At 42.2% G+C, this 237454-nt stretch overlaps 12 protein-coding genes and 3 long non-coding RNA genes across 22 annotated transcripts in view; 6 read left to right on the plus strand and 9 right to left on the minus strand.

Annotated features, from left to right (window-relative positions):
• Positions 1–5071: 5071 nt before the first annotated feature.
• Positions 5072–29437, minus strand: LOC117832299 (protein-glutamine gamma-glutamyltransferase K-like). Its single transcript, XM_034711385.1, has 14 exons — positions 29374–29437; positions 24590–24870; positions 24324–24515; positions 16775–17026; positions 14712–14830; positions 12704–12811; positions 11827–12004; positions 11603–11741; positions 10620–10812; positions 10234–10387; positions 8816–9100; positions 6649–6809; positions 6431–6567; positions 5072–6333 (listed from the first exon to the last, which is right to left on the minus strand). Exons 2-14 carry the CDS (start codon positions 24867–24869, stop codon positions 6195–6197), a joined length of 2337 nt encoding a protein of 778 aa, XP_034567276.1. The 5' UTR covers position 24870; positions 29374–29437; the 3' UTR covers positions 5072–6194.
• Positions 29438–33495: 4058 nt separating this feature from the next.
• Positions 33496–54003, minus strand: rabggta (Rab geranylgeranyltransferase subunit alpha). Its single transcript, XM_034673473.1, has 17 exons — positions 53827–54003; positions 53461–53495; positions 53147–53257; positions 50374–50498; positions 48602–48789; positions 48251–48508; positions 43582–43665; positions 43416–43498; positions 40364–40459; positions 39401–39506; positions 39268–39319; positions 39096–39184; positions 38922–39010; positions 36446–36562; positions 36236–36349; positions 36029–36116; positions 33496–34193 (listed from the first exon to the last, which is right to left on the minus strand). The coding sequence occupies exons 2-17, from the start codon at positions 53461–53463 to the stop codon at positions 34045–34047; spliced, it is 1752 nt and encodes a 583-aa protein (XP_034529364.1). The 5' UTR covers positions 53464–53495; positions 53827–54003; the 3' UTR covers positions 33496–34044.
• Positions 40752–41275, plus strand: LOC117804979. The gene is made up of 3 exons (XR_004629308.1): positions 40752–40853; positions 41066–41144; positions 41218–41275. It is a non-coding gene; the product is annotated as an uncharacterized LOC117804979 (long non-coding RNA).
• Positions 54004–59692: 5689 nt separating the features above from the next.
• LOC117828478 (GTPase IMAP family member 8-like) lies at positions 59693–69519 on the minus strand. Its single transcript, XM_034705645.1, has 6 exons — positions 69504–69519; positions 64140–64859; positions 63075–63773; positions 61418–62197; positions 60688–60855; positions 59693–60599 (listed from the first exon to the last, which is right to left on the minus strand). Exons 1-6 carry the CDS (start codon positions 69517–69519, stop codon positions 60379–60381), a joined length of 2604 nt encoding a protein of 867 aa, XP_034561536.1. The 3' UTR covers positions 59693–60378.
• Positions 69520–70225: 706 nt separating this feature from the next.
• On the minus strand, positions 70226–78750 carry LOC117828570. Its single transcript, XM_034705780.1, has 6 exons — positions 78720–78750; positions 75296–75598; positions 73828–74124; positions 71576–71848; positions 70930–71014; positions 70226–70837 (listed from the first exon to the last, which is right to left on the minus strand). The coding sequence occupies exons 1-6, from the start codon at positions 78748–78750 to the stop codon at positions 70675–70677; spliced, it is 1152 nt and encodes a 383-aa protein (XP_034561671.1). The 3' UTR covers positions 70226–70674.
• Positions 78751–81802: 3052 nt separating this feature from the next.
• Positions 81803–127473, plus strand: LOC117824223 (capping protein, Arp2/3 and myosin-I linker protein 3-like). 3 transcript variants are annotated; one of them, XM_034699662.1, is made up of 40 exons: positions 81806–82039; positions 85400–85494; positions 91528–91578; positions 91663–91722; positions 94514–94635; positions 94743–94837; positions 95115–95185; positions 95376–95449; positions 95534–95609; positions 96852–96940; positions 97054–97148; positions 98414–98500; positions 98948–99057; positions 100779–100856; positions 100950–101026; positions 104004–104108; positions 104239–104308; positions 106165–106246; positions 106386–106482; positions 106685–106739; positions 108793–108965; positions 109042–109110; positions 109496–109589; positions 112055–112153; positions 112240–112359; positions 112439–112552; positions 112623–112798; positions 112923–113010; positions 113094–113213; positions 116224–116290; positions 116550–116737; positions 117007–117086; positions 119098–119271; positions 119752–119929; positions 122335–123019; positions 123107–123213; positions 124556–124682; positions 124972–125043; positions 125201–125308; positions 126926–127473. In XM_034699662.1, the coding sequence occupies exons 1-40, from the start codon at positions 81988–81990 to the stop codon at positions 126964–126966; spliced, it is 4521 nt and encodes a 1506-aa protein (XP_034555553.1). In that variant the 5' UTR covers positions 81806–81987; the 3' UTR covers positions 126967–127473. The 3 variants fall into 3 exon arrangements, with proteins under 3 accessions (XP_034555569.1, XP_034555561.1, XP_034555553.1); XM_034699678.1 differs by lacking the exon at positions 125201–125308 and having other exon boundaries at positions 81803–82039; positions 124972–125069; XM_034699670.1 differs by lacking the exon at positions 125201–125308 and having other exon boundaries at positions 81804–82039.
• Positions 127474–134017: 6544 nt separating this feature from the next.
• Positions 134018–136434, minus strand: LOC117827333. Its single transcript, XR_004634189.1, has 3 exons — positions 136164–136434; positions 134858–134992; positions 134018–134160 (listed from the first exon to the last, which is right to left on the minus strand). It is a non-coding gene; the product is annotated as an uncharacterized LOC117827333 (long non-coding RNA).
• Positions 136435–136583: 149 nt separating this feature from the next.
• Positions 136584–136876, plus strand: LOC117827330. Its single transcript, XR_004634188.1, has 2 exons — positions 136584–136653; positions 136740–136876. It is a non-coding gene; the product is annotated as an uncharacterized LOC117827330 (long non-coding RNA).
• An 11400-nt stretch (positions 136877–148276) lies between these two features.
• nrl (neural retina leucine zipper) lies at positions 148277–154294 on the plus strand (the record flags this gene model as incomplete). Its single annotated transcript, XM_034705782.1, has 4 exons — positions 148277–148870; positions 149673–149954; positions 151399–151614; positions 153351–154294. Coding segments are annotated over 4 exons (1254 nt in total), but the record flags the coding sequence as incomplete, so codon positions are not given.
• A 7835-nt stretch (positions 154295–162129) lies between these two features.
• LOC117828601 (GTP-binding protein REM 2-like) lies at positions 162130–178242 on the plus strand. Its single transcript, XM_034705784.1, has 4 exons — positions 162130–162475; positions 162558–162631; positions 170950–171127; positions 177673–178242. Exons 1-4 carry the CDS (start codon positions 162130–162132, stop codon positions 177960–177962), a joined length of 888 nt encoding a protein of 295 aa, XP_034561675.1. The 3' UTR covers positions 177963–178242.
• A 4399-nt stretch (positions 178243–182641) lies between these two features.
• Positions 182642–200938, minus strand: paics (phosphoribosylaminoimidazole carboxylase, phosphoribosylaminoimidazole succinocarboxamide synthetase). 3 transcript variants are annotated; one of them, XM_034703852.1, is made up of 14 exons: positions 200233–200649; positions 198104–198577; positions 197425–197478; positions 195650–196231; positions 193475–193552; positions 190644–193222; positions 190332–190529; positions 187539–187717; positions 186288–186467; positions 186088–186201; positions 185918–186001; positions 184297–184477; positions 183032–183190; positions 182642–182923 (listed from the first exon to the last, which is right to left on the minus strand). In XM_034703852.1, the coding sequence occupies exons 6-14, from the start codon at positions 190657–190659 to the stop codon at positions 182757–182759; spliced, it is 1278 nt and encodes a 425-aa protein (XP_034559743.1). In that variant the 5' UTR covers positions 190660–193222; positions 193475–193552; positions 195650–196231; positions 197425–197478; positions 198104–198577; positions 200233–200649; the 3' UTR covers positions 182642–182756. The 3 variants fall into 3 exon arrangements, with proteins under 3 accessions (XP_034559743.1, XP_034559727.1, XP_034559736.1); XM_034703836.1 differs by lacking the exons at positions 182642–182923; positions 183032–183190; positions 184297–184477; ... (3 more) ...; positions 187539–187717; positions 190332–190529 and having other exon boundaries at positions 192955–193222; positions 200233–200938; XM_034703845.1 differs by lacking the exons at positions 182642–182923; positions 183032–183190; positions 184297–184477; ... (4 more) ...; positions 190332–190529; positions 200233–200649 and adding an exon at positions 199403–199491 and having other exon boundaries at positions 192957–193222.
• Positions 190827–209161, plus strand: ppat (phosphoribosyl pyrophosphate amidotransferase). Its single transcript, XM_034703877.1, has 12 exons — positions 190827–191025; positions 191148–191421; positions 201055–201121; positions 202903–203109; positions 203951–204063; positions 204148–204293; positions 204388–204460; positions 204551–204702; positions 206015–206142; positions 206226–206447; positions 206526–206646; positions 208578–209161. Exons 2-12 carry the CDS (start codon positions 191294–191296, stop codon positions 208751–208753), a joined length of 1533 nt encoding a protein of 510 aa, XP_034559768.1. The 5' UTR covers positions 190827–191025; positions 191148–191293; the 3' UTR covers positions 208754–209161.
• A 34-nt stretch (positions 209162–209195) lies between these two features.
• LOC117827315 lies at positions 209196–213803 on the minus strand. The gene is made up of 9 exons (XM_034703864.1): positions 213620–213803; positions 213453–213516; positions 212525–212580; positions 212414–212447; positions 212312–212337; positions 212151–212235; positions 210613–211986; positions 210254–210293; positions 209196–210034 (listed from the first exon to the last, which is right to left on the minus strand). The coding sequence occupies exons 1-9, from the start codon at positions 213695–213697 to the stop codon at positions 210022–210024; spliced, it is 1770 nt and encodes a 589-aa protein (XP_034559755.1). The 5' UTR covers positions 213698–213803; the 3' UTR covers positions 209196–210021.
• Positions 213804–214799: 996 nt separating this feature from the next.
• On the minus strand, positions 214800–227282 carry pfas (phosphoribosylformylglycinamidine synthase). Of its 4 annotated transcripts, none has more exons than XR_004634496.1 (28): positions 225826–225946; positions 225604–225739; positions 225401–225506; positions 225110–225302; positions 223621–223726; positions 223409–223549; positions 223187–223311; positions 222961–223089; positions 222743–222880; positions 222498–222626; positions 222348–222421; positions 222123–222279; positions 221683–221744; positions 220838–220999; positions 220522–220758; positions 220183–220413; positions 218979–219159; positions 218773–218856; positions 218527–218682; positions 218309–218428; positions 218066–218211; positions 217773–217980; positions 216580–216668; positions 216330–216444; positions 216069–216218; positions 215845–215985; positions 215186–215660; positions 214800–215152 (listed from the first exon to the last, which is right to left on the minus strand). XR_004634496.1 is itself a non-coding variant. In XM_034706086.1 (28 exons), exons 2-28 carry the CDS (start codon positions 225944–225946, stop codon positions 215350–215352), a joined length of 3948 nt encoding a protein of 1315 aa, XP_034561977.1. In that variant the 5' UTR covers positions 225947–225952; positions 226994–227282; the 3' UTR covers positions 214800–215349. The 4 variants fall into 4 exon arrangements, 3 of the variants coding, with proteins under 3 accessions (XP_034561977.1, XP_034561985.1, XP_034561989.1); XM_034706086.1 differs by adding an exon at positions 226994–227282 and having other exon boundaries at positions 214800–215660; positions 225826–225952; XM_034706094.1 differs by having other exon boundaries at positions 214800–215294; positions 215341–215660.
• Positions 227283–229718: 2436 nt separating this feature from the next.
• Positions 229719–237454, minus strand: part of LOC117807870 (importin-13-like) — a 25004-nt gene continuing 17268 nt past the window's right edge. Inside the window, 10 exon segments of the mRNA XM_034677290.1 lie at positions 229719–229815; positions 230896–231104; positions 231175–231264; positions 231420–231478; positions 231667–231733; positions 235131–235183; positions 236898–236958; positions 236960–236995; positions 237137–237274; positions 237384–237454. The exon segment at positions 237384–237454 is cut by the window's right edge and continues 10 nt beyond it. Of these exon segments, the coding sequence (XP_034533181.1) occupies positions 229719–229815; positions 230896–231104; positions 231175–231264; positions 231420–231478; positions 231667–231733; positions 235131–235183; positions 236898–236958; positions 236960–236995; positions 237137–237274; positions 237384–237454 (881 nt within the window).

Here is a 237454-nt window from a genome sequence, read left to right on the forward strand (position 1 = left end):
TGGACTCCTGTATTTGATACCTCTACATATTCTGATTCAACCTTCGCTTTCATTGGGCATTCCTGTGATTAACACTGCATTCACAGAAGAAGAACATTTATGACCGCTAAATATGTTTTCCTGGTTAATGCAACAGCAGTTGGCTTTGCTTCAAATTAAATAACATGCTGCAATAAAACGAAATATTAAGAAAAAACGTGATGTAAATACAAACACCCAGAAAACACATGCAAAAGTACAACGCTGCAAAACTTGATATGCTAATGGAAGAGCTCCAGACCTCAAGGGGGCGCTCCATGGAACAATTTATAACATCTAAATATTAAAATTGAGCACCGAAGCTAACACACTCTGTACTCAGAGCCTGACAGCACAGCTAACTGACAGTTAGCTAGCGAATGTTGCATAACTTTTACCTCAAAAGTTTGATGTTGAACCTGGGAATAGCATCACAACTGATTTGACCAACTTGTACTCTTGATTTCTTTTTGGTATGCATTTTCCGGATTTGTATGTTTTTGATTTTCGATGATTTCTAGATGTGCAGCACATTTTCTGTTAAAGCAGTGGCTTTGTCTTTTTGCTGCACGTTCTTTCATTTGCAGCCTGTTTTGAATGTTGCATTTATTTTGGACTTTTGCATGAGTTTAGGAAATTGCAGCTGGTTTCTCGGACCGAAGATTTTCGCACTTTTGCAGATTGTTTGACCAGCCTACAGGCCTCTCATCTTCTATTCTAATATCTAAAAACACTTCCCCACACAGTACCGGCCCTATGAGATATGCGTCAGGTGTTTCTGCTCACCTGTTTCAAACACAGCTGCAGCTGAGAGCAATATTAATGGATCCAATCCATTTAGGTTGTTCAGTATAAGGTCTCTGGTTCTGTGCATGATAGCTCATTTTACTGAAACACCTGAATGCATCATAGTCATCATTAATGTTATTGATAACACCTGTGCTTTTCCAGCAGGTGAGCCTTCAAGCTGAGCAGGTAGGTCTCTGATGTATCACTAAAGCAGAAAAGTGAACAACAGAAAAGTGAGCAACAGAAACTTTCAGCGTGCAAACAGAGAGGCTGCAGAGAGCTCTCGTGAAAGGTTGGATATTAAATTACCCCTCAGCATCTCTGTTTGACTTTGCAGCGTGTTTGTGAGAAGAGGACGCTGGAGAAGTTCCAAATTCAGAGCAGGGAAACAACCACTCGTACATCAGAGCGCGAACAGTGTCAGGATGAATTAACATAACATATTTCACCTCGGCTCGCTACCAGCTCTGCAGGATGGAGGTTTGCAGCCTGAGAGAGAACGTGGGAGGAAAGTAGGCGTTTAAAATAAAGAAAAGAGATATAATGAACTGTCAATCATCTGTGAGTATCAGCAGAAACAAGATCTACATCTGTTATAGACAGAAACATTTCTGTCGTGTAAGTCTACGGCAATAAAACACAGAAATGTACAAACATAATGCTCTGAGAATAAACAGCTACAGCCAACACACAGCAAGCATTATCATCCACAAACATTCAGGTCCTCATTAATCTGTGAAAAGAGTCCAAACTTTATGAAACCAAAATGTTTCTCTCTGGAATAAAAGCTGAAAACTGCTTTTGCAGCGTAAGATTTGAGGTTTTCTAAACATGCAGTTTTTTATAAACCATCTTCTGAGCACAGGAGAGGATTTTCAGGATGGATTTTTGGGAATATTTGGAGGATTATCTACACGGCTCCAGCAGCGAGAGAGCGCACAGGGCAGCTCTGTGCAGCAGAGAAAGGAGATGCTGACAGCTCATCTCCACAATCTGACACAAAACAAGAGCAAACTGCACAAAGCCGCAAAACTTTATGGGCTGGAACTAGACCTGAGATGGAGCAGATAACGTGAGCTAATAGCAAGAAATTCTCAAGAGCCACTGTTACAATTTAGAACAAAACTGGGGCATAGGATCAGAGGAAAGTCCAGGACACAAAATATTGGAAGAAAAGGTTCCTTACCCAACAGTTCTGGGGTCGTAAATCCAACAAGGGCAAATCCATAAAACCAAAATCAAAGTAAAGTTTAAAAACCAGGCCAGCAAACGGGCGGATATCACGGCTGGAGAGCGTGAAAATTAGGGTTGCAGAAAAAAAAGGAAGGAGAAAAAGCAGGAACTAGAACAATGGTGGGAAGTACTCATCTCCTTTGGAATCATCTACCAGTCAGGGTCCGGGAGGCAGACACCTTATAGAAGCTTTTAGTTAGAGCTGGATCAGGCTTGGACCAGCTCTTAGTGATGCTGCTATAGGCTTAGACTGACACACTGGGATCCTGTCCTTCCCTCTCTCTCCTCTTTCTGCCTGTCTCTTACTTTAACTCTTCCTGTCCCATTAAAGTTACTAACCATAGACCTTTCTGGAGTCCCTGAGCTCCCTTGTCTCGTAGGTTCCTCTGGATCTCTGCTGCTGTGGACGTGCCAGACTCCAGCTGCTACAACTACTAGTGTCCGTTTCACCACTTTCCTCTCTCTCTCTTCATCTCCCTCTATCCCTCTCTCCATCACGGTCTCAGCAGACGTGTGTCTAACATGAGTCTGGTCCTGCTGGAGGTTTCTGCCTGTTAAAGGAAGTTTGTCCTTGCCACTGTAACTTGCTAAATGCTGCAAAGTGCTCTGCTCGTGGTGGATTAAGATGAGATCAGACTGAGTCCTGTCTGTAAGATGGGACTGGATCTGATCCTAAATTGATGTTGGGTCTTTGTTAATAATAGAACATGGAGTACAGTCTAGACCTGCTCTGTTTGGAAAGAGTCTGAGGATAACATTTGTTGTGATTTGGCGCTTTATGAATAAAGATTGAATGACGCTTCAGTCCATCCTGAAGGTGATCTCACCTCTCAGATGTTCACTAATCGTTTCCTCCTCTGCAGCTTTTGTTTTTCCTTTTCTAAATTATTGCTGCACTCTTTTTCTCTCTGTTTGAACATTATTTATCAAAGTTAATTCTTCTTTTTGTTGTTTAGCTCGCTCTCTTTGATTTTTTTTTGTAGCATGAGCACAGAACTGCGTGCTCGTGTGTTTGATGTAGCTGCTATAGTTTTCTGCAGTAAAGTGACTCATGGACTTTGGATGTCCTTGATTCGGTTCGACTCTCCCTATTTTTATAAATATAAAAAGGGAAGTATGGTCGGTGTCTGACCGTTTTGTCTCCTTTAAGATAGAAAATGTCTGATAATGTTTGATCCTGTCTTTGTGGCACTGTGTAAACTGCTATATGTGCGAGTCGAGCTCCACAAATACTTTTCTTTGAATGGAGACTTTGTTCCTGTCTTCAGGCTCAGAACAGAAAACATCTGACATTAGCTCTGACCCATGAATGCAGCTTGAGATTCTGAGAGGAAATCCTCCACATCCTGCATGAGTCACAGGACTGACTCCGGCTTTTATTGACGGATGACGTGTTTTGTCACCTTGATGGTCGCCTTGCTGTCTCTCTAAAAGCAGCAAATTAACCCGAACAGGTCAGAAACTGAACACATGAAGACTGAGGCCCCTGAGGAATAAATCACCATTGCAACAGGAAGTGGGTACTACTTCTCAAATCGTTGTTAATCATTTAACTGTCATCTAAAAACAATTAATATACAAACTGTATTTACATGTTTTATATACTTAAATAACAGTTGCTGTGGATTAAAGATGATTAAAACAGGAATGTGTTTGGCTCTTGGAAAATAAAGCTAAAATAATTTAAGCTTGTTTAAAAGTGTGCTGTTAACGGCGTATATGCGTAATATGCAATAAGTGCATTGATCATATATTTTTTGTTTGGCATTATTATCAGGAGAATTCAGTTGTTTACAGATGACATCGACTGAATTGGCTTTTGAAGATAATTAACCATAAGATAAAAAAAGATAAGACATCAGTGAGAAAATTTAGTTTTGTTCAGATTTTCTCGCTGTTTCATGGTGGATCCCTCAGGTGGGTTCAGTTCTCAGGTGGGTCCAGTTCTCAGGTGGGTCCAGTTCTCACCTGGGTCCAGTTCTCACCTGGGTCCAGTCCACAGTGTCACAGATTCTTGTGTGGGTTTCAAGCAGACTCTACGTTTCCTCTCACCGTTCCTCCTCTACTCTGATAATCCAGTGCACACAGCGCTGCAGGAACCTCATTGGTCAAGACAGCTGTCAATCATGGAAGAGGGTTTGGACCAAGCGGCAACCTCCGGTCTTAAAATATGAAGCCCATGCGGAAGTGTTATGAACTGCAATTCATCAAGCATCCACTAGAGGCCGGCTGCAGAAACACCAGAAACCACATACACACCAATTCAAAGAGACGATCTTTACAGCAGAAATAAACATGTTTACAGCCTGGTTCAAAAAACAGTTTGGGTCTACCTAGCTAACTTCTCTATCGGCACACACTGTACGGGGTGATTTTTTTTCTAACACGACGGTTCAGAAGATATTAAGATTGCGAGTTTTGCCCAAATAAGGACATGACTGACTTGACTGACAGGCGGGAACACTTAGCTGTTGGCTAGGAGGCTCAAACCCCGCCTCTTTACCTCACAATTGCTCGACAGCAGCAATATGGCTGCCGCCGCCGCCGATTGGCCTCAAAACAGCGCTCAGGAACAGATGGGTGACGTCACAGATACAGATTTTAAGTCCTACCTTAAAATCAGATATCTGTCTTTAAGATCAAAGACAACATTCTAGAATTCTGTCATTAAGATCAAAGACAACATTCTAGAATTCTGTCATTAAGATCAAAGACAACATTCTAGAATTCTGCCTTTAAGATCAAAGTAGGCATTCTAGAATTCTGCCTTTAAGATCAAAGTAGACATTCTAGAATTCTGCCTTTAAGATCAAAGAAGACATTCTAGAATTCTGTCTATGATGTCAGAATTCCGAGAGAAAAGTCAACATTCTAAAGATCTAAACTGAACCTGCTTTGTTCCTCTTTTTATATCATCAATAACTAATTCAAAGCAAACAGAAACATGAATACTGAGACATAAATCAGCATGAGAAGAACTAACTATAATGACAGAAACCATGTTTGAGGAACATTTATTTGATCTGTTTGATTTTACACTTTGAATCTCAGCATTTTTATGTATTTTTCTTTTTGAACTAATGTTTCCATCTATTATAATATAAAAGTAGTAATCATTTTAATATTTTCCTTGAACAGACATTAAGGCAGGGATGGAGACAGAATAATGGCACGGAGGCTTTAGAAACAGACTGACATAAAAAGAGAATGAAACACCTGAGAGACAACAACAACAATAACTGTCACCTGCTGAGAGCATTTATCTTCAGAACACATTCTCATTCGATTGTTGTTGGACTTCAAACATGGCCACTGTAACTAGGACAGCCTCTGTGAATCCATGACAACCAAACATCCAAGCACAAACACACATCACCACCATGAGGACTTTTTTATTTTCATCATACAAAAACATTTAAATATGATTCTTGTTCTTTACAATGAAAAAATAAATATGTTGTATTTATAAATATTAAACAAATGCTTGTATTAAAGCAGGTCTTTACAGAAGTTTCTTTTTGATCCTCTTTCTCTAACACACAGGGGTTCAGATATTCAGAAGTAAACTGATAAGATAGTTTATTGATAATGGATGGTTTGTCTCAGCAGTTTCAGAGAGTGCGCCCCATGTACAGCGGCCAGAGTTTAGTCTTTCCAACTTTCCAGTCACGGTCTCAACGCTTAACTGCAGGTCTTTCCTTGTTCTCTACGCTCTCCTTTATAACAGATAAAAACGCCCCAAAAAATAACACTCAAATTAAAAATTTGAGATAATAAAAGGGACGGTTTCAGAGTGATAAGGTTTATGGAATCAGACTGGATCAGGTAGATCTAATCCACTTAACATCTAAAGAAAATTAACAAACATGAACTAGGTTTTCTGATGTTTGAAAGCCAACAAACGTGGCTCCAGATTATTTGGTTTAATAAAACCTCTGAACGTCTGAGCCCGGTGAGTCGTCTTAACGTCTCCAGCATTAAGATGTAAAGTGTGATGTAAGACTTTCTTCTCTGAGATGAAAACAGAACATCTTTCTGATCTGTGTACGTCTGTGCTCAGTTTATAAACACAAACTTTACATAAAACTGACACGAAAACAGGCCCAGAGTCCTACGGAGAGTCCATGATCAGCTCCTCTGGTTAAACCGCTCTGTTACTCCACCGTGATGTTGGCCACTCCGTGAACCTGAGTGAGCTGCTTACAGTCCAGAGACGCCAGTAATTTCCTCGGCCCGGGCAGCGAGGGGACGAAGTGCTCCGTCAGAGTCACGGATGCCCGGCTGCCGATATCTCTGAGGGGAGGACAGGAAATGACAGAAAACATCACACAAAGAGGAATAAAGACAGGTGTGAGGAAGTCACAGTGCGATAGAAAGTTCCCTTTCTCACCCGTAATGAATCTTTCGAGCCGCGAGAAGTCCGAGTCCCTCCACGTGAACTATGACGGATTTCAGCACCTGAGGTAGTGGGTTGGTGAATGAAATCTCTGCTGCCATCTTCTCCCCGACCACAGCCTTCCCGATTGGCTGCAGAGAGAAGAACTGAGTGAAACCTGAAGTCTGAATAATCTGAAAGGTATGAAATTCCAGAGGAACCATCCGTCTCACCTTCACGACCAGATTAGGCGTTCTGAGCCTGAAGCTGAACTGCGTGGCGAGGACCTGCTGGGTCTCTTTGACCCGGCCTGCCAGGGTCAGCATCAGGGCCGCCTGGTCTATCAGCTGATCTTTGTAGTCTTTGTACTCCAGGGTCCACTCTAAGGACTTTTCTGTTGAGGGAAATGAAACCTTTTCTAATATTGCTCTGCAAAAATATATCACATCTGAGTCATTTTAGTGATTTAGTAATTAGCTTGTGTGTGGCCTGTCTGTAAGGTCAAGTCAAAGTTTAAAGCACATCTAAAACAACGGATGTGCAAGACGAAGAACATTATATCAATAAAAAGCAAACATGGATTTAAAATAAATACATCAAAACACATTAAATAAGAGCACATAAAGGTTGGGACATCACCCTCATCTTGTTTTGAAAGTCACATACGAAGACTTCAAAGTTTTGTGTGTCTGAGCAGTTCTTCCACAGTGGAAGCTCAATCACATGATGCTTAAACTCCAACAAACCAGAGGTTTTTTTTCTATTTATTCTTGCAAGAATCTGGGTCAAATCTAGAGATTTATTGAGAACAAATATTGAGCAGAAAATTAGTATGAAATATCATCAGTCTTTGTCGTTGAAGCTTAACATCACTGAGCTGATATAAGAAATGTGACACATGTGGCATCAGTCATATCTGAAATATCTCTGAACTACATCAAACTGGTCCCATTTCAGAGATGAGACGTGCTCCAGTTAAGATATTTGAATATTTGGCAAAGGTTTCATCATATGTGGGTCATACTTTCTGCAGTGGTAACCTCTGGTTCATCCTGGATCCTGGGACTTTCAGGAGCATCTGTCATGTTGACCTCAGCACTCTGTATCTGGAGCACATACGTAAGTACAACAGCTCAGACAGCTACGACTGGGCCAGTTTTAAAGTTTTAAATAGAAGTCTGTGCTGTTTGTTGGGTTTTGGTTTAATTTAAAAGGAAGCTGTCACTGTATAAGTGACGTCCTGCTTAAATACGATGATGTGCATGCTTCTTCTAAACTGAGAAGAGCAACATGTTGGTTGATAACTGTCATTAGTAGGTATTTTGTTACTGTGCCTTTAAAGCTCCTATAAGGGGTTTAATCCTGGATATCAAACAGACTGAATCTAATACTGAAGCCTTTATTTGAGCCACTGAAACAAAGACGACTATTAAAGACGATATATTATTTTTAAATGCTCTAAAAAGATTTTTGAGGAATGTTAAATTTGTTGTTGAAAGACAGCAGGGTGAGAGGGCACACAGAGAAAAATCTGCAGAGGCATAAGATGTCCACAGGAGGGCGCAAAACCAAAACACATTAAAGTTCCTCACTGGAGCTTTAAGGAAGCATCAAACACCTTTTGTAACATTAAAATCATCTGATGGTGGCCCAGCGGTCTAAGCGCCCCACATACAGAGGCTACAGTCCTCGTTGCAGGGGTCGCCGGTTCGATTCCCCGCCGGTTGACCATTTCCTGCATGTCTTCCCCCACTCACTACTCCCCACATTTCCTGTCTCTCTTCAGCTGTCCTACAAAATAAAGGCAAAAAGGCAAAAATATAACTTAAAAAAAAAAATCATCTGATAGTACACAGACTTTTTAGGAAGAGGGATGTCTCTCACTTTTTTAAGCCCTGGCCTTTATCACCAATATTTTTCACATCATTAAATAAAATGTAATTAAATTGTATTTATTCTATTTGTTTCTGGTATTTACATTATCTTATTTTATTGTTTCAATTTTATTTAAAACATTTTTCTGATATTTATTATATATTATATATTGATATTATATTATTTTGTTCTATAATTTTTGTATTCCTGATATTTATACGATCTTATTTCATTTATTTTACATTATTCCATTCTATTATTACTGCTTTAAATATTTTTTTTCCTGATATTTATCTGAATAAGATTTTTTGGTTTGATTTCATTTGATTTTGTAATTATTATTTTGAAATTATTTGTATTTCTTTTTTTTATCTTTATCAAATCTTTTTGTAATTCTTTCAATTCATTTCTAAGCATTTCATATTGGGATCCTTTATTTTTGTTTTAGTCTTTAAACTGAGTTTAAAGGGATTCTTTTGTTTTACTGTTCTTGGCAGTTCTGTCGGATTGAGTCTGTCCTCTCACCTTCATTGGGCAGCAGGTCCACGTCCGTGTTGTCCTTCCTGACCGTGGCCTTGTGGACTCCGGTGTAGTACATGACCGCCACCTGGCTGTGCACCATCACCTTTCGCTCCTCCGAGCTGCTGTTTTTGAACACGATGGTCAGCTCTGCATCTTTTCCCATTACCGGTCCCTCTCCGTCCATCGTCACCTCCACGGAGACATCCTGAGCCGTGGGCGGGGAGAACGCCTCTGCTTTGGAGCCGTAGCTGCACGCCGTCTCCACCGCAATACGTTCCTGCTCTGAACCTGTGAGTATGACACGGTACGAACGTTATGATGAAACTGCTTTTGACTGGTGGTCTAATTCCATCAGGTGAGTACATAGGACTGATGTTAAAGGGATATTCTGTTTTTTTATAACGTTACACTCAAATAATGTCCAGTAAAAGTTTTTGTACTCGTTATTGACAGAATAAAATTGTTCTTATCAAACTACAGAAAGGATCCCAACAGAGACGGAACTTTTTAAGAGAGTAAGACCCTCTTTTTTTTAACCAGTAACATCTGTTACATCACTTTCTTTAAAGCCACCAGACTGCTGAAAGACACTGTTATCTTACTTCAGAGAACACAGGAGTTGTTGTTCTGCCTGGACTGATTTGTAAGGTTTTTTTTTTTACAAATCAGAGTTATTATTTAATCACCAAAATCACAAAATTACACAAACAAACAAACAAAAAAACAAACTTACTAACTGACTTGGGCAGCGGTAGATCAGCAACTCCTGTGTTGCTCTGTTGTTACAGGTTTTAGCGAGGGAACAGCTTTTACATCACTCTCTCTAAAGCCACCAGACGCCATTTACAAAAACAATAATTATGTCTTAATGAACACAGGAGTGTTCTGTCTACAGCTGCTTGGATCTGTTCTTTGTTGTGTCATAGTTAGTTTTTTTTTTAATCTTCACAAACTAATTTCAACAACAAAATAAAACAACAGAAACAAATTTAAAGGATGAGGCAGAAGTAGATCAGCACCTCCAGTGATCTACATTGTATATTCATCTTTTTAGAGCCACCCTTTTGCTTCATTGACAAACAGTTTTTTCCAACCTTAAGAAATACAAGAGTTGTTTGTCTATTGTTGCTTGGATTTATTTTTTGTTGTGTCATTGTTAGTCAAAGTAATACTGTATATAATCTTGAAAAACTGTCAACAACAAAATAAAACAACAGAAATAAACTGAAAGGTTGAGGCAGAGGTCGATCAGCAACTCCTGCTTCTCTGTTTTCTTTTCAAATGACTGTTCTGAGTGTGGGTACTGATGCAGATCAAAACCTTTGGTTCCTTTGAGTCATTTACATCCCATAATATGTTTAAAAATAAAGGGCCTATGATTAAAAACTCCTCTCACGGTGAGCATCTCTTTGTCTGTTTACCTTCAGGGTGTTTGTAGAGGTGTGTGATGTCCATGCGCTCATCAGAGCCGACAGCTTTGGTGCTGATAAAGTGGCCCACCGTCTTCTTCTCGCTGTAGATCATACTGAAGGTCCCTTCTGTGTTCCTCTGCCAGTAAATCTTATCACTGTTCACCTTCATGAAGAAGAAAAGAGAGAGAAAGAGAGAGGAGGATGACATTGAAGCTCTGAACAGATGGGAAGCATCATGCTGTTTTTGATGTACTCCATATGGCTCATTATTAAAACACCGCACACATAAAATCTTTCGACATAAAATGACGAGTGGAGCTCAGATGTTCACTCCTGGAGGTCGAGTTTGTTATCTCTGAGAGAAAGTGTTCTCTTGAAGTGAAAAATCCACAAACCTCAGCAAAGACAAACGGAGCGTCGTGTTTGAGGAACACCTGACCGTTACGGATAGCAGCGAGGGAGGCGGGGCCACAGCGGAAGGTCCCCTGGCTGGTCTCCTGAGGCGTGGCGTCCACAGCCTGCCAGCCTCCGTTACCCGCAGGTAAGTCGGGTCGAGCCATCCAGCAGTCGTTCCAGACGTGGAAGTTCCTGCAGGAAGATACACAAAGGTCAGATTTTATGACCTCGAGAGTAACACATCTGAGGGTCCTTCTGAATCAACACACTCCACAACAACCTCAGAACCTTCAGACCATCAAGACGAGAAGAAAACTACTTTTACAATGTTTGTTTGATAAATGGAGGTCTATGAAAGAAGATTAGAGACACTGGTGTTTTTTTTTTTTTAGCTCTGACCTTCTTCACGGAATGTTCCATTTGTTCTCAGACTGCTGTCTCCTGCTGACACCTGATTGGTGGATACTACTCAGACTACAGACAGAGACCAGAACCCTTCTCAGACTAAAGTCCAGACCCTGAGATCCAGATTCAACATGTATCTGAATCAGAATCTGTTACAGGTTAGTTGTAGCTGAAAGTAAAAAGCTTTGTCACGTCTGTCCTCAAGAGGAGAAGAAAACTACTTTTACAATGTTTGTTTGTTGAATGGAGGTCTATCAAAGAGGATAAGAGACACTGATGGTTTTTTTTTTAAGGTCTGACCTTCTTCACGGAATGTTCCATTTTTCCTCAGAATTCTAGAATTCCGAGATCAAAGATAGAACTGTTCTAGAATTCTGTGTTTGATCTCAGAATTCTAAAACACCTGCTTTTGCTCTCCATACGGACTCTTTTTCTTGCTGACACCTGATTGGTCGATACTACTCTAGACTAGACTGCAAACATACTACAATCGGAAACCAGAACCAGTCCAGTACTGAAGCACAGGATGGGCTCTTTTTTTGACAGCTTGATCTTTGTATAAAAAAGCAGCACGCACCAGATGGAGTCTGTGTTGAAGTGCTCTAAAGGATCCATGTTCTCATCAAGGTAAACGTCTGTGGTCAGAGAGACGTCAGTGTCGTGAGCTGAGCTGTAGTTGGTCACCGTTCGACTGGGGATCCCTAAACAACGTAAAACTGAGAGAAGAAGAGAGAGAGAAGTTAAGTACCAGTAATCTGTGACACACACACCTGTCACACCTGCAGGTAAACTCTCTCTGACCTGTAGTGACGACACCGGCAAAGATCCAGCACTGCCCGTATTTAACAGCTGCCCCCTTGTTCTGATAGTGTTCATGCAGGATTTCCACACTCCCGCTCCACACTGTGGGACTGGTTCCAAGTGAATAGTCTCCAGACCAGTTCCCCTCCAAGACGCCGTTGTCGTCACGGGAGTTCACCTGGAGGAACGAAGACGGTGAGGCTGTGTGCAGAAATATCTTGTCTACATTTATCTTCAACGCTCTGACAGGATACTAAAGACTCCATCAGACGAAACCTCAAGACGTTGTTTTCAGGATGACAGGTGCTTCCACTGAGCTGAACTTTCTATATGATTGCTTCATATTTTAACCTTTGTTGAATCAGGAGTCGAGTATTATTGAGATTTCATAAATAATGAGTCTGCTTTCAAGTCCAGGACTAATTTATCCAAACAGTTCCCGCTGCGCTGGAGAAAAGTTGCTTGTGAAACCTGCTGCTTCTTCTTAGTTTCAGCTGCAGAGTCACTCAAATCTTAAAGAGCTCGTTTCTCATTCAAATCATTTCGTGCCTCGGATGCAAATACATCTCACTGTGAGTGCTTGAATTTTAATGTATGTGTCATTTATGCTTCACTGTAATTTCCCCTCCACTTCTGTTTCAGACTAAACTGTGTCTTGTCTTTGAGTCTATGTGAGGCTGAATGTCAGTGCAACGACTCTCTTTAAGAGAGATTTGTATTCACCATGAGACTCAAATGAAGGAGAAAGAAAGAAAGAAAGAAAGAAAGAAAGAAAGAAAGAAAGAAAGAAAGAAAGAAAGAAAGAAAGAAAGAAAGAAAGAAAGAAAGACCAGAGCATCCTAAGGGAAATATGAAGGTCAGTGAAAGAGAACCTCACCATGGCTGAAATGACTCGCACCACGCTAACCGGGTCTCCCCAACCGGACGGAGGAGTCTTACTCTCCTCCAGGATGAAGATGCAGGCGTCAAGGATCCTGTCATCAAACTGAAATCAGAAGAGAAAACACGTTCAGCTTTAACCGCTTGGTGTGGTCACTACACAACACGTGCTGAAATGCCCTCTCTGATGTTCCCATTAAACTTCTGCTGAAACCTGATCAGAGTCAGATTAAAGCTTGAGTGAGGAGTTTTTATAGCTCATAAAACAGACTGAAATAAAAACTGAGGTCTCTGAGTGATGCACAAAAAAAAAACCAAACACACTCTCAGCACGAGGATTCATTATTTCTGTGAACTCAGTTTGATGCCAGTGTGTCTTTCAGAGTGATGATGTGCCGGGGGCGACCGGGGGGTATTACCAATACTGAAAGTATCAGGTTATCTATAAATGTATTATTTTGTTAGCTAATAAATGAACTGTCCTTTGCTATAACTTAACTTAGTAAAATGTGTTTTCATTTAATTACTTAAATTTGTTCATGTTGAGTTCTGCTCACACTACACAGACAGCTTCCCTCTCTTTACACACACACACACACACACACACACACACACACACACACACACACACACACACACACACACACACACACACGGCTTGTCCCGCCTGGCCTCCAACCGTTTCTCTTTCCAGTCTGTTTCTAATCTTCTGACAAAATTCAGCACCAATAGAAAAGTTAAAGACACAATAACATCGGACTTCCACCAGATACGTGTACGGTCTCTGATCTGATGTGGTCCAGCCCCAGTTTTCAGAACGCAGCACGGAGCAGGACCGCCGGACAGCTGGAGTCATGTAACCGAGGTTTTCCCGCGGTAATTACTGAATCAAGGATTGTCCTCCTCCTCTCCTCATCCATGTTGTCTTTCTGGTCCTCTGAAAACCTCTGACCTGTTGACTCCAGGCCTGGCTCCGCTCATCATGATGGTTTGTTGTTGTAGTTAAGGGAAATTTGATCTGGTGATAACACAGAGTGTTTTACTCTGAAAGATATCCAGATGCTTTTATTTTGTTTTGGTGCCTGACTTCCTGTCCCGCTCCATCTGCTCTGTTGAGGTTGACGCATCATGCTCCGGCATCCAGCAAAAATAGAAGTCTTGTGTATCTGATGCTGAGAGCTTCGACCTGCCGGACCAGAGACGCAGCTGGAACGCAACAGAGCGGATCCAGTGGAAGTTAACACATTTACTAGAATAGAAACCAGAAATCAGATCTGGTGCTATGACGGATGGGATACAAACCGGCCACTGATCTGGGGCCTGATTTGCCATCCCCGACGGTCGTTGGGGATGGCAAATCAGGCCCCAGATTGTGACCTGGTTCTAGGCACGGTGCAGCCGATTATTTGTCGAAATAATCTTCAAGTGTGTGATGTCAATACCATTATCTTACTGCTCCAAACCAAGTTGGAGATGCTCCGATTTGGAGTCATGAATATGAAACATGTTGATTTTTACGATTACAGGCCGGGGAGGCTTCAACAGAATATTCACAAAAAAACAATGAGAGGAGCAGACTCTGCAAACATTCTTTTACAGCTCACAAACATGGCAGTTAACGCAAATACAAACCTTTTTTTTTTTCTGAAATCATATTCTCCATTTTTTCTTTCTGCGTGACAGAACACACAGCTGGCTGACGATGGCTATCGTCCTCTGGGTTTATTTATCTTCTGAAGTCACATTTAATCATGTGAGCTCCTGTGAGATCTCCTGTCTGTGAAATCGTGACCACAAACATTGAGTGTGTGGAGTAGCGGTCTTAAAGAGTCATCCGGAACTGTGTGTTTAGAGGATTGTCCTCGTGTGTGTGCTCTCCAAAGGTTTTAAAATCGGTGAAGATCTAAAAGTCGTCTTGTGTGCTAGCTTAAGTGGTGAGATGTATTAAAGGGCCAGAGGGGGCGCTACATTTGTCAGAAAACTAATGTTACTTGTTGCATCTTTACCTGTCCGTAGTTCCACGTCCGCACCCCGATCTGGTCCTGCGTGCCGTAGTACATTCGTCCGATGTCGTTCAGGACGTACTCCTGCCGCTCCTCCTCAGAGTCCATGAAGACTGTGTCATCTGAGGACAAATCAGAGCGACATTAAAGTGAAAACACATCTCACCCTCTGTTAATGATGTAGTTTTTGGTCTAGTGCACATGTTGTGTCTGCAGTTTGTGTTTCGTTCCTCCGAGCTGCAAACAGAGCGTTTTAAAACACAGCACTGCTGTAGGCGTTCAGGTATTCATCAAAATATTGATGCTCATTATTCCAGCACTTCTGTGTCTTATGAACATGTTTGCAGAGAAGGAGGTGGACGCTAATGCAGCCTTGTTGGGATAAAAAGCTTTCAGGCTGATGAAGGTCTGATGGATGACACAGCACACGACCATTAAGAGATGATGTGGATGTCTCATTTGTTTCTTTTGTGGCGTTTGCTCAGAGGGATAGTTGGAGATGCTTTACAAAAAAAAGAGTTAAAGGTGATCGACATCGCTCTCATCTCCCTGCAATCAGTTAAACACAAGCTAAAGCCTGTTAGCTAGGATTAAGAGTAACCAGCCTGTCTGACAGACGGGAACAAATTCAGCTTATCTCAACACTGAGGCTCACATACAAACATCATCAAAGCTTCAGTTTAAGAAGACATGAGCTTAAAGACAGAACACCAGAAGTTAAAGAGTTTTCTTTAATTTGAAAAAAAAAAAAAAAACAGAATTTAGAAAAAGTGTTTCACAAACGACCAATCACGCCTTCAGGGCCTCATGGGATCGTCTCATTCTGCGAGTTAAGTTGCTTCACACAGCGAATGAGAGCGATCTGTAACGGCTGCCAGCTTTCATAAAAAGATAGTCCAGATTTGTTTTCTCTGTCTGGTGCAAATAAACTGAAGTCTGTGTACACACAAAGGACCGGACTCTCTAAAGGACTGTGCTGCTTTTACTCCTCCTAAACCTGAGTGCAGCAAAGGGTTAAATGCACAACAATCTGTGCTGCAGAACAGGTAGTGTCCCTGTGCATCAGGGCTGTTTGCTCAGATTTTAATGTGACATTGTGCAAAATTGGCCCCTTCTATGGTAATGAACCTCACTGCAAAAACGACCGACTCACAAAGGCTGGCTTTAACAGCTACGCACAGCTAGAGCGACATTTTAATCCTCTTTTGAGAGTTGGTGGGAGCTGATGTAGTGATACCATATGTGTACTTTAATATTGCTTTGGACATAATAAGCAGTTAAATCAGTCAGGTAGCTGCAATCCAAGATTCAACCCTGGGACATGTGGGCACAGCTTTCCGTATGTGCTGAGACGGAGTTTTTACGCTGGACGTGTTTTGATCGAGCTGCTCTAGCTGAGAAAAAAAGCTTTGTTAACAATACAGTCTGAGTCACATCTGTCATGAATCAAATCCACCATGAACTGATAAAAAGTGTCCTCTACTGACTCAGCTCATCGTCTTTAGGGGGACAGACTTCTGCTCAGTCAGGATGAGAGCGCGCAGCTCAGCTTTGTGCAGCAGAGAGAGAAGATGCTGACAGCTCATCTCGCAAAACAAGAGCAAACTGCATGGAGCTGCAGAACTTAATGGGCGTGTTTGCACTTGAATATTATTATAGAAACATGTTTTGTGAAGTGGACCTTGATACGTAGCAGACAGCGGGGGCTAATGTTGAGCATTTCTTGGAGTTTTAGTGTCTGCAGCCCATCCTTAGTGAGTTTTCTGGAGCTCTCACAGTGAGTGACTGATCAGTGACGTGAATCACGCTTGGTGGAGTTTCTCTGCTTAACACTCTTCAATGCACACCTCATTTCTATTATGTTTCCTATTGTTGTTGTGAAATTAGTTATGGTTATATTAAGGAACAATTAAGGAGCATATCACCTCCTCTTGCATGCTATTCCCTGAAATATGGAGTATTTCAAGTTTTGAGAGCACGTCTGACACAGATCCTCTTGCTGTGAGGTGCATGTGTGCAGGCTGAGTCAGGAGCTCATGTGTGAAAGGGTTTTTGGTTCAGTTTACCTTCACACCAGGGGTTGAACAGCATCCAGATGTCATTTGCTGGGTCGTGCGTGGAGATGGCCTGGCCGCTTGGACAGCTCGTCTCCACTTTGAGTTGATATCGACCGATGAGCGCTGTGGGCGGAGAGTTCACCGACAGCTTGATCTTTTTGTCGTCTTTCTTCACCACCGCAGCCTCCCATCGACCATCCTCCAGATCCTCCACCAGCGGGATGATGACGTGGGTTCCCTTTGCAACAGTTGGCAGAGAGCCTGCGAGCATGACAGGACACACTGATCACACATGAGGAACACACAGCGGGTTAAAGCTCCTGTTGTTCAGGCAGAGCCCAAAGTGAAGCAAACACCTGCCACACCTGCATTCCAACCTCACTCACCTGGAGGATGTTTGAGTACATAGAAACCAAACATACACACACACACACACACACACACACACACTCACTGCATGTCTGTGCAGCTGTACTCTAGAATGAATCTTTGGCAGCTTTTAGCGTCTGATGTTGAAGGAAACTGTTGTGCCTGTGCTCCCTCAGCATAAAGAAGAATAAATGAGAGGGAAACCATCCAAACTCAGCGTCTGTCTTAGTGTCTATGAAAGAAACTCATCTCTTCAGAATCGACATACTCTGTTAGCAGCCATTGTGTAACCAGCGGTTATAATGATCATCACAAGAGAGGTTTCCAGGCCAAGACTTTCTTTTGTGTGCAGCAGTCATTGTTCACAGCCTGACTCACATCGTAGGAGGTGAAAATGAAAACTTGACGATGACGTCAAGTTTTTAGGTGCACTGAAATGAAATCAGATCTGTTGATGAATAAAAAGCTCGATCTGTGTCAGATGTGCTCCCAGATTGCTTCATAGCCAATCTTTGATCCCATCTGCTAATGTCTGATGATGCCTCTTTGAACGGTCACCAGCTTCACTGTATTTCAAATGCAATCACCTGTTAGTGATAAACCTGCAGCCATAATGTCCTGTATGTACGCTACAGTATTTACAGTCCAGTTAACAACATCAGGAGCGACCCTGTGTTCATGAGGGAAGAGAGCTCATTCATCTGTTTGTGTCGAGTCTCAGTTTCACTGTAAACAGTGCGTTCCACAGAGGCTTCACTCTGGCTTCCTTCAGCGGTATGAACATGAAACAGAAACTGATGTTCTTGTGATGTTCTTGAAATGAACGGGTCTTAAGTTTGCTGAAATAACAACATCATGATGCAGATTAGTCAAAAGTCAAAAGTCAAGCTTTGTCAGGTCTTTCCTCAAGAGGAGAAGAAAACTACTTTTACAATGTTTGTTTGTTGAATGGAGGTCTATGAAAGAGGATTAGAGACACTGATGTTTCTTTTAGCTCTGACCTTCTTCACGGAATGTTCCATTTGTTCTCAGAAATCTGACATAAAAGACAGACCTGTTCTGGAACTCTGTCTTTGATGTCAAAATTCTAGAACACTTTGCTCTCCAAACAGACTGTTTTTTCCTGCTGACACCTGATTGGTCAATACTATTCAGACTACAGACAGAGACCAGAACCCTTCTCAGACTAAAATCCAGACCCTGAGATCCAGATTCAACATGTTTCTGAATCAGAATCTGTAGTTACATGATAGTTGTAGCTGAAAGTAAAAAAGCTTTGTCAGGTCTGTCCTCAAGAGGAGAGGAAAACTACTTTTACAATGTTTGTTTGTTGTATGGAGGTTTATGAAAGGATTAGAGACACTGATGTTTTTTTTTAGGTCTGACCTTCTTCACGGAAGGTTCAGTCTTTTTCTCAGAATTCTAGAATTTCTAGACGAAATACAGAATTGTTCTAGAATTCTGTCTTTCATCTCAGAATTCTAGAACACCTGCTTCCCACCCTGACGGTGGGATCCATCATTTGTGATGCGTTCCAGGAAGTCAGGAAATCATAACAATAAATCAATAAATGTAAAGTCTCGTGTTCTTATCTATCCTTTCAGTAATGAAGTCCTGCTACAGGCCTGGTGGAGGACTTCTGCTGTGAAGTCTGGATTCGCAGGGTTTGTGGTTGTGTTAAAGTGTTATTCTTACACTTTTGCATGTGTTTATAAATTTGCATCTATTAAGCATTTGCAGCGTTTGATCGTCTGCACTTGTGGACCACCGTTCAGAAAACTTCTTATGCTGGAAACTAAAGACCAACAGGTTCAACATTTTCTCAGGAGAGGGTAAATAGAGTTTAATCCTGGCAGACTTTCCCTTCATCAGTCACCACTCCACTTATCAGCCCTGCTTGATATCTACCTGTATTAGACCTGTTCCCCGACCTGCCAGAACCTGCCTGAGAACTCTCTTTTGTAAAATCAAGTCATGGTGCCTGTATGCCTGTATCCATCTGCATGTGTGTCCCTCTACAGCTGGATCCACTCCATACTGTGACAAACACATAATCTCTGCCAAACCTCAGACTGGCTCAGGACCCAAACCAGATATTCTCTTTGTTTAGCTTGGGAGAGGTTGATGAGAACGAAACTCCTGCAGTTTGAGCTCGGAGTGTGGAAATCGTCACCCCTCCCTGGCTGTGATCCTCCGTCCTCTGTGGGTGTGAGCATGTCTTTGTTTGCTGTGTTTACAAAAGTCTTAACAGAACCGAGTCACCGTGCTGCGATTTCAGGATGACAAAAGGCTTGTAAGTGTGTAAAAGCCTTTATCCCCTTACAAAGAAATGAATGAATCAGAAACACTGGATCATGGAGATAGAGTGCCAGACCAGGCAATAAAGCAAACGCCTTTTTCTTTCCTACTGAATCACAATCAGAAATATCAAAATAATGTCAGTTTGCCCGTCCCCCATGACGAACCTCTGCTCATTCAAAAAGTTTTCCCAAAAAAACTGTTCTCTCTGTTCTGCTAAAAATACAGGTTTAGTCTTTCTTTAGTCCCATTTGACAAAAAGACAGAGTTAAGAGACAAAGTGATTTTGGTCAATTTTCAAAATAATAATTTGTTCTGCAAACGTGAAATGAGGAACCTACAATCAAAAATGTCACTACTGGACGAACTGGGACAGTTGGTTAAAGACGGTAAAAGAAATGTCTTTTAGTATCAACTATTGTCTTTATGTGTGTCGATCAAGCGGCAACCTCCGGTCTAAAAATATGAGTCCAACGCAGAAGTGTTAAAAGCCCCAGTTCATCGAGGATCCACTTGAGGCTGGCTCCGAAAGTACCGGAAGTCACATACACATGAATGGGAAAAAGACGATCTTTACAGCAGAAATAAACATGTTTACAGCCTGGTACAAAAGACGAGTGTAGTCTGGATAGCTCATTTCTCAATGTGCTCTCACTGTGAGGGGGGTGATTTTTTTTTTTACGTGGTAGTTTTGAAGATATTGAGATTACTAGTCTTCCAATGAGAGGCACAGCTGCCTGCTGGAACACTGCAGCTGTTGGCTAGGAGGCTCAAACTCCGCCTCTTTACGTCACACTGGCTCGACAGAAGCAATATGGCTCCCACCGACGATTGGTCTCAAAACAGCTCTTCAGAAACAGATGGGTGACGTCACGGATACTACCTCCATATTTTATACAGTCTATGGTGTCAATTTAGTATTTTTAAATTCATTTTTGATATTAGAACACTATTTGGGTGGAGTCTTCAAATAAGCTCACTGAGTTTTCTGCCTCTTCTTGCACAGTATATTATTGATCTTTGCTCTTTTTTTGTGTGTATTTTTCTTTAATTGTGCAAATAAATAAACATAAACATAAACATGTCAGTGGTTAAATGAGTCAGTGGATCTGGATCAGGAGGAATAATCAGTTGCAGACCAAAGCAGAGTCAAGAGATAACTGTTGATCTCTTCTCTTTCCTCATGAAAACAGGTGAGTAGGGGAAGTAGAGCGTGCAGCCTAACCCTGGCAGGATAAGCTTTAGCCCAGACAGGCTGCAGAAACACAGCATGCTTGCTATGCTACGATAAGATGCTGCTGACTGTAACTACTGCTGAACAGATGTAAAGCACGATGCAAACACATACATTTCCCTAAATGTGTAACTATCCATCCCTCACTGAGCTCCCCTCTTACTCAGAAGTCAAAATATTTACAACATTTCTGAGGCAGATTGTGTTGAGTGACTCCCCGCTGTGAAAAACCCTCCTGATACCACTGACATCAGGGACTTTCATCTTCACCCTCAGAGGAGGAGAAACAGCACCAGGTGAGACGCTCACAACAACTAAATTGTCAACTTGCCGTTCAATCTTCTGCACACTTTCAATCTTTGAGGTGTTGTGAAAATTGCAGCCTCTCTGAGTTTGAGCTCTGAGGCATTGCTGCCTTCTCCTCGAATTATAAAGAACAGCAGTGTTTCAGATTGGGCTGTGATTAGCTCAGGGTACAGTCTTTGGACTGAGTGCAGCACTCTGTTGTACTCTGCTTGAACTGAGACTCCAGCAGAAAACATCTCTTTGTTGTTATTTGTGTTTTAAAATGTAATATCCATCATGTCTGGAGTGGTGGAGGGATTTTCAGAGGACTAAAGCTGGCTCCATGTGCTGCTGCTGTCGTCCTCCTGCTTATTTCTGCTGTGACAGACGGACTGAGTGATTATTCATGACCAGTTTTTATATATTGTTGTTTTTGTTGCTGTTGTTGTTGTTGCTTTGCTGACACCAAAGCCAACAGCTTATTTGTGTTGTCATTTGGAATCATCTACCAGTCAGGGTCCGGGAGGCAGACACCCTCTCTACTTTTAAGAGTAAGCTTCTAACTTTCCTTTTTGATAAAGCTTATAGTTAGAGCTGGATCAGGCTTGGACCAGCTCTTAGCTATGCTTAGACTGATACACTGGGATCCTGTCTTTCCCTCTCTCTCCTCTGTCTGCCTGTCTCTTACTTTAACTCTCCCTGTCCGATTAAAGTTACTAACCATAGACCTTCCTTGAGTCCCTGAGCTCCCTTGTCTCGTATGTTCCTCTGGATCTGTGCTGCTGTGGACGTGCCAGACTCCTGCTGCTACAACTACTACTATCCGTCTCACCACTATCATCTCTCTCTCTCTCTCTTCGTCTCCCTCTATCCCTCTCTCCAACACGGTCTCAGCAGATGTGTGTCTAACATGAGTCTGGTCCTGCTGGAGGTTTCTGCCTGTTAAAGGAAGTTTGTCCTTGCCACTCGCAAACTTGCATGTCCACAGCAGCAGGCTGTGTATGGCAGAGATCCAGAGGAACCTACGAGACAAGGGAGCTCAGGGACTCCAGAAATCTCTAAGGTTAGTCCTTACTTTTTTTCTTGTGATATCTTTAAATAGGGAGGTTAAAATCTGCCTTTGTTAGATCAGTGTAGCTTAAATTAACCGTAGTGAGATATTTCAACAGCATGATGATTTTGCGATGTTATGGTTCCTGCCTCTTCTGTTGGATCTTGTTTTTCCTTTTAATATGTTTTCTGTTTGGACTCTGAGTCAAAATAAGCTCTTTATTTTTTCCCCTTTTGTTTACACATTAAAGTTATTCCTGCATTAGTGTCCTCTCTCCTCACCAAGTGTAATAATCTCATTTACTTCTTCTGCATAAAAGCCTCCATTCATTGAGCCGTGCATGTTTCCTCAGTATTAGACACAGGGTCAGATTTTCCTCCCTGATTGATGCACGCAGCCATTCTGTTACAGACACGTAGTAATTATTATCTTCAGGCTCCGCTGGTTATCACACACTGCTGTAATTACAGGATCTATATTTGTCTTACAGTGGCAGAGGCAGCACAGATGAACTATGGGTAAACAGGTGGCTGCTGAGGCTGTGACAGTTGTTCAGGCGAACTTGATGCTGTGAATTGGAGCTGGTTTTTAGTAAGAGCAGGGCCGAGGAGCTTAGCAACCAGGGCTGTTCCCATAGCAATAGTAACCAAAAAATCTCTCCCTCTAATCTGCTCCCTCTCTATCTTCCTATAAATCCATCTCATCCATACACTGCTCACACACGAGCCACCAAATTAACACGGCGAGGCTCCAAACAGTCCTGCTGGTGCGTCGTCTTTCCTCACTCAGACAAAATGAAGACGGGAATAATCACAAATATACAGTGTGTTGAATATTAAAACTGTTCAAGTTCATTATTATTATTATCCAAAATACACACAACACACTCAAGAGAAGATAAAGAATTACTACATGGAGGTGGTTAGAAAGCAGTGAGTGCATCAATGAGTCAGGTAAAGAGGTGCGCAGAGGAAAAGTAAGATAAGCAACAATTAGAAGACAAGATCACATTAATAAAAGTAGACATTAATAATAAAAGTGCACAATTAAACACTCACTCACAGCGCTGACGACACGCCGTTTAATGTGGACACCTTTATGAACCAGAGTTTAAGGAGGAAATGGCGACTCAATGCAAAGGAGAGATCCTGAGTTACCCGGTGGTGCGGGTGTGTAAACTGCAAGCTAACGTCTACGAAACGAGAAAACTATTCCTGTCAAGTCAGACTTTGTAACAACAGCGCTACTGGACCATTGGGAATTAAGATATACCAGCAGGACTGCAGTCTGCAGCGTCCACTGCCGTGCTAAACGATGAAGTTTGTTGCCGCTTTCTTCACTTTTTAGAAGTTAAATGTTTACATTACGTGAGAGATTTGGCCCCATCTGCAGAAAGCTGTTGCCTAGCTTGCTGCTGTTTCTCATTAAAAGGACTGAGCTGAGAGACTTCCATTTTTGCTGGTACAATGATGCGTAACTCATACGACCCCACTTCAAAATACTGAAATATCCCTTTAATCTTGTAACTGGGATAAATTAAGTTTTGGCACGTCTCGTTTTTGTTCTGGGTGTTCTGAAACAACGGTCAGAGGGAAGGAGATCAAACTCCTGGGAGTCTAGCGTTTCTTTATCCACACACTTATGGTGAATATCATGCAGCTTGGTTTGTTGCACCTTGATCACCTCACCTGCTACTTCAACAAGCTCTGCCAGCCTAATAATAGACACTGAGAGACAACCAAACCAAGCCACAGTGCAATAAGTGAGGAAAGACTGTCTAAAGCACTGATAAGTCTTTAGAACATCCCACACCTGGAACGAGTCCATCTTTCCTTTTTACAAACAGCTGCAGTGAGTCATCAATAATGTTTCTCAGGTATTTATAATCGGAGAGGATCTCAACATCCTCATCCTGGATGACAGTAGAAGCTGAGCTCAACTACAGTACGACCAAACTCCACGTGGTGAGAGCAGATGGTTCTGGAAAGAGTTGTGAAGCTGCACAAAAACTGCAAGACTGCTCTTTCTACTCTACTCTGGAGTCGGCTGTCTTTGTGTGGAACACAATTATTTGTGCTCCAACCAACCAGAAGTATTTTGCAATATTTGTCTTTTTTTTTTTGTTTGTTTTTTTGGTGATAAGTCAGGAAGTTAAGTCACATGGGACCTGCACTCCGGAGCTCATGCTGGGTTAGACTTTGTTGCTCCTCATTTGATGGTACAAAATATAAAACATCTCCAAACTGAGGAAACAGAAGGTATAACTCTTATTAATCACCTGCAGGTTGTCGTCTGAAGATACACTGATGACTCTGACTCACCTGTTTTCAGCTCCAGGTGAAGCTTGTCTGTGTTCGGGTCGAACGGTCTCGATAATGTGATCCACATCTGGAAGGTCTGTCCTCTGCGGATGATGAAGTTCTCACTCTGGTACAGATCCGTGTGGTGCTCTTTGCGGTTTGCCTCTGTTTTACTTTTCATGAGGTTGATCGATCGCACGTTCAGGAGGAGTTCTTTAAGAAGAAAACAAACATGTCATGTGTTTGTAGGATTAATCAACGTGTGAGCATTCAGAGGCTTCACTTACCGTTCAGTGGTTTTTCGTCAGACGCCGGTTTCTCTCCTTCGTCCTTGTCATCTACGGTTGTGACCAAAGTTTCTGTGACATCTTCATCCCTTGCTTTAGGACAGCAGCACGGGCAGACTTTACGCAACCAACGCTGACATGCATTGTCTTTAACGTCCTCCTCCTCAGGTTCTTCCTTCTCCAACTCTTCGTCCGTGTCATCTCCAAACCCGAGAGTGACGGACGGAAAGCGACCCACGGCAGACCGGTCTCTGATCGAACGTGTGGTGTCTACAGGCATCCTGAGGAGAGAGGGAGCACAATGAGGAGATGTTGAGCTTTGCAACCCATGATGCAACAGTTCACTAGAAGATAACTCTAAGTCTTCAGTCGCTGCAAAGTGCTCTACACAACCCAAAATGTCGCATAATCAAACTCCGACTGAAGTCGATCCGTCTTCCAGTGACCCTGTTTGAGGAATAAAAAGCCCTGAATCCTTCTTATCACCACACCACTGTGATGTAGGCTGCTGACAGTCCCATTATGGCTTCGACACAACAACGTGTTTCACTTTGTGAGAGGTAGACGTTTTTAATCGAGTCCTTTGTGAGCGTGTGAATGTAATGTTCAGCTTTGTCAGTTTGAAGCAGGAACACAAACCCAGTGCAGAGTTTTAGAATGAGAGTCTGCTTAAATAAGACTTCCACGAGGACGGACGATGATTGCTGAAACTCTTTTTGAGTTATTGCAGACGTCAGACAGTGCTGTCGTTAGACTCAAACAACAATTGACTCAGCATCCTGAGTTTGCAATGTTTACGGTATGTTTACGGCACGTTTACGGTATGTGTACAGTACGTTTGAGGTATGTTTACAGTATGTGTACAGTATGTGTACAGCAGGTTTGTGGTATGTTTACAGCACATTTACAGTATGCTTACGGTATGTTTACAGTATTTAATGGTATGTTTACAGAAAGTTTACGGTATGTGTACAGTAGGTTCATGGTATGTTTAGGGCACGTTTACAGTATGTTTACGGTATGTTTACAGCACGTTTACCGTATGTTTACGGTATGTTTACAGCACGTTTACCGTATGTTTACGGTATGTTTACAGCAAGTTTACCGTATGTTTACAGCACATTTACGTGTATTTACAGCACGTTTACAGTATGTTTACAGTACGTTTGCGATATGTTTACAGCACATTTACGGTATGTTTACAGCACGTTTACAGTATGTTTACAGCACGTTTACGGTATGTTTACAGCATGTTTACAGTATGTTTACAGCATGTTTACGTTATGTTTACAGCACATTTACAGTATGTTTACAGCAGGTTTACAGTATGTTTACGATATGTTCACAGCATGTCAATAGTATGTTTACATTATGTTTACAGCACGTTTACAGTATGTTTATAGCACGTTTAAGATAAGTTTACATTATATTTACAGCATATTTACGGTCTGTTTACAGTATGTTTATAGCACGTTTAAGATAAGTTTACATTATATTTACAGCATATTTACGGTCTGTTTACAGTATGTTTATAGCGCGTTTAAGATAAGTTTACATTATCTTTACAGCAAGTTTATGGTACGTTTACCGAATGTTTTTGGCACCTTTTACTGAATGTTAATGGAGCATTTAGGGTGTTTACAGCACTGCAGTAATTCCAACCCTAAGAGTAAATTACTATGGTATTGTGTTGTGACTAATCAGGATCAAGTAGTACACACAGCCATAACCATCCTCCTCTAATATTGCTGCTGTAACTCATAAAATGATTCTCCTTCCAAGCAGCGAGTCAGCTGACTGTCTGCGACCAGCAGGATCCAACTGGTTCTCAATTACAACCTGACGCATGAGTCAGGAGGTTTTCCTGAGAGGTGAGCACGTGCTCCGATTCACAAATGTTCTGTGGAGTAAATTACTCTCCTGAAGTTGTACAGATCAAAACACTGGGCTTTGTAACCTCTTGGCAGCAGAGACTGAAGTCAGATTTCTCAGGTGAGCTGTCACAGCGAATAGTTCATGAGTCTTGCAGAACCTGAGGGGATGCTTTAAATCCATGCTGTTCTCAGTTCTCCCCTCACTCTGATTTCACTGACTCAAGAAATGTTAGAAACCCACTCACACCTTTACTTTCCGGTGATTTGGTGACTAACTGCCTCTGATGAAGCAACTCCGTTTAACAATGAGCTCACTCCTATACATGAGCCAAAACGTTGAAACAGTTAAAGACTTTAGTGGGCCAGAGAACGCCTCCACCCAGTTCAGGATTGTGAGTCATGTAAATCACTGTCATACTTGACTAAATGTAGATTTTAGAAACATTAAAGAATCCAGTCTGAGCATGCAGACTGCTACAGTACGTGCAGTTCATGTAGTTTCTCATCTCAGCTGTTAAACATAGCTCACTGTGCACGGTTTAAGCCAAGGAGTGACAGAATGCCAGAGTCGGTTTACAAATAGAGTCTGAAGGAAAAACAGCAAATAATGATACTGTATAAATATATAATATAATATATATAATAAAAATATAAAATAAGAACAAAGAAATAATCTTTTTTACACTTTTTAGCTAAAACTCTTCACAGGAGCTGTAAAGTGACACAAAGGCTGGAGTCACACAAACATTTGCAGAAACAAAAGCACCACTGAGCAGAAATGCAAACTGGGAAGCTTCGGTATGCTGTGCATGATTACTGCAGGCAGGGTCAGGGTTCAGGTTCGAGCTCCCTCCAACTGCTCGAGTTAAAATAACTTCCATCAAACTATGAGGACAAACACTTCATGGATGTGTTTCTCTGCATGTGGTTCAGATTAGAGTCTGGTTAAAAATGTTTCAGACCCACCCACATGGATCAGTAAATCACTTCTCTGCAGCATCCAATAGTCTGTTAAAATAAAATGTTTGCAGCAAAAATAGACACGGAGAGGAGGAGGAAGAGGAGTCAGGGCCTTCATCAAGCTGCAGCAGTGAGAGCTCTGTGTGAACTCTGTGACCTTATGGTGATGATGACGAGATTGCAGATCCTGCTATTACCTCTGATTCTCATCACCTCGTTACCTGGTACAGAGCTACTGAGGACAGAGGCTGCTAATATTAAACTAGATTAATTCATTCATGAACAAGTTGATTAAGGTTTATGAAATTCCATGTACCTATACAGTATTAAAAACATTAATTTAGACTTTAAAAAATGCATAAAATGCAACAAAATCTTGTATTTATCTACTTATTTTTTTAATCAATGTCAAAATGATGTGATTGGGGTCTTATTTATTTCATCTTAGAGTTTTAAAAAATATTTTTATGATTTTATTTTGAAGATATGATAAGGCACTTCAATACAGCTCTGAACACTGAAGTAGATCAACCAATCAGAAAAAAAGGCTGACCCCCAAAAAAGGGTTCTCTCATGATCCAGTAGTGCTCTGAACATGTGCTCTTCTTTAAAGTGTCCTCCAGGAGAGTGCTGATCCATGAGCCCCCCTCGGCCCCACTCATGACATGACGCCCAGGGCCCACTCATCCAAATAAAAGCTTTCACAGGTTTTGATTCAACACTCGAACTCTGAAGTAAATCAACCAGTCAGAAAGAAGTCTGACCCCACAAAAAAAGGTTTAAAAAAAGACGGATACATTAATTTATCTATTAAGATAAAAATCAAGATAAAATCAACCCTGATTAATTAAATATATATATATATAAAATCCACAATTTATTGGAAAAAGATTTATAAAGAAAGGAAACATTATTTTGAAATTCATGCTAATTAAATAAAAATAATAATTGAATAAATGAATAGATTAATCGATGCAAGAATGTGTAGATAAATCTTTTGTCCTGCACTCATTAAATCTGAATTTCTTTACCATAGGTTTACGCTTTTGAAGACTTTTTTTTTTTTATCATTTTGTGAAAACCTGTTTATTGTCTGATTGCTTCAGGTTCTTCTGGTTTACAATTATTTATCAAATGTTTATTATAGATTTTCATGTTGGCAGCTCTCCCCCTCCGTACATTAGACCTGGCCCTCTCAGATCATAGTTCTCTCTCCATGTTGCAGACGTCTGCATCCATCATGCTTCATGACTGAAGCACTCACAGATCTGGAGAATTCAGTCACATTATATGGTCTCAGTTCGCTCTCATGATCCAGCAGCGCTCTGAACATGTGCTCTCCTTTAAAGTGTCCTCCAGGAGGGTGCTGATCCATGAGCCCCCCTCGACCCCACTCATGACCTGAGGCCCCGGGGCCACTCATCCAAATAAAAGCTTTCACAGGTTTTGATTCAACACTCAAACTCTCAATCTTCCACTCAACCCTGAGCCAATAAATGAAAATGTTTTGTTGTTGTTGTTTTGTTGGTTTGCTTCACTCAATTCAGCAGCAGAGAAAAAGTTGCTCTAGCTCCGAGTCATGTGTGATGAATAACATATATTCAGAGAGGACTGCCTGCAGACATCTCCAATCACAAAAATAAATTATATGTTTTATAACATAACGCTGCAGGGAGTGAAGAATGTAAAACCATTCAGGAAGCAACATCAAGTCAAACAGGATTAATCAGTCGAGAGAGCTGACACAGTGAACTCTGAGACTATCATCTGATAATAATCCTGTCCTCACAGGACGACACTGAATACTGTTAGGAAGAGTCTGCTTTACTATAAATCACTTTCATTGATCCAGGAGCTGCTCGGGAGACACATCAATAAATGACTCAACATAAAGTGATAAATCAAAAGAATAACAGATTTGAAAATGTGACAGAGCTGATTCAGACTCACTCAGTTCAGAGGCAGAAGAAATGTGAGAAAGCAGAGTGGAGGAGGAAATCTTCGCTTGGCAGAGTCTTTGTGTTTGACTGGATACAAGTTCAGACCTCTTTTAAATACTTATAGAAGGGGTGAGGACACGCCTTCCTGCTGCTGCTGCTGCTGCTGCTGTCAGCAACATGCCAAATATTTCTCCTCCAGCAAAATGAATCATTGAGGAAGTGAGCCGATAAACCAGATTAGGAAACTTTGTGTGTAAGTGTCACTCTTTCTGCCCTCATACTAACAACAATTCAGTTTATGGGTTAATATATGTGCAACATGTGTTCTGTTTGTGATTCTCATTTACTGTTTAAGTCTGGTTGTTGTTTGTTCTGATTTATTATTAAGTCTGTGTAGTTGGCTAAATGTGTGCAACACTTTAAATTAAGAGAATTTCTGCTGAAGCAAAAACAAAGTGTAAAATATTGTATAATATATATGTATATAATAAATATTGTAATAATAATAATAATAATAATAATAATAATAATAATAATAATAATAATAATGATAATGATAACAATAATAAAATTAACAATAATATGAATTATAATTACAACAATATTGATATGATAACAATAATATTAATAATAACAAAATGATAACAATAAATGTTAACATCAACAATAAAATTGATTCTTATTCTTATAATAAAAATAATTTGTATTATAAAAATAAAACAGATAAAAGTAATATTGATAATAATATTAGTTATTATAATAAAGATAATAATATAAATAATAATCATTATTATAACAATAATGAAAGTAATGATAACAAATATTATAATAATTAATATTTAAATATAATATTATATCAGTATAATAATAATAATAATAATAATAATAATAATAATAATAATAGTAAAAAATATAATAATAATAATAATAATAATAATAATAATAATAATAATAATAATAATAATAATAATAATAGTAAAAGTGATACTTAACCTTTTTTTAAAAGGTTTGGCTTTTTGCAGTATTTCTAAATTGATAGACTTGACTACTTATTTTAATATGAATTGATTCAAATCTTATCTTAGACCACAAACAAATTTCAGTTTTATCTGCATTTAATTAAAAAAAAAACCTGCTCATAAATTCAATTATGTCAGAGAGACATGATGAGAGATGGAAGTGCAGGGTTTTTTGGTGAGACTGCAATTTACAATAATGGACATGGTGATGTGAGATGATGTAAATAAGTGGAGGAATGTATAATGAGAATAAAACGGGTCCAAGAACGTTTCCTTGAGGAATAACACTTTAAAATTATGTGTCTCTGATGCACAAGCACACATTTATATGAAAAAACGTATAAATATGTGTGTAAAAATGATCTTTTTATGAATTTAGAGCCGATCTTTTTTTAATGTTTTGGGTTAATAGGCCATAACGATGTTTAACAAAGTGTTTTATAGCAAAGGGTGTGATACCTAGCCAATAAATAAATCCCAGTATCATTACTGTAATTACAGTAATAAGAGAGTGAACGGATATCCGGACCCTGAGGCTGAGCCTGGTTAATGGAATTCAGCCCACATCAATCTTATCACATATGTAACACGTCTGGATGTCATCTGTCAAAATGATGGGTCGATCTCGCGCTGTGTGGGAGGGCCAACACCTTCATCACGTCGAGCTCTGATCGCGAGAGCAGGTGTGTGTCGACACGCTGAAGTGGAAAGTCTGAAAGCAAAGCGCGGGGTCATTCTTGCAGTTAACCTCACGGACTGGTTCAGTCGGTTTTTACTGAGTTTCACAACACAGACAGAGCAGCCGTGTTTTATTGCACCATGTAGACTGTAGCTGTCAGGCTAGCGTGGTGATTCAAGGCATAAATCTCTGTGATGCAATGAAGACTTTTAACTGACGTAGGAAAGGTATATCATGTTTTGTTTTCATCAGAATTACAAAAGAAGAAAATCTGGAAATATTTAGTCATAGTTCCAAGTAAAACAACATACTTCATGACTAATGAAACAAACGCTAACATTAGAATTTAGTCACTAATATAATTTAATAATGAACAAAAAAATGTCTGTATTTACATATTTAAGATTAATGTACGAGTCAGAATTCTGCATTAAACCTGCAAAGAAACAGCTTTTGACTTCAGGCCCTCGGGCAGCACTGCATTCAAAACAGACATGACTCTGTAGTGGAAATTACTGCATTAAAAACAGACATGACTCTGTAGTGGAAGTCACTGCATTCAAAACAGATATGGCTCTGTATGGCTCTGTAGTGGAAATCACTCTATTAAAAACAGACATGACTCTGTAGTGGAAGTCACTGCATTAAAAACAGACATGGCTCTGTAGTGGAAATCACTGTATTAAAAACAGACATGAATCTGTAGTGGAAGTCACTGTATTAAACACAGACATGACTCTGTAGTGGAAGTCACTGTATTAAAAACAGACATGACTCTGTAGTGGAAATTACTGCATTAAAAACAGACATGACTCTGTAGTGGAAGTCACTGCATTAAAAACAGACATGGCTCTGTAGTGGAAGTCACTGTATTAAAAACAGACATGACTCTGTAGTGGAAATTACTGCATTAAAAACAGACATGACTCTGTAGTGGAAGTCACTGCATTAAAAACAGACATGGCTCTGTAGTGGAAGTCACTGTATTAAAAACAGACATGACTCTGTAGTGGAAGTCACTGCATTAAAAACAGACATGACTGTAGTGGAAGTCACTGCATTAAAAACAGACATGACTCTGTAGTGGAAGTCACTGCATTAAAAACAGACATGGCTCTGTAGTGGAAGTCACTGCATTAAAAACAGACATGACTCTGTAGTGGAAGTCACTGCATTAAAAACAGACATGACTGTAGTGGAAGTCACTGCATTAAAAACAGACATGACTGTAGTGGAAATTACTGCATTAAAAACAGACATGACTCTGTAGTGGAAGTCACTGCATTCAAAACAGATATTGCTCTGTAGTGGAAGTCACTCTATTAAAAACAGACATGACTCTGTAGTGGAAGTCACTGCATTAAAAACAGACATGGCTCTGTAGTGGAAGTCACTGCATTAAAAACAGACATGGCTCTGTAGTGGAAGTCACTGCATTAAAAACAGACATGGCTCTGTAGTGGAAGTCACTGCATTAAAAACAGACATGACTCTGTAGTGGAAGTCACTGCATTAAAAACAGACATGGCTCTGTAGTGGAAGTCACTGCATTAAAAACAGACATGACTCTGTAGTGGAAGTCACTGCATTAAAAACAGACATGACTCTGTAGTGGAAATTACTGCATTAAAAACAGACATGACTGTAGTGGAAATTACTGCATTAAAAACAGACATGACTGTAGTGGAAATTACTGCATTAAAAACAGACATGGCTCTGTAGTGGAAGTCACTGCATTAAAAACAGACATGGCTCTGTAGTGGAAGTCACTGTATTAAAAACAGACATGACTCTGTAGTGGAAGTCACTGCATTAAAAACAGACATGACTGTAGTGGAAGTCACTGCATTAAAAACAGACATGACTCTGTAGTGGAAGTCACTGCATTAAAAACAGACATGACTATAGTGAAAGTCACTGCATTAAAAACAGACATGAGTCTGTAGTGGAAGTCACTGCATTAAAAACAGACATGAGTCTGTAGTGGAAGTCACTGCATTAAAAACAGACATGACTCTGTAGTGGAAGTCACTGTATTAAAAACAGACATGACTCTGTAGTGGAAATTACTGCATTAAAAACAGACATGACTCTGTAGTGGAAGTCACTGCATTAAAAACAGACATGGCTCTGTAGTGGAAGTCACTGTATTAAAACAGACATGACTCTGTAGTGGAAGTCACTGCATTAAAAACAGACATGGCTCTGTAGTGGAAGTCACTGCATTAAAAACAGACATGAGTCTGTAGTGGAAGTCACTGTATTAAAAACAGACATGGCTCTGTAGTGGAAATTACTAATTACATCTTTGGGCTTCATAACGCCTCTTCAGAAACAGATGGGTGACGTCTTGGAGACTAAGTCCAGTCTGTGGTTCAGGTAAGTCTGTAAATCAGGTGCTCGTTTTGCTTTGACAAAGACACAGACACAGGAGTGGTTTGGAAGGCAGTGACACAATGTGTGCTGTTTATTACTGGATCTGTGACTTACTGTGCAACAGTATAGAGTCATTTATTAAATGCTTTACACAACCTTTAAAAAAATGTGTATGAGAAGTGTGCGATGTGATCGTAAGCTGTACTTAAAACTCAACCGTTGTTAAAGATCATTGAAGCATTAAGCCACCATATACAGTCTTCTTATCTGGTGTCAGTGTTTCTGCATGCATATGGGTTAGTCGTATTGTGGACATCCGTTCACACACAGAGAAATGCATCGGTTATTACTCACTCGCTCAGTCACTCACACAGAAGACGCTTCACTGAAGGTGTTAGAGAGCTCTGTGACATTTGCTCTGAAGCATCAGGCGTTCAGAGACGCAGGGTCGCTATGATTGACACTCTCCCAAACAAGAGGAACAAACAGAGCCACGAGACACGTGAAAACAACACCCACTCACTCCGTCGCAAACAAACGGGCTGAGAATGTGAAGGACGAATGGACAAATGGACGCTGATGGCAGTGATTCCTGCCCCACGGCTCATCAGAGCAGCAGGTCTGTGACTGAGGGCAGCAGCTCAGTCAGTGCGGACTCCACGTCGGCGGTCTGAGTGACGGGGTTCCCACGGAGATCAAGACGCTTCAGCTTGGGGCAGGAGGCCAGCGGCTGCAGATCTGCCACGGTGGAGATTTCTGTGCATTACGGTTAATGGAAAATAACTCGGGTGTTGATGTGCAGAGTGACACAAGCATCAATGAACAGAGGGAGAGAAGAGGAGTCTGATGATTCAGTCTTGATGTCAAATATGAAGGGAAGGATATAAATATCTCAGAGTATCAAACTTTGTTTGTTCTGTAATCGTTTTTAGGTGTCGCTCGTGGTTTCTGCCTCTGCAAAGCAACACCCTGCTCAGCTTGTTGATTGACAAACCGAGCATGTTAGGTTATCTGGACTCCAGAAACCAGAAACTAAATCTGATTTATCTGATTTCATGCTCGCTCACTTCTTCTCCTGCAGAGCCTCCAGTTTGCAATCTGTCAACATGCATTCAGACACAAACAAAGTCGATGCAAAGGCTGCAGAAGTCGTGTTAGTTAATGTCGTTTGTGTGTTCAGACTTCAGGTGAGTCACAAAATCCTGATCCTCTGGATTTTATCTCAGAACCCCTCGGTTGAAGTCTGAGGCGGATATACCCCTGAGAAACACGGCTCAATTTCATGTTTCTGATGCAGCTACAAAGGACTGCTGTTCAATACTTCCTTCTCCATGCTTTGCCTTTGTTTGCAGTCCAACAAGCAGCAAGGCCCCTCTCCTTTGGAATCATCTACCAGTCCGGGTCCGGGAGGCAGACAACCTCTCTACTTTTAAGAGTAGGCTTCAAACTTTCCTTTTTGATAAAGCTTATAGTTAGAGCTGGCTCAGGCTTGGACCAGTTCTTAGTTATGCTGCTATAGGCTTAGACTGACACACTGGGTCCCTGTCTTTCCCTCTCTCTCCTCTCTCTGCCTGTCTCTTACTTTAACTCTTCCTGTCCCATTAAAGTTACTAACCATAGACCTTTCTATTTCTGAGTCCCTGAGCTCCATTGTCTCGTAGGTTCCTCTGGATCTCTGCTGCTGTGGACGTGCCAGACTCCAGCTGCTACAACTACTACTATCCGTCTCACCACTATCATCTCTCTCTCTCTCTCTTCATCTCCCTCTATCCCTCTCTCCAACACGATCTCAGCAGATGTGTGTCTTACATGAGTCTGGTCCTGCTGGAGGTTTCTGCCTGTTAAAGGAAGTTTGTCCTTGCCACTGTAACTTGCTAAATGCTGCGAAGTACTCTGCTTATGGTGGATTAAGATGAGATCAGACTGAGTCCTGTCTGTAAGATGGGACTCGATCTTATCCGGTCTTGATGTTGGGTCTTTGTTAATGATAGAACATAGAGTACGGTCTAGACCTGCTCTGTTTGGAACGTTCAAGCCTCCTGACTGATGTTTGCAGGTCATGTTTATCCAACACAAACGTCCCTGCGGTCAGACTCTGATGATTTATGCACGCCACAAATGATCTGAACACACAAACAGTAATTTATGTCATTTAAGAACAAACTGGTCGCAGCCTCAGTGTCAAGACGTTCATCGGAGCCCGTGAAGCATGAAGGGTGGAGAGTCTGTGACAGTGATGAGTCTCTTCCTTCCCTAATGAAGCCGTTTATCAGTCAGCGTTGATCATCGACTAAAGTTTGGAGTGAAAACAAATTATTCCTGCATTGAGCTAAAGAGTCTCGTTCTCGCTGCAATTTTCTAAACTGTGTAAACACCTTCTCGTGTAGTGCGTCTTCACACACCATCAGCTGCTTGCGCTCCTAAGTGTGGTTGTTTCTTCAGCACTCAGAGCTCATTCACACGTTTCCTAGTAACTGGTGCTCTGCGAGAGGACATAATTGACCTCTTTTCACTGACAGAGCAGATTCAGAAGAGGAAAACCTGCACCAAAACAAACCGATGAATGAGTTACTGAGTTATTTAAAGGATACTGTTATTCCTCAAGAGCAGTTCCTCCAGTTTAGGAAGGTGGTAAACTCCCTCCAGGCTCTCTATGGCGTTGTTATCGGCCTCCAGGACCTGCAGGAGAGAAGACATCGATTTAACCAAACAGGTTGCAGAAGAAGAAGAATCAATACGTGCATCTTCTGCTGTAATCTACCACAAAGTAAGAAAATAATCACAGCTGGATTAATCACCTCCAGGCACTGCAACATGGCAAACTGAGGAGGCAGCTGCTGCAGCTCATTGGACGACAGGTTGATGTGAGTGACCAACAGGAGCTGGTCCAGGTGGCACAATGTGGTCAGGTTCTGTGAGAACAGAAGGAAGAGAGAGAGAGAGAAGTTACTCTCTAAAACTGGACTGTAGACAAACAGCTGAATCTGGTTCTGTAGTTCTGAACCAACCTTATCAGAAATACTGAAGACGCGCACTTCAGCATACTCCATCTTCAGGATGGTGTTCTCGATCATGAACTTGCTGCACAGGTCGCCGTAATACGCAGATCGCATAGAGTCCACTTCCTAAAGCAGAGCATCAGAGCAGTCAGTAACACTTCAGACCTGCACATGAGCAGAGCTCAGAGTAAACCCTCAGTCATCAATCAGCTGCACAGCTGGGATTCATTTTCAGCTTCCTGTGAGCTGGATGGAATCTGAGAGTTTAGGCAGATATCTGAAATATGAAAACGTCCAGAATAAAGTCGTCTCTTTGTAATAAAAGAGAAAACTAAACATGTTGGGAGAGGAGTTGAGATATCTAAGAAAGAGGATGCAAAGTATAAAGATGAAGATTCAGTTTCATGGCCAGGCATAAAAAAAACTTAACACAAGAAGAAGATTTACTTTCCTTACTTTTCAGACAATAAAGGCAACAGATAGATGGAGGGATGGATTTGATAACAATGATAATAGATGAGATGAATTGACGGACTGGTCGGTTGGATGGATGGACTACATTGGTGAATGGATTGGACATTTACGGAGGTATGGATGATATGATAGAGGGATACATGGATTAAGGTATCCAATGATGGATGGATATAAGAATGGATGGATGTTAGGATGGATGGATAGATATAAGAATGGATGGATGGACGGATATAAGAATGGATGGATGTTAGGATAGATGGATAGATATAAGAATGGATGGATGGACGGATGGATGGATATAAGAATGGATGGATGTTAGGATGGATGGATGGATATAAGAATGGATGGATGTTAGGATGGATGGATATAAGAATGGATGGATGTTAGGATGGATGGATGTTAGGATGGATGGATGGATATAAGAATGGATGGATGGATATAAGAATGGATGGATGGACGGATGGATGGACGGATATAAGCTTGGATGGATGGACGGATATAAGAATGGATGGATGGACGGATGGATGGATATAAGAATGGATGGATGGACGGATGGATGGATGGATATAAGAATTGATGGATGTTAGGATGGATGGATGGATATAAGAATGGATGGATGGACGGATATAAGAATGGATGGATGTTAGGATGGATAGATATAAGAATGGATGGACAGATGGATGGATGGATGGAGAACAAAGAATTGATGGATATTAGGATAGATGGATGGATGGACGGATATAAGAATGGATGGACAGATGGATGGATGGATGGAGAACAAAGAATTGATGGATATTAGGATAGATGGATGGATGGAAGAATGGATGGATGTTAAGATAGATGGATGGATGGATGAAACAAGGGATAGATGACTGGTAACGGTTGATATTATGGATAATGGATAAATAGATGGGACAATAGATAGGATGGATGGATGGATGGATGGATGGAATGATGGATTTAAAGGATGGACATAATGTTGATGGAAGGACGGATAAACGGATGGAACAATGGATAGGATGATTTCAAGATGGATGGATGGATGGATGGAAAGAATGATGATTATAGGATGTATGGATGTATATATGGATGGTTAGGAACGAATGAAGGATGATTATAGGATGGATATGTTGGATGGATGGAATGACTGATTGATGAAAAGATGGATGGATGGATGGATGGATGGATGGATGGATGGATGGATGGAAAGAATGATGATTATAGGATGTATGGATGTATATATGGATGGTTAGGAATGAAGGAAGGATGATTATAGGATGGATAGGTTGGATGGATGGAATGACTGATTGATGAAAAGATGGAATGATGGAATGATGGATAGGATGGTTAGTGTTGATGAATATAGGATGGATGGATGAATGGATGAATAAGATGAATGGATTGATGGGAGGACTGATTGATTTCATGAAAAGATGGATGGATTAATGGATGATTGAATGGAGGAGTAAACAGAGGTTTGGGTGATTGATTGATTGATAAAAAGATGAATGGATAGATAAGTTACAGGATGGATGGATTGCTTTGATGGATTGCTTTGATGGATAGATGGTTGGAGGGATGGATACATGGACTGAATGGATCAATGAAGGGATGAACTTTAGTGATCCAAACCAGTAAACTGAGGTCACCTTGAATATAAATCACTGTTAGTATCAACTATCAGAGTATTCATTTATTAATTAGTGATTTTGAGGAAAATATTTTGTGAAGTTTTGTCAATTTCACTGTTTGGAATAAATAAAAAAATAAAAAAGAACTCTTCCTCATCTAATTCATGTGTTGTACTTTGCTGCCCTTATTCTCTTTGTAAATTATATATTTTTAATGTCCAACATTTACATTCTGTTTGTGCTTTTTAAATCTGTTTTAATTTAATTTGTGGTCATTAAGTTTAAATGTGTCCCTTTATGTGTCATTTTTAATATTGATAATAAAGATGATTTTAAATAGATTTTCAGGTGTTGCTTGATTTCATGTGTTTGAAACTCACTTTGAGAGTTTGGAAATGAGCCAGTGTCTCCTTCTCGTATCCCAAAGGGTCTAGCGCCCTCATCAGGAGGATAATGGTGAGTAGGCACCCTGCAGAGGTCACACAGACTCATTATCAGAGGTACACTTCAGCTCGTTGTATCTAAGTGGATGAGTTTCTTTCTGAAGCACTCACACTTGTTGAGCGGCTCCAGCTCTTGTAGCTGGTTGCAGGATTGAAGCTCCGACTGTAACACCGAGGTCTTCTCCACCGACAGCTCACTCCTGCAGACAAAAAGCACACTCTTCATTCCTCACCCACAAACAACAAGAACATATCGTGCTGCTGCTGTGAAGAGACGCACTACCTGAAGAGCTCCTGATCCGTGGCTGAGTCTCTGCACCAGCTCTCAGCACGACCTTTGGAAAAGTTCACAGAGTGAGGAGGCTGGAGGAAACAAACACGTGTGAAAGAACATGACAGGTAGAGCGGTGTCTCACCTGTGTACAGAGCACAGTCTCTGTGAGTGTGTTTTTCAGTCCAGTGCACCGTCAGGTTGTGTTCATTGGTGATGTCGCTGATCGTTCCTGGAGGAAGATCGCAGATCTGAGCGGGTGTTAAGATTCAAATCAGGACAAATGTTGATTATTTATTCCATGAGAAAAAATATTCCAAAATAAATGAGCCAGCTTGAAAAAATTAATCTCAGCCGAGCGCTTGGTGTGAGGCTGCACAGTAAGTCTTTGGCACGCTCCACTGCCAGAAACAGCAGACTGGTTGAGCGGACTGAATTACACCATGCAGGTTGGAACACAAAAACAGTAATTAAACAAAGGACTTAATGAGCTAATTCATATTTGCAAAGAAATTAAAACAGTCTCTCAGTGAGCGCTGAGTGCCTCTATTGTATTTTTAAAATCTGATAGATGCTTTGCAGGTATTCAACGAAAACACAGAAACATCCTGAAGGCAGCACACACACCCTGCAGACCTCTGCTTTGGACTCACACTCCAGAAACCAACACACAGATATCACCGCTCTCTCAAACACTCAAACATTTAACCACTGAGCTCAACGTCAACGATAAAATATCACTTTACAGACGTTTGCTGACCTCAAACTTTTAAAATCTAACCAAAGACTTTCTAAGGGAACCCTGAAGCAAACAAAACAGATTCCTCTAAAGATGCCAGAGTCCAGAACAAGTGAAACAAGTTTTTCAAAACAGAAGACTTGACAGGAAGTCCTGATGAGGAGGGAACAGACGCATTCCTTAACAGCAACTCCTATCAGAGCTCACTGATGAAAACTTTCTCTCTCTTTGGAGGCAAATACCTCGAGCTGACGAGTGTGAGGTATGTCAGAAATGATGAGAACAGACTGTACTGTTAAATTAAGGACCTGTTCAGACACAGTATGAATATAAGAGAAGGAAGGGAGGGAAACATTGAGTAGAGGATACCCAGACGGGGCTGTGTTTGAAGTGTGGATGGACGCTTCTCCACTCGACTCGCTGAGGCTGACCGTCCAGCACGAGCAGGAGGCCGACGGACTGAGCCTGAGAGAGAGAGAGACAGAGAGAGAGAGTGCGGTTAAAATGTCTCACAAAGACGCTCGTTATTTATCTGATATCATTTCCTGGTTTTATTGTTGTATGCACTTGGAAAAACTGGCACTATGATATCTTCTTTCAAACGTTGTGTAGAGCAAGTTCAAACCTGAAGACGTCTCTTAATGGTCTGCTGCCGATGGTTAGAGGATGAGGACTTGTTTCACTAACTCTACCTACGCTCTGTAACACGTCACCCCTGATAGTCATTTCAATGTGAACCAACCGTATTCAAATTGTTCTGATCTGACTCTGATCTGTGTTTCTCTCCTCAGGCAGTGGAGTATGACGGCTGGTTGGACCCGGTTTTCCTCACTCAGTTCATCCTCTCTTGCATCATGGGGTAGGAAAGCATCCAAAGCGTGCGTGTGTGTGCGCGCAGTAAAAGCAATCAACACCGTCATTTAGTGGGTTACACTGAATGTTCTGTGGTTCAGTGTGATGAAACCTCTCCCAGCTCACAGTTTCTCTTTGTTTTCATGTCACTCTAATATTGTGAAATCTGGCCTCTGGTGGATGACTTATGAGTGTTTTGATAACGTTATTGTTTTACAGGTTTGTTCTGATGTACTCCACCGTGCTTTGTACTCAATACAACTCTGCTCTAACCACCACGATCGTCGGCTGCATCAAGGTAAGCTGCAGAGTCACGTGAGGTTACAGGTGACACTTTAAACTCTGCAACTAAAAACCTTCTCTGTACGCAGAATGTGCTGGTGACGTACATCGGGATGGTGTTCAGCGGAGACTACATCTTCTCCTGGAAGAACTTCATCGGGTTAAATATCAGGTATGGAATAATCTCTGTATTGACCAATCAGGTGTCTGCAGGAAAAACAGTCTGTATGGAGAGCAAAAGCAGGAGGAACACAATCCAGCATAGCGACGGCTCCCATGGTTGTTAATCTGAGGGGGATTTCTTTCTCTCTATAAACAGATATCTGCATGAAGAGCAGCTAACAATCTGTTCTAGATCAAACATTTACAGAGACACAAATCTGCGCATGTTACAATCTCTGAGTTAGAAAGAAAGAAACAGAAGCGTTACAGCTCCAGACACACATCAGTTTAGTCTTGTGAATCATTCTTATTCTTGTTTCATTAATACATCCACAGATAAAGCGTTGAGGTTGGCTTCCTTCAGCGGTATGAACATGAAACAGAAACTGATGTTCTTGTGATGTTTTTGTAATTAACAGGTCTTAAGTTTGCTGAAATAACATCATGATGCAGATTAGTCAAAAGTAAAAAGTCAAGCTTTGTCAGGTCTGTCCTCAAGAGAAGAAAACTACTTTTACAATGTTTGTTTGTTGAATGGAGGTCTATGAAAGAGGATTAGAGACACTGATGTTTTTTTTTAGGTCTGACCTTCTTCACAGAATGTTCCATTTGTTCTCAGAAATCTGACATCAAAGACAGAATTCTGGAATTCTGCTTTGATGTCAGAATTCTCGAACACCTGCTGTTGCTCTCCATGCAGACTGTTTTTCCTGCTGACACCTGATTGGTGGATACCACTCAGACTACAGACAGAGACCAGAACCCTTCTCAGACTAAAATCCAGACCCTGAGATCCAGATTCAACATGTTTCTGAATCAGAATCTGTAATTACAGGTTAGTTGTAGCTGAAGTAAAAATCTTTGTTAAGCCTGTCTTTAAGAGGAGAAGAAAACTACTTTTAAAATGTTTGTTTGTTGAATGGAGGTCTATGAAAGAGGATTAGAGACACTAATGTTTTTTTATGTCTGACATTCTTCACAGAATGTTCCTGATGCTTTCCAGGAAGTCAGGAAATCTAAATGCTGATTGTCTTTAGTGACACAGCATCGAGCAGATTTGTGTCTCAGTGTAAATGTTTGATCTAGAACAGATTGTTAGCTGCTCTTTATGCAGATATCTGTTTATAGAGAGAAAGAAATCCTCCTCAGATTAACAACCATGGGAGCTGTCATGACGCTGGGTTGTGTTCCTCCTGCTTTTACTCTCCATAGGAATTCACCCATAACACTCAACTGTATTTTCCAAAAACCCTGCTGTTTTTCAAAATATGTGCATCTATATCTTTTCTCTAACACAAGTGATAACCCCTTGTTCTAAAAATGGAAGTAAAAAATGCAGTCCGCCGAGTGTCCACTAGAGGCAGTTTTTATCAGCAAAGGAAACCCCATCAGAGCCCATATCACACATTCATTTTAATATCAGCACTTCAACTTGTTTAGTTTGTCCCTGGCTGTAAACATGAGATCTCCAAGGTTTCTCTGTTCATGACGCTGCAGGGGGGTGAACTTTTGTGATTTAATAGTTGTGATTATATGAAGGCTGAGAGTTAAACTCAAGCATGCATGATTAGGGGCATGAGTAAGTTTCCACTTTGGAGTGTTGAGGCTGTTGCCTGGAGGCTCACTATCTGCCTCAACTGCATCCCTCCTCTAAGACGATTAAAAGTTAGGCTGAGTCAGCGTTTCCAACATGGCGGCCGTTTGGCTGTTTGTGTGAAGTCTATGCACTATGCAGTCTATTGAAATGATTAAAGATGACTTTTTTAAAAGATAATTTGTTTGCATATCTGATGTTTCATTACAGACGGGACTCAAGTTTATAACAACAAAGCCGACAGAAGCAGACTGAAGCAGGCCATTTATTCAGGTATGCTCTGTCTTGTGCACAGGCTGCATGACTGCATGTTTCACCTGTGACGTAAAGGTGTAAATGCATCTGTAATTACAGGTAGGTAAATCTGTCAGTGCTTCTGTACTCATTCTATTATCAGTTCAGTTGCACTAAAGTGAAAGTTTTAATCTGCATGTTGAAACAGTGAGCTCAGTGAGGAGAAATGTGACGAACAAACCTTCAAATTGTGAATGAGAGGAAGTTTGTCCCATAAAAATAAGTGAATCAACTCACATTAACAGGCCTGGAGAAGGCGACAGCCACCCTCTCCTCTTCTCGGCTGACGTACACACAGCTGATCATCTCCTCTCGCTCGGCTGATGAAAGAAAAGTTAAGTATGAGCATCTCTTGTTTGATAAATGAAGAAGTACGCACACACACAGCTCTGGATGGACTTACCTCTGCCCAGCAGCCAGCGATAGTAGAACCAGGCACTCTGGTCATTGGGATCGGTGAAGAAGGCGTTCTGTACGAGCTCGTATTCTGCAAAATAAAACAGTTACAGGCTGAATTAGTCATCAAAGAAGAGGACACATAAAATGTGCATCAGAAAAACATGAATATGAGAACGGACAGTGGAGCACAGGAGCTGCATTTGAACTCAGATGAAATGTGGTGGAGCATTTCAGAGAGAGGGAGAACCCAGCAGCCTCCCTCAGGTGCATCCAGCGACCTTCACAACCTCAATATCTGAATGATGAAAACTTCTGGATGTTTATCTACATGAACAGTTTGAGCTTCTCAGCTGATTTGTGTGCAAAATACAAAACAAAAAAAAACAGAGATTTGAATAAAAAGGATGAATGTTATATTTATCATCTGGTTCATGTTGAGATGAAGTTTTTTAAACTACATTTTTTGTCCATAGAATAGTGAAGCATTTTTCTCAATGAAGCACACCTCAGACACTCTACTATAACTGCTGTATGGCCTTACACTGCCCCCTGTTGGTACTGTGAGGTATTGCTGACGGCACATTCTCAGCACAGCAGCAAAAAAACTCTCACATGGTGTTTGCTGTGACCAAAATCCTGAGCCTACAGCTGTATGGAAACTCTGGACTGTCAGATTTCATTTTATATGATTTGATAGTTTTTTTCTGCATACATATGTATTTATTTATTTACTTCTTAATTTTTGCTCCACTTTTCATCTCTCAGGGATATCAGGGTCAGATCTGACAGGCAGGAGGATTCTTTATGTTATTTCTTATTACCTGCTGCTGTGTACTTCAACAACCACCAACACTGACATCCCTTTGTTCTGTCTCATATGCATCAATGAGATTATTTATTTATTTATATTAATTTATACAGCTTTAAAAAAAATAGTCCCTCAGATTCACTAAAGCGTCTGATTCTTATCAGCTGGAGACGGACATTTCATGGAAAAGTATTATTCTAATAGTCCCCACTCTCCTGCAGACATTGTAGTTGTTGAAGATTTGTTAGTTAGATATGATAGATGTTTGGATATGATCTAGATATTCTACTTTTACCTATAAAGTTTGAACTTAATCTAGTTTTTCTCTTTGTTTCTGCAGAAGTCTCTGCATTTTTCTACAGTTCTAAATCTCACAGAGTCAAACTTGTTTTGCAGACAACTGGCTCTCATGCTGTCTAATGTTATTATTGCAAAAAGTGAACACCTTTCATACGCCCTATAACCACTGTCAGGTGGTTATGCCACATGAAAACTAAGGGCTAGTAAAAAAACAGAATAAATATTTAAAGGTGACATATCATGCAAAATCGACTTTTTAATGGTTCTCTACCTGAAATATGTGTCCCTGGCATGTCTACAAACCCCCCGAGAGAGAAAAAAATCCATTCTGCCCGTTTTGATTTCTACACCTTTCTGTAAATGTGTGTGAAACGAGCCGTTTCAGACTTCCGTGTTTTTGTTACGTCACAACAATATCCGGTCTGTAATGGAAGTCAGAGCTCGGAGCTTGTTCAGCCCATAGACTGTATAAAACACAACTCAACCCCTCCTCTGTTTTTCATTACCTGCACAAATGTGTGCTAACAAGGAGCTTAGGAGGGAGGCATGCTAGTTGCAGGCTGTCTCAATAAACACAAAGGTCGGTTTTACTCCCCACGTCTGCAGATTTGAAGATCTAGTGGATGATTTTTATTTGTCATGGATAAGTGCTAGCGCTAGTTAGCATAGCCACATAGCTACATGTCGTAGCTGTAGCTGTGTACCAAGACACACGTCTACATACTGACAAATAAAACAACAAGAAACACAGAATCTGTGACCAATCCTTCAGAAAAGGTCCTGCTGCCTTTCTGGTAGAGGTCTGTTTAACTCCCCACGTCTGCAGATTTGAAGATCTAGTGGATGATTTTTATTTATCACGGATAAGTGCTAGCGCTAGTTAGCATAGCCACATAGCTACATGTTCGTAGCCGTGTACCAAGACACACGTCTACATACCGATAAATGAAACAACAAGAAACACTAAATCTGTGACCAATCGTTCAGAAAGGTCCTGCTACAGGCGCCTCTCCGTCAGGATCAGATTCTGGATCAGATTCAGAGGGTTGAAGTAACGCGATCTGTGAGCAGCCGTGTATATTCAGCCAACATGTAAACATTAGATCAACGTGCCGGAGAGCCGAGGCCACATCCACTTTCTGAGGGGGCGTGGTCAGAGAGAAAACAGAGTGTTCTGAGGAGGGCTGAAGAAGAGGGCTTTTCAGGCATGCCAAAATCTGATTTCAAAGTGTTTTTTTGAGCATAAACTTTAAAGACATGTTTTGGGGACCTCTTAGACCAATATATATTGATAAAAAAAGCGTGATATGTCACCTTTAAAAGATGAGAAAATCATCACATTATGTATCTGATTTTTTATTATGAACCGATTATTCGCATATTCGGAAAATCACAAATCATCCCTGTCATTTGACTCCTTGGGAGATTCAATCAACACTTAACTGAAAATTTCACTTCCTGGAAAAGTCCAAACATCGGCCTCTTTTCCTGTTTTAAATCACATTTAACTTAACATTCTAATTTAAGGTAAAGTAAGAAAAATCTGCATTATTCTGTCGGCAACTTTAACTAATACACAAAACGACACAAGCACCAGATTAAGGCCGTGCGCCAAAACTCACTCCATGTTCAGTTTAGTGTTTGTGTTGTCTGCTTTCTTCAGTTTGTTAGATATCTCTCTCACTCAGCTCCTTCTCTGTTTCTGCTGCTTTTACTGACTAAGAATGCAAACAGAAACTAGCATTTTTGCCACAGTGTCAACAGGCTGAGGTCTAATTGATTTGTGGGATCAGGTTGTTCCTGTTAACACTTGTTTACTTGATTATATTTACAATGTTACAATGTCATTTAGCAGACGCTTTTATCCAAAGCAACGTACACTACCGTTCAAAAGTTTGGGGTCACCCAGACAATTTTGTGTTTTCCATGAAAACTCACACTTTTATTTATCAAATGAGTTGAAAAATGAATAGAAAATATAGTCAAGACATTGACATGATTAGAAATAATGATTTTTAGTTGAAATAATAATTTTGTCCTTCAAACGTTGCTTTCATTAAAGAATGCTCCCTTTGCAGCAATTACAGCATTGCAGACCTTTGGCATTCTAGCTGTTTATTTGTTGAGGGAATCCGAAGAAATTTCACCCCACGCCTCCTGAAGCACCTCCCACAAGTTGGATTGGCTTGATGGGCACTTCTTGTGTGCTGCTCTCACAACAGCTCAATGGGGTTGAGATCTGGTGACTGCGCTGTCCACTCCATTACAGACAGAATACCAGCTGCCTGCTTCTTCCCTAAATAGTTCTTGCATAATTTGGAGGTGTGCTTTGGATCATTGTCCTGTTGTAGGAGGAAATTGGCTACAATCAAGCGCTGTCCACAGGGTATGGCATGGCGTTCCAAAATTGAGTGATAGCCTCATTATTCAAAATCCCTTATGTCTGGTACAAATCTCCCACTTTACCTGCACCAAAGCAGCCCCAGACCATCACATTACCTCTACCATGCTTAACAGATGGCGTCAGGAACTCTTCAAGCATCTTTTCACTTGTTCTGCGTCTCACTAATCTTCTTCTGTGTGATCCAAACACCTCAAACTTTGATTCGTCTGTCCATAACACTTTTTTCCAATCTTCCTCTGTCTAATGTCTGTGTTCTTTTGCCCATATTAATCTTTTCCTTTTATTGGCCAGTCTCAGATATGGCCTTTTCTTTGCCACTCTGCCTAGAAGGCCAGCATCCCGGAGTCGCCTCTTCACTGTAGACGTTGACACTGGCGTTTTGCGGGTACCATTTAATGAAGCTGCCAGTTCAGGACCTGTGAGGCATCTATTTATCAAACTAGAGACTCTACTGTACTTGTCTTCTTGTTCAGTTGTGCACCGGGGCCTCTCACTTCTCTTTCTACTCTGGTTAGAGCCTGTTTCTGCTGTTCTCTGAAGGGAGTAGTACACATCGTTGTAGGAAATGTTCAGTTTCTTGGAAATTTCTCGCACAGAATAGCCTTCATTTCTAAGAACAAGAATAGACTGTGGAGTTTCATATGAAAGTTCTCTTTTTCTGGCCATTTTGAGAATATAATCGAACCCACACATGTGATGCTCCAGATACTCAACTAGCTCAAAGAAAGGCCAGTTTTACAGCTTCTCTAACCAGCAAAACCCTTTTCAGCTGTGCTAACGTAACTGCACAAGGGTTTTCAAGGTGTTTCTAATCATCCATTAGCTTTCTAACGCAATTAGCAAACACAATGTACCATTAGAACACTGGAGTGATGGTTGCTGGAAATGGGCCTCTATACACCTTTGTAGATATTCCATTAAAAACCAAACGTTTGCTGCTAGAATAGTCATTTACCGCATTAACAATGTATAGAGAGTATTTCTGATTAATTTAATGTTATCTTCATTGAAAAAAGAAAGTGCTTTTCTTTCAAAAATAAGGACATTTCTAAGTGACCCCAAACTTTTGAACGGTAGTGTACATACGATGTACGATACGATTTATGTACATATGATGAAACAATGCCCAGAGTTCAGGATGTTGGTTACTTTGAACGGTACCTTTGAGGAGCTGCTCCTCACAGACACGGTGGGAGTGTGTTTGTGGAGACGGAGGAGGGGAGCACTGGGAAGGCTCTCTGCGGGGTGAGGGGGGCTCGGGAGACTCTGGGTGGAGCAGTGGCAGCAGGGTGCTGCGGTAATGCCAGCTGGAGTAGTTAGAGAAGTTGGAGCCAATGAGACGATCGGTGAAACTCAACTCCTGATCGACGGGAACGCCTGAGACCTTTACGACCATCCGACGGTAATCCCAGCAGTGAACTGAAGGAGGACATGGAGGGAAATGTTGTGGACACATCAGGGCGGAAGGATTTATAAAGCCTTGTTATTATTGTTGTGTTTGTCTGTACTTACAGTTGCGGTCGTCAAGACTGAGGCAGCGGTCACACAGGCTCAGCTCTCTGGCCCAGTCCGGTCGAGGAAGCCGGGCTGAGACCCAACACCGGTGGTGCCAGCTGCCGTACGACTTTGGATTCACCTTCAAGCAAGACTCCAGAAAAGAAAGCTCGGCCTCATAAATCTTCTGGACTTCATCTTCGTCTCTGCGGAGAGTAAAGGACTCTTTATCCAATAAGTAGGACACTGTGGATTTTAAAGCGACCACTGCACACGTGAAGACTTGCACCTTACTGTTTATACTATCTCTGCAACAGAAGGTGTTAGGTTGGTTGTTAGATGTACCTGTCATATGTTTATTTTAGCTACCGGATGCATGAATTTCTCTCAAAATAAATAAAGTATTAATTAATTTATTTAAGTGATATGATACAATATAAGTGTCACGTGCCTGTTGTGCGTTCTAACCAGCTCTTATGATTTGTTTACTACATGATCTTTGCCTGAATCTGCAGATTGAAGCTCCAGGAGAGCTCAGCTCGACTGTAACTTCACACAGAGATGATTTGTGTTTGTTTGTGATCATCAATCTATGAAGATACTCTTAGATTTTTGTTACTTGTCACTTCACTGTAGGCACAGCTGCAACCGAGACAAGCTCTAAAGGATATTTTAAAATTACTTCCTCCTGAAAATACTGTAATTGCAAGGAAAGATGAAAAAGAAGACTACGGTTGAATTCACACCAGAGCTGTTTGGTCCACTTTGAACAAACCCTGGTCCATCTCCTTGGATAGTCTGGTACGTTTAGAGTTGTGTTTAGCTCATTTGAACTCTGGTTTGCTTGAAAAGGGGGGTCTTTGTTTGCTTCCAAGTGAACCCTGGTGCAGTTCACTTGAGGTGTGAAAGCAAAGTGGACCAACTGATACACCAAAGGCAGGAGGTGTAAAGTGCCATTGTGAGCAGAATAAAGAAAAAAAAGCAGCGTGAATCCAGATAATTCTGACGGGAATGTGATTAAATACATCCTGCATTTGACTTACGTACATATATGTGATTTGATACTTTCAAATCTCTGTCAATACCCTGCTCGGCGTCTGTGTAATGTAGTAGTCTCGCTCTCACTCTCATCAGGGCTTGTCTCCTCTTTTGCTGCCAATTCATCCGTCTTATGTAAAAGGCAACATGCTGGACAGCTCACTGCCTGTCCTGCTGGTCATACTGGGCATCTCTTGTGAAACACATGAACACCAAAGCAAAGCAGAAACCCAGTGTCTGCATACATGGTGTTACTTCACTATTTATGGGGTGAATAAGCCGGTGAAAGGGGATGGATTTTCAATTTTCAAGAGACGTTTTCTTCTTCTTCTTCGTATATGTTTTGGACAATACCACCACTAACGAGCAGTCACTGTGTGACAGTTGGTTCGGTTGGTTTGACAAAGTGCAGAATGAAAGAGAACTAAAAAACAACATGGAAGTGCAACTGCTATTTCACCCTCCAATCAAATTGAGTCCCCTGGACTATCATGTGAGAAAACGACCTCAGTGTTGCCAAAAAAAATCCGATGTGCATGATGCAGGCCTGGAATTTTACTTGTTGTTTCAGTTCATTAGTCAGGCTTGAGAAAATATCTTTGTATCAAGGTTTGGTCTTGAATAATCCTCCACCATGACATCTTAGTTTTACACAAACATTGGGTGCACACACCCATCTTTGATAAACACAGTGTCTGAAGTGAGTCCTCCTGAGGACGTACAGGTGAGTGGATAACAGGTAATGATCTTACTTCACAGTCTCCAGGTGCATCAGGATTTCTCTTCTGTAGTTCCATAGAGTTCCAAAGTCAGGGTTTGATGATAGAAGCTGCTGCGTGAGCTGGAGAGCCTCATCATCCCAAACACCCTCCTTCCTCTGTCGTACAGGATGAGGGGAGGAGGAGAAAAGAGAGAGAGAGAGAGAGAGAGAGAGAGAGAGAGAGAGAGAGAGAGAGAGAGAGAGAGAGAGAGAGAGAGAGAGAGAGAGAGGAGGGCATACAGGGCAGACAGGAGCACAAAATAAAACTGAGTAAAAGGTTAGATGATACTTTATCCTCTTCTAAGACTTCGACACGAAGAAGAAGATTGAAACAGTTTTTCTCCACATTGTCTGCAGCTTTTCGTCTAATCCCCATGTCTCTTTCTCTGCTGACACTAATCTTTACAAACAGGATGATGGTACCCGGTTATGATTTTAATGAAGGCTCTGGTATTTCCAAAAATATCTTGACAATTAAGGTTTTCTTTTTTAATGTGACTGAAACATGGAACGATTGCACATCAATCAGGGACTATTTTTCAGCTCCTCGTTCACATACATTTGGACTCAGGATGATGAAACCAGCAACTCCTTTGCAGCTCTGCAGCAAAAAAAACACCACACTCTGCCTGTTTGGTGACTATGAGTATCTGCACACTTTCCTCTGAGAGTTGCATGATAAAAGTTAAACTGAAGGTTGTCTGACACATTAAAAAAATGTGTATCAAGCCAGCATGCATCATGCAGAAGAAAAGCTCTTCAAGTTTTATCTCCAAGGGAAACTCGCCAAGACTGAAAATCTCTTTTTCAAGGGTGTCCTGACCAAGGTATACAAATATAACTCAAGAGGTGATTATAATGCATTAAAACACAGTAAAACAAGTCGATCAGTATCATAAATATATCAATCAGAACATCTACACAGATGTGTCCGCCTCCAAGTCACTAATACCCTTTAAAGCATCCAGTGAGACCAGATCCTTAAGTTTCAGGTCTCTCCTATTAAAAGCAGCAGCAAACTAAAACACCTTTTTCTACCTCAATCTCAGTCCTGACCTTTAGAGCAGACAGTATGAAAAGGTCCTGGGACTGAAGGTTAAAAGTTCCTGTACTCCTGTCTGACGTCTGTGAGAAGGTACGAAGGAAGCGGACCAAAAATAGACTCATAAGTAAATCAGAATACAGCCGTGTTTTAGGAGGGAAGACAAGGCAACACGTTCAGGAAGCAGGGGTTAAAATCTGTGATGCACCTCAGCGCTGCGTGATACACTGAGTCCAGAGCATGAAAATACAAGACATCACGATATAGTCGAAGACCAGTCTCTTTTTGGGCTGGAAGAAAGACAGGATTTGATTCTAAAATAAAAACTCAGTCCTAAAACCAGCTGCTCCATAAGAGATGCAGAAGAGAGGGATTCATTAAGATACAAAGATATCTGCAGGGAGACACAGTTAGCTTTTATTTGTGTGCGTTTTGTTTTTCAAAGTTATATTTTGGGGCTTTCACACCTTTATTTAGAGAGTGGATAGAGCTGGAAAACAGGAGAACAAGGGGGGGAATGACATGCAATTCCAGTCAGATGATTTATACATGTTCAGGGGCTTTCTGACTTTCTGCACTTTTCTCAATTCTCCTTTTCTTTCTTCTTGTAGCAGTAACATGTCTTCCTGTCTTCATCGTGTGTTCCTCTTCTCCTTGAACGTTATTGTAACCCTAATGAGCTCATGCAGCCTGATGTAGATAAAGCCTGTAATGGTTTAACGCTTCGGCTTTGAAACGGTAATGGGAGAACGTCTAATTCAACACGACTCAAAATAAACGACAGTGTTTAAAGGAACATACTTTATGTAGGAAAAATGCAGAAACTACGTACATAGAAGACAAAATCCATACACATGAAGGGCCCCCTCTAGAACACTACGCTCCGAGCATGTAGGCCTGCTCATCGTACCTAAAGTCTCTAAAAGTAGTATGGGAGGTAGAGCCTTCAGTGATCAGGCCCCTCTCCTTTGGAATCATCTACCAGTCAGGGTCCTGCAGGCAGACACCCTCTCTACTTTTAAGAGTAGGCTTCAAACTTTCCTTTTTGATAAAGCTTATAGTTAGAGCTGGCTCAGGCTTGGACCAGCTCTTAGTTATGCTGCTATAGGCTTAGACTGTCACACTGGGATCCTGTCTTTACCTCTCTCTCCTCTATCTGCGTGTCTCTTACTTTAACTCTTCCTGTCCCATTAAAGTTACTAACCATAGACCTTTCTGGAGTCCCTGAGCTCCCTTGTCTCGTAGTTTCCTCTGGATCTCTGCTGCTGTGGACGTGCCAGACTCCAGCTGCTACAACTACTACTATCAGTCTCACCACTATCATCTCTCTCTCTTCATCTCCCTCTATCCCTCTCTCAAACACGGTCTCAGCAGATGTGTGTCTAACATGAGTCTGGTCCTGCTGGAGGTTTCTGCCTGTTAAAGGAAGTTTGTCCTTGCCACTGTAACTTGCTAAATGCTGCAAAGTGCTCTGCTCATGGTGGATTAAGATGAGATCAGACTGAGTCCTGTCTGTAAAATGGGACTGGATCTTATCCTGTCTTGATGTTGGGTCTTTGTTAATAATAAAACATAGAGTATGGTCTAGACCTGCTCTGTTTGGAAAGAGTCTTCAGAGTCCAGCTCCAGTATTGCTATTTTTTATCTTAATGTGAAGGAATATAAATCACTATCTTATATTTAGTGTAAATAATATTGTGTGCATGCTGTAATTAAGTTTAACCTTAGAGAAACAGGCATCTCGTGCAGCCACGTAAATCTTCAGCTTCTTCTCTCGCTCCTTTCTTTTCTCCTCCTCTTGCTGGGCTGTGGATTTAATCTTCACTCGGCCGTGCTGTCCAAAGAAAAATAAAATAATGATTAAAATATTCAATAAAACAAGAGGCCTGTACAGTTTGAGTCTGCTGGTAGTGATTTTTATTAATAATGTAATACCTCTATGCACAAGGCAACGAATACAGCATGCTTTCTCGTTAGCAGATGAATAATGCAAATAAAAAGAATGCACAACATATGCAAAATAGTTAAATATCTTACCATGTTTTATATTTGAAGAGGAAACACTTTAAAATCTGTTAATAATATAATAAATAAGACAGATGTTTAGGGCTGGGCCTGAGTCTCATTCACATTACAGACACACACACAACTCACACACTGACTTTATAGTTATGACAAGTCAATATCACCAGTGAGATAACATATCTGATTCATTTAATCTCCAATAAAGTGAAATAATTGAGCACAAACAGCCTGAAGTTAGCTCGATAATTAGCTCCGTGTTGTCAGCTCATTCAAACCAGCACAGAAAAGCATAAACCAGCGATACAACACGTATCATGATCCCGTCTCATCACTGGGTGTTACAGTCTTTACATTATCGCTCAATAATCAATCACTCACCTGATTCTCTGCGCGGCTGCTGTGATATTATTTCAGAAAGCGGTTTGTTTTTGTCATGTCACTATCAGGATTCCTAACGACTACAAATATGTCCACTTCCGTCTCATGCCAGTGACGTCATCAGCCGAGCGTCTTCTCCACCTGCGCGCGGTTCGTTGAGGCGCTCTGGTGGATGAAGCGGGAAACAGCAGCAGGGAGCGGACTCTGAACAAGTAGAGAAGTCAAAGGTACACGTTTCTCCGGGTTTTAAGAGGATATCATCTCTACATACAAACTAGGGCTGCAACTAGAGATGGCGAGATGGAGCCTCTTGAAGCATTGAGGCTTTCCATCCAATTGGTTCACGCATGGGCCGAAGCTTCATGGTGCTCCATTTGCTCTACTGCGCCATCAAGTGGACAATAAATGTAAAATAAGCGCAGTGATTATAATGACACCATCCCTTTGATGTGTGAAGCTTTGAATTGAATAAGTGAATGATGTTTGTGATGCCAACATATAAATAATAAACTTCTTAATATGGTGTCTGTCTTTATGATACAAAGGGAAAGTGGAAACAAATTGGGGATAAGGTTGTGACTGTGCGCTGCCTCCTATATTTCGAATCGCGCACCAAACCCGCGAACTGGTTCCTGAATCAGTCACGTGGTACAGCCGGCTCGCGAGGTTTTGAACGTCATCATTTTCGGCCCCTCCCCTCAATGAAGCAAGCCTCGATACCAAGCGGCAAACTCCGGTCTCAAACGATGAAGCCAATGCGGAAGTGATATAAACTGCAATACATCGAAAATCCGCTTGAGGCTGGCTGCAGAAACACCGGAAACCACATAGATATGAATGGGAAAAAGACGATCTTTGCAGCATTAATAAACATGTTTACAGCCTGGTTCAAAAAACTGCTTGGCCCTACAACGCTAATCTCTCTAATGGCATACACTGTACGGGGGGTGAATTTTTTTCTAACGTGACGGTTCAGAAGATATTAAGATTATGAGTTTTGCCCAAATAAGGACATGACTGACGTGACTCCCGGTCGGGAACACACAGCCATTGGCTAAGAGACTCACACTACGTCACACTCTGCCTAGTTGAGTTCCGCATTACCAATATGGCTGCCGCCGTCGATTTGCTTCAAAACAGCTCTCAGGAACAGATGGGTGACGTCACGGATACTACGTCCATATTTTTTACAGTCTATGCTCGATACGCGCTTCGCGGAAACGCCCCCTCAAATACTCGACAAACGCTTCGAAGCTTCGGCACATCTCTAACATCACTACCAATTGGTTCACTCATGGGCCGAAGCTTCATGGTGCTCCATTTGCTCTACTGCGCCATCAAGTGGACAATAAATGTAAAATAATCGCAGTGATTATAATGACACCATCCCTTTGGTGTGTGAAGCTTTGAATTGAATAAGTGAATGATGTTTGTGATGCCAACACATAAATAATGAACCTCTTAATATGGTGTCTGTCTTTATGATACAATGGCCGGGTCAAAAGGGAAAGTGGAAACAAATTGGGGATAAGGTTGTGACTGTGCGCTGCCCCTTATATTTCGAAACGCGTACCAAACCCGCAAACCGGTTCCTGAATCAGTCACGTGGTACAGGCGGCTCGCGAGGCTTTGAACATCATCATTTTCGGCCCCTCCCCTCAATGAAGCAAGCCTTGATACGCGCTTCGCGGAAAGGCCCCCTCAAATACTCAACACACGCTTCGAAGCTTTGGCACATCTCTAACATCACTACCAATTGGTTCACTCATGGGCTGAAGCTTCATGGTGCTCCATTTGCTCTACTGCGCCATCAAGTGGACAATAAATGTAAAATAAGCGCAGTGATTATAATGACACCATCCCTTTGGTGTGTGAAGCTTTGAATTGAATAAGTGAATGATTGGGGATAAGGTTGTGATTGTGCGCTATCCCTTATATTTCGAAAGGCGCACCAAACCCGCAAACCGGTTCCGGAATCAGTCACGTGGTACAGGCGGCTCGCGAGGCTTCGAACGTCACCACATACGTCATCAACACAAGCCTCGATATGAGCTTCACAGAAATCATCCTGGATTACTCAGCGCACGCTTCGAAGCCTCGACGGTAACCTCCGGTCTAAAAATATGAGTCCAATGCGGAAGTGTTAAAAGCTGCAGTTCATCGAGGATCCGCTTGAGGCTGGCTCCGGAAGTACTGGAAGTCACATACACATGAATGGGAAAAAGACGATCTTTACAGCAGAAATAAACATGTTTACAGCCTGGTACAAAAGACCAGCTGCCTGCGGGAACACTGTTGCGTTTGGCTAGGAGGCTCAAACTCCGCCTCTTTATGTCACACTGGCTCGACAGACGCAATATGGCTGCTGCCGATGATTGGCCTCAAAACAGCTCTTCAGAAACAGATGGGTGATGTCACGGATACTACGTCCATATTTTATACAGTCTATGGCTGCAACTAACGATTGTTTTTGGTGTCGACTAATCTATCAATTATTTTTTCGATTAGTCACGATTATTTGGCTCAAGTATTTGACGGGTGCATGAGCAATTCTTCATCACAAACTCATCCACACGCCTTTGCTTAGCACAACTTAAATAGAAGGAACAAAACAGAGTATTATTGTTATTGTATTATTTTACAATTGTAAGGCTATATATATCAAATGAAAATTCTTCGCCGAAACACATTCAGACACCTACAGGCCCTTTATATCAGGGGTTCTCAAACTTTTTGGAGCCAGGGACCCCTTACAGGTGAGGAAATTTTCCAAGGACCCCCTCATAATTGTAACACAGATTAAGCACATTAGTGATGTGTCATGATCAAAATCTGCGGTGAATCAGAAGAGCCGGCTCGCATTGAGAGAGAGACGTTTTTTCCTTTCCCTGCTTAGCTCTCACAGTTCTCAGCCCCAGCTCTGCTCACAGCATAACTTTGTTTTGATTGGTCAGCCATGCGGCCAATCATATGTGAGGATATAGGATACAGGTGATGGAGGGGAGGCTGTGTATCATGGCTTCATCTGTTCCTTCTGAGAGGGTTAGGGTTAGGGTTCTTCTCAAAGACAGGGCAAATTTTCACTGAGAGGAAAAATCGGATCAGCCCATCAGAGCTGAGGCATCTGATTTTCTCAATGCCAACCTGAGGACAATAATAATGTTTGCTCCAGTTTGGTTCTGGTTCTGTTTACTTGAGTTGGTTCTGGTTCTGGTTCTGTTTGCTTTAATTGGTTCTGGTTCTGTTGGCTTGAGTTTGGTTCTGGTTCTGTTTGCTTGACTTGGTTCTGGTTCTGTTTGCTTGAGTTTGGTTCTGGTTCTGTTTGCTTAAGTTAAGTTCTAGTTCCAACCGTAACCCTTACCTTAATCTTAAACCTAACCCTAATCCTAACCCAGACCCAATCCTAACGCTAATCATAACCCTAACCCTAATCACATCCCTAACCCTAATCACAACCCTAACCCTAATCACAACCCTAACCCTTATCACAACCCTAACCCTAATCACAACCCTAACCCTAATCACAACCCTAACCCTAATCACAACCCTAACCCTAATCACAACCTTTCTTTGGCCTTCATTAGATAGGACAGCTGATGAGAGAGAAAATGTGGGAAATAGAGTGAGGGGAAACCATAGACTGTACAAATAATGGACGTAGTATGTGTGACGTCACCAATCTGTTCCTGAGCGCTGTTTTGAAGCCAATCATCGACGGGAGCCATATTGGAAATACTGAACACAACCAAACTTAGTGTGGGGTAAACAGGTGGGGTTTGAGCCTCCTAGCCAGCAGCTATGTGTTCCCGCCTGTCAATCAAGTCAGTCATGTCCTTTTTTGGGCAAAACTCGTAATCTTAATATCTTCTGAACCGTCGCGTTAGAAAAAATTTCACCCCCATACAGTGTGTGCCAATAGAGAAATTAGCTACATAGACTGAAGCCATTTTTTGAACCAGGCTGTAAACATGTTTATTTCTGCTGTAAAGATCATATTTTTTTAATGGGTGTGTAAATTGTTTCTGGTATTTCTGCAGCCAGCCTCTAGTGGATGCTTGATGAATTGCAGTTTATAACACTTCCGCATGGGCTTGCAAGATCACTTATAAAGTCCTCAAAGTGCCTTTAAGTAAAAAAGCGAGAATTAAATGAATAAAGTCAGATCTCAATTTCTTCTTTTTTTCCCGCTGTTCAAGGTTTCTTTATTATCCCCGGGGGCAATTTGTCTTTCAGTCAGCGGTGACACAAACAAAACAGTACAACACCAACATCAAAACATTCAAACGGTAACAACAACAACAGTAACAACTGGAAACAACAGTTATGCGGCATTGTTAAGCAGACTAGCTGCTGTCGGTACAAAAGAGTTCCTCTTCCTATTAGTCCTGCTATTCGGCATTGCGAATCTTCGGCCTGAGGGAAGCCGGCGAAATTCAAGAAAAAGAGGATGGTATGGGTCAGCCACGATGGACCAGGCCTTGCTGAGGGTCCTGGCTCGGTGGAGGCTTGACATGTCAGGCAGGGGTGTGCCCGCAACCCTGCTGCATATCTTGACTATGGCCTGCAGTCTGTTTTTGTTTTTTAGACTCGTTGACCCATACCAAGACACCATTGAAAAGGTTAAAAGCGATTCAATAAAACAGGAATAAAACATCTTCATAAAAGTCGTGTCGACATTAAAACCCCTGAGCTTCCGATAAAAGTACATTCTTTGGTGGGCTTTTTTACAGACAGCGTCGACCTGGTGCTCAAATGTCAGTTTGTCGTCGATAAAAGTGCCAAGATATTTGTGCTTGTTCACAATGTCCACTTCCGCATCATCAATAAAAACAGGGGAAAAGGCAGTGGGGGTCTTCTTAAAATCAGTGACGAGCTCCTTTTCTTCCCAGAATTTATCCTCAGAAAAGAATTATTGCACCAATTTGTAAATTCTGCCACCACAGGGCCATGGTCCGGGTTGCTATTGTTGAGCAGGGATACGATCACAGAATCATCGGCAAACTTGACAATGTGGTGTCCTGCTGTCTTACCAATTTAAAAATATTCATGTTTTGTAATAATTAATAATAGAAAAAAAAAAGTTAAATGTATCGTCTACTGATTTACTGTCTCAATCGAGATATCAAACTTGAGGTTCTTTCTCTGAACGAATCACAGAAAAAAGCAACATGTAAACAAAGTGCATTTTGTTTTAAATTCATATATTAAAACTGCAGAATTCAGACTCAGATGATTCATGAAATAAGATCACTTTGAGGTTTACTGTTCTGTTACAATTCTCTGGTGACAATAAACACGGTGCAAAATACAGAGATGAAGGAACATTGATTTAAACAAACATGTAAGCTACAAGGCATGGAAAATATGTTAAAATAACTGGCTACAAATAACCATACATTTTTTTCTAGCAATAATACATTTTTTAACATTAATACAGCACACTGATTACACATTACATTTTTTACTTGTTTTTGTGCTTTATTTTATTAATTTGGTACAATGTGACGTTAAATTACAAAGATTTAATCCTTTTGCTTTAAAAGAGAGGAAGAAACATTCATTAACGGATTAAATGATTGCTTAACTGCAGTTTTTACATGAACACAGAACCAGTGAGAAATTACACTTCGAAGAGTGTTTCTGGGAAAATAAATAAAACATCATCAATGCAAAATAATCTCCAAACCAGTCAGACTCAGACACCTTTGTCAGCACACAATTAGGTAACATGTTTTGCATCTTTTTAACAATTGTACAGTGTCTTTGAGTTTTTGAAAAGTGCCATATAAATAAAATGTATTATTATTATCTTAAAAGTTGTTTTTTTTTGTGAGAAATGGAAAAAACTTTCAAAAGTTCAGCCCTAAAAGTTACAGAAAACAGGATAAACACATTGAAAACAATGAATTAATGCAGAAAAATAATACAAACAAAAGACCCTGAGTTTTATGGAGCAAGAGTAGCTGCCAACAACAATCCTGACGTCCATGCCAGGAGCTGTCCGTTACCAAAAAAGTGCAGATCTTGTATGCACAGAATTAACCATCAGCGTTCACCTGGCACAAAAATGTCCCTTATGTCACCAAAATAAAAGATACCCCAATGTCAGTTCTGCCCTAGGAGAAACCTTACATTAATTCCCACCATAAGAGAAACAGTAAATGATCAGCATTTAAAAAGTTATTTTTTGTCTTCTGACTCTCACAGCACTCTTTGAGGCTGTTAACATGGAAACATGTTTAGTGGGAAACCCTTCTGTTCGCATAAAAATGGGCAATATGTGGATCACATGAAAACAATGACATCACAGCCCAATACGTACAAACGTATAATGTTCCCAGTCAAATATCCGTGCACGAATAAGAGGAGAATAACAACAATGGTGGACTACAAAGCTGTGTGTATCCTGCTGATGCAGAGTTTATTCACGCTTCTCTAGCAAAGTGTAGATTCTACTGACTGAACCTCTCAGGCACAAACCCCTTTACTATATCTCATAATGATGAATCCCCCTCCACCCTTTCTAAAGACCATGAAACTGGTTATCATGACTCATTCAGTAATATCAGCTTCTGTATTAAAGTCCACGGGGTCTCTGGGCAGCACTGATCTGTATCCAGACGACTGAGAAAAGTTGAGGCTCAGCTGGTTGTCAACATTTGTGCTGATTTGAAGTTGAGACAGCCAACCCATAACTTTCTCCATTTCACTGCTCGAAGATCGTCTGTCTGAGAAAAACCCAGGAACAGTTGATTCCGGACTCTCTCCTTTAACTGCAAACGAAACACAAAACAAAGTGAGTGTGTGTTGTCCTGCCAGTTGCTGTTGTTGAGCTAATGATTGCAGTCATGTTTTTCTTACAGTCTGGGATCAAGAAGTCCATGCTTCTACTGAGAAGATCTGTGGATCTCATGATTTCCTTGTCTAGATTTTCGATTTCTTGGCTGATTTTGGCTTCCAAGTTTTTCTCCTTCTCGTCTCTTTTGCTCTGACCAATGCCCTTCTTTTTGATTTTGTTCGGGTCAAGAACTGATAACAGATCAACAAAAAATAAGATTAATCCAACAGAAGAGTTATAAGGGATGCACACATTTGATAAAAAGCCAAACCCTGCAAACCTGGGACAATGATTCAGCAAAAGAGTTCAGTTCTGTTGAACTATTGAGAGATTTCTGTGTGCAGTAGTGCCGGCATTATATCTCACCGTTGTGTAAAAGAGAGAGGTGAATCCTAAAGCAAAGTTTTGACTGACTAGTCCATTTGAAATCCAAGCCTCCCTTATGGGTCATGTGCTTTATGAAGGAAGACACCAAAGGTATCCTTATCAGAGCCCAAAAACACTTAAGACGTCTCTTTAAGATGCCAAAGATCAATCCATTTTTGCTACTACTCATGCCATCTTTATTTTGATTACCCAAAAAAGTATTTTTGGGTGCTGGTATACAAATCCAAGTCCGCACCAGCTCACCAATTAAACCAATCATGCACTGGTATTGAAAGGTACTTGGCATCGGCACAGTTAGAGTGGAGTCAATGCAACCCGCTGATATTTATTTGGAAAATAAAATCCTCGTTATTACGTAATACTTACTTGGTGACCTAGATGCAGTGTGTGACGCACTCCCTCTGACCTCAGATTGCAGCTTGAGGAGTGTTTTCTTGAAGCCCATCAACCGCTCCCGCTCTTTCCTTTGGTACTCTTCCTCAAAAAGCTGCTTCAGGATCTGTGTGATCTGCCTCTTACGGAACTTCTCGACCAATCTAACCTGCATGTCGTTCATATCAGGACAGAACAGCCGTACGCCATTTCCTGCCACCATTTCCTCAATCTTCTCAAACAGCACGGTGACCTGGGTGGTATCATTTTTCTTTGTGTTGTTCATCACATGAAACCGGTTTTCACATTTGTCTACCAACCACTGCAGAGCACTGTGCTCCCTCTCAATGTGCTCCTCTACTGATTTATCTGCTAGACTGTCACCATATGTGAATAGAACAATCGCATGCTTCCAGACACTGGAATCAAAGAGTCTCATGTGTTCCTCTAGGGCATCCCGCTGAGGTTCTCTGAAGGACAAGTCCAAGGGGACAACCAACAGAACCGCATGAACCCCTAAAGGACTCAGCGACATACCTCTGACTATTTCTTTGTCTATCTCTTCAGTGCCAATAGAAGGTTTCTCCAGCCAGCCCGGGGTGTCAATCACTGTGATCTGTCTATCAGCTACCTCTGCCTCATCCACCTGGCACTGCTCATTCTGACAGGTGGGGAACACCTCCTTTTGCAGGAGGTTGTTGCCTGTTGCAGTCTTTCCAACAGTCTTTTGACCAAGCATCATTATCCTCAGGTCCTGCAATTTATTTGTTGAACCTAAGAAGAAAACATTGAAGATTAAAAAGACATATGACATCACATACCAGCTCTGTGTAACTCCTAACTTTTCAGATATGGCACTCTCATTGGTGAACTGATCACAGTATGGTTTCCACTTCTGGCATTTATGGACACTGCCCTTCAGCCTTATGTTTTTTAATAGCCGTTTGAATTCTGTAGTATTGAACTGCGTGAGCGAAAGTCCACTCAGGATTACAATGGGATGGATGGACAGTCATCATGCATAGGTACTTCCTGTTTGAACCCAAATCTTCTCAGAAGATGTGTACTGTACTAGTTTCAGGTAGAAGTGATCGTAAACTTCAATTTCTTGAATTGAATTTGTATTTACGTAGTCTTATTTCGATCAGGACCACTTTAGTCAAAGACAAAGTTATATTAGGCAATGCGGCTCTGTTCTGGGAGCTCCCTGCCCTTCCACCTGCATACCTGGAATGCCAAAGCCTGAGGCGGAAAGATTAAAATCTAACTAATAAGCTGATGTTATCCAAATAGCACTGAGCACCAAGTACAGCTGGGACTGGTAGGAGTTTCACTAACTGAGTAGGTATTTATGTCAATACTATATATTTATAAGATTTAATTGTTGCCCCAACGATAGATCGTTTTGGTTTTTTTTCACTTTTAAAGGTATAAATGCAGGAGCTACATTTCTTAACCATATTCTTTTCTCTTTTTTTTAACCTAGACCAAAGTGGTGAATAGCCTGGCCTACAGACTGATGCTAGCATCAATAAAAGTCTTAAAGCGTTGTTGATTTGTGTTTCCATTATTTTCTCCCTTGGTATTTCCATGATAAACTACTCTGACAATGCTAAACTTTTGACTCTAATGTAAAGTGGCTGTATCATACCTTCCAGGTAATTTGATTTAGCTTCAACCAATCTCTGCCTCCGTCTTGCTCCTTCTTCCACTCTTTGTTTCTTCTCTTCGATGGCTGAGAGTATCTTCTTATCAGCGACAAAACAGCCCCAGTTGTTTGCAGCCACCATCCCAGTGATTTTCTCCAGCAGCTCTGTGACTTGAGCGCCATCGTCTGCATTCTTATTGTCAATGACATGATACCTGTTTCCACATTGTCCAACCAGAGCCTGTAAGGCCTCTCCCTCGCCTTCAATGTACTCCTCGATGCCTTGTGCTCCCAGCCAGTCTCCTCTGGTGAAAACTACAATGGTGTGCCTCCACACTCCCTCTCCGAGAAGCTCCACGTGTGTCTTCACTGCGACTGAGTGTTTCGCGGTAAAGGATGCATCAGAGTCTATCATCAGCAGGAAGACGTGAGGCCCAGGGGAACACAGAAACATGCTGAGCATCAGTTCCTCCCTGATCACTGCGGGAGTGTCACACTCAGGGAAGCCTTTCCACCAACCTGGCGTGTCAACAAGAGTTATTTCAGTTTTGCCCACGAAACCCCGCCGGGCCACCGAGCGTGCCGTTCTCTTTCCGTCTTCTTGCACTTTGATTCCCAGGATGGCGTTCCCCACTGAGGTTTTTCCAACGCTCCTGCTTCCCAAGAGAACCATCTGGAGCTTTGGGATGGGTTTCATTTCCACTGTGAGACAGAACAGAGCTGGATTATTTGAGATCTTACAGCCATTTAATCACGTCATGAAGCCAACGAGCTACTAATGTGCCAGATCATTAATTGAACAATGAAAAGATTTAAAGATACAATTTAAATTTCACATTTTTTGACAATTGTTTTTGCTATCAAGGTTCATAACTGTGTCTTTGATTCAAAATAAGATGAGCTAAGTTAGTTGGGAGCAAATTGATAGTTTAAAGACTAGTTGAACCAAATTATTTTTAATTTGTAACCTTATCAATATCTGCATAACTCAAAAGTATCCAGTATTGATTTTTGTTTTAATTGGTCTGTTCACAGATTTTCTGCATTAGTAGGAGCTATTTGTTTCACCTGTAATGAGTTTTTCCATTTGCAGCCTTTGTTCCTGTGCCCTCATCCGCCTATGCTTCGCTCTCTCAGCCACCTCTTGTTGCCTCTTTTCAATGACGTTCAGTGTTTGCTGGTCTACCACGTAATAACCGCCTTTGTTGTCCCACACCATCTCATCGATCTTCTTCAAAAGCTGTGTCACCTGAGAGAAGTCACTCCTCTTCTTGTTTTCAAACACTTGATACCTGTGCTTGCATTTCTCAACTAACCACATGAGAGCGTCACCCTCACTCTCAATGTGCTGCTCTATCGTCTTCTCCCCGAGGAAGATCCCACAGGTGAACAGCACCATAGTGTACTTCCACACCCGCTCTCCCAGAAGCTTCATGTGCTCTTCCAGGATCCTCTTCTGCTCTGCATCGAAGGCTGTGTCTATAGGAATCACCAACAGGAAGGCATGTGGGCCGGGTGGACATTTTGACACGTTAAGTTTAAACCTGTGCTTCCCGCCCTGTGGGGTCTCGTTCAGGGAGAGCGAGCTGTTCCATCCAGGAGCGTCGACCACAACAAGGTGCCTGCCCTCCACTTCTTCATGCCTCCCCTCAGACTGAGTCGTCCTGGTCCGTCCACACTCAAAGCCGTACCTTCCCAGGATTGTGTTTCCAGATAAGCTTTTACCAGCCCATCTTCGTCCAATCAGGATGAGTCTTACCTCCTGCAGGGTGAAGTGCTCCTTCGCCCCTGAAAGACAAAAAAAAAATGGACCAAATATGAAGACAGTTGAGAAAAATTTCACATTTTCTATAATCTAACCTTAGATTAAAGTGGCAAATTACAGGCAAAACAGTCTGTATGGAGAGCAAAAGCAGGAGGAGCACAATCCAGCGGAATGACATCAAGGCTCCCATGTTTGTTAATCTGAGGAGGATTTCTTTCTCTCTATAAACAGATATCTGCATGAAGAGCAGCTAACAATCTGTTCTAGATCAAACATTTACACCGAGACACAAATCTGCTTGATGCTGTGTCACTAAAGACAATCAGCGTTTAACGCCTGAAATCTGAAGAACACTGTAGACTTTAATAGATGCAGTCCATTCTCAGGTGAAGCAAGTAAGAAAACATGTATTCAGAAATTCTTAGACACCCGGTCTGCACGGCGGTCATAGCGTGCAATGGCACAAAAAACCTGCTGTCAACAAAAGGAGCTTTATATAAGTGTGGTCTGACTGGTTTATCCAGGTGATGCAATCGTACGGTGGCCCTGAGAGCTCACAGCACTGCAACTAAAGACAACACATGCAAAAACACAAAACACAAGCAAATAAAGAAAACATCTTCATCAATTTGACAACACATGCGCAGCAGTTAGAAAACACGCTGCAAAGACCACATCACAACAAAAGTGTTTCCAGAGGACACTTAAAAGGGATGCACACATACGGACACGCTTGTAGTTTAACAGCAGCATCATGATGATGTTATTTCGGCAAACTGACCCGTTAATTACAAGAACATTACAAGAACATCAGTTTCTGTTTCAGGTTTTGTTTTTGATAACTTTGTGAAAAGTTTTCCTGGCTTGATGATGCTCCTTTTTGTCATAATGTTTGAGGTAGATAAAACTTCCTAAGCGTGAAGTCAGCGGAGTATTCTGAGAAGGAGAACGTCGTCAGCTGATGAGGTGTGAAATCAAAAACTACAGTGACAGGGTTGTCGCTCCAGGTGTCACTGCTGCTTCACATGACTGACAGAAGAAGGAGGGTCACTTGCTTCTATTGTTCCTGCGGGACTTTCCAGCAGTTATTTTTGTCTCTATTAAGCTCTTTCATTTGAGAGTTCAGTGAATCAGTCATATGAGACAAACCAAAACAAAAAAATATTTTTGGAATGACCCTGGCACCAAACAGTGTCAAAGAATCTACAAGGAAAAAAAGATCAATAATATAAACTGAGAGCGAGTCATTACCTGTCTGTGTCACCTGAGCTTTGTGAGTTGTTAGTAAGAAGTGACCGAAACGAGACTACACAATGAGTCAACACCAAAGTACTAAGACTTATGAACTACAGTGAAACACAATAACCCTCAATGCTGTGGCTCACAATGAGCATTTGTGGCTGCTGACAATCCTACATGTTGATTCAGTTATGTGCCAAAAGGCTGTGCTTTGTAGTTTACAGTATTTTAGCAGTATTACAACCCGTCTGTGAGATCTGTTTAATCTTTGTTCAACCATGAAATAAGAATCAAAGGGCAATCTATTGACAGCGATGAAAGACACACATTGTAATAATTCAAGCTGTGACCTTGAGGATAAGGAAGAAATATTCTTAGCTTTGGCTGGACCAGATCATTTTAAAATAAATACATTTATCTGACTTATTTTTGACCAGAATGTCTCAGAGCTGAACACAAATTCTGCAGAAACATGTTCAATCTGGATCTCAGGGTATGGATTTTAATCTGAGAAGTGTTCTGGTCTCTGTCTGTAGTCTGAGTAGTATCCACCAATCAGGGGTCAGCAGGAAAAACAGTCTGTATGGAGAGCAACAGCAGGTGTGAACACCAGAATTTTGTCTTTGCTGCCAGAATTCTGAGAACAAGTAGAACATTCCGTGAAGGTCAGAGCTAAAAAAAACAAAACCATCATTGTCTCTAATCCTCTTTCATAGACCTCCATTCAACAAACAAACATTGTAAAAGTAGTTTTCTTCTCCTCTTGAGGACAGACCTGACAATGCTTGACTTTTGAATAATCTGCATCATGTTATTTCAGCAAACTTAAGACTATCACAAGACCAACATTAGTTTCTGTTTCAGGTTCATACCGCTGAAGGAAGCCAGAGTGATTTTGACACTAGTGGCGACTACCAATGTGTTTTTGCAGTTGTCATGCAGATGTGTAGCTAGCTATCTGAACGAAAGTTGAGCTCAGCCTAAGGTAGCATTTAAAGTATGGTTTGGACAGACTCACTACCAGCGACCAACTCACAGAGACTTGAGCCATCCCCTCTGCTGGTCACTTTGTGTATTAAACGGAAGAGTCTTTTCAATCAAACCAGCGCGCTCAACAGTGTTTAGTTACATGAAGTCCACCTCTGTTTCCCATTAAATGCATCATCTTAATCTAATAAGGAAGAAAAGTGTTGCCACCAGACTGGCCCGCCACTTTGTGCATCTTCTGGGAGAAATACTATTACACAACAAAACCAATGTCTGCATTTCATACTGATATAAAGGTCACACTGGTGTCTATTATTAGTTGACATAAAAGTATAGAAAGTGCACTGTCCTCTTTTAGTTTTTTGTTTAACTTCAGCTGTCAGTTTCTGTTTTTTCCCAGGAGAAGCACTCTGGGCTGCATGCTTTAATGCATTAAAGGCACTATAACAATAAAGTTGAGTATTATCGTTTATTATTCTATTTTATTGTCACTGAAAATACCTAACGTAAATATTAACCCCACTTGAGCTTTTCCATTCTGTACTTCCTCACTACCTCATATCCAAACTGGCTTATTTGGATGTTCAAGTATTTGATTAACAAAGAGCCGCCCAGAAAGCAGACACGTGTTAGATGCACGTGTATTCACCTGACTGAACCTGGAATGGTTTCCACTAGGGCTACACTCAACCCACGATTCGATTTGAATCACGATTTTTGGTTCACGATACGATTCACTCAAGATTCTTTAATGTTTTCAAGAAAACTGGATTGAACTCAAAATTTAAATAACTATTATTTTATTTAAATTCTCAGATACGGACAGTTGCAATATACATTTTTTCTCTTATATTTCTTTGTAAACAAAGTAATCCTTATTCATTTTTAAGGCGTGTTGTAACTCAAATAAAAACACTGCACACTTGTTTTCAGCACCTTTCAAAAAAACTAAAAATGTTCGTACAAAAATACCTCGTTGGAAAATTTCAGAGTATTTCTAAAGAAATGGAAAGTGAACGATTCCCAAATTAAAGTATTAAATATTAAAACAAATAAGGTTAATCTCTTTAAATAAACTACTTTAAAGAACTGCTAGGTCTTCACCTGCTGGCGCCATGTCTGTTCTGCTCAACTCAGCGAGTGAGGAGAGAGCAGCGCAAGAGACTTAATGATGTTTAACAAGCGGAGTGAAATGCCTTCTACTCTATTTTGTTTAATCGATTTTAATCCACCCTTACTTGTATTTATTTTTTACCGTCTTGGGATATATCTTCACATCCCTAGCTTCTTTATACCAGGAGTAACAAGATAAGGCCTTAGCTGGGGAAAACCTGAAATCCAATGGTGCTGTTGCTTCAGAGCTATTAACTCTGTTTAATGCTAAAGCTAAATATTGATTAATGGGTGGATACCATGCTATAATTGGTTTTACCTGAAGGAACATGACGAGAAACATAAATAATGTCTGTGAACAAATATGAACATGTTATACAGCTCTCTTATCTTGCTCTGTCCATACCAGGGTTATATTATCTGACAAAAAATCTCATCCTGCCTTCTTGCAACAGTCAAACGTGTCCCTCCTTATGAACATTTGCTTCTGAATGTGTAAAGAAAGGCTGTTTCTTCTGATTTCAATCCTCTGATCAGACACCTACCCCTCGCTGTGGTTAAAGGCGTTAAAAACAACATTACAGAAATGACCAGTGTTGTTGCTGTTAGCCTGGTTTCCTTTTGTAGGTCATAAAGAGGCTTTACCATCAACTTCAAGGAGTTTCATAACCAGTTAAAAACTCCTGACAGGAGCTTTAAGTAGAAGCACATCACAATCAGATGTGACCTTGAAGGATTAAAAAGGCTTGAATCAAGATGTGCATAAATACCACAACCACCACATTTATTTACAAACCCTTCAAGGTGTGTTTTATTTCCTGATCATCAGCTTTACCCGAAATAGAGAGGAGGAGATTTCTCCGAAGGATTGTTTACCTGTTTTTAAGATCAAACATGTTTTACCAGGAACTATCTGGTTGGAATGGTTCATGCCTGGAGGTTAAATTCTTCCTATATTAATATTTGGATCCACAACATCCTTTAAGGTAGCAACTACACTTCCACACCTTTAAATATGACATTAAAATCTACAAATGATGCAAAGGCAAAATATTAACTACATATTCATAAGATAAATCATGATACAATAATCATAAAAAACACACAAGAGAATTTGCGACTTTGTGAATCTCTATTTCTCTTCTGCAGCTGTTTCTCTAACATGGCCTTAATATGTGGATTTAGGAGAAGGGCTTCAACTCTGACATTTAATATTCCTTCAATCATTTTTACTTGTTTAACTTGTCAAACCTTTCCCAGCTTCATGCCTCCATACGTTAGCGTACGCTGCAGTAACACTCGTCTCCAACACTGCTGTCTTTACTCACCAAGATTCCTCTCCATGTTTCAGCTCTTTTTTCTCAGCGAGTGTTTAACGCCTCAAATCTGAAGAACACTGTAGACTTTAATAGACGCAGTCCATTCTCAGGTGAAGAAGTTGTAAGAAAACATGTATTCAGAAATTCTTAGACACCCGGTCTGCACAACGGTCATAGCGTGCAATGGCACAAAAAACTTGCTGTCAACAAAAGGAGCTTTATATAAATGTGGTCTGACTGGTTTATCCAGGTGATGCAATCGTACGGTGGCCCTGAGAGCTCACAACACTGCAACCTTAAGACACATGCAAAAACACAAAACACAAGCAAATAAAGAAAACATCTTCATCAATTTGACAACACATGCACAGCAGTTAGAAAACGCGCTGCAAAGACCACATCACAACAAAAGTCTTTCCAGAGGACACTTAAAAGGGATGCACACATACGGACACGTAATAGGAATTTGCCCAAATAAAGTAGAGATCTCTGATATACATTTTATGAAGACAATGGGACCGTTTTTTTAATTACCTTATTCTGAATAAAATATTAATTATGATTTTTTTTTGTATTATTATTTTAGGCCCCCGGACAGTCATGGGCCCTTAGAATCATCCTAACTTTTCCCCCCTATACGGTGCTACTGTGTATGATTTCTCTTTCTGTCGTCTGCGACGTGTTCCTCACATCAGTGAGGCTGACCAATGAGAGCTTTGCACATGAACAAGTCACGAGCGTAAAGAAAATGATTAAGCTAATGAAGAATGATGAAGTTGGTGCCATGAGATGGAGGAAAAGTTGCCACAACATCTTGGCTTTTATGACATGTCATCGAGGGACGACCACGACAAACGTAAGAAGAGAAATGTTGGAGAGAAACAGCGATACGACCCGGTGAGTAACTGGCGTTAGCATTTTTGGGTATCGAGTATTATCTTGCTCGGCCTTTCTTCCCTCCAGCGTCATCACGTCAGTCATGATGATTGGTCGGATACCAATGTGTAGTTTGTCGGTCGTATCACGGCACAATTTATGGCTCTCTGATCGACGAACTGACACAGTGATTATTGTAATAGATTAAGCGATCATGTAGTCTGACCTCGGCCTGAGAGAATCTTATCTTAAATTGTCTGTTTTTTGTGGCAGAGGCAGCGCTGATAGAAGTTGGACAGACCCTTTAGGTCCCGGGGTATAACTGTTTATCCAGCAGGTTGGACATCTCCATCCAGGAGAGGTCCCACTGCACTTCTGTCACGTCCTGTTTGGTCGCAGGGAGCCCCACATCTCCAGGTTCCTCTGTAGAGACCGGCCAGCAGCTACGAGTGCAAAACGCCTGGTACCTTCACACAAACGAATGATAGTCTCATGGCATGCAGAAAATAAAAGTGAAATGTAAGCTGATGACGATGATGTGATCAATTCTGTCACTGACCTGTAGCGATGAACGAGCCAGACAGAAAGAGGAACAAGCAGCAGAAGCAAAAGTCCACATGAAGCAGTGATCCACATCCAGGAGCCTGATGAGGTGTGAAAGATAAATGATGTGTGAAATGTCATCAACTGCAGGTCTCATTTCACATCTACGGCTGCAAACACACAAAGAAACCTTCATATGAAGCTACAGGCAGTTAGACTCAGAGGGTTGTTGTGCAGCTCTTTCCTCCTGAAAATGGGGAGTAAGGGGAGGTAGAGTGTACAGCCTGACCTGGTCTAGCCTAAACTGGCTTCTTACCCTGGCTCTTTCTGCTGTTGAATGCTGCTTTGGTTGCAGTGACCAGTAAAGAGCAGTAGGGAGTCTATGTAACTTATTAGTAAGGAAAAGCACGCGGATGAAGGCACTATATGGGTGTTGGGATCCTCTGAGTGCTTCCCCTTTATATGTCTCATACATTTAATGGTTATAATCACAGAGAATGTTAAAATCTGGTAAATAGGAATGAAAAGAGTCGTAGCACTGGATGCTTCGGTCCCATCAGTTACTGTGATGTTTCCTAAAAAACAGGCCACATTTACACTTTGATACTACACAAGGCAGAGATTAATATATTATCTTAATGTTTTGAGTCCTTACAGCTCACCTTGATCAGGTCTCACTGATAACCAGCTCTCTGGACTCTCCATCCGTCCGTCTCCAGACACACACTTGTAGAGACCTTCATCCTCCTGCGTCATCTTCTCAATCCTCATCTTTATCTCTCTGTATCCGCTGGAAGACGTAGAGGTCGTGATCTCTGCTCCGTTTTTATAGAAGCTGGTTGTTCCGTTGTTTCCCGTCCAGTACTGACAGAACAAGTCCACTGAGTCCCCGAGGAGTACGGGGGACGATGGAGACCTGAGGATGATGAAGCCATCTGTGGGAGGAAGAAGCAGACGTAGTTAAAGCTTTACTGTTTCCTTTTGTTAGTCACCTATTAGCTCAAGACTAACCACGTCCCATTGACCCGGGTGTGACGGAGATCTTCAAAGGACTAAAGGGATTTTTCAGTCCATTCAGGAAGAAGGGAACTAAAACCCTTTAATCAACTTCATTTCTTCGTGGTTTATTTTGTTAATAAACCAATTTTTGTAAAAAGTTTCCATCTAGATTTTTTTATTTCTTCAGTTTTCGTTAACAATGATGTTAGAGTTTACGCTAGCAGCTGCTGAGCTCCCTGAAAACATGATGGTCATATTTTGTGGACTTCCTGGAGCAGGTGCAAAAAACGACAATGAAGGTTTGTATAGCTCTGTTTTGACCCGAACATTATGCACATAGCCTTCGGTGCACATCATCCATAATGTAACTAAGCATTGAAACGACACGGACCGCAAGCCCTGTGATTGGTCCGCTGGGAAGCATCGTATTTCCTGATACATTTGAAACAATCCAAAATCCCAGTACATAGACCAAACATTCCAGAACCACATTGCACAGACCGAACATTCTGGAATAGCTGTACATTGACGGAACATTCCTGGAACCACATTACATAGACAGTACATTCCAGAACCACATTACATAGACCGAACATTCCAGAATCACATAACATAGACCGAACATTCCAGAACCACATTACATAGGCCGAACATTCCGGAACCACATTACATGGAGCAAACATTCCGGAACCACATTACAAAGACCGAACATTCCAGAACCCCATTACATAGACCGAACATTCCAGAACCACATTGCACAGACCGAACATTCTGGAATAGCTGTACATTGACGGAACATTCCTGGAACCACATTACATAGACAGTACATTCTGGAACCACGTTACATTGACCGAACATTCCGAAATCATAGTTTATCAACCGAACATTCCATCTCCTCCGAAATCTCTGTTCGTCTTCGTAATAAGAAACAGCATGACTAGCAAAGAAATCACACTGCCTACCAGCATTTAAGCAAAGTATTGCAGAGTGACGCGGACACAACCATGCACAAGTATGTAGGTCTCACAATTGCATCTACCTGTAGAGTCAACACTGGAGTATAAACCAGGCTTTAGACTTTGGAGTTAGAGACACTTAATATCAGTATTTGATTTCACTAAACCTCTCGTGATCGATGAGAGTAACCAGATATTTTTACGTTTGTACACGGTATAGACTGCTGAGACTTGAACTTGTGCTTTAATAACATGAATCAGAATTTATCCCAAAGTCCAGGTCAAATCCTTTGACTTATTTATTATAAAGCAAAACATATTTTATTGTCAATATATTCAACATTCAATGATTTTATGGTAACACTTTACAATAATGAGACAGTTTTCTTAGCGAAATAATGCTTAATTCATGTTGAAGTAATGCAAGACTCATGATGAATTTCTGTATGAATTGATAATTAATTCCTGTTGTTCACCATGATCCTGTCACTATGACTTCATGTAATGACAAAGTGTTTAATACATAATTAGTTAAGGTATGGTAATTAACAGTTACTTCATACATCAGTTCATATATGACCAAATTTGCTGGACATTTGAGGTTTTTTCTAGGATAATTACATTTGGTCATATATAATTTGATGTATGAAGTAACTGTTAATTACAATACCTTAAATAATGATGTATTAAACACGTTGTCATTACATGAAGTCATAGTGACAGAATCACTAGTTAATGGTGAACAACAGGAATTAATTATCAATTCATACAGAAATTCATCATGAGTCATGCATTACTTCAATATGAATTAAGCATTATTTTGCTAAGAAAACTGTCCCATTATTGTAAAGTGTTGTTCCTCTAAAAACTTCTGAATGGTTTAAAGTTAGTGGAGTCCTTCTCACGCCACATTCAGACCAATGTGCTCATACACACTCATCATCAGTCTCTTTACTCACAGCTCACTGAGATGCTGACTGCGTTGCTGCGGCCCTCCTCGCCCTCGCACCAGTACAGTCCTCCGTTCTCTCTCACAGCAGTGAACGCACACGTGTCAGGCCTTTCTGTGCTAACAGTGCCCCCTAGTGGTGAACACTGGTCAGTGAAGAAGAGTCCGCTCCTTGGAGGAAACCGCCTCAGTGTCCATCCAGAGGAGTTCATCTGAGAGAGAGAGGAAGGGCACTGCACAGAGAAACACTCCCCTCTGAAGATCTGCCTGCTGCTGGGAGTCAGAGTCAGTAAGGGAGGGGGCCGATCTGGAGGAGAGGAGGTGAGAAGCTGCAGTTTGTTTCACCTGTGCATCTGATACAATGGCAGTGTGTGTTTATAACTGCACTCCAGGAATATGAGGAACAACTTTTATGACAGCAGCCAAATCTAGATTATCTGTCATGAAGGGAATTACTTAAAGAAAGTTAATAAAGTGTGTATGTAGCAGTTTTCAGAGATGACTTTCACAGAGTAGTTTACATGAACATATATTGCAGAAATACAGAAGTATTCACAAGGCGAACATTCAAGGTTGAAGAAACAGAGATGATATGAGAACAGAGATGATAAAAAATACAAATTAAACCCTCCAAACAAAATGTCTCAGTTCATTACATCCCCTAGAAGAGCGTCTATTTATCTGTTAGTGCTGAGTCTCAGTTTCACTGCGTTCCACAGAGGATTCACTCTGGCTTCCTTCAGCGGTATGAACCTGAAACAGAAACTGATGTTCTTGTGATGTTCTTGTGATTAACAGGTCTTAAGTTTGCTGAAATAACAACATCATGATGCTATATGTCAAAAGCCAAAAGTCAAGCTTTGTCAGGTCTGTCCTCAAGAGGAGAAGAAAACTGCTTTTACAGCTTTTATAGGATTAGAGACAGGATTAGAGACACTGATGGTTTTTTTTTTAGCTCTGACCTTCTTCACTGAATGTTCCATTTGTTCTCAGAATTCTGACATCAAAGACAGAACTATTCTATAATTCTGTCTTTGATGTCAGAATTCTAGAACACCTGCTGTCCACCCTGATGGTGGGATCCATCATTTCTGATGATGCGTTCCAGGAAGTCAGGAAATCTAAACTCTGATTGTCTTTAATGACACAGCATCAAGCTGATTTGTGTCTCAGTGTAAATGTTTGATCTAGAACAGATTGTTAGCTGCTCTTCATGCAGATATCTGTTTATAGAGAGAAATAAATTCTCCTCAGATTAACAAACATGGGAGCCGGGATGTCATTACGCTGGATTGTGTTCCTCCTGCTGTTGCTCTTCATACAGACTGTTTTTCCTGCAGACACCAAAGCCTGCTGATGCCTGATTGGTCGATACTACTTGGACAATAAATGTACTTCTACTTATCTGATCTGATCAGAGTACTTTTGAACTTCTGCACCTTGACGTGTTCTTTACCGATGTTGGTGCTGTCGCTCACCTGACACTCTGAGAACAACCTGCCGACTGAGGATCACCAGAGAGCTAATGTTGACCTCTCTCAGCTCTGCTTGGCACTGGTAGCTCCCCGCGTCCTCCCTCGTCACCGCAGTGATGGAGTAGCTGTCTCCTGAGACCAGGTGTCTGGGGTTTGGAGTCTGAGCAGGGTGGAGTCTGTGTCTGAGCCATTGGTAGCTCCACACAAAGCTGGAGTCTGACTCCACGGTGCACCGCAGCAACACACTCTCGTCGAGGTAGATGTTCGATCCCGGGGGCCACACTGACACGCTGACATTCGCAGAGTCTGCAGGAAGAAGAGAACACATCACCTCATTGTTCTTTAATCTGCTGTATGAGAGAGGTGCATGCTCTGTGTGTGAATATGAATTAAATGTACCTGTAGATGAAGCAACCTGCAGAAGAAATGCACCTGAAATACAGAAGAATGACCTCAATCAATCTCTTCACAACACACACTCCTCATTTTGTCATTTCAGCAGCACAGCTTGTTCCTGTCACATCAGTGTGAGGAGGCTCTGCTCTGCCAATCAGCAGTGACATGTATGAACACGAGCACCGCAGGCAGCTCAGATGGTTTGTTCCCACATGCAGGCAAGCCAGATAGTCAGATTTCAGATTATATAACCAAGACAATCATCAGTTTCTAAAAAGTTTATCTCTGCAGGCAGATTTATAACATTCAACACGAATAAACTTTAGTCTGCGACAAATAACTAAAGTCTGTGATTCTGCTGAGGAGTGTTTCAGAGTCGCCGTGCTGCCACTGTGTGACAGAGAGCCCAGCTTCCTCTCCCTTAATGAGACTGTTTAGACTCTTATCATCCTCATGGGAGCTGCAGGAATGTGCACACAGTTGCTCTTTTTTTTTTACACACACACACACACAAATGAAAACAAACGTCTGTAAAAACCAGAAAACAAGCGATGAAACGAGGAATGAATGACCTAAAATAAGCACAATTACCTGCTAACAGAGCAGTTGATGTTTTTTTTAAGAGTTATAAAAACATGTTAAAAATCTGGTGTCAAAAATCAACAGAATGAGAGCCATCAAACTGAAAAAAAGCACATTTATCTTGAATCACTTTCTCAGTTTGTAGAAGAAGGTGCTGAAACAGCAGTCAGGGGTTTGGCAATCATCTTGAAATTAAGGTAAAAGTACTGCAGCTCCACTAAAAACAAGTCCGTGTGTGATTTAAGGACAGGATTTAAGAATACTTTCTAAATGCTTCTGTGCTGAAAGTTGATAATCGGTTTGTTTAAAGAAAAATTATTCTGGATTTCTTCTCTGAACTTGTGCATAAATCAAACATCGTCTTAGGGATGTAACAGAATTATAAAACAGTTAAACAGCTTATAGCATGCTAAACAGACATGAAACATTCTCTCTTACATTTACAGCAAAACACAACTGCTGCGCTGCAAAACCTAAAGTCTGATGTCACGTTCTCACCAAACGTGAACAGTACCATCATCCGTGCGAGGAATGTTTTGTGTAGTGTATAGTCCAGATGAACCTCCGCCAGTCTGTATGTCACATCATACGTCAACGTAGGATCTGCATGCTGATTGGCTATCGCGGCACAAATGATTCGCTGGAGTTCAGATTTGTGCCGCCAGACAAGAACTCTTACTCGCTTCTTTACATTGACAAACTATTTTATCCGTGTTCGGTGTGATGCTCCATAACCGAGAGTGTTTGACTAACTTCTAGTATAAACATCACTGAATGCTTTAAAGACCCATTCCCTCAGTAAGTTGAGACACAACTAGGGCCGTCGTGTTATGCATGAATAGTGATGCAATATTTTTAAAGCATCTTCCTGCTGCTGTCGTGATCATAAGAACGACACCGCAGTGCTTTTTAAAAGTGCAGAAACCGGGCACTGGTGGTCTAAGCGCCCCACATACAGAGGCTATAGTTCTCTTCACCGACTCGACTCCTGTCCACGACCATTTGCTGCAAGTCTTCCCCCGCTCTCTACTCCCCACGTTTCCTGTCTCTCTTTAGCTGTCCTTTCAAATAAAGTTGAAAAGGCCCAAAAATATAACTTTCAAAAAAGGAAAAAGGCGCAGAAACAAAAGTCCCAGACGGCTCAGCTGTCAGGTCAAAAGTCATCTGCACTGTGAGCTAAGCATACAGGTGCAGCTGATCAGAGTGACTTCAGAAGGCAACAACAGTGGGAACTTTTTGGGAGAGAGAATCAGCACAGACCTGAGGAAGAGACTGAATCAGAGAAGTTTACTATAGCGAGAAATGAAGAAAATGCAGAGAAATGAAGACAAAGTGCTAAAAACTGCTGTTCATCAAGTGTCCACTAGAGGCTGGTTCTGGAAGTACCGGAAGCCACATACACACCCATTCAAAGAGACGATCTTTACAGCAGGAATTAACATGTTTACAGCCTGGTTCAAAAAACAGTTTAAGTCTGAATAGCTAATTTCTCTATCAGCACACACTGTACGGGGGTGAATTTTTATAGCTTGTTAGTTTTGAAGATATTCAATTTACGAGTTTTGTATATTTAGAGGCACAGCTGACTGGACTGATCAGCGAGCGCTCTGTGGCTGTTAGCGAGGAGGCTAAAGGCCCGCCTCTTTACCTCTTGCTAGATCGAACTGAAGTTAAGTTGAGTTCAGCATTTCCAATACAGCAAACGTGGACAATAGGCTTCAAAAACTCTGCTTCAGAAACAGATGGGTGACGTGAATGAGACTATGTTAATGTAGAAGAAAGGGAAAACAACCAAACTGGAACACCTGAAGAGTGCAAAAACTGCTGCATTATCCAGGAATCACTGGACGACAGAGAGAAATCAGATTATCTCAGAGTAACTGCACACCATGCTGACCCTGATTGGATATTTTGTTCATGCTCCACTGCAGATTTCTTCATTTGCAGCAGTGTTTCTCTTTGGTTGAGTTTTAAGTCACAATAAAATCTCAGTAACAATGTAATGAGTTATTTAGATCCTTTAGGACCACAAGTTTGAGGAAATGTTTTGACATGCAGGAAAAAGAAATCACTTCTTTTCTTTGGTCGAAAGATTTCCCTCCTCAGCAGCATGCTCTAATTCAGTCTGAAACATAACTTCTGTCTGTCAGGGATGAAACAGCCGACACAACAGTTTGGCAGCTCGGTCTAAATTATTTCCATCACTTCAGCTTCTGGCTGCTGTGCATCATTTTAATTCAAATAGCCTGAACGTCTGAGCTGCAGGAGAACAGATAGATTTACAGCCTTAAACCCCACAGAGGAAGACGAACCGCATCAAATAAGAGAGCACAGATTCGACTCGGAGTCAGAGCTAATGTGTGACGGCATACACGTGGACGCTGTTCAGTCTGCCGGTGAGAGGAGTTTTAATCATCAGGTTTTATAGACGCTCAGTCCGGACACTCACCCAGCAGTAAGAGGACAGGGCTGACGTCCATCCTGACTAATGTCCTCAATCAGTCCAGCAGCTCGTCTGTCATCCTTCATAAAACCAGAGAAAGGGACACTAACTCAGAAAACTTTAACTGATGACAGATACCCAGACGTGTTTCTCAGAAGCAATGAGAGTAAAGTATGTCTTTGGAGGATTTTCCTGCACAGCTGACCACAGACTGAGATGGTTATCTTGGCGGAGACATTTCCGTCCTGTGAGTCTGTGACAACAGAGGAGCCATCAGACTCACAGACCCTGTACAGAGGAATGTTTGAGATACGAAACATGCTTTTCATTTCACTTTGAGACAACTGTAGAATCAGTTTCTCTCATCAAACTCGTTGTGGTTCTATTATTCCCTCTTTAATCTATTTATATTCTCCTTTCTCTCCGTGTATGTCTGCTGACACTGATGCTTATTCTGTCTTTGGGAGTATTTCATGGTAGTCACTCTAATCCAATCAGTTATAACCAGATAAAGATGTGGGATTGTCTGTCTATTGTAAAGGTAACTTTAGGTCATGTAACCCGGGACTTCTACCAGATCCGTGTCCGGCTCCGTGCTCTCTCTTCCATCAACACACACCGGCTGTGTTTTCAGAACCGAAGGCTTCTGCTCCTCCTCCTCTCCTCATCCATGTTGTCTTTCTGGTCCTCTGAAAACCTCTGACCTGTTGACTCCAGGCCTGGCTCCCCTCATCATGCTCTGTTGAGATTGATGCGTCGTGCTCCGGCATCCGGCAAAAATAGAAGTCTTGTGTATCTGATCAGGAGGGCTCCGACCTGATGGATCAGAGACGCAGACGGAAGGTTACAGAGCGTATCCAGAGGAAGTTAACATATTGACTAGAATAGAAACCCGTCAGATCTAGTACTGTGACGGATCAGAGATGGATCTGGTGGAATTTGGCCATCTTTGCTCTGCAGTATTTTTCATCTTTCTGATAATTTTGCCAAGACTAGAATATCTCAACAAATATTACATGTGCATGATCTCCAGAGGATCAACCATAAAGACACAGGGCGTTCCTTATTTTTTGTGTTGTGCAAGAAGCAGGTCAAAGATTTCACTGTCCTGTGAGAAACTTCAACGTGTGCCGGATGAATTTGCAGATATTTATGACTTCAAGATCAAACATGGGTGATGCCCATCGTTTTAAAGCACAATGAAGGTGGTCGCCATATTGGAAATGCGGACTCCAATTAACTTTCAGCCTAGAACCCAGAAACAGGCAAAAAGGTGGAGCTGAGAGAGGATTTATCCTCCTGTCAAGCTTCTAAAGCATGCACACCTGTCGCATCACATTAGGGTCTTGTCTCACCCTGTCTGGGTTCTTTTTCCCATAACAACCTGCTAACCATACATTATCCTCTTATTACCCGGCTACTAACTTAAGATGCAAACACGTTGTTAAAATCATTGATTAAAGAGGATTTTATTGATTTAAATGATTTATGTTTACAGTTCTTAAAAATAGTCTCAGTGATTCCACATCAGTTAGCGTTCCATGGAGATGGATTCTTATCTGCCTGTTGCGGTGGATTGAACATGAAACATGAGCTCTACGGTTCACACACCTTTAAAAATAAACTAATGTCACAGCTGTGAGCCCTGCAGCTATCATCACCACCGCTCATGGTTTAAGTTTCTTTGTAGAGATCGCTAACCTAAAGTTTCTCTCACCTGCTCCACTCTGTGATCATATTGCTGGACAGGATCCAATATGAAAACGTCTGTTAGCCTGACGATTTAGCATGCTAACCAAAACTAGACACATTGTTTTGATGCTAACGAAGCTATCGGTTTTACCTCACCTTACAGTCTATGGTGTCAACAAGCAGAAGCTAAATGTGTCTGAACTATTTTCCTCGGATAGATTTGACATGACGTGTGATCAGTTTGTCTCTGGTGTTGCTCATGTTAGTGGAAGTTAATAACCGTCGTCAAGGGGTTTAGACCAATCAGATTCAAGCATCTTACACAAGATCAGTAAGGGTGCCGGGTAATCACCAGTGGTGGACAGTAACAAAGTAAATTTACTTGAGTACAGTACTTAAGTACATTTTTTGAGTATCTGTACTTTACTTGAGTATCATCTTTTAGGGGAACTTATTACTTTTACTCCACTACATTCAGAAGACAATTATTGTATTTTTTTACTCCACTACATTTCTATCAATGCTCTAGATACTCACTACTTTAACGTCAGCTCATGAATTTCCTTCTCTTTTCTGAAATCTGATCCCACGGTTAAACGTGGAGCGAACACAGAGCAAATACTTTGAATACTTAAGTATTTTTAAAAGCAAGTACTTCAGTACTTTAACTCAAGTAATAATCTGACAGAGCAACTTTCACTTGTATTGGAGTGATATTTGACATGGAGCATCTATACTTTGACTTAAGCAATGAAGCTGTGTACTTTGTCCACCACTGGTAATCACTGCTTTGAAAACACTGAGCTGCATTGAAAATGGACACAGGCTCCTCCTGCTCTTCCTCATTTCCCCTCACACCTGAAACAAATTTGAAAGTCAAGTTGATGAAAATTTGAAATAATAGGATGTAGGAAGTTTCCTTAAATTGTGCAGAAATGATCAAGAGTTCATGTGTGGAAGTGACCGCCAGCTGTCAATCAAACACATCAGGACACGCCCCTCCAGCTGCTGAAAAGGAAATACAAATTCCTAAGGATATAATCTTTAAAGAACAAAAAAAGTGGTGTATATTAAGTGTATTTTGAACTCCTAGTTTTGAGAAAAGCATTTTTTTAAAGGACAAAGAGAAATGTGATTTAGTTCGTCTTTAACATCTGCATGTTCTCGATGATGTCTGAAGATCTCTGCATTTCATTCTTTGGATTTGACTGAACCTGAAACTTTCTGCAGCCTCCCTCTTTCCTGTCTTTCCTGTGAATGTGTAACTCCTGCTTTCACAGGTATCCACAGCTGCCTCATTATCCCTCTGCGATCCCCGCCTCCTCTTCCTCACCCCTCCCTCTGCCTCCCTGCCCCTCCCTCCACCTCCCGTCGCTCCCATCACCCAGCCTCCCCTCATCCACCGGGTTTCTTCTTCCAGGAAGCGCGTCGGGCAATCGGATGCTCTGCAGGAATGCCTGGGAGAGAGAGCATCCCTTCTGTCGGTCTGTGAGAGAGAGAGAGAAGAGCCCGCGGGGAGGAGGTGGAGGAGAGGAGGAGAGGAGGAAAGGAGGAGGGGTGGCGATAGGAGAGAGGAGCAGACATGGCTTCTAGAGAGATCACTGGTTTCGTGAGTGTGACCAAGGATATCACAGGTGGGTACAGCCTGCTTATTCCGCTCCGTGTGTGTGTGTGTGGTTGCTGGCTGCAGCTGCCTCCTCCTCCGGTGTGTCAGCGCTCGGGCTCGGGATGCTTTTCCGAAGCTGCGACCGAGCAGACGCATCGGATGCTGAGCCACAGCCTCGATCCTGGTCCTGGAGCCTTTTCCTGCTCCGTGAGGATGAGTGAATGAGGGGATGAATTATTTACAGAGCAGGGAAATATACCAGCTTTAAATCTGCCCCTGGGGCGGATCAGGTAATAAACCCCCCACTCCACTCCCCCAGCCTTAGGCCAGAGAGGAAAAGGGGCGTAGTGGAGATAATGCACAGAGTGTGCTCGTGGGTCTGAACGCGTTTTGTTCCCGGTTACTACAGACCAGGTCCTCCTCTGTAGACCTGGTCCTTCAGTGTTTCTCTTTGTTTTTGTGCAGCTCGTCCAGCCTGAGCGGTATAGTGATTGCGCGCGTGCGTGAATGGTGCGCGTGCGTGCCAAAGTGAGGACTGTTAAAGGCAGATGTTCTGCGTCTCGTGCCAACAAAAATACACGCGCTACAGTAACCCAGCCGCGCGCAGAGCACAAATATTGATTCATTTGCCTCAAACAGCAACAGCTTGTGCACATGTCACAGTTTCATCGTGCACGAGCTGCACGCACACGCGCACAAACACATGCTCAGGGTGTCCGGGACTCTGCTGCTGCTGCGTTAATTACTCCTAATGGCTCTATTAGACTCTCTGTGATGATTAATCCAGAGGAATCCCAGCCTCCTCATTCAGTCACCTGGCGCGCGCAGCTCCGCCTCCTCTGACCCACCTCCAGCTGACTGACAGGAGCACTGGGGGCCACAGGGGACCGGGTGGCCTACACAAGGCCCACACAAGGTCACCTGAATGAGAACCCAGATCCACATCCCCTCTCTGGATGGGCTCAGATTATTGTTCTGTGTTGATGAACACTTCCATTGATCTTATAGAGCCGTCTCTGCAGCTCTGACACCAGCTCAGAACAGTTTGATGTCCTGAGAATAAACCCTAAACTCAATATTTCTTTAAGCAAACCGGCTCCCAGGAGCTGCTGCGAGGTCGAGTTAAACAGCTGTCAAAGAATTATTCGCATTGTCCGTATACGTTAGTGAGAGCAACAAAATGTAAACGTCTGCTGTGCTGGAAAAAGTGCCAGAGTATGAACTCAAAGGCAGTTGTCATCCACATGTACTCGTCAGGCTTTGGTGTCTGCAGGAAAAACAGTCTGTATGGAGAGCAAAAGCAAGAGAAACACAATCCAACGTAACAGCATCCCAGCTGCCATGGTTGTTAATCCGAGGAGGATTTCTTTCTCTCTATAAACAGATATCTGCATGAAGAGCAGCTAACAATCTGTTCTACAGTACATCAAACGTTTTCTGCTCCACGTAAACGCAGATATCGTGACTTAATCTCTCACTCGATGCGGATGCCTCTGTAACACACACTATGGTTATATCAGTGCCGTCATGTTTGTTGTGTGTCTGTGTCACATGTTGTCGCCCTGACAGTGAGACACTTCCTCTGGCTCAGGTTGTGTGGGGTCAGAGGTCGCAGCTCTGATGATGATTCTGTTTCACAGGAACGTTTCCCGCTGAATCACACACCCACATGCAAACACACACACACACACACACACACACACACACACACACACTGATTTCTGATTTTGTCATGCTGCTCCTGTGAGGACCGAGGGCTCACTGAAACATATTGTGGAGCTTCTCGATGACTATGTTGCTCGGTGATAGAGTCCTCTTGATGTTGAGACATACAAAACCAAGTAATTGTCGTGTTTCAGTCACTTCTGTGTCGATTCAGAGAAACCTCATGAAAGGATGAATTGTGTTTTCAATCTCAAGTTACACAGAGGCCTCCATTCTGGGATATATGAACCCGAATAAGAAACTGTTTTTATGTGATTACCTTCTGATTAACAAGTCTTCACAAGTAATTCACACTGTGCCTTTAAATATTACACACAGTACCTTTAAATACTACACACTGCATCTTTAAATACTACACACTATACTTTTAGTTACACACTGCACCTTTAAATACAAAATACTGCACCTTTAAATACACACTGCACCTTTAAATACTACACACTGCATCTTTAAATACTACAAACTGTAATTTTAGATACACACTGTACCTTTAAATACAAAATACTGCACCTTTAAATACTACACACTGTACCTTTAAATACTACACACTGTACCTTTAAATATAACACACTGTACCTTTGAATACACACTGCACCTTTAAATACTACACACTGTACCTTTAAATACACACTGCACCTTTAAATACTACACACTGCACCTTTAATTATTACATATTGTACCTTTAAATACTACACACTGCACCTTTAAATATTACACACTGTACATTTAAATACAAAACACTGTACCTTTAAATACTACACACTGTACCTTTAAATACTACACACTGCACCTTTAAATACTACACATTGAACCTTTAAATACTACACACTGCACCTTTAAATGTTACATATTGAACCTTTAAATACTACACACTGCACCTTTAAATATTACATATTGTACTTTTAAATACTACACACTGCATCTTTAAATACAAAACACTGTACCTTTAAATACTACACACTGTGCCTTTAAATATTACACACTGTACCTTTAAACACTACATACTGTTCCTTTAAATACTACACACTGTACCTTTAAATGCTGCACACTACATTTAAATACTACACACGGTACCTTTAAACACTGTACCTTTAAATACTACACACTGTACCTTTAAACACTGTACCTTTAAATACTACACACTGCATCTTTAAATACAAAACACTGTACCTTTAAATACTACACACTGTGCCTTTAAATATTACACACTGTACCTTTAAACACTACATACTGTTCCTTTAAATACTACACACTGTACCTTTAAATGCTGCACACTACATTTAAATACTACACACGGTACCTTTAAACACTGTACCTTTAAATACTACACACTGTACCTTTAAACACTGTACCTTTAAATACTACACACTGTGCCTTTAAATATTACACACTGTACCTTTAAACACTACATACTGTTCCTTTAAATACTACACACTGTACCTTTAAATGCTGCACACTACATTTAAATACTACACACGGTACCTTTAAACACTGTACCCTTAAATACTACACACTGTACCTTTAAACACTGTACCTTTAAATACTACACACTGTACCTTTAAACACTGTACCTTTAAATACTACACACTGTACCTTTAAAATGTGAATACATTATCTTTGTGTTTCAGACTCTTTATCTTCGTTTTCGTGTTTTTATTCGCAGAGAGCATCAAGAAGACGATTGACAAATCATCGATCAAGTTTGTGTGCGGTATAAAGCTGGAAACCAAAAATGGCAAAACAGAAGACCGGATCCTGGTGAGTCTCTGTTCCTCCCCAGCTTTATTAACAAACTTTAACCCTGCGGCAGGCTTCTGTTTGCATCATGCATGTACTGTATCTTTGAAGTGAACTTCCTTGGCCGTGTTAATGGATCTGTGACTGCAGAGGTTCGAGGAAACTTGTTAGCTGCTCTCTAACTGCAGCCTGTCTTCAGCTGCTGGATGAATATTGGATGGACAGTTTCTGTGTGGAGGCAGTGGGGGGGCCGTGCAGCTCGCAGCCTTTTGATTCAGGGCTGCTTTCATCACAGAAAATAGGACTCAGATATGAAATCTCAATTTGAAGCTCAGCCAGAAGACTGGATAAAATCTGAGCCAATCAGCCCATACATTAAGGAACAGACTTTAGATTCCTTCAGGAATTCCTCTCCGTGCAGCAGAGAGTGAAAGCACAACACCTCATGCACGCTGTAGCTCGTCCACACAGAACAAAGCTGCCTCTATTGATCCAGTGCTACTTTTAAAGAGCAGCTAAACCACACCTCTGTTTGAACAAAACCCTACACACTCCCAGTCCAGCATCAGCGCCCTCCTTATTCAGTTTAAAAGACTAATGACTCCTGTTGCCCCTCCTGCGGTCCCCACGGTGAACCAATGAGCTTTCATCCCCGGCCAAGCAAGCTTCCACTCGATACGGGCTTTAAAGAGCGGTTTCTGCATGTTCAGCCTTTGATATTCAGACACTTTGATACGTCTATCAGCCCCAAAAACCTTTCCAATAATCTCTTTCCAATCCATGTCTCATTTTCAGCTTCCTCTTTCTAAAAGTGGAGATGGAAAATAAGAGTCTGCTTCCTGCTGGGTGCAGAGAAATAGATTGGAGTTTGATCAAACATGCACGGAGGGCCGAGCTTAAACAGGATTTCATGTATTTTTAAACCTGGGCTCTCTTTACTCTCTGTGTGGTCCAAATGACTAACAGGTACAAAGAGCTTTGATATTTCTCCAGTACAGCAGTCATGAATCAGGCTGTAATGGCTGATCTTTCAGGGCACAGACAGTCAAACATAATATGTCCACTACAGTTCTTAATTTAGTCCCTGACAGGCTCAGATTCTTTTCTTTTTTAAAGTTATGTTTTTGGGCATTTTGCCTTTAGTAACAGGACAGCTGAAGAGAGACAGGAAATGTTCAGATTCATATTCTAAGAGTCTGACAGCATCACTGAAGGATTCCTGCAGAGAGAGAGAGCTTTATGTGGAAGAGGAAGATGCTTTTTAAATCCTGAAACTGATGCTTCTTTCTTTCTTCAAAGCCCCAAACCATCGACACAAACAATCATTTTATTGTGCAGAACTCAGGAGTTGTTGAACCTGCAGTTCCTCGAGTGTCCACTTCTTCTCTGTTCATGCACACTGTTCAGGGGATGCATTTTAAAACAAAAAGCACAAGTTAATGTTATAAAAAGCATAAAAGTTTTGCAAAAAATTGATTTGGAACAACTCTAAAATTTGTTTTTACCAGTCATCATTTATCCCTTAAAGTTTGTAAAAAAGGACCAGGTTTAAAAATACTTTGATTCTCCATGAAGTAGACGAAAACCTCCTGCTGTCCCTCTCGTGTGATTTGTTGACATGATGAATGCATTCGTCCTGAGTTAAGTCCTGCACTCAAACTTGTTGATTATTTCTAATGTTATGAATCTGCATATAGTAGAGATGTAATGCTACCATGAGGGACAGATAAAATCAGTGAGATTAAAAATAAATGACGATATCCTTTATAAACAAAAGAGGGTGCTATATGCCTTTGACTTCCTCTTGTTGGGCGTCATCACGTCTCTTGGTCTGCAGCTGAATAGAGGCAGAGCAACAAGCTCAGATGTTGAAATATGAATCAAACTGAGGAGGAAACGCTGCAGTTCCTTTAGTGTCCACCAGAGGCTGGCTCCAAAAACCCAAGAACCCCATTAACAGCCATGTTAGTGTGCAGCTAATAATAATAATAACTTTATTTATATAGCGCCTTTAAAAACAAATGTTTACAAAGTGCTTTGACAAACAAAGCATGGTTCGAATAACAAAGTCAACCTTTTGACAGACAGGGAGGAGGAATTTTAACAAAACAGAATACGACATGAGGTTAAAAAGAATACACGTAAATGAAACAGAATGAAGTGATAAGACAATAGACCAATAAATCATTGTTTAAGAGGTTTTCAAAGATAAATAAATAAAGTAAATAAATAAAAAATGGATAGGTAAATAAAAGGAAAAGAACAATAAAAGAGGTTTTCAGAATTCGAGGACGACATCACATAGGGAAAATTAGAAAGAGTGAAAAGGATAAATTAGGAACAGTAAAATAATAAATAAAATAAAAAATAAAAATACATTTAAAATTTTACTAAAATTAAAACAATAAAAAATAAAATAAAATAATAAAATAAAATGTAAAACAATTAATTAGTTGGATAAAAGCTAAAAATAATAATAAAATAGAAGTGTGCAGCTAACACAGAATCAAACATGTTAGCAGCCTAGTGCTTAGAGATGGACTGAGGAGGTCAATTCTTTATTATTTCACATTCTGCAGGCAGAGAGTTTATCTATTACTCATCTATTTTGATTAAAACTGAGAGTGATGTATGGACCTGCGCTAATGCATCCAACAATTTAACTGCTGATCTGTCTTTAGCTGTTTTTATTTACTCCTAACTTTATGATGTAAGGCTGTAAAAAGCAAAATGAAAGCATCACAGATACATTTTTATGAGGCTGGGTTACTCGCACCCTTAAAATAATTGCAGCAGTATCATCAATGATATCTTAGGAAGTGTGTCGAGATCTAAATCTGTTCTCTGCTCAAGTCTTCAGGTGAATATTTACGGGGATGTCTGACTTGACAGTTCGTACCTGACGTGTTTTAAAACAGGGTTCAAGTTTTCAGACGTCGGGATGACGGAGAGATGAGGAGAGGAGTGGATTGGATGTTTGGCTCGGTCACTGCCGTGTCGGTCAGATTAATGAATCTCTGTGAGGCCTCATCCAGAGTGTCAAACAAGAAAAGATGAGGATATCTGTCCTGTGTGTGTGTGTGTGTGTGTGTGTGTGTGTGTGTGTGTGTGTGTGTGTGTGTGTGTGTGTGTGTGTGTGTGTGTGTGTCTTTGATGTGAATGCTGTCTGCTGCATCAGCATGATTCACTCCTGTTTACGCTGCGCTCCCTCTCTTAACGACCACCCGTGACCCCGACTCATCACCGTAATGTGATACAATCTGCTCCTTTTAATCAGCTCCTTCAGCCTCCCAGAGATCCTCCCCACTCCCCCCCCCTCTCTCCTCTCACATGCACATTCTGAGTGACTTCATCTCAGACACCTCTCTCGCTGCGTGGGAGTACGAGGCTGTCAGCGTGTGGCTTCTGAGAGGCCTGTGTCAAGATCCCTGCTCCAAAATATGAAACAGTGGAGTGGGAGAGCAGTACTTTAATTACTGCTTCTCATTGGGGAGAGACACATGCATTGAGGGGGGGAGGGAGAGGGAGGAGGGGGCTGTCTGTCCTGGGGGAGTGTTTTAGCAGAGCCATCAGAGAGGATGGACTAAATGATTGGGAGCGACGGAGCAGAAGAGGAGAGGAGAAAGAGCAGAGGGCAGGACTCAGGGGCTGGTGCAAAGCTGTGAAATGGCAAAGAATCATCGGCCTTTGTTTCAGAGAGAGACTCCGACTCTTTCAGGATGTGAAATGTCGCTCACGAACACGGGTCAGCGACAGAATCAGACTCATCCCACAGCTGCATGACACAAATGTGTCTGAGATGCTGCACGTTGCACGTCACGTCTAAACTCACATCAACTTTGCATTGCACTAAAAAAATGAGTCCCACACACTTCAGACTGCAGACAGCAAATTAGCGGAGGAAGTGTAGCAAAAATATGCTAATTTGGCATCCTGACCCAGCATGACCGGCTCTGGAACAGATCCCATCACTGCATCTCTGCAAAAACCTGCTCCAAACACAAGAGGAGAGGAGAAGAAGGGAGGAGGATTGTGCTGCAAACGGTTTAAAGAACAAGTTAAAAACTTAAAGTGTCAACGGCTCAGATATTATAAAACACAAGCAAAAACGTTAGGAAGGCAAATCAAAGGAAAATTATAAACTATGATCCTAACCTGCAGGAATTGTTCATGAATTTTGCAGCTGCTGGAGCCGTTATCATGAAATAAGCCTTTGTGTGTTGTTATGTTATTATACATATAGGCAACTGCTTAGGGGCCCACAGCCTGTAGGGGCCCCAAGAGTTTGCATACATTAACAGCTGCAGATAGAAATGTGCAAAGTTTGCGGTAACAGCAGCAAACCTCCCTCAGAGGGCCCCGTCTGATGGGACTGACTCTTGTAGCACCGTGTGCACGTTATTCCTGTGCAGAAGTTTCTCAATGAAATGACTCAATGCTGCTAATTTAACTAATCAAGGAGAGACGCTTTGAAAGACATCACTCCTGTTAGCATGACATCATGGTGTCTTAGCTAGCAGACCAGCCAAGTGTGAGCAGGTTGAGTTTGCACCATCGCCATCAAGCTTCAGTTGCAATTAAATTGTTTTTTATCAGATAACTCAATCAATCTTTATTTAAAAAGCAACAAATCCCAACAAATGTTCTCCTCAGACTCTTTCCAAAGAGAGCAGGTCTATACCGAACTCTATGTTCTATTATTAACAAAGACCCAACATCAAGACAGGATAAGATCGGGGCGTTGGCCTAGCAGTCTAAGCTTCCCACATACAGAGGCTCGTTGCAGGGGTCACCGGCTCGATTCTCGGCCAGCCGACCATTTCCTGCATGTCTTCCCCCACTCTTTACTCCCCACCTTTCCTGTCTCACTTCAGCTGTCCTATACAATAAAGGCAAAAAGGCCAAAAAATATAACTTAAAAAAAAGACAGGATAAGATCCAGTCCCACCTTACAGACAGGACACAGTCTGATCTCATCAAATCCACCATGAGCAGAGCACTTTGCAGCGTTTAGCAAGTTACAGTGGCAAGGACAAACTTCCTTTAACAGGCAGAAACCTCCAGCAGGACCAGACTCATGTTAGACACACATCTGCTGAGACCGTGTTGGAGAGAGGGATAGAGGGAGATGAAGAGAGAGAGAGAGAGAGAGAGAGAGAGATGATAGTGGTGAGACTGATAGTAGTAGTTGTAGCAGCTGGAGTCTGGCACGTCCACAGCAGCAGAGATCAAGAGGAACCTACGAGACAAGGGAGCTCAGGGATTCCAGAAAGGTCTATAGTTAGTAACTATAATGGGACAGGAAGAGTTAAAGTAAGAGACAGGCAGACAGAGGAGAGAGAGGGAAAGACAGGATCCCAGGGTGTCAGTCTAAGCCTATAGCAGTATAACTAAGAACTGGTCCAAGCCTGAGCCAGCTCTAACTATAAGCTTTATCAATAAGGAATGTTTGAAGCCTACTCTTTAAAGTAGAGAGAGTGTCTGCCTCCCGGAACTTGATAAACATCACAGCTACACAGAAATTGTGCACATTTGTCCTTGTAGCATTGGGTTTCGTGTTCGGGCTCTCTGTCAGTTAAAATTAAATAATGAGACAAACGTCAGCGTTTTGAACTGATGCACAAAAGACTGCAGCACCTGATGTAGATCTTTGGTCCTGTTACTTTTAAAGTCTGTCCTTTAACTCCTCGCCGCGGTCGGTTTTGTGTTTGCGTCATCTCTTTCCTTCAGCTCCTCGTGTTTTCACCTTCCTCTCTGCTGTGACGTAGTTTGACGTGTGATCAGGTTTGGATCAATCAGAATCAAGTAATCAACACAGCTGGATAGTAATATGAAATTTAATCCTGTGTTTTGGGATTAAAACGTTGCAGCGTGTTGTTCTCCGTCAGCACAGTGACACTCTGAGGACTCTCAGCTGGATCGATATGTGAATTCATAGAGACTCCTCATCATTACTATGGAAACTCCTGAGACTGTTTCCCCCCGCTGTGATTGTAACAGCACTCTGAACTTTTCCATAATCTGCATCCAATCTTCTCTGCTGTTCTCCTTTAGGTCCTCACGACATGGCGTCTTTATTTCCTGGCTCCAAAGATCCCCGCTAAGGTACTCCCTCGCCGGCTCTCTTCGTCCACTGTCTTTGTTTCTGTGCAGAGATCTTTATTCTCACAACGGTCTCTGTGTCAACAGGTTGAGTCCACGTTCAACTTCCTGGAGATTCGAGCTCTGAATTCTCACCCCGAGCACCAAGTGAGTTTTCTCTGTACCTCTGAACTCTGCGCTCTCTGCAGCTCCATCACAGCTCAGTGATTATCTGCAGGTTTCATAACCTCGGTTACATCACCTCAACCTTCAAGGAATGACACGATGCATTCAGAGCATTCATCAAAAACAGCTTCAGAGCTCTCATAATGATTGAGTATATTTCTCTTCTGCTGATGGTCAATGCAACAAGATAACCTGCAGAGAGATCGAATGAAGATTATGGAATGGATGAGAGGCACTGCTGCAAAAATTGGTCCTGAAAAGTCGGAGTCAGCAGTTATTTTAAGGAGTTTTGGTCAGAGGCCTGAAATACGTTAAAACCTCTGAAAATCAAAATGCAAAAGTACCACAAACGTAAATAAGAAATGGGCGTAACCTCTTAGTATAGAAAGGGTAGATAATGTGGAAGTGCCTCAAACCTCCATTCTTTTAATGTCCAGCAGGGGACGCCTGCACTCGTCACAAAAAGAACTAGAAAAAAGGGCTGATTTGTTCCCTCAGTAAACATTTTCCTAATGAATTTATGGTCTCAATCTTCAGTTTAAGTCCTCTTTAACATTCAACATGATTAAATAATGGTCCTGTTTAGAGTCACAGAGAGCAGGAAGCAGGGGAGGGTGCCGATACTCCAAAAGTCAGTGGATGAAACCAAGTTTGTTACGTGAACTTCTTTTACAGTCTTTATCATTTCTTTTCCAAAGTAAAAGCACAATTCAAGCTTTATATTGAAGCGGCAACCCTGGTGTTAAAAAAAATAAGCTATGGCGGAAGTGTTAAAAACTGCAATTCCTCAAGTGTCCACTTCATCATCACCACTGCTCATGGTTTAAGTTTCTTTGAAGAGATCGCTAACCTAAAGTTCCTCTCACCTGCTCTGCTCCTTGACAATATTGCTGGACAGGATCCATGATCTATGAAAATGTCCGTAGCCTTACGATTTAGCATGCTAATCGAAGCTAACGTTTTAGCCACATTGTTTTGGCTAACAGAAGCTAACGGTTTTACCTCACCTTACGGTCTATGGTGTCAACAAGCAGAAGCTAAATATGTCTGAACTCTTTTCTGTGGATAGATTTGACATGACGTGTGATCAGTTTGTCTCTGGTGTTGCTCATGTTCGTAAAAGTTAATAACCGTCGTTAAGGGGTTTTGACCAATCAGAATCAAACATCTTACACAACCGGAAGATCAGTAAGAGAGCTGGGTTATACATTTTTTATAAAACTCATCTGTTATGAAGATATCATGTAAGAGTCATGCATAGATTTGTTATACAGACAGGTGGCTGCTTTTGGGATCAATAACACCATGAAGACCATCGACAGGTTACCAGACAGGAAGTGGATTTTATGCCTATGTTAAATGAGGGAGTAAGAAAGTCTTACGTTGGCTCTGTTGAGATAGTTTATGTGTGACTCTATCCAGGAGAAATGACATCAACAGTCAGCTCTGTCAGGCTGTCCTCTGGCATTTTTTCATCCCACAACATGATGCTAAAATCAGAGGCATGCTTTGGGGACACTCGGTCTTGTAAACAAGGACAAACAAAGAGAAGAACGTGTGAAATAACCCAACAAGGCTGGCCCTGTAACTTAAGTTGCGTCCTTGACAGAGCTAAAGAAAGAGCAGAACAAAGACTGAGATGACTAAACATAGATACGAGCAGCAACCTCCAGCCGTGAGAAATAAAGACGATGCAGAAGTGTTAAAAACCGCAGTTCATTGAGTGTCCACTAGAGGCTGGTCCCGAAAGCCCAAGAAACCACATACACACCCATTCCAAGAGCTGATTTTTGTAGCAGAAATGAACACACTTTACAGGGGGGGATTTTGTATTAACTTATTATTTTTAAGATATTGAACACAAGAGTTTGCGTACTTAGGGGCGTGGCTGACTTGATTGACAGGAGGGCACACTGTAGCTGTTAGCAAGGAGGCTAAAAGCCCACCTCAAATTCACCTCTTTGCCTCTTGTTAGGTTGACCGAAGTTTGGTTGAGTCAGCATTTCCAATGTGGCGACTGCCGACGATAGGTTTCCAAGAATTTAACTATTTTCAGATGCCGTTTAAACCGAAAAAAGCTCACTGTGGCCAACCATGCATGGAGTTAGTCGAGAGATTGAAACCTCACCATTTGCACGTTTTAGATCTGTGCCTGATCCATTTAAATGTTTATTTTAGCAGCAAAATATGAAATATGTCTTTAAAATCAGCGTTATTTGTCCTGGGAGGGAATTCAGCCATTATAGCTGGTCCTATGCACAATAAGTAAGAATAATATTAATAGAAAATTAAATAAATAAGATACAAAAATAACTAATAATAATAAGAAGAAGAATACTTATATATTAAATTAAATAATAATGTGTGATGAATTGGATATACTTGTGAAATCAAAAGATGCACAATAAATCTGCTTTCACTTTTGAAAAAGCATCCTAAATCTTGCAGCAGTGTCTACAGACGTTTATCTAACGGATAAATGCTCACTGGGTTGTTAAAAAACACATTTAATGCAGTTTAATTTATTGTTTATTATCTTTCATAATAGATAGGATGTTAATTTAAATAAAGCTTTTAATTAAAGTATTTATTCTGAGATTTTTCTGATCTTTGCTGGGTGTAATACTCATTAATATTTGTCTAAAAAAGTGTCCTATCATTAATTTAATTAAAAATAAAAGGAGAATGTCGCATTATCTAAATCATCCAAATATGTCAGTAACAATGGAAGGGTCTGTTCAAATAACTTCCTCCCCCCCTGTTCTCTGCTCAGGTCATCATCGACACCGATAAATCCAGCTACTCTCTGAGGTTCGAGTCCCGTGAACACCTCAACAACGTGGTCAGCCATATTAACTTTGCTCTGTCCCGAATCTTCAACAACTCCATATTTGCGTGAGTGTCACCTTCCGGCTAAAAATATCAGAATACATGAGGAGCGCGAGCAGAGAGGATGAATGTCGGGAGATAAATGATGCCTTACAGTGTCTCTGTGTTCCCAGCCCCTCCATCTGTCACTCAGACAGCGACCTTTCTGACGGCAGCAGGAAGTACTCACCCAGCTCAGAGACATCAGTGGAGACGCAGAGAGCCTGTGGTAAAAGACACGCTATCATCACACACACACACTCAGACACACACGCGCACACTCAAACAGAAAGGGGCACATGCACAGTGCTTGGCAGCCGCTGAGGAAGTTGGCTCACACACGCGCTGCACAAATGCTCTCCCAGATGTTCTTTTTAGAGTCTTCTGTCAGAAAAATAAAAGATTGATCATTTGAACAAATGTTCCTGTTTGCATTTTCTGTCTCGTTCCCGCCGAAGGAAGCAGCTGTTCACATAATCTCATTGTTTTTGTCTCGTGTTTCTCAGGAGGATTCTCAGAGACGTACTCGGCTCTGTGCGACTATAATGGCATCAGCTGCAAAGAGGAGGTCCAGTGGGTAAGAGCTTTTTGTGTGTGTGTGTGTGTGTGTGTGTGTGTGTGTGTGTGTGTGTGTGTGTGTGTGTGTGTGTGTGTGCGTGTGTGTGTGTGTCATTGTGAGTGCCTCTGAGTGTTACTTACAGCTCTGTGTACAAAACGAGAGGCTCATATTCTATAGCAAAGAGGCTCATGGGTAATGTTGCTCCTAGGATGTGGACACCATCTATCACTCCCAGGACAGCCGAGAGTTTAACCTGCTGGACTTCAGCCACCTGGAGAGCAGGTGAGGGACGAGCAGCGGTCACTCTCCAGCCTCTCCCCTCTCTGCTCTCCTCCTCTTTTTTACCTCTGAGTTTGTCTCTTTCAGGGACTTGGCCGTGATTGTTGCATCGATGGCATACAACACCTGGTTCACTAAACTCTACTGCAAAGACCTGCGCATTGTGAGTACACATGTTGTTTAATGAAGCCTCGAGCAGAGAACAGACAAAGTATCTGATTCACAGAAGGATTGTGCGGCTCTTACAGCTGCTGAACTTTTAAGCAATCGTCTAATTCACAAAACGCCCTCGGAGGATGAAACGAGTACAGACTGTGCTGCAGAGCAAACAGCGTCTCTGTGCTCTGGTGCTTATGCATATTTAAAAAAGACATTATGCATCAATTTGCTCTTTTCTACACCTCACAATAAAACGCAACTGGTTCCTCTGCTGCCATAATGCTCTAAAGCTCTACTACCTGGATGTAAACAATCACAGGTGACAGATAAGCTTTCCTAAACTCTGAATCTTGCATCACCTCTGGGGAAACTGCACGACAAAGCTCCAGCTCAACATCTGTACATGGTCAGAATTTAATCACCAAATCCCAACAAATGTTCTCCTCAGATTCTTTCCAAACAGAGCAGGTCTAGACCGTACTCTATGTTCTATTATTAACAAAGACCCAACATCAAGACATGATAAGATCCAGTCCCATCTTACAGACAGGACTCAGTCTGATCTCATCTTAATCCACCATGAGCAGAGCACTTTGCAGCATTTAGCAAGTTACAGTGGCAAGGACAAACTTCCTTTAACAGGCTGCACAGCAGCAGGTCGTCTAGGGCAGAGAACCACAGGAACCTACGAGACAAGGGAGCTCAGGGCTCACGAAAGGTCTATGGTTAGGGACTGTAATGGGACAGGGAGAGTTAAAGTAAGAGACAGGCAGGCAGAGGAGAGAGTGGGAGAGACAGGATCCCAGTGTGTCAGTCTAATCCGCAGCATTTAGCAAGTTACAGTGACAAGGACAAACTTCCTTTAACAGGCAGAAACCTCCAGCAGGACCAGACTCATATTAGACACACATCTGCTGAGGCCATGTTGGAGAGAGGGGTAGAGGGAGATGAAGAGAGAGAGAGAGAGAGAGAGAGAGAGAGAGAGAGAGAGAGAGAGAGAGAGAGAGAGAGAGAGATGATGGTGGTGATTTGAGCTCCTTCAGGATGAGAGAGCACAGAGAGTTGAGATGCTAACAGCTCATCTCCACAATCTGACGCAAAACAAGAGCAAACTGCACAAACTCTCTGGGTGTATTTGCTTGAATAACTTTGGCTCAACATGCTTTGTGATTGTGGTACTTTTAGAGGCTGAAATCTAATTGTTATTTTTTTGTGGATTACCCTGTTTTGTTATTGTTTCCCTCAGGGGTCGGAGGTCACGGAGCAGGTCCTGCACACAATCAGCAAATCCTCCAGCCTGGAGGAGATAACACTGGAGAACGCAGGGTTAAAATCGTGAGTTTACACCTCTCTCTCTTTACTGATCATCCGACCTAACTTCAAACTATTTCATCTTAGCTCCAGACTCCGCCCTCACACGTCGGTCTAACTGTGGATTCTCTTCACAGAGACTTCCCTCAGAAGATGTCCGCCGCTCTGTCAGAGAATCCAGCGTCCGTCATCCACTCACTCAACCTGGCTCACAACTCACTGGACAACCAAGGTACCTTTAAATGTCACCTTTGTTAAAGTACTAAAAAATACTGATGCGTTACCCTGATTCAAGATCATGAGGGCCAAGCATTCACGAATGTCTATTAGCGGCTAAAGGAACCCAGCCCTCCTCCACCCCGACTCCTCCTCTCTGCTGTGTCTGATTTTACCAGTGTCATGTGTATCGTCACTGATGCTCGATCTGTTCTGTATCTTGGGGTCTTTGCTGCTGCTCTCCCTGTCTCGGCTTTCAATGCATGTACATGAAAGAGAGAGGAAGTGTGCCCTACATGCCTCAGGTTTTGACATTCCACGTAGGTACATGGAAGGGCAGGGAGCTCCCAGAAATGAGCCATGCCCACTCTGTTTAGTACCCTGGGGGTCTTTGCTGATGCTCTCCCTGTCTTGGCTTTTCATGCACATGAAAGAGAGAGGAGGTTTGCTCTCCCCGCCTCAGGCTTTGGTGTTCCACGTAGGCACATGGAAGGGCAGGGAGCTCCCAGAAATGAGCCATGCCCACTCTGTTTAGTACCCTGGGGGTCTTTGCTTATGCTCTCCCTGTCTTGGCTTTTCATGCACATGAAAGAGAGAGGAGGTTTGCTCTCCCCACCTCAGGCTTTGGCCTCAGGGCAGGGACTTCCCAGAACAGAGCCATACCACCAAATATAACTTATTGCATGCAAAGAATTAATTGTTTTGAAACAGAGCATTTTGTAACCCTTTATTTCTAGTTCAGTGGATCAACCAATCACAGCTCTTGAAAGAATGCAACAAACTTTGCAGCAGGGTCGGTCACGCCTCCTTCTCGTCCTCGCTCAAAGTCGATTTGAGAGTGCTCCTGAACGATTTTCAGGCTCTTGCTGAACGTTTTTTGGCAAAGTGAGGAGCTCTCAGATACTTTGTGAATATAGAAACTGGTTTGGTTTATCTCTTTTTGCACCTTTCACTCATTTAGACCCAAATTTATGTTAAAAAAAGATAGCAGTGAGGTATGAAAGTGCCAAAATTCCTCTTTAATGACGCTCAAACCTGAGTACTCAAAAACCAAGATAGATGAAAGAGCACCCTAATCAAATGATGTCTACTTTCCCCTCCTTGGACTGTAATATTCCCTCATTTCCAGTCTCACCGGTGCCTCAGCGTCTATGCAAGATTAAAAGTATTAACAGTGAAAGTAAAGGTTGCAACCAAACAGGAAATTAAACGTCTAAAGGGAAGCAGGTGAATGAAGAATCCATAAGAATGTAACCCGGTCTCTGTCGTCTGTGCTCTCAGGTGTTTCCAACCTGATCCAGCAGGTCTGCCGCCTCAGCAAAGGGCTCCGTCTCCTCAACCTCTCCAAGACCTCCCTCACCTCCAAAGGTTTGAACCCTCTCTTTTCTTTACCTGATGCAAAGCTGAGCAGTGGTTGTGATTGTGCAGCTGGTGGAACAGCTCTCAGTGTTTGTGTCAGATTATAGGTCAGCGAATAAAAACCTGCAAAGCCCCGGATGAGTCTCCCTCCTGAAGAGCCGTGCTTCATGTTTGACTCCATATTGACTCAGTGTGTGATGTGCTGTGCAGGCCCGCAGGCGGCCGGCCTCTTGTCTCCTCTCCTGAACACCCAGAGGGGAATTTAAATATTACATCGAAGCCGGCTAAGCTCTGTCTCCGTTACATCCACTGATGCCTGCTCCTGCTGCAGACGTGTATGAATAATGTAAAGACACAAAATGTTTAGAGTGTTCTCCGTGTCTTAATATCCTACATCTCTCTCTCTCTTTCCCTTTTATCTCTCTCTCTCTCTCTCTCTCCTTCCCTCTATCTCAGGACTGGTGTCTCTCTCTCAGGCTCTGTGCTCCAGCGATGAATACTCCAACTCTCTGCTGCACCTGGACCTGAGCAAGAACCCGGGGGTCCTCTCTGGGGAGGACGCCTCGGTCAGAAAAACAACCTCATTTCTTCTTCAGGGGAAATTCTGTTTGGTTATATTTTAGAGCTACAGGGAAAGATTTTGGTGACTAACAGACTGATTCTAACAGTTTAGAGCTCAAATAAGTAATCAAACATTTTTTAAGGCTAAATTACTCTTTTTAAAACATCTTCCTAGGGCTTGATTTTATAAGATTTTTGATATTTTTAATTTATTTCAGGGGTTTCACACCTTTTCAAACATAATATAGGAACTAAAGACGTGTTTTGAAAAATGTTGGTGCTAAATTATTCTTAAAAAACATATTTCGGACGGCTAATTGTCTTACATTACTTACATTAACAATCATGAGGGACTTAAGACATATTCTAACATTTAAAGGAATAACAACAAACATTTTTTTCACATAGGCTTTGGGCTACATGGCTGGTTTTGACATATTTTAGTTTAACAGTTCTTTAATATATTTGGGGTGCATATTTTAAGATATTTTGTCACATTTGTTGATGGCCAAATTACCTATATTAACATATTAAGGGGCTAAAAGATTATTTTCACATTACGCTTGGGACTAAGGGCTAGGTTGCTATTTTAAATAACACATATTCAAGACTAAGTGACTTATTTTGAAGTGGTTAAGGGATTGAATGACTTACGTTACAGGTTATATTTAAAAATATATATATTTCCTTTACTTTCTAACCTACTCTATATTTGTTGCTAAATGACATTTGAATATATTTGGGGGGCTGAAGTCTTGTTTGTACAACTATATTAAGGGCTTAATGACTTAAAAATGAAAATTAATTCAGAGCCAAGCAACTTATTTTAACATATTTTTAGAAGCCAAAGATTTTTCTTACTTGTGTTAGGGGCTTTTAACCATTTTAAGATGTTGGGGACTAAATGAACTATAATGGGTATAAGTGACCAGTAAAGAACAGAAATTACTAATTTAGGTACATTGAATGTCTAAAATACTTTGTTAAAGAACCATTTTAAGGGCATAAACGACTTACTTTAACTTATTTTAAGAAGAAAAATATTTTTTTCACTTTTGTTTTAGGCTAAATGACCTAAAATTCTATGTTTTGAGGCTAAATTAAACATAATTTTTACATTTAAGGGAGATTAAATACGTTTTTTTCACATATGTTGGAGGATACGTGACCAATTTTAACATCTCTTAAGGTTTTAATGACTTATTAAAGCACGTTTTTGAGGGATAAATGATTTATTTTAATTTATTTTAAGAAGCCAAAGATTTGTTTCCACATTTTTTTAGGCTGAATCACTTATTCAGAATATTTGTGTCTTAAAATGACTTTTTAAAATATTTTAAGTGGCTTGGTGACCCAGTTTTACATCTTTCAAAGCTTCAATTACTTATTTTAACGTATTTTAAGGACTCAATTGCCCTTATACTAACAGCCCTGTTACACAGCTCAACTGTCATCACGTCCTTGTTCTGTATATTGATCTGTGAGGTGGTGATATCATTGTATCAGTGTGTCACTTTACATTACGTTGGGGAGGCACAAAAGTAAACACAGCAGGAAACACTCAGTGACACAAAACACGAGCTGCAGCCTTGTGTTCTGCGAGTCAAAACCCTTGTATGTGTCTGTAGAGTTGATTTGATGGTTGGTTCTTGTGTTTTAGTTTGAGTACCTGTCTTCCTCTTCATCCTGTTGTCGTCTCTCTCTCCACCCTGTTGTCTGTTTGCAGAACTTGTATTTGTTCCTGTCTCAGCCGAACTGCCTGGTTCACTTGGACCTGTCGGGCACAGACTGCTGTGTGGACTCTGTGAGTGTTTAATGACCAAACATCGACTGTTTCTGTGACGCTCCTCTCCCCTCTCTGCTGGGATTAACCTTCTCCGCCCTGTGTCTCTCCCAGCTATTTGGGGCTCTTCTGAGGGGGTGTTGCGCTGATCTTTCCTTTCTGAATCTGTCCAAAAACTCCTTCTCCCACAGGTTAGTCATGACTCTCAGATTACCGACACATTAACGATAGCAGCATCATCCAAATCAGCAGAAACACCATCCTCATTTCACCTCAAAGACCTCACACCACCCGTCCTTTCTCTCCTCCGCTCACTCCCTCATGACCTCCATCTTTGGCTTAATGGGAGCTGAGAAATTAGCTTAGTGGGAATCTTTGTGTTTCCTCTCTGTGGGTGTGTCTGCTGCCGTTTAAAACCAGAACTCAGTCTGCATAGATAAGACTCATGAATATTTAAGCAGAGTTATCTTCCATTTGACCCGACACGCTCCCCTCCTCTTCCTCCAGTGTTCACTCTGCTTCTTATTCTGTCAGCACGCCGCGCTCATATTTACCCAGCGTATCAACATTATGTGTGGCCAATCTCATCCCACTCTCCTCTGTAACCTATCCTCTCTTTCTCTTTATGATGCTTCCTTTAGATTTCAAAAACAGCATACGCATCCTTCAACAAAAACAACGAAATACTCTCCAAAAGCCTCGATGTGTTTCAGATCTGAGTGACCTGGTTAAGAGAGCATCAGGAACACATACTATACAATATAAAAATAACAAACTCTTCTTCTCTTACACATTATTTCTACAAATCCGACACGTTGCTCTGCTCTCGTTGCAATTAATGTAAAATCTTTGAAAACAAAATGCAGACTTGTTAATTACAAACCTTGTGCCGGACCCTTCTCTGTCTTCTGAGTCTTAATGCAGCCAAAGCTTAAGTCCAAGCCCAGTAGTGAGTCCTGAAAATCTGGACTTAAGTCGGACTGGAATCAGAGTCTTGGGCTCGAGCACTACAGCACTGCTTTAAAGACAATAACGCAGTGCCATCTAGTGACTTTGCTCACCTAGCAACTTAGCATATCTTAAAGGTACAGTCCACAATTTCAGTTTCAGTTACAACTGTCAGTAAGAAATAACGTAGCTAGAAGTTTCCCAACTTAAGGATAAATAGGGCCCCGAGCACTGACACTCAGTGGCGGCAAGGCCCCGTTGTTTCCCGAAGGATTGCTAGGATTCTTCCGCCGCTTCAAAGCCAAATTTGCATGCCTCATCGTGGCCCAAAACTCACCAAAATTTGTCCCAAAGTCAATCATGGAGTTAAATTTAGGAATTCATTGCTTTTGTGTCAATACTGCTCCATAGCGCCCCCTAATGACTTAAATGGCAGGTACATCAAACTCTCATATCTCGCCATAAGCAGGAAATTGATTTTTGGGGGCTTTAAAATGCTCACAATCTCACCAAACTGGCCACAGTTATCGGCCATGCATCCCCTTTAAACATTTTGGGGCTCTCGTCCCAAAAATTCAAAAATCTGCTCAACAGTGCCCCCTAAAGGGTTAAAAAAATGGGTAAAATAACCCTCTCCATACAGGTTTTTTGAAGCTACGTGCACCAACTAGGACATGCTCATTCAGGGCATTAGAACACACAAAAAAGCCTCTTGCACCCATATCCGAAACTCAACAGGAAGAGCGCCACCTAGCTTTGAAAATTCTAAATGTTGCCCAATAAGGGTGCATACTTTTGAGATCTCAGCCTAGGGTTTTTCTCTGATTCAGTCCTAACAAGGCACATTCTGGAGTAGACACATTGACAATTCAAAGTTGTTAGAGGCATAACGTTCAGACTAAAATTGTGGGCGTGGCAGACTTTCAGGCGGTGCATCAAATGCTCATGTCTCACCATAAACAGGAAATGGATTTTGAGGGGCTTTAAAATGCCCGAAATCTCACCAAATCGTCACGCTGTGGCTCATGTCAGGCGTGGGTTTACTTGAGTGGTGGCTCACATGAGGCGGTGGCTACAGGTGTGCGAGGGCCCGTTCATCGCCGCCTGTGGCTTAAATTTAAGTTAAATTTGATGAGGAACTTTTTGTTTTTCAATGAATGAAAACGTATTAATTCATACTACAAAAAAATAAGGCAGCATGATTTTTGAACAGTGTGACCACTTTTACCTTAATACAATGAGCAGATGAATCTTTCGGATTGGCCCACATTTAACACACTTGGCTGAGTTATATCAGTGGCGACCTATCTGATTTCAAGAGCTTGTTGAACGATAGATGACAGTATCGTCTGCATAACGATGAATCTTTAAAATATATCACAGAGGTTTTTTATGTGTATGTAAAAAGAAGAGGCCCAAAAAGGAAGCATGGGGCACATCTACTGATACGGGAAGAAGGACTTTTAATCTTAACAATGAAACAGGAAGTTAAATAGAGTTGATTAAAACCGATCAAACTAAAACAAGCTTTGTATTTTTATTATCTTCTCAACTTAAACATTATATATCAAAGTTTGATCAACCATTATTAACTTGCTACTGTCCTGATTTAATACAAACATTTACCATGACTGTGTTGTAGTCGAGTCATCAAACCTTGAGTCCCAAATGTTGGAGGACCATTGTTTGGCTCCAAACTACACTCCAAAAACTCAAATGTAGCAAATGTTTTTGTCTTTTTCCAGTAAAAAATATTTTATTAAACTTAATGGAAGCATTCACCCAATTCCAGGAAAAAAGGAGCAAAAACTACGACCTGAACTGTTTGTAATGACTCAGAAATCTCAGAAACCAAAATTAACGTCCTAGTTCCAGAAACTGAAACAAGCTTATTGGTAGATTTTTGTCCGCATTAAAAGCAATTCTGGTCCATTTTTTTCCCCTTTAAATTCTTAATTTAAACTTGAGTTTCATTTTACTGTTACCTTTTATCCTTCTTTATATTTCGCTCTGTAAACATGTTTAAGTCTGTTATTAATCAGACTCGTACTTTCTCTGCTGCTCTAATGAATGTGGGTCAAAGGTTTAAAATAAACTCCTGAGCAGCGTGTTACTGACAAACTCTTAATTTGACAAAGTAAATTTGTTTTGCAAATTAGTCCGTGACGCCCTCCTTTCATCTTTCGTATGTGTGTGTGTGTTTTTGTGTGTGTGTGATAGGAAAGTGAAGGACACGCTGCCGTTGTTCCGCCAGTTCTTCAGCTCGGCCTTCAGCCTCACTTATGTCAGCCTGGCCTCTACGAAGCTGCCCCCTGATGTTCTGAGGTGCTTGCCATGTCGACCGTTATTACCGTCCCAATCTGCCTCCTTTCATCCTCGCTCCTCTTCGATGAGAGCAGATCTAAAGCATACGGATATCCTTGTTCACTCACCTCTGTTCCTCCTGTCTCCACAGAGCTCTGCTGACAGGGCTAACCTCCAACCCTCACATCAACGACCTGCATCTGGACATCAGCGGCTGTGAGGTAACACTTCATCACTACATCGAGCTCCAGTTAAAGGGACAGTCCTTCTTTTTCACTTCATCAAGAGTCATTGGAGCTGTTTTATCCTTGTGACCCATCAGATATATAATTTCTTGGTTCATTACATCCCAAAAAAGGGCGTCCATTCATCTGTTTTAATGAGGTCTCAGTTTCACTGTAAACAGTGCGTTCCACAGAGGCTTCACTCTGGCTTCCTTCAGGGGTATGAACCTGAAACAGAAACTGATGTTCTTGTGATGTTCTTGTAATTAACGGGTCAGTTTGCTGAAATAACAACATCATGATGCAGATTAGTCAAAAGTCAAAAGTCAAGCTTTGTCAGGTCTGTCCTCTAGAGGAGGAGAAAACTACTTTTACAATGTTTGTTTGTTGAATGGAGGTCTATGGCAGAGGATTAGAGACACTGATGTTTTTTTAGCTCTGACCTTCTTCACGGGATGTTCCATTTGTTCTCAGAATTCTGACATCAAAGACAGAACTGTTCTAGAATTCTGTCTTTGATGTCAGAATTCTAGAACACCTGCTGCCCACCCTGATGGTGGGAATCATCATTTCTGATGGTGCATTCCAGGAAGTCAGGAAATCTAAACGCTGGTTGTCTTTAGTGACACAGCATCAAGAAGCTTTGTGTCTCAGTGTAAATGTTTGATCTAGAACAGATTGTTAGATGCTCTTCATGCAGATATCTGTTTATAGAGAGAAAGAAATCCTCCTCAGATTAACAACCATGGGAGCCGTCATTACGCTGGATTGTGTTCCTCCTGCTTTTGCTCTCCATACAGACTGTTACACCTGATCGGTTAATATTACTCAGAATGGGAACAGAAGTCAGAATACTTCCAATCCAGACTCCAGTAGAATTTGTAAATAGAGATAACTCTTACATCAAAAGCACCAAGGTCGGACTTGAATGTTCCTCTGTCGCAGTGATGTCTGTGTTTCCACCGTTTTTGAAACAGATGATTTCAAACCTCCTGTTATGTCACCTTTAGTAAAGCTGTGGGTGATAAATACAAAAAGACGACAGTGTGAGCTCTGAAAAAGACTCTTTCTCTGCTGCTGCTGAGACAGACACAAAGCTCAGAACACAGAGTCCCCACACACTCACACACAGACATTTACACGCTGTGTGAAGTCAGGGCAAACACTTCGTTGATATAATGTTAAATTCTTTTCAGCACATCCTGAGTTTTCTCTCAGGTTCACAAAGTTTTACTTACACACTTTATTACTCATTATGCAATAAAATAACAGAGAGAGATAAAAACGCCCTCTGAAGACGCTCCTTCATTCAGCTTCTTTCGGATGTAACTTCTGAAAAGTGAAGAAAGCGGGTAAACCAGTGACGCACAGTGAGGCCGTGATGCAGACTGCAACCATATGCGTATCCTCTGATTCAGAAAGGTCTTGAAGTCCTGTAGTTTAATCAAGCCGTATAACTTAATGTAACTAGAGGAGTGTAAATTAAATCATCCCAAAGTAAAGACATGAGATCCTCTAAGCTTTAAAGGAACAATGCTTCCTTAAAATGACAAATTTTTTGGCTCATGACCTCAAATTTCCAATAAGTTCCCGTAAAGCTTCCTGGCATCTTTCCAGCTTGTATTTATTTAGTTCCTTATTCAAGGAATGGAATAAAGAAGCTCACCTGCAGAGCTCACCGTGCTGCAAACCTCCAGACTTCTCACTGAGACACAAAGCAGGCTTCAATATATCTGCCTCGCTGTGGAAAATAGAGCGAACCCCTGAAGACTGAACCTAAAATGACTCGGATTCACTCCTGAGCATGATGTTGTTTTTTCTTTCTCTCTCTCTCTCTCCGTCTGCATCTCCAGCTGAGGTCTGCAGGAGCTGCTGTGATCCAGGAACTCTTCCCCAGAGTCTCCTCCGTCGGCACGCTCGACATCTCCGACAACGGTACGCCTACCTCATCCCGCTGTGACATCTACTCCCTGTCCTCAGGCAGGCCCGGTCCCAGTTAATGGACCCAGCCGTGTTATATATATCTGTATATGTGTGTGTGTGTATATGTGTGTATTTGTGTGTTTGTTGACAGGGCTGGATGCAGACCTGCTAACAGTCCTGCCAGCGTTCTCCAGACATCCATCGCTCAAACACCTTCATCTGGGCAAGAATTTCAACATCAAAAACAGGTGCTGCCGGTGCTGCAAGTCACGCTCTACTGCAGCTATTTATGTGTGTGCGTGTGTGTTTGTGTGTTTTTGTGTGTGTGTTTGTTTGTGTGTGAGTGCCAGCGTGCGTGTGATCATACTTCCGCTGCTCCTCGCTGGCAGCAGGAAATGACTCGCTCCAGTTTATCGGGCCCGTCCTCTCTCTCTCTGTTGGTGTCTGCAGGGTTCTGGATGAAGTCCTGCAGAAGCTGGTGCAGCTCATACAGGAGGAGGAGTGTGTGAGTGAAAACAAAGAACACAGACACACACTCTGAGAGGATACCTGAGCTGTGAGACATATAAAACATAAATCAAACTCAGACAGAATCAGAAATATTACTTTCATTACATCAATCTGAGACTCTGAAACTCTGCAGCCGTCCTACATGGTTTCATTTTTGAGCGGCCAAATGTGACATCATCAATTTAGACTTTCAAAAACTTCATATCTTTAAAAAAGGAATAACGTGGGCAGAGTCTGAAAAAATGCAATATAAGCATTTGGAAGAGGATTGGGCCACTTAAAAAAAAATTAAGGTGCAGTCTCAGTCTCAAAAAAAGTTGTAAAATAAAGGTTATGAAGAAAGAAACATAATTTTGAGAAAAAAGTAAAAATTATGAAAATAAAGACATAATTATAAGAAAAAGACCAAATAATGATAAAAGAAACAATTATGAGGAAAAAATACAAAATTATGAGAAAAGAAACAACATTTCAGAAAAGAAACTAAATTATGTGAAAAAACACAAAATTATGTGAAAAAATATAAAATTATGTGAAAAAACTAAAATTTATGGAAAAAAAATTAAAACTATGAGAAAAGAAATAAAATAAGAAACACAATTATTAGAAAAAAGTCAAAATTATAAGAAAAGAAACACAATTATAAGAAGAATACAAAATTATGAGAAAATTATGCGAAAAGATTTAAAATCCGAAAAAAGTAATAATTCAGAATAAAAAGGCAATGTTCTGAGAAAGTCATAATTCATACTTTTTCTCAGAATAAAAACACTAATATTGCTTAAAAAAAAAATTCCAGTGGCCCTGATCCTCTCCCATAGCTTTTTAATTTGATCAATAAGCAAAACATTTTTTCTTTTCAAAAACGGACTTCTTTTATTCGATTCTGCAAAATAAACTCAAATTTTGCATGTAGGAAAAAGTTATGAAACTCTGTTCATGCTGAAGTTTTCTAGATTTCCTAATTGTTATGAGCAGAGCCAAAGGCATGCTGATTCATCTTCAGAAGAAATAGGATGCATTTATTCGTATTTTTGAAATGCATTATGTCCCTTAAATCTGTGCAGCCTTTAACGTGTGACTTTTGCTCCAGCTGTTTTCATTTCAATCAGAGACGACCGTTTTTTGCACTTTCACTGAGCTGCTCTCGTACCTTCACATCCTGCTGTCAGAACTTCTTGTCCTTCCTGTGACTCTTTGCTCTGCAGAGCGCTGAAAACTCCCCTCGCTCATGTGCTGACTCATGAGTTTGTAAACTTCTTGTTTTTTTGTGAGCGGAGTCCAACTTTTGACAAACACGCTCATCTGCCCGAACGTCCAAGAGGCATTGACCTCCTCGCTGACTTAGTTAGTCGGCGTCTTGGAGCCGACTTTGCACGATGCCCCACCAGTGTGCATGACATGTGTTTACTTACACAGAGGGAAAAGGAGGCTGTGACGTAATGTGATAGTGTGTGCTTTATAATATCACAATGCAAACACAAAAACACCCGAGGGAACAACACAGCAGATCATTTAATCACCTGAGTGAGAACAAAGCAGAGCAGCTACAGGTGAGGCAGCGTGCTCAGCTTTCTGTGCTGCAGAAAGACTTCCAGCTGTATCTGTTGTAGTTTTTATTTCAGGTTAATTTAACAGAATTATGTGAATGATAATCCTGTGCAGTCACCCAGGGCGAGTTTTCACTTATTTATTCCTTTCCAGACAAAACTGAAATGAATCCGAATCAAAAACCTAATTTTCCTCACACTCCATGTTTCTGCATCCCGTCAGCGTGTCACTGTGTCATTAAATATTACTGCTCTGTGTTTCCCTCACAGGCACAGAGTCTGTATCACAGCACACTTTCTGTAAATAATTCATACAAACAGCATGTAAAGTCACATCACTCTGCAGTAAATTTCCCCCCGCGGCTCCCCGGGCTCCTCTTCTCTTACCACGCTCAATTTTCTCCACTTTATTTATTTATTTAACAACACAGCCTGTCTCCTCCTCCTCCTCCTCCTCCTCCTCCTCCTCCTCCTCCTCCTCCTCCTCCTCCTCCTCAGGCCCTGCAGTCTCTCTCTCTAACTGAGTCCCGCCTGCGCTCTCGGGGCACCGTGCTGGTCAACGCCCTCGGCAGCAACACCTGCCTGAGGAAGGTGGACCTGAGTGGGAACAACATGGATGACATCGGGGCTAAGATGCTGAGCAAAGCGCTGCAGATCAACACCACGCTCAGGTCAAAGACTCATCTCCTGCAGAATAACTTGTGCTTCTTTGGGAGGTTTTGCATTTCTGATGTCTTTTCCCTGCAGGAGTGTGACATGGGATCGTAACAACACCTCCGCAACAGGGTTCCTCGACGTGGCGCGGGCACTCGAACAGTAAGAGCAACATCAAAACACCAGTTTGGAAATGCACGCCTTAAAAAGAAAAGACGTCTCCTGTATTTTCTGCAGAGCATGATAGATTGAGCTTCTATTTTAGCTCTGAAACATTTGAAACTTGCAACGTGAGCCGAGTAAATTGTGGCTTTCCACTTTGCTATCTGAAACGGTCCAGAGTCTCCTCCAGGCTGGGGATGACATGGTTGCAGAGATCAAAGTATTACTCAGCGGTTGCGTGGCGTTGGAGGATATTTTGGGATGAGCTGGCTCCATCGGGGATGTTAACCTTATCTAACCCTGAATCTAACCCACTTTATCTCCTCTCATCAGTCCGTCACTGTCTCCTCCAATAACTCGACCCTCTCTCTGTCTCCTCGCTCAGTAATTTCACCTTGCAGTACATGCCTCTGCCTCTGAGCGACATCAGCCAGGCGTACCGCAGCGCCCCCGAGAGGACGGAGCAGGCACTGACGAAGGTGGGCATCAGAGAGGATAAAATCATGACTTCAAAATAAAACTGTGATCCTGGAGATTTGATGAAAGCAGTTGAAACTTCATCATGTTGCCTGACATCTTCAGAAGTTCGCTCTCTTATGTGTTTGCGATCAATAATTTATGGTGTGCGTCAGATGAAAGAAGAAGCTGAAAACATTAGGGTCAACATGTCGAGCTGACGTTATACTCAGGGCAGAAGCTGCAAAAATAAAATCAACAGCTACAAGATGCCAAAACTTGATGGTGTTAAACAAAGTGGAGAAAGATAAATATATGTTTATGTGTGTTTATGAGCTGATGGTTTCGCTGTGTCTGCAGCATGCCGTCTTCCCACAACTCCATGATAATAATAACGACCATTAGCAGGTTCTTGTTTTTCTCCCTCACAGGCTCAGGTTGTTATTCTACTGTCCCTCTCTCTAACTTGGTCTCAGCAGATGTGTGTCTAACATGAGTCTGGTCCTAATGGAGGTTTCTGCCTGTTAAAGGAAGTTTGTCCTTGCCACTGTAACTTGCTAAATGATGCAAAGTGCTCTGCTCATGGTGGATTAAGATGAGATCAGAATGAGTCCTGTCTGTAAGATGGGACTGGAAATTTATCCTGTCTTGATGGTTGGACTTTGTTAATAGAACATAGAGTACTGTCTAGACCTGCTCTGTTTGGAAAGAGTCTGTGGAGATCGTTTGTTGGGATTACTTCAGGTTGCGTTTAGGTTGCATTCAGGTTGTGTTCAGTTTGCGTTCAGGTCATGTTCAGGTTGTGTTCAGGTTGTGTTCAGGTTGTTTTCAGGTTGCGTTCAGGTCATGTTCAGGTCATGTTCAGGTTGTGTCCAGGTTGTGTTCAGGTTGTGTTCAGGTCGTGTTCAGGTTGTGTTCAGGTTGTTTTCAGGTTGTGTTCAGGTTGTGTTCAGGTTGTGTTCAGGTCGTGTTCAGGTTGTGTTCAGGTTGTTTTCAGGTCATGTTCAGGTTGTGTTCAGGTTGTGTTCAGGTTGTTTTCAGGTTGCGTTCAGGTCATGTTCAGGTCATGTTCAGGTTGTGTTCAGGATGTGTTCAGGCTGTTTTCAGGTTGCGTTCAGGTTGTGTTCAGGTTGTGTTCAGGCTGCATTCAGGTTGTGTTCAGGTTGTGTTCAGGTTGTGTTCAGGTTGTGTTTAGGTTGTGTTCAGGCTGCATTCAGGTTGTGTTCAGGTTGTGTTCAGTCTGTATTCAGGCTGCGTTCAGGTCATGTTCAGGCTGCGTTCAGGTTGTGTTCAGGTTGCATTCAGGATGTGTTCAGGTTGTGTTCAGTCTGTATTCAGGCTGCGTTCAGGTCATGTTCAGGCTGCGTTCAGGTCATGTTCAGGTTGTGTTCAGGTTGTGTTCAGGCTGCATTCAGGTTGTGTTCAGGTTGTGTTCAGGTTGTGTTCAGGTTGTGTTCAGGCTGCATTCAGGTTGTGTTCAGGTTGTGTTCAGGTCATGTTCACGTTGCGTTCAGGTTGTGTTCAGTCTGTATTCAGGCTGCGTTCAGGTCATGTTCAGGCTGCGTTCAGGTTGTGTTCAGGTTGCATTCAGGATGTGTTCAGGTTGTGTTCAGGTTGTGTCCAGGTCATGTTCAGGATGTGTTCAGGCTGTTTTCAGGTTGCGTTCAGGTTGTGTTCAGGTTGTGTTCAGGTTATGTTCAGGTTGTGTTCAGGCTGCATTCAGGTTGTGTTCAGGTTGTGTTCAGGCTGCATTCAGGTTGTGTTCAGGTTGTGTTCAGGTTGTGTTCAGGTTGTGTTCAGGCTGCATTCAGGTTGTGTTCAGGTTGTGTTCAGGTCATGTTCACGTTGCGTTCAGGTTGTGTTCAGTCTGTATTCAGGCTGCGTTCAGGTCATGTTCAGGCTGCGTTCAGGTTATGTTCAGGTTGTGTTCAGGTTGCATTCAGGATGTGTTCAGGTTGTGTTCAGGTTGCATTCAGTTCATGTTCAGGTTGTGTTCAGGCTGCGTTCAGGTTGGTGTTCAGGCTGCGTTCAGGTTGTGTTCAGGTTGTGTTCAGGTTGTGTTCAGGTTGTGTTCAGGTTGCATTCAGGATGTGTGCAGGTTGCATTCAGGATGTGTTCAGGTTGTGTTCAGGTTGTGTTCAGGTTGTGTGCAGGTTGCATTCAGGATGTGTTCAGGTTGTGTTCAGGTTGTGTTCAGGTTGTGTTCAGGTTGTGTTCAGGTTGTGTGCAGGTTGCATTCAGGATGTGTTCAGGCTGCGTTCAGGTTGTGTTCAGGTTGTGTCCAGGTAGCATTCAGGATGTGTGCAGGTTGTGTTCAGGTTGTGTTCAGGCTGCGTTCAGGTTGTGTTCAGGTTGTGTTCAGGCTGCGTTCAGGTTGTGTTCAGGTTGTGTTCAGGTTGTGTTCAGGCTTTGTTCAGGCTGTGTTTAGGTTGCAGTCAGGTTGCGCTCAGGTACCTGTTGACGCCTCTCTGCCTGTGTTTTATCTCAGATCCAGCGCTGTCTGGTGAGGAACAACCAGACTCAGCGCTTCTCTCAGCGTCAGGCTCTGCGGCTGCACCAAGGCCTGGTGACAAGCACGGCCGAGCAGGTATCACTCCTCTGTGTTCTCTCATCTCTGCATATGTTTGCGTGTTTCATGTGTTTTAACACTCCCCCGCCTGTCTTGTTTCCAAGGTGATGGAGCGCCTGTGTGTGCGTGTTCAGCAGCAGGTGTGTGTGTTACGAGGCGTCGGGGAGATGGAGGAGATTCAAGCTGCTAAACAAGTGCTAAAAGAGGCCAGGAACTCCCGCGCTGTGAGTGATGGAGACGTGTGAGCGTGTTGTTTGTATTTCTGACACAGACTTTTGATTTGAAGACATCTTTCTCTCCCAGCTGTACCCGTCCCTGTGCGAGCTCGCTCATGTTCTCTCCGTGGACGGCCCGGTGCGGCAGAGACTCGACTCTCTGGCTGGTGAACTCACAAAGGCTGCAGACAAGGAGCTTCAGGTAGATCCCCAACTCTGCACTCACACCCTGACCCTCTTTAGACGTCTCTGATCTCTGGTTTCTTCTTCAGGTAATCGTGGACTCCATGGTGTCTCTGTGCCGAGAGCTCTGTCCTTTATCCTCCACTGCAGCAGAGAGGTTGACTCCTCCGCTCTCCTCCGTCTCTGAGCGTGTCTCCATCCCTCGCTCGGCCATCAGGACGGCTCTAATGGAGAGAGCGGCTCAGGACATCCACCGAGCCTTAGAGTAAGAGCAATGAAGAGGAGGAAGTGTTGCAGTAATATGTCTGAATGTGATAAGCAGGTTATTGATTTCCTCTCACTTTTACCAAACCTCTTCCCGTCTTATGCTCTAACTCAATCTCCTGCAGAGAAGTGAAGCTGTCAGTCGTTTCATATCTCACCAATTCCATCGTGGACCAGATCTTGCAGGAGCTCTACGCCACACATAAGACTCTGGTAGATAAAAAAAACTCACTGTTAAAGGTATCATGTGTCAGGGACCGAGATAAATGGACTGAGAGGAAGTCTTTGTGTCTCAGACTAGGCAGGTGTCTCATCTGAAGCGTTGGGAGGGGTCGTGTGAGGATGGGACAAGCTGGAAGTTTAACAGACACCGAGACTCCCTGGACATCACAGACGAGGAGCTCAGCACCAGCATAGTAAGAGAAACGCACCAACACATGCACTCTGTGTTTCTAATAATGATGTCTCTGTAGTGGAAGTCACTGCATTAGAAACAGACGTGACTCTGTAGTGGAAGTCACTGCATTAAAAACAGACATGACTCTGTAGTGGAAGTCACTGCATTAAAAACGGACATGACTCTGTAGTGGAAGTCACTGTATTAAAAACAGACATGACTCTGTAGTGGAAGTCACTGCATTCACAAATGTAGGTTCATTGGAAATCATGGATGCTGTGTCCTCCGCTATAAAGAGAAGTGGGACCACCCGGCTTGTTATCAGCTCACAGTATAAAGCCAGCGTCCCTGATGGTATGGGGATCATAAGAGTCCATGGCATGGGTAGCTTCCACATCTGTGAAGGCTCCATTAATGCCGAACAATATATACAGGTTTAGGAGCAACATATGCTGGGAGGAAGAAAAATGCTGCTGATCCTGTACCCGGCGCTTTTTTCCTGGAAATCTTTTTGGCATAAAAATCAATACTGTGGTCACAAAATATGCAGTCTACTTTTCTTCTTCCCTGAAACCAGGAGTAGAGTTGTTTGTTCCAGTCTACTCTTCAGACCTGATTCCCTCTTTCTCTCTAATGTGGACACTCAAGGAGGTTTCGTCCTCTCCTGAAACCATGATATTAGCTTTCGTCTTTAGTCTTGCATGCATCAGTGAAAGAAGGAGGATCACTCTCCTACGCTTGTTTACTATGCAAGCTCTCCGCCTCGCCAAAAAACTCCAGTCCTGCAGGAGCTGATGGATTTGTGTCTGGGTTCTGGCCTTTGAAACATTACGCTGATTTTCTGGACAGGAGCATGAAAGGTCAGAATTTAAAAGGCCCAAACTCCCCCACAGGAGAGCTTCCAACATACTGGGATTGAAGATTTATTGTTGGTTCAGTCGTGTTTTGGCCTTTCTCCTGATCGATTAAAGCACAGAATTCAAAGTCTGAGTCTGCAGAGACCTTTTATTCCCGCCCAGTCAGCCCACGATTCATCAGAAATGCACAAACATAAAGACATGACATCTTAAGTTCAGTCATGTTTATTTAGGTACTCCAGTATTCTGTGCCCACATGGTTTCCTTTTCCCCGATTCATTAGTTTTAACTTGTTTCAGGCTCTACTCGTCTGTGGACTTTTAGAATTTGGTCTTTCTTAAAACTTCAAAGAGTTATTATATTTTTTATCATGGAGCGGTTATTTGAATCCCTCTAGTTCTTCCTTTCTGCTCACTCTTACATTTAAAATGAGTTTCCTTTGCAGCGCTCCTTTTTTCCATTAAAGTGCAAACCTCGCTTTCTTTCTTTATCGTCGTCTCAAAATGAGAAAATGGAACCTTAAACTGAATCTTAAACTGAATAAATCCACCATGGCTGGAAGCTAAGAGAGCAAAGTGAACCTGGGAGATAATAAATCTGCTGACGGACTGAAAGGGCGGCTCGATATTTACAAGAAAACAGGTGAAACAGCTGGAGCGAACGTTTTCTCTGACATTATCTCAAGAATCTGCTGTCAGCCCCGGGCTCTTTTCATCACAGTCAGTTCAGTCATTACCTCCTCGTACACCTCCGGCCTTCACGTCTGCTCCACCTGCCAAGAATTTAAAGCAGATTTATTTGGGAAGATGAGCTCAGAGTACCTGCACAGTTTCTCGTCAGCACTGACTTCAAATGCTAATAAACATCATTTTCTACATCCATCAGAAACTTTGAGTCATGAAAACAAACTTCCTGTTTTCATTCTGCCTTTCAGGATCCCTGACATGAACTTTTTAACTGCTGTGATGAGGGATGTGAACGTTTAAATGTCATCCTCTTGAGTCGGCACCAGGATTACTTGTTGGTTTAACAGATTGGTTGCAGCCATAACGCTATAATGCTCGACTACCTGGATGTAAACAAGCACAGGTGACAGATCATCTCTATTGATAGATTCTACGAATTCCAGAATTCTGTCTTAGATGTCAGAATTCTGAGAACAAATGAAACATTCCGTGATGAAGATCAGAGCTAAAAAAACATCAGTGTCTCTAATCCTCTTTCATAGACCTCCATTCAACAAACAAACATTGTAAAGAGAGTTTTCTCCTCCTCTTGAGGACAGACCTGACATAGCTCGACTTTTGACTTTTGACTTTTGACTTTTGACTAATCAGCATCATGATGTTGTTATTTCAGCAAACTTAAGACCTGTTAATTATAAGAACATCACAAGAACATCACTTCCTGTTTCAGGGTCATACTGCTGAAGGAAGCCAGAGTGAAGCCTCTGTGGAACTGTTAACAGTGAAACTGAGACTCAACACAAACACATGAATGGATGCTCCTCTGGGGGATTAGACATAGCAAGCCGAGACATGATGGCGTTTGTTTTGCTGACACATCTAATGGGGTGAAGTAGGTTTAGGTTTTGATCTGAACACACGGTTGCTTCTGGCATCATGAAAGCTTGCACATAATTTTTAAAGCAATTTATCCAACATTCATCATGTAACGGCCAAAGCGTTGGACAGACTGTCCCACTGACATTGCCATCTGCCGTCTGAGGCTGATCGCTCTGCCAACAGAAACATCTTCGTGAACGATCGTTTCAGAAGCTCGTCCAGTTTTAGCTTCAGACCTTTTACTGAAATCAAGCTTCTCCTGCCCCCCTCCATCAGGAGGGAGCCGTCAGCTAGTTGTTCTGCTGCCCATCCTCCTCGTTCTGTGCCAGTGTGTGTGTGTGTGTGTGTGTGTGTGTGTGTGTGTGTGTGTGTGTGTGTGTGTGTGTGTGTGTGTGTTATCTCGTGTCGTCTGTTTAATGTCCGATCACTTTAACTCGGTCTAAAAGTGGTGCAGCACTTAGTTTAGATTTTACAGAAACACTGGTTCCTCTCGTCTCTGAGTTTGTCTGATCGGTGCTTCTGGACATGTTTACCCGTTCCCGCTCCTGTTCCTTCCTCTAATGCTTCCCCTCAGTGTCTCAAATCAGTTTTCCTTATTTCCCTCCAGGACACAATAGCCATTAAGAAGCGCAGCTCGAGAACAAGACGAATACGACCTGTCTCCACCCGGCTGAGTGAGTACTGACTAACATCCTCTTATCCTCCTCTCTTCTTGTTCCCGTCCAGCCCTGACCCAGTCCTGTCTCTTTCAGGACTCCATTAGTGTCTTCTCTGTTGACTCTTTCCCGTCTCTACATCTCAGAAGTCATTAAATGTCTCTTTAAATCCGGCTCGAGTCACTTTGTCTCAGATTGTTTTAAACCTGACGGCTCCCTGTAATTCTCTGTCTCTGGGCTTTCACATCCTCCATAATCCTTTCATTGCTGCCATCAGGTCTGTGCGACGACTCCAGCTCCTCTCCGCCCCCCTCCATGCCATCCTACTCCTCTCCACTATCCCGCTCGGCATCCTGGGAGGGCCTGTCAGAGCTTCCCACGCAGGGGTTACCTCTTCATCACGTGACGAGGGTTCGACCGAGGCCTCCGAGGAGGCACAAAGGGGGATACATCCCCGCTGAGACGGTAAGGAAACACTGAGGGACCTGAACGATTCCACCTGCATCAGAAGTTTCTGTCCTCCATCTCTCTGTGCGTAACTCTCCTATCTCCTGACGCTCATGCCTGCAGGCAGCGCTTCAGTCTCTGTAATCTAAACAAAGTGGACTGCAACAATTGGATTATGTCATCCCTCTGAAGCCGGAGTGATCCATTTGTTGTATTGCATGCAGGACATTTACAGATGAAACCCCGTGCATGAAAACTGACCTCTGCAAAATGCTGTGTGTTTTTAGCATTGCAGTGAAAATGGGGGAATAAGCCCTCTGGACGACGGACTCCCAGACTTCTACACTAAAAGAGTTCTCCCTGACAGGTGAGGAAAGTTTCTACAGATTTCAGATCCAGTTTTTTGACATACGGAGTCTTCAAACTTGCTTAAGATAGACGTTGCTGGAGGATAATCCATCACAGCGAGCACCTTGAAGTCAGAGGATGATGTGCTTCAGCTGTAAGCTCAAACTGTCTGACACAGTTCAAGATGAAAACGTTTTAAGATAATGTTGAATCCTTAAAAAGAACGCGTGAACGAACATTTAAATGTTGACTGTTTGACGGTCAGCAGCAGATAATTCTGACAAAGGACTCAGTCTGATCTCATCTTAATCAGCCATGAGCAGAGCACTTTGCAGCATTTAGCAAGTTACATTGGCAAGGACAAACTTCCTTTAACAGGCAGAAACCTCCAGCAGGACCAGACTCATGTTAGACACACATCTGCTGAGACTGTGTTGGAGAGAGGGATAGAGGGAGATGAAGAGAGAGAGAGATGATAGTGGTGAGACAGATAGTAGTATTTGTAGCAGCTGGAGTCTGGCACGTCCACAGCAGCAGAGATCCAGAGGAACCTACGGGACAAGGGAGCTCAGGGACTCCAGAGAGGTCTATGGTTAGTAACTTTAATGGGACAGGAAGAGTTAAAGTGAGAGACAGACAAAAAAAAATTCCTTACTTACTTTTGTGCATTGCCTTTACACTGCTTGGCAGTACCTGCACCCAAATTGACCCAAATTGAAGCACTTTGTTACTCGTACTGATCTTCTTTCCTCTTGTCTATATCTTTGCTTGTGTTGTTCTTGTTCTCGTATGTACGCTGCTTTGGATAAAAGCGTCTGCTAAATGACATTGTAACATTGTAACATTGACATGCAGACAGAGGAGAGAGAGGGAAAGACAAGATCCCAGTGTGTCAGTCTAAGTCTATAGCAGTATAAGTCTATAGCAGTCGAAGTCAGTCGAAGTCTATAGCAGTCTAAGCCTATAGCAGCATAACTAGGAGCTGGTCCAAGCCTGATCCAGCTCTAACTATAAGCTTTATCAAAAAGGAAAGTTTGAAGCCTAATCTTAAAAGTAGAGAGGGTGTCTGCCTCCCGGACCCTGACTGGTAGATGATTCCAAAGGAGAGGTGACTGATAACTGAAGGTTCTACCTCCCATACTACTTTTAGAGACTTAAGGTACGATGAGCAGGCCTGCATGTTTGGAGCGTACGATCTAGAGGGGTAATAGGGCACTAAGAGCTCTTTAAGATCTTTGTTCTTAATCTATTCACGTTAACTCGGCTGAGATTCTTGTAATTCATCCATCCATTTTCTTCTACTTATCCGGGGTCGTGAGGCAGACAGACATCCCTCTCCTTAGCAACACTTACCAGCTCCTCCAGCTGGGTTACCCCGAGGTGTTCCCAGACCAGGTGGGATATACTGTATGATCCCTCCAGCTAGTTCTGGGTCTACCCCGAGGCCTTATCTCAGATGGACACGCCCGGGACCCTGATACTTAATACTTGAACTCCTACACTTGGGGCAAAGACTCTCTCCCCATCCTGAGAGAGCTTATTGTTTCCTGAACGTATAGATCTGTGATTATTTTGACTTTGGGATCATTTAAACAAAAATATAAAAACATCAAATATAATATAATAGAGGGTTTTGTTTAATTTCAAGACGTTCCTGCTCTGGGAATGAATTTTTACTTCTTAAGCGTTGTGCAAAGGAAACAAACTGTGATAATAATTGTGCTGAAACATGGAGAGCTGGCCGTGAGACCCGAACACTTTCAGCCGCTGCGTTTTAAAAGCTGTTATTTTGCATTCAGCTCATCACGGCTGCTCCCTCCACCCTGCAGATCATCAGGTTAAGTCTGTGCCTTTATTATGATTACTCTTCTGGTATAAAAAGCACACTTTAGATAAATCATTGTGTACCAGGACGTGTAGCATAGCAACACAGAGCCTGTTGATTTTCCCCGAGGCCGTGCAGACGAGCAGACGGCTGTGATGAGAGCCGGACTGAGCGTGTGACTCCCTCTCCTCTCTCTGTCTCTCAGTCAGCTCTCCTCGCTGCACAAAGCTCACTCTCTGCGGAGGAAGAAGAGGAGAAACATGCTCGCCATCTTCAGCTTCCGCAAGAACCGCAATCAGACGTCGTCCAATCAGGGGGCGGAGCCTGAGGCGGAGGTTTACGCAGAAGGGTGTCACACTGTGGCGTCGGCACCCACAGGGTTTGTGAACACACACACACACACACACACACACACACACACACTGCTCTGAGAGATCTGGCCTTGAGGAGATAACACTGTGCCTGTTTGATGCATCGATAACAACACGACGACGTCACTGAGCACTCGTTCTCTGAAACTTCACATTTCTGCCGATTACTCCTCCTCGGTTCTTCTGAGGACAATCAGCCGCTTCAAACTCCATAAAACCTCTGACAAACATCGCTCTAAATCTCCCTGGCTTCTTTGTTGATAGGAGAAATGGCTGATAGCTGCCAGCGTGCAGCAGCGTGTGTGCACAGATGTAGAAGACAGCCGGTGGCTCCCATTGTGAGCCGAGCGATTAGAAACGAACACTCTGCATGTTAAACACAGATTAGAGAAGCAGGACGTCTGAGTTCTGCTACATTTTGCTCTCGGTGCTGTGAATCTGCTGAAACAGACTCAAATGTTTCATCTCCTGTGTCTTCCCTCTCTCAGGACGGCCATGGAGAACGTGTACACGCTCCTCCAGCCTCCGAGGTACGCCACCAGAGCCGGGTCTCCTGGAGAGGGGCCTGATGGGAAAAATACTCTTGTGTTGAGTCCGCCAGCTGTGCCAGGCATCCCTCATCCGAGCGTGGGAGGAGGCAAACACCCCTTCTTCTCTCCCCGAGAGGTAGAGGCTGGCAAATACAACACAGGCTGTCATTTAGAATAGCTAAAGTGAAAAAACTCAAATTTATTCAGAAGCTTTTTGCATTCACTTGAGAAAAAGCACCCAAGTTGCACAATAAGTGTAGCTTTCCAGTATTCTAAGCATCTCTTAAGTCTTAAAGGTTACTGCTCAGCTCCAATCTGCACAGTCTCAGCAGGATGCAGAAAAACTCGTCCATGCATTTATCTTTAGCAGACTAGACTACTGTAACGGGGTCTTTACAGGACTCCCTAAGAAGTCCATCAGACTGCTGCAGCTCATACAGAATGCTGCTGCTCGAGTCCTAACAAGGACCAAAAAAGTAGACCACATCACTCCAGTTCTTAGATCCCTACACTGGCTTCCTGTCTGTCAGAGAATAGACTTTAAAATCCTGCTGATGGTTTATAAAGCTCTGAATGGTTTAGGCCCAAAATACATTGCTGATCTGCTACTACTTTATGAACCACCTCGACCTCTGAGGTCATCAGGTACTGGTCTGCTTTCAGTCCCTAGAGTCAGAACGAAACATGGTGAAGCAGCGTTTAGTCATTATGCACCACATATCTGGAACACACTCCCTGAAAGCTGTAGGTCCGCTCCAACTCTCACCTCTTTTAAATCAAAGACTAAGACTTTTTTATTTACCTCTGCCTTCCTATCTTAGCTCATTATAACTCACTTTAAATTAAAATTTTAATGTAATTTTTAATATATTTCTAATTTTCCTTTTCTTTTCTGTTTTATTATATTTGTCATTTTAATTGTGTTCTTGTTCTTTTATGCTTGTCTGAATGTCTCCAATGCTTTTCTTGTTTTAATGTAAAGCACATTGAGTTGCCCTCGTGTATGAAATGCGCTATACAAATAAAGCTGCCTTGCCTTGCCTGGCCTTCAAGTAACCAGCTTGAATGGGTCTCAGATGCATCATCTTAAATCCAAGAAGCAGCTATGTCTGCTCAGCTGATCCTTGAGAAACTCTGAAACACTCTGCAATTAAGACAAGCTAAACATCTGAAATCTGCAGAGCTCTAATGTGTCAGTGCAACATCAACAAACACCATGATACTTAAAGGCATTAGTGTTCCCCATGACACTTCATATAAGCTGCAATGACCTGACAGATCCAGATACGAGTCCTATTTCAAGATATCACCAAAGAATAAAGCATGAATTGCTTCATTCAAATTCAAAGCCCTATCCGATTAGAATAATCTACCCCCTTCTCTGAAATCCATCACCTCCATCCACTGCTTTAAATCAAAGCTTGGAGCTTGGTCAGTGCTTGGAGCTTGGTCATCCTCGCCTCTGATTGGTCGGTTTTGTGTCATGTGATTGAGTGACCAGGAAGTGTTGATGTGCTGCCAATCGAGTGTGGCTACAGTAAAGTGCTCTTGAGAAAGTTATCCATCTCCATCCTGCTGTTTCTTATTAATACAGTTACCCAACCAGCACAAATCAAACCCTCATGTTGCACTTTAGCTAGTAAGTCTGGATACTTTTCCATGCAATACTTGTGTTGAGAAATATTCCTCGCTGCACTGGCAGACATCTTCACTCATGAGCAATCAGGCCCAGATTTCTTCCCCTTGTACTGTGAAAATTGTATCTTTTAAGTGCTTCTCTCGTCGTTTTAACATATGAATACTTAGTTTATGCATCACAGTGGAGTGTGCATGGAAATATATCTATATACAGTGTCGATATTTACTCAATAAGAGGATGCAGTTGATTTTGGATGTGTGGCAAACTGACGAGTAGAGAAGGTGAAACAGCGTGTTTTAATTCTGAAGAGCTGTTTTGAGAACAATCGTCGGCGGGAGCCATATTGCTTCTGTCGAGCAAAAGTGACATAAAGAGGTGGAGTTTGAGCCTCCTAGCAAACAGCTGCAGTGTTCCCGCAGGCGGCTGTGCCTCTCATTGGAAGACTAGTAATCTCAATATCTTTGAAATTGTAGCGTTAGAAAAAAATTCACCCCCCTCACAGTGAGAGCACATCGAGAAATGAGCTATCCAGACTACACTCATCTTTTTTACCAGGCTCTAAACATGTTTATTTCTGCTGCAAAGATCAGCTTTTTCCCATTCATGTGTATGTGACTTCTGGTACTACTGAGCCAGCCTCAAGCGGATCCGCTTGATTCTGAGTCATGCAGAAGTTTGGCAAAGAGTTGTTTTTTGCCTGAGTGTAATTTCTTTCTTTATTTGAGCTGATCTTTTAGAACTTTAAATCTGTGTTACTTATTTTTAGCATAGTTTTCAGTTTCTCTCTATTTCCTGCATTTAAAGAAATATCTCAAAATCATGCATCAAATGTCCTTCCTTTATGTGTCTCAGAAACCAGTTTTAATTAAACGTTCCTCCATCCTCCTCTTGTTGTTCTGCAGATGTCCGAGGTGGACTCTGTGTTCGAGATGCCGGCGGAGGCGGATAAGTACTGGGTGGACGACAGACAGAGGACGTCGGAGGTCCTGCTGGAGGAGAAACCGTGGCTGGAGGAGAAACAACGCTTCGACAGCAGAACCGCAGCAGAGTCGAGGACGGGGGACAGAAAGACGGAGCGGTACTGGAGTGAGGGCAGACAGTGGACTGTGGACAGACACACGCAGAGGCAGATCGACAGGAAGATAGAGAGGCAGTGGATGGGCGGCAGACAGATCGACAGGTCGTGGTCGGAGAACAGACACACGGACATCCAGGTGGAGAACCAGTGGACGGAGAGCAGACAGACGAGCAGGAAGTCAGACAGACAGGTGCAGGCGCTTCAGCTGGCGCAGAGGCCGCTGCCGCCATATCCGTCAGACCGCACGCCTTCGCCGAAACAGGAAACGGATCCTCTTAAAGGGACAGAAGCCGCTTCTGTCCCGGCTGTGGAGTGGCAGGACGCGCAGGGGGACAGACTGACATGTGCCGAAGTAGGAGGGCTGACAGAGGAATGGAGGGGAGGAGGAGGAGGAGGAGGCCGAACCGCTACCTGTGCATCCAAACCCGACCCCCCTCCTCAGAGCAGCAAACCAAACCTCCCCAAACTGAGACAGAGACATCGAATCGAGAGCTCCGAGCCTCTGCCAGGTAACACACTGACTCACACTGACTCCATGAGTCTGTGCTGCAGGAAGAGAGAGCTTCTGTTAAAGATCATCACTTCTTCATTCACAGGGATGGAGGAGGAGGAAGAGATGGAGAGAGATCCTGTAAAAACAGACAAGAAAGAGAGAGAAAGAAGAAGAGACTCTGAGAGTCAGCCTCCTCCCATTCCAGAGAAGGTGAGATGAAAAATGAATTGCAGTTCTCATTTTTGAACAGCAGAGGGAGCTGTCTGCATTTGACTTCTCTTATTGGACGTCATTATGTCTCTTCTGTCCTCTTCTGGATGCACTGCCAGCGTTTTCACACACAAAGACGTTACCTGGGCGCCAGATTAAGAAGAACATTTTTATATTTATGCAATGAAGATTGATATCAATCCATAAACTCTCTCTCTCTCTCTCTCTCTCTCTCTCTCTCTCTCTCTCTCTCTCTCTCTCTCTTTCTCTTTCTCTCTCTCTCTCTCTCTCTTTCTCGTGTGGGGAGTAGTGTCTCTACACCTTGTTATTTTTCTTTAACGTGAACATAAACTGGGTGACTGGGTGACCCTTAAAACATGATAAAGTCATGTCTTGGACCCAGCATCATGAATCGTATTGTGAGTTTAGTATGCCGTTACATCCTAAATGCTCAGTTAAACATGTCCTCCATATAATGAAGCTTCACATCACAACCAAATCACTGGACGGTCTTACATCAAGGTGATCCATTTAAAGCAAATGGCAACTTCTGGTCTTAAAATATGAAGCCTACAGGAAAATGCTAAAAACTGCAGTTCCTCGAGCATCCACTAGAGGTTGGCTGCAGAATCACCAGAGACCACATACACACCAATTCAAAGAGCCGATCTTTACAGCAGAAATGAACATGTATCAGCCTGGTCCCAAAAACAGTTTAGGTCTGAATAGCTCATTTCTCTATCAGCACACACTGTACGGGGGGTGGATTTACTATGACTTGTTATTTTTAACGATATTAAACTTACTAGTTTTGCCCAAATAAGGGCGTGGCTGACTTTATTGACAGGCGGGAACACTGTAGCTGTTGGCGAGGAGGCCAAAGGCCCGCCTCTTTACCTCACACTAGCTCAACAGAAGTTAGGTTGAGTTCAGCATTTCCAATAAGGCACCCGCCGACGATCGGCTTCAAAACAGATGGATGACGTCACGGAGACTTCGTCCATTTATTATACAGATTTAAACACGTCTTCCCTCTCATTGATGCTCGCTACACCAACCCTGCTCACTCTCTGCCGGCTAATCTTTGCCTCCTCTCTTCTAGTCTAACAGCCTCGTTTACCTTTGTTCTGGATTTTGCAAAGCAGTCCTCGAATAGCCATAGCATGCTGCTTGGCTAACCCAGAGAGGACTTTAAAAAGCTGAGCCTCTTCCACCAATCAGAACCTTATTATATTTGGCAAAAAACGGTGAAATCTATGACAACAGTATTTTCACTCTTTCATTTGCACTAATCGTCTTCAACCTTCTTTGTCCCTGTTTTGTCTTTTGATCCAACAAACAGCCAAAGACGTCCTCGTATGTGACTTTTCCAAAAGAAGCAGCCAATGAGAGGAGCTTACCCCCTCCACCTGTTCCGCCTCCTGTAAACAAACCTGTGCTTGGACTACCGGACCGAGCTGCAAGTCAGGGTGAGTCCTCTTAAAACCCAAACATCTGATCCCTGCGTGACAAGACAAAACACACCACACAGATTACATTAAAGCTCCTGTGAGTAACTCTATTTGTGTTGATTTTGGCGCCCCCTGTGGACATAACGTGTAGCTCTTTTTGATCTGATCATGTATGCACAAAATTCCCTTCTTTAGCTTCTTTCCTTATGAACCAACAGTATATACTATGTAAGTAAGCACAGCTCTCACTCTGGGACTCATTACCACCTGTAATCAAACTTCCTGTCCTGCCCCGCGTGACGCTCAGGTGAGGAGGGTCTGAGATCTCAGGCTCCGGTGAAACCACAGAGGAACAGGAAGGCCATGTCCTGTGACGCAGGTACAAACAGACTCTTCTTCATCACAGTTTGTACTCTTTTATTCCTCCCGACATAAACACTGCTAACACAGTTTACTCCCTTTCATGTATTCATGTTGATGAGTGTGTAACGTGTCTGTATTTAACTGTGTGTGTTCTCTGTCCTCACTGAACTCAGGCACTGACAGGGAAAGCCCAAATAACGTTGAGAAGCCCCCAAATCGCAAACCCCCTGTGAAAAAACCTAGACTACCCCAAAACAGAAATAAGTCTGTGGAGGTGTCTGGTACTTGTCTCTCTGTTTCTATCCATGTGTGTCTGTGTGTGTGTGTGTTTGTGTTTGTGTGTGTAACAGACGTTAGCGTGTGAGTCAAGTGTTCGTGTTGTTGATGTTGAACGTGATCATTTAATTATTCTGAACCTGTCACTTATTTTTACATGTTTTGGGTCTGACGGGTAGGAAAGATTTTGGGATTGCTTCAGTAGAGTTCACTGAGGGAACATGTTGACTTTGTTTATTAACATATAAGATAGTTCTTTTTACTGTTGTAAGCAGCAAGTCTCACGTCTATTCCCGCTCTGACAGCTAATTTTACTTGTTACAAGAAATTCAGGCCTCATTTTATTACTTGTTATATCTTGAAAGAAGACTTTACATTCTGACCTGTTGGCTGAACGTGGCTTTTATTAAGTGTAAGAGATGTTATGACCACAAAGAGGGTTATGTAATAACTGTGTCTGGTTAAAAATCATCCTCCTCGGGCGTCGTTGGCCTATGTTAACCGCGCTCCATGTGCAGAAGCTACAGTCCTTGTCGCAGAGGTCGCTGGTTCGACCCCCGGCCTTGACCATTTGCTACATGTCTTCCCCCGCTCTCTGCTTCTAGCATTTTCTGTCTCTCTTCAGCTGTCCTGTTCATTAAAGGCGAAAAATGCTCAAAAATATAACTTCAAACTCAAAAAAATCCTCCTCCTCTGTATCAAAAAGGTCCATCTGTGTAGGGATCCTTTCTGTAATGTTGCATAGACACTAGGGTCTAAATTTAGTTCTGGAGTAATTGGTCTACCCCTTGAGTCCCTGCTCAGGGGTAGTACTTTCCAAAGGTCCAGGAACTTTTGGGGGCAGGGCCTGAAGACGATCTCATTTGCATAAAAAACAAAAACCAACTTACCAAATGTTCGAATTGAAAAATCATGTTTACATTAGGAACAGCTGCTTGATTTACACACAGCCGGACTGATTCGAGAGAGGGGCAGAGAGCTAGTAACACAGAGGGAGATTGCACAAAAATATTTCACATGACCTGATGTTATTTCTATTTATTTATACAGCTTACCTGCCACCTTGATTTGTGACTTTTTTGTTAGACTCAAGTTCAACAGAGACTTGTATAAAGAACTGTTCAAGTACTTTATTTGCCAATTAACTGTCCCTGGACTAGTTCTCTATACGTCATTGACCTGATTTGCATAATTTACAGGGTACATTGGGCTGTGGTGGAAACTCAGACAACAATTTGCCACAGGAACTATTTAGTTCTTTAATGAGATGTTCCTGTAACTAAAAGTTCCTGGTACTTTTGGTCAAAATGTGCCCATAAAATAATAACTTGAGCCAATCAGGGACAAACACTTTTAATGGACACATTTTGAAGAAGGACTCTGTTTCTGGTGGCTGAAGCAGTCTACTGATGCAAATCCAAACCTTTTCACACTTGTTTCACTTTAACCCAGAAATGTGAAAACCAAGTCCAGGTTTAGAAATAACAGGTTTCCTCTTGTTACCTGTAAAAAGGTTCAAACTCATCCCTCACTGTGTTCCTCTGTGATGTTTCAGCAGCTCTGACAGCTGATTAATAGATCCCTCTCCTGATCTATCCTCATGTTTCTGTTTCTCTTCGCAGACAGCCTGAACTCCGCCTCCGGTCAGAGTGAGCTGTTGTGATGGCCGAGATATTTACCCCGGCGTTAGTGTTGTCATGAGAACTGAGGAGCATTTCATCTGTGAGGAGACAAAGAAAAACACACGAGGAGGAGGGGGAGGGGAACATGACAGATATCACAAAGCATCTGTTCACACATCTTTCTTACAGTCACCTCATCCCTCCCTTTTCTTTCACATGTTTGTGGCTTCAGTATTTTAAGTATTTGCTACTTTAGAAACCTGATCGATCATTCGTCCGTTGTGATGTTAGACGGTGGGCCGCCTGTCGCAGCGGTGTGGCTTTAGACAGAAGATAAAAAAGTCTTTATTATTATTAGAATGTGATTTCTTAAATCTGCATTTCTGACCGCTGAATCAGCTGACTGCCTCGGTTCACACTTGAAAATAAGTTGCTTCTTATCAGATGATGATTTATATCTAGTTTTGCTTTCAGGAACTGAAAGGTGATATATTTTATAGAAAAATAAATATTATGTATGAGCACCCTTACTGTATGAATAAAACTCTAAAAGAAAAGCAGTCTGGCTCTGTTCTTCGTAGCTCTTGTTCGCTTGTTTCAGCTGATTATTTGAATCACAGCCTCGATAATTCATGGATGTAATCTCCTTGACGAATTCTGGAGATAAAGTTTGAAATGCAAAGAAACAAGCTTTAAAGTAATATTTATCTTAATTATATCCAGCTGCAACGTGTTTAATTCTGCTGCTGGACATTTTAACATGGGGCTCTATGGGGTGTCCTCACTTTCTGCAGCCAGCCTCTAGTGGACACTCAGGGAACTGCAGTTTTTGCACCAGAGGTTGTTGTTTAAGTTGAACTGGATTATTTGAGTTAAGATGAAGCAGTCAGAGTCTAGTCAAGAAGTCAAGTGAACCTGTGACTTCAGTGCAGGGGTGTTTCCAAACCTCACTAGCCCCTTTAGCTGCCGACCCAAAATCCTAACCTTGATTGGCTATTTTGTCTTGTCAGGGGCAGGGCTTGTGTTTAAATCAGCCTCTTCAGGTGTGTTTATAAAGGCTGCTTTCAGCTTTCTTTGCAATTCAACATAGCATTTTGAATAGTGTTGATACTTATAGAGCAACTTTAGACAAATATTTTGTGTTGGAGTTCTCATTTAATCGAGTTATTAGATTTATATGTTGCCCCTCTGTTGAGATACAAAATGATACACAAGAAACAACATCCTTTAGATAATGTGTATGTGTAAATATCGGCAAGCAGCAACCTCCAGAACAGAGGTGCAAAAACTGCAGTTCCTCGAGTGTCCACTTGAGGCTGTGTCCAAAGGTGAGTCAGTCCCCATAGAGCCCCATGTTAAAATGTTACAGCAGAAATAAACATGTTTACAGCCTGGTACAAAAAATTATGTTTTGTTTTTTTTTCTAAATATGTTGACATCGATCTTGAGGCTTTATATCTCCTCTTTAGAAGCCAATGGGTCATGTTACAAAGACTACGTCCATGCATTAGATAATCTATGGTGCACATTCTCACACACACTTAGTACCACCCCTGAATGAGTCAGGTTCAGGGGTAAGTTAATCAAAGGTTTGTTTGATACCTGATTAGTTTTGAATTTCAGGATATTTGCATTTTGTCTTTCTGAGGCAGGAAATGTTGGGACGTAGACAAGCACTGAAGTGGGGTTTGTGCGCCTATTAACCACCCAACTACATCGACGCTCCTTTTACAGCTCTCATTAGACTATTCCTGACTGCAGGAGGCAGCTGAATGAAGAAGAAACCTTGTAATAACAGACTCACCACATAAAATCCCTTATACAGTTACCCACAAGCTTCCCTGTTTGGGTTTTGGGCTTGTGTCTGCTGCCCCCTAGTGGCCATAAAGGTTATAATTCTCAAAATTAGCACAGTTTCATTAACATTACACATGATACATTTAATTTGCATGCCAAAAACTGAAGATTAATCACATACAAGACCTCTAGTGTATAATAATAATAGTTAATAATTAATCTGATTTGTATAGCGCTTTTGTTGGTACTCAAAGTCGCTTTGCAGAGAAAAAATAAACAAAAATAAAGATAAAAATAAAACAAATAAATAAACCAGAACAAAGACAGAGGTAGGGCGGGAGTAGAGGTCATGTATTGTTTGCTTTTTTCGAACAGGAAGGTCTTGAGGTGGTTTTTAAATGAGAGAAGAGAGTCAGAGTTGCAGATGAGTGGAGGGAGAGAGTTATAAAGTAAGAGGGTGAAAACATTGTATTATATTTAAAAAAAAAAAAAAAGTGGCTTTTTGAGGAGACCAATAATCACAAACTTCTGCTACTTCTGCCTTATTTTATAATTCTTGAACATCCAAAACCAGAAAATCTGTGAGACCACTTTACAGGAGACAATACACAGAGTTGACGTGCATTGAAACAACACAATCCACCTGGGAATACTCAAAGTGAACAAATAAGAAACCTCTACTCTGAAGACAGACTCAGTAGACCGTCTGACATGCATGAATAGAGACTCTTTTGTTTTTCAATAAAATAAAAACAAAGCTACCTTTAATTTTCCTCTAAAGATAAAACTGTCTTGTGAGATGAAAGTGGATCTATTGCCCTCTAGTGGCCAAACAGTAACTCTACACTCACACATAGAGCTTAATGATGAACACTGTCTCAGTCTTTCACTATGAATGTACATATTCAATACTTATAGAATCTCAGCTTTAACAGAATAGCTCATACCAACGTAACTCTCCCTCAGGTGTCTCCTCTGTGATTTTACTTCCTGACTCCAGGAATGCCCCTAACAGTCAAAGAATGTGAGAAACAGCAGGGGGCGACTGATCCTTACAAATGAGGTGGCCTCTCTCTCTCTCTCTCTCTCTCTCACACACACACACACACACAGCAGTCTCACAGGTTGTCATTAGCAACTGTGCCATGACCCTTTTCTTCCTGAGGATGCTGTAATGAGTTAGAAAACAGACAGAGCGAGAGCGAGAGAGAGAGAGAGAGAGAGAGAGAGAGAGAGAAGAGATGAAGAGGATGTTTTTCTGTCTTCTTTTTTTACAGTCTGTGACTCTAACACTAAAACATCCTCCTAATACTCAGATTCCACACATATATCATAAATACTCTGACACAAACATCTGCTTTGTTTCGGCCTTCAACGTGTGAACTGTAAATGTTGATTCAGCTCCTCCTCCTCTGATTTATCGCTGCAGCTCTCGGGATAAAATCATCCCTACTGAGTCTCTCTCTGTGAGCAAAGAGCCGCTCTCTCCTGGAGCCGTCTCTACATTTTAAATCTAGATTTATGAGGCTTTACTGCGGCTGTGCTGGCAGCTTCTGCATCAATGACTTCATAACAGCACCCTGAAAATTACTCAGCGTCAGTTTGAACTTCTACACCTAAAGGAGCTTAAAAACGTGACAGTTACAGTTTCAGTGATAAAATCTCCGAACAGCAGTTTCATGAACTATAAAGAAGAAGGCTCCAACTCCTGAGAAAACAGCAGATTTTTTTCATTCTTTGTTCGATTTTTGCAACATCGTTTCAAAATGTGAACTCTTTTTGCAACAGGTGTCAGCTGATCAACTAATGAGTCAATTAATCCCATATGGGGTGATAAGTGAGAGCAGCTTGTACAGAAACAAACAAAAAAGAGGCAATACTCTGCACTCAAACAATAATCTAAATATATATTATATTATATTTGCTTTCAGTCCCCAGAGTGCGTCTTGAAAAGGGTAAAAAGAGTTTTAGATACGCTGCTCCTGCAGCCTGGAACCTGTTGCAGGAGAGCCTGTGTTTGAGTGAGCTTATCTCTTTAAATGTGTTTAAAAGCAGACTGAAGGCTCTTGAGGAAGATGCTTCAGTTTGTAGATGCTTTGATTGATGACTTTTGTTCTGAAACCCATGACATGTTGTAATGTTTTAGAATTCTGTGTTGTTTGTCTGTAACTTTTCTGGAATGTGCTGCTGCTGATCTTGGCCAGGACACACTTGAAAAAGAGATTTTTAATCTCAATGTGGTTTTCTCCTGGTTTAATAAAATAAAATAAAATATTTGCGTAAATTTGAACAAAATAGCTAAATACAAAACTGATCTAAATTTAAAACTTGTTAATAAAAATCAAAAACAACTTTTGATATCCAATATCTAGATAATTATTTTTTTTTATTAATTATTACAAACTAAATAATACAAGTATTCACATTTTAATCAAAACATTTTTGTAAAACCTAAAGCTAAAATATTAAATATAATCTAAATTTTAAAAATTATATCAGAAATAATAAATGTTAGTAATAATTATACATTACTCTATAAGTTAACTGCCCTATTGCAATGTTAATATTTTATTTGTACATACTGTGATTGTGTGTGTATATATATTTATTTATATAAATTCTTCATAAAAAATATATATTAATATATAATTGGAAGTATTAAAGAATATTTTTATTAATAATTTTTAATATTCACTAAGCATTTTGTTAAATAAACTGTATAAAAAGCTTAAATTCAAGATCAGTTAATGTTTATAAAGTGTAAATGATTAAATTGAAACACAATATTTCAAACTTGAATTCACATTATTTGATACACACCTATCACATTTTTGTACATATTATTTTAAAAATATAAAAAAGACTGTGATGTAAAATATTTCTTGTACAAAAATTGGAACATGAAGGAAAAGAAAACCTCTGAAACTAAAACATCACATTTTTAACATACACTTTTATACATACTTTTTTATAACATTTAAAATTTGAAATAGACTAAACTTTGGATCAGGATGAAAAAGTTTGATCCATCAAAGTTACACCTACAACAGAGGACAGGTTATTCTAATTCTTACATTTTTGATTTACTTAAAAGTTGTAATTGTATTTTTAAAAAGTTATATAAAGACTTTAAAGTTGAGATGAGATCCAAAAGTATGCAGAAAAAAACAACATATTTCACATCAGTAGCAGGGTCAGTGTTTGCTCAGCATTCAAAAATGTAATTCTTTTATTGAAGGCTTTGTTTGTTTATGTTGTAAATATTAACACATGCCCGGAACGATCCAAACAGGCAGAAGGAACCCCTGATGATTCATGGTGCAGCCTCAAACCTGACACCTGAACTCACTGTGATTTAGACTCTTCTTATTCTGAACACAGCAGCTGATGTGAGGACACATCCCATCACACAGGAGGCGCTGCACACATCCTACACCCTCATCATTCTTCTGCAGTTACCAAGCAACATGATCGCATAAAGGAGGCCGAGGGAAGAGAGAGAACATGTGTGGGAAGAAGGAGAAAGACGCGTGAAAATAAAGCCATGCATGCAGCCAGTCCAGAGAAATGTACATCACCGAGTCCACATAAACAGCATCGGATTAGCGTCCCCCTTTCTGGGTCAAAGGAGGATCCTGCAGGTCTCTGAACGGACAGAGATCCTCTCTACTATTGAACTTTGAAGCTCCTGTGAGGAACTTTAAGCTTACTTTGATTTTGACATGACTCTGTAGTGGAAGTCACTGCATTAAAAACAGACATGACTGTAGTGGAAGTCACTGCATTAAAAACAGACATGACTCTGTAGTGGAAGTCACTGCATTAAAAACAGACATGACTCTGTAGTGGAAGCCACTGCATTAAAAACAAAAATTACTCTGTAGTGGAAGTCACTGCATTAAAAACAAAAATGACTCTGTAGTGGAAGTCACTGCATTAAAAACAGACATGACTCTGTAGTGGAAATCACTGCATTAATAACAGATATGACTCTGTAGTGGAAGTCACTACATTAAAGAGAGACATGACTCTGTAGTGAAAGCCACTGCATTAAAAACAGACATGACTGTAGTGGAAATCACTGCATTAAAAACAGACATGACTCTGTAGTGGAAGTCACTGCATTAAAGAGAGACATGACTCTGTAGTGGAAATCACTGCGTTAATAACAGACATGACTCTGTAGGGAAAGCCACTGCATTAATAACAGACATGACTCTGTAGTGGAAGTCACTGCATTAAAAACAGACATGACTCTGTAGTGGAAATCACTGCATTAAAAACAGACATGACTCTGTAGTGGAAGTCACTGCATTAAAGAGAGACATGACTCTGTAGTGAAAGCCACTGCATTAAAAACAGACATGACTCTGTAGTGGAAGTCACTGCATTAAAAACAGACATGACTCTGTAGTGGAAGTCACTGCATTAATAACAGACATGACTCTGTAGTGGAAGTCACTGCTTTAAAAACAGACATGACAGTAGTGGAAATCACTGCATTAATAACAGACATGACTCTGTAGTGGAAGTCACTGCATTAAAGAGAGACATGACTCTGTAGTGGAAGCCACTGCATTAATAACAGACATGACTCTGTAGTGGAAGTCACTGCATTAATAACAGACATGACTCTGTAGTGGAGATCACTGCATTAAAGAGAGACATGACTCTGTAGTGGAAGCCACTGCTTTAAAAACAGACATGACTCTGTAGTGGAAGTCACTGCATTAAAGAGAGACATGACTCTGTAGTGGAAGCCACTGCTTTAAAAACAGACATGACTCTGTAGTGGAAGTCACTGCATTAATAACAGACATGACTCTGTAGTGGAGATCACTGCATTAATAACAGACATGACTCTGTAGTGGAAGCCACTGCATTAATAACAGACATGACTCTGTAGTGGAGATCACTGCATTAATAACAGACATGACTCTGTAGTGGAAGCCACTGCATTAATAACAGACATGACTCTGTAGTGGAGATCACTGCATTAATAACAGACATGACTCTGTAGTGGAAGCCACTGCATTAATAACAGACATGACTCTGTAGTGGAGATCACTGCCTCCACTAATGCTTGTTAAAACTGTTTAGAGTGTTGTTCAAAGAAGAACTGATGAACACAACATAAACTGTTTTGGTATTAAGGTAGTGAATGGCTCCAGGTACGTTCCAAATCTTCTCCTGCATTTTAAGAAACTGTGACGTGTTTGTAACCGGTCCTGGAGTCTGGATCATATTCGTGCCTCTGCAGCTTGATGGGAAATGACTCATGAAAGCACACAATGATAAGATGCAGTGTAATTTAATGTAATTGCAACCATGTCTACGAAAGGTCAGGAGTGAGCTGTTCAGCCACGTCGTCATGGGAACCGTCTCCCTAATGTGTGACGGGGTGTGTTGTCTTTGAAGTCGCCTCCTCACCAATCAGCCTGTTTGTGAGACAGAGCAAAGAGAGCGTCAGTCACAGGTTCACACATCTGGAGGAGACGACTCACGATAATTGTGTTATCAGTATTATGTTGAGTCATTGTGTTTGTGATTGCTGTGTGAGCAGAGGCGTGTCAAGAGGGATGGTAAGGGATGACATGGGCCCCTGTTGAAATCTAATTTGCTATTCAACACAAAAAACCTTAAACCATGGTGTATATTTGCCAGACATCTGTATGGAGAGCAAAAGCAGGAGAAACACAATCCAGCGTAATGACGGCTCACATGGTTGTTAATCCGAGGAGGATTTCTTTCTCTCTATAAACAGATATCTGCATGAAGAGCAGCTAACAATCTGTTCTAGATCAAACATTTACACTGAGACACAAATCTGCTTAATGCTGTGTCACTAAAGACAATCAGCGCTTAGATTTCCTGACTTCCTTGAATGCATCAGAAATGATGGATCCCACCATCAATGTGGGAAGCAGGTGTTCTAGAATCCTGACACCAAAAACAGAATTCTAGAATGCTGTCTTTGATTGAACATTCTGTGAAGAAGGTCAGACCTAAAAAAACCTCAGTGTCTCTAATCCTCTTTCATAGACCTCCATTCAACAAACAAACAGTTTTAAAGTAGTTTTCTTCTCCTCTTGAGGACAGACCTGACAAAGCTTTTCACTTTCAGTGACAACTTACCTGTAATTACAGATTCTGATTCAGAAACATGTTTAATCTGGATCGCAGGGTCTGGATTTTGGTCTGAGAAGGGTTCTGGTCTCTGTCTGTAGCCTGAGCAGTATCCACCAATCAGGTCTCAGCAGGAAAAACTTTCTGTATGGAGAGCAACAGCAGGTGTTCTAGAATTCTGACATCAAAGAAAGAATTCTAGAACAGTTCTGTCTTTGATGTCAGAATTCTGAGAACAAATGGAACATTCCGTGAAGGTCAGACCTAAAAAAAGACATCAGTGTCTCTAATCCTCTTTCATAGACCTCCATTCAACAAACAAACATTGTAAAAGTAGTTTTCTTCTCCTCTTGAGGACAGACCTGACAAAGCTTGACTTTTGACTTTTGACTAACCTGCATCATGATGATGTTATTTCAGCAAACTTAAGACCCGTTCATTTCAAGAACATCACAAGAACATCAGTTTCTGTTTCAGGTTCATACCGCTGAAGGAAGCCAGAGTGAAGCCTCTGTGGAACTGTTTACAGTGAAACTAAGACTCACCAGACACAGATAAGTCGTGTAAGGTTGTATTTATAGTTGACAATTTTTTTGATTTTTTCTTTTGTTTAAAAATAGAATTAAAGTTTGATTATTTTCTGTCAGCTGCTATCAGACTGTTCTTATTTAGAGTCTTCTGTTCACGGCTTCTGAAGTATTTTTTTCCTCCTGATAAATAAAGTGAATCTTGTCTTCAGTTTCTGAGTCTGTTTGTTGAAACATGAACGTGGCATCACATGTTGGCTGATTCTCATCTTGAACTTGTAATATAGTTTCATAATCCTGCGAGAGGATGACGGGGGTAAACGAGTCGTAGCTGCTGAGGATGAAGGAAGGATGAAGGAGGGAGGAAGGAGGGGTGAAGAGAGGGAGTGAATTAACAGATTTAGTGTCATCTCTCAGTCTGCAGAGGAACTAGAGTATCGACCACCTTAATCCCTTCATCCCTCTCCCTCCTGCTCCTCTTCCTCTGACCTATGTCTCCCAATCTGCTCAGCTCCACCTCTCTGTGTGTGTTTAAGATTCAAGTCACCCAACTCTCTTTCTCTCATCTCTCACTCTGTGTGTTCTTTAAACTTGTGTCATTGTGTCAGCACTGATGTAGTGTGGCTGTAGAGGTAGAGCAAGGTGTGCCTTGTGTTTAAAGCTTGAGCAGGAGCCTCTTCAGAGAGAGATCTCTTCAGACCTCATTGACCACACACACTCTTCACATCCATGTTTCTGTTAGTTTGATTATTTTTCTTGTAAATAAAGTTCTTTGTTTGTCAATATACCTGTGTGTCTTTGTTTTTTGTCCAATAAGAGCCAGGCTGTGCATTATTTTGGAAATGCCTGTTCCCTTAAACTCAGATTGGCTATCTCTGATTTCATCCAAATATGAACATCCTCTGAGGTTAAGTCCTCCTGCTGCACTTACCACATTATTTCTGTGACTATAACTGTGACTGAATTATGCAAATATACTGGGAATACTGAAGGACATCTGCTGCTCTGCAAATAACTTAAGATGAGGTTGATTACAGAAGCCTGAATACATCTGTGAGGTCCCTAGTCTCCCCCCCTCCCTTCTGTTCTGTTTCCCTTTCCCTGTGTGTTTTGCTGGTGTTCCTGCTCATCTGGAGATGGGGGTTGACTCAACCAACTTGCTGCAATCAAGTCTGATCACCTGCTGCTAATCATCAATCAAGCCACCCACTCTGTCTGCACTACTTAAGCCCGGCTCAGCCCACCACTCATCGCTAGATCGTCCGTTTACCAAGCTTGGTATTCAGCGCATGCCCTTCTTGAGAAGTGTTTTTTTAACTCAGTGTTTTGTGAAAGGAACTAACTTTGTCTCTCCCTGTGACCAGATCCTCCAGCAACCTACTTCAACCAAACGCCCAGCTCCTCAACCACAGCCAGCCAGCCACTCAACATCTGCAATGCACCCCAGACACCTGAACTCCACCTGCACTGACTATCATTAAAGCCCTGTTTCTAAACTTCATCCCTGCCTCCATTTGTGTCTGAACTGTGGGTCCTAACCCTGAATCGTTACAACATCTGTAATGTCCAAGCAATTAAACCCTGTCACCCCAACTTGATGTTCAAACGATGAGTCCAGGTAAACATCTTTTTTAAAGACCTTACTATTAAAAAATATAAGACCTGTATTGATTGAGTATCTGAGAACAAGTTTGTTTTAAGAATAATATCTTATATCAAGAAACTCTTCCAGTAAATTTTGTTCACCAGGAATATGCACGTTTTATCGACTAAACCCAGGGCTCCCAAAGTGTGGGTCGGGACCCCCCCAGGGGGTCGTGACATGTCTTCCAGAATGTTTTTTTTAAGTAATCGTAAATTGTCTGTTTTACCCATTATTGTAAAAGTATTGACTAAATAGTAGTTCAATTTTAAATAAAACCTAAAAAATACACATTTTTTATTAGTTTTCTGCTTTTTTGTTGTTGCCAGGTGACGGTTAGGGAACTCTAGCAATTAGTTAACAAAAGCATTAGTAGCAGCAGGTTAATTCATAACACCACATGTAGGTAGGATAATGTTCAGCAGACCAGCTACATTAAGTATTAAGCAACATTTAATTACTTCCAGGAACAGTGGGGGTCGCAGGTTTAAAAGTTTGGGAACCCCTGGACTAAATAATTAAACGTTGCCATCCTCACTAGTCGGCACTAGAAATACTAAACGGTTAAACAAGTCATTATTAACGTTTTTATCATCCTAGGCCTGAAATGTGGGTCACATGCTGTGTATAAGCTGTATCTCTGGTTAATGTCTGCTACCATAACGCTCTAAAGCTCTACTACCTGGATGTAAAGGAGCACAGGTGATGATGTCATCTGGAAGCACGGCATGGTTTGTCAGTATGTTGATCTAGTAAATGGAGATGAAGTTGTATGTAGGCTGTGTCTGGATGCAGGGGAGTGGGACACAATTGTGGGCGGGGACGAGGGGGGTTTGGAAAGTTATCCCAAAGGAATAACCACTAACATCACAAGTGGTGAAAAGGGAAAAAAGGCCATAATAATGAGCAAGAAACAACCAAACTCTCAGGTAGACCCTGAAACACTCCTTTAGGAAACACAAAGACAACCTGAGGGGCTTTAAGGGTGAAAAGAAAATGCTCTGGTGACAGCTACTGAACCATTGAAACTAGAAACTGCTTTCAAACCTGCAGAGAAAGATCTTCTGCAGTTTATCAGACACACTTTGATTATTCATGCACACAGAAGGAACCTCTCATTGTCTCTGAAGGTGAGACTCTGGCTGTTTTCGAAACCGCCTACTATATTACCAGTACGTACTGATTTGGTCAAAATTCAGTATGTAGTACGTGAACAAGAGCAAAATCTACAGTATGCCAAAACTCCTCAGATGTCTACTGATTCAGAAACATTTCACAGTATGCGGCGGACCAGTCTCCCTCACATAAGGTTTCCCACAATGCACAGCGCTAACGATACGCTTCTTCTTTTTCCTGTATATGACGAGGGGCACTCGTCATATACGGGAAAAATACGGGTTTATATCCATATAAACCACTTCTTAACTTTTTAAATCATTAGTGATGCTAAAGAAGCAGTTTCTGTATCAGCTTGGTCGTTGTTTACTTCCGCTTTCTGAAACCAGAAATCCAGCAACGCCTGACCCAGCATCCTACAGACCAGATCCAACAGAACAGTCTACAGACTACCTTCAAACACAGTATGTAGTGGGCAGTACCAACATTTCTAGGTGGTACGTAGCAAGCCATTTCGAAAAACAGCCAATGAGTCAGCTTAAAGCTCTGACACTCACAGGCATATATAAACTATGCACATCTGGTCTCAATCAGGACCAATCGGCCACACACACTCAGCCACCTGAGTCTGCTCTGGGATGATTCGCCCACAAAACTCAAAAAGGAGCTAGAGTGAGCACCCTTCACACAGACATATAACCATTCCACTAGAGCCATGAGGAACCAGCACAAGTATGAGGACGTTAACCTGCAAGGAGGACTAAAGGCTGCTGGAGCTAGCTCTGCCAGTGGTAGACACACTTTGTGAACCAGTTTCCTTTAAATACACAATTTATCAACAACGCTCGTGCAGAAGGAGAGTTTATTTTATTGAACTGACACAGTGAACATGGTGTAATGAAGTTTCATCAGGATAATCTGTGTCAGTTTCCATCCTGAATGTCAGCACACGGATCGGTCCCTCGTTGAAGTGATGGGGTCCTGGTTATCAATCAGAGGGGGGGTGGTTAAAGTCCAGGGATGGCGAGGTAAGAGCGAGGAGGCTGACAGCTTTTGTCTACATTACAGATGGTTTATGAGCCTCGGCTAACTGTTAATCGGACACTAGTTTCAGGGGGAGAATCAGCGCTAATCCCATGACTAGCCTGATTAACCCACTCACAATGAGACCCCACGTGTGGAGCAAACACACACACACACACACACACACACACACACACACACACACACACACACACACACACACACACATGCTCACACACACACACACACACACACACAAACAAGATGGTCTGGAATAAAAATCAATAAAAGACAGTAAATAGCTTAGCAGGTATGAAATGTGTAATCTTTTGGCCACAGAGTCTGATTTAAACTATTTAAAGATTAACAGCTGAAGTGACGGATTAGATCGCTGTTACAAAAACACTGAGATTAGAGGCAGACACACAGTTACATGATAAACAAGGCGCTCCGGGCGTTTTCCTAAACATGACAGAATGAATAAATCTAAAACATGATGTCTGTGTTTGATTTGTGGGTAATGATATTTGAAGAGAAAAGAGCTGTAGAGCTGGGAGGCTTCCTGCTGATATTACTGTCATGAATAAAGTCACAGAGGGAGCACCAAATAAATCAAACATGTTGAAAGACTCTGAAAGAATAATTCAACATTTGAGATGTGCAGTTTGTTTACTTTCTTAAAGAGTTTAATAAAAAGATCTTTCAATTTGTCTGATCTACTGCATTATAAGCACGGTTTGTTGTATTCAAAGGCACAGTGTGGAGTATGTAAAGGTACAGTGTATTGTATTTAAAGGTACACAGTGTAGTATTTAAAGGTGCAGTTTGTAGTATTTAAAGGTACAGTGTGTAGTATTTAAAGGTACAGTGTGTATTTAAAGGCACAGTGTGTCGTATTTAAAGGTACAGTGTTTAGTATTTAAAGGCGCAGTGTCGTATTTAAAGGTAGAGTGTTTAGTATTTAAAGGCGCAGTGTGTCGTATTTAAAGTTACAGTGTTTAGTATTTAAAGGCACAGTGTGTTGTATTTAAAGGTACAGTGTTTAGTATTTAAAGGCGCAGTGTGTCATATTTAAAGGTAGAGTGTTTAGTATTTAAAGGCACAGTGTGTCATATTTAAAGGTACAGTGTTTAGTATTAAAAGGCGGTGTGTAGTATTTAAAGGTACTGTATGTACGTTTAGAGGGAGGGAGGGAGGGAGGTGTCCCCTCTGGAGGTGCAACGTGTAAGCCTGCTGCTCGCTGCAGAGTGATCTGGATTAGGACATGTATCTGTGGGATAAGACTGAGTTAGAGAGACCTCCACCACCATCATCACACCATCTGTCCAAACAGTCCGTCCTCCGCTCTGTCACTCTCTCACTCCCTCCGTACAGTCTGTCGGAGCTCTTACTCACTCCTTCTTCTTCTTATTTATTTCTTACTCTTCTTCTCATTAACTCCCCTCACCTCTGCCGAGTCTTCGCTCCGCTCAAGGTATTCTCCCAGATTTCGGCACCTCCCGTTTCCTGACCCCACTTGACCTTTAGAGCCTCTATGGGGATAAGAGCCTGAGGATATGAAACCAGAGTTTAGGAGGTGACTCAGGGATTACATTACCATCGAGGGGGTTTGGGGTTACAATGAGATGACGCTGAAATTTAAAGGGTCAGTCCACCTAAAACAACAAAACATATTGCTTCCTGTTAAGAACGAGGATAAATGGGGGTTCATGACTAACAATTAGGACCATGATGTGATAAAGATCTAAAATTAAGACCTTATTTTTTAATCAGTTGCATGCTTTTTTGTCCCTTTTGGCACACCGTAGTTCGGCTGCTGCAGCACCTTCCTGCTTCCGGCTGCAGCGATGGAAAGAATGCCATCACTGCTCTTTTGAATGACACCTAAAAAACCCACGATTTAAAATATCAACCCGCTTTATAAATAAAGGTTGATTGAGTTTGAGCTAACACCTACAAGCTAAGCATTTAGGTGCAGCAAATCAGACTGATGTCAGCAGGCAACACATCACAAAAGCTGCACCGCGATATTTAGGACAGAGATAATTACCACAGACCTGAGAGAGAAAAGGAGAGAGAGAACAAGGGAGAGAGAAGAAGAGAGATAGAAAAGGAGAGAGCGAATAAGGGAGGGAGAGAAGGTGAGAGAGAAAAAGAGAGAGAGAGAATAAGGGACACAGAAAAGGAGAGAGAGAGAATAACGGAGACAGAAAAGGAGAGACAGAAGAAGGGAGAGAGAATAAGAGAGAGAGAATAAGGGAGAGAGAAAAACAAACGTGTTTATTTCTGCTGTAAAGATCATCTTCTTTGAATGGTTGTGTATGTGGTTTTTGGTATTTTTGCAGCCAGCCTCTAGTGGACACTCAATGAACTGCTGTTTTTAACACTTCCGGATGGGCTTCATGTTTTAAGACCGGTGGTTTCGCTTGTATCTGTAGCTATAAAATCTTTCATCCACTGACCAAAGACCCAAAGTGTTTCAGAGTCTCTTCATGAGACGAGAGAGTCTGTGTTAATGTTTGTAGATTTAAATCTCTCACAGAGAAGAAGTTTAAAGCTGCGATCGCTCCCTCCTCTCTCTGTTAGTGATAATGATGGTGTTTGAGGCCTAATGACTTAAACACACCTCTGAGCGTGTGGAGCTCTGAGATGTGTCTGCAGGGGGAACGTGTGCTCGGCTGCTGGCGTGTTGGACATGAAGTATGAGGTAAGTTCCTCTGTGTCTCTCCCTCTCTTTGTCCCTCACCCTCACGGGAGGCCCTGTTGGTTTAACGACTAAGCTTCCCCCGGAAACACAAATGATGGACAGATAGAGAGGTTAAAACAGAGAAAGAGAGGAAGAGAAACTGAAAGAAGAGAGCACAAAGTGTTTCTAATGTTTCCTCAAAGTCGTCATTTCTCACTCCTCTCTGAATCTGAGATCCTGAGTTTGTTGACGCTGCAGATAAAACCTGTTTGTGCGTCTGTTTTCATGAGTCAGCGCGTCTGCTCGCCTTAAAGGTTTTGTTTACAGTCCAGATCAGATTTGTGCAGGCACTATTAACTCACTGATTCCTCAACGAGACACTATTAAGACACTGAGACTGCCCGGATTAACAAGTTTAGCTTTTAAGGAGCATCGAGAAACGCTTGTTGTGCGTTTCTCTGCTCGGCCGACTTAAAAAAACCCAGAATTAGTTTCTGAGGTTTTGAGACTAACTGGACGGGGCAGGCTGGAGTGCAGACACACCAGGGGTCGACTCCTGAGAACAAAAACAAACCTCTTTGTTCTGTTTTGAAAACTTGAAGACAGCAGGACCGTCTCATTCACAGATATCGTTCAGATAAAGGTTTTAAAGCTGACGGAGGTGATTTAGATTTTTGTTTACTGATGTTTTTCTGTTGTTTTTGCAACATGTGAATCTGATTCAGACGGCAAAGCAACATGCCAGGGAGTTATAATACCGTACAAACGTTCATTTGATCATCAGGTGAAGGTTCTGTTTGAATCAGTTTTTAGTAACTCAAACATCATTCTAAAGATTGTTCTTCCCCCTTAATCGTTCTGGTTAATATCGTCTCTAGAAGCTGCAAAATGTTCCTCATTAAGTCAGAGATCTCTGCTTGGCTGGTTTCTGGAGTCTTTTGCAATAAAGTGAAATTGGAAGTAAAAAAATATACTTACTTTTTAAATTTACAGATGAGGATAACGGCCATTGCTTTTTTTTTTTTTCAGATTAAGCCAGTAAAAAATAATAAAAATAATAAAAAAATGTCTGACATTTGTTTTTATTCTGACTTTAAATTCTGAATTTAAAAAAAGATGTCAGATCTAAAAATACAATGTCTTAGTCTTGATTCATTTTTTTTCAGTGGCTCTATTCCTCTTCAGTATAAACTAAAAAAAAATACACTTCTAACAATTTTTTTTTGAAAAAAACAGAAAAACTGACTTTAGAGTATCTCGTGAATTAACTTGGGCATAGCTGTGCAAGTACACTCACAAAGAGTTCATAAACTTCAATATTTAAGCATGCAACTTTAAAATAAACACATAATACTTGTGCTTAACTTCATCCTAGTGCTTGTACCTGATATTAAATTACATAGCTCATAAAATGAGCCTTAATGGCCACCTCGACCCAAACAGTTATTCCTCCTTCAACAGACCCAGGCCCTGTTTATGAAGGATACAGGTAAAGACAACACTGATACTACCTACACTACCACTGGGCTCCTAATGGATCCGACACCATGAGTGTGGAAGTAGATGGGCAGCAAGAGCAAACAAGTGGGAACCTCTCTCCAACGGTGTTTCAGTTAAGCCCATGACTTCTCAGAGATGCTCAACAGTTAAATCAAATGTCCAGAGAAAACCCTATACATGCTAGCTCTCACTGCCCATCATACCAGCATTACGGAGAGAAACAAGAGAGAAGAGACACTGGAAAGAGGACAGGAAGTTAACCTGTTTGGGAAAGAGCTTCAGACTCAGCCAGTATACCTGCATTCATTCAAAGATGGCCAGTTAGATTCAGCATACACGTCACAGAGATGAGTGAGATGTATACAATCAATGACAAACCTCAAGGCAAGATAATAAACTGTGTTCACAGGCTGTAAACATTTGGTTGGATCTCCCACAGACATCACATCACCATAATCAAGTAAAGACAGAAAGGGTGCAAGCGTTAAGGTCCAAAATGAATACCAATCTTGTGCTATTTGTCCCATCCCGCACACTGTAGTTAAGCCACTGCAGTGTCTTCCTGCTTCCTGTTGTTGCTGTGATACGAATGACAGCACGGCTCACATTTCACTTTGGTCTGAGGGTCGTCCTCAGGTTGGCATGTTGAGACTGGCTAAAAGCCTTACCACCACAGGTAACAATATTTGAATGCATACAGGACCTGTATGATCCAAAGAAAGCATCCTAACTGGAACTCCTGAAAAGTGCAAACAGTGATGCATTAACCAGGAATCCCTGGACGACAGAGAGTGATCAGAGTTAACTCTTGACACTAAATGGATGTTTTAAAAATAAACCCTGTATCTGACAGAATAAACTCTGAAGCTGTCTCCTCCCTCTCAGTCATGGTTTCATCGCACTGGTGCAGCAGAGTGATCATAAAGTATATTTTATCACATTCATTTAATTCACAAATAAAGTCAAGAAGTAAGAACTGCTTAATTTGTTAATATGCAAACACTGTTTTGAAATGTGATGAAAATATGTAATTAACAACTGAAATTCATAAAAGAATCAATCAACAATAAAATTATTGTTGACAGCCTGAAAAAATACACAAATCACCTGACAAATTTTTAAATTGAGATCCTTAATAATTTGATCATTCTGTTCTCTAATGTTAACTTCGGCTCGTGTGAAATGATCTGCAAGTCTGCATCTCTACCTGTGATGCTTCCTGTTCTCAAAGTCTCTCCTGATTCGTCTGTCCATGAGTCTCCTTCAGGCTCAGCTCAGTTTCTGTCAGCGCCCACCGTGAGGCGCTGCTGAGTCCAACACGCTCCGATACTACCGTCCAAACTTTAACACCTCTGTTCAAACTTTATTATCTGACACTAGAGAGTCAGAAACCTGTGTGTGTGTGTGTGTGTGTGTGTGTGTGTGTGTGTGTGTGTGTGTGAGTGTGTGTGTGTGAGAGACAGAGAAATACTTTAACCTCACATGACGAGAAAAATCAATTGCATCAGAGGAAGACATGAACGGATGGAGAGAGATGAGAACAAAAAGAGAGAGGGATGAGGGACAGACACTGATGGATAGTGTGGACATGCCAGTGAACTGAAAAGATAGAGGAAGAGAGAGAGGGAGGGAGAAGAAGAGAGTGGGAGAACACGTAGGGATGACAAAGCAAAAAAAAGAGAGAGAAGATGGGAGACAGAGAAAAGAAGAGAGAGATGGAGTGAGAGAGAAAAAGAGAGAGAGAAGAGGGAGAGGAAAAGAGAGATGTATGGAGAAGAGAAAGAAGGGAGAGGGGAAATGGGAGAGAAGAACAGAATGGAGAGAGAAATGGAGAGAGAAAAGGAGACAGAAAGTAAGGGATGCAGAGACAGATGTAGAGAAAAGTGGAAGAGAGGGAGACAAACAGGGCCAGAGAGAGAGAGAGAGAGAGAGAGAGAGAGAAGGGGACAGAGACAGAGAGAAAAGAAAAAGGAGGAAAGAAAGAGAGACATCGGATGGGGGAGAGATGGAAAAGAAAGGTTGAGTCACAAACGTAAAGGATGGAGGGAGAAAGAAAGAGGGACAAAGAAAGAAAGAGGGGAGAGAGAGAGAGATGGAAAGAGGGAGACAGAGACAGAGAGACAGACAAATGGAAAAGAGATAGAGAGATCACAAAGGCAGAGTGTTAGAGAGAGAGAGAGAGAGAGAGAGGTGGGGGAGAGGGAGGGGACTGTGGGATTTTCAGAGGGGGACTCAGAGAAAGAAAGGGGGCAGTGGCACTCAGTCACAGAGTGCTATACACACTCTCATGCGCACACACACCAACACACTCCATGTTTCCTCTGCGAGCGTGTCAGAGGGCCTGTCAGTTCATTATTTCTGTGTGTGTGTGTGAGTGTGTGTGTGTGTTTGTGTGTGTGCCAGACGGAGCTGCAAACCATCCTTCACCTCTATGAGCCACGGTAAGATCCCTCCATCCACTCTGACCTCCCTCTTTACTTCATTCTCTCATAAATGTGTGTGTGTGTGTGTGTGTGTGTGTGTATGAGCATGTGTGTGTGTGTGTATGAGCGTGTGTGTGTGTGTGTGCTCCTCTCTCTCTCCGTTGACTCTGGTCCACAGCCAGTTTGAGGCCTCCATGGCTCGCTGTCACTGTTTGCTTTCTTTTACGTCCATTTTGACCCGCAGGTGGTCGAGCTGACGGGCTGAGGGTGGATTTCTAAACTTGAGGGTGATTTTAAAAGTTGAATCTGAAGGTTTGTCGTTGGTGATGTCGGAGGAAATAACTTTACCACAGCTTTCCGTGTGAACCAAATATCTCTACCCTCATGATGTGAGCAGAAAGTGAGTGAAGCGTCAGATTGTGTGAGCTCTGAGATCAGCTGTTTATTCTCACTTACTTTTATTTTACTCAACTTAAATGTAAAGTTTAAAGTTGAACAGACGCTTCCTGAAAGCGACAGTTTGACTTTTATCTGTTCTAGTTAAAGATTCCTCAAATGAATCTGCTCTCCATGCTTGGTTTTGATTCATTTGAGCACCAAATCAACAAATCTATGAAGTTTAAATGACTTAAATTACTTAAAATACCCACAATGCAGATACCTGTAACTTCAACATAACCTATACTGTCAACTTATATTCAAACTCAAGCACAGATGACTTTGATTCAATGTCTAAATCTCATATTTCCAAGTTGCTAATTCATCCATAACTCAATTTTAAAGCTCAGTACAGTTCTTGCTTTTAATGCAGATTAATTCTTACTCATACAATTGTAAAAATTGACATATTAATCATCAATATAGACAATAAAATCAACAAAAATATGAATTTTGGACGTGCAAATGTGCAAATCTGACATTCCAAACTTAAAAAATGTGTAAATCATCCTTTAATTACTGTATAAGAATAATTTTGAAGCAACTGTGTAACAATATTTAACATTCAATGTATTGAAATGGACTCCTAATATTTCTATTTGACACCATCAGCTGTTTAACATTTTTATACAGAGGTGGGTCGACCAGAGTTGAATTAAATCAACTTAAATTTGTACAACAATGATTCAAATTTCATCCAAACGTGTCCAAATGTTCTTAGATATTTAAATTTCCTTCTCAACTTGTTTAAAAAACAGAAGTTTCCTCTTCTTAAGTCTGAGTTTGCTTGGAGTCTGCGGCACTCATGAAACGTTAGACATGTTTGAAGTGATATTCTGTTTTCGTGGAGCAAATATTTCTGTACAAACTAAAAGTTTAACAATATTTATCATAAATAACTTTGACTGTAGAACATATATTTCATATCAGAAAGTCTGTGTGTCTGGATTAAAGTCTCAATCTGAAGGTAATTGGATTTGCTCTCTGCGGACCTCTCTGTCAAAAATGATTAAGCCCTCTGAGTGTCGTATGTTTGTGTTCAGTCGGCGGATCTTTCTAGATATATAACGTTTTATCTATTGTGTGTGTGTGTGTGTGTGTGTGTGTGTGTGTGTGTGTGTGTGTGTGTGTGTGTGTGTGTGTGTGTGTGTGTGTGTATGTGTGAGAGAGATTACATCAGGGCAACAACCTGCACTCACTTCTACACACTGATGAATACAGCACTTGGCAGGCAGAAGACAAGGCTTTTACAATCTAGAGATGAAAATATCAGAGCGAGAGGACTGTGATGTCTTAAAACAACTTTTAAAAATGCACATCGAGAGTTCAAGGAGGATCTTTAAGTTTTCTGATTTGACCGTGAACGTCCGATTTTCTGCAGGAGCAGGTTGAGGTGCACGTGCATGAGTGTGCATGAGTGTGCATGAGTCACGGGCCTTGTTTTGAAAGGAGGGATGAATCTGACCCCGCTCATCTACCTGTTTCTTGCTGAAAATTGTACTGTAGCTCTTCTGTCCCCCCATTTCTTTCTCATATCTTTGTGGTGTGCAGGAAAAACAGTCTGTATGGAGAGCAACAGCAGGTGTTCTAGAATTCTGAGATCAAAGACAGAATTCTGGAATTCTGTCTTTGATCTCTGAATTCTAAAAAAAAATTTAACACTCCGTGAAAAAGGACAGACCTAGATTACATCAGTGGTTATAGTGCCTAATCCTCTTTCATAGACCTCCATTCAACAAACAAACATTGTCTCTTCACTTCGCACTTCATTGGTTATTTTTTACACCTGAAAACTTGTAACGCTGTTCCCTCCTCTCGTCCCTTTGTCCCGACCCTATCTTTGTTTCCCTCAGGACTAAAGGCGCAGAGACGAGGACACTGGACAGAACAAGTTCTCAGAGAGGAAAATCACACAGCAGCCTACTTCCTGTCTTCACTCCTGCTGCTGTCTATGAGCGGCACTGAGGCAGAGCAGGGGACTCTACAAAGATCCTGACACGCGGAAAACCCTGTGTAAGCTCCCCCCGAACAGCGGCAGCAGCAGCAGCAGACAGCATGTCCTCTCCTCCCCTCCCCATGCCCTCCCTCCCTCCCAGCCCCCTGGCCATGGAGTACCTGAACGACTTCGACCTCCTGAAGTTCGAGGTGAAATCCGACACGCCTCCTCTTGCTTCTCAATGTGCGTTTCCCAAATCAGGCCTCCCTCACGACCCCTCCAGCTCCCCGTACACAGGCCATCCTCCACAGGACTCCAGTCTGAACTCCAGCCCGTACAACTCGCTGCCCCCCTCGCCGACGCTTAGCGACACTCACCCACCACCATCAGGGTCTTCCTCCCTCTCCTCCTCGTCCTCCTCCATCTCCTTCCCCCTCTCCATCTCCAACAGCTTCACCTCCAGTATCAGCTCTCAGGGGAACGTGGAGGGTAGCCCGGCCCATGGCGGTCCTCAGGGTCCCACCCCGGCCTCCCTGGAGGACCTGATCTGGCTGGCAGCTCTCCAGCAGCAGTTTGGAGGGGAGGTGACGGGGCCTGCCACCCTACTGGGCGCTCTGGGAGGAGTGCCGGAGAGAGGGGACCGAGAGAGGGGGCCGGTGAATGGATTTCTGGGCTGTGAGGATGCTGTGGAGGCGCTACTGAACTCAGCTGCTGCAGCCGTCAGCTCACAGGTAACTTTCATTGACTGTGTAGATAACGAACATAGCCACACTGACATAGACTATTAGTTTGTTGACTGCCTCCAATTGGGCCGCCATGTTGGTTTTCTGCAGCAGGATGTGACCATATTTGGACAAATATTGCTTTTGGGACGTTTTCAACTCTATACTTGCAGAACAGTTTGAAGTGGAAATTGAAAACCTCTCTAATGAAAAAGCCATCAACAACCCAGACTACTATTGACAATTACCAAGGATAAATCAGTGTTTGAAAAACTCTCCATGAGCCAGCTAGCCAGGTTTGGTGAGCACAGATCCAGAAAATTGGTGCCAACTAATCTTTAAAACCAAAGTGGTGAAAAAACTGGCGCACAGACATCGTGGAAAGTCTATTAGTCGGTAAAGCACACAGATAGACAGATTACTTTTCGGATATTTACATGAACAAATCTCCAGAAGGCTCCAACACCATAAACACGGAAAAGAAGTTAAGTTAAGTGACTGAGGTGTCACTCAAAGAGGCCAGGCCCCAGATGAACGAGTTTAGTTTAGAATAACAGGTGAATTTTTTAACAATTCATCCTTGTTCATTAGCCATGATAGAGAATTGAGCTAGCACTAACAGTTGGTTTTCATACGAGGATGTAAAATGGGGCTCTATTGACTCACTTTAGGATCCAGCCTCTAGTGGACAGTTGAGGAACTGCATTTTGGGCATTCCTGTATTGGCTTTCTTTTTCAGGTCCCTGCTTTCTCCCTATCTGCCATTTCTACCTTCAGATTTCATATTAATGTTCTTCTTCTCTCCCACCAGTTTCCGGGTCTTTCTCAGAGCTCCAGCAGTAACCTGGGAGACTCCAGCAGCGACAGCGGAGGTGACATCTCCTGCACCAAAGGGACAGACATGTGCCACCGCCCGCTCGTCTTCCTCTCATCAGCCCCTCCATCGCTCCCTAACGCCGCCCCTGGTTCGGCTCCATACCAACCCCTCAGCCCAACGGGCCGCCTTCATCATCACCAGCATCACCATCATCAGCATCATCCACACCACCCCATGCATGGCAGCCACCATCATCACCATCACCATCACTCACAAGTTAGTCAGATACACAACAAATCACTTAGATACATCCATCCAGATCTGGGGATGGATTTATGTTCAAGCTAATTCATAAAACAAGAAAACGCCAACACAACAGCTTCTTACTGTCACACCATGGTTGTTCTCTGATCAGCATCTGAAAAGACATTTCGAATAGAGGATAGTCTGACCAAAGACAGAATTCCAGAATTCTGAGAACAAATGGAACATTCTAAAAAAAACATCAGTTTCTCCAATCCTCTTTCATAGACCTCCATTCAACAAACATTGTAAAAGTAGTTTTCTTTTCCCCTTGAGGACAGACCTGACAAAGCTTGACTTTTGACTAATCTGCATCATGATGCTCTTAAGTACAAGAACATCACAAGTACAGCAGTTTTTGTTTCATATTTATAACGCTGAAGGAAGCCAGAGGGAATCCTCTGTGGAACGTTTACAGTGAAGCTGAGACTCACCACTAACAGATAAACAAGCGCTATTCAAGGAAAGCCAGATTCTGTTAAATATATGTTATTTACTTGAGGATCATCTTTTTATTCTGTTTTGTACAAATTTACAAAACAGAATAAAAAGATAAAAAACAGAAGAGGAACCGAACATGCTTGTTTGTGTACTTTGTTTTTACACAGTAATGTTTGAAGGTGAGAGAGTCACATCGACACTTGTCGCATTAGAGGGCTGAGCAGGAGAGAGGGATTGAACAGTGAAGGATTAGGATTAGGACATTAGAACATGGTTATTAATGTCTGTGCAGATCTGAAGTATCACTTTAAGGATGTCTGTCTTTGAGGCCATGATAAGAGAAGCTACATCGAAGTACAAATTTATGAGCAAAATATATCCTTTTATATTCAACACTTCAGGGTCTCTTTCAAGTGTTTATATGCACTTTATAACTGCCATTTTCATACATTTTCAAAAACAGTACATTATAAATAGATTAATTTACACTCATTTAAATTACAGACCCTGTTTTTAGATATGTGCAGCTTAAAAATAATTAACGTACATTTTTTTGGCCTTTTTGAAATATTTAGATCCTTCTTTGTTAGAGATTTCTGAACAGAAGTATTAAAACAACTTTCACATTTATACTTGTCTTTTGTTGACTTAATATGCTTTGAGGAAACTGCTATTACAGCTTGTGAGTTTGATTATTTTGGTTTGTTAAACTTTGTCATCTGGTCCATCAGGATGTCTGCGTGAATCTTTAAGTGGAGCAAGCTATGAGCTTATGATAATATCTGCTATTATTGCTGTGTGTAATCCTGATAACTGTCACCCACACTCAGTCAGATTACACCTCAGATTACAGACATGTGGTGATGACAGAAGCACACATTCACCGCTCACAGTTTGATGTATCTGAATCCAACACTTCTCACTTCATGTCTGAACTTTATTTCCTCTCCCTGTGTTTCCTCCGTCTGCTCCTCAGTGTGGTGTGAACGAGCGTTTCTCTGACGAGCAGCTGGTGAGCCTGTCAGTGCGCGAGCTGAACCGGCACCTGCGCGGCGTGAGTAAGGACGAGGTGGTGCGTCTGAAGCAGAAACGACGCACGCTAAAGAACCGCGGCTACGCCCAGTCCTGCCGCTACAAACGCCTCCAGCACCGCCACGCGCTGGAGTCCGAGAAACACGTGCTCACACAACAGGTACATGAGCTCCAGATTAAGACTCCTCTTTTTATTCAAACCCCAAATCTAGTCCGGAATCTGAGGTATTAAGACCTCAAAGGTAAAACATTTTGCATCATACACTCCTCAATCCCTGTAGCTATCACTCCAGACATGTTATCACAGAAGGTACAGGCACACAAGGAGGGGGCTGTAGGGGACGCCTTAGAACAAGATCCAGATTCTGCTACGCCCCTGGTAGCAACAGACAAAAAAAACAAATAACAACAACTACCACATGAAAGACAAAGAAATACAACAGTAAGAACATTTGAGAAATAACAATCAATATTAATGTTCTATATAAACTGTTTGCACGCATACAGGGGGTATAACGAACAGTGGCCAAGGGTGGCATGGGCCAAGATTGCGATCTAATTGGCTGACCTTGGTGTCACCCTAAACTCTTAAACTAGAATTGGCTATCTGTCTGGTCAGGGGCGGGGCTTATGTTCAGAATGATTTGTACTGTGTTTCAACAGGCTTCTAAGGGCTTTTTTTTAATTTTTAATGCAGCACTTTTCTTGTGAGTTAGTTTTTTGGGGAAACATTTACACTGAGACACAAATCTGCTCGATGTTGAGTCACTAAAAAACAATCAGCGTTCAGATTTCCAGGGCAGCAGGTGTTCTGGAATTCTGAAATCAAAGACAGAATTCCAGAATTCTGTCTTTGATCTCAGAATTGTAGAATTCTGAAAAAAGAAAAACAACATTCTGTAAAAAAGGTCAGAACCCCCCCAAAAAAACATCAGTGGCTCTAATCCTCTTTAGAGCAAGTATCTTCTTTTTTAGTCTTTGAGGAATTCAGCTAGAAGATTTAGATATCGCCCTTAAAGCTGAAAACCAGGAAAATAACATTGATTATATATTTCAATGTTAGTTAAAGTGGACATGATTAGAAAGGACATCATTCGTGTATGTGCTCACGCATTCTTAATGCCACCTGCACGAGTTAGTGCGCTGGTTGACCACCCAAGTTAAAAGAAGTCCCTGCATGTTTATCAGTAGATGTTGGCTCTTTATGAGTTATTATATAACCCTTACTAATCCACCATTTGCATGACTATATTGTACGGGTGGCGATGGCTATACATAGCATGTCCCTATTTGTGTTGATTTTGGCGCCCCCTGTGGACAAAATGGTACCACTTACAACTTTGCTGATTTCTTTTACAGTGAAATGTAGTGATGTGACTCGTCTTGTCCGTCACCTATCCCCTTCTTCCCTCTGCTTACAGGCATTACAAATTAAGATATAATATCATAACTGGTCAAAAACTCCTCACAGGAGCTTTAACGTCATTATTAATGCTGATACGTAAAGGAAACTGTTCCGAGTGTACTCTGTGGAACAATCACTAAACAATTTACATACTTAGCCAAGCTTATAAGATCGTAATTAATGATTAGTTTCCATTGTAGAAAAACACTTCCGACTTCATCCAGAGGGGTTGCCAGAATCAACACATGAAAACTCCTCACTGTGACTTTAAGTGCTTCATTATGACTTATTACGATTTATTCTGCTGCTGATGGGTGCTAGTGAGTGACTGTTTGTTGTTAAAGTATGCATCGTATGTTTTTCTCTGACATGTCTGAGCTGTATTAGAATCACAGTTTTCCTCGTGTAGCTGTAAACGTCTAAGTGAGCATCTTCACACTGTGTCTCTGCAAAGTAAATGTGAACGTTCTCGTCTTTCCCCCCCTCCTCAGTTGGAGCAGCTCCAGTGTGAGCTGACTCGAGTGCTGAGGGAGCGAGACGCCTACAAGGCTCGCTACGAGAAGCTCCTCACCACCAACCACAGCATCGCCAGCGACGCACCACCAACCCGCAACAGCAACCCACCTTCACCACCCCCTGACTACTTCCTCTGAGTGTGACCCAGAGGGAGGAACGATGAAACCAGACCAGCCAACATCAAGCAATCAATGATGAGTAATCAGGAGAAAACAAGGACGTGTACGTGTTCAGCATGTTTGTGTGTGAGGGAGGAGGTGGGAGGAGACGACGGCAGGCTGTACCACTGTGAAATCCTCCCTGGTTGATAAAAGGGACACTGACTTTGAATTCAGAGAGTTTGACTCAGCTCTAGGCTGCTACAAGGACTCAGTTTGACTTTACTGTGAATGACTGTTACACAAAAACTGTCTGAGATCTATAGTTTGATATTTCTGAGCAAAAGTGGGGAAAAAAAGATCTGCAAATGGTTGAAAAAGCTTTATTTTAAAGATGAAGTCTGGTGTTTTTAAACCCAGGCTCTATTTCTGAAGGTTTCAGGGTCTAAAGAACAAACAGGAACAGTAGATTTCTTCAAACAGCAACTGTGAAATGAGCTCTAATGGCTGCAACGTTATCAAACGACATATGCTAAAAGTTCTGGTTCCTGTCACTGACAGACTCAGATTGTTGTCCTAATGAGCTTCAAGTTAAAGAGGAAGAAACAGATGTTGCATCACTAACTTCGAAACCACCATCAGACTCTTTGCACAACTCCAGAGTTTGTTTCTGGTTAGCTTTGTTTCTTAAAGTGTGTCCTAACAGCACGTAAGTGCCAGATTTTGCATTGTAGCATGTAGCAATGAACGCTAGCTGTTACTATTAATACAGCATCCGTTGAATGATTAATATCAGTTGCTATCAGCTGAGCACTGGAGACATCCCGAGTATTTTCTATCTTCCTACGTTTGCACTTTAGAAACATAGAAGCAGAACAGCTCCAGGTGTTAGTATAACACCACTTTTTAAAGTTTTTAGAAGTGAAATCAGGAGGTATCATTCAGGTAACTCCTCACCTGAACTACAGGAATCAACTACTCTGTATGCACGTCTATACAAGCAACAGGAATACAAGTAGAAAACTGGTGGCAGCAAAATGTGTTGGAAAATGAGGCCAGTGCAAAAAACTGCAGTTCCTCAAGTGTCCACTTGAGACTTGCTCCAAAAGCCAAGGAGCTCCATTAGGTTCCGTATTACAATGTCTAATTTTACAGCAGAATTAAACACATTTACGATCTTATTCAAAAAAAGTTTTTTGTTATATAGCTCATTTATTCATTCGTACACACTGCATGGAAGGGTAATTTTTTTATAACACATCCATTTTGATCTTATGGAAGCTCAGAGTTAGACATAATTTGCATAAATAGAGGCTTGGCTGAGTTGATCGACAGGTGGGCACATTGTAGCTGTCAGCCAGGAGGATAACAGCTCACCTAAGCTTCGTCTCTTTGTCCGTGTTTAGGTTGATCAAAAGTCAGGTTGACATTTCCAATATGGCGTCCACCATTGTTTGGCTTCAAAGCTTGTATTTGAAAACCAATGAATGATTCAAAGAGACTAGTTCCATGTTTTAAACACTCTGTGGTTGAAACAGGGGGTCAGTGCAAAAACATTGTCTTGCTTAACACCGCGTCGCTCTCAACCAGCTACCATAGCCCCAGTGACTTAGTGGTCTAATATACAGAGGCTGTAGTCCTCGTCACGGAGGTCACAGGCTCAACTCCCAGCCTCTACCATTTGCTGCATGTCTTCCCCCACTCTCTGCTCCCCACGTTTCCTGTCTCTCTTCAGCTGTCCTATCTAATAGAAATGCAAAAAAATATAACTTTAAGAAACAGTATTACCAAGCTGCTTTCATCTCTGACGCTCACTTGCATCACATGCTGCTAGGACACGCTGTAATTGTTTTATATAGTTAATTCTGATCCAGTAATACGGCAGAATCTACCCAAGTGACAACCTCTGGTGTTCAAAAGTGCAGCCAATCCAAGCACACAAGTGCAAAAAAATGCAGTTCCTTAAGTGTCCACTTGAGGCTGTCTCCAAAAGCCAGGGAATCCCCATTACATTCAATATTTGAATGTAGAATTTTACAGCAGAAATAAACGTGTTTAAAGCCTGATATAAAAACAGACTTGGTCACTATGGCACATTTTTTCATCGAACAGCTCTATGAATGTTGTTACGAATGATCACATTATGAATGGGGCAAAATTTTGGGAGTTATGCATCATTAGTGGGATGGTTGAAGGCTGCTGTAGTAGCTACTGCTTACACTCCGTCTGTAGCTTAACAGGAAGCTAGCTTGAGTCAGAATTTCCAATGTAGCGAGCACCATCTTTGGGCTTCATAACTACGTCCATGTTTTAAATACTTTATTATAGAAACAGGGGGTTTTGATGTAAAAACTTAGTGTTATGCATAATTAACGGGGTGGCTAAAGGCTGCCGTAGTAATTGTTCTCCAGACGGCTAAGCTATTGACTACACTCCACTTCCAACTTAGCAGGAAGTTAGTTCCAATTTGGCGAGCACGATCTTTGGGCTTCATAACCCGTCTTCAGAAATGAATGGGTGACGTCACTGAGACCGCGTGCATGTTTTAAACACACCTGAGTTCTGCAAGGTTAAATGACTGTTTCAGTGAATGGAGTTTGGTAGCTAAGAAGTAAGCGATCTGTTTCCGGTCTTGAAAAATTATCGCTTAAAAGATTCTTAGAACAAAAATCTGAGCCTATCAGGGATAAAAAAATGGAATGTGGAAGAGGATGTATTTTGATCAAGCGTGATTGCCTCAAAGGTTTATGTTGCAGCCATTACAGCCTGACTCAGTGCTGCCTGCTGAAGGACTCTACTGGATAAGCTTTTCAACGTTTGTTCACCTAATAGTTATTTAGATCCTGTTTCATGAAAAGAGCCCGGGTTTGATCACACAGGACTCGTTCTTTAAAGTGTATCACTAGTCCCTGACTCCCTTGCTGATCATGTTATCTATGCAACACCATTTTCTCTTCAATCGCGTGGCTCAAAGTGTAGTTGTGTTTTTTATAATAAGCTGCTGAAGCTGCAGAGGTCTGAGTAGTGCTGTGGTGCTGGATGTGGAGTGGTATGGGCTTGGATAAAGTATCCACGGCATGCGGTTGTATTTGCCAGCTGATATTTCACAGTTGCCTACCAAAGTGTTGAAGCTCACCAGGACTTGTTCTTCTTTGTAAGATTAAAAAACATATAGATGAAAGAATGTACAAGGATACCTTTTAATGAGGGTCTTCAGTGATTGTGCTAAATGAATAGAAGGGGGGATCTCTCTTTTTTTTTAAAGCAGAAATATATTTTTGCCAGTCAGAATAAAACAGGGAGCCTCGCTGTTGGCTCTCAACAGAACGAGATTTTACATACAAACAGAGGAGCTGCTCGTGTGTGACTGCAGATAAACCCCGCGCAGCAGGCGTAAAGAGTGTGGCATGATTTGTGTGGTTTTGTCCAGACTAGTGGAGCTATTTTCAGGCAGATTGAACACCTCTGTAGCAGGGACCGTCACCAAATACATGCAACAACACAGAGCTGGACGCAGGACTCTGGGTACAGAAAACAGTGCAGGGATTCAAAAGTGCAAAAAAAAAAAGTCCTCCTGAAATCCTCACCAGGGTTCAAGCATCCATTAGAGCTATTTATTTTGGGTGTAGGTTAAATAAATTGTTTTTATTTATTCACTTATTTATTCAGTATTTATTGTTTATTTATGTTCTGATTTACTGGTTTTATTCCACTAGCGTGTATTTTTACTTTCCTACGGTTTATTTTATCCGACTGTGATTAGAGTTAACATATACTGACGGCCATTTTCATGGTTTCCTGCTCCTGTTGTAGTGTGGTTTCATATGCATCTGAAATAAACAGAACTTTACCATCCCCGTGCTGTGCTGTGGCGTGTTTTTGTGCGGCGTGCTCACAGGTTTTAACCTCTTCCATTCACCTATCTGAGCATCTCCCACGTAGCTCGCCCGGCTCCACGCCTCTCTCTCTCTCTCTTTATCTGTGTGCTTCTATAGTGAGGCAGTGACCCTGGGTGTGCTCTGTTTGGGATGACCTCATCTTCGGCTCTACCTCCCTCTCTGTGTCTCTCGCTCTCTCTCTGGCCTGTATAATAGGAGCAGGATTAGGGCTATAATAGCGCCCTGGATGCTCACTGCCGGAGTCTATTGTGGCTTTGTGTTGGAGGGACACACCAGCGCTCGGGGACACACTAATTTTTTGACAGAAAACATGTCCAAATACACTCCTTGGATCTGGCTCTAGAGTAACTTGATTTCGTTAATGAGGTGTGTGTGACGTTAGAGGCACACAAGGAAGACAGGAGGGTGTGTAAACTGAGAGAAAAGGTGTGAAAGTAGGTAGAAGAGGTGTGATGCTTCTATTAACGACAGGAAAACCCCATCATAACACATTTTGAACAGATGCTCTCCATGGAAAAACACAGAAACTCACACTCATTCAAATCCAATTAAAAGCAGGACTTGTGATGTGCTGCCCCCTAGTGGACACTCTTCACATTGCGTCCATCTTTCCAACAGAGGTCAGGCGAAATGTTCGTGACACTGAGCATCTTTCTGCTCCACCTGGCATTAGGAGCCGCGTGCACCTGCAGGAAACACTGACAGACTGAAGGAGGGAGGAGAGGAGGGAAGGAGAGAGGAGGGAGACTTGAGGCGGGGTTGGGGGCAGCTGGTTTCATCTCTCCTCTCCTCTGCAGGAAGTCCAAATCTTTACTTCACAAGTCAGTGAGTCAGAGAGGAGGTGATGAATGACGGTGCTGCCGACTGCAGAGCTGGACCTGGGCCCTAACCTGAAGGGGGAGAGAGAGAGAGAGAGAGAGAGAGAGAGAGAGAGAGAGAGAGAGAGAGAGAGAGAGAGAGAGAGAGAAAGAGAGAGAGAGAGAGAGGAGGAGGAGGAGGAGGAAAGCGCGCGCATGAGAGAGAGAGAGGGGAAGGAGAGAGAGACGGTGCTGACTTTGTAGTTGCAGAGATCCGCGTGAGACAGGTGAGAGGATGCTGCTCGGGCTGGGGTTCTCAAAGTGAGTGGGCTTTGGGGACAGAGGATCTTGGGAAGGAGGGAGGGGAGGGGGTTTTTGTTCTCTTTCTGGGTCTTTCGGAGTCCTAATCCTCGGTCTCAGTTTGCAGATGCCGACAGATGTGCCGACAGAAGACGACAGGCTCAACACGGAGGAGAAAGAGAGCAAGGTAGGACGCACAAGGCAGAGCGAGCTCAGGCGTGAACACCTCCGATAATTACATCCTAATTTAGATCAGCCAATCAGGTGAGGGGAGGAAAGGTGGGATGATGCTCTGGAGGGATCACTGGGCTGCGTGTGGGTGTGTTTGTTTAGGTGGGTGGAAGAAGAGAGAGGGGGAGTCCTGCTTTACAACCTGCTTCTGGTTTATTCAAACTCTCAGAGAACCAGGGAATGTATTTTAATGCTTATGATGAAAGCAATTAAAGCACACGTTTGAGTCTGAGCTGCCAAATTTTGAAGTGTGTTCGTCTTGTTTCGAGTCAGAAATATTTAATCAGACTTCATGAAGAGAAAATAAACGTGGAGTCGGGCTAGTCCGAACTCCATTATTCTCTTTTGTGTGTGTGTTTGAAGTTGCATTATCGGTGGTCAGCTGTGCCCGTGTTTAGCGGTGCTGGTGTGTACAGAAAGGACCAATCACTTAAGAGAATCGGGGTGCATACAGCTGCACCCCCCTTTTTAAAAGTGACGGCAGCCAATGAGAGAGAAGCCTCAGGTCAGCTGACAGGCGAAACTTTCAGGACTCATGTACCCCTTTTCCACTGAGTCAGTTCCAGGGCTCAAGTGCTTTGTGTTTCGACCACCAAAGAACCGCCCCTGAACCAGGAAACCTGGATCTTAAGAAAAAAAAAGGCTTACATCAGGGGCTGGGGGCGGGGTCAAAATAGTCGTAATTACTTGTCTACATACAGTATATTCCTGTAGCTGTTTACCAGACATGTAGGGTTAAGGAGCGTGTAAACATTTCAAATTTTATTTGTTGTTATAATGTAGACGCTATATCGTATAAATACCAGAGGAGAGACGTTCGTTTTTATTGTTTTTTAGTGTTTATTTCGTGGATTCACTCCCGCATATTACCCTCCTGACTGTTAATCCTCCTCTTGCCACAGGAGTCGCTTTTTAACCCTTCTCCTCTTGTTCTCTTGAAACCAATGAGGAAGAAGGGGTAGCCCTCAAACCCCTGACTGACAAACCATCACTGACTTGACATTTTGGTGGTGTATGCTCTTTGGAGACAGAAGTGACCATACAAGGAGGAGAGAGCGGATACTCTTTGCTAAACCTTTATCCTTTCGGGACTGGCACTTCAAGCAAAAATACTTTCAATTGCCAGAGGGAACTATTAGATGATTATCCGAATGGCCCACCCAATTCTGACCTAGCAAAGTTTGCACTCAACCTCAGTTTAGTTTATTATTCAAACTCATAACTCTTTGACGGCAGCAGACATTATCGTCCCACTTTAAATCAAAAGAGCCCACCACTGCTGCTGATGCTTTGTCCTTCTTTATATGTTTGAAGGCGGTTAGCAAACAGCTTTCAGACAAGCTATAGCCGCCATCAGGCAGTTAACGCACATTACAACCAGGCGCTAATAAAAATAAAGGGGAATATATATTTTAAAAATGAGGTACTCATCACATCTGATGATTTAAATATTCAAAAATGATGACCAGTCTCTATGATCCTTGTTTAATGGTAATTAAGTAAATCTGAGGTAGCCTTGTCCTGCTTTATCGTCAATCTGACTCTAAATGGAAACATAATTTACTAAATGAACATCATGTTGTATTGAAGAAGACTTAAAACTAGAGGTTGAGACCATAACCTCATTAGGATTCTGTTTACATAATCAGACTTCCACCAGATCCGTGTCCGGTCGAGTTTCTGATCCGCTCCGATCCGGAGCAGGACCACTGGACAGCTGGAGTCATGTGACCGAGGTTTCCCAGCAGTAATTACTGAATCAAGGACTCTCATCCTCCTCTCCTCATCCATGTTGTCTTTCTGGTCCTCTGAAAACCTTTGACCTGTTGACTCCAGGCCTGGCTCCGCTCATCATGACGGTTTGCTGTTGTAGTTCAGTGAAATACGATCTGGTGATAACACAGAGTGTTTTATTCTGAAAATTAACCGCATGTTTTCATTTTGTTTTGGTGAAACCTCACTTCCTGTCCCGCTCCATCTGCTCTGTTGAGATTGATGCGTCATGCTCCGGCATCCGGCAAAAATAGAAGTTTTGTGTATCTGATCCAGAGGGCTTCGACCTGCCGGATCAGACGCAGCCGTAACGCAACAGAGCAGATCCAGTGGAAGTTAACACATTGACTAGAATAGAAACCTATTAGATCCGGTGCTGTGACGGATCGGAGTCGGACCGGACACGGATCTGGAGGAACATGACTCCTTTTATTTAGCAGCGAAGTCGCTTACTGCTGGTCATTAGAGAGATGCATGTTTAAGGCAGCCAACACTTTGTCCTCTTCCTTTAGAGAGACCTGTTTCATGAGGAGTAGACGCTGGAGAGAGATAAAGTGAAAGTGTTCTTGTGTAACAGCAGTTTGTTGTGGTTTCATTATAAGGATATCATTCATTCAGAAAGTTTGAAGCACACTCTCTGATCTCAGAGGTGGTTATTGGTTATATTTCTGCTGTTCTGCTTGTGTCATCGTGTAAGAACGCTGCAGAATTGAATCCCAACTCTCTAAAGGAGGTTTTTTATTGACACTTAAACTTTACTCTTCACTCTTCACTCAGATATTTCAGTGTGCTGTGTAACAACAAACAGCAGACAGACACAGTTGGACACAAGTGAGTTCACAAAGTGGAGAAATTTGCAGTTAAAGAGAGAAATTTAAAATCGGGAGATGGTGGAGACCAAAAACAGAGCGTGCATATTGGACGTTTGCGCTCTATCTCTGCAGTTTTTTTTGTTTTTTTAGGATTCGTATTTTATTTGAGTTTTTTTACAATAACAATCACATATATGCACGCATACACAAAGAATGACAATCAAATACAATTAAACAGTTTGGCTATAGCAATATATGCAGAAATATACATGGCTTTGCAGGATGATAGGCAAAAAGAAGTATCATTCCTGTGTTTGTACATTATGGTATATCTATCCTGCAGTTTTTTTAACCAGTTGACATTAAAAGCAAACATATTCCAGTGTTGTGAATACAGATTGTTCCTGCTGCATCAAAGTGGTCGGAAAGAGTCTGTTACTGTAGATTTAAGGGGATCTGAAGTATAAAGGTCGATGTAATCATCATGAGAAACATGACTCAGCCTGCAGGATAAAAAAACAGAGCTTTAAGTCGTCTGTGTCTCTGGAGGAGCTTTGTCAATTTAATCCACAACACCCTGGTGGTGTCATCAGAGCGCTTTTGCTACAGCCTAACCTGGAGGTGTAAAGTTTACTGCATGACACTAATGTTGCACTCTGGGAATCGTAGGATCTTATGTTTGGTGCTTGATTTAATGAAAGGGCAGTATGTGTATGTGTTCAGGAAGGCTTTCTGGAGGTGCACCAAGAATACCAAGCAGCTGAATTATCTCACCATCATGTAAATCTGGCTCCTGGGTGCTTCCATTTTAAGAGTTATATAAGAAGCAGCAGTCTAGCCCTAAATGTTACATAAAGCAAGTGTGTCCCTCTCTCCGCAGTGTGACAGCATGACTCTGTCCAGCACCCCGACGGTCCGCAGAGGCAGCACTCCTCTGCCGATCAAACACCAGCTCAGACGAGAGGAGGCCGTCCACGATGACTGCGACTGGGCCTCAGGAGCAGCCGGACCCTCGGCCTCTCCGATCAGGTTCAGTCCGGCACTGGACGACACCCTGACCGTGTCCGTGGAGGGTCGACCCGACGGGCCTCTGAGAATTGCCCTACTGGGGCAGAACGGTGTGGGGAAGTCTTCTCTGGCCCTCGCCCTCGCGGGGGACATGGACCAGGCTGCGTCTGTAGATTCTGAAGGTGTGTGTTCACTGGTGGGTTAATAAATCCCTGCAATCAGTCGGTTCCCCTGTGAGTCCTAACTGCTGCTCTCTGTCCTCAGGGGAGGGTTACGTGCGCACGGTTACTGTGGATGACGAGGACAGCACCATCATTATCTATGACAACTGGAGACAGGTGAGCTCCACAACAAGCTGCTCCTCGTTCCCTCATTATCCCTGCAGCCATACATATATATATATATAACCTGTATTCTTCATATATAGGAGGTCTGTCAGAGGGCCCAAGGTCTTCTGTTTCCTCGGACTCATAATAAGAACAAAGCCTTTATAGTGCACCAGACTTAATGTCACCCTTAAGTGCATCAACATTCAGGCATCAACAATAACATTGTAAACATTCATCAATGGAACAATATAACACGCAGAGTTAGAAATAAAATTTGCACGGTAGATAATGTACAGTGCACGGTTAATTATTCATATATTTATTTTGGATAGCAGATAATGTGTATTGCATGGTTAATAATATATATATTGCACAGTAGATGATGCATACTGCACAGGAAATTACATTTGGATCATAAATAATGCATCATCGCACATTATATACTGTATGTAGAGTGTGCTGTAGATATATTTCATGGTAGATAAGGACATTTGCATTCTAAATAAGGTATATTTTGCACTCCAGATAATGTAAATTGCACAATAGATAATGTTTAGTCATACATTCTGTATGTTTAAGAAATGTAAGTTGCACAATTCATAAGGTACATTCCACAAAGTACACAATAAAAGCATAAAATGTGAGCACTCGCAATAAAGTTAATAACTTTCAAAGTCAGAGATTGACAGCAGCTTTCAGAAACAAACACAGGGTTCCCACTCTTTCCAGAGATCATTTTCCAGGACATTTCCAGGACATTTTCATTGATGATCAAGCTGGTATGACCGTCTAAATTTAGTTCCTAATTTAGTTCCTAAATAGTCTAATATGTTCCTCTCAGTGGAAGTCTACATTGAAAGACATGTAGTCTATGGCTATCAATGAAATCATCTCTTACATACTTAAAAATGATGGCAAATTGATAATAGAATAATGCAACCACAGATGTACAGCACTTCACTTTATTAGTGCAACCAAGTAACAATGATGGGCAACTCTCATCTCAGCTTTCTCTTTTCTCAAAAAATATAAAATGAGCTAAGAAAAAAACAAAAGAGCCAGCAAAGGAATCAGGAAACTGCCTTATTGAAATAATTAAATAATAATAATGATCAGAGGATCAGTGCATTAATGACCTAAATAGATCTGAATGACAAAAATGGCCACAAATGTTTCTCAACTCAACTCAGACTCAAAATATACCTGCTTAATCATGATATTCATCCTGCTAAGTGGTCGATATAAAGCAAAGCAAATGTCACGTTTTTTATTTGAGTTACCGTAAACTCTGAAAAAATCTGAAACATCTCTCAGAGATTTAAAAAAAATGTGAACTGTCTTCCTGCATGGCGATGTCTATTATGATCAGCGATGTCTACAACGTGGAGTTTCTGTGCAGCTGTGTCGCTCTTTTTGTTCCGTCTGTTTTCACTATCGGGAGTTTGCACTCCTACTAGCTAGAGCAGGGGTTCTCAAACTTTTTGGAGCCAGGGACCCCTTACAGGTGAGAAAATTGTCCATGGCCCCCTCATAATTGTAACACAGATTAAGCACATTAGTGATGTGTCATGATCAAAAGCTGCGGCTCTGAGAGTCGATGCTTTATAGTGAATCAGAAGAGCCGGCTCGCATCAAGAGAGAGCCGGCTCCCAGTTTTTTCCTTTTGCTGCCTAGCTCTCACAGTGCTCAGCCCCAGCTCTGCTCACTGCAGAACTTTGTTTTGATTGGTCAGCATGGTGGCCATGCGGCCAATCAAATGTGAGGATATAGGATACAGGTGATGGAGGGGAGGCTGTGTATCCTGGCTTCATCTGTTCCTTCAGAGAGAGTCTTCTCAAAGACCGGGCAAATACTCACTGAGAGAAGAAATTAGATCAGCCCATCCAAGCTGAGGCATCTGATTTTTCACAATGCCAACCTGAGGACATTAATAATGTTTGCTTGAGTTTAGTTCTGGTTCTGTTTACCTGAGTTTGGTTCTGGTTTTGGTTCAGTTTGCTTGAGTTCTGTTCTGGTTCTGTTCTGGTTCGATTCTGGTTCAAGTCTGGTTCGGTTCTGGTATGGTTCTGGTTCGGTTCTGGTACGTTTCATGTTCGGTTCTGGTACGGTTCTGGTTCGGATCTGTTCTGGTTCGATTCTGGTTCTGGTTCGGTTCTGGTACGGTTCTGGTTCGGTTCGGTTCTGGTTCGGTTCTGGTTCAGTTCTGGTTCAGTTCTGGTACGGTTCTGGTTCGGTTCTGGTTCGGATCTGGTTCGGTTCTGGTTCGGTTCTGGTACAAGTCTGGTTCAGTTCTGGTTCGGTTCTGGTACGGTTCTGGTATGGTTCTGGTTCGGTTCTGGTTCGGTTCTGGTTCGGTTCTGGTTTGGTTCGGTTCTGGTTCAGTTCTGGTACGGTTCTGGTATGGTTCTGGTTCGGTTCTGGTTTGGTTCGGTTCTGGTTCAGTTCTGGTTCGGTTCTGGTATGGTTCTGGTTCGGGTCTGGTTCGGTTCTGGTTCGGTTTTGGTTCCGTTTCGGTTCAGTTTGGTTCTGGTTTGGTTCTGGTTTGGTTCTGGTTTGGTTCTGGTTGAGTTTGATTCTGGGTTTGTTTGCATGAGTTTGGTTCTGGTTCTGTATGCTTAAATTTAGTTCTGGTTCTGAACCTAACCCTAATCCTAACCCTAACCCTAACCCTAATCCTAACCCTAACCTTAACCCTAATCCTAACCCTAATCCTAATCCTAACCCTAACCCTAACCCTAATCCTAACCCTAACCCTAATCCTAACCCTAACCCTAATCCTAATCCTAATCCTAACCCTAATCCTAACCCTAATCCTAATCCTAACCCTAACCCTAACCCTAATCCTAATCCTAACCCTAACCCTAACCCTAACCCTAATCCTAACCCTAACCCTAATCCTAACCCTAACCCTAACCCTAATCCTAACCCTAACCCTAATCCTAACCCTAACCCTAATCCTAACCCTAACCCTAATCACAACCCTAACCCTAATCACAACCCTAACCCTAATCCTAACCCTAACCCAAATCCTAACCCTAACCCTAATCCTAACCCTAATCCTAACCCTAATCCGATCCTAACCCTAATCCTAACTCTAACCCTAATCACAACCCTAACCCTAATCACAACCCTAACCCTAATCCTAACCCTAATCCTAACCCTAATCACAACCCTAACCCTAATCACAACCCTAACCCTAATCCTAACCCTAACCCTTATCCTAACCCTAACCCTAACCCTAATCCTAACCCTAATCCTAACCCTAACCCTAATCCTAACTCTAACCCTAACCCTAACCCTAACCCTAATCCTAACCCTAACCCTAATCACAACCCTAACCCTAAACCTAACCCTAACCCTAATCCTAACCCTAATCCTAACCCTAACCCTAATCCTAACCCTAACCCTAATCCTAATCCTAACCCTAACCCTAATCCTAACCCTAACCCTAACCCTAACCCTAATCCTAATCCTAACCCTAACCCTAATCCTAACCCTAACCCTAATCACAACCCTAACCCTAATCCTAACCCTAACCCCAACTCCTAATCCTAACCCTAATCCTAATCCTAACCCCAACTCCTAATCCTAACCCTAATCCTAACCCTAATCCTAACCCTAATCCTAACCCTAACCCCAACTCCTAATCCTAACCCTAACCCTAATCCTAACCCTAACCCTAATCCTAATCCTAACCCTAACCCTAACCCTAACCCTAACCCTAATCCTAACCCTAATCCTAACCCTAACCCTAATCACAACCCTAACCCTAACCCTAATCCTAACCCTAACCCCAACTCCTAATCCTAACCCTAATCCTAATCCTAACCCTAACCCTAACCCTAATCCTAACCCTAACCCTAACCCTAACCCTAACCCTAACCCTAATCCTAACCCTAATCACAACCCTAACCCTAATCCTAATCATAACCCTAATCCTAACCCTAACCCTAATCACAACCCTAACCCTAACCCTAACCCTAACCCTAATCCTAACCCTAATCCTAACCCTAACCCTAATCACAACCCTAACCCTAATCCTAATCATAACCCTAATCCTAACCCTAACCCTAATCACAACCCTAACCCTAATCCTAACCCTAACCCTAATCATAACCCTAATCATAACCCTAACCCTAATCACAACCCTAACCTTTATATGCTGCTTATAGAAATGATGTTTGACGTATACGGACGAAAAATTATCCACTGATGTAAGACTGTTGTTGTCTTGTGTAAATATCAGTGTAGATATCATCCATATGAATCGATTTGATTGCTTCTGTTTTTTGAAAACTACGCTGCAAAAGCTGGAGCAAACATGAAATTAAGTCCTCAGATCAGCGTTTGGAAGTCATGATGCTGGTTTTAACTTGATAATGATGGCAGACCTGCAACACTTGGGTTAGTGGTGGTTTCGTCATCAAATAAGTCAATAAAAGAGACACTGATTAGTACTTGCATGTTGCACTATCATAACATTAATCAGATAAAATAACCTTGAGTGTTTTCTTGCATTGACAGAATCAGGGAACACGTCTGCTCTGACTGCAGTGAGCTCATCAGAGTATGAAAAAAGGATGTTCTTTTATGCTATCAAACAGCCATTTAGAGTCCCGCCGTCTGAGTGGTTTCTGCCTCCAACCGTCCTTGAGTCATGAATGTTGAGATCGATGGTGTCCCCCTCTGCGCCTCGACTCTTTGCTTATTCTGTGGGGAGCTAATGTGCTGGGTCACAGTGTTTTTACCGGTGTGTCCTATATTTAAATCTCTACTGAACACTCTGCAGGGAGCGTCGCATCCATCTAGGTGACCACGTTTATAAACTGAAACAGCACGGCCCAGCTCTGCTTACATTTGCAGGTGAATTCTGTTTTTATTATGAATTCTGTCTGTAAAAGCCATTATAATTTAATTTAAAGATTTTTATATTCTAGTTAACAAAGTTCAAACCCATAGTTTAGGTCAATTAAAGTCAGAATATAATTTTTGGAGTATACTTATTTAAAAATAAGAGGAAAAGATTGTTTGTTATGTTGATTGATTGAATAATTTGTACATATGTTCGGTATGTTCTGGTTAAGATAAGATAAGAAAAGATACTCCTTTATTCGTCCCACAACGGGGAAATTCATGGAGTTACAGCAGCAAACAAGAAAGTGTACAGTACAAGAATTTCAACAAGAATATATATAGAAAAAAAATGTTCATCAGAAACGACAGCTTGGCCATAATTCTCCTGTCAGCCACCACCTCCACAGGGTCCAGGACTGAGCTGGCCTTCTTCACCAGTTAGTTCAGTCTTACTCTCCTGTATCCTGTCCGCCCACAGCAGGTGAAATCCTTTCAATGTTCATGTCCGATGTTAGCATGATGCTACTCTGCCAGTATTCCCTCTGGTGCTGGGTTAGCTCGTCCACCTTATTGTAGATGGATCTTACATTCCTCATAGCGGTGGATGTCGTCTTTTTTTGCTTGCACCTCAGTACCAGCACACCATCCTTGCCTCCTTCCCCTCAGCTTGCAGGGAACATCGGGCCTAGCACCGTTCAGCATCAACATGCTGCGGGCTGCTGACAGCTGATTTCGTATGTAAACAATGTTACCAAGGTTACACGCAGGAACTCCAGACACATACAGGAACAAAAAAAGCAAAAAAAAACCACTACAAACGTAGCCAGTTTGGTGTCCATGGCCAACAAATGAGTCATTAAAAGTCATGACAGGCTCCAAATACAAAGAGAACTAAACAGATATGAAAAAAGAGTCGAAAAGATACATTACAGGTGGAGTCAGTGATTATATAGGGCTGAATGCTCACATGGTAGGGGAGATCAATCTTCTGTGCTCGGCGTTAGCAAGAGAGTCACACTGAATGTTTTGCGCTGGTTTGAGTTATTTCGTGGATAAGGAGGTTTTTGTTGCAACACAATAACGTAGAATTCAACCGTCAACTAAACAAAGTATTTACTCCACGGATTCGTGAGTAACATGATCAGTTTTCATGGACGAATGTGAAGACGTATTGAAAGTAAGAATCAAGCAAGCTCCTCCTGTCGAAGTGACATTTTGATGTCGACTTTCCCGCCTGCTTGCTCCTCCATCCTTCTTTCGTGTCAGGTACAGTTCAGCTGCACACACAACCCTTGAATCACGTGGGGTTCTAAGTCATGCAGATAGAGGCGTAAGTTTTGTGCAGTTGCAGATTCTGAATGTGCATTGTGATTATTAGACAACCTGGTGACTTTGGATTCTTCAGATAAAAATGCAAACCATATTTATTCATGGACGTGGATTTTTTACAATAAGGTTGCAGGGCTGTGAAAATCTTGGAAGGGATAAATCAAAACGGGGGGGGGGTGGCCTTGATAGAAAAACCAAGGTGATGGCAGGTCTGCACAACTTACTTTGATTTAAGTCACGTGTGCTGCTAACGCAACTAGCATGACAGATCATTTCCAGATTTCCTTGCTCTGACTGTTTCAAGCAGAAGTTACATTTTCCTTTGTTACTTCTTTTACTATCCAACTTATACAATATATATCTCTTTTTTTTAAATTAATGGTATGGCGGTTTCAGAGACAAGTTAGCGGAAGCATCAAAATACTAAATGATGAAATGTTTGGCTTCTCGTGTAGATAATGTAAAGTTCATAAATATATAACTGTGTCTGTTCCTCACGCATGAATGAGTCAGTCTTTATATCTGCTGACGTAAGGTTACTGATTTAATATCTGCAGCTTTTCAGACGCAAAACTTGTGTAAGCATCTTCGCATAAACGTTTTTTAAAGATTGACTATGTTAAATGAAAAAAGGCCGGAAAAATAAAGGAACCAAGGTCCATAAAAGAGTCGTGCATCATAAGTAATATATAAAGACGAGCTCGGAGGAACACTGACAAAAGATGACAATAAATCCTCTCTGCATCTGGTCTTCAGAGAAAAGCTCATTATCAGGTTGTTTTGCACTTTTTCCTCGTTTCCCTCGAGTGCAGCTCAGATACATCAGCGTGTGTGTGTGTGTGTGTGTAAGTGTGTGTGAGATAGCTGCCCACATAGCAGATGTGTGAAATAGCTGTATTAATGTTGTTGATTTAGGTGGATGTGTGAAAACAACTGAACTCGTGACACAATCTGTCTGCGCTGATGTGTTACTCTTTGCATAATGAGTCCGATCTGTTGTGAGAGAAGCTGCTGCCTCACGAGCAGTCGTCTTATATATTGTCAGTGTTATGTATCTGCTGTCGTCGGGGCGCTAACGCTTCTTTAAATTAAGCTCAGAGCAAGTGGACTCTGGCAGCTCGAGCTGAAGACAGACGGAGGTTTCGTCAGCTTGCTACAGGATGAAGGATTCACGTAGAGGGATGTGTTTATTTCAGGGATTTTTCTGTCTCTCTTTCTTGGAGTGGGTGAATGCTTGTGTGTGTCAGCAGGATTTCAAGGTGTACTACAGTTCCTGTATTCTCCAGGAGTAATTCTCACTAAACCACAGGGGCTTTAGACAGAGCACTCAGCTGTTGGCTGTTTTTCTGCACACACAAATCTGACAACAATATTTACGGGAGCAGTGGAAAGTAACATGTTTGTGCTCAATGTCCGTCCGGAGTTGGAGACCTTTGAGGGCTTACGAGTCAAATAAAAGTACACTAGTGACAGCGACCTTCTGAGATTTGTCACTGGCTGTAGTCGTCTCACCCACCATTGTGATTTGTATGTGAAATCAAATTTTCCTTCTCTGAGTGCACGCAGATACAAACACTGGCTGATCCTAATTTAAGCTTGATTCCTCACTATTTGTGCGCTTTATTGCAGAGAAAAATCAGTTCCTATACCTTGCATTCTTGCACTACTCTTGTTTTATCTGTTCCTCAGGTAAGGACTGAATTTTGAAAAAGAGCTTTCAGCTTTGCTGCCCCCATGGCATGGAATGCTCTACAGACTAAACTGAAACTATCTGAACTTTACACTTGGAGCTTCCGTTCTATCCTGAGGGACAGACAGCGTGAGAGCACTGAACAGTGCCTGTGTTTTAAACCTTAAATTATTGTTTGTTGTTTTGTTACAGCCTCCACACCTCTTATTCATATTGTAAAAGACTATGCATCTATAAATTGTAAGTTTAAGCTTGTACTGTCATTTTCGTGTAACTGTTTTTATGACGTGCTGCTGACCTCTTGGCCAGGTCACCCTTGTGAAAGAGATCCTGATCTCAATGGGTTTTTACCTGGTTAAATAAAGGTTAATAATAATAAAAAGTTTTGGTTCCTGGTAGTATAAGTAGGTGTGTGATGACTCAATGGATCTGTAACTCTCTCTCTGTCCCTCAGGACCTGTCGGTACTGCAGTGTGAGGTGTGTGTCCTGGTGTTTTCGGTGACCGACAGGCGGAGTTTCCACCGCACCGCCCAACTGCGTCTCCTCCTGAGGGAGAATCAGCCCCAGACTCCCATCATACTCGTCGGTAATAAGAGTGACCTCGTCCGCACACGTGAGGTGACCGCTCAAGGTGAGATGAACCTCTGTCTCTACAGCTCTTTAGTATCAGCTGACATTAACCCTGATCATAGACATCAGCAACTAATGTACCATGCAGTGAACATTGGCGGTGAGATTATTATGTTTTGTTCACACCAGACACAAATACAATTATTTACTGGCTCAAATCGTGAGTATCCAAAACAAACAAGGTTGAGCTCGACTACATTGAATGATGAAGTCGGTTATGCTATAGGGGGCGGAGCTAACTTCCTAGAACAACCAATAACTGGAATCAAGTGACATACAAAGGTTTCCACAACTTGGCAGATAATCCTCCACTCTCTTTCCTCACAGTGAGCTCCTGTTTATTCCTGATCCCATAAAACCAGGTAGTCACAGAGTTCAGGGAAGCTCCACAGAGATACAATCAATGTGTCCCATATATTACAGCTAAATTAACCTCCACCGGTCCGTACGTCACATCCAAAGACTGTGTAAATAATGGACATAGTATCTGTGACGTCACCCATCTGTTTCTGAAGCCCTGTTTTGAAGCCAATCGTCAGCGGCAGCCATATTGGAAATGCTGAACTCAACATAACTACTGTCGAGCGAGTGTGACGTAAAGAGGGGGGCTTTGAGCCTCCGAGCCAAAAGCTACAGTGTTCCCGCCTCTCAATCAAGCTGTGGCTGTCATGATGGAAAACTCGTAATCTTAATATCTTTAAAATTGCCACGTTAGAAAAACATTCACCCCCCGTGCAATGTGTGCTGATCAAGAAATGAGCTATCCAGACTACACTGTTTTTTTTTGTACCAGGCTGTAAACATGTTAATTTATTCTGTAAAGATCGTCTTTTTTGAATGGGTGTGTATGTGGTTTCCAGTACTTCCGGAGCCAGCCTCAAGTGGACACTCGATGAACTTCGGTTTTTCACACTTCTGCAGTGGCTTCAATTCTTGCGCATGGTCACACCATACGTCACCAAAGGATGCTGCACGAATGATTAGCTGGAATTCAGATGTTTAGAGTTTGAAGGGGACCCCTCCACTCTCACGAAAATGTGCGTCTTTGGATACACACGGATGGAGCGAATTATTTGTGTGAATTAAACGAGTAAGGACAAAATATTCTGTGCAAGAATTAGGCGAGTGTTCATGTTTGGTGTGAACGCAAAAGAATCAGTGACAAGCAGTTTGTAAGTCATGTTCTAGTGACATTAGGAGAAGAGGGATGAGCAGCAACAATTCAAATACTTCAAAAATTAAGTCCCGTCTGAATTTCAGGATTGTTGCATCTCTATTTTTTATTCTAGAAACAGCTTTAACAACCCTTTCCCTTAAAGTCACCAAACTCCACTGACAAACAACACATTTCAGGAGAGCTGCTGGTGTACTGCTGCCTCGACTGGTTCTGTTCTTGTGTTGTAGTGTTACATAAATATCATGTTGGATCTAAGAAACCCATTTAAAACACCAGAGTCACACCGTCACAGCATCGTCAGACAAGACAAGGAAGACAAGATACTAGATTGAATGTTCTCACTGGAGTTTGGAGGCTGTGAGGAAACGTGTTGTCGCTGTTTTTGAAGCGTTTTAATTTTTGCACAGGTTTTGCGCCTCCTTGATTTTTGTCTTCACAGTTGTCATTGACATTTCCAGATCTCGATTTCTGTGGGTAAACACGAGCGTAGGGCGAAATATGTGAAAAATGTAAATGCCAGTGTCTCAGCTTCATCACAGAGTGGGAGTACGAACGGAGTCACTGTTACAGTTAAACAGGAGAGGATTCACTGTGTGTCAGCGTTTGTGCAGTTTCACAGCACACAGCAAACATATCATAGGGAGTACCTCTGAACTTTAAAGGTTCAGTCCTCTACAGTTTTTAATATTGATGACTAAACAAGCAACAATAAAAGTGCAGGCTTTGAAAGATAACTTCTTAAACAAGCACTGTGTCTTAAAGCGGGATGTAGGTTTCACGAAAATACACAGAGGTAGAATTTAACTACAACTCCCAGGGTGCATTTTTGCAAGAAACATGAGATCTGCTTTCTTTCCAACTAAATAAGCAGATCCATGAAGATAATATGATGATGAACTGTGGACTTAGGCTTAAGACAGACATAAAACTTGTGTTTCTTTGCTTTAAAGATGTGTGTTGTTTTCATTTAGCTGTCTTGGTGGCGGAAGACGGGTATATTTCTAACGATTTCTACAGAAGCTCTGAGCAGACGTGCATCCAAACATTTATTCACTCTGATCATGGTTTTCTCCAGATCTCGACTTATTGCTTCTTTCTGCTTCTAGTCCCCTGCCTCTGGTCTCTTCTCTGAAAGCAGCAGACTCAACAGCTAATATGGGAAGCAGGTTTTCAATGACACACCTTACAGTCAGTCTGATTAGTCCTTCCTCACTCACAGATGGTGGAGTTGGCTGTGATATGGCAGCTATCTCAGTAGAAGCTTGTTGTCTTTCTGAGCTAACGAAGGCAAACCTTGCCTTTGAGTTGGATGATTAATCTGACGTAGTTGTCAGTAATTTCACGTAAAGTAAGGAGCATGACTCCTTTTTAATTTCTGTACTTTTAACGGCATTATTGTATCATCGACGCAACAAGATACACCACTAGTTAGTGCATACAGAAGTGGAGTTGCTGAGAACACTGTTGGTCACTGAACTCGACATGCTGTGCAGCCGTTAAAGAGGTTAAGCCGGTCTCTTTGTTTTGTGCTTCTGCGGCTCTGGGGATGTTATGATCATCAAATGTTTACTCGGGACTTCCACCAGATCTGTGTCCAGTCCGTCTCCTCGCTCACTCATCGGTCAACACCCACTGGTTGTGTTTTCAGAACGTAGCACAGCACAGGACCTCCGCTGTAATTACTGAATCAAGGATTCTCCTCCTCCTCTCCTCATCCATGTTGTCTTTCTGGTCCTCTGAAAACCTCTGACCTGTTGACTCCAGGCCTGGCTCCGCTCATCATGACAGTTTGTTGTTGTAGTTAAGTGAAATACAATCTGGTGATAACACAGAGTGTTTTATTCTGAAAATTAACCGGATGTTTTCATTTTGTTTTGGTGAAACCTGACTTGCTGTCCTGCTCCATCTGCTCTGTTGAGATTTATGCGTAGTGCTCCAAGCATCCGGCAAAAATAGAAGTCTTGTGTATCTGATCCGGAGAGCTTCGACCTTAGAGCTTCTGTATATTTCAGCAATAACTTCAAGGTTTCACATTTTGTTCTCAAATTAATCAACAAAACATTTTGACTTTTCTACAGTTCGTATTTGAGCAGATTCTTTATCGCAGTGTTTTCGGAGGCTCGTGGGTGTTGTGGTTTGAAATTCACAGACAAAACAAGAACCTTTACAGCTGAATTATTGTGCAGGAGAGTCTTTAAATAACATTGAGGATGCTGTATTGTATGCATGTTGCAAATATGCACCCTGGGCATATAACAGTCTGCATTAGACTCATTTTATATGCAGTGATCACAATGTGGGCTTCATGAAGAACGTGTGTTAAACAGGTTGTCTATGTTTTTGATCAGCTATGCATTTAAATATGTTGTAATCTAACATGACTGCTACCTCAGCTAGAACTTTCCTGTAAAAAAGATATTGTCTATATCGGACTTCATGGATAAATTATGTTTTTTTTTAAAGTAGATAAGCCTTCACTTTCTTTGCCCGGATGCTCCTTTATTTAAACTTAGGAGAAATATCTGCGTTTTCATCGTCAGTCTCAGGATCTCATGGAAAAAAAGCCCCCACATCTTTTGTCTTCATGCTTTGCTCCACTTTCCTCCGTCTCTCACCCTGACATGTTTACAATGGCTGACAGTTAATTGTCTTTCATCGGATAATTTTAGACCTTCGAGAACGATATGATGGACACGGAGTATTGACACTTATCTGTGTCACAGAGAACCCGAAGCGTATGCTCCAATCCCCCTCAAGCATCTTCATAACCTCCTTCTGATTCCTCATAAATGTAGGCTGCAAAAACTGGAATTCATGACACATTATCATGTCTCAACCTCTGATAAAAAAATCTTTACTTCAATCAAGACCACTCTCAAACCTTCCATGTGCCTACATAGATTATAAAAGCCTGAGGTGAGAGAGCACACCTTCTCTCTCTTTAATGTTCATACATGAAAAGCCAAGGCAGGCAGAGCAGCAGCGAAGACCCCGGTTAAAGAACAGAGCGAGCAGTGGTTTCATCAAGTGGTTTGTGGAATACCTTATCTTTAATCAAGTTTATTTTGGCCGTCATCACCATCTTGGTTCATTTTGGAGCGACCTTATTACGACGAGAGGGTGGAGCTGTTAGACACTAAGTTATCAGCAGATGCCAGCCTGAGTTGCCGTGTTAATCTGCAAACCTGTTCTTGTGATATTAAGTGTGATGATAAATTTAACAAGTAAAAAAACAGGAATCAAACAAACTGTGTAAAAAAATATATTTTAGAACAACTGAAACCTGAACGAGACACTTTTCAGGTTTCTGCAGCGGTGACTTGTCAATCACAGGGAGCGCCGCCGTAAATCCTCCCCTCTTCCTCCTTTCCTTGAGTCTAAATGTGTGACCATAGTTTACCAAATGAGCATCATGCTGTGTTGAAGAAGACTTTAAACTAAGGATTAAGACCATAAACTCATCAGGAAAATGTTTACTGAGGGAATAAATCATCTAAAAGGAGGCTTTGCCCACTTCTCTTTTGGCCACACTCTGTAGTGTTCATAGTGTCCTGGGTGACCTGACCTGGCTGGGGGGTTTGATCCCAGCTGGAGACTCTGCTTTCAAGTTTGGCCTGACTCACCCTTCGTTCGCTGTCAACCTCTCTACAATCAACTGAACATCAACTGGGAATATTCTCTTCAAACAACACATTTCTTCCTAGCATCTTTTGTCCTCACGTGTATCTCTTATGTTTTGATTATACTATGTTTGAGAAGCTTTAACACTCAGATTTACACCTGGGGATGAAGTATTTGATTCTGAATATGGCAGCTAAAGTTGTTTTAACTGCAGGGCTGCATGTTTTGTCCAGCCTCTGCTTATAGTTCAGTGAATCCCAGAATGTGGGTTTCATCTAAACTTAGAAAAAGAAATTCAAAACGAAACCTCCTGAGTTGTGTTTGTGTGAGACACTGAGTAACACAGTCTACAAAAAAAAAACCAGAATCTATAAGTGCAGGTCTCTGGTATGAGGAGACTACTAGTTGCATTTCTAGTCTGAGTAGTATCAACCAATCAGGTGTCAGCAGGTTTTGGTGTCTGTCTGTATCATAGACTGTATAAAATATGGATGTAGTATCCGTGACGTCACCCATCTGTTCCTGAACGCTGCTTTGAAGCCAATCGATGGGGGCAGCCATATTGGAAATGCAGAACTCAACCAAGCAGAGTGTGACGTAAAGGGGCGGAGTTTGAGCCTCCTAGTCAACAACTGTCTGTTCCCGTCCAGGAGTCAAGTCAGTCATGTCCTTATTTGGTCAAAAACTTGTAATCTTAATATCTTCTGAACCGTTGCGTTAGAAAAAATTCACCCCCACACAGTGTGTGCCGATAGAGAAATTAGCTACAAAGCCGTTTTTTGAACCAGGCTGTAAACATGTTTATTAATGCTGCAAAGATCGCCTTTTTTTAAAATTGGTGTCTATGTGGTTTCCTGTGTTTCTGCAGCCAGCCTCAAGTGGATTCTCGATGAATTGCAGTTTATAACACTTCCTTATGAGCTTCATACTTTGACACCGGAGGTTGCCGCTTGGTCTGTATGGAGAGCTACAGCAGGTGTTCTTGAATTCTGACATCAAACACTTTGATGTCAGAATTCTTAGAAAAAAAGGAACATTCTGTGAAGAAGGTCAGACCTAAAAAAAACCATCAGTGTCTCTAATCCTCTTCCATAGACCTCCATTCAACAAACAAACATTGTGAAAGTGGTTTTCTTCTCCTCTTGAGGACAGACCTGACAACGCTTGACTTTTGACTTTTGACTAATCTGCATCATGATGTTGTTATTTCAGCAAACTTAAGACCCGTTAATTACAAGAACATCACAAGAACATCAGTTTCTGCTTCAGGTTCATACCGCTGAAGGAAGCCAGAGTGAAGCCTCTGTGGAACGCACTGTTTACAGTGAAACTGAGACTCAGTAGAAACAGATAAATGGGCAGTACTGTTGGGGATGTAATGAACCGAGACAAATATGGAAGACTGGATTTTGCTTTGCTTTGATCTAAATACAGAGTCACTTCTCAAGTTGCTCGTTGGACTGTAAACAATGCAACGCGGAAAAGGAAGTCCTGGCTGGAAGTAATGCCAACTGCTAACTACATCAGAATGCCCGTATAATCGACCACCTCTCAATGTATCATTGTCAGACAACTGCTGTTGGGCTCTGATATTAGTCAGCCTGTAATGTAGGTGAATAAAGGTGCGTGGTATTTTAAATTAAAAGTACCCACACAGGCAAAGATTTGGATAAACTCTAACATTGCTGTCAACCTTAATGTAACCTTAACATCCATCCTTTCCCCTCCCCTTACCTCCTCTCTCTCAGAGGCCATGTCCAGCGCCGCCCTCTATAACTGCCTGTACCTGGAGATCTCCGCCTCTCTGGACCACCGTACACCCGAGCTCCTTGAGTGCGCTGTCCGACAAGCGAGGGGTCTGCCCCCGTGGCCCCCGGGGACCACAGCAGAGGACATGATGACTGGCACACGAGAGAGCATCACCTCCCGTGCTAAACGGTTCCTGTCCAGCCTGGTGCCCCGGTACCCGAGAGAGCGAGAGGTTGGACGGTTCATGAGGCAGAAGTCCCGCTCGTGCCACGATCTGGGAGCGCTGTGATTGGACGATGACCGGAGGTTAACGGTTCGATCGGTAAAATACAAACGAAAGAGAGGTGAAGCCAGGGAGACGGAAGGACAATGATGAGAGTGAATCCAGCTGAGGAAACAGAGAGAGAGCAATGTTAGTGATGTTTACCTGTTAGGTTAATATAGACATTTTGTACACAAAAGTAAAGATAGAAGAAGAATAAATACTGTTGTAAATAAACTATAATAGTGATGCTTATCTGCAACCTTTAAAGCTTTGACAGATTAATAAATTTCTTTTGGAGTCTTGAGAATCTTGCTTCATTTTTGCCTTTTTATTACGCTACTTTATTCAGTTAATAATGGCGTAATATATATAGAACCTTTAAAAAAAGAGTCCATTGGCAAATCACAAACATGGTCAGCGAAATAAAAGTCAGTGAAAGAAATAAAGAAATATTAATGAATAAAAAAAATGAGAGCGTAAAAACAAAAAATAAATAAAATAGATTAAAAGAAAGAAGAAAAAATAACAAACAATCATAGAAAACAATTAACGAATGAGAGGAAAAAAGTTAAGCAGCAAAAAAGTGAATCCAATTCAAGAAAATAAAAAAATGAATAAAATAATTGTGCAAAAAAATAAAATAAATGAATATAGGAAATACAAAATAAAAAGGATGAAAGACAAAATAAATGTATAAAATAAAAAGTATTGACAAGAAAATAAATGATAAAGGTCTTAAAAAATTAAATGAAACAAAAGTTTAAAAAAACCCAACTAGAAGTATTTTTAGTATAATTAAATTTAATGAGAACAAAAGTAAGTTTTGTTAAAATTATATAAATATAAAGCAATAATAAAGAAAATATAAACAAAATGTAAGTACTTCATAGATATAAAAATGCAAAAAATGTAATGAGACGCAAAAAATCTGCAATAAAAATGAATAAAATATAAAAGCAATTAAACTTACATATTAACAATAAATGGGAAAATAAACTAAAAGATGAATCAATGAAAAAAAAAGGAGAAACAAAAGGAATAGTAACTGAAATAGATTAAAGTAATCAAAGAAGTTGAAGCTAAAAGACTTCAGAATCTTAAAAATGAAATCAACAGTAAAAACAATAAAAGACAATAGAAAGATTAAATGTGTTGGGTTCACTGAACGAGAGTGTCAGCATTAATCATTTAAACGCTAAAGTTTGGGACAAAGTCATGACCACGCAGACTTTGCTGATGACTCACATTGTGCTCATTTACTTACACAAACTGCGGTCTCTATGGCGACAGCAAGCAGTGAAATAGTAAAATGCCAGCAAGGAGAGACGAACTCACCGAGCTCGGGAGGAAAGCAGAGGCAGATATTGTATATGGAGGGATTGTTGCTATGTTACAGTTGTCAAGGAAACCTGCATCACCTACTATGTCCACACACCTGTACTCTGTCTGCTGCATATAGATTCATGGAGGAGAGGAACATTTTTTATTTTAACATTAAATTAACATGCAGAGGATTGTTCCATCACCTCCCTGCACTCATCTCTCTCTCCACGCTCAGCACTTCCATCCTCCCACTCACACCCACACACGGACAAAGATTTAGCACATCATCACAGGTCTTTACACCCATCATTTGTTATCAAAGGCAGAGCTGTGCTATAATAGAAGAGGAAAATAAAATGGTGGCATGATATTCTGACTCATTCGCTTGGCTGCAAACTGCTGGAACAGATTGAAAGGTTGAGAGTTTGGATCCTGAGCGTGGGACACAGGCGCCCTCTTGTGGCTGAGCTTGATACATGATTATCATTAATTAACAGGGTTTTTTTTTTATTTCAAACGTGTTAGAAAAATAGAATTACATTAAAATTTAAAAAATTAAGAAAATATGGAAAATAAATCTAAACAATGGCCACCATCTTGAAGCAAATGACATTTAAAAAGGAGTTGGATGTTATTTATTTCCTACCCCTTCCTTGCATTTCAAAATCTGAATCAGAAATACTTTATTTATCCCAATTCAGTTATTATTAGAAAGTCAAAATATTCATAGAAAGAATGAATAAAATAAGATATAAATACGAATAAAATAATAAAATAAGATAAAATAAAATAATTATAAAGTATAAAGAAGCACAGAATAGTTAGAATTATCTCTGTACAAAAGCACTGGGAATGAAGGTGATTTCTTCCCTTGCTGTATCCAAAATATCCATCCATGCAATATCAAACTGTACAAGAGTAAAAAAATACATCTTACAAGCCATCACAGTTTTTCCTCATCTCTGAAATGTATGAAAATGTTTGCAAGAAGTGATTCAACTCTAGTTATGCATGATTTAAATCTTATTTAATGCCACCAGATCCATAAACTTGAACAGGTGGTTTTAAATAGCAATGCATTGGTGTGTTAGCAGTATCCCACATTATGAACTATGCTTGCTTTGTTGTTGTACACACATGACAGCTGTTGTGCTTGTGTAGATGTTACCCCTCATTAGGGATGTTCCAAACAAGCATAATGCACACAGCTGAACACATGATCACATAGTCTATGGGTTAACAATATCAAACTGGTTTGCCTAGTGTCTAACACTAGCAGAGCTAGCACCACCAGCCTTCAGTCCTCATTGCATGTTAATGTCCTCGTTGCTCTGGTGGACTGGTTATATGTCAGTTTCGCCAGTTTCTCCTTTAACTAGACCAGTCATCTGTGCTTGTTTACATTCAGGTAGTAGACCTTTATAGCAATATGGGGGTGAATTAACTGCAGCAGGTGGCTACACTCAGCTTAGACACAACATATGACCAACATTTCAGTCCTACTACATTCATACAAATATAGCCTATGAGGCACATCCCGACCTCAAACATCATCAAATACATTTAAGCAAGGAAAAACCAGCGAATAATACAAAGTCTGTAGCATGTTGTGATCTAGATGTGCCTCCTGGAAGTGCAATGTTCCCTAAAGCTTTGCTCTAATATTCTTAAGTTAGATGTTCCGTATATTTTGTCATCTAATATCACACCAGGACATCCTTTCATATGATCATCAAGCAGAAATTGTAATTATAAGGGGCATTTTATGACAAAGAATGGCTGATTTCACAGTAGCTAGCACCACACTTACTAACCAGAAGTTGCTTTTAAGTAGTAAAACAGAATCTTCATGCAAACTACTTTCAATACTTAAAGTTTCTTAGGAGCGTTAGCATCACAGAAAAAAGCTCTGGTCGTTGTCAACAGGTGTGTGTACAGTATTTTAATCCAAAGGTACCTATTAGCATAAAAACTCACCTCTCATACCGCGCTCAAGCGACGGCCATTTTCCTCTGACGTCATCCTCAGGGCGAGAAGCTTGATTGCTAATTTGCTAATATAATATTGTGTTATATCCGGTTATATCTCTGGTTGTGAATCAATAAATGAAAGATAAATGGCGTTTGTTATCATTTCACTGCCATGTTATTCACGAGCAACTAAAAAATCGTCGAAAAGTTAAATTCTGAAGCGAAACTGGGCCGTTTCTTAGTAAAATGTCTGAAAAGCTACTGTTAAACAGCAGCTAGTTAGCTCATAAGCTAGCAACAGCTAACGTTAGCATAATTTAACCCCTTCCTTGCTCATGTTGAGTTCACGTATCACCAAACACATTTCAAAGGCAATCCAAGCATTTAGCGACCTACTAGCTTACAGTAATACAAGCTAGTAAGAGGTAGAATGTTAACATTAGTAGTTATCTGATAGTGGCTCTATTAGTAGCTAAAATATTATAAATATGGTCCTATCCTTCCTGTAGCTCTTTAAAAAATTGCATTTCAGTTGCTGAATAATTGACATTCAATGAAATATTAACTATTATGATCCCTACATTTGCTACACTTAGCAAATAGCACATCAGCATACCTTAACTTGATTCACTGCTCAATAACCACTGCCTTAGATATAATAGCAAGACAGCTTAGTTTAGGGAGCTTGTTTAGTCAGCTAGCTGACCCCCCATGCATTCATTCTTTATGCTAGGCCAAGCTAAATTACTTTAGGTTAAACGCTTTTAAATGTAAAATCACTCCTCTGAAGTTCAAATGTGGCGTGAACTAAAGTTTTTTTTCCCTCATCAATGCGCATCAATCTTTTCTGAAAAACTCCCCATACTTAAATGTGAAAGGAAACACGTACTCCACTTAATATTTGCTTGCAATTCTTACGTAAGCAAACATCTTAGTGTTCTCACACTGATGTTCTAAGCTGCTAATTTTTGACAACCATCCCTGTAAATATAAAATCCTTCACAATCAGATAAATCCAATCATTTTATAGACTAGAAATCAATTGCATCCTTAATGTCTGGTTTTAGTACTACTTATTATTTTAGGTATAAAGTTTCTTATTTTAAGCTGTTTCGGCTTGTACAACTATAACCTTTATTTATGGAGCATTTTCAGAGACAAGACCACACATGCTCAGTAAGTCAGCATCGGTGCAGACTCAGCATTAGTGAGTTTATCAAACCCTCCCACTCCTCAGGAAAACAGCGTGGGACTGTGTGGGGAGAGGGTGTAGGAGGCGGTTTGAGAAAAGCCCAAGCTCCCCAGCCATTTTTCTTTTTACTATTATTACTCAACCTGTGAATTTTCCTGCTTTCACATGCCAAACGGTCCCCTGTTGAAGAGGTCTGAACCAGGACTCCAAACACTGAAGAGTTTAATAAAGAAGCTTTTAATTTTCTTCTTAATGGAATGATTGAGGTGAGAAAGGACATCGTTAGTGGGACAGAGACAGGTGGCGCTCTAACAGAGCACAGGTAGGATTGCTTTAGATGCTGCAGGCCTGGAGCTTCTTGTCGGCCAGCTTCAGGGACACCCAGGTGTTCAGCATAGAGGCCCGAAGTTTGCACCACACCATGTGATTGGTCAGCCCGAAGATCTGAGCCGCGAACTGAGCCGCCGCCTCTGGGGAGAGGATGGTGGAGCAGCCGAGACCTGCAGGAGGCAGAAGAGGGGCATGGTTAGTGTGATCAGCATTAATGTTGGATCTTATTCCATGTTGTCTTTTTTGCCCTTTGTGTGCTTAGTAAGGAGTTAAGTTACCACTTGGCATGCGGAGAGAGGACCAGACATCTTGAGCCCCCCAGTCTGGAGTGAGAGGAGGACAGTTGATAACAGGATATGCTGTGTTTCCGGACATCACTGGGCCGAGGCCGTTGCTCCGGCCAGCTACAGCCACAAACACAGTGGGCACGCCGTCACCTGAGGGAAGAAAATACATTTATCTGTTTATTTAACACTTATCAAGACACATTAAGTGTTTCTGCTTTTCCAAATTAAACGATTTTGGATTGATGAAGAGTTGTAGGAAGAGATATTTTTATTCCGTCTTGTTGGATAAATGACAAAATAACCTCTGAAACAAACAGCTGACATGATGATGACTGCATCCCCTATGATTGAGAAAACTGAAGCCTGATTATTCCCTCCTGACAATCAGAGGAGGATCTAGCTTTGTTCTCAGTCTGAACCTGGTAATGTGACGGCTTTGCAGATCCAATTTCGGACTTTCCGTATGGCTGTAAAACTCATTGGAGCTTTTTCGATAACTAACATGTTTAATATTTAGGATTTAAAACCTGGATGTTGCATCAGCACTCGAGCAAGACCAATAAGAGAGAAGTCTGCGATAAGACTGAGCTGCTGACAGTGTTCCTAAACTGTTGATTTAACATTAGTAGCTCCCACGTTCCTGCTGGGTTAAGTCAGACTCTGACAGTTATGTTCACTAGAGATTAAATGACACAATCCAAAGTGATGATTCTTCCCAGGTTTTGTTTTAAAAAGATGTAAGTAACTCAGTTCATGTTCAAACTTTAGAGAAGAGAAACTTATGAGATACCTTTTCTACTTTTTCTCACTGGGCTTGGTTGCTTTATTTCGCTTAAAAAGGGCCTTTTTTTTTTTTTTTTTTTTTTTTTTTTTTTAAAAAGGACACAAACAGTACTTCTCTCAAAAGGTTAAAGCTAGGGTTGGTAGTCACGGAAAACTAGCAGGAATTTGAATGTAGCATTTCCTCAGGACTCCGTCTTAATTCTTTTGCTTGCCACAGGTACGCCAGGAGAAAGGAGAGAAAGATTGTCTATCGTCTTAACGATAGCTGATATTTTTTTAATGGATGTCAAATCTCCTTTAGCGGGTCGCTCAGGTATCGTCTTTGTGTGGGAAATGATTGTGGTGCATCCTCAGCTGCTAAATCTCCCTGTGCTGCCGCAATAGGAGGCGTATCATCGTCAAACAGGAGAGGTGAAAGGCAGACGGCGCCCTCTGCTGTTTGAAAAAGGTATCTAAAGACGGTAGAGACCCACCTTCATACTGAGCTTTGATGCGGAGCGTCTCGTCCGGTCCTTTGTGAGCCGAGGTGACTCTGAGGATGCAGGGGATCCCGAACGTCGTGCAGGCCTTCCTGATCTTCTCGCAGTGAGCCAAGTCTGAGGTGGACCCCATCAGGACTACCACCCTGCCGTTAGCCTCTGGCTCCAGCAGCAGCTGCAGATAAAAACAGAACTCATGAGCTCCATGCAGATCCTACACTAGGAGGTTTGTTGTCTCTTGATTCTCACAGTAAACAGTTTACAGCACGGCTTCTAAATCTAGAAACCCACACACCCACCAGAGCCGCAGCGCTTAATTATAGGAGATCGTTTCACACCTCCAAAAGAACACAAACAACAACAAACAAGCTGCAGAACGAGGCAGAAGTTTAAATATATTCAGGGCTTCATTTTTAGACTTGGGTTTTTCTACATGTGTTGAAAAAAGATGCCAAGTTTCAAAATCTCAGCAGAGCTTTAGAGTTTAATCCTCTCTACATCGATGTTTTTATTCATCCTGTCATGGATGTCTCTTCTGGGTTTGCAACGGTAACATAAACTGAATATATATATATAAATACATAAATCTAAGCTGTTACTCTAACTCGCCTGCTTGTGAGGAATTTTCCTGAATGTTGCTGGCTGTGTTTTCACACACAGCTCAGTTCAAAATCTTTGTGAAGTTTATGCAGAGGTTCCCAAACATTTTCTGCAGGTGGATGACATTTGTGAAGCCCTCCTATCACCAAACACATCATCAAATAAATAAACACTACCCGACTCGTCCTCTGCAAACAAATCAATGCATCTTGAAACATTTTCTGCAAAAAACAAGCAGCTTCCGTCTTTTTTTTTTTTTTCAGTGATTGTGACATTTGGTGCAGATTCATCATGAACCACATTTTGGTATCTGTGCAGAACTATGTGCACCTTCTTTAATAAGGCCCACAAGTCGAGCTAGAGAATGAATATGTAAAGATAATAAAACTGAAGAGCAACAGAGTTCAGATCATTCACTGACACTCTGTTCAGCATCAAGGTCAGAGAACAGTTTGACTCCTGAAGGCTGGTTTATATATTTCTGCATCGACTCTACACCGCCGTGAGCCCTACATATTTCTGCACTAGAGTGTCCATGTGGCGCAGCAATACTCAAACTAAATACTAGTTGGTAGTGCAACTTCTATGCTAGTCGTATTATGTTGGATTTGGAGTGGATAAATGTCGAGCAAGAAGAAGAGAGAGAAGGCGTTGGAGATGGACAGGGGGCAGTGTTACCTGTGGAATCAAGGGACTGGGGGTCTACGTTTATTCGACGTGTAGTTACATTTTTGAGGAGGTGCACTTCAGGCCATGTGCGTAGGCTCCTGCGTAGGTACAGGGCTGTGCAAACGATGTAGATTTGATGCAGGGGAAGTATAAATCAGGCTTCAGATTGATTTTAGAGAGCTTCAGATGTAATTGTTTACAAGGAACATTTAAAGATTGTTGAGTCCATCAGATTTATCCGGATGTTGCTTTTGTCTGCAGTCTGAACAAAGCCTGAGTGTGTCCGTTCAGACTTGTTGATTTAACCCTCATGACCCGTCTGTCCTGATAAGGTTAGAGAACGTACCTTGACCCTCTCAGAGACCCACTCAAAGTTCCTCTTCACCATCTGCATGGCCTCAGGAGTGACTTCTTTAAGGTCACGGTACACCTGCACAGAGAAGGGACAGGTAACTTTACCTTTAACATCCTTTATTAAACCTTTATTTAAGTTAAAGAACTGAGAGAAGTCCTGACCTGCTTATCCTTCTGCTGGCTTCGGTCTCCAGCCGGCCAAAGCCTCCAGGAGTCGTTGTCGATCACATCAGCGAGAACGATCTCCTGAGTCTTCACATTCACGCCAAACTCGATCTGTAAACAAAGAGAACCAACCTTCAGTGTGCAGAAACAAAACGTGGTTGCACAGTTTGTGACTAGCAGAGGGCAACGCCGCTCACCTTCATATCCACCAGCGTGCAGTTCTGAGTGGCCCAGGCCTTCTCCAGGATCTCAAAGATGGCGACCGTGCTGCGGTTCATGATGTCCACCTCGCACTGACTGATGGAGAGTCCGGCCGGAGAGAACTTCGCCTCCAGCACCTGCTCCTCCGACCACTGGGGGTCGTTGTTGGCATCGTCCTGCAGAGGAAATAAAGTGAGTTTGGTGTGTGGAAGCTTTGAGTTGGGTTTCTGGGGCCAAAGTAACACAAACTTGTTTTAACTGAATAACTGAACACACAAAGAAATAAAATACAAGAGGAGTCAGAGGGAAGCACAGAAACTATCATATAAATCAGGTCTAGTATCAATAAAATCAGAGAGAGAAAATGTAAAGTTGGAGTTTTTAAAGACAGGCAGATCATTTCATATTTCAATTTAAGTATTTTATATTAATTAATTTTATATAGATAAATTGTGTTATTGATTAATTTAACACATTTGATCTATATATAATTAATCAATATAATTATATATAGATAAATATTATATGAATTAATTATGTATCGATCAACTGTGTAATGTGAATTAATTATATATAGATATTGTATTATATTTATTTATTTGTTATTATATGTACATATAGATAAACTGTATTATTTTAATTTATTACATATAGATAAATTGTATTAAAAATGTGTTAAAAAAATGTGAACAAAGTCTTAATATAACAGGAATATAATCATTAGACAGAAAGTAAATGAAGTCACAAGATTAATCCTGTTAATAAATTAATTTTGCAATATAACAAGAATAAAGTCTTACATTTACAAAAAATTTAATCAGATACTTACAATCTGATTATGTTTTAAGGAATAAATTCAAATTAAATAAATCTTTCCTGCTTCTTTCACTTCTTATAGCTTCATTAATCGTCTGATAAAGACCAAATTAATAAGATTTAAGGCTTAGTTTCTCTCATTAATTGTAAATCAAGCTGTTTGACAAAGTGCACCCTCTAGTGGCCATATCTGATGTGATTTGCAAAGCTGGATTCATATCTTTTTATCCGTTTCCTTTATTGTTTGTTTCTTTAGGCCGCAAATTTGATCATTTTGACTTTTGAAGGCACGCTTTAGATTCTGTATCACCATCTTTCATCTGATCCATATGTTTCAGGAAGCTGTCGCCTCCTTGTCCTTTATGACGACTGTAAGTTGCATCAGTGAAAGACTGAAAACACACTTTGAAGGGTTCAGGTCTAAGACTCACCTTAAAGAACATCTCCATCTTCAGAGGGGAGAAGCGGTAGCCCTCTTTAACTCCCGGGTTCCTCTTCAAGAACGATCCAGTGGCGACTCTGCGGCAGACCCACTCGATGGGGATCATCTCGCAGTGAGCCGCGATGAACGCCGTGTCCGAGTGCTGCTTCACGAAGGCCGTCTTAATGCCTGGAGGAGAGGGGGGACACCGAGTCAGAGTTACACCAGCAAACAGGACGAGTACACCTGAGGGTTCGGGTGTGGGTTCACATCTTAGAACAATCATGTTGCTCCATGTCTTCACCTGAGGGGTTACGTTGCAGACACTACAGCCTGTTTTGTGGCTGCAGGCTGAAACACACTTCAGGAGGAAGTTCAATAGCTTTGGACTCATTAGTCTAAATGTTTAAAAACATAGCTCCCATGTTAAAAATAAAAAGAGTTAATGTTTAAGTAAGGGGGGGATGTGGTTGATCACGCTCTGCTGAATTAAATGCACAAAGTCCGAAGTCACAGGACAGCAATCACCACACTCACAATGAGCAGCATGTGGGCAACAGTTACCCACTTACCTTTAAATGAAAGCCTGCTGGAGAGTCATTTAGGAGGGTTAATGCATGCTCTGTGTGTCCTGCATACGAGAGCAGTTCAAATGGTTCAACAAGGACTGCAGGGATCACACACGCTTCAAAAACTGAAGTATTAATATGTTTTTAAAAAGTGATGAGTCAGAGGTGATTTTTTGAGTGTCTTTGAACCCGACTGTTGCTTTTAAAAAGGGGCAAAATGATTATATTGTTATCCATAAATAAATAAAAGTTTGTCGTTTCTGTTGTAAAAGACTACGGCTGCAGCAACTGATCATTTTAGACCTAAATAATTCAGCCCCCTATTCACCTCCTCACCTTTTCTAAATGACTTGTTCCCTTCCTCCTTCTTTTGTTTACTTTATTTCTACATTTTTATAAAAGTTGTGATTTTTTTTATGTCTATAAACTAAAGAGCGTGTAATTTTATCCTCCTCTATGGAAGCAAACAATATTTTTAGGCTATAGACAGAATAAACATGTGAAGACTCCATCTTTGATCACTATTTCTGACATTTTTCAGCCCAAACAATCAGAATATTTAGAATAAAGAAAATACTTTTATTGAAGTTTTGACGGATGGAATCAAAGCAGATAAAAACAGAGGATAAGATCCATCGTTTAACTACAAACACTCTGAAGTGCTGAAACTGGCAGAGATCTGTTTCCTCACAGCTATCAGAAATGTAAACAGAACAAAGGTGGTCTTTGTTTCAGAGCGTCACCTCACTGACCCTTTAAACTCAATTAACAGGGTCACGCAGGTTTACGGCCTCTTGGTCAGGACAGGAAAAAAGATTCAAATTAGCTCAAAATGTTGTATGAGAAATGTGATGATTTAAAGCTTCTGTAGGGAACTTTCAGTTTGTGTTGATTTTGTCGCCCCCTGTGGACAAAGTTGGTTTTGCTGATTTTGTGCTGTTTATATGTAATAAATGAAAAGTGCTATGTAGATGAAGTTAATGATTTCATTTGTTTATGTCATAATTTTAACCTTATTAGACTGTTGTCCCCAACTTTGTCATTTATTTTTATACATTTTATGTAATCTTGTGAAGATAAATATATATATATATATATATATATATATATATATATATATATATATACGTATATCTCAAATTTCATTTTTCTGTTTATTTTGACTTTTATTCCGTCTCATACTGTGATTTTGACACTTTGAGTCATTGTCCTCACATTCTATTTTATTTCCTCTTTTTATTTTGTATCGCACTTTGTAACCGTTTTTGAAAAGTGCTATATAGATAAGGTTTATTATCATTTCAGAATTTTGACCTTATTAGATCATTGTCCTACAATTTTATTATCTTTTTTTTCTAATTTGATTTAATGTTATCTTTTTTTGTGCAAATAAATCAAATTTGATTTAATATTTTTGTAATTTTTTGTTTATTATTAATTTATCTGTCATTTTTTTAAGTTTTCGTCTCATAATTTTTATATCACCAATTTTCCACCATCTACTTCAATTTCAACTTTCTTTTACATGGATTTGATTTTTTTGTCTAGTTTCTTGGTCATAATTTTAATCTCATTTTATAAAGATAGGCTTTTTTTTTCACATCAGATGACATCGCCATCCAACACAAACTATATATCACCAAGGCCATGTTACAAAAATAATTTAAAAAATCAAATATGACAGAGAATGAATAAGTACATTAAAGCAGGGTGACACAGGGCCACACATTTGAAATAAAAATAAATAAATGGGGGGAATGATAAGACAGTTCATGCGTGTAGGTTACACGCACGTCATAGTTTTTCATTATTTAATCATTTATTTCTAAATTTTATTTTTTTCCTTCTAAATTTTGTGTTCTTCTGTTTGAAAACAATAAAAAGTGAATTATAAAAACATTAAAAAAAAAAACAATTAGGACATAATGGATATTCTTTTTTTAACTTTCAGGAGAAAGTTTTTTTTTTTTTTTTACCTGTTTGAAAACATTGGTGATGCCTTCAGGAACCCTTAAATAAATCAAGGAATTCGCGCATATTAAGTCATGTGTGAGAGAGAGCGCTTTCAAAACCAATAAATAAATACTTCTCATGTAGTTAATAGTAAAGTTAACCCCATAACGGTTTCTCAACATGTGCGTTAGTGGCCTCAGGGTGATTATGACTCACCTGCTCCACACCTTACCTGTTACAGCACCTTGGTCTCAGCCCATAGTTATACTACTGAATCTTACCCGAGTCCTGCAGCAGCTTGAACATGCAGCTCGTCGTTTTATTGGCGATGGCAGCCTTTCCCTCCATTTGGTCTTTCCTCACTGCATTCCCGGCGGTGATCTGGTCTTTTGACTGGACCAGAACCAGTCCGGGCTGGTCCACAAGCTCGAAAATCTGCTTCGTCTTCCCCTCATTCAGCTTTTGCCCGACCTTAAACTCTAAAACACACAAAAAGTGACAAAAAAAAACGCATTCAGACGCGAAATGCAACACTTTAACGCTGTTAATTAACTTCGAAGTCTTGGATTGAGTTGATTAAAGTAGTTCCGTACCTGTTGTGGAGTCCATGGTGAAGTTATTTACCGACCCGCAGCTCTGAAAGACAAAACTTTGGAGAGTTTGAGGATGAAGAGGCAGCAGGAGGCGTGCAGGCAGCAGAAGAGGGAAGTGGGGTCTGTCCTACGTGCTCTGACAGCCAATCACGACGGTTTTCTTTGTGAGGCAGCCAATCACAGCAGCGCGTTCCGACCACGTGAGGGGGAGATGCTCAAGCACAAAATATTTGCTAGACGGAAAAGTTTTAGGAGTTTATCCACAAAGTGACCCCGTTTCCTCTCTGAGGAGACTCCTGACCACACTAGGGGAACATTTCTGCGCTTTAGTTTAAACTATTTTCGATTATTAATTGTTGTTGACTTCCTCGAGGAGTACCACGTGCGTCTCATCAGTTAACATGTTCGATTAAACACGTTTCGATTAATCTAAGTGACATCAGGAATGGAGGCCTGTTGTTTCTCCCGGTGATGCTTGTTTCCTGACACTAGTTTGCTTTTCAGGCCATGTCAGCTGAGTTGATCCGGTTTTGAGGAGCCACGTTGGATCGCGAAGTAAACTCAGTCCACACGTGCTCGGTTAATCACGCACGCCACGACAACCTGGTCCAGGAGCACTGGGATCATAGACCGGGACAGACCGCGCAGGGATGGAGTTCGAGGAGTCCGGTATCGGGGAGGAGTGCGGGGTGTTCGGGTGTGTGGCGGCCGGAGAGTGGCCCACGCAGCTGGAGGTGGCCCAGGTGTTGTCTCTGGGTCTGGTGGCGTTGCAGCACAGGTGAGTGAAGGACAGGTGTGCACTCTAATGACAGGTTTGAATAGAAGCATATGAGGAGCCAAACATGCAACCAACTTTGATTATGCAAAAGTAAAAAAATAACATCTCTGAGTGATGGAGGAACTTTTTACTCCCGACATGATCCTCAACTTGTCTCGCTGGTGCACTGAAGGACAATATTCTTGTTGAATTGATGCATTTTTTAGGAAAACAAAGCCACAAGTGTTTGTTTGCACGAGTGTCGCACTAAGGAATTTGTTGTGACTCGAGGCCACGTTGTTTTTCAGGCTCTTGTGTCTTAACTCTGCAAATAGCGAGACAAACAATCAATCGATTAATGGTAGACTAACAAATTAATTGCTGGTTAATCGAATAATCGATTATTTTTAGTTTTTTGCTAATGAGAAATGTGGACAAATTTCTTCAAATTTCAGCTTCATAATGCAAAAATAATTAAATTTAAAAACAAACAAAAAAAAGATTTAGAATATGTAAAATATTCACGGGTTGAAGACAAATTAAATTTGATTATTTGTCATTATTACCATAATGTATTGGTCTTAGTAACTAAGTTTCATGATAAAATAAGGTGTTTAATATTTTTTCCTTTTGCTAATTTACAATGTAAATCATGTAGGAAGTATTTAAAGATAATTCCAGAAATGTTGAAAATCCATATTATAGTTTAAGATTAAGGAACAGATCAAGATCAGACAAAACTAATGGACTGGGCCAATCCAGCCCTGAACCGCTTTAGACTCTGGGTTGGATCTAGCATGGAACTTAACCAGGACTGGCCCACATCTGTACCAAATTACTTCAAAGTTCTCTAGAGGGGAAAACAGGGACCAGTACCAGAGGACAGCAGCCTTGGTCAGGGTTACAGAACTAGCCTAGAGGTTTTGGGTTACATCCAGGCCACATGATCTTTGCTATCTAGGAATAACTCAAGGATATTATTTAACGTTAAGAAATACTTTATCAACCAAATAAGTAATCAGTTAGTGGAGAAAATGGTAGTCAATGACAAAATGAATCATTAGTTGGAGCTCAGGGACGAAACCTGAGTCATAGATTCACTCAGAGGTGTACGACAGGATGAATAATAAATAAACTAAACTAAAATAAACCAAAAAACTTAAACAATAAGAAGGTCACAATAACAGTAAATTTTTAGAACAGATCAATATGCAGATTTAATCAATTGATCATTTTGTTTATCCAGAAACAAATCAATTAACTGAGAAAATTATAATTCATGATAAAAGACTCGATCAGCTGGAGCTCAAGCTTGAAAAATGTGCGTTGAATATCTGAAGATCTTCAAAAAGGTTCCAATAAAGTTGTTTTTTCAGCACAGATCAATAATCAGTTTGAATCAATGAATCATATTGAAAATTTGATTGCATGAAAAATACAAAAATGCTTGTTATAAATCTTCACAGCTTAAAAACAACTTATTTCATTTAACTAACAGTCTACATATATTACATGGAAGATCTTTGCTCCTTTTATTGATCAGCTGATTGATTAATTGGCAGCTCACAGTAACATCCTGTGTGTCTGATGTTCTGATGTTAGATTAAGCTCAGGTAGAGAAACATGCATGTTTGAGGATTAGCAGATGTTACCTGTCTGTCAGGCGAAGCGTCAGGAGACGGGTCAGGGGAGGCCATTGACCGCACTGAATTGATCTTTATTATGGGGATGTGATCCTCCTCCTCTTTACATTGGACCCTCGTGTTATCAGCAGATCCGGCGTGTGTGTGCAGCTTTTTCACCGCTGTCAGGAGGGTCGAGTCTGAAATGAATAATATAATAAAACAGCATTCTCATCATCCTCTCTTCTTCTTTAAGTTTCTAAAAAGCAACATTAAAACAGCCGTCTCCATCCTGACCCTCATGGCCTCATGCTAGCAGTCACCACTGTGCCCTTATCTGTAACTTCATTATCAGACTCATCATGAGACCGGGTCACACTCTACAGAAACTTCAGTCAATGAGGACGCCATGTGACACACAAAGTGATAACAGATGGAGGCGCATTTCAGACCTTGATCTGTGAATTTCCTCTTCCTTCTGTTGGGTGAGAAGATCTTCTCCTCTCTCTCCGCTCTGCTAAACAACGAGCCTGCAGACGATAGAGAGACAGTCAGAGACCAAAACACAGCGAGGAAGGAACAAAGTTAGAGGGACTAAAGTGACTCCCTCAAACAGGAGACCTCTGACAGGGTGGAGCCCTCTCTCCTGTCCTTCTTTATTCTCACATTTATAATCAATCTCTCTGAACAGTTCAGAGCGTATAATGCTGGATGTTTGGTGGAGGAGAGTCTTTCAGTCATTCCAGCCATTCCAGCACAGTCCGAATAGTTGAATTTAACTCACTTCCGCCTCTTGCACGGCCAGCAGCCTATCACTGTTACAGATTTTAGAGCGGCATCTGGGATAGCCAATCAGATTTCAAGGAAGTCTACCCCTCTTGTCACTCCTGTGTGTACTAAGTTTTGCGTCGTCCGGTGTTGAGTAGTTGCATATTAATGATTTAATTATTTTTCCTACGACGCTCTGAAATGTTTTCTTCTTCTTCTTTTGTAATTTAAAGTAGTGCTGCTGGGCGATATTTAAAATGATGTTATCACGATAAAATATTTCATATCAGTCGATAATGATAAATATCAAATCATTATTTCTTTTAAATGTAAAGTCTGATTTTTGCCCCTGAGTGAGAGTTGAAGAAAAGAGACGGTTTGTTAGCTTGTATCTGGATTTAGTTTTCTGATGAACTTCTTGAATCCATAATTTCTGACAATGCTAACAGGAAACAGGTCTTTTGTGTAAAATTAGATTTTTGTGATTTTAGTTTTTAGATTCTTATTTTTCTCAGGTTGAGCTTATTTGGATAACTGTATTTAAATTCACAACAAAGATATATCAAATGTATACTGTGTGTCAGTTTATAGAGGATTGTTTTGAGTTGTGCAGTCCCCTTTAAGATTACTAAGGGTTACGGTCAGTGTGATGTTGTTTCCCACAGTGCAGTGAATGCATCACGGTTATTCAGTGTTCAGATGTCCTGAGGTCGCTGTGCAGAAGTTGTCTCTGCTCTTCCTTTACCCACATCCTGAAAGTTTAGTTAATGAGGTGCATGAAGTTATTAGTTAACACAGAGTCAACACAGTGTCAGACTAACGACTCTGCTTTGAGCTAGTACCAGCCTACCTCTCACCCTGCACCATGATTGGCTGTGCAATGCAGTCTTCTTCTTCTGTCTGATGTTGGTTGGCAACTAGCATTAAAGGCTCATTAGCGCCCCCCTTTTCAGTGGTTGTGAGGTGTAATTACAGGTTTATTTATATCAAATTTTTAGCAAACATTTGTCATATTTATATTGAGAAAAATTACATCACAATAATTATCATCTAATTATCGCCCAGCCCTAATTTAAAGTCGGTTAGCAAAGAGCTTTCAGAGGCGCTACTGCCACCATCTGGTGGAGTGAGTGCATTACAACCTGGTGCTGTAAATATGACGGAAAAGCTGTTTTGTGATTACGTAGCCTAATTTAGTCAAAAGGACATTTGATTTTCTTTTAAAGTTATCAAATGACTGCTCAAATATTGTTTTGATTTAGTGTAATTTAACCCTCATACAGTTATGCAGCACTTCCTGTCCCCATATTCTTTTAAACCCAAAAATATAAACTGAAAGAGTTTTAAGGTTCAGTTCATGCAAATACAAGCCATTAGAACTATGTCTTTCTCATTTATGAAAGTTGTGTAAGATTTAAATTTACGGCTTACGGTTCAAAGAGTATTTCTAAAATGATCTGAGCAGTATTTGAAGAGTGAGGTCCTGTGGCTCTTTTATATTATCTGATTTTAATTAATTTAATAGTTAACTTTATAAGAGATTTGTATTAAAGGAAGCAAAGCTGAAGACATACAAGACATTAACTCTCTGCTTCAGGAGGTTTTTTAACCACGCACTTTGCTCCAGCTTCAGATTTGTAAAAGTACTTAATGACTGTTTTACTTCTTAAAATAAATAACCAGCTTCCTCTTCTTTGATATCTTCTGGTGTGACCTTCACATTTACTCCCAGATAAGGAGTTGTTACACAGAGACCGTCGCCTCTGCTCATGTGAGCTGTTTGATACTCTTCATTTCTACGCTCACCTCCACAGGAGCTTGTTATTTCCATCAGATGAACATAAAAGATCTGTGCTCACTCATGAATCTGTGTTGAAGATCTGAGCGCGCCTCCTGGACTACGTGGATCCTCGGTTCTTTGTTTGCAGGAATGTCGAGGCTCACAGAGGACACAGAATCCGAGCTACAGGTCCGGTCCTCCATCTTGGTCAAAGTGGCGTCTGTGTGATCCTTGTCCTCACAGTCCTCAGACATGGAGAGTCTGCCTGAGTCTCTGTTCTGAGCAGCACCTGTGTCATTTGGAGAACCATTCCTTGTGCGGTTCATGATCGCGTCCACCTCGTTGTAGAACCTCATAATCCGCCTCGGGTCCGTCTCCTCGGTCATCCCTCTCTGCAGCGAGCGGTAGAGGTACTTGAGGTTTTTGTACTTGGTGTGGCACTGCTTCCAGTCGCGGTCGATGCCCTCCTGCATCAGCCTGTTGGAGATCTGGACGAAGATGTCTCTCTTCCTCGTCGAGCTCTCCAGCTGCCTGCACACTCGCTCGTCCGACCAAATCTGGACCAGAGCCCGGACCTCCTGCTCGCTCCAGTTCCGACCTGTGTCCGGCACCGTGACCACGTGGAACTGATCGGGTGGATCTGTGACAGTTAGATGAGCGTCTGACAGGGGATAGAAGAGATGACACAACCAGTTAATGACTGTTAAAACGTGAGGATAATCAGATTTATAGCTAATATGAGCGTTATATTAAAGAACTTTGCAATCACACATAGTGTTTTGTCATGTTAGGGCCTGTCTCCACTGAAAGCATTTTTTGTGTTGACATACCTTTAACACAAAAACAATGCAGTTCAGCGTTTTCAGAGCTCAGCATCCTAAGGACCAAATCGCTGTCAGTAACAGCTGTTTTTTTGTGGTTAAAGTTTTGGAACTCGGCCGTGCTCATTAATGTCAATTCTCTAGTGCCGACCAATCAAAATCAAGAAGGGGCGTGGCCTTCAATATCGTCTTTGTCAACAACAATGGTGGGGGATAAATAAATCCTGGCATCTGCGAGGGCACAGTTTCCAGGTCTTAAGCTGCTGCTAATGCTAGGACCAATCGACAACCTCCAGTCTTAAAATATGAAGCTGATGCAGAAGTGTTAAAAACTGCAGTACCCCGAGCGTCCACTAGAGGCTGGCTGCAGAAACACCAGAAACCACATACACACCCATTCAAAGAAGACGATCTTTACAGCAGAAATAAACATGTTTACAGCCTGGTTAAATGTACAAGTTTTGCTCAAATAAGGGCGTGCCTGACTTGATTGACTGTAGCTGTTAGTGAAAGGGCTAAAGGCCTGCCTCTGTACCTCACTCTAGCTCCACAGAAGTTAGGTTGAATTCAGCATTTACAATATGGCTCTTGCCAACGATCGGCTTCAAAACAGGGCTTCAGAAACAGATGGGTGACGTCACGGAGACTACACCCATTTTTCATACAGACTATGGCTCGAACAAGATTATTTTACATGCTTTTCCCTTGCATAAAAGTAAATATGAAGCATATGGAGTAACTTAGAACAGACTTACTATCTCAACGAAGGGAATTGGAAGTGCTGCAGTACAACTTCCAGAAGCAGCACTTGTTAGAAAAGTCCACATTTGGTGCTGCTAGCCCCAAAAGAATGCAGTGAGTGGACACAGGCCCTTATGCAACCCTAATGTGCATTAAGCTGTGAGCTGGTAATAGGGCTGCAAATCACAGTTCCATCACATAATGAAATTATAACTTGGATGTTTGATTGTTATTGATTATTGACTGCATTGATCCATGCATCGTTACAGCTCAGGGTACTGATGTTGCATACCTGTTCTTTTCCACTTTGCCTCCACGTCTCCATTCATTTCCCCGTCGTTACTGTCTGAAGAAGAAACAGAAGACTACATTAAAGTCCTCCGTCAGACTATACAATACAAACGCCAGAATGTTTTATGTTTTCGCTCTATTTGCGCGTCAAAACCGCGTGTACACAAGTGCCCAAGATGAGAATATTCCCAGCAGTGAGGGGGTATCCCACACCACTACAGTCTGTTGTTATCACACAACGATGAGCTGGACTACATTGAATGGTGAAGCCGGTTATGCTAAGGGGGCGGAGCTAACTTCCTAGCACAACCGATATCTGGAATCAAGTGACAGACAAAGGGTTTTCACAACTCAGCAGATAATCCTCCTCACTCTCTGTCCTCACAGTGAGGTCCTGTTTATTCCTGATCCCATAAAAACAGGTAGAGTCACAGAGTTCAGGGAAGCTGCACAGAGATGCAATCAATGTGTCCCATATATTCCAGATGAAGGAACCTCCACCAGTCCGTACGTCACATCATACGTCACTGGAGGATCTGCAAGCTGATTGGCTATCACGGCGCACATATTGGACACTCGTGTGCACTCAATTTTGATGCGCGAATAGAGCGAGTCAACACAAAACATTCTTGCGTTTGTATTCTCACGATCGCAGATAGTTCTGCAGGCTCGCTTCTTACCATCATCTATTTCAATGACGACCTCGCTCTCTGATCCCGGAGTCTGCATTCTCTGAGCCACCACCTCTCCATCAAACAGCCTCCTCTGCATCTCCACCGTCCCATCCTCCAGCCCGCGGTCCATCAGGATGGCGTCCACCTCCTCAAAGAACTTCATGTATTTCCCCGGTCCTCCTGACCCGCTGCCCGCCGCAGCGTGGGCGCTCTTTGCCGTCTTGTAGTCGTACTTCAGGTTTTTGTATTTAGTCCGACATTGTTTCCAGTTCCGCACCACGCCAAAGTTCCTCTGCATCTGATACGCCATCTCCTGGAAGATGCATTTGTTGCGCAGCGTGCTCTTCAGGCGCTCTCGGATCCGGCGGTCGGCCCAGACGCACAGCAGAGCTCGGACCTCGTCGTCGGTCCAGTGGCGGCCGCCCTCTTCAGAGACGCTCGAGGTGTAGGGAAGGGGTCTGTGGATCTGAGTCCTTAGACCTGCACACATAGAAACACCAGCTGATTATTTTAAAGAGACAGTGAGAAATATTTAATCAGAATGAAGCGTCAGAGAGAAATGTTGTCAGTGTGTTTAGCACGCCTGTTGATCTTCTGTTATTTCAGGTGATTAGAATCTTAAATGTGTGAAACAAAGAGCCGGCGAAGAGATATTTTTCATAGAGGATAGTGAAAACATTTATATCAACTACAGTGTTAACATCTAGATGTTTGAGCCCTCATAAAACAACCTAACAGGGCAGAAATATCCACAATAAGAGGTTCATCTGCAGCGTTCTGTTTGTAAATGAACGACGGCGTGCATTTTGAGCTGGAGGTGAAGGAGGGAGACGTCATCTGTTTTGACAAAAACTCAAATATGTGGATATAACGAAGAGCGGTGAAAGAAAACTCAAGTTATACTCTAGAAAAACAAGAAGGCGTTGACAAAAAAGCGATTACATCCTCAACTCGCAGCAGCTCAGTTCGCAGCGCCCTCACTGGACATTCTGTATCTGCTGTAAACTACCGGACTGACTACGATCTTTAACCTGAAACTTCTTCTTTGTGATATAACTTTCTATAAATAACTGCTCGACTTGATACAAGGAGAAGAGAACAGAAGAAATCCTGTCTTAAAACAACAACAAAACTATCACAGCTCAGCTTGCAGCCTCAGATTTATCTGCAAACTGCTCTTTGTTGTTGGTTTGAACTTGTCAGAGTCACCCGGCCCGTTTGGAAAGGGGATGCTGAGATCTGTAAAACTAGTTCCACCCAAACTGAGAGTCTAATTAGAAAAGGTAGAACACACGACATCCTCACCTGAAAACAAGCTGAGCTCATGAGCTGTTGTTGGCAGCAGCTCAGCTTGCAGCCCTTTCATTTTACAACCTGTACCTCTTTTTGGGTCCTCGATATGATTCACCTGGTCCTCCTTAAAGACGGCCTTTGAGACCGGTTTGATCTTCTCTCTCTGCTCTACAGACTACAGAGAGACTACAGGCACAACTTAGGTTTTAAGTTAAGGGAGAGAGAGAAGAGGAGTCCTGTGTGATCGGTTTGACCCTCATGCTGCTCAGGTCTCAGCCCCGTAACATCCTGTGAGTGTCAAAATAACAAAAACATCTACTTTAAAACTCTCGAGCACTGATTAGTATCCTTTTTCTTATCTCTACTAAAAAAGAGAGACGCCTTTTTAAAGTAATTGATTCCACATTAGCATATGCATACATTCAAACACCCACACTGGAGAAAGCCCCCGTTTGTTTGAAAACAAGCCTTCCAACAGTCAAATTTACACTCCTCCTCGAAAGGCAGAGGATGCTGACGACCTGAAACTGGTTTAAAGTTTATTCTAAGCTGTTAAAGACTCCGGGAACTTCCATTCACTACCCTTCATTTCAGATGGACTGCTGTCTCCCAAAAAGGGGCGGAGCTACAAGTTGAGGGAAGGTCGCTCTCGTCACTTATCCATCTAGTTCTTTTGAGACATCCTTCATCGAGTCTTAAAACTGGCTGCATGATCAGATTCAAACACAACAGCTCAGATCTAAATCTTGTTATCGATTAAAGAAACAAAACAAACTTTTTTTGTCTCAGCCGATGATGACTGAAGGCAGATTCTGTCGTCTGGTTTGCACCTTTTTATTTACCTTCCTGCATTGGGACAGGGACTGAGGAAGGATAGATCCCTTTCTGAGTCCCCTCATCTTCCTCTTCCTCCCAGCTCTCCTCCAGCCTGTCTTCTTCTTCTTCTGGGCTGTATTTTGCTGCTGCTGCTGCTGCTGCGTCACACTTCCTGCTCTGGAGCCCGAGGCTCCTGCACTGGGCCTGACACTCCCACCAGCTGCGCACAATGCTGAGCCTCCTCAGACGCTCTGAGATCAGCTCAAACGTGCTCCTGCTCTCGGCTACGTGCTGAGCGCCCACCTCGTCCCACACTGACATGAGAGCCAGCACCTCTGCCTCCCCCCACTGCCTCTCCACCGAGCCTTTGTCCTCCACCACCACCTCCCTGTCTGCTCTTTGTCTCTCTGCTGCTCTCTCCATGTCTGAGCTGACCTGGAAACGCTTTCTTTTCCCCAATCCGCCTGTCTCTGCTGCACGGTTCCCTAGGCAACCAGGCGGCTAAGCCTGAAAGCAACGCCTCCGTGCAGGAAAGCAGCCTCATCACTGGCTTAAGCTGTGTGCCGAGGGGGCGGGGCCAGCTGTAATCTGAGAAGCAGCTTGGTGAAAAGGCTGAAGCTGCAGCAAGGCGACTCCCCGTACACGGCAGCTCCATGGCAGACATGTTTCTGCTCTCTCTGCTCTTAATCTGCAGAATCAAACCAGTTTACTCGCCTCAAGGCTCACACCGAGTCTTCACTGCTCATCAAGTTCATTCATGTGCAGACCTGCAGAACACAAACACAAGTATCACTCCGTATGAAACCCCTCTGATGTTTTCTCCTGTGTGTGTGTTTGTGTCTGCTCAGGGGTCAGGAGAGTGCCGGCATGGTCCTGAGTAATGGAGCCAGCCCCCCCACGTACACATCACACAAGGTAACACTCCTCACAGGGCTCAGCTGAGCTGCTTCCCTTAAAGCTGCATCCACAGTAATCATCATAGAGTTTGCATCAACACAGCAGCTGTATGTTGCAGAGTCCTTCACAGGGTGTAAAGGATGGAGTCTGATTTTAGTAAGAGAGGGAGGTTACTTTGATGTGCACAAGGATTTATTTTGCAGGCTCTTTTTTTGTGCAGCAGGGTTCCAGACTGGAGGAGTATACCCTACGAAAAACAAGATAAAGATGTGTCATCAGTATGAACATATCAGTTCATACATTTATTCCTAGGTTTGAATAAATGTGGTTATTTACATCAATCCAATTTGTAAATCACTTTTCATACAATGATGCTGTAACACAAAGTGCTGCATAAAAATAATGATAGGAGTAATAATAATTATAAAAAGATAATGATAATAATGAATAGATTCATAATAATATTAATAATGATGGATTAATAGTAATAAATAAATACATAATATTGAAATAAATAATACATATATAATAATTAGTAGTTAAATAAATAAAGTTGTTGACGAACTGAGGAAACACTATTGTGAGTTAACACTGGAGGAAAAATAAGATGTTAAAACTCAAGACATAATTCAATTCAAGAAGAAGTACAAAGAAATGATTTTAATAAGGTACAAGGAGGAAGACAAGTGTATATAATCACGAGGGGTTTACTTTTGTTTGTTAGCATAAATATGAAGATAATATATGAATATTTGACATGTGGGACTGCACTCTTATAATGGCAGAAAATAGTGAATAGAGGGGTAGGATTAGATAAGTTTTAAACTTCTTCCTACTCCTTTTCGTACATGTAGAGTAAATTGTTTCACTGCTTGCTAATATTGATTTTGTTTCTTTTGTAAAACTGTTTCTTTTTATTTTATGTTTGTATAACTCTTTCTTCTTTTCTGCTTTTTTTTTAATTGTATTTTTTTTTACTTTTACATGTTCGAAATAAAGTCATCAAATCAAAAAAAAAAAATCAAATCAAAAGACAGGAAATGAAGCTCACTAAAATAAATTAATAAAATATAAAACACTTAAAGATTCAACTAGTAAAAGAAATTGGATGCTACACTTAAAGTAAATACAGCAAAATAAAACACAATACAATATTGAAATAAGATAAGATCTAATTAATAACTTAATAAACAATATAATAATCCAGATCTAATTAACAAATGAATAAAAAATAAAAAAATCAAGTGAATAAATATTTTTTATGTGTGCCTATACTAGTTTAAAATAATAATAAAAATTGACTAAAATTTGAACTAGATAATTAATAGAGTAAGATGGATTAAGACTCTGAAAAGCGAGACTAAAGAGGTCGGCCTTGAGTTTGCTTTTAAAAATGTTTACATTCTGTCCAGCCCTCAGATTTACAATGAATTACAGTTAAAAGTCCACTCCCTGAGGGCTCTCACAGGCTCATATGATAAATCTGATAAATACGAAGGAGCAAGACCATTAAGAGATTTCAAAACCCCTTATCTTAAATTCTAAAGAATGCTGAGAGCCAATGCAGAGACTTTAAAATGGGTGTCATGCGGGCTCTCCTCTGGTCTCTGTCAGGGGAGGAAGACCAGAAAGAAGAGCATACAATAATCAATTCTACAGGTGATAAAAACATGAACTAGTGTCTCTGCATCAGCTTGAGGAAGCTTGACGAAATGTTAATTATTGTTGTCAGACTGCTGCTTCTGTTTTCTAGAACTTAATTTAAGAAACCCTTCTTTTTCTCACGCTGTGATTTTCAGGGGATGGGGTTAGTGAGCACAGCTTTCCATCCCGAGGCCCTCATGAAGATGCGGTACGGTAACCTCGGTATTTGCCACACTCGTTACTCCACCACGGGGATCTCTGAGCTGCAGAACTGTCAGCCGTTCGTGGTGGACACCCTGCACGGACAGATCGCCGTGGCTCACAACGGAGAGCTCGTCAACGCTCACGCCCTGAGGAAGAAGGTGAGGAAGAATCCAGGACCGAGTACTCTCTGCTGGATCTGACATAAAAAACATGCAGAGAAATGAACATATCTGTTGAAAGAACAAAAAGAATATGGAGAACAGAACAAAAAGAAGTTGCAAATATACAAGAAATAAAAAATAAATGTAGATATGGGTTTACGGCACTGAGATAAAAAACAAAATTGGGGGAAATAAAAATGTGCAAAAAAGGGTAAAATAAATTAAAATAATTTAAATCTGTTTTACTCTTCCTTTTTCTACATATATTTTAATAATGGCTGTCAAATAATTGTTCAAATTAGAAAATTGAATTCAGTTTGACACAAAGTGCAGATTACTTTGGACTCATCTTGGGGGGCAGCTGGAAGAAAGAAGGCACTGCGGCAGCTCAACTACAGATGCTGGAAGGGACAAAATAACACGTGATTAAAAAAATGAATAGTTAATTTAAAACAAATTTTGGATCTCTGAAAGCCCTTATTTAAAATCATCAAATAAATACATTTAGATAAATAAAAATGTCCTTCTTTGTCTAAATTGTTGAATTTAATTCTAGTTTTGTAAATGTATTAGTATTTCTCACATTTTAAAAATTGTGAAATATAAATATATAGATTTAGAAAAAATTAAAACACTTGCTTTGCATAAAAATAGTAATATAAAGTTTAATTTACGTTAAAAGAATTAAGGAAAATGTATTTAAATGTGTGAAAATTAAACTAAAATGCACTTTCATGCTTTTGTCTGTATTGTCTTCATCTGATTTATATGTTTAGTTTAACTCACCTTGTAAGAACTCTAATATATTTGTGTGATTTATTATTAATATTCCGTGCAGGTGATGCGTCATGGAGTCGGCCTCTCCACCGGCTCAGACAGCGAGCTCATCACTCAGCTGCTTGCTCTGACTCCGCCCATGGAGGAGCTGGACGCACCGGACTGGGTTGCCAGGTCGGTTTTTACCTTTGAATGTTTGATAATCACTAAAACTTTCTTTCTACTCATTTAATTCCCACCTTTTGTTTGTTGTTGTAGAATAAAGAATCTGATGATGGAGACGCCCACGTCGTACTCACTGCTGGTGATGTATAAAGACGTCGTCTACGCCGTGCGGGACCCTTACGGAAACCGTCCTCTCTGTATCGGACAGCTGGTTCCTATCTCCAAACTGCACAGCTCAGGTGAAGAGAAAGTCTGCTGCTGCTGAAATAAACCTGAGGAGGGCTTCAGAGTTCTGAGTTATTCGAGGATGGGTGATGAGTTTTTGTTTTGCAGGGTCTGGAGAGGAGGACACAGAGGGCTGGGTGGTTTCTTCAGAGTCCTGCAGCTTCCAGTCCATCGGTGCAAAGTCAGTCCAAACCTCCACTGAGAGATCTCTGCTGTGTTAAAGCTGAAGGTTCAGTTTATTAACAGTTCACATGTCCCTCCGTGTTCTCAGGTATTACAGAGAGGTGTTACCCGGAGAGATAGTCCAGATATCACAACACGGAGTGAAGACTCTGAGCGTCGTCCCTCGTCCTGAGGGAGACCTCCCCGCCTTCTGCATCTTTGAATACGTTTACTTCGCCAGACCGGACTCTATATTTGAAGGTTTGTACATTTTTAAAGCCACTCTGTGCTGGAGATTTAAAACTAGTGACGTGTTTGTTATATTGGAGTCTCATCGACTGATTGGTACTGAGAGAATCTGCCCTCGTAGCTAAATCAGTATGTAATGTCTGCAGCGTAACATAAATAAAGTCTGAATTCTATGTGAATAAAGCCATGAGAGAAAAAAGTCCCAAAATTACGAGAATAAAGTTGGAAAATTTAAATTCATATCCTGTATAAATAAAGTTTTGAAAAGAAAGAACTCCAGAAATTAAGTTAAGTTTATTGTTGTAAATGAACAAGATTAAAGTTGTTAATTCACGAGAATAGATGTGCCGGTTTAGCTCAGGAGGTGGAGCAGGCGCCACAGTCCTCTTTGCACTGGTAGTAGGGTTGATTCCCCCTTCTCTCTCCTTACATTTACTGTCTCTCTTCAGCTGTTCTTTCAAGATAAAAGCAAAAAATACCCCAAAAAATGTTAAAAAACTAAAAATTAATGAGAATATGGAGAAAAACAAATTCATTAGATTTAAGTAGAAACTCATGAGTATTTAGTCTTAATCTAACAAGAAGAAATTTGCAGATTTATGAGAATTAATTCATAAATTAACAAGAATAAAGTTGTAAATTTAGGAGAATGGATGCGCCTGCTCCCCCTACTGAGCACAGCAGGTGGAGCAGGCGCCACAGTCCTCTTTGCACTGGTAGTTGGATTGATTGATTCCCCCCCTCTCCCTCTCCTCACATTTCCTGTCTCCTTTCAAAAATAAAGGCAAAAAAGCCCTAAAATAAATGTTAAAAAATCTTTTAAAAAAGGGAAAATGAATGAGAATATGTGTGGAAGAAAAAAACAACTCCACCAGATTAAAGTAGAAATGTAAGAGAATTTTGTCATAAGGGAACAAAGTCTTAATCTAACAAGAACAAATTTGGAGATTTATGAGAGTAGATTGATAAATTAAGAAGGTTAAAGTCTAAACTCTTAAATAAAGAACACATTTAAGCACAATGTGGTATTAATGTAATAAAGGATGGAGAAATATAAGACTGTATTCTTGTAGATTTGTGACTTTATTTCTGTTTTGTACAGTTTTATTGTCCAAATCTTCATTCTTGTTCGTCTATAATTTAGCCCAGATACTCTGCTGTAACTTTCCAGTTTGTTGTTGTTTCAGCTTCGATCTGATAAATGTTCACGGTTACAATAAAAGAGGCAGAACTGTTCTTCCTCTGTCGGCTGTCTTTGTAGAATGAAAGACTTCCTGGTGTGAAGCTGCCTCTCATGCTCCTCCTTCTGTCCCCCGTCCTGCAGGACAGATGGTGTACACCGTCCGGCAGCGCTGTGGTCGGCAGTTAGCCATCGAGGCTCCGACAGATGCAGACGTGGTCAGCACAGTGCCAGAGTCGGCGACTCCTGCCGCTCTGGGTTACGCTCAGCAGGTCAGTCTGCAGGCTGTCTGATCTCTAAACAGCACACTGAGACACATCTTCCTCCTCATACCGTCTTCCTCTTCCTCCTGCAGTCCGGTCTGCCTTACATCGAGGTTCTGTGTAAGAACCGCTACGTCGGGAGAACGTTTATTCAACCCAACACGCGCCTGAGGCAGCTGGGAGTCGCCAAGAAGTTCGGAGCGCTGACGGACAACTTCGCCGGGAAACGAGTGGTGCTGGTCGACGACTCCATCGTGAGAGGAAACACCATCGCCCCGATCATCAAGCTCCTGAAGGAGGCCGGGGCCACCGAGGTTTGTGACACTGCCACAGTTTGATCAATAATATGTTCGTATAAGGTCAAACATCGAGGTGTTTCTTCTCCCGGACAGGTCCACATCAGAGTCGCCTCTCCACCCATCAGGTTCCCGTGCTACATGGGCATCAACATCCCAACCAAGGAGGAGCTCATCGCCAACAAGCCGGAGTTTCAGGACATCGCCGGACACATCGGTAAGTTCTGACACATAAAGGGATTTGGAGCTGCAGAATAAACCTCACAGGGTCTCCTCTTTGCTCTGGTTCTTGTGTTGTTGTTATCCCTGACAGACAGACTCAGGTTGGTATTGTAAGAGTCTGACAGCATTGCAGAAAGGATCCCAGCAGAGAGAGAGAGAGAGCTTTATGTCTAGAAGTCCAATTATTTTTCTAAACAGACCGATAACTTTCTCCCTGTCCTCTTCAAACCCCGGGACGGAGAAATGAAATGTATAAATTAATAAATGGGAGCTTCAGGGGTCATCTTACAAGATTTATTTTACTTCCACGTTAAAAGCTGACGTCAGTAAAGAGGAGGAATTCATCTGAATATGACGGACCCTCAAGAGAGCAGGACCAAGTCACTGAAGCAGAGGAGCAATGAGAAACCATATCTAACTCTGTATCACAGTTTAGTTTATAATAGTGAGGAAACAGAGGATTCATAGAGGAGACAAGTACGCTACCAACTTAAAATACAAACATGTTGTTAAAAACTTCGATTAAAGATCATTTTATTGATTTTAAATGATTTATGTTTACAGTTTTTTTTTTAAATAGTCCCAGTGATTCCTCGTCAGTTAGCGCTATGAAAACTGTCCTCATTCAGCTCTCCTTCTCTGAGATCTGCGGTTCACACTAGAGCTGTAAACGGGCCTTAAAAGGTAGACCCGACCCGAGCCCGACAGAATTCTGCCCGAAACCCCTCCGAACCCGAATGACCTAGATTTTTTTAAAGCCCGAACCCGTTTACAGCCCGACTGCCCCGACATTATTCATTACTGATCTGGCTAATTTTGCAAGTTTTGGGCAGGATGATCTGTTGATCTTCCACCAGCTAAAAACATCAGTTTCATCTACCATGACAGTCGTTTTAATGTAGTGAGATACCTCGTCGTCGTCCCACTCAGCTCGCTGTACATTTTACAGATCCTCAAAATCATTTCTGGAGAGCTCTGGGTCTCGAGTCTCCACATCTCGTCGTGTACCTAAAGCACCGTGCATAGCTTGCAGAAGAGTGCAGGCATGATTATGTACGGCCTCCCTGTCTGAGTGTGGCAACATTCTCAGCTGGTTACATTTTGGCCAGAGGAATGTTGCGATCTTATAGAGGTCCTGTATTATAACTTGTGCTGTTGCACAACAAACCCGACCTGACCGTTGGGTCGGGTCGGGTCGGGTCGGGTCCGGACAAATATCTTCAGCTCTAGTTCACACACCTTTTAAAAATAAACAAATGTCACAGCTTTGAACCCTGCTGCTATCATCACCACCGCTCATGGTTTAAGTTTCTTTGTAGAGATCGATAACCTAAAGTTTTCTCTCACCTGCTCTGCTCCTTTATCATATTGCAGGACAGGATCCAAGATGGAAATGTCCGTTAGCCTGCTGATATCACATGCTGACAGAAGCTAGCAACATTGTTTTGATGCTAACGGTTTTACCTCACCTTACGGTCTGTGGTGTCAACAAGCAGAAGCTAAATGTGTCTGAACTCTTTTCCGTGGATTGATTTGACATGACGTGGGATCAGTTTGTCTCTGGTGCTACTCGTGTTAGTGAAAGTTATTAACTGTTGTCAAGGGGTTTAGACCAATCAGAATGAAGCATATTACACAGCCGGAAGATCAGGAAAAGAGCCGGGTAATGCAATGAAGATGCAGATGATTTATAGAGGAGGCCAAACTATTCAAACGACCTTTAGTCAACAAAAAAAAAGCACAATAACAAACCAACAGATTACAGCAGGGAGCAGCAACTTCTGCAGACTCTGCCTCTGTAACAAAAAAGCTCCATCTCTGTAGGGATCCTTTCTGTAATTCCTCCAAATGATTGTGCAGCCCATAAAGTGAAACCACAGGCCCCGTGTTTGGTTCATGAGCCGTAATCTTTAAACTGTCCTCTAGGTGCCGACAGCGTTAAGTATCTGACCGTGGAGGGTCTGGTGTCGGCGGTGCAGCAGGGAATCAGCTCCCTGCAGGAGAAGGACAAGATGATCAGCTCCAGCAACAAGAGCGGCAGGAGGGTGGGACACTGCACCGCCTGCCTGACCGGGAAGTACCCGGTGGAGCTGGAGTGGTAACCTGTGCTCCAACGAATCCACCCTGTAGTTACTGCAGCCGCTCTGTGGACTCACCGCCACAGCTGAAACCTGTGAGGACTTTCCTGCTTCTGATGACCTCCAGAAACCTGTTTACTGCTGAACCTTTGGACCACACTTTGTAGATGTTTGTAGTTTTTGTTGTATTAACCTGAAACAGTCCTTACACTAGTTTGTACGTGTGTGTTAGTTTACCCGTCACAAAAACACACAAAGCTAGAGACCAAAAACTGTACTCTCCTTTATCACGTGAACCCTTCTACCTTTACGTCACACATTAACCTCTGCGCTCTGATGTTTTTGTTTTCATCTGACTGTTGCATATTTTTGTTTTTTGGCTTTTGAACATTTTGGAAAGATTATTAATAAATAAAAGAAATGCAATAGAAAGAAGTGAGTCATGTCTTTTTTTCAGAAACTATAATTTCCTGCTTTATATTAATTTTAATTACAAACTTAAAAACTGCAACATGACGCTGTTACATCTTTAATATTACGAACCACAGCATATTCAATCTTAGAGAACATACATGTGGAGTTTTTGTAGTCTCATACATGTAAGAATGTTTCACACTTACAGCGGACTTCCACCAGATCCGTGTCCAGTTCTTCTCCGATCCGCTGTGGTCCGGCTCTGTGCTCTCGTCCCGCTCCATCTGCTCTGTTCAGATTGATGCATCATGCTCTGGCAACCGGCAGAAGTAGAAGTCTTGTGCATCTGATCCGGAGGACTCTGACCTGCTGGATCAGAGACGCAGCCAGAACGCAACGGAGCGGATCCAGAGGAAGTTAACACACTGACTAGAATAGAAACCGATCAGATCCGGTGCTGAGAGGGATCGGAGACAGACTGGACACGGCTCTGATGGAGGTTACTTTGGTAATCAAGGTCCTTCTTCCAGCTTCTGTTTATATCTGACTAGTTTGACAGACTTGGTGTCTCCAGGCTGGAACACCGTCCTTCTATAGATTTGTCTCGGTATGAGTTTCTAACTTTAGTGTCTTTTTGTGGATAAACACCACTCCGGAGGGATTGTCTGACAGAGCTGCACTCTCCGGCCTGTGTGTTGTTCTGTGATTCCGCCTCCTTCAAAACTATTTCAATGTAAGCCAACAGAGTCTCCTGAGTCCTCTGTGTCCTGAGTCAGGTTCATTCATGAATTCAATCACATACAACCCAGTTTGCGTTGGTCGAAAAGAGTCATTAGAGCCGTCTCCACTGAACCGCTCCTTGAGGTCTTCATTCTGGTTCACCACCACTTCCTGCATGTTAGAGAAAAGAGCAAATGGAGTCAGGGATGTGACGAGCAACGGACAGAAAATATAGCAGATAAACAGCCGCCATCATGGGAGACTTTTTCTTCAAGGTCCTCCTGCACCACTTTATTCCTTTCTGAAGGAACGTTCTGTGGAGCAAGCTTGGCATTATAGGACCATGAAAGGTTCTGCACACAGAGCGTCAGAATAAAGTCTCACACTGACCTGGGGGAGCCAGCGGCAGCACTCCTCTCGTATGAACTTCCTGTTGAAATGAAGAATAATCAAATAAACATGATTTAAATTCAAACCTCTTAAAGTTCCAGTGAGGAGGACTGAGTGATTATAAAACAGACTGAGAATCGTAAAGGTCAGAATAAATCTAAAGTTAAAGGGACGCTCAGAGAGAAGCTGCAGGTCGCTGTCAGACGAGGAGACGCTGAGGACATGGAGACAAAGATTCACAGCGAGAGATAAATCTGACTTTAAACAGGAGAGGACGAGATGTGCACAGAGATATAAACAGATAGAAGAGTCGCCTACAGGAGCTTTAATCAGGAGCAGTGTTTAAAGAGGACCCTCACCTGGTCCTGAGGACTCTGCTGCAGGTCTGTGCTGGCTCCAGCTCATCCAGGCGTCCTGATGATGCTCCGCTGCTCGCTGCTGACCGCTGAACCTCTGAAACATGATGTGTTTACCGGGGCTGAGGGAGCAACCGTCATACTGCCGCTCAGTTCCCGAAGCAGACAGACCAGACGGGCAGGACTCCCTGTAGCGTTTGGACCGGAGGCGGCTCTCAGGACTTAACTCTCTGTGGCGTTTCCTCAGGACAGAGCGGTGAGGCGACAAGGCAAGGGCTGCCAGAGAGGAGGAGGTGTGGCCTCTGCTCGCCTCAGAGCTCCGAGCACAGAACCGGCAGGGGAGCCCCATGAAGTAAGAGGACTTGTTCTGGCAGACAAACTTGTGGTAGAGCTTTATAAAGTCCTCGTCCAGCTTCTTTGGGGAGTAGGACTCGGGTCTGGATGCCTGGGAGGAGTCAAAGGACAGGTGACGCCGTCTGTGGCGAGGCTCTGCTGCTGAGGCCGAGCGAGGTGCAAGCTGCTGAAGACGGAAGGACGGACTCCAGTCTTGAGGGCACATGGTCCTCAGGGGCTGAGGGGTTCTTCTCTGAGGGGAGGACAGAGACACGGACTCTGATCTGGACCTGGTGGGCTCTCTGGAGCAGCTCTCAGCAGGGTGCAGTTTTGGGCTCCTGGAGGAGGAGCGAGGGGATTGACTCAGGCTCCTCATCAGCAGGTATTTTGTGGGACTCTGCCTGACCGGGGAGCCGTAGAGGTCCGGTCTCTCTTTAGCGGTCTGTGATGCATACGCTGAGTACCCGTCGGTCTGCAGAGACTGTGCAGCGTTAAAAAGCCTCCTGGCCCTCAGAGACATGTCGGAGGGGGCTTTAGGAGACTGGTATGAAGACCATGAAGGACTGACAGAGTACACAGACGGCTGCTCTCCATGCTGGGACTCATCCAAACACATATCAAAGGTCTGGTTCACGGGGATCTTCTTAGGTTTGAGGATCCTAGAGGGACCAGAGAGGTCCATGACGATTATGGGCCTCCCCCTCACAGGTGACTGCTGCTGCCAGTCCTGCTGATCTGCTCTCTTCACAGGACTCTGAGAGTCCTCCTTGCTGCTCTTCTTCTGTGGGCTGGTCTTGCTCCGGGTGGAGGTGAAGCTGCTGCTGGAGTTGAAGCTTCTGTTGGGCTGCTGCCTCCAGCGGCGGTACCTCCTCAGCACATTGTCAGCCGCCTCGGAGACGGTGTGCCGTTGCACCGCGCGCCCTATCCGGCTGATCATGCTCGGGTAGAGCTCTGCCAAGGAGTCGTTGCTCCTCAGGGTCATCTCCAGCTCCTGGTCCAGGTCCTCAGGCTGCAGCTCGGCCTCAGAAACGCCTGAAGCCTCACCTGAAACAGACAGCAGACAGAAGTTCCTCCTCTGTTTCTAAATTGAACAGTGTGTGTTTTCTCTTTACTTACAGTCACTCTGCACAGAGAGGTGTGTGTGTTTTCTCTTTACTTACAGTCACTCTGCACAGAGAGGTGTGTGTGTGTGTTTTCTCTTTACTTACAGTCACTCTGCACAGAGACAAGTGTGTTGGAAAAGCTGGAAACACAGCTTTCATCAGCTCCGCTGCTCTGCTGCATGAAGTCCAGCTGTTAGAGATAAAGTTACTTTAAGAGATCATCGACACTCAGACCAAGACTGTTAAAGAAAGAACTGATCCTGTACCTGAGAGTCTCCTGAGATGTCTTGCACTGTGGGGGAGAAATAATGAAACAGATCAATACATCAATAAATCAGTTTATCATCAGTATCAGAAGCTTCTCTCACCGCTCATGGACTCGTCTCTCGTTTCTTTCAGTCTCTGAGGAGAGAGAACGTGTTATTAGATATTAAATATGTATTTGTGTTTCTGCAGATAATATTCATACAGACTCTGACCTGAGACTCCAACTCGTCCAGCTCTACTTTGGTCTTCCTCATGTATCGTTCAAAATCTTCATTATGCAGAGAGAGAGAACAGAAGACAGCCAATGAGATCACTTCACATCACACACGGTTACTCTCGTTCTATTTTCTATTTGTAAATATTAAGTGTTAATATACCATGATGTCTATTTTGATCTAAATTTAATATTTATTTTACTACAATAAAAAATGAACTCTTGAAATCTCAAACTTGAATCATACCGACCAAAAGGTTGAGCTGCACAGATTGAGGAAATGATAAAAGTTCTCTTGTTGAAAATAACAATAAAGCAGAGAGCTGACTTTGATGGGATTTAACAGCAGTCCTATTTTTTTTATCAGAACTCTGAGATCAAAGACAGAACTGTTCTAGAATTCTGAGATCAAAGACAGAACTGTTCTAGAATTCTGAGGTCGAAGACAGAACTGTTCTAGAACTCTGAGATCAAAGACAGAACTGTTCTAGAACTCTGAGATCAAAGACAGAACTGTTCCAGAATTCTCAGATCAAAGTCAGAACTGTTCTATAATTCTGTCTTTGATCTCAAAATTCTAGAACAGTTCTGTCTTCGATCTCAGAGTTCTAGAACAGTTCTGTCTTTCATCTCAGAGTTCTAGAACAGTTCTGTCTTTGATCTCAGAGTTCTAGAACCCCTGTGGAACGTATGAGTTATCCTCTGATGTGTTTGGCTTGTTGATGTATATTAGACACTCTTTCATCAGGTGTGTGTGTTTCACGTTGATTTAAAGTAGTTGTGTGTTTTATTTGGGGGAATATAAATGTGTTCTCTTTGATAAATATTGTCCTCCTGCTCTGATAGTGTTAAATATAATACAGTTAGGTGTAGCAGCAGCTTTTAAGCCTCTACATTCACCTCACAGCAGCTCTGTGGTGTCGTACCTTTATCTTTGATGGTGCAGAGGTCCACCTCTCTACCCTGGTCGGGGTTTGGGATCTTTGAGTACTGTTGGAGAAAACTGCAGAAGTCAATAACCTCTAGTATTAAAGTTTCAGCTAACGATGCTAGCTGCTTCACTTCGTGCTAACAGTCACTAATGTCAACCCACCTTCTCTATGATCCGATCCAGAGACCTTTTGTAGATCAGGCCGTTTTCTGACAGTTGTTTCTGAAATAACTCGTCCATGTTTCAGCCTGTTGACGTTTCTGTAACCTCCAACAGCTAGCTCGATCTCACTGAAGTAAAAGCAGTAAAAGGCGCTCTAACGTTCAATCTCACGGAGGCAGCTGATTGGTCAGGACCCGCGTGCTGCCTTCAGGGACAATCGTCTTAGAATCGTCTTAGAATTGTTCATTTGGAAGATAAAATAAAATAAAAAAAATATTTAACCAAAAGTTCTTAAGTTTGAGTTTATGATTTTAGAGTAGCACGTGTGTGTGTGTGTGTGTCAATTATCAATTGGGAGGCAAACATTTCAGGCAAACATGCCACAACAATGCTCACTGGATGGCTGATAAAGCACTTAATCAAGCCCGTTACACAAAATGACCCTGCTATTTCATTCCGACTATTCACCATAAGAGTCCGGCCTTGGGGTCTGGGTCTTTGCAGTCATTATACTGTTGTTTTAAGCCGAGATATATAGACAGATTTGCCGATGGGAACATGAACGAGTATGACAGAAGCATATGAAGCAGCCAAAAAATTTGTGTTTTCTGACGTCATGTCAACGTGACAAACAGTGGACTGGTGGATGTAGTGTGCACGTGCTTTGTTGTAAATAAACCTGGTTCCTCTGTAATAATCATTAAATAGAGATAAACTCAGATATTAACTGCTTTTCTTTTAGTTAGAATGCGCACTAACTGTGTATGGCTGGGCTGTCCCTGAACGTCTCATCAGCATGCTTTTATTATTTATTTATTTATATTTTCGGTATTTATCTGATCTTATTTTATTGATTTTATTGTAATGATTTTATATTTATGCTAGAACACCGTCCTTCTTCTGGTTGTGTTAATCATTGTCAAGGTGTGAGCATCTAACTTTAGTGTCGTCTTTGGGGAGGAACACCCCGACAGATAGATTGTCTGATAGAACTGAACTCTCCTGCCTGTGTATTCTTCGGTCATTTCTCCTCCATCAAGTCTATATTAGTTATTTCAATGTAAGCTATCAGTCTCCTGAGTCAGGTTTATTCATGAAGCTTATAGCAGTCTGAGCCTATAGCAGCATAACTAAGAGCTGGTCCAAACCTGTATCATTTAATTATCAAAAAACACCCAGAACACTTTTATTATTTTTATTTATACAACAGTAAAACTACGACTATACTACAGACAGTATCGCAGTACATACAGTCAGTGACAGTAGATATGCATGACAGGAGTAATCAAGTGTTCACACAAGCCAGTAACGGAAACATGAACGCACACACTCTCATGCTGCGTTCAAACACACACACAAAACAGCTGAAAACTACATTTCTGGGAGGATGTGTGAAAGCAAACTGCAGTAAAGGCGAGCTGTGAGAGCGCAGAAAGAGGTGATGATGTTTAAATCATGTGATCAGTGTGAGGCTATGAGAGCGAGATGTAACAGGATGATTTAAAACACCTGAAGCTGAAGAAAGAGCATCACCTTAAAAGGAAGAAATGTAAAAAATATCATCACAGTGAAAGCCTCTCTGCCGCCTCATCCTCTATAGTGTTGGAAACTCTCAGGGAAGAGATACAGACACTTTCTAGAAATATTCAGGTGTGTGTGTGTGTGTGTGTGTGTGTGTGTGTGTGTGTGTGTGTGTGTGTGTGTGTGTGTGTGTGTGTGTGCTCAAGGCTTCACTGCGTGTTTCTGCACCATTCAGCAGCGTTTTCAAACATGCGTAACCACGGTGAAGGTGTGAGGGACCCTCTGAGGGTGCTGGGGGCCCAGGGCCACTGCCAGCTAAGGGTGCAGCGCTCCGGGTGAGGCATCATGGCCAGGTGTCTCCCGTCTTGAGAGCAGAGCCCAGCCACGCCCCCCGCAGAGCCGTTAGGGTTCAGAGGGTACTCCTCCGTGGGATTACCCTGGTCATCCAGGAAACGGAGAGGGGCAAGCCCACCTGAGAGGATCCTTTCCTGAACCTGGGGGGATCGGAACTGCATCATACCTGTGTGGACAGAACATCAATATGACATGAGGAGGGCACACCTGTCAGGAATCATTCAGTCACCTGTCTGGGCTCAGGTGGGATTGAATTACTCGTCACCTGCCAGGTGTTAGCAGTCATCTCTCCGAGCTCAGGTGTACTTAGGTCACCTCTCTGGGCTCAGGTGTGACTCTAGAGGACTCACCTTCTCCGTGTGCGACCCACACTCCCAGAGCCGAGCCCTGCATGCCTCTGAGCCAGACCGATGGGGACTCCTGGATACCTACACTCACGAACCTGGACTCGAACCTCCCGGACTGGTTGTGGGTCAGGACCACGTCACCCCCTGAGGACCAATCAAAGAGCGGTTTTAAACTAAGCAGTCACACCTTTCGTCATCACCTCAGTGCTGCTGTTCCTTCCTCTCACCTGCTCCCTCCTGCTCCTCGCCCACCCAGCCAATCAGAGCGAGCAGCTGGCAGCCGTTACACACGCCCAGACTCAGAGTGTCGCTACGACGGCGGAAGGCTTCAAACTCTGCCTTCGCTTTGCCGTTAAAGGTGACAGACGCCGCCCAACCTGATGGAGACGAGGAGAGTGACACACCAACATTTATCAGAATATGTAACTGTGTGTGTGTGTGTAAAGTGTGTGTAAAGTGTGTGAAAGTGTGTGTGCAGGTGTGTTTACCTTTAGCAGATCCGAGCACGTCTGCGTAGCTGAATCCTCCGACAAACACGACAGCTCTGAAGGAGTCCAGAGTTACAAAACCAGAACAGAGATCCTGCATGGTGACATCCCACACCTGCACGCACACACACACACACACACACACACACACACACACACACACACACACAGTCTTGTATAAACACACAGCTGCACACAGCTCAATTAATCTAAGCCAAGCTACTACAACTAATATTAACAGTTAGTGAACCTGGAAGCCGGCCATGTGCAGAGACACACTCATCTCTCGGTCTCCGTTACTTCCCTCCTCTCTGATCACGGCGACAGAAGGACGAGCGGCTGCAAAATAAACCACACAAGTTATAAAAACAAAAACATTGAACTGATCCTCAGCTCAGATATCTGCAGCTGGACTCTTCAGAGTACGGTGGCCCTGAAGGTCAAACTACACAAACAAAAAAAAGTCTTAAAAGCTGCAGTAAAGAACTTTGGTTTGTGTTGGATTTGGCGCCCCCCTGTGGACAGAGATATACAGTTGTCAGATTAAAAAGAACAAATAAAAAAATTTCTGTCTTGTTCCTGATAGTCCCGTTTACTGTTATTTATCATTTTACTTCAGTTATTCAAAACCAGTTAAATCTCCCTACTGCGGCTTTAAACACAAACACTTCATCAAACTGAAGAACCTACAAATCTACAAAACACAAAAGTTTAAAGAAAATATTTTTTTTTTGTATTTGTTAAAAGTTTTTGTGTTTTATAAATTCTTTTGACATTTAGTAAAAATGTTTTTGGAGTTCAGTCCATTTTCTTGGTCATGAAAAGTTGTGCAGTTGTTCTTCAGGGCCATCGTACCAGAGAGAGCTGAACAGAAGCTAAATATCTTAGTTTTTAAATGTGTCAGAGGAGGTTCGACTGTGACAGGAACATTTAGAGCTTTTGTTTTTAATGTTTTGAAATAATTTATCATAAATCTGTGAGAAATTTTGGCAGCTTTTCAGATTTAGCCTTTAGACAAACATGCCAGTTAGTTGAAGTCACGTTTGAGTCTTTTTCCCTGTTAAAGTTGAAGCATAGTTTTAGTAAAGGAAAACTGAAAACATTTTAGTTTTAGTCAAAACGTTTTCCCTTTTTAAACACACAATACAAAGACTGTATTGCACTTTTACGACGGTCCTTGAATGCAACTGCATTGACAGGCGACCTGACAGAGTCGGTTCAAGACATTGAGAGGTCTCACTGAGCATGCTCTCTAATGTAGCACCAAACTGGAATAAATTGAGCTCTCATCGTCTTGTCTTCGTCATGTTAATAACTCGATAATAGATGAACATTTATCGTCATACTTTGTTGTTGAAATAAACTCTGATTCAAAGTCCTCGGTTCACGCTGCTCAGGTTCAGTCAAATAAAGATTCTCCATCTTTAAACAATCTGTTCGTACTCAGCTTGCTGACGCTGGGCTTCTCTGAGGGGTCAAAGGTCAGTTTGAAGAAGGGCTGAGTTCTCTTGGCTAGCCCATCCTCTTCCTGTCGCACACAAGTCTCATCGGCCTGAAGCCGCTCCAGCTGGAAACTTGTCTCCTCCCATAATCCTCGGAGCTCAGGTAGAGACGCTCGCAGCACTTCCTGTCCGTCTACACGCACTCTGACCTACAACAAGAGAGACAACCGTCACCGTCACAACACCTGAGAACACCTGAGACACCTGAGGTCCAACTTCAGGTTCTCGTCTCACCTCAGAGTCCGGTCCAAAGCCGAAGGTTCTGCCGACACGTCGACACTGAAGACCGCCGTCTTTGAATCTCTGACAGACGGTCTGAATGTGACGATGAGAGACCTCCAGAACCAGACCGAGCTCCTCGCTGAACAGCAGCTGCATCACTGCATACACACACACACACACACACACATATATATATATGAACACACACACACTGTCAGAGTTCCTCCATCAGGTGTGTCTTACAGAGAAACTCACCTTCAGCTCCGTCTGACGTCACCTCCACATCGATCCCTCGGTTTCCAGCAAACGCCATCTCCAGCAAACAGGAAATGAGTCCTCCATCGCTGATGTCATGTCCTGCACTCAGAAGACGATCTGACAGAAGAAAAGAAACTCTTAACTTTAGAGATGCTGTACTACATTATTCATCCAGCAGGGGGCAGCGTGCACACAGTCTACAGTTAGAGACTGACCCTGGATCAGCGTTTGCGTGATGTTGAAACACGAGGTCAGAAGTTCAGGCTGATCCAGATCAGGAGAGACGTCCCCCAGCTGACTGAAGCACTGAGCCAGAGCAGAACCCCCCAACCGGGCCAGACCAGGACTGAGAGGGACCCACAGCAACTCGCCTAGGACAGGAGAGAGGAGACAGGAGACAAGTTCAGGAGACATTGGGCACAAGAGAGGGGACACGAGTTATGAAATCATACGAGTAAAACCTTCTCCGTCGGGGTCCTCGAGGTCGGGGGTCACCGTGGCTGTGATGTCAGGACAAACGGCGTACGCAGAAATCACCAGAGCACCTGAAAAACAAGGAGGACAGGTTTACCAGACAGACAGACAGACAGACAAACAGACAGACAGACAGACAGACAGACAGACAGACAGACAGACAGACAGACAGACAGACCGGTCGGTCCTGTACCTGGAGCTTTAACCGTCTCTCTGCCAACGCGCGCTGCCATACTCAGAGAGTCTTTGCCGCCGTCGATGGCCACGCCCAGCTGACCCATGACATCACACATGGCTCTGCAGGCGTCCCAAAGACACGCCCCCTCACCTGGAAGCTTCGCCGCCCACATCCAGTTCCCGCTGCACTTCACATCCTGAAACACGGAACCGCAGAGTCCTGATCCTGGACTATGATCCATCCTGAATACCTGACTGGGTTTGTTCTAAAAACCTGGTCTGATGTTGTTGAGCTTATTCTGGACCTGTATTTATACTGAAGCTAGTCCCAGATTTGATCCTACATGGGACATCATCATCTAGATCTAGCTTAAATCCCGGACCTGAATCTCGCCTGGACTCCAAACCTGATATATCTAAAACCTGGATCTGGAATTTTTCTGGATCCTGGATCAGTATCTATCCTAAAACCAACATCTAGATTTCTCTCAACTCCCTGACTTCGACTAATCCCAAATCCTGTCCCTGGTGTTGACGTTGGAGTGAATCCTGAATTTAATCTGTGCCTAGTTCCAGGACCTTGATTTCTCTTGTTCTTAATTCCGGTCCGGATTTAGACTGGATCTCTGACCTGTACCAATGATGAACATTGATCCATATCCCTAAAACGTTGATCTGGAGTAACTCAGGATCCTTGATCTAAATCTCACCAGAATCCTGAATTAATCCTGAATCCTAAACCTCGATTAGGCCTGGATTCCTCACCTAGATGTGTTCTGAATCCAAGACCTGGACTTAAATCTTGAGTTTCATTGAATTCTTGACCTAGATTTATCCTGAATCCTGGACCTGAATTAACCCTTAATCCCCTTCATTTATTCTGAAACCTGAGCCTGGATTTCTTGTTAATCCTGGACCTGGATTTAGCACAGTTTTGGAACTGGATTAATGCTGAATCTGGGATCTTAATCTTTTCTGAATCCAGGTCCAGGATTTCTCATGACTCCTTGACCTTTTTTCATCTTGAATCCTGGTCGAGAATTTACCCTTATCGTGGTGGTTCTGGTCTAACCTGATCTGGTCTCTGCAGGTTCTTTGTTTATAGCAGACATTAAGTTTGGTCTGTCTGAACCCGGTCTTTGTTCAGGGAGTCTGAAGATAACTTAGTTTGAATAAATACAAGTTTAAGTTTCTGGATCTTAATAATCTTCATCCCTCACCTTCAGAGCCGTGACTCTGGCGAACACCAGGTTGGTCAGAGCCTCGCCCACCGCCATGCGAGCCCCCGCTGCAGGACTCACAAGGCCTTTGATTGGCTGCTCCCCGATGGCCGTCGCTGCCCCCTCCAGGCTGAACGGTGACAGAGCAACAACGGCAACATCAGCTAACGGGGTGTGGAGAGGGCCCACGCACTGCTGCTGGGCAACCAGACCTGTCACAGACCGGTCCACCTGACAGAAGGGAGTTAAGGTGTTGATGGTCAGGCAAGGTCTGCAGAGAAGTACTACTGGACTACAGTGATCACAAGGGCTACAAGGACTTCAGAGACTACAACTCACCTTGTTGGTCAGGTAGCGTTTGGATGCCACAGCCGGCAGACGTAGGACTCTTTCCAGAGCGTCCCTGACCGTCAAGCCAGCAGGAAGAACCAGCGGCTGAAGGGTCGGGGTCAGACGTTGCATCTTAAACTCCTTCTGCGGCATCTTCCCCAAAACCCACTCCAGCTGCAGGTCTACAGGACAGCGCCCCCTGTCTGCTCCGTCATCACCGCCCCTCTCGTCATCCAGGAGCACGATCTGAGGGAGAAACCGGACTATGATGAGTAAACATGAACTCTATGTCAGAGAGAATCCACAGACCGGGTCCAGGGTCTACCTTTCCGTCTCCACTGATGTTTCCCACAAAGTCCACGGGACACTTCTCTCTCTGACAGACGCGCTCCAGGAAGGACCGGTCTGATGGGCGGAGCAACAGAGCGTTACTCTCCTGATACTCCGCCCCCCACAGCTCCAGCACGCTCAGGGTGGGGTCCCCTTTCTGACGACAGAGGAGAAGAAAACGGACAGAAAAATCAGTGATTGTAAATATAGATGGACGAGGGGTCTTCAGATCGTCTCGCTGTAAAAAAAGTGAAGCCAAAATACCCTCTTGACAGGTGCCAGCATTTTGTGCATGTGTAGTTAGAGTCTGTGCCCTTCGTCTAACCCAAACCCATGTTTAATGTAACAAGAAAGCGTCATCACTCCCTCAGGTGAGTCCAGTTCTCACCGTCCCTCCTCTACTCTGATAATCTGCTGCACACAGCGCTGCAGGAGTCTCATTGGTCAACACAGCTGTCAATCGTGGCCTTAATATGGAGGAGGGTTTGGGCTACTGACTATTTTTAAGTCTTACCTTTTTTCTCAGAATTCTGTCTTCAAGATCAGAGACAACATTCTAGAATTCTGTCCTTAAGATCAAAGACAACATTCTAGAATTCTGTCCTTAAGATCAAAGACAACATTCTAGAATTCTGTCCTTAAGATCAAAGACAACATTCTGGAATTCTGTCTTCTGATTTTAACATGATTTAACATGGAGGAGGCGGGGCTTATGACCTATATTGCAGAAAGTCAGCAGGGGGAGCTCTACATGTTTTGGCTTCACTTTTAATGAATAAATAAAGTGACAGAAAAAAGGAAAGAAGACACCGGAGGCAGAAAATGACGATCTATGATTACCTTAAATTTGCTGCAGTAAATAACAGCTCCTGCAGGCTCACTCAGCTCCTTCAGCACATTACCTGAACACAACGACATATCGACATATTCATATTTATAATAAAGCAGTCAGCAGTAACCAAAATGTAACTGTAACCATCATCTTAAAATCAGCATCATAACTCTGCCTCTCTTTATGAAAAACTCTGCCTACTTTAGAGTTCTTTTGTTCTGGATGATAACAGTGTCTCTCCAGCTTTCATCTCTCTGCTGCTGAGGTTGTGAGTGACAGCTGGCCTCAGTCGTCATGATAAGTAAACTAGCTTTACAAACAAGTGGCGCCCTCTACTGTTGAGAATTAATACTGACATTTAAAAGTATAGACCCTGAATTTACTTGAATGTACTCATATTCAGCTCAGCTCGGTGAACTGACTCTGATTATCTGAGCTATGTGTGTACCGTTTCCTCCCGCCCCCTGGTCATGGATGCTGCAGATCGGGTTCCCGCCGCTGCGTTCCAGACAAGCCCTGAGAGCCCGATTCATCTTCTGCTCCATCTCAGCGTCTCCTCTCTGCACCGCCCCGAGGTCTCTGTCGCTCGAGTTGTCTCCCTGAACCTGCAGGACAAAAAGTGTTAAAACACCGACCTGTTCACCGGCTCCCATCTCACCTCAGAGACACACACCTGCACGGAGGACGCCGCCCCTCCTCCGACGCCGATCCTGTACACCGGCCCTCCAATCTTCACCACCTCCATACCTGATGGAAGAGCAGAGTCATTGATCTGTGTGATGAAACAGCCTCAGTGTCGATTAAATCACGTCACATTAGTTACCGATCTCCGGCTCTTCTTTCTTTATGTGAGCGTCTTCGATGGAACCGAGACCGCCGCTGAACATGATCGGTTTGATCCACTCACGCCGCTCCCCGTTAGCCAGCCGCATGCCGAAAGAACGAGCAAAACCTGCAGGAGGGAATCGCATCTTCATCAATCAATCAATCGTCTGTATCAGTAGCCTGCTTCAAATAAAGGCCTGGTAGCTAGCAGGTAAATCCCAGCATGCACATGTGTGCTCCTACCTGACAGGACGGGCTCTCCAAACTTGTTGCCGTAGTCGGAGGCTCCATTACTGGCCTCGATGGCCACCTGCAGAGGGGGGGCAAAGGTTGGGGGGTAATCCCAGCCGTCTCCTTTAGACTCCCAGGGCAGGACATAACCTGCAGAGGTGACTCGTCACTGATACTGTTTTTAAATCTGGACCAAACATCAGGTGAGGAGGAGGAATTTGATTTCACACCTGGAACATGCAGGTTCCCAAAGCAGTATCCGGCTGTTCCAGCGATGACGTGTCCCCCCTGCCCGGCACTCTGCACATCTCTGATACGACCTCCCGTCCCCGTGGTCGCTCCACTGAACGGGGCCACACCTGCAGGTCAGAAATCAGAGGTCAGAGGGACGACATGATGTGTGTGTGTGTGTGTGTGTGTGTGTGTGTGTGTGTGTGTGTGTGTGTCCATCCTGACCTGTGGGGAAGTTGTGTGTCTCTGCAGTGAAGATGACGTGTCTCAGAGAGGACCGAGTCTCATACGGACTCGCTCGAGACGGATCCTCGGGATAAACACACTCCAGCTCCACTCCTTTGATCCCACTACACGATACAATACACAATAATGAACAAAACAACACAAAAATACACACATTTTGCACACAGATTAACACACACACACACACACACACACACACACCTGCTGTTGTCACTGAACTTGATGACATTGTTCTGGTTGCTGTGTTTCTGTGTTGCCATGATGAGGCTGAACAGCGTCTCCTGTTGCTCCGCCCCGTCCACCTCCATCCTCCCTCTGAAGAACCAGTGACGACTGTGCTCGCTGTGACACACACACACACACACGTTAGAGGAGAAGAAACACACATGATCCTCGTGACTTCACACACATACCTGTTGGACTGGGCCAGGTCGAAGCACTCCACACTGGTCGGGTTCCTCTGGATCTTCTGGAACATGGAGGTGTAGAAGTCCAGATCCCAGGAGTCAAAGGCTAGACCTGGATACACAACGGCGTCATTATACAAAACAACTACACACAATAGACACAACAACAAACACCAAACACAGAGAGGTGTTTAAGCCGGGAGTCACTGTAAACTAGCTAACTCATGCAGAGTGGCTCTTTATCCTCTAATTGGAAACAGGAGCTTCACTGTTTGTGCATCATCATCACTTTATAAACAAACACAGGAGAACACACCTGACAGACTACATCACAGGCATACAATACCCACAAGGCATCATTCTTAAAGGGCCGGTAACACTTCAGACAGAGCAGACAGACAGGAGCAAGATCCTGAATGCTTTTTTAATCTTATAATCACAAACTTTAGATTCACACAGAAGAAGAAGAAGAAGAAGAAGAAGAAGAAGAAGAAGAAGAAGAAGAAGAAGAAGAAGAAGAAGAAGAAGAAGAAGAAGAAGAAGAAGAAGAAGAAGAAGAAGAAGAAGAAGAAGAAGAAGAAGAAGAAGAAGAAGAAGAAGAGCACACACACACACACACACACACACACATGCATGTGTGAGAAAAGTAGCAGCATCACTTCTGTCCTGTGACTTCAATCAGTTTTAATGACATGCATCCTGTGACATCATGAAATGTCAGGTGACCAATTACCTTTGAAGGAGTGAGCTCACAGTCAAAGGCTGAAGAGAGGAAGAGGAGAAGAGAGGGAATAAAGAAGTAGAAAGGAAAAGAGGAGGCTGAGAAGAGGAGAAGAAACAGATGGAAAGAATGAGAGACAGGGTGAGAGAGAGAGGGACAGAAAAAGGAGAAAGAAGAGGGGAGGAAGAGGTAAACAAGATGAAGAGGGGAAGACAGAAAGAGGAGAACGAGGAGAGGTAGGGGAAGAAGGAGAACAGAGAGAAAGAGCAGGAGTGAGAGAAAAGAGAGAGAGAGTGGGATAGGGAAAACAGAGAAGAAAGGAGAAAGAGGAGGGGAGGAAGAGGAGGAGAGAGAAGAGGGGGGGAGAGAAGAAGGGAAGAAGAGGAGGAGAGAGAGTAGAAGGGAGAGAGACTAGAAGGGAAAAAGAGGAGGAGAGAGAGTAGAAGGGAAGAAGAGGAGGAGGAAGAGGAGGAGAGAGAGTAGAGGGGAGGAAGAGGAGGAGAGAGAGGAGAGGGGAGGAGGAGAGAGAGTAGAGGGGAGGAAGAGGAGGAGAGAGAAGAGGGGGAGGAAGAGGAGGAGAGAGAGAAGAGGGGAGGAAGAGGAGGAGAGAGAGTAGAGGGGAGGAAGAGGAGGAGAGAGAGAAGAGGGGGGGAAGAGGAGGAGAGAGATGAAAGAGAACAGAGAGAGAGAGAAATAAAGACAGGGAGGAAGAGGAGGGTTAGCGTGAACCATCAGAGAGACGTGAAGGATGAAGAGTGAGTTTCAAACTCTCACCGAGTTCATCGTTCACCGCCTCGAGCGCTGCTCGGCCCCGCCCCACCACGTCCACCTCGAACACCGGCTGAGGTTTGGTTTCCACGGCGAAGGAGGTTATGGGATGTTTGTAGATACACTCCGTCATGTTGTCATGGAGACAGTCAGTCAGCTGTTTCATGACGTCATCGCTCAAACTCGCTCCGTCCTCTGACTGCAAACACACACATCGCCCAATCAGTGTGTTTGTTTATAAATCTGTGTGTGTGTGCGTGTGTGTCGGTGTGTGTGCGTGTGTGTGTGTGTGTGTACCTTGATGAGGAACCTGCGGGACAGTTCGACCCGTGTGATGTCACAGAGGCCAACGCTGTGACAGATGGAGACGGTGTTTGTGGACCAGGCGGTCGAGAAGTTCAACCTGAGCGTTAAAAACAAAGAGACCGTTTTTCTTCTTCTGTGGTATTTAATCCGACCAATCAAACGTTAGTGAGTCAGGTCAGCAGACTTTGATGTACCTGGGTCCGATCTCCACCACAGTCCCACCCTGACCCTCCGTCAGCTGTGGCTCCTCAGACAGAGGCTCGTCCTGCAGGGGGCGCCGCAACAACCAGAGCAGGACCTGCTTCTGTTCAGGACTCAGACTGTCACAGCCTGCAGACCAATAACAGACCAATAACAGATCAATAACAGAACCTATCAATGCAATTAATAATGACATGATGACATCACTCACTCACCTGTCAGCTCCACATTGTAGCACAGCTCAGAGATGATTGACAGCTGGGGGTGGAGCTTAGCTGCCCTCTGTAAGCCCCGCCCCCTCACAGCCTCAGGACTGTAGAACCTGATGATAGCCATGACTGACTGAGAGACAGATCAATACGATCAATAACAGAACTTTATCATGATCAGCTTTAGACATCAATCAATGAGAAGTATTGATCGTTTACATTAGAGGTCAGTACAGGTGATCAATGACAGAAACAAACCCGACCTTTGTCAGCTGATACTGACACCAATCAATAACCTGTCAATACTCTCAGCGGCACGTCAGTGATGATTACACAGATGAAAAAGATACTTCAATCTGATTGGTCAGTAACAGAACTTTAAAGTCTGTTATTTCTGAGTAACAGACTGCTGTCATGGAAACACAGCTGATCAGGAAGACATGAAAACTACAAAACAAAAGCACAAGAAATAAACAGAAAAACAGTCAAATAACTTTCATAATAAAAATTTAAAATGTGTATCAGAGTTTAATGTTTATGGATCTGTCTCTATAAAAACTTTTTAAAAGCTTAAAAACTTTTTAAAAGCTTAAAATCTGTTAGAATCAAAACACTGTTTTGAGATTTTAAATAACTACCAGAGTTTGACATCTGTATGAATATAAAATCTAAAGTAACATAATAAAGAGAGAAGCTTCTGAAGGATGATCACATCTCTTTAAAAAGACCTTCTGGTGTGTGTTTTTGACACACTTTGACACACATTCATGCACACACAAATATAAACACACACAAATATAAACACACACAGTGTGCTGATAATCAGTTCATTGATTGTGTGCATGCTGCAGGTCACACACTGCAGGTCAGGAGCTTTCTGTTAGACATAAACCACACACACACACACACACGCACGCACGCACCACACACACACACACACACACACACACACACACACACACACACACACACACACACACACACACACACACACACCACACACACACACACACACCTTAAAGCACCCTTGCAGCAGTATAAAGATGCTTCTGGTCTCTTTGGTTCACGCGCTCTCTCAGCTAACTTTAGCTTTAATGTTTCTTGTTAAAATGCTAACTTGTTAGCAGTTAGCAGAGTTAGCAGAAGTGAAGTTAGCATCGTTAGCTTGACTTACGGTTCAGTCTGAAGCTTCAGAGTTAGACCAGGAGAAGTTTAGACCCGCAGCGGAGTGTTTGAGCTCCTTCTGGACTCACCGGAGGTCTGAACTGTGGGGAGGACAGCACGGACCTGTACACACACACGTGGGAGTCCCTGCACTATGTGCGCATGCGCAGGGATACATTCATTCATCGTATCATTAACTTGAAAAGGATTGGAGACATGCTGCAGCGTGCTGACAGGATATACAGCAGAACAGCATTGTGACTGTCAACAGAATACAGGCTCAGTAACTGTTTAAAGACTATGTGTGGGGTAGATTCAAAATATATATTTATGAAATTAAACCAAGCAAAAATGTATGATTGGTAAAGAAAATACCACTTCTTTATATTTGATCTCATATTTATGTTAACTTAATACTTCTAAATTAAAGTTTGTACCAAACATATGTACAGTATATACTGTGTTTACACATTTAAATTATACTTTAAGCCGTATTCTTCATGTATATGTATCTAAACTACCTGGACTACTTGCACATCTCTGGTTGCAAATGTGTTTTTTAGTTGACTTAAGTGTTTTTAACTTTAAATATTTTACTTTTGGCTTTAAAGGAATGTGACAACTCTAATTAAGAGATCAGGTGACTGATCCTTAAGGCAGCATGGAGAGGAGGAACAGCATGTGGACCCTCATGATGTTAATATAACGGCACATAATTATATTAAAATGAACTGATGATAATAATTGTTTAAGGAAAAGTTTGATAGTTCGTTCCATAACTGACAAGAAACAGCAAAATGTAAATATTAAAACACACCAAAACCTCTATATGGTTGTTAGATATGTGTGTGTGTGCACGATGTGCAGACTTCTGAGGATCCTTCAGAGGAGTGTGTAAGATATTAAGGATGTGCAGGATGTGATGTACAACCTGTAAAGATATCTAGGACATGTTTATACCTCTCCTTCTGCAAAACCTCTCTACCTTTGGGTACAAATAAAGTAAACTTAACATGAATGTACGAAACGTAGGACATGTAAAATATCTCTACATTGATCTTTATTTATATAGCACCACATCCCAACAAACGTTCTCCTCAGACTCTTTCCAAACAGAGCAGGTCTAGACCATACTCTATGTTCTATCATTAACAAAGACCCAACATCAAGACTGGATAAGATCCAGTCCCATCTTACAGCCAGGACTCAGTCTGATCTCATCTTAATCCACCATGAGCAGAGCACTTTGCAGCATTAAGCAAGTTACAGTGGCAAGGACAAACTACCTTTAACAGGCAGAAACCTCCAACAGGACCAGACTCATGTTAGACACACATCTGCTGAGACCGTGTTGGAGAGAGGGATAGAGGGAGATGAAGAGAGAGAGAGATGATAGTGGTGAGACAGGTAGTAGTAGTTGTAGCAGCTGGAGTCTGGCACCTCCACAGCGGCAGAGATCCAGAGGAACCTACGAGTTAAGGGAGCTCAGGGACTCCAGAAAGGTCTATGGTTAGTAACTTTAATGGGACAGGAGGGGTCAGGACCTCCGGTATGTGAGGGACACGTTGCCGTTAGTCGGAGAATGAATCAGCACACATGGGGATGAGTCAGCATATTTGATATATTTAATAAATTAAAGCAGAGGTACAAAAAACAATGTACATATCAACCCCCCCTTCAGCTCTCTCTGACGAACTCTCAGACTGACCCAGGATCAGTGAACACCCCTCAGTCTGCCCCCCCCTCCCATAACACACACACATGCTACATGTCTGCAGGCACCGCGGGTCACACAAAAGGATTAGACTGAGATAAAGTGAGACAGAGTGAGGATGATGATGATGATGATGATGATGATGATGATGAGGAGGATAATGATGATGAAGACCATGATCCTCTCCCGTTGGAGCAGGAGAGGGCAGTCGATAACAGATCAATGAGTGTGATCAAGGATCAGCACAGGCTGGTAGCTCCAGGTGGCTGAACACCTGATCGGTCTGATCCACAGGTGTGACGAGGTGATCGAGGGAAGTTTGGGATGTGACTGTAGGTCCATTATAAGTGCACTGAACAGGTGGAGTCACACACACACACACACACACACACACACTCACCTCACACACACACACTCTCACACAGATATGAACACACACACTCAAATACACAGAAGTGTATAACTGTTAATATGCACAACTTGATTAATATTTTTGCACGGTTTACAGATTATTTTCCTCCAAACACTCCGCTGCTTTTAAATGCTTCTGCCCCACCCCCTAACCCCGCCCCCTCCCTCACTGCCCCACCCCCCACAGAGTGAGTGCTGGAGGAGAGCACAGAGTCTCTGTTCACTCTGAAGGCATTATAATAAAGAACAGCGTCACAGACATGTTATGATATTTATATCATGTTGGTCCTTTTCTTCACATCAGCAGCAGACTGAAACACCGTCCGTCGATACGCGTTTACATAAACATTATATAATCATTTGTCTCGTATTATGTCAAGTAGCTACGTACAACACCACTACCATTTCATACGCTAATCAGCAGGAAACAGCCGAGAACCACGGACAGATCTAGAGACGGCAGCATGCTGGGAGTGCTGCTCTTTGAAGAGGAGGAGAGGAGAGGAAGAAATAAATGGCGAGCCTCTGTTGATCCGGCGGTCTGAATGGTTCCGGGTGTTTGCGATACAATCGGGTCATGTGATCTTCTCTGAGCGGCGGTTTAGGCGTGTCAGTACTCGGCAGCGTACTCTGTCCCGTGGAGTCCTCTGCACAGCAGCGTGAACTCCTTCACGATGTCCTTCACCCTCCTCTTGTTGACGCGCTCTCTGAGGGGGCGGAGCCAGAGAGAACAGGTGAGAACAGGTGAGGGACATTAGTACGGTTAGAGCAGTGATTCCCAAACTGAGTCATGCACACAGCTGTTCAGTCAAAGAGAAAAAGGTGAGCGGCTCACACTTTCAACTATTGGATGTTGCAGCGTGCTCTGTGATAGGCTGGTGACCTCTTTACCCAGTCTCTTGCCCAATGACATCATAGATAAGCTCCACCCCCCTGCAACCCCACATATGAAAAGGAGTGACGATAATGTTGTAGAGTCACTTTTACTTGCTTCTGTTGTATAAGTGACTCATTGGTTTTTACACTGTTATTACCCGGCTCTCTTCTTGATCCTCCGGCTGTGTCAGATCCTTGATTCTGATTGGTCAAAACCCCTTGACGACGGTTATTAACTTTCACTAACATGAGCAACACCAGAGACAAACTGATCACACATCATGTCCAATAAATTTACGGTAAAGAGTTCAGACACATTTAGCTTCTGCTTGTTGACACCATAGACCGTAAGGTGAGGTAAAACCGTTAGCTTCCGTTAGCATCAAAACAATGTGGCTAAAACGTTAGCTTCGGTTAGCATGCTAAATCAGCAGGCTAATGGACATTTACATATTGGATCTTGTCCAGCATTATCATCAAGGAGCGGAGCAGGTGAGAGAAACTTTAGTTTATCGATCTCTACAAAGAAACTTAAACCATGAGCGGTGGTGATGATAGCAGCAGGGTTCAAAGTTGTGACATTTGTTTATTTTTAAAGGTGTGTGAACCGCAGAGCTCAGAGAAGAAGGAGAGCTGAATGAGGACAGTTTCATGTTCAATCCACCACAACAGGCAGATAAGAATCCAGTACCATGGAGCGCTAACAAATGGGGAATCACTGGGACTAAAAACTATACATAACGATCGGGGTCTCAAACTGTTGGGATTCTATTTCCCATAAATACCTGCTAACAGTAACTATACATCATCCCTTACATATTTCTTTGTTTGTGTTTTAGTGTGTGTGTGGATTTATGCCCTGAAGAAACAGTTTGGGATCCACTGCCCTGAAGCGAGGTGATCTGTGTTACCTGAGGATCTGTTGAGAGAAGTTCTCCTTCTGTTGCGTCGTGACGCGCGATGACGGGAAACCTGCGGGCTGCAGCGCCTCCTTCAGCCACACCACGAGCAGCGAGAAACAGTGTTTGTTCAGACTGAAGAGCACCTCCGCGAACTGATCCATCAGACTCCGGGAGGCCCCGCCCCCCAATGCCCTGCAGAGGGAGGGGACAATTAACACCTGGGACTCTTTCACAACAAGAGGGGGAAGCTTTAACAGTCACAGGGACATGTGTGGCATGGTGTCTCACCTCCAACACGGCGGTGATCAGGAGCTTCCCGTCCTCCTGCACGACTCGAGCCAGCGGAGGAATGTCTGAGCAGTGAGGCAACAGCTCAGTCTGCAGAGACGCACACACAGCTTCAGAAAGGGGTGTGTGCATGTGTGTGTATTTCTGTCATTGTGTGTGTGTGTGTGTGTGTGTATTCTGTCAGTGTGTGTGTGTGTGTGTGTGTGTGTGTGTGTGTGTGTGTGTGTGTGTGTGTGTGTACTCACAAAGAACAGGCACGTCGACTTGACAGTCGGAGCTTCAGGAAACTTGAGTGACAGAACTCCTGAAGGAGAAACATCAAGACAGAAGATTCACACTCTGTACTCTTCGCTGCAAGCGTGTGTGTGTGCGTAAGTGTGCGTAAGTGTGCGTAAGTGTGCGTAAGTGTGCGTAAGTGTGCGTATGTGTGCGTATGTGTGCGTATGTGTGCATGTGTGTGCATGTGTGTGTGTGTGTGTGTGCGTCACTCACCACAGTGAAAAACTGCTTTGACGTCCAGACTCTCAGATAAAAACAGATCTGGTTTGCGTTTGAGGGCCTGTAAGCAGAGAGAGACGTCACACACAGATTGTTTCTGCGGAATCGAACCGTTCACTGCTGCATAACTTCAGAAACTGCAGCAACAGATACATACTGCATGAACAGATACACAGTGACAGATAATGTAGGCACAGAGGCTACAGTAACAGATACTGCAGTAACAGATAATGTAGTAAGGTAGATTAAAGTGCTGCATCAAAGTGCTGCAGTGACAGAGATTATCAACACTACAGGAAGAGGTACTGCAGTACGAGTACCCGCTCAGCCTGGTAGGAGGATCGGACCGCAGCAGTGCTCTGAGGACCGATCGGCCTACCAGACTGCAGTTTGTCTCAAAGTCAAACAGAGATCCTCCAATGATCGGCTCAGCAGCTTCAATGAACTTCAAATCAAAGTCAAACTGAAGGTAATGATGGCTTTCTTTTGGAAACATTACTTTTCCTTGTTTCTGGATTGAATATGCAACAGAAGTGTGTAATCATAACATGTGCAGATAAAGAGAAATACAAAGAATCTCATAATAATGAACTCATCGAGGATGGAGGAGAGAGGGAGAGAGATGGAGGTCAGATCTATCCAAAGATAGAAAACAAAGCAAGAAGAATGAAGACAAAAAGATCCAACAGAAGAGCCATCAGCCAATTTGTCTCCACAGATTAATATCGACTGAATATTAATTCATTTGGGCTCTGATTGGCTCTGGGCGGGAATGACTTCAGAGGAGGACTAACCAGTCACCTGAGACCACGTGGCGTCACGTAGTCGGACAGGATGAGACCTGCAGCGACGCTCTGATAGGTCACAACTTATTACAGCGACGTGATGACGCACACCTGAACCTTTACACTGAACGTGATACTGACGCTGTGGCACGGAGGCGATACGAGTTAAAATGTTTTTATAGGATCGGCAGGATCAGAAAGAGGCTGATGGTATACCGCTGCACGTGCCGGTAGTTTAGCAGCATGTGTCGTGGCCTGCGGCATGCCACATGAAGGTCAGCGGCATGTGCTGATAGGTAGATTGGAGTGCCGATCTCTTCAGTCTCCCTCCTCTTTTAGGGTCTCTCCAAGGCCCAAAAGGGAGTGACACGATCAGACCAGATCTGAACCAGAACATCTGTTAGATTACATTGTAACATGACATTTTAAACCGCTCATGTCTGTTTGAGTCCAACTCGTGCACCTTCAGTAGACGGCTGCTGCAGCTTGTTTTCTTTTCTGGACAGATGAGATTCAAGATCAGCTTCTGAAGTCTTGATCTGCGATCGGCGACATATATTTGATCGTATCCTGATAGGTAGATTGGCATGCCGATCCCCTCAGGGTCCCTCCTCTTAAGAGTGACTCAAAGGCTCAAATGAGGAGGGCCACAATCAGACCGGTGTCACTTTGAACCAGAACATCTGTTACATTAAACTGTGACATGACATTTTAAACCACCCATGTCTGACCTGCTCTGATGCGTATAACTGTGGTCTTTGTTTACAACATGTGCAGCTGTAAATCTGTTTGTTACTGTCTTCAGTGACAACTTGAGTCCAACATCCTCATGCAAATAAATAAAAGTGTGCATTTATGTTATCCATCTCTTCCTTTAAAGATTGTTCGGTGCCTCCATGACAGAAAAGTCATTTCATCACCCTACCCTTTGCTGATGTAAACGGTAAACTTGCAGCAAAGCTTATGGCAGCTAACAAGGTTAGCCTAGCCACAGCAGCCAGTCAAAGCAATCGATAGCAGAAAGAAAGTAATCGGCACATGCTGCTAGCTTCCTCGTGGCAGATTGTCAGTCACTGTACATGCTGCTGAACTATCAGCACATGCAGTGTCACATGCCATGGCAGAGCATCAGCCACTTTCCAGTCTTGGTTCTGCAGGTTTAGTCTCTTTCATGTTTCTTTTAATGCCTCCTGACTCTTATACTAGACGTACACTCAGGTTTGAATTTGTTAAATGATCTTAATGAGGTGTAAGAGCTGACCCCGTCTGCAGAGATTCATAGTCTAGCTTCTCTTCTGGTTTCTCTAGAAAGAGGCTGAGCTGATCGGATCTCTTGAGGGTCACAAACTTACTATTGAGAAGTAACTCGAACAAGTACCCTTAAAAAACATTGAACTATTCCTTTAACAGTCTCTTCTTAAAGGCAATGTTAAAGTGATAGAACTGTCATCAAGATAATCCTTATGTCTCTCCTGATGTGGAGGACATAACGTCCAAACTGGGCCGCCAGTCGAACTGTTCAACCCTCCCAATCTGTCTCACTTTATCACGTCTTAAATCTCCAGAGGTACGTGTGATGATTGGACTGAAAGGCTCACTCACCTGGTGACCCTGAGTTCTTAAAACCTCAGTTAAATCCAGAAGTCTGAGTCTGAATCTGAGTGTTTCACTCTGACGGTACACTGTACTGCTGATCCATTGCTCAAACAGCTGGGAGAGGAGCCAGCAGATGATGTCGCATAAACTGAAGCAGGATGCTGTCACCAGAGAGACCTGCAGGGCTGCTGCAGAGTCACAACAGCGTCACTGAGTGGGGATGTAATAATACGTTTCATGATGCTGTGCGTCACCCAGTTTACGTTAAAGCACTAGAGAAGAGAAACTTTTATTTAGCATGCTTTTGTTTGCCCTGGGTTGCTTTCTTTTCTGTTTTGATTGAAAAAAGGTGCTTTTATTTTGAAAGGATGCTAGAAGGATCAACAGCAAAAGATGTTGGACGAGACTGTATTTGAGGCCCTCCAAGGACACATGAGTGTTGGTACGTCTCTCTCTCTCTCTTTGTTAGCTGCATAAAAGGTTAGGGGAGGGGGAGAGGGAGGGAGAGAGAGAGAGAGAGAGAGAGAGAGAGAGAGAGAGAGAGAGAGAGAGAGAGAGAGAGAGAGAGAGAGAAATCGTCCTCTAGTTTATCGATAGCAGTTTTTTATCTTTGTCTTTGAGTTGTCTTTACCTGCTGTTGTCATGTCTGTACGCCTCTTTTTAACTACAGATATAAGAGACGTAATGATGTCTAAAAGGAGAAGTCAGAGGCAGGTGGCGCCCTCTGCCTTTCAAACAAGACATTACCATTTCTATTTTTGAATCGTCCTCTGCACTGATTTATAACGCTTTCTCACATGAACAAACAACGGTGTGAGTTTTTTTGATGACACTTAATCCTTGATCAGACGTATTAATGACGCGTGTCTGAAAGTGTTTTGAAAGCCTCCGTGGGGAGGTGACTGTTAGAATCCGAGTGTTTGATCGGCTCTGTCAAACACTCCACTCATGTTTCATTCCACCGCCTCGCCCGTCAGTAACTCAGAACGAGAGGAAGAGGAGGGAGGACAGGACAGAGAAAGAAAGGAAGAGAGAGAGAGAAACCCAAAGTGAATGAAATAAGAAACAAAAACACACCTGAGCTTGGAGTTGCATAAATGAATCAACAATATCAGGATGATCCCTGGGTCCTAAAATATAATAAAGATGAAACTTAAGAAATCATAAGAGAAGAAGAATAATATACAAACAGCAACTGAACAGATTCAACAGTCATGTGGAAATAAAAGAGAACTCAAAAATATTTCATTGAAATAATTCACACGTGAGTAAGGAACGAAGTGGGGAGGGGGCGAGGGGGGCATATGAAGCTTTGGCAGAGTCTTGGAAGAACAGACCAACCAAAAGAAAACAGGCAGAAGACAAAGACATGAGTCCGTCTGGAGAGAAACAAAGAAAGAAGTAACGAGAGAAAAAGAACAAACCTAAACAAAGAAAAGTGGCTTTGGAGTGGGAACCCAGGAGGCACCTCTGTTACTGTGACACTGTGGAGACCCGGACCACGCCTCTTAAGTGAATGGACCTCCCAGACCGCCTCATCTCGAGGCACACGGCAAACAATGACCAACGCGAGTCCCGTCAGACCGGTGCCTCAGAGGGAGGGGCCTGCAGAGGGCCAATCAGAGCTCACACATGCAATCCTGACTTTACCCTAATGTTCAGGAACTCGATCACACCGAGTCAGAGTGTTAAGTCTTCTGGGGTCGGGCGGGGAGCGGGGAACTGATTCTCGTGAGGCAGAACACGACTTAAAGAGCCTCAGTGTGACGTTTACAACATGATCAGCCGGCACTATGATGACTGTTTTTATATTTATATCAACGCTACTTGGAGACAGACGGACGTACAGATATCATCTCTGTTCTCGTCTTTAAAATGAGTCTCCTTCTTCAGCCTCAGGTGTTTTAATTCTTCCTGTTAGGAGTCACTTTAAAGGTTTGCACCCGTCACATGATATAAATGACTTGAAGGGGGGGTCTGTCGGGGAAAAGTCAGGGTAAAGAGTTGTCTGTCTGCGTCCACACATGCAGCTCATTCTGCAGTTTCAGGAGGTTCTCAGGAGTCGTGTGCATGTGTGGATTCAGATTAGATCTCCCATGCTTCAAAGGTGAACCCACAGCCTTCAGTCCAAGCCTCAGTCAAAGTCTAGGATCAGGATCAGGACCTCCCTTGTGCTGCACTCAGACTACAGGACTTAAAACTCCTGATTTTAAACATGCTTTCTGTTATTTTGGTTAAACGAGTTCGACCATTAGTAAACGTCTGTAGTGAGCGCCCAGCGTTACTGTTCCCAGACTCCAAACGAGCTTCCTGCTCAGGGAGGACACTGAGCGCGTGCAGAGGGCCTGCTGAGACCCTGGATAACCCTGACTCTGTGTATTAGAGAAACCTGCTCAGAAAATAAAGAGTTCAGAGGAAGGAGGAGGAGAAGCAGCCATCACTGAAACCAGACAAAGCAGGGGAGGGGGGGAGACAACACAAAAGGAGGGGGGAGGGAGGGGGAGACCTGCAACAGGGACCCTAACCCGCATACTGGATCAAATCTCAGGTCATGAGGATTAAAACTAAAACAACAAGACTCTGAAACATTTAAACTGAAATCAAAAACTCGACTGACGAAGAAAACAACGAGACATGTTTAAAACAGCCTGGAGGTGATTCCACCTGTGACCTCTGACCTCTGGTGTCCAGGCCGTTGACCTCTGACCTCTCTAGTTTTTCATAACGACACTTTAAACTGAATCATCTTAACATTTTAACGTCACCTGGTGCACCTGCTCGTGACTACGACTCTGTAAAAAAGAGATTACACAAATTAAGCCCCGCCCACTTTAGACCTCCTACCTTGCTGGAAGATGGACAGTGTTACCGAGGTAACCAGCTCAAACAGAGCCTTGATGGGGGGGGAAGTGGTCGGTCTCACTCGCAAAGATGTGGACCATCTGAAAACACGAGACGGGAATCAGTGACGCCGTAAGAAATCAAACTGTGTCATGTTTACCTGCGACACCTGCCATCTGTGTGGATCTGTGTGTGTGAATGTGTGGGTGTGTGTGTGTGAGACTCTTAAGGTGTGTGCGTACCTGTCGTGTGAGGTCGAGGGCGGAGCTCTGAGGGATGGTGCTGTACATCTGACCCAACATGTCGCTGAGCTGAGAGACCATCGGAGCGAAGTCGTGAAGAAGGGTCTTTACCGACTTCTCGAAGATCGCACACACCGCCTGAGAGATTACATCACACCTGGTTATGACATCACACTCACCATGACATCACACCTGACCATGTGACTGCTTTCTTTAAGAGAGGCGTGAGCTCTCGCGGATGACTCACCTCTACAACCTGCGAGTCGTTGAGCCACTTACTGAGCACGCTCTGTATGAGCGCGAACACCTGCTTTAAAA

This window comes from Notolabrus celidotus, chromosome 2 (genome assembly GCF_009762535.1).
Source record: "Notolabrus celidotus isolate fNotCel1 chromosome 2, fNotCel1.pri, whole genome shotgun sequence".
NCBI lineage: Eukaryota > Metazoa > Chordata > Actinopteri > Labriformes > Labridae > Notolabrus > Notolabrus celidotus.

What these genes read in the sequence shown, in the direction of transcription:
- LOC117832299 (XM_034711385.1), bottom strand. Translation starts at nt 24,869, where the DNA reads ATGCCTGTAGACACCACACGTTCGATCAGAGACCGGTCTGCCGTGGGT. An exon ending in TGACGAAAAACCACTGAACG is followed by an intron (nt 24,516 to 24,589) that starts GTAAGTGAAGCC and finishes TTCTTCTTAAAG; the next exon opens with AACTCCTCCTGAACGTGCGA. An exon ending in GCTCGAAAGATTCATTACGG is followed by an intron (nt 6,334 to 6,430) that starts GTGAGAAAGGGA and finishes TCCTCCCCTCAG; the next exon opens with AGATATCGGCAGCCGGGCAT.
- rabggta (XM_034673473.1), bottom strand. An exon ending in GAGATGCCTGTTTCTCTAAG is followed by an intron (nt 50,499 to 53,146) that starts GTTAAACTTAAT and finishes CCTGTACGACAG; the next exon opens with AGGAAGGAGGGTGTTTGGGA. An exon ending in CCATGTTGCAGTGCCTGGAG is followed by an intron (nt 36,117 to 36,235) that starts GTGATTAATCCA and finishes TCTCTCCTGCAG; the next exon opens with GTCCTGGAGGCCGATAACAA.
- LOC117828478 (XM_034705645.1), bottom strand. An exon ending in TAAATCAAATTACCTGGAAG is followed by an intron (nt 62,198 to 63,074) that starts GTATGATACAGC and finishes TTTTCTTCTTAG; the next exon opens with GTTCAACAAATAAATTGCAG. An exon ending in CACTGCATCTAGGTCACCAA is followed by an intron (nt 60,856 to 61,417) that starts GTAAGTATTACG and finishes ATCTGTTATCAG; the next exon opens with TTCTTGACCCGAACAAAATC.
- LOC117828570 (XM_034705780.1), bottom strand. Translation starts at nt 78,750, where the DNA reads ATGGACGTCAGCCCTGTCCTCTTACTGCTGG. An exon ending in AGTCAGCATCTCAGTGAGCT is followed by an intron (nt 71,849 to 73,827) that starts GTGAGTAAAGAG and finishes TTCCTCCCACAG; the next exon opens with ATGGCTTCATCATCCTCAGG. An exon ending in TGGCTCGTTCATCGCTACAG is followed by an intron (nt 70,838 to 70,929) that starts GTCAGTGACAGA and finishes GTTTGTGTGAAG; the next exon opens with GTACCAGGCGTTTTGCACTC.
- LOC117824223 (XM_034699662.1), top strand. Translation starts at nt 81,988, where the DNA reads ATGGCTTCTAGAGAGATCACTGGTTTCGTGAGTGTGACCAAGGATATC. An exon ending in ACGCCACACATAAGACTCTG is followed by an intron (nt 113,011 to 113,093) that starts GTAGATAAAAAA and finishes TTTGTGTCTCAG; the next exon opens with ACTAGGCAGGTGTCTCATCT. An exon ending in AGGAGCTCAGCACCAGCATA is followed by an intron (nt 113,214 to 116,223) that starts GTAAGAGAAACG and finishes ATTTCCCTCCAG; the next exon opens with GACACAATAGCCATTAAGAA.
- LOC117828601 (XM_034705784.1), top strand. Translation starts at nt 162,130, where the DNA reads ATGTTACATAAAGCAAGTGTGTCCCTCTCTCCGCAGTGTGACAGCATG. An exon ending in TCTATGACAACTGGAGACAG is followed by an intron (nt 162,632 to 170,949) that starts GTGAGCTCCACA and finishes TCTGTCCCTCAG; the next exon opens with GACCTGTCGGTACTGCAGTG. An exon ending in ACGTGAGGTGACCGCTCAAG is followed by an intron (nt 171,128 to 177,672) that starts GTGAGATGAACC and finishes CCTCTCTCTCAG; the next exon opens with AGGCCATGTCCAGCGCCGCC.
- ppat (XM_034703877.1), top strand. Translation starts at nt 191,294, where the DNA reads ATGGAGTTCGAGGAGTCCGGTATCGGGGAGGAGTGCGGGGTGTTCGGG. An exon ending in CTCTGGGTTACGCTCAGCAG is followed by an intron (nt 206,143 to 206,225) that starts GTCAGTCTGCAG and finishes TTCCTCCTGCAG; the next exon opens with TCCGGTCTGCCTTACATCGA. An exon ending in AGGAGGCCGGGGCCACCGAG is followed by an intron (nt 206,448 to 206,525) that starts GTTTGTGACACT and finishes TCTCCCGGACAG; the next exon opens with GTCCACATCAGAGTCGCCTC.
- paics (XM_034703836.1), bottom strand. Translation starts at nt 200,629, where the DNA reads ATGGAGAGAGCAGCAGAGAGACAAAGAGCAGACAGGGAGGTGGTGGTG. An exon ending in CGTCATTGAAATAGATGATG is followed by an intron (nt 197,479 to 198,103) that starts GTAAGAAGCGAG and finishes TTTCTTCTTCAG; the next exon opens with ACAGTAACGACGGGGAAATG. An exon ending in GGCAAAGTGGAAAAGAACAG is followed by an intron (nt 196,232 to 197,424) that starts GTATGCAACATC and finishes ATCCCCTGTCAG; the next exon opens with ACGCTCATCTAACTGTCACA.
- LOC117827315 (XM_034703864.1), bottom strand. Translation starts at nt 213,697, where the DNA reads ATGGACGAGTTATTTCAGAAACAACTGTCAGAAAACGGCCTGATCTAC. An exon ending in GAGAGACGAGTCCATGAGCG is followed by an intron (nt 212,338 to 212,413) that starts GTGAGAGAAGCT and finishes TCTCCCCCACAG; the next exon opens with TGCAAGACATCTCAGGAGAC. An exon ending in AGCAGAGTCCTCAGGACCAG is followed by an intron (nt 210,294 to 210,612) that starts GTGAGGGTCCTC and finishes TCATTTCAACAG; the next exon opens with GAAGTTCATACGAGAGGAGT.
- pfas (XM_034706086.1), bottom strand. Translation starts at nt 225,946, where the DNA reads ATGGCTATCATCAGGTTCTACAGTCCTGAGGCTGTGAGGGGGCGGGGC. An exon ending in GGCGGTGAACGATGAACTCG is followed by an intron (nt 223,727 to 225,109) that starts GTGAGAGTTTGA and finishes TTGTGTATCCAG; the next exon opens with GTCTAGCCTTTGACTCCTGG. An exon ending in CGTGCTCGGATCTGCTAAAG is followed by an intron (nt 216,219 to 216,329) that starts GTAAACACACCT and finishes CGTCTCCATCAG; the next exon opens with GTTGGGCGGCGTCTGTCACC.